The sequence below is a fragment of the Cladophialophora yegresii genome (assembly GCF_000585515.1).
Source record: "Cladophialophora yegresii CBS 114405 chromosome Unknown aczIN-supercont1.1, whole genome shotgun sequence".
Taxonomy (NCBI): domain Eukaryota; kingdom Fungi; phylum Ascomycota; class Eurotiomycetes; order Chaetothyriales; family Herpotrichiellaceae; genus Cladophialophora; species Cladophialophora yegresii.
Genome location: NW_006913045.1, coordinates 3,799,212 through 4,065,947, shown reverse-complemented (window position 1 = coordinate 4,065,947; position 266,736 = coordinate 3,799,212). Strand labels below are relative to the sequence as shown.

Genomic DNA, 266,736 nt, shown 5'->3' with positions numbered 1-266,736 from the left:
CCATATATGAGTACGTGCTTTCGCCACGAGTACTGCGTACAGAAACCAGCCCGGTTCCAGTAGCAAGTCACGGATGGATATACCAGTGGCATGCGGATATTTTCTAATGGTATGGAGTACAGCACCAAGTTCCGTGCGAAACACTGTTCACCTCTGCGTCACTGGGAACGTACAGTACTACAAGCACGGCAGCGCTCGCGGCAATAGCGGATCGACATTGCATACTCGTTCTTCTCTAGAGACACCTGGCCCCAGGTTTGTACCTCCCCGTAAGGTCGTTGTCGGGGAACGCTGTGAATAGGGCAGGGTTGGCTGGATCTTCCAACCATGCTGCCGATGCGAGCCTTGATGGTACAGGAGAGAGAGGATCTGACGTTCCAATTTTCAGACTCATGGCATTTCAAGCCGTCCTGTTCCTTGATCGACTTTGTGTTCTTCGGCTCTGGAGTGGTTGAGCGGCGAACATCTGAGAAATAGAAAATGACTGCCATTGAGAAGTGGAGGGAGATGGGTAAGAGAATGGACCTCTTGTCTGGTTAGAGACTTTGGTCAGCCAAACTCGTCTGGAACGGTAGACCTTGACATTGTCGGGTTCGGGTCGAGTATTGAGGTAAGAGTAGAGATGGGAGGGAGTGCTTTTAAAGGGCCTGTCCTACCCATCCTTGGGGGACACTGAAAGACTTGGAACACAGGTGGTTGTGGCTTCCCTGTTGGACAGGACATGTGTGGAAGATTGACCACGGCTCGAAACAGAAACGACGTATACGGGAAGATGAGATGAGGAAGTATGCGAGGGAGGCTGGACAGCACGCAGAGGGCTAAGAAATTCGCGTTAACCTGAGAGAAACCCTGATCTATTCACCCTTATGAGTACAGTTCATCCCGTTTACCTAAACCAACCCAGACCAACCCAAGCCGCCCATGCAGATGCTTCGCTAAATGCAGAATCTCCAACTGAGTACAATCCAGTGATTGGGAATGGCAGCATCGACCGCTGCCCACGTACAAATGGAGCGAGGAGACGAGGAGACGTCAATCCCAGGTTTTCCCGAGGGAGGCATGACTTCGAGAGTTGTATGGGTATCATCAGCCTCGAGCCCCGATTTGGCCGTGAGTGTAGCGCTTTGGTATCTCCCAGACTCAGTGTTTCGGTTTAAGATGAATGTAGATGATACCGGCAATTGTTCTCACGCCCAAGTTCTAGCCACAGTCTATGATGTCCTTCGAGGGTGAATTAGACGGCCGAATCTTGTTATAATCTTATGATTCCAATGTAGATTCATCTTCTGTAAGTATCGGATGCGTCGCGGTAATGTCCTGCCGGCAGGTGTGTGTGGTGACTGCTCGGTGGTCGTTGACTCTGCTTCGCGACCTCGGCCGTAGGAGAGAAAAATAGCGATGGGACGCTCGAAAACGACCTTGGTAGTTTACTCAGATCCGCCATGTCGTGTGATGATTGTATAGCAGGGTTCTTCTTCATGTCGGCAAGCGGCGTGTAGGCGGTACCAATCGACGCGCTATTGTTGGCATCGCGGCGGAAAGATCGATTTATGGACCATGACATGAGGAGCCTCCATGCGATGATGAGGACGAGGAAAAACCCAAGGGCGGCACCGACAACTATAAAAACGAAGTTTTCTGGTAGTTTAGAGGTGGCCAGGTAAGGGGCGCCGGCTTTGGGAGGAACAGTCGGAGGGGGATAATTGAAGCCGCCAGGGAGGGTGGGAAGCGCGCTGTTGGTGGGCATGTCGTATGTTCGGTAAGTGATTGTATCTATGCTTCTGAAGGAATGTATAGTTGACAAAAAGGGATGATTTGATCGTGAGCCAGGGATGAAAGGTTACGAGGTGAAGAGGTGGCGAGTGCCAGAATGATCAGCGGGCTTGAGGTTGCTTTTCCAAGTCAGTCGCGGCCCATGTCCGTGGTCCCTGCCTGCGTTATTTTGGGGGCTCTGGCATGCGCCTAAGCACACAAGGTTAGGCGAAAATGTGGCTGGTTTGTGGCTGAGAGTCCCTGCGGGGTCATGGGGGTCCAAGTGCAACTGGCCTTTCTTTCCAGAAGTTCTCAGGCAGCCTCGCTTAGTCCCGGCCTTAATTTTTGGGGCTTGTCGTTATGCCCGTGGATTTAACCAATTTTCTTTCAAGAGTCGGTTTGAGCAACGACAAACCAAGTCATCTTGTGCGGGAAGCGCCTACCTGCCGCAATCCGTCAAGATGGGCACTCACAAGAAGACGCGCAAGTTTCAGGTCAAGAAAATCATCGGCCAGCGAGATGCTCGGCTCAAGAAAAATCAAGAGACTGGGAAGACCACCGACTCAAAGCAGAGAAAGGACGACGATGTGATAAGAGAAGCGTGAGCGATGGTCACGAACCCTCACTTACGGGCATCCGCTGACGAGATAACAGGCCTCAGGTGTCTTCCGCGCTATTCTTCCAATACAACACCGCACTGGTACCTCCGTACAACGTCCTGGTCGATACCAACTTTCTCTCCCACACTGTGCAGAAAAAACTCGAACTACTATCGACCATGATGGATTGTCTCTACGCGAAATGTATCCCTATCATCACAGAGTGTGTTATGGCCGAACTCGAGAAATTAGGACAGAAATACAGGATAGCTTTACGGATCGCAAGAGACGAACGATGGGAAAGACTCAAGTGTGGCCACAAGGGAACATACGCCGATGACTGCATCGTCGATAGAGTCATGAGACATAAGATCTACATCGTGGCTACGAACGATAGGGATCTGAAGAGACGGATCCGCAAAGTGCCCGGTGTTCCCATCATGAGTGTGGCTCGTGGTAAGTATGTTATTGAAAGACTTCCAGGTATGTGCAGTACATGCCACGACACTGTTTCCTTCCTGTCGAAGGGCCATATGCGGCGACATTGCTTGATTTCTGGAGCCGTGGCTGACCAGATTTCGCGCTTAGATGCACCTGAGAAGTGAAAACCTCGGTCATTGCAATATCCAACAAACACCTGCAGAGAGGCTTTCAGTGAAACCGGTCAAAGTCGGACCACTGCTTGTCACGGCAGCGATGTGCCTCCTCTCCAAACCTGCCATATCGACTCTACCGTCCAAGCAAACAAAGCCAGAGTCACTGCAACCACCAAAACCATCACAGCAATGACCTTGCTTCTCATCTGGAAAGCATCGTCCATTTCCCGTCTGGCCAGCTTCTTCTGGTGAGAGTGATAGTAGCCATCTTTGCTGCCGGATTTGCCGAAGACCGTCCCGTAGGTCTGGCGGTCAATGAGAACCAGCGATATCAGAAATGATACGAAGAGGACTGGAGCCACAATGAGTCGGCTAAGAAGGGGCTCGGGGATGGGAGATCCTTCGGCGATGCTCGGAGGACCTTTTTTGGTCGACATGCTGATCGCAGAGCACAAGATTCTCTGTTTCAAGAAGTCGTGATGTTTCCAAAGACAAAGTCTTTTTGTGCCTGAGCTGGAGATCGGCGTAGGCCACTGTTGACGATATGGCGGCCTTCAAAGATCTCAAATGAGATGGAGCAATGTCGTGTCGTCGGCCACGATAGATAGCATCTAAGAGGGAAGCGGAGTCGTTGGCTTAGTCAACTAGAATGCGTGATATGTGATGTCAGGGGGATCTTGTCGTAGGGTCCGCTCGTTCATCAAAGAAGTACATAATCGTGCTCTTACCACCGACTCAGTCAGATGGTTGAGGGGTTTATATGTCACGATAGCCTACCGGACAGAGTTGGGGATGTTCGGACCGCTCAGGCACCCAAGTTACCGAAATGTCCTTTGTCTCGGATCGGATGTGGGCGGAGTAGGCTCTGGGCGGGCGGCTGGAGGTGTTTACGCGGAACCTGGACCCAAGCCTCTTTCCAAGAACCTCAAATAACCATAGAATCTACCTATGTGATACGCGTATTCTAAGCCGTTTTTGTTCGCTTCTACAAAGTCTATGCATCGATACTGTGGTTTGTGGTGATGCATCCCGACGTATCCTTCAAGATTTATGCCTGATTAGGCAGACATCTTTGCTGCTACAATCTGCTCAGCTCAGCACTTATCTGGTACCCTGAGCCTCTATCAAAGCGACGACCTCGTACTCATATCCATGCTCACCCTGTTCTCGAATTCGCAATGTCCAACACCAAGATATCCGTCGCTCCAACTCCTGTCAACTCATCCATAACTGTTGCGATCTTACTCTTCTCCACCATCGAACTCACTGCCACCCAGTCCGGCTCCTCCAGCGCCGTCACCGTCGGCGCCCTCTTGCCAGGAGTGATCTTCGATGCGTCGCCTAACTTCCCTCTCGGCACGTTATACTGGCACAGGACATACTTCTGCGCGGTGATTACGCCACGTATCCGGGCGGCGATCTTGTCGACGAGTTGTTCGTTGCTGACTGATTTGGATTTAATGAGTACAGCGGTGGAGGCGACGACTGTGTCGATGGCTTTAAGCCCCGCGGCGCGCATGGTTTCGCCGGACTCGACGAGGTCAACGATCCCGTCGGCCACACCTAGTGCGCATGCAGCTTCAACGCTACCGCCCACGAATTTAATCTTCGTTTTTAACTTTGGAATTGGCGAGGCTGTGCCGTTGATGCTCTCTTTTCGTGATCCCATGCCTTCCAGCCGCGCAAAGTAATCTTCTGCGAGGCCCGTGAAGCTGGTGACAATGTTCTTACCGACTAGATCCTTGACGTCTTGGATCGGTCCCTTCTCCGGGACCTGCACCTGTAGTTTGCATGCTCCGAAGCCTAAATCCATGATCTCCTCGACGCCGGATGCTTCGCCGAGCACTAGATGCGCGTCATGCTCGGCGACTTGGTCGCGGCCTGTGATCCCCAGATCGACGCGACCTTCGCCTACGAAGGTGGGGATGTCTGCTGCTGGAAGGAAAATGAGTGCCAGCGGAAGGTTCTTCACCAGTGCTATGTCGAGGCGGTTTTCGCGCCGGAATTGTATATCGGAGCCCGAGAGGAGGTCGAGCGTCGCCGACTGGAGTCGTCCTTTTTTGGGGACCGCAAAAAGCAGTCGGTCGGAGAGATGGTTGACCAGATCCATCTTGAGAGTTCGATGGTCTGTGCAAGGTGAATTAGACGGCTACCCTCGTCTCCCTCGTCGATGTCTCAGAACTGGTTCCTTTCAAATTACTCTGCGTCCTCAAATGGTAATTAGCCCGTTTTTGAGCCTGGACACAGCCAACACAATGAAAGAACTTGATGGACGCCACAGGTCCAAGGGATTGACTCCAAGGATATAAAACTCAGAGCGCAGAATGATCTTGAAAATTCTATGCACGTCTGTCCGTATCTATATTCAAGAGTCACAGGAGCCTGTCCACCTACCTCTAGCATTCTAACATCAATCTCGAGCCCCCACGTCAATTGAGTCAATGGTTGTCGGAAAATTTACTCCGGAGTTTATCCGTGTGAAAATCTTGGCAAGTTTGTGCCCACAACCGCAATTGCGAGCCTGTGCTTGACAACTTCGCCGCAACACCAGCACGACAATCGATCAAGCCAGCGCGCATCTCCCAGTCCATCGTTCTCGCTTTCTTCCCGAAACACCCTTCCCAATCAGCCAAGATGGATGCGGCAGGCAAAGTTCCCGTCAAGCTCGTCAAAGTCACCAGAGTGCTCGGCCGAACAGGTATGGAAAATGCGCCTTCAGATATTGTAGAGCACTGAACTCCATGAACTGCGCGCTAACCACATGCTATATTTGTAGGTTCGCGAGGTGGTGTAACGCAAGTCCGAGTCGAGTTTATGGACGACACGAGCCGAAGCATTATCCGAAACGTCAAGGGACCAGGTATGCAATATCCAAAAGAGCAGAAACATAAGCAACGGGGATTCGCAGGGAGATTACTGACAGGGTGTGCTCTGATACAGTCAAAGTCGATGACATTCTATGCTTGCTCGAGTCCGAGAGAGAAGCAAGGAGACTGAGATAATCGCTTGGAGTGGTGTCATGATGGAAATGCGGTTTTTTAAGGTGACTTGGTGGTCAAGACTCGTATGATGGTCCCAACGAGGATGCTGCACAGTTTTTGCAGAGTAGACCTCGCAGAGGAACGAGCGAACTACGATGAGGCGACCTGCCATGGCCACCGGCTAGGCTGAGGAAGTCGTGGGCCAGCGAGCATTTCACGTGGGAGGAATGTACACCGACAAGGCGTAGAAAGATTACCACTTTTTATCAACAAGAGCTCTTCGAAAAGCCTTCGATTGTTTGCCCTGTCTTTGAAAGGACTCGACCGACCTATGTGTTGACGCTGCGGTTCGGCGGGTGATATTGTTTCAAACTCCTTGAGACTGGCCCGAAATCAAGTTGTGACATACCCTATTACTACTTGCATATATGCATGGCTTCTTTTCGCATGCAGACCTGGGCCCATCCCGTGGCGTAGTCCGGAAATCGAACATGTCGAGGACATGGGCCAGCCCTGTCGCACATCACACAGAACGTGGTAACCCCCAGCCTTGCATATGCTTCATGAATGCCTCCAAGCCAATCAGACTCGTTCTTGGCGCTGTTGCCGCTCTGACCAGCCTTGCCAGGCTCCCGAAGGCTTCACTCGAAGACGTGGCAAAGGTGATAGACTTTATTAGAATCATAGAACACTTGGGGTTCAGAATCGCTGACGACGAATTTGGTGCCTCATTTTCGAAGTATAAATGTGTTTATAAATTCTAAAATTCTACAGCGGCGTGGCTTTAAGGTGACAGCTCGATCACTTTCTGCTTCACTCATTCATTGGCTTCTCTCACTCTCCGTAGCAGATTGAAGCTCAGAATCTGGACTGCTATCGGGGAGCCTCTCTATCCAGAGCTACCTTCGAAAGACTGGCGGCGATGGAAATACGGAGATCAATACACTGAAACCGATCATGGCAACCCAACAAACGCCTCCCGACTTTGAGCGGGAATACACTCTCATCTCCAAACTCGAACTACGCATCGCCTCCGCCGCGACAGATGAGAAATTGGAGGAGATTTTAAACAAATTCTTACCGGCCCTCCTTCTCAAGCTTGCCTCTCCGACAGAGAGGAACCGTAACCTCACAATCAAGATCTGCCAGTATGTCAGCCAACGCCTCAAGATCAACTCGAGCATCAAACTCCCCGTGGGTACACTCGTCAAAACATTCCGCGAGAATGAGAATGCTTTCGTTCGACGATTCTGCCTCATCTTCATTGAGCAAGGTCTTCCGAGGTTGGAGACAGGCCAGGCCATCGAGACACTACCTGGCGTCTTGCAATTCGCCGTCCCAAGGATCGCAAGCTACGACGCCACCGATCGGAAGATGTGGGCCATTGCATTCGATTTCCTTCTCGATGTGCTTCGAAAATGGAAAGTCCCCCAGCGAAGTAGCAAGGAAGATCTAGCCTTGAAGGAGTCCTTTTGTCTTTCGACTACACAGACAGATCTTCTCGTCTCTCGGCTATGCGATTTCCTACTCTATGATCCCAAAGACGCTACAACAGCGCAAACCCTCGATGGGGATTTCCAACCAATCCTGGAAAAGAACCATAAACGCCGGTCGGAAATCATCCTTCCCATCGCCAACTTTCTATTCACAGCTCTCTTCAGCGACGCGCAACGCCTTGTTCCCGCCGTGATACTTTCCGTCGACGCCAACGCCTCGGCGTCGAATACCTCCGACCTGATGTTCAAGCAATGCACTTTTGACCTCGAATCTGAACACACAGTCGATGCGCTCTTTGCACTGTATCAACGGTCGAGGCCGAAACTTCGAACGAAAATCTTGGCACTGTTGTGCAAGAGTCAGGCCTCAACCAGTCGCACCGACGAGATTATGAAAATGGTGCAAGCGCAGCTTATGAACGTGGGCAATACAGGCCTGGAGGCCTCAAAGTTGCGAGCTGCATTGTTCTCGTATCTTGCATGGACGGTGAGGGTTGGCGGGCATCATCTTGCTGGTGACATCAACATTCGCATTCAGGACTTGCTTAAAGAATACATTGAGATGCAGGGCTGGCCAGTCATGAGTAGCGAGCAGTCCTCACCTGCAGAGATTGAGTTGCGCTCGAAGGCATATGAGAGCATCGGATCCTTGGCCGCGTTGAAGACCGAATCAACTAATGACGCCCGGACGCTGGATTTGATTACATGGCTGTTCACGAGTCTTCGTTGCGACACGACACGCGATATCAGATCGAGTATCGAAGAATCAATCGGTCGGATTATGAATGCTCTCCCAACTTCATTCCGCGAGGACTCGTCCGTGACCTCCCGTCTGAGGGACCTTCTCTTGTGGAATGTCCTCGCAAGACCCGGTCAGGAGGACCCCATATACTTCCATCCCACTGTCAACAGCACGACCTACCCAGCTGTGCGATTTGTCAACAAATGTTTCCCGTTTCATGACGTGGGTGCACGTTTTATCGACGTGCTAGCTCTGACTTCGACAGATATTAAAAGAGAAGTAGCTGAAGAAGCAGCAAGAGGCTTGGATCCATATTGGCATTCCTCCAACGTGCGACTCTCCTCATCTTCACACGGCAGGAAAATGGAATTTCCTAAACTCGATGCTTTAGCGAAAAGATTTTTCGCCGGGAAAGGGGACGCGATGGACCACTACAATGACCCCGTCGTGTTAGCCACTGCGGTAGCATTTTGCCGGAATATCCTTGTCTGTGAAGCTCTCTGTGATACGAAACTGGCGCCTGAAGAATCCGCAGATTGGAAACAAAGCATCGACGCATTGGTGCACAACGACAAAGATGCTCGGCACCGGATCCGAGTCTATCTCCAAACCGTGGACGCCCACGACGTGCTATTGCCGTTGATTCAAGCTGCAATGCATGGTGTCTCGAAATCATCCGGGGATTGTTTGGACTTGTCTTTGGAGATACTCTCACTGGCCCCGAACAATCTCCTGTCTGAAGTTGGTCCGGTGGGCCTAGATGCCGTTCAGCGCGTTTCAGCAAATGCAGGCTTGCAACTTCGGGCCGCTCGCATTTTTGGAATTCTTGCCTCGTTGAAACACGATGCAGAAGCCCTTGCGAAAGCCGAGTTTGACCAGGTTGGGCGCTGGAAGACAGCTATTGGAGAGGAGTCGGTCAAGGTGCAGGGCCATCTACTGCGGTGTTGCTTTTGCTTCACCAGAAAAGGGCTCAGAGTTCCTCCCCAGATCTCCAAAGACGTGGGCTCGGACTGCCTCCATATGGTCCTCGATATAATCAAGACGTCCTCCGATCGAGCGCTCAAAGATACCGCTTATAGGTGCCTCCGTCAATTCGCGCTATGCACGCCCAGTGTCTTCGCATCAGAAGATGAAGCATTGGCGGATCATCTCATCTCCGACGGGAAGAAAGAGAGCGAAACCGCCATCTCGGCTGCAGGACCGATGCTCGGAATATTGCATGCGAAGAACGCCGATGGTGCGCTCTTCAAATCATTCTTGGATCGGCTGCTAAGTCTTTACGAGGTTAAGCGAGCAGAGTTCCACTTTACATTGGGCGAGGCCCTTGCTGTGGCATGCGCCGGATTCAGATCCTCGTCTACCATTACAGAACTTGATGTTGACGTGGATGTCTCCAGTTCCAGTGTGAATGACGGCCTCTTGGCAAACATCCTCTACAGGGTCATCGAGGACTGTAAAACCACAAAACCGTCACTCAAGAAGGCGGCCGCCCTCTGGCTTTTGTGTCTGATCCAATACTGCGGCGAATTGCCAGGAGTCCGAGCGAGACTGCGTGACTGCCAGACCGCGTTTGCTAGGCTCCTGAACGATCGTGACGAAATCGTTCAAGAGACAGGCTCACGAGGTCTGAGTCTGGTATACGAGCAAGGTGACAAGCAGCTTCGGGACGACTTGGTTAGGGACCTGGTGCAGAGCTTCACTGGCAGCAAAGCCAAAATGTCTGGAACTGTGAGCGAGGATACCCAGCTCTTCGAGGCTGGTGCTTTGCCCACCGAGAATGGCCAGTCCGTCACAACTTACAAGGACATCGTCAGCCTGGCCACGGAGATGGGAGATCCCAGCCTCGTTTATCGCTTCATGAATCTGGCTTCTAATAACGCCATCTGGAACAGCCGCGCAGCGTTCGGAAGATTCGGGCTTGGTAGTGTGCTGGCTGATTCCACATACTTGACCGAAAACAAAAGGTTCTACCCTAAGCTGTACCGATACAGGTTTGACCCCAATCCCAACGTGCAGCGATCCATGAACGAAATCTGGCGTGCATTGGTCAAAGATCCGAACGCGGTCATCAATGAAAACTTTGATCTCATTATGGAGGATCTGCTGCAGAGCGTGGTCTCAGGCAAGGACTGGCGAGCCCGCGAAGCTAGCTGCGCCGCGATATCTGATCTGGTACAAGGACGAGAAGTCGAGAAGTTCGAGAAATACCTGGATAACATCTGGAAAGTGGCCTTCAAAGTCATGGACGATGTCAAGGAAACCGTCCGAGCAGCTGCTATGAAGCTGTGCAGGACTCTCACGAGCATGCTGATACGCAACTTGGAGGTTGGCGAGGGCAACACGAAACGTTCTACAACGATGCTGAACCACGCGATGCCGTTTTTGCTGCAACAAATGGACAGTGGTGGAGCCAAGGAAGTGCAACAGTATGCCATTGTAACGTTGCTGGAGGTGATCAAGAAGACACCTCCCAAATCCCTTGGGCCTTATGCACCGACAATACTGGAGACGCTCATTTTGTCGCTGAGCTCTCTCGAACATGAAGGTATCAACTACCTGCACCTGAACGCAGACAAATATGGCCTGACGGCCGAGAAGCTGGACAAGATGAGAGTCTCGAGTATCAATGCATCTCCAGTCACAGAAGCGATCGAGGACTGTTTGGAGAGTATTACTATGAAGTTCGAACCCAACGAAGACCCAAATGCTATGCAAGGAGTCGAGCCGACCTCGCAGCCGAAGGCTAGCGTAACACCTATGGAAGATGCCATGCAACGACTCGCAGGCGCGTTCCGTGCTGCAATCGGGCTACCGTCCAAGGTCGGTCTGAGCAGGGTAATGACAACCCTGGTCGTCCGTCACCCGACCGCCTTTAGGCCATACGCAGACAAGTTCGCTCAACTGATCAGAAAGCACCTACTCGATCGCAACGCTACCATTAGCGTTGCCTTCAGTACCTCTCTGGGATACCTGATGCGCCTGACTTCGGAGAAGGAAATTCAGGCAACAAGCAAGTATGCACAGAAATTGTACTTCGAGTCACAAGAGTTGAGTCATCGTGCGGTCGCGGGCGAGATCGTTCAGGCGATTTCCAAGGCTGCCAACGATGTCTTCATGAACTCCGCAGCGGTCTTTCTTCCTTTCGCTTTCATCGGGCGGCGCGACACAGACGAAGAAGTGCGAGATCGGTTCGACGTCCCATGGAAAGAGAACATTGGAGGCTCTCGCTCAATCAACCTGTACCTGACGGAGATTGTGGGCTTGATCTCGACGCACATAGGATCTTCTCTTTGGCCCGTTAGACATGCATGTTGTTCCGCGGTCGCCGAGCTTATCTCCTCCATGGAGGTACAGGAAAAGTATTCTGACACAGAGGCCTCTCTTATCTGGCCGCTGATGCAATCGGCATTGGATGGAAAGACGTGGGATGGAAAAGAAGCAATCATCAAGGTGTATCCGAAGTTTGTACAGCAAGCTCAATCGCTGTGGGCCGACAGCAAAACCAGCCAGCAAATGCGGAAGATCGCAATCCGTGAAGCGAAGCGTACTAATGTCATGTACCGACCCGACGCCATTGGGGCACTTGGCGACTTCGCCGTTGCGCGAAAGGATCTAGACCTGACAACGGAAATGATGCCCTATCTTGATGAGCTGATGATGGAGCTGATGGACCAGGATGCGATGGACGTTGACGAGGCTAGTGGCGGCCCACGAAAGAACCGGTAAGACAGCTCCACTCTTGCGTATACCTTATCCCTGACAGAATGAATATAGTGAGCAACCCGCTGTTGACGCCACGGTCTGCGCGATTGTTTGGTGCATGTTCAAAATCTTGTCAACCCATCCCAATTCATCGGCGGATGTTCTGGACCTGTCCACCCGAATCGTCAAACACGCACAGAGTGTGCGATCAAATGCGCTGGATGTCGCACTCTACAAGAGTGCAAAATTTTTCGTTGTGAATGGATCAACGACCAAAGAAGTTGATGTTGGAGCTAATCGTTCAGGGGACCAAAATACCTCAGGAGCCTCAGTTGGTGTGGATAGTGCACTAGCCACAGCAGCACCTTTGCGCACAAGTGATACTTCGGAGGTGAGCGACCGACGGGAATTTGAGCCATTTCAGCCACTGGTCATGGCGGTGTTCGCCTGGCCGCAGGAGCCTTGGCGACAGCCGGAACGAACTCGAATATCACGTGTCGATCTTGCCCTGGCACTGGTTCAGCGAGGCATGCAAGAACCGGCAGCCTTAGCGGCGATCCTCGACCCCTGGCTCGCTGAAGAACGGTCGAGACCTTTACGTGAAGACCTCCAGCGAGCTTGCCAGGCTTGTAAGCGGAATCTCTGAGTGGGATCTGGCTTCAGGGGACACCCAATTGTGCACCCAGTACGGAGTACTGGGCCGCGGGTCTCAAATCCGAACTGTGATGCATGGCAATTTTCCATGGCCCCATGTGCAGCCTGTCAGAATGTGTAGATCGCCATTCACCCGGTGGAGAGGGTAATACTTGGAGCTGCCGACCAGGGTCGCACGGGCCATTGTTTCTGAGACCCCTGCACACTCAGGCCTGGGGAAACGGCCACGGATGAACGAAACCGCTGGGAGCGCTTTTGTCTTCCCGGTTTCAGCTGCCGACAGATACGAGGATATGATAGCGTGAGATTCCTCTACGTACGGAAAAAGTTGGGGATCACCATAATGGCGGAATCTGTGTTTAGACTTTGGCTCTGACCACATTTCCATCATCCCGGGCAAGAATCCCTGTGCCATGTGGCGATGGGGCCTTACGGCTGTTTGAATTCCACCCTCGGCATCTGCACGCACGCGGACCAGGAACCCACTGCCCTTGGTTTTGGGATGTGCGGGCTTCTTCTTGTGTCTTAGCCGGCTCTCCACAGCCTAAATCTCGAACTCGAAAGGCCAGGGTGTTCAGCTAGGTCGTCGTTTGGGGTCGCGCTAAAATTTCTAACTGTGATATTGTACCCGACCGATAGACGAGCTGGTCAGGAGAGGCAGGAGAGTGATTATCATGTTCGAAATTTCTGCCACTAAGGTACTCGTGTGACTGAGGCATGAGTGAGATAGAAGTGTCACTATCATAGGTTTCGAGTCGAGCGAACTGAGAAGTGCGTGAATTGAATTGTCGAGGCTTCCTCGTGGACCCCGGCAGGATCAGCTCCACCGGTCGCAGCCGAAAGAGGGGCATGTTCCGGAAAAACAGAAGTTCCGGAACAGGCCATGGACTTCCACCAGCTCTAAGCGCGTCAGTGGTGGTGGGCCATGGAGCGCACCGCCAAAGAAAGTGGAAGCGGTCAGAGACCCTAATCCGACGCTTGACGAATCTAACGCAGCGAGTTGGTCATGGAAAGATGAAGGAGGCATGCAGGGCCCCAGAAGCCTCAGAACGAAGGCAGCTGGGCAACTGCTTGTTCTCCGGTCGGCCATTGAAAGGGCCAATCGCTGCTTTTCTCGGCTAAATTGATTTTCCGTTCCGGGTGTTGGCGCACCCTCCTAGTCTCGCCTGCACCGTCGAAGGCCCCTGCTTTCGAGAGGAGCCTTTGCCCTTGGTCCCCCCATGTCGCCGCGCATACCCTTTCCTCTGTCGGTCAACCCATGCTTTACTTCCATGGTCCCTTCCCTAGCGGTAGCCGCAACACAAGATTGCATGGCTTGCATGGATGCTGCAAAGCCCAAGATTTCTTCCACTCCCCTTAGCTGCGGATGGATCTTCCCCTTGATGCCGGAAGCTCCCCTTTGCCTGGCTGCGGGACTCCAATCCCTCGGGCCCGGCTTGTTCTTGCTTCGCGCACGATGACATCGGGCTTGCCTCCAGCTCGTTAATCCGGCGATGCCTTATCCTGATTGAGTTTCTGGAAGACCATGAGTGTCGGTTAGTTCTTCATTCTCCCAACGTCCTCCACTTCTCTGAACCACTTTCAAATTTCTCTCCTCCTCCTCGAGCATCGAGACCGGCCTGGTTGGAAGCCTGAATTCCTTGCGTTGAAGATTCCTGCGGTTGTTGAGTCCCCGTCGCGTGGCATTTGATTGAACTCGGAATATCTATGACCTTCCTATCTATCCTCCAATCTCTGCCCACACTTTGTCCATACCCGGTTGCCACATGGGACCTTGACGCTTGGGGCTGAGGCCACTAATGCATGCGCCCTGACATGCGCCTTTGAGCTCTTCGGGCTGCTGGTCCCTTGACTGTGTTTCCCGACGTCTTTTCTCATGAGCACCACGATCACATTGGTAATGCAAGACGACAAGAGAGGGGAAGCACCGAGGAGACCGCCGCTGCGCTTGCCCGTGATTGCGCCCAAAGACGACCATTCGTCCTCGGCTAGTTCCAGCCGCAGTGGCCCGTCCGTTCCTCTACGCTCCCGTTTACCTCCACGATCAAGAACCGGATGCTGGACCTGTCGGTGAGTTGCCCGCTCCCGTCTCATGGGATATTCTGTTGACTGGGAGGAAGCACGCGCAAGGTGAAATGCGACGAAGGGCGACCTGTTTGTGGTCAGTGTTCTCGGCTGGGTCACAACTGCGACTACGTCCCACGCCACGCCTTCCGAGATGATACACCACGGGTCGTGGAGCGCATGCAAGATGTGACGAATGTCGCAAGTTCAATATGGGATCGTGAGTTGGCGCTCCTACTCAGCTAATTCGAAGTAAATATTGACATTTAGCAACAGCAAACTCCCCAGCGCTGACCGAGAACAGCGCTGGATCTGCGCCACTGGACGACCTTCCGCCTTTTGCTAGCTTAACAACAGACGAAGAACGAGAAAAGAAAGCAGAAAAGTCCAGCCCTGGGACTTACCATGTCGTGGTTAATCAAAGCAGCTTTCAACATTTACCCGAATATAACGATGATCCCGAGATCAAACGAGAGATGTTATCACCGATCCGGCGCGGCTCCCTCGCCACATCGCAGGGAAGCAGTTTGAGTCGCGAAGCCGTCGTCGAAGCTATTCCGGTCTCAGGTGACCCCAACGTCGTCGTGTTACCCAGATTTGAAGATGTTACACGGCGCGGGACTTTTAGCTCCAACCGGGCTCGATCGCCGATATCTCCCCTAATAAAGCACGAAAACATCAAAACCGAGGACGTGGAGGAAGCGGTCATCACCGAAGTGCCCGAAGCGATGGCTGAATCGAGTCGAGTGGGCCAGGAAGCCAGATATCTTCGACAATTCCGGCAGGTGGTCTGGAGGCAGCTTGTCCCTGCCGAGCTGGACCAGCGCGACGGCATGGTGCGGTCAAGCGCCAATATTCTAGAAGCTGCGGCCGCCGTCTTCCCACCTGTGCGTGCTTCTTGTTCCTTATGGAGCTCTGCTGACCCTTTTCCACAGTTACACCATGCTATTATGGCGGTCGCTGCCTTGAGTGTCGCCGTACAGGAGGGAAAAGAGAGGCTCGATGCTCTGCAACATTATCAGCAAGTTTTGCCTGCACTACAGTCGACTTTGAGGAGTTCCGATGACCTGTCATCGGATGGTGCTTTCCTAACACATTTTCTTCTGCTTGTTTACGAGGTCAGTCTCAACTGCGAGTCCATGCGTTCAATCTAACTCGCTAGCAGATCGCCGCCGCCGAGCCTGGACACACCAATCTGTGGTCGCAACATCTGTCAACCCTTCTTCGCATTTCGCTCCTCCGACGCGAAGTCTTCGGCGGCGAACCCTTTCCATATGTTGTCTGGTGGATTTGCAACATCGATCTGGACGCCCTTTTCAGCGGAGCCGGAAGTGGCGAATACGTCGGCTCCATGCTGAACAACGATCTGATACCACCTCCTAGTTTCCATTTATACCCCCTTGGCCTTGACGGTTCGAGCGTTGTTTATGCCGACGAGGTGGACGTTTTGCCAACCATTTTGCAGCTTGATTTTGAGGTTACCATTCTTGCGATGCGGCTTGCTCTCCTCGCCCATGAGTTTCGACATGATAGCGCGTTTAGCGGTGCGGATGCCAGCCGGAAAGAGCAAGCGATCAGGATCCGGCAAAGTCGTATTTTTGAGTTACAGGAATCATTGCGTCAGTTGTGGGTCACGCAAGCGGTGGTCATGATCAACCTGAAGGTCGACGAACTCCGGCCCCGTCCAAGACAGGTGTACGAACACGCCGCCACGCTCTATCGAGCCTGCATCATCTACTCCCACGCTTCGATGTGGCCGGGCCAGCGCCTCGAAACGTCACCGGACTACGACACCGAGATTGCCGTGGCGTCGAACCAAATCCTGCAGATGACGCGGAAGGCGCTCGCAGAGGATCGCTCGGACTGTCGGTATTTGGTCTTTCCACTTTTCATGGCGGGCTTTGTTGCCACGGACGGCGCGCAAAGGATGAGCGCCCTGGATTTGCTTCGGGCGCTGGAGAAGGACAGCATTGGGCGAAACACTACGGCCACTCGAAAGGCTCTAGCGGCGGTTTATGAGAAACAGAACGAGCGGTTCATGAACACGGGCCAGAGTTTGGACGTCGACTGGATGGAAGTCATGGCCGAGAGAAACCTAATGGTGGTGAATTTCGGGCTCTGACCCGGTCACGCTTGGCGAAGCGAGCTGGTGGGAATGTGCTCTGGCTTAACGGAGCATTCTGACTTGATATGTACTCCGTACGACGATACGTTTGATGAGAGATCCCGCCCATGCCTAATCTGAAGTGGAATGAGCAACGTTGGGCGACAGGTATTTCCTGGTGATATGTATTCGTAACGTCCTACGAATTTCTCGATACGCGATCATCAGTGTATGTCCGAGACCTGCATGGTCGGGCTCTTCTCCATCAGCCTGTAAGCTTCAAGAGGCAGCGGCCACCCATACGCCACACGCACAAAGTCTGACTTGGTTGGAAATCGACCGTCCGAACTTTAGCTACCTATGTGTAGGTCAGCTACTGTAGCTGCTAGGTTAGCTGCGGTAGGCTAGAGTAAGGCGCAAACTCTCTTTCACAAGTACAGTACCCGTACTCTCAAACGCGGCGGTGGTGTGCGGTGGAGGGATACACACTCGGCAGAACCCACAGCGTACTGTACACCAACAGACACTAGCGCATAGCATAACTAAAGCACAAGCTCCGAGTCCAGAAGGATCGGATATGTAACTTCGGACCTTGATCTCGGATTGCACGAATACCAGTAGTTGTCTTATGGGCTGTACCCTAACCCTAATTATGTGCTGTGTACAGGGGGTATGGCGTTGTCGGGTGTTCTACATACCAGGCGCAATAGTTACGGTTACGTGTTATACGACACGCGATAATTATGTCCACGGGTAGTGATTATGCAATGCCTTGTGTGAGGACTTGTCGTATGCGACATGTGATACAGAAAGTACCTACCTAGGCACGTACTGTCTGTGTGTGTGTGTGTGTGTGTGTATGAAGATACGTCTATGGTAACAATCCCGATCCCGTGTCATTGTCCTTCGTCCTGATCCCTGACCTGACCCTCGTGCTTGAACAGCCTCGGCTCGGAAAGGCGCTCGATAGGCTAGGTACCTAGTCGGATGGGTTCCATCGACACCTCGATCCATCCTCCTCGGAAGTGCATGTCTAGGTGGAAGTGGATGTAGATGTGGAGGAGTTTGTACGGAGTATGTATGTACTTAACTAGTGTGCAGAGAGTTCAGTGTCCAGAGGGCAAAGTTCAGCGTCTTTCGCCTCCGCCGGCGAGTCCCCACCACCAGTCGGTTAGGGCGAGTCACTGACTCAACTTCTTGACTCGGCCACATCCATAGTGGCAACCTAGGTAGGTAAGGTATGTACTCGGCGTTATCTAGGTACTGTACTGGGACAAGCACATGGAACGGGTACTGGCTCTCGTGGTGCTTGCTCGGCTATCCGAACGGCTACGTACCTCATTATGGATCTGTACTCCGTACGATAATCTTGTCTGGTAATTACGCAGTTGTGTCTACATTTGTATCTATATCTATATTCATAATTATCACAGCGGTCGTCGTTATCACCGCGTCAGCATAGCTGAACGAGGCAACTGTTGACGTTGTATTATGATATGAATTCTAAGCCAAAGAGAGAACTCCGAAAGAGTGCCTGGCTGCACGGTTCTGGCGTGATGTGCAGGGTCACGATCCAGTCAATCAGAGCGCAGCGTTTGCGGTGACTTCCCTATGGCGAGGCTGGCGTGCAGAGACGGGTTTATGGCAGTGCACCGTGACAGTCGTCCCGTAGAAGCCATATTTATTCAGATTGAGTCTTGATGTACACAATACTTCATACGCGCGAGAGCCGTCTCTTGCCCCGGCCAGCTTTTCGATTCTGGGAGTTCGAGAGTTTCGCTTGCTCGTCCGTACATGTCGTTGACCAAGGGACAGAACAGCGCTGGAAACCCGTCTCATTTGCTTGCCGTGCTGCCTGTCCGTCTCTGTCGCGTAATCTAGATTGTCTGTGTCTGTGTGCGAAACTGTGCCTCGTAAACCCACAAGTCGTTCGGCTATAGTAAGTAGACGATCGACCTCGCACGCTTTTTGCCGATGCTCCCTCCAAGATTGCACTTGGCTAAGTATACATCCCCTTCTCCCTCTCGAGTTGCCATCAGCTGGTCGCTCTGTCCCATTGAGACTCCATGTTTGCCTTCGTGCTTTCCAGCTGCTCGATAATCTGCTGCAGTCTTCTCATGACCGAAGTCATCTTGGGCCAAGGTCCGGGTTTCCCGCTGTTTGCCATGCGATCGATTTCTTCTCTGGCTAGTCTGACCCGCGTCCGGGAGTCGCGAAGGGTGAATCTTGATTCTGCGAGCCGTATGCGAATCTCCTCGAGAGGGAAATGGAGGGGATCAAGCAACTGTACCATCTTGTCTAGTGGCCCGTCCCGTTGCCAGTATCTGAAGACATCAAGCATGCCCCGGTCACGGATCTGTTGAACGACATGAGCTTGCGCCACGGCGAGCTGTCTAATATATTCCCAGTTTTGATTCGAGATCGCGAAGTAGAGATCCTCCATAGCGTCAACCGACTTGACCAAATCGTCAAGCCTGGTCTTCAGTCGTTCAAGAAGCCCCTGAAGCATCCGGTCGACTTCCCTGGTTCTATGCCATGACCAGAGCCGAGATGAACTGGAAATACGACGCGTCTGGTGTTCGGCCTGGACAAAGTGGTCGAGTATGAGGCCCAGAGTCTTTTCCGTGTCAAGTACGGTATGGTGCATAAGTTCTCCACCATTGAGAAGAAGTTTGCGGTACTTGGTCATTGTAAGGTCGAGTGCGTCCTTCTCCAGGAATCCCACAGTATTCAAGCTGATGGACTTTTACTGCTGACCAAGTTCTAGATTTGCGGTGTCGAGATAGTCCGAATGTGGTAGAAGGAGGCTCGACGAGTTGGCCCACTGGCCTACCGTCATTGCAGCCATGTTGAGCGTGTCAAGGATGATGTCTCCTTCAACTGTTGCATTGCACAAAACCCAAAGCCGGTGTGATGGATGACGGCAAGCTACTTGGCGAAGTACGCTGAGTTCTCGGACCCACCGTGCATTAAGGCGTGCGCCGTACCAGTCTTTTGTCTCCGCGTAGCCATCTCTGGCACCTCGATTGTTGACCAGAACGAATGTTAGTACGACGGAGCAGACCAACAGCACAACAATACTCGCAACGACGAAGCCGAGGAATGAGCTTGTCGCAAGATTGTTGGCTACCTGGATACTGATCCTGGTGGACTTGCCTATGGCCCCTAAGCATGTTTTGAGAGGGGCGAGGAGTGCATTGTAAAGAAGGCCACCGCGGGACAATGCATTGGAGCAGAAGGCCAATAGAGACTTGTCGGGACCGGCAGAACCTTGGTTGGTAGTAGGCTTGACCTTTGCAGATGAATCGAGCCTAGGGGAAAGGTGGTGCTGGTTTGCGGATGGAGATGCGACTGAGTTTGTTCTTCTGTCTTTTGGGGAGGCAGGGGCGTTGCGTGGATCGGCGAAGGAGCACGTGCCAGGCTTTCGGTTGCTTGTAGAATCGGAAAGTGCCCCATGATCCTGTGAGAGAGCCGTCGAATGAGAGGTGGCAGAACATGAAGGAACGACCTCTGCCTCAGGTACAGGGTCGGAGGCAGGAGCTCTGAGCACAGAATCTGGGTCAACAGCGCGTTTCGAGGAGCTCGATCTGTCACGACCGTTTCGCAGACTGCGACCTCGTTTTTGCATGGTTGTTGGCAAACAGGCAGGCTTTCCTGCGAACCAGAAACCCGCCGTAACGACGTTGAGGGATTGATAGTTTTCAGCTATGGAGCTACTGTTGAACGTGAGGCACTGAACTATGAGAACATGTGGAAATGGGATGGAACGTGAGTGCAGCGGCAGAAGGGATGGAATGTTCAAATAGCAAACCTCCGGCCAGACAACCTACTGGGAGGACTCAAGCCAATTTTAGGCTGTCTTAGATCCTCTTCCGCATATTGGAAACTCAGGACGCTCCCTTCTCAGAAGTATGAGCACGGTTGGGCAGAAACTGGTAGCAGGACGAGCATTTGGCACAATGAAAACAAAGGACAACAAGGAATGTGGAAGAGACATGCTCGACGTGTTCAGCAGGGCTATGGCCCGTGCCGTAATGCTCCCACGTATAAAAGCAGCCGCTTTCTTCGGTGGAACACTAACCATGAAGCGCTATACGGACGTCCCGCCTTTTCTGTCTGGGTCCCATCGTGTCAGGGGATCTTGGTCCAGACTTCCGCAGTTTACTGAAAGCCCTCAGCTCATGCAGAGTACACCTTGACGATAGGGCGTCATTCAATCGTTTTCTTGTACAGCTAGGGAAGCAGCCGTCACGACATGGGTTCAGAGCAGACCCGAGGCGTGTCCGGACACGCCTGGGCCTGGTGGTCGAATGAACACGTCCCCCGCGTTTGTGTGGCGCTGTCACCGGGCAACGGGTGCAGAATGCGCTAGGAGGAATAGATATCCGATCCGCACAAACTCGGTCGAACCTCACAATGCGAATATAGTGCAGTGAATCAGTGCTGCCTGCGAGGTTCCAGGTTCTGTGTAGATATAAGGATAACCGTAAACACTCCGAGGGCTAGCTACCTCAGAAGGACTGCGAATGCAAGCATGCAAAACGCAATATGCCTCTTCTCGGTTTTCTGAATCCCTTGGACAACGTCCACAAGTTTGACCCGGACAAGGACGTCCCGGACCTTGCAGGAAAAGTCATTATAGTGACGGGCGGAAATTCTGGGTGCGGGAAAGAGACAGTCCTGCAACTGGCAAAGCATAACCCAGGATGCATCTACCTCGCCGCACGGAGTCCAGCAAAGTACGACGACGCCATGAAGGACATTTCCGCCGCAGCACCGAACGCCAACGTCCGGTTCCTGAAAATGGACCTCTCCTCGCTGGCGTCCGTCAAACAGGCTGCGGACCAAGTCATCGCGGATAGTGACAGGGTCGATATATTGGTAAACAACGCCGGCATCATGGCGCATCCGCACGGCCTGTCCAAGGACGGATTCGAGATTCAATTCGCGACGAACCATATGGGACACGCGCTGTTCACCCGTCTTCTGCTTCCGCTTATGCGACGTACCGCATCGCAACCTGGCTCCGATGTGCGCATTGTGAACGTGTCGTCTGCCGCCGCCCACCTGATGACCACCGGCCCGGGTATATATTTCGAGAAGCTCAAGACTCCGATGGAAGCACACAACCCTGGCGTGATCTACGGGCAATCGAAGCTGGCCAACGTGCTGCACGCTAGTGAACTGGCCAAGCGCTATCCTGATATTCTCTCGACATCTGTCCACCCTGGCCGTGTCGAGACGAACTTGACAAACGTCATGTTCGACGCGAATGGCATTAACGGCCGGTTCCAGAGGGTCTTCGACTCCCTTGCGGGTGCGCTGACCGTTCAACAGGGTGCGCTGACTCAAATATGGGCAGCGACCTGGAAGCGGACGGAGGTCAAGAATGGAGCGTACTACGTACCGGTTGGCAAGGAGAATCCTGGGTCGAAGAGGAGTCGCGACGTAGAGCTGGCGAAGAAACTATGGGAGTGGACTGAGACCGAGTTGGCGGCGAAGGGGTATTGATGTGCCCTGCTGCGAAGGAGTGTGTATGTTCAGTATGTATTTTCAATAGCCTAGGTACTTTGATGTCTTAGGTCATGTAGGGCGCGAGTGACAGCGACGAAAGAAACAATCACCGTTTCTCAATCCCTAGGCAGCCACTTCGGGTCCATCGACTGCGTAAGGTGTGAATAAAGTTGTGCAGCACCAGTAGAGACAATGATCAGGCATTAGCAGCCGATGAAGGTCCCTTTCGGCTTTCGCAAATACATGCTTGGGTTTTAGAGCTTGATGTGAAAGCGGAAACTGGAAGGTGGAGGTTGTGGTGAGGGTGAACGGGTTGGGAAAGTACCGAGGTCCAAGTCACATGTGCGTCAAAATATTGATTGATATATTTTGCAAACTCCAAAATTGAGGTGCCTTCGGGCATTTGGTCAATTTGAAACGATACAGAGAAGATTAGCATGGCCCCTGCACTAAGGATGACACGCTTCTCAAAGAGTGCTAAAAGTTTTTTTGTCGTTTTTCCCGGCTCGATTTCTCGGTGCTTTGAAGCTTGGTCGCATGATCAAATCACTAGAATCTTTTTTGTGTTCTCGAAGTCGAGGAGTTTGGACTTTGTCCAGTGTGCTCGGGGGATCACGCGGCAGCGGAGGGACGATGTTCCTTTTTCGGCTTGGCGCTTGCCCAACGCGACGTTTTGCAAATAACTCGTACAGTCTTAAACAGTTTACAAATACCAGGTCTGCACGAGTACAATGATACATCGCCGGGAAAAAGGCTCTGCCAGTGGTCATTGCTATGTTCCTGATGGAATCTCGAGTAGATCTCACCGCCAAAAGGACGGTACCCCTCAGGTTGCCCACCACAACGCGTGCCCGAATACTGCACTGAGAGCGCTCCAGCCCATAGGTTCTCCAGCTGACATACAGATTGATCTACGAAGTCTAGTAGGCTTTAATAGCAGTGTGGGATTGTGTGAATATGACAGGCAAGCCATACTGCGCGTGGTGTTCGACTGCGGTGCAATGCGAGCGCATGAGGCTCCTCCACGAGACTTCGTTCTGGAATATGAGTGGCCAGAACGAGCAGGCCCCTTAGGTTGAGTATCAGAATCCCGTGCACCACTCCAGCAATGAGGGCCACTGGCGTATACCGCCTGCATGTTTTGCGCTGACTTTCATTAATATTCCTGTCTAACGCCAATATGTCTCTTGCAAGTTTCCTACGACCCAAACCACAGTATCTTGGACATTTCGAAGATGGCCCAGCTCACCCACTCTCTGATAGCGATACGCAGACCTACAGGTCTCAAGCAGCACAGATGGATGGCAGGTGTGGGCTGTACGAGCGGCATACGACATCATGGTAGCTGTGGCAAATCTCACTCGCCAGTTCGGCATTTTGATCTCTGTGTGCTATTCCCACGGCACAGATTCGGATCCAGCCGCTTCAACACCGTCTTTCTGCTGCTGTTCCGGTTGTTCTACCATGCATCGTCGTTCGAAGTCGCGAGTATCGGGCATCCTTCGAAGCTGTACCTGCCGGCGCCGGTGCCGCTGTTACAGGAGACCATCATCAGGGCGGGTGCATCCGAAGGGGTGTCAAGTGAAGGGTCCATGATCGAGTCCGCCAACGAAGGTCTTCCCGGCATTTTCAAGAACTTCAAACGCTTCTCCACGCGGGAATGGCTGGCCACAATGCTAGAGAATCCCGACAAGTTCAAGAACCTCAAAGTCAACTCGATCACATGGATCAAAGCCCTCGCCTCGCCGTTCTCTCATGAGTTCACACAGTTCATCGTCGAGGATTGTGTAAGTGGTCAGAAGACAAGGGTTGCCGCTGGACGGGAAGAAACCGGCGATTGGGTCCTGGTGGGCTGGGACTGGGCGTCTGGCGACACACCGTCCGACCACTACAAGCTGCCACTGCCACTTCTTTCAGTAACATTCGACGATCCGAGCAAGAAGCCCAGCCTAGGGACACTGGCTCATGTGCTCGCTGCCACGACGGAGAAGAACCCGGCGTACAAGTTCAGGAGGGAGATGTGCTGGTGGTACGCGGAAACTGTTCTCGAGGTCATGCATGAGCAGTTCGGAGGCAAGGTCAAGGAGTGGGAGTGGGCCAGATATCGGTACTCGTTTATCGTCAAGACGAGTTTCATCCGGAGAAAGGCGCTGACGAGGCACGCCGAGTTGTTTAGGAAGCAGCTGGCTGAAGAGATGAGCTATTGAATAATCTCTGCATTGGGCGGTCGAGATCGTGGTATAGAGTGGGTATAGCACGCACAGCTGCATTGCTGTGTCCATGATGGAGACTCAGCATACACAAGTTCCAGATCCGATAGAATAGATCACTCAGTCATATAAATTGTCCCCGCCATTTCTGTAGGCGCCCTTGGAAAATGCTCACGTTTCTGTAGGCGACGAGGCTGTGCATCCGACAATCAGCCGCCCAGCTCGTCGTCATCCCACCTTGACTTTCGACTCTCCGCAAAATCACCGCATTTCTTACTCTACCCTCACACCCACAGAGCGATAGTGGAGAGCTACACTCCTATCGCACCTCTCGCCAGCATGTCCGGCCCCGAAGTGCACCACCTCTTCCACCACCCTATCGCCGACCACTCCTTCTCCGCTGACCGCCAGACACTCGCGGTCGCACGCGAGAACAACGTCGAGCTGTACCACCGCTCGGGCAACAAATTTACCCTCAAAGACGAGCTGAAGGGCCATGACAAGACCGTGACAGGCGTGGATATTGCACCGGACAGTGGCATGATCGTCACATGTTCGCAGGGTAAGCAAGCGGTCCACAACACAAGCAGACATGTACGCCCATGTGGCTTGAGAAGTGTTTGCGTCTACATCTAATTGAAGTAGTGGAGCGTTATGGTTCACGAGACTGACTGTGTGAAGACCGCAACGCCTACGTCTGGCAGCCAACCCCTCAGGGCTGGACGCCCACGCTCGTCCTCCTGCGCATCAACCGCGCCGCGACCTTTGTGCGGTGGTCGCCCTCGGAAAAGAAATTCGCCGTGGGATCTGGCGCCCGCGTCATCGCCGTGTGCTACTTCGAGGAGGAAAACGACTGGTGGGTGTCCAAGCACCTGAAGAAACCCATCCGGTCCACAATCACCACACTGGCATGGCATCCCAACAGCGTGCTCCTGGCCGCCGGGAGCACGGACTCCCACGCGAGGGTGTTTAGCGGGTTCATCAAGGGCGTGGACGAACGGCCCGAGGCCAGCGTCTGGGGGGAGCGCCTCCCCTTCAACACCGTGTGCGGCGAATACCTCAACGACGCGGCCGGGTGGATCCACGCCGTGAGTTTCTCGCCCTCCGGCGACGCGCTCGCGTTTGCGGGACACGACAGTTCCATCACGGTCGTGTACCCCAGTGGGCCGGAGCAGGCGCCGCGCGCGATGCTCAACATCTCGACCCACATCCTCCCGTTCACGAGCCTCATCTGGAACGGCGAGGCCGAGATCGTTGCCGCCGGGTATGACTGTGAGGCGTTCCGCTTTCGCGGGTCAGAAGAAGGGTGGGAAATGGTCGGCAGCGTCGAGGCGAAGGCAAGGCCGGGGATGGGTGCCGCGAGGGAGGAGAGCGCGCTGAATATGTTCCGCCAGATGGATCTCAAGGGCAAGGTCAAGGACGATACGCAGTTGAGCACGACCCATCAGAATACCATCAACACGATCCGTGTGTATGAGGGTAGTGCTAGCAGCGTGAAGAAATTTAGCACCAGTGGTGTGGATGGTCGGGTGGTCATCTGGACGGTCTGAGGAGGCCGAACCATCTGGGAACAAAGCAACGGATCGAGTGGGTTGAGATGAGATGGAGCAACATCGCGATAGACAAGACACCGCATACAGTGTCTACACGCCGGTTTGCTGCCATGGACCGTTCGTCCAGCAGTTTCTATCACAACAACTGCTGAAGGATTCGACCAGCTTCAAGCTCGTAGCCCGCTCTCGAACTCGATTCGCATAGCATAACAAACATATTTACTATGTATCATGAACAACTCATTGCTGTGGCCCTCTGCACAAATGTACCATGTTGCTGTTCTGCCAGAAGGAGAGGTCCACGCTGACCGTGTGTCACCCATTCTTTTCAAGCGTCACATCGCCAGCCTCGAAGAAATCCCTTTCCGTAAGTTTCTCCGCGCCATCCTCTCCCTCAAAGAGATCACTCATCTCTTCGCCAGTTTTATTGGCCTGTGCCGCCGTCGCCTCAGCATCCACCTCAATCGCCCTCAAACGGACCAGGAACTCAACCTGCAGCTTCTTCAACCAATCCCTCAAGGCTTCGGCGCTGACCCCTTCTTCGCTACTACGACTACCCGGCGATCCGTCGTTTCTACTCCCACCGAGCAGTACGCTCGCTCTGGCCTGGACCAATTGTTCTCTAAGGTTTAGGATCAGCTTGGTCCGCCTCGCCGCGGCGGTGGCCCTAGAATTCCGTTTCTTCGCTTCATTCCTCTCGTGCAATGCCTTGCTCACGCGCGTTGCCGTGTCCAGGACGTCGGGCGGAAGGCCGATCACACGAGCGAGAGCTAAGCCGTAGAACTTCTCCTCCTCATACCCTTCCAAGATCTTATACCGCATTGTCATCTTTGCGTAGTCCTTCGAGATGTCTACACTGAGGTGCAGATTCGATACACCGGCCCGATCAGCCAGAATGCGTGGCAGATCGCGGAAATGCGTGACGAACCAGACGTACGCTTTGCTGTTGATGAGCGTTTCAGCAATGGCGATGGCGATGGCAAGTCCGTCCGTCGTGCTTGTCCCTCTGCCCAACTCGTCGATGATGACTAGGCTTGTGTGACTGATGTTACGGATAATGAAGGCAATCTCGCGCATTTCGCTCGCGAAAGTGGAAACATTGGCTTCGAGGTTGTCGTCTGTGCTGACTCTTGCGAATAACTCGTGGGACAGCGGGAAAGAGGCGTACTCAGCAGGGACGAAGCAACCTATCTGCGCCATTATGCTCATCAGAGCAATGGAGCGAATGTACGTCGATTTGCCACTCATGTTCGCACCGGTGATGATGTGGAAGCGGTTCTGAGGCGTAGCGTAGACGTCGTTGGGGATGAATTTCTCGCTTGTCGTGGACATTAATTTGGCGCGGATGGGGTGGCGGCCGCTCTTGATCATGAGGGAGTCAGTGCTGAGCTCGGGCCGCGTATAGTCGCCGCTAATGCATGCTGTGGTCAAGTGAGCGAACGCCGCCAACATGTCGAGCGTAGCGACTGACTCGCTGATCTTGAAGAGCTGGTGGATTTGACTCCGCACTTGTTGAATCAGTTCTTGGATTGTGCTGTCCGAGAGGGTGATGACTTCGCTGTGCGCGTCTTTGAGCTTTTGGTTCATTTTGATGAGGTCGAGGGTCTGGCATTCCAGGTATTTGTTCTTTTGGTAGGCGTTGATGAAGCTGACGGGGAGCGTCCCTGGGGATTCCAGATCAGCCATTGGGAAGCGGAGGTAATATTGGCGTGCGTGTTCGAATTTGAGATCCAGGTTCAGTTCAAATTGCTCTGATACACGTTAGAGTAGGAAAGGTGCGTCATGGCCGAGTCACTGAACCTTTGAGCTCATTGAAGTATGCATTCACGTCGTCGTTCAGCTCTTTGTAGGCTTGACGGGCTACGTCGAGGAAGGAGTTGACACCCGCCTAATGCAGGTCAATAGAGTTATGAGGTAAGAATAGGGACGCCGCAAGCATGCCTTGATAGCGAAGACTCTCTGGCTTCGCAGCTCAAGAGGTTTCGTCGAACATGATACATCCTCGTTGATGCAGTATTTGATAAGATTTTCGATGTTGACGTATCTCGTCGGCTCACAAAGCTGGGAACAGAGTCAGCGAAGAGCCTGTAACAAGCCAGAAGTGGCCAAACTTGGCGTATCATCTGTAGCTCTTCGCTGCCGGCACCAGTGAGAGCTTCCCAAATTGGCTTGATCGAGTCGACAAACTTTTTCAGCATAAGCACATGATTCGCGGATTGCTCCATGAAATGGAAGTCTTGTCTTGCAGAAATGACCACGAGCTAGAAAGATTCAGTATAAAATATATTTCTGTAGGATGCTAGCTCGCGGAGACCAACCGCCGCAAGTACACGATCAGCATCGACAAAGGACTTGAGAGCTGCAATATGTTAGCAAGTTCTTCTAGCGGAAAAGAGCCAGTACCAGATCGAATGGCAAATAACATGTCCCCTTTAGATGTGAGTTCGGCGACGGCCTCGTGCCGCTTCTTGATCTTTTCAGCATCGATTGATGGTTGCAAGACATTGCTGCGGAGGAAACGGGCGCCCATTGGGGTCATGGTTTGGTTCAACAGCCCAAACAAGCATTCCCGAGATTTTGCATTCTGCAGGTTCTGGATTAACTCGAGCGACGCCATTGTTGAGAGATCGATCATCATTGACCCTTCTGAGGGCTCGAATTTGATCCTCAGGGTTTGCGGAGCGAAGGTCAATCCCATCGAAATGTCGATATGCTTCAGGACCTATTTTGGTCAGAGCCAGAAGTACTTGCCTCCAACAGTATCAAACCTACAGCTGAGAAACAGCATGTTGCAAAGTAACTTCCAGCAATTGACAATTTCAATACCTCTAGATCGTCTGGAAAAGCTAGACGTTGAACATAATCCTGACCATTGAGTTCAGACCAATAGTTGCGATCAAGACTAGTCATGGCGATACCAGCCGCCTCAACCTCAAGATTCTCGGCAACAACAGAAATGAGTTTCGAATCTTCCGCAGTAGACACATAAAGAATCTCAGATGGAGCAAAAACTTTGATCTTGTGGCAGGTACGAGCATACGTTTGGGTATCCGTGAATTGACAGAGAATAGCTTCAGAAGTAGAAAGACCGACGAAGGAAAGACCAATGGTGGGAGATATGCCTCGAGATTCGCAAATTGCACAGATAATTTCAGCGTTGCTGTAACCAGTTGAAGTCCCTACGGGTTTTGGATTCCACCGGCAGCCAGACGGTGGCCTTGCCGTCGTAGCCGTCGGTCGTGTGGCCCTGGAACCGGCGGTCGTGGTCGACCATGTAGGGGAAAACATGAGTTTCTCCTTGCAGGCCAAGTTCTCATGCTCTCGTGAATAGGTAAGAGGTGAGAAGTGAGGACAAAGTGAGACGGAAGTGAAGAGTGAGTCTCAGAAGAGTGAGAAGCAATGCCAAAAGGAAGGTCTGCCGATCATCTCCCCGCACGAGGCTGAGAATTAACGTCCTACCCCAGATATTTTTTTCTCGAGGCTGCAATTTCTGAACCGCTCGGTGCGGGCGAGAGAAGAATCGGACCATGGCGACCATAGTACCGCCGCCGAGTAAACGGCAGAAGACTGCTGCGGCGGAAAAGGCGGAAAGGGCAGCAGAAGAGCTGCGAATACCAGACGACCTAGGCAGTGTGCGGCTACAATTCGTCGACCAGAGCACTGGAAAGATAACTGGGCCTGCCATCGCGGTTCCTGTCAAAGATGCGACGGTCAAGAACCTCGAAACACTGCTGAACACAATCCAAGGCAATGAACCGGGCGAGCGCCTCCCCTATCGATTCTTCTTCCGCAACGACCGACCTTCAACAAAGGAGGAAGACTCCAACATCCTCGACGTACCAAATGACATATACAACTCCATCCTCAAACCTGGTCTCAAGACCACAGAAGACAACATCATCCTTCAATTCACACCCCAAGCGGTCTTCCGTGTGCGCGCAGTCTCAAGATGTTCAGCCTCGATAGCGGGCCATGGGGAGGCCATTCTAGCAACAGCTTTCTCACCGGAGACATCCTCAAGAATGGCGACAGGAAGTGGAGATAACACCGCAAGAATATGGGACTGCGATACAGGCACGCCATTGCACACATTGAAGGGCCATACGAGCTGGGTCCTGGCGGTCTCCTGGTCACCTGACGGCAAACTACTCGCAACAGGAAGCATGGACAACACAGTCCGCCTGTGGGATCCCAAAACCGGCGAACCTCTCGGCAGTCCACTAAAGGGTCACACAAAATGGATAACGTCCCTCACCTGGGAACCGTACCACACTCAAACCCCGGGGAAGCCGCGCCTCGCGTCCGCCTCAAAGGACGGTACCGTCCGAATCTGGGACGTTCCCCTCCGCCGCATAGAGCAGACCCTCTCCGGGCATAAAGGGTCAGTAACCTGCGTGCGCTGGGGTGGCCTTCACCGACTGTTCACCTCGTCGCAAGACAAAACCATCAAAGTCTGGAATGACAGGACTTGGATTTGCCTACACACGCTATCCGCGCATACCCACTGGGTGAATCATCTCGCTTTATCGACCGACTTCGCGCTGAGAACCGCGTATCACGACCACACGGGAAAACCGCCCTTAGCCACGGACGCGAAAACCATAAAGGCCAAAGAGCGTTTCGAAACGGCGGCGCGTCACGAAGGAAAATTGGTTGAACGGCTCATCTCCGCGAGCGACGACAACACGATCTTCCTCTGGGATCCGTCTTCATTTGACGACAACTCCAGCGCCACTCCAAAGCCGGTGGCGCGATTACTGGGCCACCAAAAGCAAGTCCTGCACGTGTCGTTCTCCCCGGATGGCCTGTACATCGCGAGCACCAGTTTCGACAATAGCGTCAAACTCTGGAGTGCGCGGGATGGAAAGTTCATCGCCACGTTGCGGGGGCACGTTGGCGCCGTGTATATGGCTTCGTGGTCTGCGGACAGTAGACTCCTCGCGAGTTGCAGTAAAGATACGACGGTGAAGGTGTGGGATGTGCGGACGGGGAAATTAAAGATGGATCTGCCGGGGCATAAGGATGAGGTATTTGCATTGGATTGGAGTGGTGATGGGACCGGGGTAGCAAGTGGTGGGAAGGATAAGGTCGTGAAGGTTTGGAGGCATTAAGGAGGCTTTTCACTGCGCTACGAGTTGTACCGGAGTCTGTGCTTCATGATAAACTGATACCCAGAAATGACGGTACGACAAAATGGGATAGAATCTGAGGTTCAACGGAGAATATGTACGTTGTTCTTTCGACTGGATGAATTTTGCATGGTTCTTCAGTGGTACAAAACATCAACCCTCTCATCCGATCGGTCTTCCGCTCTTCGGACGATGGATGGCCTCTGATCTTCACTTAATAAACACTATCTTTCCCTCAGCGCTTCTTCTTCTCTGTTATACTTACCAACCTTGTCTGAAGCCGGGCTTTTGGGAAGGAGGATTGTACACGATCTTCCTCGTCTTGATAGGCGCCCACTTGTATCTCTTAACCCAACCGCTCAAGGCCAGCAGAGCCGTACCGATAATCAACACCTTGATTCCCATCTTCTTGCGATCATCCATCTCGGGTTCGGCGGCCCAGTTCAAAAATTCAACCACATCCTTGGCCATCTGCGACGAGTTTGCGGGTGTGCCATCCTCGTATTCGACCAGACCGTCGTAGAGAACACGAGCCATAGCGATACCGGTACCGGGGAAATAAGGGTTGAAGTTCAAGCCAGACTGAACGGAAGCGCCAGCAGGAGGTTCCTCGGGATAGCCAGTGAGCAAGCTGAAGATGTAGTTGCAACCACCATGGCGGGCCTTGACCATAAGTGATAGGTCAGGAGGCAGAGCACCATTGTTGGCGGCACGAGCGGCTTCATCGTTCTTGTATGGTGATGGGATGTAATCTGAGAGCTTCCCCGGCCGTTTTTCAATCTCGCCTTCATCGTTGGGCTCAGTATCGTATTCGTTCTCCTCGGCCATTGCTTTGGCTTCATCGACAGTCATCATTGTGCCGACCAGTGACCGGTAAGGGATTCGCTTCAGGGAGTGGCAGGCGGCGCAAACTTCGCGGTACACTTGGAAACCTCTTCGCAGGCTGTAGAAAGTCAGTTGGTTGTCTCCCTCTGTTCTTCGGTGGTTCTCACGTTGCGTGATCGAAAGTCTTGATCCACTTTGTGTGCTCCCACGGGTACTGCGTCGGGTGTAGACTGAGCGCCTTGTCAGCTTCCAGTTCCTCCTCGATGACTTCCCAGGCTCACCCTTCTTCCGCCGGAGTCATGGCATAGACATCCTGACCAAACAGATGATAATACCAGGCGACCGAGCCAACCGCAGCTACTGTTGCCGTTGAAGCACCAGCTGTGAGCCAGAAGGGAGGTGACGCGGATTCACTTGAGCTCGAGGACGCAGCACGCTAGGGAGGCGGTCAGTACAGGACCCGATTCTTGCAGCAGATAGGCCAATTCATGATCGATCTGAGGATGTGGACTGACAGTTGTGGTCTTCCGGACGATGGTTCGTGCGGCGGCCCTCAATGGGGTACTGCGGACGGCCGACGTGGCCAACATCTTGTCTTGAAACCGTATCACCCTCGATAGACGGCGGCAGAGGGGAGGGCAAGGATCGTTTGCGCTGGTGGTAAAGGGTGACCGGGTGGTGAGGTGCTGGCGCAGGAGGTTCTCAATCCAAAGCTTTGAAGCTACATTTTCGGGGTCATTAGCCGAGCGTTGATTGGCCAGACCAGGATCTATGCAGCATCGAATCAGTCAACGACGGGAAGAGCCGAGAATCTGCACGTGATCATGACATCGACACTTCTTGCAGACCTTCCTCTTCGTTGCTGGTTGTAGTTCTGTCTGTGCATTGGAACTGGAACTAGAATTACCAACCTCCCTCATGGTGACGGTCGCTGCGACTCCTAATGTCAGCCAGGGATTCCAAGAACCCATCTTGGAATGACCAGTTCAAGAGCACCAACCAACGCGATTTCAACCTGCAAGTGATTATCTCGGTTGTCTTTGGGCTGAGTGCTTTCCTCTCGTTCTGTGTATGCACCCACCTCACTCTACGATACCCTCGGTGGATGCTGACATCTGCAGGTTCTCCGACCCAAATGGACGAGTTTATATCATGCGCGCAAGAAACAATCGGGCGCGGCATCGCGTCTTCCCGAATTACCAAAGTCGCTGTTCGGATGGATTCCCGTGCTGCTCAGAATCAACGAAGCCGAAGTGCTCGCCTCTGCTGGCCTTGACGCCTACGCTTTCCTGTCCTTCTTCCGATATGCAGTCAAGTTCCTCTCCGTGACCCTCTTCTTCTCTCTCACCATCATCTTGCCCGTCAACTACAAATTTACCGGCGAACTACCCTACCCTCCCATCAATGCCACCGCACCCTTTATCGCCCCTACGTTCCTCTTTGAAGACGATACGAAAAGGCCAAAGAAGCCGAAGATCGAGAAGGACGACAGTTACCTATGGATGTACGTGGCGTTCGCGTATTTTTTCACCGGAGTGGCCATCTACCTCCTGGTCAGAGAGACAACAAATATCATTCGCATACGACAAGCCTATCTCGGCAGCCAGGCTACCATAACCGATCGAACCCTCCGTCTTTCGGGAATACCGAGTGAGATGAGATCTGAGGAAGCAATCAAGCACTTCATTGAAGACCTGCAGATTGGGAAGGTTGATAGTGTCATGCTGTGCAAAAACTGGAAGGCTCTGGATGAATTGATGGCCAAGCGCATGACGTGCCTGCGGAAATTGGAAGAGTCTTGGGCGTCGTACTTAGGCCATCACCATTCAATGCGCCATTCCCGACGCACCCACAGACAGGGGAATGGTATTGACGGCGATGAAGAAAGTGGAGCTCTGCTGTCAAGATCGGAAATGGAACAGGCTCATGCAACGCCCGCCGACAGACCGCGGCCGACCCACACTATCCGATACGGTCCGCTCAAGCTTTACGGCAGGAAGGTTGATGCTATCGATTATTTCGAGGAAAAGCTACGGGTCATGGACGAAAAGATACATGCATTGAGGTCGACCGAGTTCAAGCCGACTCCATTAGCCTTTGTCACCATGGAATCTACCGCAGCCAGTCAAATGGCTGTGCAAGCCATTCTAAGCCCTAAGCCAGGAGAACTCCTTGCCAGCCTAGCCCCTCCACCGGCCGATGTTGTCTGGAAGAACACGTATATCTCTCGCAACATTCGCATGGCCCGGTCCTGGAGCATTATGATCTTCATTGGCTTCCTAACCATCCTGTGGGCTGCCATTGTCGCCCCTTTGGCTGGTCTGCTCAGTATCGAAGTCATTGACAAAGTGCTGCCTGGCTTGGCTCAAGCACTAGAGGACCACGAGATCATTCGATCCCTCGTTCAAACGGGTCTCCCTACCCTGTTGTTCTCGCTATTGGCTCTGGCCGTTCCGTACTTATACGACTGGCTTGCCAATCAGCAGGGAATGACATCTCAGGGCGACGTGGAAATGTCGGTGATATCCAAGAATTTCTTCTTCATCTTTTTCAACCTGTTCATCGTCTTCACGATATGGGGCTCCGCCACCACATTCTACGACTTCTGGCAGGACTTGCGAGACATCTTCCGCGACACGGCCGGAATAGCCTACGCAGTTGCTAAAGCTCTCGAACAGCTTTCGCCCTTCTACGTCAACCTCATTGTCCTCCAGGGCTTGGGACTCCTTCCATTCAGATTACTCGAGTTTGGCTCAGTCGCATTGTACCCTTTCTATCTCATTGCGGCAAAAACACCCCGGGACTATGCGGAATTGTCTCAACCGCCAATCTTCAGTTACGGCTTCTATTTACCTCAGACCATGCTTATATTCATCATCTGTGTTGTCTACAGCGTTCTTCCAGCCTCCTGGATGATCACCCTTTTCGGCTTGGTGTACTTCCTCATCGGTGGTTTCATCTACAAGTACCAGCTACTCTACGCCATGGAACATCGTCAGCACTCGACCGGGCGGGCTTGGCCCATGATATGCAACCGCATCATCACAGGACTGATCCTCTTCCAGGTTGCCATGACCGGCATTCTTGCGTTACGAGGAGCTTTGACGGCCTCAGTGTTCTTGGCCCCATTGCTGGCTGGGACCATTTGGTTTACTGTGTATTTCCAGCGCACATACGTCCCTCTCATGCGTTTCATCGCTCTTAAGAGCATTGATCGTGCCAGCTCGCCCCAGCTTCCCACGCCGCCGGAGTCTGCTTGGGATAGAGATACCGACTACGGCCAAGACGTCGACACAAGCCGCGACACCGGTCTCCGGTATATCAACCCTAGCCTTGTCCGGCCACTGGAGACTTTGTGGATACGGAAACCTGGTCACGGACGCCCGGAGCACAGTCAGACTTGAGCACTAATTCGTCTAGCAAGACTTTTTGACGCATAGCAAGCGGGCGATTGATTAGTGTCCTTCTTCAGAGATACCCATGTACACGACTCTTAATAGCCCCAGTAACATGTGTGAGCTTGATGTAACTGCTTCTAAACAGCTGACCAAGCGCACATATCCTCACTTTGTCCATTTCGAAAACCGGTGCTTCACCATTACATGATGGTCGATCTGCTACGCTGCACGTTTCCCAACCTGACCACGCTCGGTCACGCCTGTCATGCCCTTCGCACCGTCATTCCGACCGAGGCTTGCCATCACAACGTATGCAATTACGGATGTGGACGATATGGGAGTTACGACCTGTCCATCTCCCTGGCTAGACGACGGCATCTCGCTCCTTTCTTCTTCCTCAGTTTCAATCCTATCCCTACTCATAATCTTATGCATTCTACCCCATCCTCTTACAGTCCCATTGTTAACTACACAGCCTAGCTGTTCGCCGACCTGGCTTACGAAATCCTCGTCTCTCGAGGAATTGCATCTGTCGACGGATACCAACTGAGAATGATCTATCCCGGCGATCACTACTTCCCGACCAACCAACCACAGATGATCGCCGGTGTCACACACAAGCCTCCTTTCGCCGGATATCGAGCTCGAATGGATGTTTGGCAAAGGGAAGGAGCACAGCTGGGCTCGAGACCCCTTCCAGAGAGTGTAAAGCAAGAGTCGTACCACCTTCGCCCCGGCCTCGCCTGTTCCGAAACCACCCTGCCACGCTCGGATCGCAAACGCCAACCAGAGGAGGACAGCGGTTGTACACCTGAATGGCAAGATGGAGAGCAGGTTGTTGTTCCGACGCAAAAGTCCTTCTCGACCATGTACATGCTGGAGACTTCTGCTGTTCATGCAGCTCTGACATTTGACCGTGCGGGCAGCATGTCAATGACCCAACAGAGTCAGCAATTGAAGGGATCTTCTCTCGCCTTGGTCTCGTCCCAATCTCCCTCTCATCCCGGCGTTACTAGCATCCCACCTGGCGTCATTGTTGGCATCTGGCCGTGCATCGCTAGTTCATCCACGAGATCGTCTCTCCGCTTGTTCTATCAGCCAGAGCAGGTCCGCCCGAGCACTCTGTACAGCTTTGACGGTGCTCATGACGAACCGGATGAAACACTGGCGGCAACAATCAGCCGGTCTGCGAGCGTTTCTGATCTTAAGGTCCCCTCCCTCCGGCCGTTTCGACCTTCAGTGGTCCACTTCTTGTCCGACGAACACCTGAATTGGAGAGAGGCTGCTCGTCGCAGAGAACGTGACGACTTCACAAATCCCTTTCACGTCGAAGAATCTCCATCGAGAAAGACGTCCAGCGCTTCTGAAGGTACCGTCTACCTGCGACCGAATGCCTTTGCAGGACACCGTGACACATTGGCAAGACTTCAATATTTCGCCAGGTCCGACGAAGACGTCCAGGCACTCACAGACAGTGATGACGAGACTTATATGACTGCGTGGACTCGCCAGCCATCAACATCTGCTCCCTCACGGAGATACAGCCTTGTTGGAGCGAACCTGGACATCTTCCTCCCTCAACAGGTCGTCGAATCTGTGCTCAGCTACTTGTCGTTCAACGACTACAAAAATTTGCGATCAGTCTGCCGTCAATGGCACGCAACCCTCCCACAGCCCAATTTTCCCGGAGCCTACCGGGTTCCGAGAGAAGTACTCAAACAGATCTTCTCCTACCTAGCGCCTTGGGATTTTGATGCCGCCCGACACACCTGCAAGCCGTGGTTCTTAGCAGGCCTGGACTGCAAAGTTTTGGAGCCCATGCTGAGAGGCTGCGGCTGTCGATCTACTTTGGACGCGGATATCGGGCGTATGCAAGGCAGCATGGTCGCGAAGAGACGCAGCTGGGAGAGTCAGCTCGGTCCAATGGATTCCGACGCTAACAGAGCCATTGACAAAGAGTGGCTTTGCTCCAAAAGGCTTGCGACAGAATCTCGACTTTCGCCCCATTGGCGAGGTGATTTCTTTTCAGAAAACCTCGATCTATCGCGGAGACTGTCAATTATTGAAACAATTGACTTTTCCAAGATCCTGACTACGAGTTCCTCGTCCACGAAGTCAAGATTCACAGTATCAGCCTGTGGCAAATTTGTTCTTGTAGTATGTGGTGGTGATATCTCTGTCTACAATCTGTCAGATCCAGATCATTCACCGGATCCACTTGTCAGGCTCGCGACTGGTCTTGATGTCCTTAAAGTCAGTATGGACACCAGTTCCGAACGCTACTCAGTGGCTGCTCTTCTCGCTGGTCGAATCGGCATGCTCTGGGACCTGCGTGGCAGATACATCCAGGAACGATACCGCAACAACTCGGGCGAACCAATGAATCTGGGTATGCAGGCGCATGTCCAAAGCTCAGTCAGCTTCCAGGACCTCAGCTCATCCGGTATCAGCCTACCAGTACAATCTCCAGAGATGGTGGCTATTGAGTCGTCGGACTACAGTCTCGCGTCAGTCACAATGCCCAGCACCACCTCTCCTCCCGACGCTATGCCGAATACTCCATTCTTGTAGGACGAGCATGTCCGCACTGCGGAAAGTCCTGGAGAGATCAATGCAGAGATCAATGCAGGGGTGCAAGCTGAGCAACTTACTCGCCGGTTAGGCATACCCATCGAGGCACGGGCAACTGCCATTTATACCAATCTGGGTAGCATGGACGACCAGCCAAGGAGTGTGGCAATCTGTCCCAATCGGAAATGCGTTGCCTACGGGTGCAGAATGGGCTTGGAGCTTTACTGGGTCGACGCCTTGACCGGAGGCGATTTGAACCGTTGGTTCCCACTCGCTGCGCCGAGCGATTATCTCTACTTCCTGCCTCAGCGTGCAGGGGTTGACTCAAGGAAGAAGCTGCGGCTGATTTCCAGTGCGACTGGTCCGATCGCTCCACAGCTGGCAAGGAGTGACAGTACCCCAGCAAAGTGGAAGTACTGGCCCACGCCGGCTGCTTTTGGCCGACGGCAGAGCTTGACGAGACTGTTCTTCGGTAACCTCTCATTTCCCTCGCCAGCGGGTGATCCGGACAGAGCTTCTAGCGTCGAGGGTTCTTTGAGGACGGACGAGGTTCAAGGAGTCTTACGGACTGTCGATTGTGATCACTTCTGTGCCCTCCCCGTTAGCGATGGATACCACCTGATTTTCACTGACCCTGGCAGCGGACTAGTCTGTCTCGGTAGCGATGCACCACTAGGAGGTCCGACCAGACTTGTCCGGAAGATTATGTTCATTCCACCCGAGCGAGAAAGAGGCCAACGAAAGTCTTCTCCTCTCCGCTATGCCGTTGGCAAGGCACTCGACTGGGGGCTGAGGCTTGTCGTGGTGTACGATGACGACCGGGTTGTTCTGTACACTGTCCCGGCGGATATTTTCAACCAAATCCGGGACCAGAAGGGCACCACTGATGCGTGGGACGAGAACTCTGGGGTTCTGGGGCAGAGTGACCTGATCATGGACTCGCTGATGGCCAGTCATGAGGATGACACAGTGGGCGACGCGTCAACTGACGAAGAGACAGACACGTATGGCGGAGTCGCTAATCAACCGTTGCAACTGGAGGGGTGTATCATTAGCACCGTTGATGGTCGGGTCGTTGACGATCTTGCAGTTCAGAGCGAGAATGGTGGACTTGCTGTGTGGATTTTCTATCGAAGCGGCATGGCCGAACTCTACAATATCTATGCTCCGCGTGGTTATCAAGTCCAGAGACGGTATGTTGGCGACAATGGTCTCGTCTACGATGACGCAGGAGCAGAGCAAAAGCATGACGAGCCCAGTAGCCAAACTTCGAAGCACAAAGAGAAGGAGGAAGATGACAGACACGTCAAGTGGGCAGGCCAAGGAATTTCTTGATTGAACGTGCGTCTACCCCGGACTGGATATGGATACTCCGGATGTGGCTACTGTCGCTCTGCTTGTCGAATAGGTTCTTGGGGGTCCATGCGCAGAGCCAAAGACGGAAGAATTGCGGGCTCGTTTGGCAGAGGTAGCTAGACCGAGTATTTTTACCGTATTGATACCACCACAGGATCAAACAGACGACTGTTAGACCGAAGGTAGACTGTATCAAGGTTTTTATGCGTGAGTTGACGGTCCAGCATCTATCTTGGTCGTCGACACACCTTTGGTCCACTTGGCGATTTGTCTACAGCTCTGATGCGTTCAACTGGGTTGCCAAGGATGCGCACTGTACAGGTCGACCCAGTTCTACAACATTATCCGTCCGATAGATCACCCTCCATTCGTCTGGACACTTCCAGCCCCAGCCCTCCATTGCAATCATCTCCATCTACCCTTACTTCCCGACCTCCATTTCCAAGCCCCTCAAAATCATCCGCCCCACCCTCGCAATCTGCTCCGGACTCGTCGTCAAACTCGCCATAAAGTAAATCACATCCCCAAGCACGCGCGAGTGGATTCCGCACCCTTCCTCGTCCAGCAGCGTCAAGAGCCGCTCTTGCAGCGCGGCGGCCGCGGTGGAGGTATACCCTGCCTGGCCATCTCTCGGGGCCATCTTCAGGACAAGCACCGTGCCGAGGGCGAAACAGCCTGAGAGGCGGGGGTGGTGGGAGAGGGTATCGACCAAGGTCGGTGGGAAGAAGGAATATATCTGCGGTGGTGCATGTGTTGGTAAGGACGATGTGGTTTGATCTGTGGGTTGTGGTTGTGCCGGTGCAGAGTCAGAGTGAGAGGGAGAGCGAGAGTCCACTTGGGACCAAGCTTCCTTGAAGGGTTGCCATGACGAAGACGATGGAGCTGGGTTTGATGATGGCGGGGCGTCCAGCCTGCGATATTCGGCCAGCGCCTTGGTCGCGACGCTGCAGCCTACGGGGTGGGCGGTGTAGCTGTGGCCGTGGAGCAGGGCGTCGGTTTTGTCTGCAGATAGAAAAGTCTGGAAGATGGGGTCCGAGGCCGTGGTGATGGCCAGTGGTAACAGACCGGCTGTTAGGAGTTTGGCGTGCACGGAGATGTCGGGCGCGATGGACATGTGGACGGACGGCTGCGAGGCGTTGAGTACTGTTTGTGTTTCGTCTACGTGCTTGGAGTTGGACAGGAAGGAACTGGAACTCGCGCGCCCGAGGCGGTACAGGCCTGTGAAGACTTCGTCGGCGATGACGGGCACGCCGGACCAGTCTGTAGAGTTGTCGCGCTGGGATTCAAGGACACTAGTGTCGCGTGTCTCGTCGGGGTGGATCAAGCCGGGATTTTCGCGGATGGTCTTGATCAAGGTGCGTTGAAATAGCGGGTCCACGAAGATCATGCCGCCCGCGCCCATGAGGAGTGGCTCCAGGACCAGCGCGCCAAAGCGGCGGTGTTGGTCGCGCACCAGTGTTTCGAGGGTGCGCGTGATGTAGTCTCTGTAGCGGATGGCATCGTCTGCACGGGCGTCAAAGTCGAAGATGGAGTGTATTGAATCAAATGTTTGCGTCTCATTCGTGCCTGAGGGCGACGTCTCCGCCGGGACTGTGAGTACCCATTTCCCCTTCTTGACGAGCAAGGACGGCGGGTCGAACCAGTGGCCCCAGGGACGATGCCAGTCGACTTTCTCATTGAAGACGGACGGTTCGCTGCAGTTCATGACGCCAATCGTGTCACCGTGGTAACTGCCTTTTAGGCCTAGGATCTCCACAGGCTTGTCGGCCACGTCGTCCTTGGTCCAGCCGTATCGTGCGCAGGAAGCGCGCAGGGCCATCTTGACAGCTACTTCCATGCCGGTGCTGCCGTTGTCGGTGAAAAAAATTCGGCTGAGACGGGGGTTCTGCAAGGTTTCGAGGAGACTGTACGAGATATCGAGGGCCGGTTGATGGACCGAGTGCGCGAACATGACGTGGCCGTAACGACCCGCTGCGTGGGCGGCCGTTAACGCGATATTGGGATTGCCGTGCCCTAGACCCTGAGTCCACCACGAGGCTGATGCATCAAAAAGAGGCGTGAGAAGAGACTGCGGCAGCTTGTTTTCGGCTTCGAGTGACGTTAAGCCTGGGGCGAAGTCCTGCTCTGGTGTATCCTTGGCAATGTACGTCTGGAAGTGATCATCGTATGCAGAGTCGATGGCAGTGATGTTGTGCGAAATGCCATGCTGGCGGAATGGATGCCAGATGACCTGCTCGGCGTGGCTGAGCATGGATATCACCTGCGCGACGCGACGGTAGTGTTTGTTTCTCAGGTGGTCGAAGAGGGCGCTAATGGGACGCCCATTGGCGGTCTCAGCATAGTAGCTGCGGAGCTGGTCTTTGTCTGCCAAGGGACTCTCATGCTTTGGTGGGGGTTGGGGCAGAGCAAATGTCGGGATGTCGTGGTTGTGGAAATACTTCTCGAGGTATTCAAAGTTTCCCCAGTCCGGGTCGTGGAACAGGACGATCGAGTCGACATCATAACCACGAATGTGCAAGGACTCGAATGCGGATATTGTTGTCGCTATGCCCCCAAGCTTACTGTCTCCGACAAGGATCGTCGGCAGCCTTAACGGTCGATAGAGGTCTGCTTGAACGGTGCCAGATGGGCCTGGGGACAGGACGCCTCCTGCAGTTTCCACAAGCGCATACCTGCCTCCTGCTGTAGCGTGGTCCGTGAGGAGAGCCTTCACCCTGGAAAGGATCGATGCATCTGTTCTAGGTACCGACGAATCCTTGTCCAATTCAGCCGCCAGATGAGGGCTTAGTGGCCGCGAAAACTGTGAGATGTTCTTGGACACAACGCCGGGCACAAAAGTACCAATGTGTCTAGAGCACTCGCCGGTCAACTCAGCAGATGCTTCCCGTCAGCGCTCGATAGACTTACCCGACATCGGCCTCGTTCTCAGGGCCTGTCGACACGGGCTTCAAATAAAGCGTCGGCACACGGCTCTCGGGACGGTTCTGTAGAGCCCGGCACAATAACGTCGAGACAATGGTCTTGCCGACATTCGTGTTGGCACCAAAGACCTGCCATGCCCGCAAGTCGCGCCACAGCATCACGCGTGCTCACCCAGGGTATGAAGGGAGGGTGAAGCAAAGCGATAAGAAGAGTATGCCGACTCGTGCTCGCACGCCGAAGCGTTTTCGTGCCTGCCAAGGAAGCAAAGACCCGCTTTTGCACTTCCGAGGAAATCGCCAGTTTGCGATTGGCCGCCGGCGAGCTTATTTTCGTTTTGACTTCCGCATTGGAGAGTTTTCTCGCTAGGGCGGCGACGAGCGTCGAGCTTGGTGGCTCAACACTTTCCCTGAACCGCGGTTGTGCTGCCTTTTGACCGAAGTTGAAGCATTTGGTAGAAGGATTGTGGCTGCCAATGCTACCTGTTCGTGCCCAGTCCGGTGGATGAGTCGAGCTATTATGAGTGGGACATTTCGACATCGATGAGCGCCTAATTAATAATGCCCGGGTCGACCATGTCACCACCACCTTCACCCTTGGAACGGCGTCTTTCTGCTCTCTTGGAAAAGCGCCACGCCCAGTCAAAGCTTCGAAGCTTGAAATCCAGTCCGCCAGGCTCAGTGGACTTCTCTTCCAATGATTTCCTGTCGCTGTCGAGCAATGAGGAGTTCCAGAATGACTACTTGGCTCTGCTGAACAAACGCAGAACGCCATTGGGATCGACTGGCTCGAGGCTTCTTGATGGCAACTCTGAATTGGCAGAGACCCTCGAGCGCGACATCGCGGCTTTTCATGGGGCTGAAGCCGGGCTCCTGACGAACTCTGGGTTTGACGCCAACGTCAGCATTTTTGCCTTTCTCCCTCAGCAGGGCGATGTCATCATCTACGACGAGCTCATCCACGCCAGTGTGCATGATGGGATGAGGCAGTGTAGGGCTAAACAGCAGATTCCATTCAAACACAACGATGTCCAGGACTTGGGTCGCATACTGCAGCGATTTTCCTCCTCCTCCTCCTCCTCCTCCCACGCCAATCAGACGATATTCGTGGCTCTAGAGACGGTCTATAGCATGGAGGGTGACCTCGCGCCCCTGACGGAGATCGTCGACTTGGTGGAAGCAGTACTGCCCCACAACAACGCACATCTTGTGGTCGACGAGGCACACGCGACGGGCATATACGGCCCCAACGGGTCTGGACGCGTCTGCGAACTCGGGCTGGAAAAGCGAGTCTCCATCCGGTTGCATACGTTTGGCAAAGCTCTTGCGTCCAATGGCGGTGAGTGTCTTGTGCTTTGGTGCTCTGAAGCAAGCTATTGACTGACGGGACGATGCTCAAGCGATCATCCTCAGCTCCCCCATCATCCGCCTCTACCTGATCAACTATGCTCGACCGCTAATCTACACGACCTTCATGTCGCACCCTAATCTTCTAGCCATACAGAACGCCTATGACTGGCTCAGAATGGGGAAAGCCAACTTCGTAAGCAGGTTACGCCACCATCTGTGCCTCTCAACTGACGTTGTCCTCCCCCACAGCTCGCCGCCAATCTATACCATCTGATAGACCATCTCTACGCCCGCTTGCAGTCCCTGACGGCTCTAGCCTCGAGTATTGCCGACCCAACTGGCAACGGCAAGCCTGTGGCGACACTGCCGACGACATGCCCGGAATCGCCCATCTTCGCCATCCTCAGTCCGCAGCCCCGCTCGCTGGCCTCGCACTGCCAGTCGGCCGGGTTCATCGTGCGTCCGGTGGTCGCGCCGACCGTCCCCGCCGGTACTGAGCGCGTCAGAGTCTGTCTGCACGCAGGCAACACAATGGCCCAGGTAGACAAGTTCGTCGAATGCCTCAGGCGGTGGATCATCAACCAGGGCGGCACGGAGCATCAGGCGGAGCACAGTACCGGGGAAGAGACCTCGGAGGGACGTCTCCTCGCCAAGATCTGATTCACAAGTCAGGTTTTTGTGGCTACGTGACTTCTCTGTCCATCTATCATCCTCCGACACGGTCGGCTTCTTGCTTCATCTGCTTCGACCAACCATGGCTTCCCTAGATTTACACTAGATCGCTGCAGAGGCATGGAGCTAGCAAGCTGTCTTCACTTTGTCATCTATCTTGATTCCAGGAAAGACACCTGGTTCAAGACACGGGCAATTCCACAATCTCACACCCCATCTCATCTCAGCTTGTCGGACAGGGAAGGAAAGGCAAAGGAGGAAGACGTGCTCCACTCCACACCACATAGATTATTAGTGCCGTCCTATCCATCCATCCATTCATTCATTTCAAAAGCCGCGTATCACGATTTCATGTCGACCGCTTCTGCCTATTCCTATTGCTATTCCTCCAACTCGGATGGCCCATCGGATCGCGCGCCATGCCTTCCCACTCCCTGACTTTCTGCAGCCCCACCCCTTCTTCGTCAACGGGGTACCTGAGCCGCGTAGCCTCGGCCGCCAACCTGGCGTACTTCATGGCCCCCCTCGTGCCGCCCACGGTGTTATACGCCAGCGCGGCGTAGCCGTACGCGGTGTCGAGGAACCCATCCAGCCCTTCGGCCTTGTACAAGGCGACGAGCTGTTCGGCTTTCTTGACACTGACGCCGCCGGGCCCAGGCGCGTCCCTGTCCCCTCGTTGAGAACGGTCAAGCTCCCACTGTAAATTGACGATGTCTTGGGTCGCCTTGTCGGATTCCCGGGCCGTGTGGGAGCCAGAGGAGCAGCGCTCGCAGGTACACGTGAACTGGAAGATCGACTGCATGTGGTTCTGCCGGTCGGCGCGCAGACGCAGGGGCGGCGCGTACGAGATGGTGATTTCCTCGTCCTTTGCGATGGGGCGCACGGCGTGCACGTAGTGTGTCAACATGCTGGCGGAGAGGAAGTATTGCGCGCTGCAGTAAACACGGTGTTAGTCGTGTCTGGATGAGAGACCGCTGGGAAAGAAAGCTGGCAGGATGGGGATGAAGAGGGTGAGGCGTACTTTGGCGCGCAGGCATGGTTATACCTCGAGGCCTCTGGAAACACGGCCGGATGCATCAAGTCGCCGAGTTTCATCTCAAAGCCGTTCGCTTTCAGGATATCCTGCGCCACGACTTCCGGCTCGTCGTACACCTTGGCCAGAGCGAGATAAGCATCCGTGGTTGCTGGCGGGAGTTGATTAATCGCTAGCCTGAGCATTCGCTCGCGATCGTCGGTGAAGCGGAGGTCCCCGATATGCGTGACGAGACAGGGCGTGTACGCGGTAATTAGATCGCCACGGTGGAGCGGTCGCGAGGCAAACATGCCCATTCCCTTGCCTGGGACGAACGCCGTGTACCATGGCAGATCTTTCGCGTTAGAGTCGAGGTTGATCCCGTTTGAGGACAGTGCTGTAGGGTCCTGGAATGGTGGCAGCGATGCGAATTCCCGTGCGATTGCCGGTCGCGTGAAAATGGAGATGCCTCGTCCGTTGCTGAAGGATGCGTTGGTGTAGACGCAGAATTGGTCTTCGGGGTCATCATCGGCGTCCTTTGTGCAGATTGGTTTGTGCGTCCATGGGAAATATGAGGTCGGGTCCTCCTGCGCTTGGCCGGACGGTAGCTGAACATGATCGTGCTTAGGGGCCTCATTTGATGCGGGAAGTTCAAGATGATGGTGCTCAGGCTCTGCGAAGGTCTCGCTTGATGGGTGGAATTCATCCTGCTGGCTCGAAGCAACAAGTGAAACACACAGAGAAAGCACACCTAACGAGACAGCACTGAGCTTCATTATCATTTTACCAGGACGCAAAGGAACGCAACGCTGAAAAGCACTGAACATCAACGATCGAAGCTGATACGGAAGACTGGGCGTTGAAGTCCATCTAGCATCCTGAAACACTCGAGCACCGATCTGAGTGTTTCACATTTTTGCATCCCCTGGTTTCAAGCGCAAGACGCCTGGTCAGCGTGCTGACATGCGTCTGTACTATGCCCAGAGCGGCGCGAGATACATGGCGTTGACTCAGTTACGGCGCGCAATGGGATTGAAGAGGCACGGAGAGGTCATTGATTGGGATTCTGTCACTCATGCCTCATACAGTGAGTTGCAGTTTGACGTACAGTATATGCGCTGTTGGTGAAAATACTCCAGTCGGGCAACTCAGCCGAGGCGTGGCAACTTAACCGAGGAGTGGAGGTTTAGCCGAAGAGAAGCCGATGATCTTATCAACAGCCGGATTACTCCATAGAGACAAGACGTGATGTTTGAAAGTTCACAGTGGACAGAACAACCTCCCACAGCCTTGCAGTGATATATCCGTGCCGTCTAGTTGTACAACCTATTGGCCATTACTAAGCGCCTTTTCCTGAACCGGGTATCATGCTGTGTCGTGTCATAACCTCATGCCTTGAATAGTAGTACAAGTCCGAACTGAAGCCAGGCCAAAGCCGCTCGTGCTCTCAGATGGTCGGAGTGGTCGCTTCACTAAAAACTGGCCATCTCCAACCAAGTGCCCACGAACGCCAGGTTGCCCATGTCAGCACTGCTCTCCCACGTCTCCGGCTCCTTGGCCTCTTTCCCCTTGTTCTTGTCACCCAAGGCCTTGCTCACTTCACACTCCGGCACCATCTTGCGTCGAAACTCCGAGAAGCTGAGCTTGCCACCTCCACCGCGGCGATTCGCTTCCGCGTCAATCAGGTCGTGTTTCTGCCACAGATAGTACAAATCTCGTGCTTCGACGAGATTACCCCCGAGCAGACTGGTTCGCTCGGGTGGCTTTCCAGATCCAGTTTGCGTGCGGGGCCGAGTTGAGATCGCTGGTCCTGGTCCATCATCTTCAGCTCCACTGGGGCTTTCAAGCGGAGTGTGCGGATGCTCTTCGTACTTGGAATCCTCCGTTGAGCTCGGAGTGGCAGTGACAAGTGCCGCTTCGTCGGGTCGAAACTGTGGCAGCGTAGGGTCGCGGTATACCTCCTCTTCCGCAACGTCTTGCATCGGGAGAGTCGCGGATACTGCCTCGCGCGGTTGATCGAGGGAGCCACCTGTAAATTCATGAGGTTCTTCAAGACCTTCTTCCGCCAAACCTTCCTCTGCCAGCATCATGGCAATAGGGTTTCGAAGGTGATCTGTATTGCCAATAGCCATATGCCGCGCTTCTTCCTTGTCATTTTTCCGCCTCAGGGCCTCAAGCTCCGCTGCTTGCAGCGGATCGTCCCTATCTTTGTTGAGATCGAGGATTCGGCCAAACTGGTTTATTTCCTTTCTAGCAAGACGACGATCGTTGCGTGTCTCCTGTGCCGCCATGTACTCGTCCTCCTTGTCCTTGAACAAGGCATCCAGAAGCTGGTTGAAGCCTTGTTGGACAGCCTGGTAAAGGATGTCCTTGCCGATATCTGCTTCAGCCTGGCTGAGCTCATATCCGCCCCATCTCTCATTCACCGGTATACTTCGGGACGAAGCGTTGGAACGCGTCTCATAGTCCGTGTCGATAGCACTATCGTCGAAACGGACTTTCGACGAAGACCGCGACGCCATGGATGCTCTTCTCGGGCTTGCGCCGTTCCGTCTGTGTTTCTTGGCCGCCGTTGGATCATCCTCTTCCTCTGAACTATCCGGCTCAGTGTACCCTGGAGGTTTTGTCATTCCTTCTTCGTCGTCGAGATAAAATCGGCGTCGCCGCCATCTTTCTTCGACCGCATGTGCCCGTGCGGCTTCCTCGACGTGGTCTGCTGCAGCATCAAGACGCTGTGACTGGGCGTAGAGCACTCTTGTCCTATCGACCGGGTCTGTTATATCCTCCAGGGGCACTTGGTGTCCCAGTGCATTGGTGATATCATCGGGCGTAGGGGGCAAAAGCGGGGGCCAAGGATAGGTTTGGAGAGGTGCATCGGGACCAGTCATTTCTTCTTCGGGTACCTCATCTTGCTCCATGCCGGAGCCTGTATAGTCACCGTAGTTCGGCACCATCATGACGGCTTCATCCTCGGGAGCCTCTCTTCTAAACGATCTGAAAGGGTGAGCTCGACTGCGATCGCCAAGTGCGGCGTTTCCAATAGCCCGAGCACGATCCCCCCGCATATCGGTATCATTCTGCAGTACACCTGCCGAATCGTTGACGGGTTGAAGATCTCCATTGGGTTGACGTTCTTTATCCTGCCCTGTCCTTGACTCGTGGCCGTGCAGATGACCCCCGCCGAAAACGGCGCTGATCGGCTGGCTGCCCTGAGCGACCTCACGGAGCTCTTCCTCATTGAAGCCAAAATCACCTTGGGTGTTGATCATTTCGCGGCTCAGCTCCTTGCTCAACGCGTAATATGCACGCAGCATGCGAAGAAAATCTTTGCGGTCCACGTATCCGTCTCCGTCCAGATCGTACCCTTCAAAAATACGCATCAGTCTGGCATATCGGCCCTTGTCTTGCAGGCGAGAGAGGCCGCGGATGTATTCGTCAAAGGTAATGAGGCCATCCCTATTCGTATCATAGAACGCAAAAATCCTGTCGTAGATCAGATTTGCTGGAGAGCCCCGGTCACCATTCGAAGAGATGAAGTACGCGTCGAAGTCCTTGCGATCAATGGCAACTCCGAGGCCAGTAGGATCGGTCGTACAATACTGACTTGCAACGCATTTGAACTGCTCGTAGAGCGCATCCATCTCTGTGCGTTCCATGCCGGTCTTTTCCAACAGCGGCTTCGACGCGCTTGACGGTAACGACGTGGCAAACGCATCCGGGTTTCCTGGGTACCATTTCGGAGTGACCTGCTTCACATTTCCTCTCGAAGGAGCCGGGATCCGAATCTTGTAGAAAACGTGGCTTTTCACGTGCGAAGAGCTAGCCTCGCAGCTCTCGCAGAGATCGAAGTCGAAACAGTTTGCGCAGTGGTAACGGATGCCTGCTATAGGGTGAACTCCACAGCTATTGCACTCAACGCCACGGTGTATGTAGCCTTCCCGGCGTGCCTGCTCGCCAGCAATGTGATAGAGAAGATCCAGCATGTTCTGGCTTCCTCCAGGATCTTCCTCATGGTTACCAAACGAGATCTCACTATCAGAGTCGTCGTCGCTGTTGTCGTTCGCGTCAGCCAACGCCTGCAGGACATCACGGGCTGCTATGCCGATGGTCTCCACGGCGCCATCGATCTCGGTCGGGTTGACTCTGGGACTATGCTCAGCGACGCTGAACGGATCGTGCTTGGTTTTGAAGGCAACTTGTGCTTGGTCAAAGGCTTTCGCCACGACATAGACAATCTCAGGTTTGACTCCAAGATTCTCCAGAGCCCTGGCCAATATTGAAGCATCCTCTCCGAACACGAAACCTTCAGGGAACTCTTCCTTGACGAAGTTCTGGACGAACATGGCATGGATGTGGAAGAGGAGGCATTCTTGCTGCATGCCCGATAGACTGTGCTCGCAACATTCCACCAGGAATACGTATATGGAGGTGAGGTTGCAGGGGATCAAGGTCAACTCGGTGGGTTCAATCGACGGAAAGAAGAAAGGATTGTTATATTGTCCGTAACCCTGCCTGGCTTCGTTTCGGTGATGTAAATGTTTGATGGCTTCATCGATAGGATCATAGTCAAGGATTGGCTGGTAATCACTGCGCCAACTGCTTCTCCTTCTAGGACGGCGGATGGCATTGCTTCGGTGGAGGGAGGTGCTTGTCGGCTGGTTCGCATATTGCTGGTACGTGTAGAGGGCCGCAGTCAGCGCGACCGCTCCAGCTAATGCGAGGAGAAGCGGCTTTTGATATGACTGATCCAACATTCTCGCGGCACTTCCATTTCAATCTTCAGGAGAAGTCGCCGCACAAGGATGGGTTGCATGTGTTGCCCGTCACGCAAAAACCGGCATTTCACGTGGGCTCAAGGTCATGGTCAAACGAAATTGCGCAACAAGACCCTATACGTGAACCGAACACTGCCTAAACATACGGCGGAGTAAATGACTCCAAATCCCATTTCTGTCCATTTATTCATGGCCCTGATTTTCGACTACGAGATCACGCTGCTGAACAGAGCCTGTTATGAGACGCGGCTGGCCTCGAGCACTGCTAGCTCAGCGTGTCAGGCATCCACTGTCCTCGGCGATCGACCGGATGATGGAATGCGGGATTCGCGGCTGGTCTGGGAAGCATCATGGTCATTGACACTCCAACATGGGGAAGGAGTCAGGAGAAGTTTATTTTGATGGCGGCACCGTGATGTATGACACGAACCGAAATGACATACAACGAGTTCCCTCACGATGGCATTGGGACAATTGAACCTCGACATCATGCTCCAGTCCTCTACCACAGGACCCTGAATTAGAAACCACCGTTGCTCACATCTTCCACGCAACGACTGTTCCTCTGTTGCTTAATTACTCTGAGGAATTCCACCATTGATGGCTACACCGTCAAGAACATGACCATGGCACGCCACTCCATGCAGAAGGACACCTCCGGCAGAAAGAAGAATACAAGTAGTCTCTTCCCGCGTCTTTCCCACCACCGAACCCGAGGTATTCTATCGGCAGCCGCGACTCTTGGACCCTACACAAGGGCCGCTCCGCGAGCTCTCCCCCTTCTCCTCCGTACATCTAACGCCGTCAAAGTCTCTATATCCTGTGGTGGTTTTCCTCATAGTATACTGACAGTCCTGTCCTGTGATGAGGCCCGAGTGAATGGCGACATGATATTTGACGGCCCAATTTATGCCGATGTCAGATGCAGCAGCGTCTCTTCTTCAGCCTCGCACCGGATATCCAGTACATACTCCTTACACACGCTCCTGTGGGAGGGTCTGTCCTACCTGCCACGCAAGCCCGATAAGATCCATCCGGTACGCTGCCGATGCCAAGGTTCAGGCCAAGGCTTGGACCTCTCATGGGCGAATGCCGCCGAGGCCACCTGCACCACGCTCCACCCAGTTCCACCCTCGATTGTGCCTCAGCCTCGTGGGAGCGGAACATGCCCAGAGCTTGGAGCGGCTCCACAGATAAGGGAATCCTTCCTCGTCAACCCATCACGTTTCAATTTTACCCTTCACTTGCTCAGCGGAATCGCCTGTCTACCAGTTTGTGTCGGAAGTCGGAGTCCAGCCCAGCAGAACGCCTGCGGGTCTTGTCTGCCACGAGGTGGCTCTGCAAGCTAAACATAGAGATAAGCTAGTCCCCGGTCATGGGTAACAGATTGCTGGCAGACTTGTTATCCGCCCCGGCACGGATTGGAATCCAGGAACCTTCAGCCTACTACCTAGCCACGTCCCCCACCGTCGTTCTTCATGCCTGTTCACGCCATGCGACCGTCAATTATGCGCCGCGGGTGCTAGCACCATGGCTATCCTGGTGTCGCGCAGTACCGTGGTCGTTGGGACCTCCCACCTTCACACCACAGCTTCAGGGTTTGGTTGCCTCTCTGGGATTAAAACCTCCGTCTATCACTTGGCGAACGGTCCGACGTAATGGTACCCGACAAGGGAGAGGTAGGTACTCCCGATCTGCTGCATGTAAATAGGCGGCAAGGGTTCCTGGCTATCTTCTTTCTGTCGAGTCTTTTCTTTCTCTTGTCTCCCCTCTCCTTGCTTGTTCTAGCTATTTGGTCTTGGGCACCGCTGCCTTTGTCACCAAAAGGCATCTTTCAGCAATTAGAATACTGCTCGATAACCCAACGCCTCGCCATGGCAGACGCGCCTGTGCCCATCACAGAATGGCCCGAGTACAGTGTCGACCCACAGGGTGGTAACCCCATCACGCAGGACCTCAACGCCCCATATGACAAGGTATGTGGCAGCGAAGAACGACAGCCGGCCGACACGTTTCTCCTTGCTAACCTTGTGCTTCCCACGCATCCAGGGCGACTTGTGTTGGATCCTTGTCTGCACAATCCTATGCTGGCAGATCACGCCCGCCATGTAAGGCCGCCACACCGTCAATTTGCACGCGCGGTTTGTCTAACATGCCACCCAGTGGCTACCTTTATGCAGGCATGCATCGCCGCAAAGCTGCCTTGACCATGATCTTCCAATCTCTGTTCTGCGCCTCTGCATGCGGCATTCAATTCTGGATCTACGGGTACTCACTGTATCAATCGCACACGACCAACCCGATGCTCGGCAATGTTAGCCTGGCGGGTCTGCACAACGTGCTCGCCCAGCCGTCGCTCGCCAACTCGGACATTCCCGACCTTCTGTACGCATGCTTCGGATTCACGTTCGTCACCGCGACGGCCATGATCTTGGCGGGTGCCATGCTTGAGCGTGGTCGCCTCTGGCCATCCATGCTTTTCCTTCTGTGCTGGACGACGTTCGTCTACTACATCCTCGCGTATTTTGAGTGGAATCCCAACGGCTGGCTATATCAGCTTGGCGTCTATGATTTCGCTGGCTCGGGTCCCGTGCACATCGCCAGCGGCTTCAGTGCTCTGGCGTGGAGCCTGATGCTCGGTCCTAGGCTAAGCGACCATTCTGCCGGTGAGAGGCAGAAGATCATCCATTTCAAGCCGCACAATCCATTCCTCGTGGGCATTGGCACCTGTTTCATTTGGTTCGGCTGGTTTGCGTTCAACGGTCAGTTTTTACCACGTCGAACCCCACTACCGTTCAAAGGCATGATATCAATCAGCTGTCCGTACTGACTCCGTCTGCCAGGCGCCAGCACGGCCAACCTATCCATGCGATCCATCTACGTCGTCATCAACACCAACCTGGCCGCCTGTGGAGGCGGTATCGGCTGGACCCTCCTCGAATACTTCTACACCAAGAAGTTCAGCATCATCGGCTTCTGCTCTGGCATCATTTCTGGGCTCGTGGGAATCACTCCTGCCGCCGGTTTCGGTGAGTTCGGCTTTAAAAGATCCCTTGGGCCTTTGCCATAGGTTGGACCCACGCCTGACTAACACATTCCCCACACGCAGTGCCCGTCTACGTCGCCGCCCTCGTCGGCCTCCTCACGTCCATCTGCTGCTTCTACACCAACAAGTACAAATACCTCATCTCGATTGACGAGGGCCTCGACATCTTCGCGCTCCACGGCGTCGGCGGCTTCGTGGGGGACATCCTCACGGGCTTCTTCGCCGCCAGCTGGGTTCCGGCCCTGGACGGCGTCTCCGGCACGACCTACGCCGGCGGCTGGTGGGAACACAACTGGATCCAGCTCGGCTACCAGCTCGCCGCGGCGACGACGTGCGCGGCGTGGAGCTTCGTCGTCAGCTGCATTTTACTGTTCATCATCAACAAGATCCCCGGCTGCCATTTGCGCGTCAACGAGGAGGACGAGCAGAAGGGCCTGGACTTCAAGTACCTGAGCGATGCGCCGTGGGAGGATTTTGAGCGCGGCGGTGGTAGCTTCGGCGGGTTTGTGCCCCATGGCGTGCACCAGGGCGTGCCCTTCTCCGGGTCCGGCCCCGGCAGCGAGAGTGGGAGTGGGAGTGCAAGTCCCGAGCGCGAGGGTGTTGCGCCGAAGAAGCAGGAGTAGGGAGTAGATCCATGCGTGAGCGTGCTTTGGCTCTTCTCTGGCTTTTGTCAATATAGTTCGGAGCGGTTGTCACTTATCTTCTTGGCCGTTGCATATATGTATGAGTTTTGGAAGAAGCGAGATTCGAGAGCCCGAGACTGCGAGCAAGTTAGATGGATCCTAGATGCGACACTAGAGTAGATACGTCGATGTCTTCCCAGACAGGAGCCATAATTGCTTGCTTGGTTGGGTTGATGGTTATTCCAATGAGATGGGGTGCACCAACTGGGTATTTGGGACTCTCGAGGGACTGACCTAGAGTGTATCCACGTATGTATGTCTATATAGATATAGATAATATATCATGCGATGTTTTGATCCGATCCGACAAAGTATGTGCTTACTTCCCGACGCGTAACGGCCTTGACGGATACATGCTACGTCCTACATAATACGTAGAATAGATGCGAGGCCCCGAGGCCCGAATGTCAGCAAAAGAGTCGCGAATTCAGGCAGCACAACCCTGCGGAATGACGATTGACCGCAGACAGTCGACCCTGTCGTCTTACCTCCGTGTCAGCAGCTGGCCTGAGGGTCACGAGAGTGTATGTAAGAGTGTCCTTGCCGGCCTTTGGCGAACATCCCACCTCCCACGGCGCATTCGTGGTTGTCATAGCTTACTTGGACCATCGAGCCCATCTTGACCGTAAGACATGCGGTCCCGTCACTTTTCCATACCCGCAACACACGCTAGTCAGAGCCCTCACCACCAACTGCGCAGACGTGCACAATTACTCGTCAATGCTAAGAGGTTACTTTGCCCGCAGACCGTTTCCCGCTTCGGTGCTTCTGCTCCAGAACCTCCAAAAGCTGCTCCTCGTACTGCGACGCATCTTCCAGCTGCGCCGATGCATCCTGGACGGCCGCTTCTGCACGAATAATCTCCGCAACCTTGGCGCTCCGGGGCCTGATGCTGCACGCGAACTTTGCCGGCAAGATGACTGGAAAACCGCCCACTAGAACGCACGCACGCAGGTCAGAGTCAGTACATACCCGCGTGTTGCACATTCGGAATGAAGTCTTTTCACTTACCGACTTCGTCACTGGGAGGCGGATGCGGGCCCTGTTGGATATCGAACGCCCACAGCATGCGGCTGATGATGATGAAGAGCGAGGCATCGGCGACATGTTTGCCGGGGCATTCTCTCCTCCCGACGCCGAAGCCATAGTGGATGGGCGCGTGTGCCATGCATGGCCTGTACCTAGGGTCTTTTTCTGAGAGGTATCGTTCGGGCATGAACCGCTCGTGGTGGCCGTAGTATTCGTCGGTGTGATGGACATGATAGACATTGTTGATGACGGTGGTGCCCGCAGGGATGGTCTTGCCTCGGTAGCTGTCGCTTTCGCTGGTGGCGTGGAAGGCGGCCACTGGGGCGACGGACGCCCAGCGATGGAGCTCATCCAGGATGGCTGCGATGTAGGGCAGGTTCGGGCGGTCTTGCCAGCTCGGGAAACGCGCCGGGCCGACGACCCGGTCTAGTTCTTCTCGCGCGGCCTTGACGAAGTCGGGATATACCACGGCGGCTTTGAAGAACCATTGCAGCGTGGTGGCCGTCGTCTCCGAGCCCGCGGTGAGTATGGTTGCTAGGATGGAGCGTCTTTCGACGAAGGAGAAGTTGACGGCCTCCGGGCTCGCCAGGAAGCGGGTGAGGAAGCAGTCGGGCGGGGTTCCGTTCTGCATGCGGTCCACGATGGCGTCAAAGGGGACGGACCAGAAATCCATCATGGTCTCGTGCGTCCGGCGTGCTTCGGCTCGCCATGGTGCAAGACTGTCGGGGAGGTAGTTCAGCAAGGGGATCCAGTCCGCCAACCAGTAGCCTGGACGCAGCTCTTTTGATGGATTTGTAAGTACGGGATTTGAGGTCAGCTTCAGATTGACTCACTGTTGAACATGTCCTGAAACATACACCGTATCGCCTCCGGTGTCTTTGCATCGTTGCTGTCGAACCGGGCGCCGAGCCTGGAGGGAAGCGAGGCACGATGAGTGATAATCCGACAATATGGGCCAGACACTCACAACAGGCTGAAAGTCACGCTGGCCGAGTAGCGGGCCACCTCAGTGAGGAAGGAGTCCGGACCTTCCAGCAGATTTTTCAGCGTCTGACGGCTCTCGTACTCCTGATACGGCAGGAAGATCTTTGCATTCTGCATGCCGAGAAGATTGTGCATGAGCTTGCGGTGTTTCTGGAGGCGGACCACAACGTTAGCCCAGGTCAGCTCAGGTCAGGGTGCTAATCAGCGCGTACCCTGAAATCGTCGCCATATTCCATCGCAACCAGCCTGCCCTGGCCGACGATCTTGGCTTGCGCTGATGGAGTAGGGCGGGAGCCGTACTTCCCTCCACGCTTGACCATGAGTTCGTCGACAGCAGCTGGGCTGCTCAACACAATCACCTTGGACAGGCCCTGTTGCAGAGAAAAGAAGTCGCCGTATTGAGGCACCAGGTTAGCAAGCTGTTCGTATAGCTTCAGTTTCTTGTCGGGCAGAATGCCGATGAATGGGATGCCGCGAGGACCATCTGGCCATTGGGAACCCCGTCCGGAACGTGAGTATAGAACCACGAGAATGAAGACGACGAGGATGAGCAGGAACATGGTGTGCTCTGACGATGTTCGGGATATATTCGCATGAAAGACTCTTCCACTGGCGCTGAACGTAAGCAACAGGTCCTTACTTATAACCGACTGAGCGCGGCCATATCTCGGTGTCTTGCCTGCCGTTGTGTTTCGTGTCCAGAGACAAGTGTTCAACGTAATCGAGGATCAGTCGGCTCTTCGGGCCTCTTCTTGTCGTGCCGCCATGTCAGCTGCACCTTACGATGAACCAATTACTGGAGAAGCGTTTGCTGGTATGCCGTCCACTGACATGATAAACCATTGGAGCAGCGGCAGCTCGGGAATGGTTTTCTGCCCGAGGGACCGACTCTCCTGAACACTGCCGGACGCACCATATCCATTTCCTTGATGGGGCCGCTGCAAGCACAGTTCGTGCAGCATGCAGCGTATCTTGCAACCAACTGGTCAACAATGATACTTGGTGAGTTGTACCAAGGCCTCCAGTGAGCATGGTCACTGACCGCGACCCGGCGGCAGGCCTGAGAAATTCCTCGATAACGCTGACGGGTCATCTTAGATAGGTGAATGTGGTCCAGATCCCTTGCTCACTTGCCCACTCGCCTTGCTGGTCGTAGTCAGAATAAGACACGAGGAGGCACGACGGAGGGGTCAGGTCGTCGCTGCTGCTCTCACTTCAGCCGGGCTGGATTAGCGCGAGGCGGCGCAGAAGGATCCTGCGATCATGAATGGAGGATCAATAGGCGAGATGGAGCCATGTCTTGAATTTACCCATCGCATTTAAGGCAGAGGGGAAAGGTGCTTGTATGAAGCTTGTGTGTCGATTCGACCGAACGTCTCCATTGCATTGTCATCATATCTTACTGTGTCGCGTCTGGCAAGCAACCGAGCACGCCGCGTGTTGGAGTGCTATACATTTCTGAGAAGCAAGTCGCAGGCAGGCCCGACGGTGGATCACATACAAGACATAGCAGACGGAGTAAGTCGCTACCTCTAACGAGGCCATTTCCAAAAAATGTACCCTGGGTAGGTAAAGCACAATCGGACCATTTCCACAACGTCATTTCCTCAGCCTCGCGGAGCCTTGGGTCATGGATTCCAGGGTCGCTCGGAGTCGGTCCCTAATAATCTCCCCCTGCCGGCCATTAAGGTACTGGACTAATTAAGGACTCGTAGAGACTGCAACTCCATCGAATCGGTAGGTACACCACATCGGGCCAGACCACGTCCATCCTCACCCTGACCCACACTACACCACACATGGACCTACACCCCGTATCCACATCCATGTCAACCTCTACACCCACATCTCCTCGACCGACCCCCACAACCGACCCCGCAGCACTCACCTTCACCACTCAAACCCACGACACGAGCTACCCATTCATCGACCCCCTCCGCGGCCCACCCACCGGCCTCAAAGTCCTAGTGACAGGCTCTTCCAAAGGCATAGGCCGCCAGACCGCCCTCTCGTTCGCTCGATCCGGCGCCTCGGCCATCGCGCTCCTCGCCCGCTCGGACCTCGACGCCGTAGCAAGTGAGGTAGCCGCCGCAGCGCGCCAAGCAGGCCACGGGGACCCAGGGCCCAAGATCCTCAAGCTCCAGATCAGCACGACTGACGCGGCGGGCGTGGAGCGCGCGATCGCCACCGTCGAGCGCGAGTTCGGATTTCTAGATGTTGTCGTCAACAATGCGTCGAGGATGGAGGTGTGGCGGTCCTTGGCGGACGCGGACGTCCACGACTGGTGGGACACGTGGGAGGTCAATCTCAAGGGCACCTTTCTCGTGAGTCGCGCGACGTTGCCTTTGGTCTTGAAGAGCGAGAAGGGCCTCAAGACCATGGTGGTGATTACGAGTGCGGGGGGATTCAGTGCTGCGTGAGTCTTAAATCACTGCACTTGTCTCGTTGCTTGGTTTTCTGCGGTACCAGCCACAACAGGCCCGAGATGGACTGACGTGCTTGCATATACCGTGCGTGACTAGCCCCGGCTGCAGTGCGTATCAGGGCAGCAAGACTGCGCAGATCAGATTCAACGACTTCCTGATGAGAGAGTATGGCGAGCAGGGATTGATTGCGTATGCTGTCCATCCGGGAAGCGTCAAGACTGACGTCGCGAGCGTCATGCCTGAGTGGATGCATCATATACTTACGGCGGAGGCGGATTTGCCGGCTGATACACTCGTTTGGCTCACGAGGGAGAGGAGAGAATGGTGAGTCTGCGTATCGGATCTGGAACGACAATCGAGCGGGCGAATGGCCCGTGTACTACTCAAGACTCAATTGACTGACTGACTAACTGTGCTTAATGTAGGCTCGCTGGCAGATACGTCAACGCTCCCTGGGATATGGAAGAGCTGGAGTCGAGAAAGGACGAGATCGTGGAAAAGGATCTGCTAAAGCTGAAGTTGATTGTGTGACTCTTAGCGCGTTGGCACAAGTACTCGGGCCATGGCGAGCATACTCATGTCTTCTATGGCAAAGATAGGCTAAGTGTCAACCCGGTCATTGCATTCAGGTCAAATGGCTCATGGAATCCTGTCAGCAAGGTGATCGTCTCGCTCGGCTCGCTTTGCTGCCGCTGGAAAGAGGTTCCAGGTGTTATTCGCAATAGTGCCTGGTTCAAGACCATGTTTCCTCTCAAAAGCCTCAACATCCGCCTTATTCTCATTCATCGTGTTGGAAGTTGAACAAGGCACACCGCAGTCCGAGCCGTACACGCAATGGCTGACTCCAACCATGTTGGCTGCAGGAGCCAAGCCTGTCTTCGCGGTTGCGGCTGTGTCGACATATAGACTGGATAGCTGCTCCTCAATCTCATCACGAGTCAGGTTTAGTGGGTTCGGCACCCATGATTCCGTGCCCAGAAGATTGATCCGCCCAGAAAGAGCAGGAAGCGCCCCTCCGCAATGACCAAAGATGAAGTTGATATTTGCAAACCGTCGAAAGACGCCCTTGTAGAGCATGTCGGTGGCAATCCTCGCCGTGTCGAATGCTACTTCGATGAGTGGACTGGGTCTACCATGTGTCCCAGGCGCATATGCATTCGGATGGACGTGTACCACAGCCTTCTCCTGATCAAGAAGCTCCCAGACCTTGTCAAGCCTCGGATCGCTGAGAGGTACCCCGTTGTACACGGTGCTTGTGGAGTAGCCATCAGGTCTTACGTCCCAATGTGAAGCCTTCCCGATCTCTTCGAGGCAAGCATCCGCGTCATCGGTAGGAAGAGAAAGCAGCTGTCCAAAACGATCGGGATATTTCTTTACAATTTCATGACCCAGGTCGTTTGCTGCTCGGAGCTTTTCGTGCTGCGTCGGAATGTAACTAAGCAAGGACATTTGCACTCCAGCACTGTTGTTATACTCGATGACTTTCTCTGCTGTCCAATGTAGCGAGGGTGCCGAGACCATAAAGTTTCCCTTCCGCAAATTGTGGGCAATCTCTTCAGCTTGCTCATCTGTCATAGGCGGAAAGAAATGTGTGTGAACGTCAAGCCAGCCCGTGGGTGCCATGTTGCTGTAGGAGGTTATCGAAGAGTCTTGTCCATGTACAAGGGTGAAGTAATCTAGAAATTGCTAAGTATTGGTCGTCATTAAGACATCTTGTGATGAAGTGTCGGATGAATTGTCGGCCCTTTTTAACTCCGTTTAACCCCGACCAGCTCGCGTCATAGGAGGCCTGAAGCGGACGGTATTCCGGCAGTGAATTTTCAAAGTGTCCCAGGCTGCGCAGAGCGAAGTGTAGCATGGAAACCACGTTAGTGGTTTGGCTGTGAGTGGACAGCTACAGCAGTCTAGCTGCGGAGCACCGCGGCAAGAGGATAGCCTGAAGACAGTGCTGCCAGGCTTGTTCCTCCAGATCTGATACAGCGACCGTTTCAGGACCTTTGAAATGGTAGTAGCATGAACGTCTCGAGCTAGCAGGAGTTCTAGCTCCAATGTGCTCGAGAACGGCAGTAGGCGCGACAATGAACTGACATCAGGTGGCAGGTCAACCTCAATGAGTTGGGATTGAGCTCTTCCCAACAACCTCAGGCTTAGTTGTCAACCACTGGCAACACCATGGAGGTGATCTCGAGAAGGGGCTGCTGACGCAGTCCTAGGATGAGAAGTCCTGGGGCGTGTTTGTTCTGGATGTGACCTTGCATAGACGAGATTTTGCCCACATCGAAGCCCAATGTTGAGAAGTCCAACGCTGTCCTCCGGATATTGAAGCAGGCGGTCCGGTAATGCTTGTTGTGGCAAAGACAGAATCTCTGGCTCTTCAAGTCTTCAGCGCTTTTAACTCAGGTTTCGTCTCCAGGGTCTGAGAGATAAACCTTCTCAGAGCTGCCCACCGCTCACTCGTCGATGGAATGGCAGCTGTGTTCGGGGAAGATTCCTCGTTGTCTTTGCTATCTCGTTTCTCGGTAGCCGCAGAAGTGGACGTAGCACTCGCTAGCTGCGCCATGTTCTTGGCGAACCTATCTCTCTCACCTCTGTCGACATTCTCTCGTCGCTTCAGTGCTCCAGGTCGAGATTTGATGCTCTTCCGCTTGATAATGTTCACTTGATCTTGCGGTCTTTCCCCTGTGGTAACAATCTTGGTCCCACCCACGTCGTCGCCAGTTTCTTCACTTCGCGGCAGGGCGTCCGCCAATGCATCGAGTGTTGTGACCAGTTTCTTGTTCGGTCTTCTTCGCTTGGGGTTCCTTTCACTGGATTTCGTAACCTTGTTTATGAGTTGCGAGTGCTTAATTCGACGCTTGTCCTTCTTCGAGGAGGGGAAGAGCGAGCCAGACGTAGCTGCAGCATTCTGCGAGCCCAGGTTTGAGGATTTCTTGAGAATCAATTTTGTGGGTTGCGCATTAGGCGAAGGTGGCTGGCGTAGAGGTGCCTGGAAGAGTCAGTCGGTCCACATGCGACCAGAGTTCATAGTTCACGGACCATTCTTGGGCGCGGACAATCAATATATCTCTGAAAATGCTGGTAAGAAGGGCCTGAATTGACGACCTCGATCCTCTCTACAAGTCACCAATCCGTCGAGAATCCTTTTGAAGCCTTATCGATAAGGCCCGCCACAACAGCAGCCACAACAGGAGCCACAGCCTTGGCGTGATGGCTTAGTGTGCCGCTTTACGGACATCCCGAGGTCCCGCCTAACCCGGCGCCGACGCCTGCTCCGCGTCGTCCTGCTCCTTTAAGCAACCGTTCTCGTTGACCTCGTAGACAAATCGGACCTTCGCCTACGTGCTTGTGTTATTATCGACTGGCAAAGTGGTTGCAAAGCAATACAAAGTCGGCTGCTCTACTCGGACACTATCGTACCCTCGACGTTCCTTCCCTCCTCACCGAGCCAGACCACGCTAAGGCAAAGACCGGCTTTTGCACAGCTGTCAGAGGGCTTATTTCTGTTCACCGCGTGATTTCCCGGCAAGACGAAGACAACTGCTTACACCGTACTTTTGAGAGGAAACATTCAGATTGGACAGCAAGATTGACTCAGGTCCTGTCAAAAGCGGCAGACCCCCTGATTCGACGCCCAGGAGTCAGCTCATCTCTACCGGCATAGTACGACGTCGAAAGGGCGAGCGACGCGGTGCCCACCGGTACTCGTACTCTGCACATTGTATCCTTGACTACCTCGGCGCGTGAAATGCTACTGTACGTTGAGTGGTCGTTTCGTTCAGCCAGCCCTTGACAGGCAGCCCCTCGCCCGGGGCGTGCCGGGGTTTGGTCGTGCCCCGCACATCCCGGTGCTGGCCAGATGAGGGGGGTATAAAGATCGGGCCTAACGCTGGATGAGTTGTAAGTAGATTCATCCTCTCTAAAAAGACATTAGCATCAAAATCTCGAGGCTCCTCGTCTTCGCCCAGTAATTAGACGCAAGAATCCTGTCCCAACCGAGTCCACAGTCCACATCTTCGTACCAACATGCCTTTCCACGCAACAGTCCTCTACCCTAACGACGACGATGCAACCTTCGACATGGGCTACTACCTCAAGACACACATGCCCTTGGTGATGGAGCGGTTCGGCAAGCACGGTCTCAAGAGATGGGAAGTGCTCCAGTACAAGGAAGCGGACGGGCAGAAGCCCAAATTTAGCGTTGGCGCGACCTTGATATTCGACACCCCCGATCAACTGCGCGCGGCAATGGGTTCGGAGGACGCGGGCCCCGTCTTTGACGATGTCAAGAACTTCAGCAACAAGGGGCCAATCTTCCTCCCTGGAGAGCTTGTCGCGACGTCTTGAATTGGCCATCAGGCGACGAAAGTTACAGACCAACAGAGGGAGGGGCAGAGGTTTATGTGCCGCGAGTGGCAGGGCAGACCCTTTCAGAAAATTAGTTCAATAAATACGCCGATTGTGCACAGGCAAATTATATTTGACCATCGCATTTTCATGACCACATTCGCTTGCTGGTCTGTCATTGCTTTCTTTTGCAGACACTCGTACATGAGGCACGTAAGAAGTTGCAACCTCGTCCATGCTGAACTGTCCGGCCCGTAACGGACCCACAATTTGTGTGGTGAGCTCTGCCTTGTCCCACATGTCTCTGGTCGTCCGCCTGAATGTGCCAGGACGATAGGAACATCATACCGACATTGGAGCAGCAGATCGGGAAGCCCTCCCTAGCGTGGTCGTCGATCATTGGCAATTGACCTCCGCCACGGACTACAGCCGGAGAAGAGCGATGGCGCATAACCCGTGAGGCAGAGTATAGATCTAAGCTGCTGCTTTCAAAGAATGAACGACCGACGTCACGTTGTGAAGAGCTGTGTCTTGAACGTTGCAAGCAATCTCCTAGAACAGATCATATCTAAGTACTTACTCAGACCTTCGGACTCTTGACCAGACAACATGGCTCCAATCGCATTGAACGGCACAATGAACGAGGCGACATTCAACAAACCCAGAGCGGCCCAGCCAGCGACAGAAGAAACCGGGGAAAGCATTCGCCTCGCAGCCCGCTCAGGCATCTTCACTGGACAAACTTCCGGATCCGCACCGACGTACGTGCAAGCGAACCTCATCGCCATGCCGGCACGATACGCCGGCGACTTTCGCCTTCTCTGCCAAAGAAATCCCGTGCCCTGTCCATTACTCGCTGAATCCGAAGCCATTGGCAGCTGGAGTGCACTAAAGTCACACGTAGCCGGCGTGACTGGCAGACAGATTGCCGAAAACGTGGACCTTCGCCACGATTTCCCAAGGTACATGGTGTACGAGAGTGGCGTGCTCACGAAATCTCAGTGCTTGAGCATCGAGGCAGAATGGACGGAAGAGCACGTCGGCTTCTTGATCGGGTGTTCCTTCAGTTTTGAGTCCGCACTCGCTGCAGCAGGACTGGTTCCTCCACATACGGCTCACGGAAGAAACGTTCCGATGTATCGAACGAGCCTCCCGCTGTGTCCAGCTGGCGTTTTCAGGAATTCGACCTACGTGGTCTCCATGAGGCTGTACCGGGAACAAGACATTGAGCGGATAAGGGACATCACTCGTCCCTATGTCGCCACTCATGGAGAGCCCATCGATTGGGGCTGGGATGCCGTGACTCGGCTCGGCATCAAGGATGTCACTCAGCCGGAATTTGGTGATAGTCCAGTTCTGTCTGACGGTGCCCTCCTTTTGAGAGACGTCAGCACAAACGGAGAGGATGTCATCCCTGTGTTCTGGGGATGTGGCGTGACTCCGCAGGAAGCAGTTCGGCGAGCGGCGTTGCACGGCACTGTCCTAGGCCACGCTCCGGGACATATGATTGTGCTAGATATCAGAGATTGGGATATTCTGCCTGAGAGATCCTCGTGATGATGTTATGTATAGATGCCTTGAGACGCTTCAAATGATCGAATGGTGACCCTCGAGGCTTGGCTCTATCAACCTCCTATGCCAGTCCGTCATGCCTATCCAATCGTCCCTTGACCTTGCTGTACTTCGTTCCGCAAAGCATTCTCGATCCAGCCTGTCTCCATATCGATATCTATATCTCCGTAAATTTCCTCCCAGAACTTCGGATCATCGTCGACCTCGAAATCTAGAGAGACATCCTGGAAAGGGTAAAAGTTATTGGTCAAGTCCATTAAGGGGTCTTGGTGCGGTAAGGGCGCCATGTAGGGCAAGTTTTGTGGTAGATTGAAGTCATGATCTTCCGGTGCTTGGTCTTCTGGAATCGCCACCATCTCAGCCTGATGTGGCTGCATCACTGGCGATCTCCGTCCAATGGTTGCACGAAGGTTCGTTAGAAGCGATAGTCTTCTTTGGATGTATTCGTTTCCTTTCTCCGCCATACCACGGAGGACGGAGAGTGCTGTTTCCATCGCCTTCGCATCTCTCCTGTTGTAAGGGAATGCGACATTGACCATGACCAGCGTAAGCGAGGCTGAGAAGGCATGCTCTCCGTCCATAAAGCCGTATGTTGCTGCAAACGATTAGGCTTATGGACCTCTCCAAAGATCGTGGCACTTACCATACAGGCCCTGCTTAGCTGCGGCTGCCATAATCATAGTACTGGCACAGGCTGCAGAGATCGCCGAGTCGATGACCGAAACAACGTTCGGGGAAAGTCCATCCCTCCAGTCAGAAGGAGCCGTCCCGGTAGCGAGTGCTTGCAGCCTTCGCTGACTCACGGAAAGGAGTAAAGGTCTAGCCGTCATGTTGATGCATTGGTAGTAGTGAAGAAACGTCGATACAGCCTCGCGCGATATTGGACGATCCAATGCCGAGAAATCGATTCTCAACTCCTCCGGGACGCTTTTGAGCCAGTTGGCCAAATCATTCATGATGCTTTGGATAGAAGCAAGCAGGCCGGTACCAGACTTGAGCTTCTTTCGGTAGATTTCGCTGCCGATCCGTCCCAGGATCCTTGACATTTGTGTATAATGAGCTAGCACCCGCGGAGGGGACAGATCTGGATCAACGCCTGGTATGGGGCTCGGCAAGGCCACGTCGATATCTTCATCGTGGATGGATATGGGATTGCCGGATTTGACGGAGATGATTCTGTCCATGCTGTACACAGACCACCATACTCTCCTTCGATGTTCCCTCTCCACCACATCCATAGCAGAGTCGTCCACTTCTTGGTGAAGTCCGAGGGAAATCGCCATACGCAATGCCAAGCCGATGTACTGGAACGCTGCGTCCTTGCGATTCACGTTCTGCATGTATGGTGCCAGCAGTCCCAGGACCTCGACAAACATGACCGAGCCCTCCTGATAAAGGTCAGGAAGAAGCCATAGAGCATGCTTGAAGAAAGTGAATCCAGGCGGTCCGTCACTTCCCGACCACTGATTGACCGAGTACATCTGTCCATAAGCAAAAATGAGCAGTACCTGGCAGAAAGCAAGACAATCGTCTTGTTTGGCGAGATCCAGGGTGTTACTATAGACCTTCTGGAGGCGTGATTCGAAGACATGCGGCTGCAGAAAGGAGAAGATAGTCCCGATATAGATGTACTGAGCAAAAAAAAGTCGCCTGGCGAACTCGTAAGGCGGAAGTTGTGGCAAGGTTAGAGAAGCTGGCCGCTTCAGAGACGACTTGTACATGGGGTTCACATCCCAAGCGAGACTCGTTTCGGGCGTTGAGCTGAGCTTCTGAGCCAAGTACGTTGCAGCCGCTTTGCCGACGTATCGTCTCTCTCCTGAGCGGGTCAAAAGGAGCGTCTCCATGCCCTTGTACCACCAGTCGTCGTCATCATCTTTCGCCGGTTCTTCTTCGAGAATGCTAGGCGTCGCAAGACTGGTATTGCTTGATCTCACTGCTGAGGACGTCAATACCTTTATTCCGCTCGTGGGGGGCAGTACAGCAATGGCATTGAGCAACTACAGAGACACCTACACTCATCGGCAGCTCGAGCTCGAGCCTGAAGGTCCTGCAAATAACTGCTGCTGTCAATACCGGCCTTGCGAGGTGACCAACCTAGGCTTACCTCTCTGGGACAGAGACTCTCCTTTCAGACTCGGTGTAGACACATTCTGCCCCCGCATCCTTACACGTCGGGCATGGATCAGGAGGGGAGCCAGAGCACTTTGTCTTGCGTCCCCTGCAGCGATTGCACGCCAAGGCCGACCGTCTGGATGAGTCGTATGAGGGTGGCTTGCCATTATAGGCGGCGGCATCCGCAGATTGCATTCTGTCGTCAACTCAGTGGGCAGAGCTGAAAGCTTAGTATAGAGAGGAGTCGAAAGCAGATGCCTGCCGACTGGATTCCTTGTATGTGCTTAGGATGTCTTGTTGTCCTGCAGAACCATTTCAAACGCAAACAGTGAAGCACAGAGCGCTTCTGATTTCCCTGCTTCTGACGCTATCTCGGTGCGCATTTATACCAATTTCAGTCGGCGCCTAGCTTGCCTACATTGTCTGTAGTGTCATTCAGCTAGGAAATTTGGCATAAGCGACCCTGTAGTTCGAACTATCCATCATGCATTGTGACCGGTCGGCTGTGCTCCCTACCTACCACAGTGGGATGTACAAGTGCGATCGGAGACCTAATCCGCCCACGGCCGCGGACTACCGTGGACACAGGCCAGGGAGCACCAGCCTGACCAAACGTACGGCCGCACTCCTGCGTATGATGGGCAGCCACGGGGTCTCTGTATGCCAACTGATGAGGCTGAGCGGACGCGGTCAGATGGATGTCCAAAGGCGATCAGGGTCCGAGGTAACAGACGGCTCGAGATAGGCAAGTGGACAGGCATCGGACAAGAGGTCCCGAGGACGAACGTGAGGCTGTCACGGCGCTTGGCTTATCTCGGGCGCTCACAGCCGATGAAGCCGTGGTGGCTGCGTCAGACTACGGCAGACAGCGCAGTGCGCGAGAGGCGACGCAGAGAAAGCGGGTGGGCTAAAGAATGCCTACCGTAGTCTTGGCTACGGGGGAGTATTACTTGATCGTTGCACAAATTCAATTGTCGCGTCCACCTCAGATTTCCACCCATTCTGAACGCTCTCGTCTTCGTTTGACTCGACTTCTCTGACACCAACTCTCCGAGGCCGAGTCGAGCCCGAGTCGACGCCGATGCAATTCCTCATCCTCCGGTTTGCGTGCCGATTTACCCAAAATGAAGGCAATGCCAAGGCGTGCAAGAGCCTGCTGCTCCACAAGTGGCTTCGACGCTTCGAGGTCGGGTCCAATTCAGGCTAAATACTCCTGCCCCCAAGCCTTGCAGACGTTTGGAGAAAACGTGTAAGGCATGTGCTGATGGCAAGGCCGTATCAGCCAAGTTGTCCAAGTCATCCGAACTCTATCATCGGACGTTACAAGCAACCGCGAGAGTGCACTAAAAACACTTGGTGAAATCAGTCAAGAATGGCGACAGGTATACTGAAGGTCAAAGGAACCCAAGTCGTTGGCAACGATGACAAGCCGGTCATCCTACGAGGCTGTGCAATAGGAGGATGGCTCAAGTAATGCGATTTCCTGCCCCAGCACGCGAATATGCTGACGTTGAACAGCATGGAGAACTTCATCGTTGGTTACCCAGGCCATGAGTCGAGTATCCGCGCCGCGATGCTGGAGGTCATGGGCCAGGAGAAATACGACTTCTTCTTTGACCGGTGGCTTTACTACTTCTTCACGGAAACTGATGCGAAGTTCTTCAAGTCATTGGGCCTGAATTGCATTCGCATCCCTTTCAACTACCGCCATTTTGAGGATGACATGAATCCGCGAGTGCTCAAGGAAAGCGGATTCAAGCATTTGGACCGTGTAATCGACCTTTGCGCAAAGGAAGGCATTTACACCATCTTGGATATGCACACCGTCCCCGGAGGCCAGAGCCCAGGGTGGCACTCTGATAACACGACGAGTTACGCCGCGTTTTGGGACTATAAGGACCATCAGGATCGGACCGTCTGGCTTTGGGAGCAGCTTGCAAAGCGTTACAAGGGTCACCCCTGGATTGCTGGATACAACCCGATCAACGAGCCCTGCGACCCGAAACATGTCCGTCTGCCTGCCTTCTATGCTCGATTTGAGAAGGCAATCAGGGCGATCGATCCGGACCATATCTTGTGGCTGGATGGAAACACGTTTGCAGCAGAATGGAAAGGGTTCGATACTGTCCTCCCGAATTGCGTCTATGCCCTTCATGACTACAGCATGATGGGCTTTCCTACCGGCCGGCCGTACGAAGGCACCGCTGAGCAAAAGGAGAGACTCGAGCGACAGTTTCTGCGCAAGTCGGAGTTCCAGAGAGAGCATAACACTGCAATTTGGAATGGCGAGTTTGGTCCGGTCTATGCCAACCCGAAATGGGACGAGAATGCGGAGGAAGTGAACCAAAAACGCTATAACATGTTAGGCGAGCAGCTACGGATCTACGACAAATTCCAGATTCCCTGGTCTATCTGGCTGTGGAAGGATGTCGGTTTGCAAGGCATGGTCTACACTGCTCCCGATTCGGCCTGGAACAAGCTGATCGATCCAATCCTGGAGAAGAAGAAGCGCCTGCAGCTTGACGCATGGGGAAAGTATCCGTCCAAAGAAGTGGAAGACCTCATCCAGCCGCTCGTCAGCTGGATTGATTCCGTCTCGCCTACGGCTAAGGACGTCTACCCGTCCACCTGGAACACTGCAAGGCATATTGAGCGTCAAGTCCTGCAGACGTTCCTTGCGGAGACGTTCTGTCAAGAATTTGCCGAACTGTTTCGCGCCAAGGACCAAGACGCCTTGGAGGAATTGGCAAAGAGCTTCAGCTTTGACAACTGCGTTCAGCGCGACGGCCTGAACAAGATCATGTCCGACTATGCCGCGATCGCCACAAGCTCCGCCGGAAAATAGATTTAGCAATACAATATCAGCCTGCAGTAGCGACTCTGGCGATGCTCTTATCCACGCGGAGGCTGTTAGCATAAACTGCTCCTTTCCACTATGAGTATGAGGTGCCTGGAGATTACCGTGTCCACGGCCGTTCTCCGTCTTGGACCGATTCCCTTTCTGCCTCAATCAGTTTTCTCGCCTAAATTCATTTCTGGGCACCCGGTGGACACCAAACTCTCGTCATGGGGAGTATACCGGGGTTTTGTGCGGGGGGACGGCCGGCGTGCAAGGCTGCGGTGCTGCCACATGGTAATGGGGCCTTCGGGCTCGGCACATGATGACAGTATGGGACCAATTTCGTGGATTTCTACATAAAGGTCCCTGCGAATCCATTGCAGACATATCCTGGTCGTCCCATCTGCAACTCGTGCGAAGACCTCCTCCAAAAGTCCACCGGTCTCTCGACCAACTCCAGCAAACATGTCGAAGGCTATAGCGGCTCATGATGTCGCCGCCACAGATGTCGCAAAGGTGTCTGAAATCGCCCACCTGATTGAACAAGATACAGTGCCATGGTACAAGAAGAAGAATCTCCGACAGTTGTATTTGTGCCTGGTGCCTGCGGCGTAAGTATATCTTTGCTCAACCAAACGCCAACCCAGGGATCTTATGTTCCTCCATTCTCCAATGCTATAACTCGTTCTTCAGATCTGACATATCTTGGTTAGGCTCGGTGTCGAGATGACTTCAGGCTACGATGGGAGCGTTCTCAATGGCCTCCAAGCCGTTCAACACTGGCAAGACTGTAAGTCGAAGAGACGATTCACATATTACAGCTTATTGACTGCTCGCAGATTTCGGCAGTCCTAGCGGGGCTCTTCTTGGGGTCTTGACGGCAGCCTTTTCCATCGGTGCGGCGTGTGCGGTGCCATTGGTGCCATATATCAACGACCGATTCGGCCGCAGGATTTGCATCATTGTCGGTAGTGTGATCATCACTATTGGGGCCATCTTGCAAACTGCATCAGTCAACAGTATGTAAGCCCCGTCCGGACCGTTCCTTCATACTGATGATCCCTCTTAGTCGCTATGTTCATTGTTGCCAGGATAATTCTCGGAATGGGCATTGTATACGCGATCAGCGGAGCATCCCAGCTGATCGCCGAACTGGCATATCCCAAAGAACGATCTGTCATTGTCGGACTGTTCAATGAGAGCTGGTACGCAGGTGCAATCCTGGCAGCAGGTATCACTCTCGGAACGTACTCTTGGGACAGCAACTGGGCATGGCGCCTGCCCTCACTCCTACAGCTCCTGCCTTCGACGTTACAGCTCACCTTCATCTGGTAGGCAAATTTCCCTTCCCACAAGCCGCACGTTCTGACATACACAGGTTCATTCCCGAATCACCGCGTTTCTTGGTATCAAGAGATCGCCACGAGGAAGCGCTGGAGATCCTGATCAAGTACCATGCCGAGGGTGATCGAGAGAATGCATTCGTCGCAGCGGAATACCAACAGATCCGCGAAACCATCCGCATGGAGCTCGAGGGAACCAAAACTCCGTGGAAGGAGCTCGTCACCTCCCGCGTCAACCGACGTCGTGTCTTCATCGCGGCCTGCGTAGGGTTGTTCTCCCAGTGGTCCGGAAACGGCCTTGTCAGCTACTATCTCAGCAGAGTTCTGGCGACTGTCGGCATCACCGCGAAGCGAACTCAAAACGAGATCAATCTCGGTCTGTCGTGCTGGAACCTGATCACTGGCATCACCGGCGCACTACTTGCCCATATCCTTCCGCGACGACGCCAGTATCTGACATCTTACATCGGCATGACGGTCATGTTCGCGTGCTGGACGGCAGCCTCAGCCACCTACGCGAAAGACCATACCAACCACCACGCGGCGATTGCGGTTGTCGCACTTATCTTCATCTACTATTCTTTCTATAACTTGATGATGCCTTTGACATATATCTTTATATGCGAGGTATTCCCCTTCATCCACCGAAGCAAGGGCGTGGCCATCACGCAATTCTTCTCCCGGGGCGGCAGCTCGTTCAACCAATTCGTCAACCCAATCGGCCTCGAAGACATTGAGTGGAAATACTACCTCGTGTATGTGGTATGGCTCGCGATCGAGACCACGACAATCTTCTTCGTCTACCCGGAAACGAAGGGGCCAAGTTTGGAAGAGGTTGCTGTTGTCATGGAGGGCGACAAAGCCAAGGTTGAGGTGATCGAGGTCGGCGCATCCGCCGGGAAAGGCGGTCTCGGCGTGCACGAGGTTGAGAAGGCTTGAACGGGCTTGAACAAGCTGCCGTGGCCAAGCCAATCCCGTACAGCCCCGTTTCAGAGTCGATCTTTAGTTCTGGCCATGCTAGGTGCATGCCTACGCTGGTACAAGGTCAGACGTGCTGAGGATTGATAGATAATACAGATTACGCCGTACTCCGTGCTATCATGCAGTGTAATATTTAGCTATGTTCTCCGTACCTCGGACTCCATTCCCAAAGCATCTCCCACGAATTTGAACTATCTGCAGAGACGGACCGGCGCTCACGGGGGGCCTTAGACGAGGGCGAGCACGGCAAGCCAATGCACAAGTGGGGACCTATTTCGCCATGCCTTTTGGTGCGTCATGGCCGACGATGCGTGTGGTGCGTGCCTGGAACAACCGCCGATCAGCCTATCACGGTGTCCTTCAGGCATCCACCGGCGCCTGAGCTGTTAGACAGTTTTGCGCCCCGAATCCCCGAGGCCGATTCGAGAGCCGCCTCCTGAACGTCTATTGTAACGACTACTGTAACTCAAATCGCTTTTCCTTCACCCCTCGACCGATATAGAACGAACTGTGTTAACAGAATCTTGTCTTTTGTTCGACTCGGCTTCTGTGTCGACCGGCGGGCAGACGGTGTCTGCTGCAGTCTCATAATTAACCATGACATTTCTACATGTTCGGTCTGCTCCGGTCTCATAACCACGACACTTCTACAAGTTGTTCGGCAATACGATCTGAGGCTTGACATTGTCTACAACCCCCCTCCCACCGCGGCAATGTCCGCAAGGACCCACGTCAAGCGGCTGATCGTGTGCATTGATGCGGAAGAGTACAGGCCCGAAGACGGAACACTAGGTGACAAAACACCCTTCCACATGTCGCCCACTCATGCTGACCAGCATCCGAAAGGTAACGTTAACAGCAGCAACATCTTCCGAATCAAAAGCATCATACAAAATGGCTTCTGCTACGATGCGCAGGGGCGCACCATCGAGCAAGCTGTGCGGTATTACCGCGCCGCCGCGGATGGGCCGAGCCGGATCGAGCGGCTGAAAAGCAGACGCACGACGCTGTACCACGACGAGCAGATCAAACTGATATGCCGGGAAGTGAGCGAGACGCTGGACGAGCCGCAGGATGAGCTGTTCCTGTACGGGTTCGGACGGGGCGCGTTCCTTGTGCGGGCGGTGGCCGGTCTTCTGACGACCATGTGGCTCCCCAAAGCGGCCTCGATGCGGTACTTTGACAGACTGTACCAGAGCGCGCTGGACGTGTACAAGGCGCGCAGGGAGGACGATAATAGGAACGGGCCGAAAATCATCGAGTTTCTCCGCTCGCACACGACGCGTCCGCCACGGATCCAGTTCATGGGGGTTATCAACACGGTCAAGTATAGCGTGGAGGAGACTATGCATGATATTTCGTTCGTCTCGTCCATCCAGCACCTGCGGCACGCGCTGGCCATTAACGAGATGAGGGCACAGTTGGGTGCCGAAGTGTTCGAGACGCCGCCCGCAAAGGATATGGAAGGAGGCCGGAGTTCTGTGCAGGCGTGGTTCGTGGGCTCGCACCAGGATCTCGGCGGCGGGGCGTTTGAGGACGGCCTTTCCTTGTACCCGCTCCAGTGGTTACTCATCGAGAGCATCCGAGCCGGGCTTGTGTTGCAGGTCCAAGACGAGACGGCGCAGGGAGCGAAAGTCCTGACTCTCGCCTTCCCACAGTACGCCGGCGGGCTTCCGAAACTGGACGACAGCGAAAAGATTGAGTGGCAGATGCGGTACTCCAATGGCATTCAAGTCAGCTTCTACGACCTTCAAAGCTTGCATGGCACATCCTCCGATGCGGATCAAGCGCACAGTGTGCAGATCAACACGTCAAGTCCGTTGTATAGCAACCCTCCCAAAGTTTTCAATCCGAAAGGACTGATCGGGTGGTGCGACGCTGGTGAGAAGTCCTCAAGTAAGCAGTCTGAGTGGCATGCGGTACTTACGGTTCTGCAGGGAGCTACGGCACGATCGTCCACCCGTCGGTATTCTGCCTGCTCGACAGAACTCCACGCTTTTATGAACAATATCGCTTCAAATCAATGAAGAAGGAGCTTGCCGACTATCGAGATCGATGTCTGGAGGAAGGCGACGGCGCAATTCCCCCGTGGCTGGAAGGACTCGAGCTCCAGGCCAGTGGAGTGAAGGCCTTCAGGATATTGGTGTGTGGCAAAACGGGTGTCGGGAAGAGCACCTTGATCAATAAGGTCTTTGGAGTCGAAATGGTAGGATTTCACCCTCAGCCGCTCGCAAGGTGCTGACACCTGCCGCCCAGACCGAAGAGTCCGACAGCTATAAACAGGGCGATCACGATATCAACCAGGCATTCGAGTCCACCAATCATCCTGGCCTACTTATTCATGATTCCAGGGGCTGGCAAGCAGGGAGCGACAAGGAACTGGACTTGATCGCCAAGTTCTTGCGGCATAGAGCGTACCAGAAGAACCCTGCGGAAGCGCTGCACGTCATTTGGTAAGAACGCCACCTTTCCCAGACCGTGGGGATCAAACATGTTTGTGGTCACTCACAGGGGGGAATCCTAGGTTCTGCGTCGATTCAGACGTCAGCCGGATCGAGGCGGCCGACAAACGGACCTTCGAAACGATCGCACAGTTCTCCAACCACGTGCCTGTTTTTGTCGTGGGCACGAAGAAGGACAAATTGATCGCGTTTCGCAAGATCCAGCTCCTCGAGAAATACATGGAGCAGACGGGCAACTACCCCGAGTCGCAGCGCCTCGCGAACGAGGAAGCCGACAAGCTGGCGGACGAGCAATTCCTGTCCCTTCGCGAGGAGCTCTCGCGGATCAAACACTACAAGGCTGATGGGTACTGCTGTCTTTCTAAAGGTGAGATTCAGAAGAAGCCCCGCGGGCAGAAGCCTGAGTGCCCGCCAGTGCTGACGTGCTGTGTGGCACAGACGACGATCAAGGTGTCAAGAAGCTTCTGGGACAGACTCTCGAGCTCATTACCGATGACAGAGTTCGTCTCTTCGCGGTGGCGGCGCAAGTCGTCGATGTCGAACAGAAGATTGACTCGGCGATCACAGAATGCATGCGTCTCGGCACGCACGCCATTCGCACGGCGATGGTCCCCTTGCCCTTCTCGAGCGCGATCGGCACGCCCACCGTAGCGCGCATCCTCTGCCAGAACGTCCTCCAGTGTTTCGGGTTCCCCAAGGCGCTGCCGGAGCAGGTGGAAGAAATCATGACGCGCGTCGTGCTGGGCCATTTGAAGAAGTTCATGGTCGTCACGCTCACAGAGTTCTTGGCCGTGGGGGTCACCACTGCAGGGCTGGTTGCGGGGACGGTAAGAAGCCACCATCGGCTCTGTATACACCTTGTAGTGGCCCGACGCTAACGTGACGACCTCACAGATGGGTGCTGGCGGCGTGGTAGCGTTGGCCTCGTGCGCCTTGGCCGTGCCTCCGACCGCGAGGATGTTGTTCAAATGCGCCTGCGACATAATCCTCATCCTCGAGCGGTCGTTCCGGTACCAGGGCAAATACGTCTCCGTCAAGCAGATCGAGGACGCCGCCGTCTACTACACCACCGCCATGACCACAACCTTCGCGGGGAAAGAGCTGCTCCTTCAAAAGCACGTCCACGACGAAGTCGATCGGCTCATCCCCTTGACGAAATTCACTGCGGCCATCCGGTTCAGCAGGCTTAGACCCGGGCTCGAGGACATCATCTACAAGAACCGATTCCTGAAGACAGAGCGGGAGAGTAGGCCATCGGTCCCGGAGATAGGTGGCACGCAACTTGTCGAGCTCGAGGGGTTACAAAGTCCAGCGGAACTACCTGGCGCCAAGAGGCAACCCTCCGAGCTGCCGGCCGAAGACGTCAAGGTCCCATGGACCATTACGCAAAGTGTCTTGTCGTCAGGATATGGATCTACCAGTGGAACGAATACGAACACGGACACGAACACCACGGCTGAGGATCTCCTCAGTCTCGAGGAGAGGACGACAATATCGCCGACCCGCAGCGACCTGGGCCTAATGGCCACGCGGCAGTCAACGGTCTCACCGTTGTCAGAGTCGGATACGAAGAGCGAGAGCATTTTCTCGCGCAGCACCCGGAAATGGTCGTCGAAGCTGGGCTTGCGCAAGACCAAGACTGTGCAAGAGGAGCGGAACATGGGTGCGTGAGAGTGACTGATCTAAACACAGAATCAGCACCTACCTGATTGATGCTGCCCGCTGGACGATCTTGACGGCCGGGATCCGCCACGACGTCGTACAACCTCGCACATCAGCCTTGGCAATTGCAGGAAGATTTTGCCCTTCCTCGGTAGCCACCGTCTCGGCCACTCGTCGTGCGATAAAGCGTGTCCAATCAGGACTCGCAGCCTTGCCTGCAATGCTTGGCCCGAGTGATAGGTGGCCGCCGATGGCACTCCCGCATTGTACGAGGCTGTGGAGGTATGTGCTGCAAATGAGAGGCACACACGCACGTCAGAAGCTTGACGAGGTGCAAATATATAAAGGGGCTTGACCCCCACAGGATGAGTTCAAAATCATCCAGGATCAGACACGACAACTCACCCAACTCATCCACTCGGAGTATCTATCTTACCACTCGGAACGAATCACAACCACAATGTCGGCGATCACGGTCTCGCCCATCAACCCTGCCAAACCCGACCTCGGGGCCCTGGTCGACAACATCAACCTGGACAACCTCAGCGACACGGACTTCGACGCCCTCAGCACGGCGCTCTACACCTACAATGTCATCTGCATCCGCAACCAATCCAAGTGCACACCCAAAGCGCAAGCCGAGCTGACGCGCCGGTTCGACCCAACCGCCCGATCCTACGGACACGGCAAGACCATCGACGCCAAGCGCTCGATCCTGCACCCGGACCTCAAGACCATCCCGCACCAGCCCGAGGTGCAGGTCATCGGCAACGGCTTCATTCCTGCATACGAGGGCCTGCAGAACGTCACGCTCAAGCACCCTCACCACCGCACGTTCCACCGGACGGCCATCCCCGAGGCGCAGGACCTGGCCTTCACGCGCTTCTACCGCTGGCACATCGACGCCGCGCTCTACGGGGACCTGCACCCGCCGCTCGTGACGTCGCTGCTCGCCGTGCAGGTCCCCCGCGGCCGCACGCAGACGGTGCTCTACGACGACGGCAGCGACGACAGGCTCGACGTCCCGCTCGGCACCACGGCCTTTGTCTCCGGGTACGCCATGTTCGACAAGCTGAGCCCCGAGCAAAGGGCCCTCGCGATGACGTCGCGCGTCGAGTACGCGCCCCATCCGTACGTGTGGATCTCGACGGCCAAGTCACGGTCCGACGGCCTCGGCATGGTCTCCGAGGGTAAAGAGGTGCCCTTGAACGGACTCCCGCCCGTGGACCGCGCCACGGACATCCAGATCCTGCCCATGGTGTGGCGGAACCCCGTGACGGGCCGGTTCGCGCTGCAGATCCACCCGGCCGTCGTGCGCAAGATCCACCTGCGTGACGGGCGCGTGGTCGACGACCTCGCAGAGGTGAGGGACATTGTGCACGACTTGCAAAGGCCCGGTATCGCGCCGGAGCTGGTCTACGCGCATGATTGGCGGGAGGGCGACCTGGTGCTGTTCAACAACCACGGCGTCCTGCATAGCGTGGTCGGGGCTTTCGACAGGGATGAGGTCCGGTTGTTTAGGCAATGCAATCTGGCGGCGAGCAGGCCGCCTGTTGGACCAGAGGCGGTGGAATCGGCGCCAGTGTCGGTCGCGTGATCAAGATGTGCTGGCTCCGTTGCACAGTGCAGTGTAGTGCTGTGTGGTGGTCAGGAGGGATCATGGGCCGTGGATCGCGAATGAATCATTTCTGGTCAGGAAGGTACGGTAGATGCGGTAGATGCACGGAGTATCAGGTCAAGTCACCATGGGGCGCGGACTGTAGATTGTAGGAGTACTGCGTATGAAATCACAATGAGCGTTCGTGTCTGGAAATCGTCTCTTGAGGGCCTGGGTGAGGGCACTCACGTCCATTTCTTCCTTAGTCCTGACTTTGTCCTCATTTCTCACTTTACACCGCTTCGGCCCTCAGGAGTCTAAGAGGCGGATGAGTACGATCATTACCAAGTCCGTCCGTATATATAGCTGTGACCATTGACCGCAAGCGTGTTTGGCAGGCGGTGCATAAGTCAGACCACCGTGTAATGCAACAACCGCGTACTGCAACAGCCCCGCATTTACGCGTCAAATCGCGTTCTTAACAACCCTCTCTCTTTCATATCACACCAGCACACCACAAACCTCTCTTATCTTGTTCATACTTAGTCAGCATGCCCTCCTATACCGAAGAAACCCTCCAGGAGGCAATCCGGGCCTTCGAACGCGGCGATTACCCCTCGATTCGATCTGCAGCGACAGCATACCGTGTTAACTTAAGTACTATAAGTCGTCGACTGAAAGGAGGCTAAACTCGATAATTAGTAAGAGAAGACTAACAGCTGCTGTCCTCTATATAAGAGGATCTTCTTATTTAATGGATTATCGATCTTAACTACGCTAGCGCCCCCCTAACCTTCTCTTAAGTACGCGAGTTTACTAGCCTTATCTTAAAGACCTCGGATAGCCTAACTTTAGTCGGTATAAACTAGGTAATACGCTTTCTTAATCGTTATCTAGAGATAAAATTAAAGGTAGGAAGGAAGATCGAGTATCTGCGTATTGAAAATACTAGTCTAGATACCCTCTAGACCTTCTTTACCCTCTTCCGCGCTATTATTACCCGTTATTAGATTAAACCAGCTAATATATAGAACTTTAATAAATCCGGACTAGTTATAGGGGTCTATACTAACTAAAGAGTTATTAGTACAACTAATAAGAGACGTTTATATTATAAGACGCCTGAAAATCGTAACTAGGTCACTATAATCGAGTGTTAGGAACGCCTAGATGGGCTTAGCGCTCTAGGCCTATATAGCTTACTCCTCGCATGCGAACCCTCCTCGTTCCGCATGCTTTAAGTCTTCGTCGATAGCTAGATAGATATTAGCTTATACACCCCTTTTTACATCTCGAGTACCGCCATTCCTAACATCGAGGCCTACTCGGCGGAGGTGTTAAGAATTGCCTCCGCGCAGCGTGTATAAGGACACGTGAGCACACAGGTAACCCTCGGGGTTCTTGAGTATCGGGGGTAGAGCAGAGGTCAATGTCGAACAGATCGTCAGACGGGACACAGCACTTGTACTGTATCTCCTTGAGCGCAATGTTAACTGAAGTTGACTACACCTCCTATAGAAGTGTATCTAGCTGTGACTATATACACAGGTAGTTTTCCTATCTAGGAAAGTCTGGGCGTTGCATGGTTGCTTCCGTTGCGGCCCCATGCCCTGCAACGATTCAACATATGCAACGGCTTATTTCCTTTTTGGGGTATCACGTGACCCGAGTCAGCCTTGCCAGCGAGGCTGACTTCCTCGCTTGACCTTCCCTTCTGTGCCAGGCCCGGCAGGCCGCATGAAGGCCGGTTCGTAACACTCTCCCCTCCTTAGCCTGTTCGTTATCCGCAACGTACTTAAGGTAGGCCACAGCCCTCCTCTATCATTGTCTGTTGTCTCCTCTTCTCTTATGGCTAACCATACAGGCCTTTAGGGTGCACAAGTCGAACCCTAAACCTCCTAAGTCTTCTAAACCTGTCGTTCCCTGGCAGCAGCGTTAAAACGAGATCGCTGATTATATCGAATTTGTTGAAAAGACCGAAGCCATGGTGTCTTATACCGAGTATATGAACCATAGTGAAGTGTGTTTCTACTCGAGAGAGCAGAGTGTGAAGTGCGCGGCGTGTCTTCGGCATCGGAGAGAGTGTGACGGAACATTTTCCGTGGAGGAACTCCGGAAGATAGGAGAGCAAAAGAAACAACTGTCGGCTAAGTCGAGGGCTAAGAGGCGCGAGATCGCGCGTCTTCGAAAAACACTGGTGGATGCCCGCCGATCCCTAGCGGCGTTGGAGTGTGAGATGGCCAAGGTGGAGGAGGAAGACTCCTCCTTACAGGACTCCATTACGAAGCTAGACGAGGTATCTAGTAATATGTTGAAACGAGAGATGATGGCGCTGGGTGCCTTCGACAAGGCACCAGCCCGGGCTGAGGTGGCTCTAGCCGAGCCTAACTTCGTCTGGCAGGATGCGCCCCTGACCGAGTCAGTCGACTGGAATAAGATCCTGAATTTCGAAGGTAGCAGCCAGCCAGCGGCTGGCTAGCTTCTCATGCCCCTATTCTGGTGGTATTGTTTAATGAGGTCCGCGGGTAGGTTTTCCTTAGGTTCCCACGTGTTTTCACTATCCTCATACCCTAACCATTTGATTAGGTATTGTTGTCGGCGTTTGGTTCCTCGGTGATTCACGATTCGTTCCACGTCGTACAGTGGCTCTTATGTCTCCTCGTGGATTAGGACTGGTCCTGGCGTAGCGTTTTAGGGTGCTTTTTCAAGTAGTGATTTGTGGAACACTGGGTAGATGTTCATGCCCGCTGGCAATTCCATCTCAAATGTTACTGGTCCCAGTTTCTTTTTGATTTTATATGGTCCGATCTTAGTGTGATCCAGCTTGTCACTTAGTCTTTATGTTTTAATGTTTTTTCGTAGGATGTAGACTTTCTCCCCTTCCTGAAAATCTAGTCCCTCAGATCTTTTCTTGTTCGCGTGTTTTGTTGCTTTTTATGATATTTTATATAGTTCCAATTTCATCATTTTATGCAGTGATTATAACTTCTTAACCGAGATTTTCGCTTTTTCCGCTATTAGTCGTAGTCCTCTTGCGTCTTTTTCAATGTTTAGGTGTTTTCCGTAGTTTGCGTAGAATGGTGATATTCCCGTTGCAGTCTTTAAGTTGTTATATGCGAACTGTGCGATTAGTAGCAGTTCCACCCAATTATTTTGTTGATAGTTGACGTAGCAACGTAGGTACTGTTCAAGTGTTTGGTTGATCCGTTCTGTTTGTCCGTCTGTCTGTAGATGATATACTGTGGATAGTTTTTGGTGTGTTCCCGTTAGATCCATTAGTGATTGCTAAAACTGCGACGTGAATAGCTTATCCCTGTCGGATATAATTTCCTTTAGTGTTCCGTGTTACGCAACGATTGTCTTCGTGAAAGCGTATGCCAGTTCCTCTACTGTACTTGATTCCTTCTAGGGTATGAAGTGAGCGTATTTCGTGAGTGTATCCGTAATTACGATAATACTGTCGTAGTCCGTCCTTATAAGTAGCTCTTTAGACTGTAGTAGTTTAACGATAAAGTCTAGTGCGATTCGGGCCCATAACTCGTCCTTAAGTCCTGCTGTTTGCAGTAGCCCGTATGGCCTGTGTCGTGCATGTTTCGCTTTTACGCATATATCGCATTCCCTAATGTGCTCTTCGACATCTTTCCTTAGTCCCCTCTAGGTGAAGTCCCTCGTGACTAGTTCAATAGTCTTATTCACCCCTGGGTGTCCTGCTGACTTATCCTCGTGTCGTCCTTTGATGATTTCTTTCTTTTGTTCATTGGTGAGCTCGACGTCCATGATTGCCAGCGTATCCGTGAGTGATGTTCGGTATATGAGTTGGTTGTCTTCCCACTTAAGGATAGCGGCCGGTTTTGGGTGTGAGTTTTCCTCATGGTCTGGTCTTCTGCTTAGGGCGTCTGCCCTTCCGTTCTCTGTCCCGCGCACATGGTTTATCTTGAACCAGTATGCCGAGAGCGTTTCGGCCCATCGTACCTGTCGTCTGGTCAACTGCTTCGTGGTCGTCCAGTATAGTAAGTTTTTGTGGTCCGAGTAGATCTGTACAGGGTACTTGGGTCCTTCGAGGTAAACTCTCCATTCGCGTAGTGCTTCGACTATCGCTAGTAGTTCTTTGTCGTGTATGTCGTAATTTGTTTCTAGTCCAGTCATCTTTCTGGAGTAGTATGCGATCGGTCTCGCTTGTCCGTCGTCATCCTTTTGCGTGAGGCAGGCTCTAATGGCATAGTCCGATGCATCTGTTTTAAGTATAACTTCTTTATCTAGATCGAAGATTACTAAGATGGGTGCCGATATAAGTCGGTCCTTAATGTCCTTAAAAGCTCTCCTGCAATCTTAGTTAAAGTTGTACGTAGTGTCCTTCTTTATTAGTGCTGATAAAGGTGCTGCTATCTTCGAGAAGTCTTTAATAAACTTTCGGTAGTAGTTTATAAATCCAAGTGCTGCTTATACTTCTTTGACGTTGGTTGGTTCGGGCCAGTCTCGTACTGCCTCGACCTTCTTTAGGTCTGGTTATAGTCCCCTAGTTAACACTATATAGCCCAGGAAAGCTATACTGTCTTTATAGAACTCGTATTTACTGAGTTTAATCGGGAGCTGTTTCTCCTGCAATCGTCGTAATACCTTTCGTACATATTCTACATGTTCTTTATACGTTTTCGAGAAGATCAGGACGTCGTCGAGGTATGCTACCACGAAGTCGTCCAAGAAGTCCTTCAACGTGTCGTTGATCAAGCTTTGAAATGAGGCGGGGGCATTGGTTAGTCCAAAAGGCATCACCTGATACTCCCAGAGTCCCCATCTGGTTTTGAAAGCCGTTTTCCATTCCTCTCCTTTCTTCATTCGTACTCGGTAGTAGGCGTCCCTAATGTCGAGCGCCGAGAAGTATTTGGCTCCAAGGAGTCGATCTTGTGTATCATCGATTCGTGGAAGCGGGTATCTGTTTTTAATCGTGATCTCGTTGAGTGGTCGGAAGTCGATACAAGGGCGTAGTCCTCCATCCTTTTTGGGTGCGAAAAGCACTCCATAAGAGATGGGCGATGTTGATTTGCGTATAAAGCCCTTGGCCTCGAGTTTTTCCACGTAATCCTTAAGGAATTCCTCTTCCTTTTAGGATAGCCTTTTTAGCCATCCGGTATGTCGGGGCTCCTTGCCCTTCTGGATTAGTATTTCGTGATCCTATAGCTTGTGTTCCGGTAGCGCCGCCAATCCCTCGCGCTCTTTAAAGATGTCTTTAAAGTCTTTATATTCCGGGGGAATCTCTGTAACACTAGAGCCAGCTAGTATATTTCTTCCCTGCGGTCGCACCATTATCGCTCTTTCCTCGATAGGGGCCTTTAGAGGTGATCGATCTCCCTTTTTCTTATTCGTACTGCATGACGAGAATGTGATTTTCCTTTTTTACCAATCAATATGGGGGTTGTGGTCATAAAGCTATATTATACCTAACACGACATCGTACGTTGGGATCTTAGTGATGTCGAGGGTAATCGTCTCTTTATATTGTCCGATTATAAAGGCTATGTTTCGAAGCTCTTCTTGTACCATCCCAGCCGTCCTGCCATCAGCCATTAACAGGGTATAGGGTAGTGGTTTCTTCCGTTGATACCTGGCTAGTCGTTCAGCAATTTCTCTGCTAGTATAGTTACCATTAGCGCCACTATCGATCATAACCCTGATGTCGACTCCAGCGAGCTGTGCCTTGAAGACGAGATGCTCTTTCCGGATATCTAACAGGATTAGGTATAATCTAGTGGTTGTCTGAGGCAACTTTAGCAACTGATCTGGCCTCTTCAGGTCAGTGCCTACAAGTTTTTTAGTAGGTGTCGGTGGGGCCACAGGTCCTATTAACAATCTCTATTCTCGCAGTCTAGTAATAAACTGTGTTGATCTAGTGTCAGCGCGATGTCGCTGTAATCTGGGTCAACATTATAGATGTGAAGGTGCGCTTCTTCTTTATATTTGCAGCTATGATCGCTACATGTGAAGTATTCGGCGATATAGTCTGCGGTAGATCGTTCATCCACAACGGCTTCAACTATATCCGGGTTGTATGACAGTCCCGTGACCATGTTGAGTTCTTGCTTAGGGAAATGGAGGTGTAGATGTCGTCTCCATGTGCATTCTTGTCGTTCACACATCAGGTTTCGTTGTATCATCTTGTCATATGTGTGTGATGGTATAGCTGTGTGTGGGTATTCCGGGTCAATATTGAATAAGTGTGCATGTGCCGTGTAGTAGTGCTTGTAAGTGGTGTCGCAGCATGCAAAATATTCCGCAATATGTTCGTTGTTGCCTCGCTCATCGACCATGGTTTCTACAGTGCCCAGTGTTTCTACCATCATATTAATGCTATTTCCTTATCGGCGCCTTTCCAGGATCTGTTCCAATTACTCCGGGGGTTGCTTGATCCGTACCGTAATTAGCTACACACTTTAGTGCATATGAAAGTTCTCTTTATCTTTATAGTCCGGATTCATACAGTAACTGAACTGGATCCTCTTTATGTACTTTCGTGGTTCTATTTCGGGATTAAATATAAGGTAGTAGTGTTGAGTTTCTTCCTTATAATCGTCCTATTGGCATAACTCCTTATACCACCGGTTAGTAACAATTATGAGATGGTACAGCGACTATCTCAGCACGACCGCTGTTCGATTTGCTTAGTCGTCCTAGTCTATCATCGGTATGCCGTCATCGTCGTCCTCGGACTCGATCCTTTAGTCCGGTTTCTGTTCTTCTGGGGCTTCTTCCGTGCCCATCATTCTGAGGCTAGTATCGGGTATCTCGATAAGTTCGATTCGTTTGTCACTTCCTTGATGGAAATGCATCCTGGTTTCTTTGCATTCCACATTGCAACAGATTAGGAACGTCAGGACATGTAGCGTCTTTTCCCTTTCTTGGTTTGCGTCAAACACTACATGGGTGCACTGGGTTCCTTCCTGACAGCTAGGGTCACAACCCTCACTTTTCCAGTATGGCGTGATAAGTTGGATCCTTTCTGCTGTATATTCAGTGACTATAAACCGTAGTTTATCGTCGTTCTAGGCATTCATTATCTAGAATCCCGGTTCGTTATGCAAGTCCCCATTCTAGGCGAGAATCTCCTAAAATTCCCGACTCTTCTTGCTCCTTCGATTCTTCGACTTCTTCCTCTGAGGGAACTATCCAGCTCCTTCCTTTTCGGAAAGGTAGATGGTATAAGAGTCGTCGTAGTAAGCAGTCTAAGACAGTTTTGTATGTTTGTACGCAGCGTCTAGATACTTAAATCCAGCTACGTAATCAATCGGTTTTTCTTATTGTTGATATGCTTCTTTATCCAAGGCTTGACCTGCCTCGTTAGGATCGGTTCCTCGTTATTGGAACTCCTTCTTCCCTGGCTTACCCACGCCCTGCGTGTCCGAATTCTAGTAGCCCTTCTGTGCTGTCTGGTCCTAGTCCTCGGCGACCACTGTGACCCTGATAGGAGTGTCGGCCTTTATTTCTCCTATACCGGCTATATCGTCGCTCATCATTATATGCAGTCCGTGAGCCGTTTGCTTGCAATCTCGTGCACGATGTCCGGCTTTTCCGCAAGTGTAGCACAGGTTCTCGCGTCTGCGTCTCTCTTTCTCGTTGTTCCTTCCATATCCTCCTGAACGTTTAAACCCTCCTTTATGACGTGAGGTCCGAGTCGTCATCATGTCCAGGTCCATGGGATCCCCTTGCGGCTGATAAGTGGACTGCCTTCTATACCCACTTCTACCTGAGTAGTATGTAGTCCCGGCTTTTCCTCAATAGCCTTGCTTATCCAGCCGTCGTTCAAACAACCAGTTGTCAATCTCGATAGCTCTGTCGACCAACTCGTGGTAGTCGGTCGGTCGTTTAACTCCTAGTTTATATTTAATGTTGTCCTTCAACCTATTGTAGAACGCTGCCGCGAACGCATTATCCTCCTAGTCCAGCTTTACTTAAAGCCGCTTAAAGAGGGCGAAGTATTGCGCTGCGGATCCCGTTTATTTAATTTAATGGATCCTTTGGGATGCTGCTTGTTCCTCTCCAGGAGTACTAAAGATCTGTTTGAGCTTGGCGATGAATGTTGGAAAACTCCCGAAGATCTCCTTGGTCTCATCCTCCTTCTGTCCGTCTGGCGAGGTCAGGTGGTCCATCATAACAGGTTTAAACCAGTGAAACGCTGGTCCCTTCATGTTAAGAGCGGCGTATAAGACCTTATCCTCATGGGTTGGGTACTTAGTGCGTTGAAGCTTAAAGAAGGCCGTAAGTTGGGCAATAAACATACCTAGCTTGGCACGGTCTCCATAATACGCATCAACCTTGCAATGGTCCTTGTCACCTTGTCCTCCTGTTGCCTGAGTGATGCTATATAACGAAGGTCCTGGAGTTGGGTTGGGTGCCGAGGATCGGACGGATCCTGTCGGCGAGGGGGATCGAACGAGTTTCGACATTGTCTAATGATACCGTCAAGAGGTAGTCAAAGTGTTAAGAATTGCCTCCGCGCAGCGTGTATGAGGACACGTGAGCACACAGGTAACCCTCGGGGTTCTTGAGTATCGGGGGTAGAGCAGAGGTCAATGTCGAACAGATCGTCAGACGGGACACAGCACTTGTACTGTATCTCCTTGAGCGCAATGTTAACTGAAGTTGACTACACCTCCTATAGAAGTGTATCTAGCTGTGACTATATACACAGGTAGTTTTCCTATCTAGGAAAGTCTGGGCGTTGCATGGTTGCCTCCGTTGCGGCCCCATGCCCTGCAACGATGCAACATATGCAACGGCTTATTTCCTTTTTGGGGTATCACGTGACCCGAGTCAGCCTTGCCAGCGAGGCTGACTTCCTCGCTTGACCTTCCCTTCTGTGCCAGGCCCGGCAGGCCGCATAAAGGCCGGTTCGTAACAGGAGGGTCGTTTTATCGATCCGCTGGTGCTTTTAAAAGGTAAAGACCTCTAGTTAATATAGTTCCCGTATAACTTACCCTTAAATTAGCACTATAAGTATACTAAGAACGCCTTTATAATAAATATAGTCGGGTTAAGCTGGTTATAAGAGATCTTCCTCCCTTAAACCGTAAATAGCACAGCACCCTAATTACTCCTCTACAATAACTATAACTCTCACGTTACTATTATATTTATATTCAAGTGCTTTACCTATAATATTTAGCTGCTTTATATACCTTTACACTTATCGCACGTCCTTTAACCTCTTAATATTAGTGTTTTTTCAGTCCTTAAAAGCAACTATCGTAAAAGCATTACTAATATCTTAAGATTCGTCGAAACTACGCCCGTATAACGCCTCGAGTTTATCGAATTTTATAAGATAGCTAGAGCGATGACTCTAACGCCTTAATATATAAAAGGTAGATGAAAAGGCACTAGTCTATACCTATATAACCCCCGTAAAGTCCTTTAATTATCGCAGCTAGTGTAAACCCCTAAAACCCTTACTACAGCACTATAAACACCACGATCTTATAAGCGTAAACTATCTAGAGAGGTTTATATAGTAACGCCGCGTAACGGGCGTCATTTACAGGCACAGGCGATCGGCCTTATCCCGGATATTACAGCTCAAAAAGGCACTCGGTTGTTTATGCGTAAGGCTGCCAATAAGATCGACCAGCTTTTATTGCAATCAGCGTAACAGACCCTCTAAATTCAGCAGTTATCGGTTTAAGTTGCTCAAAAGACCACCACCAAGCGTGCACGAGTTAACATCGACTCGAACAAGTCCTTTACTTTAATCGTTGAGATAAAAGAGGCGTAAGACCGTGCCATCGCGCGCCAAGAGGAGTGGGTGAGGATCGATAGAGATAAAGAGGCCCGTTTAACCTCTGAGAGGTGCCAACAGACCGAGTTCACAAGCCTCTGCAACGTCTTTCATATTTACAACGTCGCTGGCGCCGATCTTTAAATAGTTACGACGGCGATCATATATGACGTGTAAATGCGGGGCTGTTGCAGTACGCGGTTGTTGCATTACACGGTGGTCTGACTTAGAGCGAGCTGACTTACTGGCGAGGTCAAATAGCGCTCAGCGACCGGCGTCGCTTGTGAACGTCGCTCATTTCCCACTCACGGTGATCCAGCCTTCACTCAACCTCTAACCATCCTTCAACGACCCTTTACCTTCCCTCGACTTAGACTTGAGTAACTCTTGACCCTCCCTCCCGCCCTCTGCATCCTCGACGTCAGTCGGTCCACTACAGTGGATTACCGTCCGGCCCCTACCCAAGCAGCAGGCTCACAATCTCGCCTGTCCCGTTCAGCTAAAGCTAGCTGCAACGCACTGATATTGGCGTCTCTCTGGGCATTGATGTCGACAGTCTCCTCCGGCAGGAGCTCCATGGATCTTCTCTTCCCCTTTAAATGGAGCCACGTGCAGCGACTTAGCACAGAGTCCGCGCTGAGCATAGACGTAAATCCCACTGGGTTAATAGCCAGAAGTGATAGCATAGTAGTGTTTGCATGGCGTCTGCAGTGAACGAGGTTGTGATGCTAAACGAGATATACCAGGCTGGTCGGGTTCCGCTGCCGCTCAAGCACCTGCTTCAAACCAAGACAATTTGCGGTCCAGAAATATCCGACTCTTTCGTACGTGCATCGAACATTCAATTTGGACCTTACCACAAGACCATGTATTTGCATGACGCTCCCAACGGGGTGGACCTTGTCGTTCTTGAAGGCCAGGACAGGTAAGTAAAACAGCTGGCCGGAGGTGGTGGAGGCACTAGGCAAGATGGCGTCGTGGATGATATTGACTTGAAGCGATGTGGAAGCGTGGAGGTGGCCGTGCACTGAAAGTCGGGCACTGAGCACCAAGTCGCTCCTCTGTTCTATGACTTCCATTTCTCCTTCAGATATGAGGGGTGTGATTTCTCGCCAGGTGCTTTGGAATCGAAAGGGTTGCGATGTACCATTTGTGCCTTCCAGTTGCTCCGTTGGCTCCGGGAATTGAAGGCGATGGGAGATCCGGCCATTTACTGATCCCCATGACCAGCTAGGGATATTCCGCGCAGGCCTCTCTTCTGGGGAACTTGAAACCACCCACAGAAGGTTGAAGGCCAGCATCCCTTTCCATAACCCGGCTGCATATCGAAAGGCCGTGTTTTTCTGAATAAAATAGGCTATCCCACTCATAGCTTTCAGTTTGTCAGATTCCCGTGTGAGCTTGCGCGTCGAGTATTGTTCCACGATTTCGTACCAGCTCTGGTGAAATTCGACCTTTTCTGCGTTTTCTGTACCTTTGAATCGCCATAAGAGTTCAAACGCGCCTCGCATGCCACTTCGAGCCGACAGAGCGAGCATTCTGCTCAACAGATCCAGCCGGGCAGTGTCCTGTGGGTTTTCTGGTGGCGGCTGGCTGAAAGCCATCCTGAAACGACCGCGTCTTGTTCGAGTCTGTGCCATTCTGGATCGCTCAGACGGCGGACGGACGGCTTCGCATTCCTCTAGAGGATAGAGAGTTCCATCAGAACGAACACCAGCTCTTCGTGGATATGTTGCTCTGGAAAAACGGATGCCATCTCTGACAATCAGGTTGTTGCATTCGAAAAATACAACTCCTTCACAGAAATGTAAGACCCGACGAGCCAGGTATCTCTCCTGAAACGCCCATGCTCGTGTGGACAGCACTGTATTTTCCGCTCGATCCTTGAATAGTTTTAGTGATGCCGCAAAGGATTTATCGTCAGAAGCCTCGACCTCGATTGATCGAAACGAAGATTTGCGCAAAACGCAGTCACTGCGGAAAAGATCCTGAGGCCTAAAACAACCTCCATCGGAATCTCTTGACGCTGACGCAGAGACCACACACTCTGCATTGGCATATACGAGACCCATATCTGCTGATTGAGCTTCCCACTCTGCATCGTCGTCCTGGACAATACACAAGGAGTCTATCCAGAGATATCTGACCTTCAAGGCTCGCGTAATTCGAATGGCGTGTTGGAAGTTTTTGGTCAGGCTCTTTATTTGAAGGCTTGCCATCTGGTCGACGTTGGACTTTGTGAGAGTCAGATTTACTGTTTCTCCCCAGCAATGGCTAAGAGCAATGTAACTCCTGGGGATCATTTCCTCTAGCTGCGAGCTGAGCTTCAGGCTTATCGTTCTACCTTCATCATCTCCGACGTCCAAGAGTCTCAAAGGCAGGTAACGTTGGGAAGAATCAGGGATAAACTTGTTGGCGCAACGCTCGTGGTCCGATTGGCACTGACGCATCCAATTGCTTGCCCAATTGAGAATATCCACACTATCCGTTTGTGCAGAACGATAGCACAGATGGCTCCAGCCTTGTGCAAGAGTTAGAAAATGTTTCAGGGACGACCAGCTCTATCCCAACTGATGGAGAACGGATTTCCAGGCACTTACTCGAACTCCACCACCCACTCCTCTTGACACAAAGTCGTCGCGCCTTGCTGATAGCATGACCAGAAAGCTCTAATTCCAGCTTTGCATCATCCTTGACAAACTTTCTCTCCCGTATAAAAAGAACAAGCTCGCAGTTGGTCGTGGCCGTTTGCTTCTCCGACGATTCGCGGAACTCTTCCACAGAGTTCAGGAGCAAGGCGCACAAGTGACAATGTTTGGCGGATTTTCTGAGCTCTTCCTTCGTGTGGATAGCATGGCGTTCGTTGGATCGAGTGAAAAGCCCGCGAGCCCCAGTTAAGAGTGGGGAACGCTCGATTATATGCTGGCACCTCTCACAAAGGCGGCAGCATTCTGTCGAAATGTCGGAGCCTCGGAAGGTATAATCTTGGAAAACCACCTTTAACGAGAGAAGAAAGCAGATATATCGAAACGTACGAATAGCTGCATCATAAATGACGAGAAAAGGTCCGAATATTATCGCAAAGGCAATCCAGCATTTTTCCAGGATCATGAGCAAAAGGGTGATCACACCTAGCACTCCAAAGACGGCGCCATAGCCTACCCGAAGACGCAGAGGTGTCTCTTCAAAGTCTGGGCTCACAGACAAACAATAAAGAGATGAGCCCCAGGCTGCAAGCAGCGTTGTGGATACGAGGATGTCCCTTAATATGACCATATAGACATTGTCGTCAGCCATGCTAGGCTTATGGTTCGCTTCTGTGGAAGAACAATACGTGCGTGGGTTGAGATAGCTGATGGTATCCTTCAGCAATCCAGGTAGATCGGAATATCGGAACGTGCGAAGTGATCGTACGCATATGGATAGGTTCCTCGAGACGGAGACGGAGTAGTAGATCGGCCTGATTGGCGGATGACAACCGACTCTAGGTCAAAGGGATCTTGTCGGCTGCTCGTATCATTTGGACATCTGATGCAAGAGGTGCCTTGGGGCGCGTCACGAGGCTCTAAACTCCTAGAGCCCGTTGAGGATCCGGAAAGTGGGCACAAAAGCGTAAACCGGCAAAGTAGAACAACGCCGTCCTGGTGATAGCCAACGGACTGGCCCGCTGGAAGGGATCAAGGAGGAAGGGAAGAGACGTGTCAGAATCAGAGGTGCGAAGATGCTTGAGGCTGAGAGATTCCATGGAAGGGAAAGACGCCTATATACATATGTGGACCACGTGACTAGAAAGGGCTGAGTTGTATGCCAGCTGTCTGTTCCAGCAAGTTAGATCAGCCTTTTGACGTCAGCCGTGGTCGACCAAAGTCGGCCATATGTGACAGGCACGAGCTAGCGGGAAGATGGCAATATGGGGAGGGTGATTTGGGAACATCGTCAAGGGAGGAATCGAATTGAGAGCTTGGTAGGATAAGTTTGCAAGCTTTTTCCAGTTGAGTTGTCCAGCCAGATTTAATCGAGAAGCTGCGTCCCGGTTTAGTAAGCTTGCACGTGATATATCACGTGACTCCTTCAAAATCTTTCTGGGAATGTTACCCGAGGTGTTCTCCTGGGTTGAGTCACATTTGACATTGTCTTGAGCCGTCGAGTTCTTCGCTTTTTGTCCTTTGTATTTCCGCATTCCGCACTTGTTGACTGCGTTTCCTCTGCATCGATGTGGGACCTAATTGAGTCACCAAAGAATACACGCGCTCATTGGGGACGAGGGTAACCAGGGTGTTACAGTACCGTATATGTACCCAATGTACGCCGTGCGTCATGTCCTCTCTCACCCGGCTTTGGTATCGACGAAAGCGCGAGCCATAAGAAAGCCAGGAAGCATTGCTCAAGAAGGCCAGGAAGAACTGCTCATGGGGGCGCCAGGAAGAGTAACTCAAGAAGGACCGGTTGAATTACTATAGACATATACAGACATATTATGTGCTGTGTGAAGGGTACCCACCCACCCACAAGCGCCGCTACAGTATCTCGGCGCACTGGTGTGGGATGTCCAGCCATTGTCAGCCGCTCGATGGGATGGACTGGGACCATGAGGAGATCCTACAGTAACCACGCTACGCAGAACTGTACGACTCGACGAGTACCCGTACCCAGTACTGAGTGGACAGCCCAGCGCGGGCAGTACGGAGGATGAAGATACACGATATGCAAGGGCACGGTCCTCTCAACTTACCACGACACCCGTCCTTGGTCCTCGTACGGATACGCACACCTGCACCATCGTAACTTCGACGCTCCAACGGCCACTAATTAGTCCCGTCCAGCCTCCGGGCTCCCGCGCTCTCCTCATCTCCCCACGAGCTCCCCAGGCCTGAACTGGCGGGGGCCGGTGGGCGGGGCACGCATCACTACGCAAGTACGAGGTACTGTAGGTGGCACCCAGGGTGGATACATACTGTAGGTTGATCCGGAATAGGCAGCGTACACACCATGCACGAGTACATGGGCACAGCACTCCAAAGCATGCTCCTGTCTGGCCTGATTGACTTGAAATGCATGATCTATTCAAGAAGTCTGTAGGCTTTAGGCCAAGTGCTGCATGCGACCATTCGGTTTGGTTCGGTTCGGTTCGGTTGGAGTCAGCATAAGCAAGCAAGCGCTCGTTCGACGATCCCGGCCTTGATTCTTCTGTCCTACTAAACGATGTGTGGTGGTGTTCTGGCAAGAGTCAGACTCGAAGAGGGAAGGGGTGGGCCTTACATATACTTACACAGTACACGATCCCTCGCTGGCTGGCTGACGACTGGTCCGCTGAGTTGATTCCTGACCATCAGGGCGTTCTCTGCGTCGCTCGTTGGTGGGGTGGGATCGAGAGATCTTCGGAAACACGAACACATACATACTGTACCAGTATATATATACACACATACATACCTCAAGACCGTGCTGGGCGCCCCAGCATTCGGCCACTCGTCCTTCTTGTAGTCGGATTTTGTCTCCTCTCACTCGCGCTGTACACCACACGCGGCAAACATAATGGCACCACCTAAATATGAACTGTACTACAACCCCTTCTCGATCTGCTCGCTCATGGTCCTCTACACGCTGCGCCTGAAAGGCGAGCCGAAATCGCCCGACGACGCGGTCGAGCCCGAGGAACGGTTCATCAACATCTACACGGGCGAGCAAATGACGGAGAGGTACCTGGAGAAACATCCCAAGGGGACGGTAGGTGCTAGTACTGGTGCTTTGTGGTGGTTGTGGCGGACACGCTTCGGCCCCGAACGTCTCTTTGGATGCGTTTCGCCCAACGCGTCAACCCCCCTGCTTTCACTCCGCTACGCTCCCGCTGCACTCGCTCGCTGCTGACCGTCTGCTCGGCCGATAACAGGTCCCGGCAATGTTGGCGCCCGAGGCGGGCATCCAGTTGACCGACAGCACCGATATCACGTCGTTCCTCATGGATCGGTACCCCTCGCTGCGGCCCAACGCGCACAGGCAAACCATCGACTCCTTGCTCGCGGAACTGCATGAGATCTCGTACGTCACGCTGTCGTTCAAGCCCGAGGAGCGAAGGGTCGAGGGGGTCATGGATTCGGTGCGCGGAATCATGGACCGACCCGACACGAGCGACAAGTATCGCAAGATGCTGCAGGGGAAGTTTGACAAGTGAGTCGGACACTTTGCTGATGGTGCTGTGCCGGCGTGACTGACACGTGTACTTTCGTTCCCAGCCACGCGGCCTCGCTCAAGAAATTCGCGGACAACAAGCAATCCGTTGAGAGTGTCGAGGCCGACTCGGTCGGCTTTTTGGACAAGATAAGCGAGCATCTGGCCAAGCAGGGGGGCGGTCAGGCGTCGTGGATCTTTGGCGACGATGTCGGTCCCACGGCCTTGGATGCCCACACCGTGACATTCATCGCGAGGTTGCTGGATGCCAAGCGCGAACATTTGATCCCGGCGGATGTGCTGGCATATGGACGGCCGAAGCTGCAGGGTAAGGAATGGTTGGGCATCACAAAGGGGAATCCGACGCTGCATAGTTTGTACGTCAAGGGGGAGAAGGGCGGAAGCGGACGTTGATGACAATGCAAGGTTCTGATGGATATCAAGGTGACGGGTTGGGGGAGCTGAACCCGGTCAGGCTGGGCAGAGGCAGTGACAAAGACCACTACTTCCGCTGTATATGGGATATGGGGCGTGAGGTTAATTAAGAGGTGGGTGAAGGCTGTGGTGAAAGGGGCCTTACGCTGAGGCAGGTCGTGGTGTCTTCAGGTCTGTGGAAGGGGCTTTGCGCAAGGCCGGTCGTGGTGTCCTCATGTCGGTCATAGGGGCCTTGCGGAGGACAGATCGTGGTTTTCTTGCCGCGTCCATCTGTGTAGACCCAGGGCTGCTGACCATCGCAGCTTGGCCCAGCGTGCCCATCCGAGCAGAAAGGCGTTCAGCAAATATGAGAAGCAGTTCCGACTGTGTACTCCGTACTCGATTAGACATATATACAACGGTTGTGAGAACAGTCCCTATTGTGTACGCCATACAAGAACTGTACACCGAGCTGAGCTCAGGTAATTGGGTTGACAAGCCTTGAAATGGCTGAGTCGAGTGATTTCTGTAGGGCTCAGTCAAGTCGAGTCGAGTCGAGCTGTGTCATCTTCAGGTGTGTTACAAAGTTCCGAGATCGAGCCCAGAGACGCAAGACCACCACAAGTACCCGGTACTCCGTAGTCCTCCGTACTTTCGCCACCTCGCATTCTGTGCTGCTCCGCCTGCCTGACCGGCCTATTTCAGCCTCATCCCAAGACTCGAAACTCGAACTTCTAGGCTCTTGAATGCTCGACTCACCGGTTTGAAGCGCGACTCCCTCGCCTCTCGGGGCACCAGCCTCACATTTCGCCTTGCACGCATTCTCGGGACCATCGCATCACTTCATCACGGGGTGTATGTGGTTGCATCATTAGTGAGAGGAGATGCAAACAACGGCTACAGATTTAAGCAGGCTATGCTTTATAGCGCCCAGAGTCACCGCTACTGCGTCCATCGTGCAAGTAATGTAGAAAGCAAAAATGAAAACGAATGTCATTGCGGCACCGTGACCCTATTCCATAACCATGACGAACGGAAGTCTTGAACTCCACCGCAACGCACCAAGACAGACAGACCAATCATGACCACTGCATTCGACAACGCCTTTGCCAAAGTACCTTGAACTCCATCCCCTCCCTGTTCCGGGCAGAATGCCTCCTGTTGAAAGCGGGACCCTGCCCAGCACGGACCCCACCACCGCCACGGCCACCATCACCGTCGTCGTGACAGGGGAGATCAGCGTTCTCCGTTTCCCCTGCAACTTGACCACTCCCTCCCTCTGCTCTCACATCGCTGTCGGAGACGCGGCACGGCTGATATGCTGCGTACTCCCGTTGCAATGGATCAGCGGAGCCACTCGCTTTTGCAATTGCTGCAGCGTATCCGGTGACATGTAGGGCAATGCGTGTTGTTGGCAGCTTTCAATGGTCCGCCTTTCTGGCAATGGCAACAATACCAGACTTCGAATCTTGGACCGTGGGTTTGAGGAGCTCCTGATGGCATTGTCAGGGGCGGCATGTCGGATGCAGCCTGGTTCAAGTCCCGGCAGTGTTCCTGGGCCATGTTGTCCGCAGCCAGGTCAAGGTTGTATCGGCGGTCGTGTAGTCCGTCATGGCCGTGAGGTGCAAATTGTGCGCGGGCCACGTTTCCACCCGCGAAACTTTGCAAAGGACTGGTGTGGGCGAAGCTGCGGTTGAGGCGTTAACGACCTTCCAGACGACCGGTGAAGAAGCCTTACTCACCACATGCTTGGATGCCGAGACGAAGATCTGTCTGCTGAAGCTAGCCTCGTTGGTGTCTCTCGCTCGAGAGTTCTCTGGCTCTGGATCTGGCGCTGGCTCTTCTGTTGTCTGTCTCTGAAATAATATAAAAATCGAAAGGAATTCGGTTCTGAGCAGAGACGCGCTCAATTTATGGGCTACCTTTCCCGGTACCCAACTTTGCGCAGCGGGTGCGACGTTTTCACTCAGCGATGTATCAACCTGCCATAAGGGGCAATGCGAATAACCTGGGGCAGCGAATCCAGAGAAGCATTTCGACAATCAAAAAGCGTCCACCCAATGCCATGCGAGAAACAATGCTCAAATCCACAATCTGCCTGCTCAAAAACGGCCCAGCAGAGAAGGCAGGTGGCGCAAGCATGAGAGCAAGAAGTCAATTCCTCCAGACATGGCAGCGAAATTCGCTCGTGGGTCCACCATTGAAGAAAAGCGCCTTTCGCAGGCAATGGGGTTGTTTATTGCCTTTCGAAGGGCAGAGCGTGCCAGTAGCGGACGTGATGGCTCCATTGTGTCTGGAAATTCGATTGCAACAACTGATTTGATCCAACCGAGTGCGATATGAGCCCAAGATTCCGTACGTTGACGAAGTCCGCAACACATGTGTGTAATCATCAGTATCCTATTCAGAACCTGACGACTTCCTCGCCTAGGCGACTTGCGGTAGTTTCTTCAAGATTGGCTGACGAGCCTGAACCTAAAGCATCAAAGAACTGATGAAAATGGTGTTTGCCTTTTCGCCTGTCCGCGCCCCGAGGCTGCCTCGTCCGGGTCATATATTCCATTTTTACGAGCTGCACAGCCGTCTCGCTCTCCACCGAGCGGGCTCAAAGGGCCAGTAAAGTGATGTTCAGATTGCAGTCTCTTGCACAACGTGACCGGTTGCCAGCTCAGGCGTACGCCAAAGAGAGACGTTGTAGGCATATCTCCACTTTTGGAAATTACATCCTGCGCACTTGCGCAGTCGAGTGGCTCGACAAGGGCTTCGACGATGGGTCATTCGTCAAGGTGGTCAAGAAGTCAAGTTCACTGTAGAGGGCATGGATCGGAGGACGTATGGCGGGGCACATCATCGAGTTTTGGCATGAGCATGGCGCAGCAGGTCAAAAGGCAGCGGTAGCGGGCAAATCGAGGGGTTTCAAGAAAGTTGGAGGACGACTCGAAAGTTGTCAACGAACTGGCTGTTTTCTTGCAGGCGTGAGGCATATTCGCGAGCATCTGGGTGTGAATGGTTGTACTGAGGAGATTGACAGAGTGAGGTCGAAGTGTTATCTAGCTGCACGAGCTGATGATCGAACCTTGGCGCGGTCAGTTGGCAGTGACTCTCCACACTGTTCATTTACTGTAGGCACAATGCCCCAGCACCTGCTGAAATCAGCCTCCGCCACCAAAATGGACAATGTTCGTTACCGTCCTGGGGCAGCGATGCATGTCAGGATTGGTAAGACTCTTGGACAACTGACTCAAGACGGATTCGTCCTTGGATCGGGCATATCAGGCAGCCTCTGAGAAGGATTGCGCACAGCAATCCACTCCACCCACTGTTCGGCGACTCGCAAGAGCAGTGTGGCAGGCACCTCGCCGCCCAAGGTAGGAGTTCAGAACTGAAGCTCGGGTATCAATTAAGCTAGCTATGATGCACAATGGATTCGACAGACGGTCGGGAAAGGCCCACTCGACTTCGCATAACCCAGCTCTGAGAGCCCCATTCGCATCGCCTGCAGATACAACCCCGGTTGTCATGCCGCTTCATTGCTCGCGCCCGTTCGGGTCATGCGCCTTTCGAGCGTAACACAATCGCGTTGTAGTGTGTAATACTATTTTCAAGCACTAAGTGGTCCCCGGTTTTGATCATGGCCGAGGTACAGGTGTACCCGTCAACACGCTATGCTTTACTTCGCTGGGGCTTTGGGAGCGTGATTCTTGCCTCGGTTGAGAATGGCATCGATCATGGCTTGGGACGATTCATTCGACTTGTTGACGGAGACACTACGCTTCTTGTGCAGCGTCTCGTCATTGCTTTCGCCTTTGGACTCTGCGAGAGTCTCCATCTTGGGCTTCAATGGTAGAGTCGAGCTAGAGGTCGACTTCTCGTCGTTCTCCGACGCTTTCAAGGACCCGTTTGTTGACTGTCTCTGGAGTCTCGGCTCTGTGGCGTCGGACGACGCGAGCGACGGTACCAGCTCCAGAAGTCTCACTGGTAGGCTTGAATGATGGATTGAACCATTTGGTACCGACGTTGGTCCGAGTCCGGGTGTACCCTGACGTGAAGGTATCAGAGAACCCACCGATGCTGTTGAGGCCCTACTGAGGCTTGGTGTGTCCCAATAACATTCTCGTTCCTTCGTCAAAAACGGGTGCTCAAGCAACTGTTTCGCAGTCCAGCGCTCTTCAGGAACCCACGTCAACATCTTCTTCGCCATATCGATGAATAGATCCTTCTCCTCCGCATTCATCCGGTGGATGGAATGTTCAAACTTGCAATCCTCGGCCACATATTTGGGGTATTTGAATTGGCCATCGGCATCGAAGTACCACTTTGCCTTCGCACATCGGGCCAGAAACTCCTTCGGCGGAGGACCCAGCAGGGCTATCATCAAGCCCAAATGCTGCTCCGGACGATAGTGATCGGGCTCTGTGCTTATTGAGTCAAACAATCCAATGTTTTCCACCAAGTCCCACAGCATCACGCCAAGATTCCAGATATCTGCTGGGTACGACCACCCTGCCTGAAGGATTACCTCAGGTGCCATGAAGACATTCGATTGGATGGGCTTGGTGTTCTTCTCGTCTCCCCAAGCTGCGAGACCGATGTCTGTAATCTTGGCCGAGGCAATGACCGCCTCCGTCGGTGACTCGCCGAAGTCACTGCATGATGTATAGATGATTCGTCCATGGCTGTCTGGTGCTTTTCTCGGTGACGGATGGTCATGTTCGTGTTGAACAAAGTGGTCGAGAAGGTTAGGGTCGCCCAAGCCCATCATGATATTGTCCGGCTTCAGATCGGTATGGACCACGTGGCATTCGGAGTGCATGTAGTCAAGTCCTTTGAGGAGAGCAGGTAGCAGGACTCGAAGTTTTCCACAGCTGAAGCGACTGCCGGGGAACTTCTTCATGCACAAGTCAATGGGTTCCCGGAGGACGTCGTAGACGATGCACAGATGATCGCCATATTTAGTAGTAGCCCGGAATGTGTCGAGCATGAATCGGACGTGCGCATATCCCGGATGCTGAGGATTTGCCGAGAAAAGCTTCTCTGCGATTGCGCGTCTGCCCTTCTGAAAGTCCTCGCCGAGCGTGTTGACGTTGATTTTGATGGTGACATATTTCCGGTTTCCGGACTGACCGTCACTGTAAAGCGCGTTAGACCAGAAGGAGTCCAACCTGCATTTCGCCAGGCACTCACGCATGGATGTTTTTGGCGAGCCAGACAGTCGCCGTCATGCCATAGCCGAGTTTGACAAGAAGCTCATAGCGATGGTTTAGGACCTCGCCAATTCTCGCGGGGTACCAGTGCTCCGGTTTATAATTTGGATTAGTCTCTTCCTCGATCAGCTTGTGGCCGGAGATCGTGTCAGGCTGGGGGTGTGGCGAGGTGCCTCTCGAGTGAAGCAGACTAGAAAGTGTCTGCTTATTGTGGCTGTGCGCCCGTTTAAGCAAGTTACTAGAGCGCATGTTGAACGCTCAAGAACAGTGGGTGGAGAGGGTTCAAAGACAGGCGCAAAGACAGGCCATTTCCATGATTTTCGAGGCTTTGTCGTGAGCGGACAGTGTGCCGGAGAAGGATGATGTCGTTGAAATTGAGTGAGGCTGGAGCACGGCTGAAACTTGTAGTCGTCAGGACGGGAATACGGATGACCCGGCTAGCGAGCGACGTCAAATCGGACACCGGCAGACACAGGATGCGAGTTTTGCTGTCGCTGTTTAAGTAAGCCAGGGTTCAACAGTGTACGAGGTGGGTTCGCCATCGGCGGATGGGACGGATATAGGGGCGAGAGGGGATGGCCAATCCGGGTGGGAGAGATCGAGACTTCTAGAAAATCAAGTAGTGGTGTATTTTGTGGAAGGGTTACAGCACGTCTGGCGCATGGCTCAGGAGCCGTTGCCATTCGCAGACAGAAAGCGGAAGTTCATTTCATTCTGGATGATGCGGTGGCTAGGATTGGGCGAGGGACAGGGATGAGTGATACCGCCGCCTCTTACGTGACCAACTTTTGCAAGGGCTTGCCGGTGGTGGGTGGTGCAGAGCTGTTGGGGTCGGGGTCCATGGCATGGCCGTCGCGAGCAAGAAACCTCCAAGGGACCAAGAGATTGGGCAAACTTACCAATAGGCACGCTCGGTGCGAGGCCGGGCTTGCGGCGGGCGCAAACGCAGCGAAGACGACCGTAGCCTGTTGCTATCTTGCAGGCAGGGAAGTGGCAGAACAGGTGTAGGCGAGCAGCTGTTTGTCGGCGGTCTGGAGGCTAAGGATATCTGAGGGAGATGAGGGCCGAAAGGGCTGAAATGGCTGAAGGCTGGATGACGGTGGTGACTGAGGTTTTGTTATTTTTGCTTCCCCGCGTGTTTGTGGTTGTGCTGGTGATCCGCTGCTAAAAGTGAATTGTCAGGGCAGGTGCACGGACGGCCTCAGAGGTCGGCTACCTACTGGGGTAGGTGCCCCCGGTGCCCCTCGGGCCCTACCTGTAACTTAGGCGTTGAGCTGTTTAAACAGCCGGGTGCCCAACGATTTACTACTGTGTAATCGCTACGTCAACCTTATGCTTGCTGGACTCTCTGCACGTGACATACAGGACCGTACCTTAGCTTTTAGCGGCCGGCGGCTTGGGGGCCGCACTGGCGATTTAACTAATCCCCCACTACGGAGCATTACTGCTGCATCCCTCGTACTCGTCGTACTGGGCCCTCCTTCTCTTCCTTCTCTTCCCCTATCACGAACAACGTGCCCGTCTCCGGTGGTGAGTATAGGCAAAGTCAAGCAGCATAAATCACAACCCAAACCCCTCCCGGAGAGCCCTTTGACGGCCGTCTCGTGGAAATATCTCTCTTACACTCCGCTGGCCATGGCACCCATGCTAGAACAGGTACTTTTGCGGCATTATCGAACATCCTTTATCAGAGACCACCATCTCTGGCCATTGGCTGACCAAGATATGCATGGACGCCGTGGAACTTTCTCGGCCAAGTGCGAGACCACCAGGACCCAATTTGTACTGTAGTGAGTTTCACATGCTGACGCTTCCTTCCCTCGTGGCCCAGATGCACGCAACCTGAAGAGGTATTTGCTCAGATTTGCCATGAAAAGTTAGTCAGTCCCGGCGATCTGCTGTCCACGTTGCCGCCATCACTGGTTACGAACACATTTGTGGCAATATGTTGAGTATTTCGTGCTCTTCGCCGTAGTTCTGCCCCTTCTGCTATCAGAACGTTATCCACTCCTGCCACTCCTTGGTGGCCATCAAGAAACTTGTTACCACCTATTCTCATAGGTTACCACCCACTCGCCCGCTCACAGACCTTCCGCTGCACCATGCATCCACCTATATACTTTTTGCCTCGTAGCCAAGAGGAACATATTGCTGAGCCATCGGTTGCCCAATACTGCTCCGACGCTTGGAGGTCCTGCCTCGCTCGTTGAAGTGAGTGAAAGGTCGGGTTGACTGTTACATCGTACTTGACTTTAGACAAGGAGGTTACGAATATGTGTCCGCGCTTATCTCCGCAGGGATTGGCTCGTAACCTGAGAATTTGTCGGTACCCCTGTACCGGAGATCATAGCATCAGCTTCTGAGTAGTCGGTCTCCCTATTGTCCGTGACTGGGTGGCTCATGTCTAGGAGGACTAAGCGAGACCGGTACCGGGCTCGCCATTTCGTAGCGTCTTCGCCTGCGCGTACGGAGTACTGGGGAACCGGAACCGGGAAAGTGCTCTGGTTGCCTGCCGTGCTCGGCGACATTGACTGGGACATCTCTCGATATTAGCCGAGATGTCAATGTTGAAGTTCTGGGAGGCTGTAAGCGTTGCCTTCATGTCGCAGGTACTTGGCCCTCGATCCAGATCGACGAAAAGATATCGTCGGAGACAGGCCAGCCAAATTCGGTCAGCATAGGGTCGTCCATGAATGTCGAATAGTCGGGCCTTATTGCCGAAGTCATCGCACTCTCGGGAATAGCAGTCTCATTAGACCCTGCAGCCGAATCACTTCGAGGGGCTTCCTCTTCCCTAACTGTCAGTAAAGTATTCCCAGGGGGCGAGGATTGTTGGCCATACCGTTCCGATGGTCACACAATGGCGGTGGATAGACGCCCATGAAGCCTCCAAACTCCTCGCGCCACCAGACAACGCCATCAAGCACAATGCTACCCGTCAGCCGACTGCGAATGCGCAGGGCGACCGCTTCAGTCCCATTTTGTCTTTTGAAAACATGCGCACTATTCCAGAGCTGAGTGAGAGCCATACCATTACGTGCTGGCACATCGTCATTCTGCACGCTCATCTTCTTGTGGAGACTGATTCCGAGAAAAAGGGCAGATCTGGCTCTTTCGACGTTGATGTACCGGCCGAAGGACGTCTTGAGCAGTCGCAGAAGAATGTGGCTGGGCAACATCACGCTGTATATGAAGTAAATCCCCGACGCCGACAGGCAGATATGTCCGGACTTGTCTAGAGCCTCGAAGGATTCGATAACTCGGCAACACGACACACAGAGATCGTAAAGGGCTGTAGGATCTTGCGCAGCTGGGCTCTTCCATAAGTTGAACGCTTGAACGACCAATGTGGCGACTTGTACGTAGAGGTGGTGGAGTTCGGAGGCGCATTCAAGTCCCACACTGATGATCTGGGCCAGGAAAACGTTCAGCAAAGTATCCAGAGATCTTTCGTGCTCGGCCGTCATATTGCGAAGGCCGTTCTGGGCCACGGCTATGCAGCATCTCGTGACGACATCCTGCAATTTTAGTTCGAACTTCAACTTTGGAGATATTCTCTGGAATAGTTCTCGTCGTTGCTCGAGGTCATGAGGGACGTCTAACATTGGAGTTGCCGGATTGCCCTTATACCAGCAAAACCTGAACACCAGAGATTAGCCAATGCAACGCTCGTGGACCGGCTGCAACCTGTACCGCTGATAGATAAGTGTGCAATATCCCCACGTCTCAGCACGTATCCTGAGGTCTTCTTCGGTGAGTTTGACCCGGCTCTTACTGAATTCTTGGCTTGCAACCGGTAGGTGTAGTCCGATTTGCATTGCCATATGTAGGACAGCAGCAGATAGTGGGAACGTCAAGTCGTGCCCATGATTTGTCTTCGGAAACGGCCAATGAAGGAGGAGCAACATTCCTTGCACAATGGGCAACGTGACTTGAGGGCAGTTTAGGGACATTAGAGCCATCGTCTGGACCTTCAGCGGCAATACAGAAAGCAGCGTAGGATTCTTCGAGTATGTTCGACAAGACGCTCCGATCACCGCCCAGAAGAGGAAAGGGGAGAGTTTATAGTATCCGTCGGGTGTGATTGACGGATCGAGGATAGGTAGAAGGCCTGCATAGTCCCGAAAATAACTGTTCCGAGTCAGCCAGTTGCCTACGTGATTGCCTACAAAGACTCACAGCTGAAACAGGGCTTCAATGTCCTTCGAATCGACAGTATGTCCGTCTATAGTTCTCGGCAAGGCACCCGAAGACTGGAAATCACGAGGTAGACTCTCAGGCGTCTGGAGTGACTCTACGGCTGTTCGGGAGAAGGATCGGAACGACACCGGCGCTATCGTATCCTGGGTGAAGAAAGGCGCAACCGACGCTAGGCGGCTGTCGCTGTCGGTATTGGCGGGTGGCAAGTCATTGACAGCAGCCCAGGAGGACCCAGGCAATTTGGCAGATTCTGGTTGACTCGAAGCTCGGAGGCGTTCTTGGAGCTCGTCTGTCTGCTGCTCAAGCTCGGAAATTCGCCTGTAGACATGCCTCCGTGAGTACACATCGCTGGCAGAGTCGGAATGAAGGCTAGCACACGTACTTGCGCTTGTGTTCTCGTTTGAACGGTTCTGAGACGGTACACTCCCTTTGCATCTTCCGACATCTCGAGCAGGGCTTGTTGGGGTCCAAATATGCGTCGCATTTTGCCTGTGGGCGAGCAATTACTATCGCGGAGAGGTCGGTATCTGCATTTCCGTACCTTTTGTTGCCGACATTCTGTGCACGCTCGCTTGACCATTTTCCCATCAGTTCTGTGATGTCGGTTAGGAGCGCGCTTCGACCATGGATTGAGCCAGTCGGTCTTACGGGGTTGTCTCAACTTCGCTCATCTTGCAGATGTCTTTTCAATTATAGAGATCGTCGAGGAAAGACGCGATAGTGCACTGGAACAGCTAGAACAACAAGAATCATCGTCCGCGCTACTAGAGGCTACAGGACTGAAACGTTATGACAGAGATGAGGATACGAGGAGCGTTTGGACTCTAAATGCGGGCTGCCGGAGCGCAAATACGATACGGCAAAAGCGGCAACGCGTGTTGCCCGATGACACGCGCCTGAGGCGGCGAACCCGGCGAGCACAGGTTGAGCATACTTGGTACGGAGTACAGCATCCTGAAGAAATACGCAGTGTACAGCGCGGCTTTCCATCCCTCCAGGTGCGAGAGATATACAATCAGCTGGCAGCCTGATTTGTCGGGTGCTGCCACTCTACTACAGTCAAGGGCTAAAGCACTGCGAATACCCACTGAGGGGATGTGCGCACGTCCTGGCGGCCCCGTCTCTGCCATAAACTGGAACGGCCGGTCTTCCGCTATCGTTAGCTAGTATCATGCGGTCGATGCATGAGCCATGTGCCAACAGATTTCCCATTCCTGGCTCAGCGCGCTGTGGTACAAGAACTTTTTAGTTGCCGTCTGCACGGACTTCCAGTCCTGCCCCGAGCCGCTTGAAGCAAATAAGCTTGTCATCACTTCCGTCTGCAAATGCTGCAGCTTCCCACGCCGGGCGGCATTGGCTGTTACAAGAGCTAGCCACTTCCATAAGTCTTTGTCCCACGTCTTGTGGAAATCCCAACGGCGGAGAGCGGTCCCCAGCTCTTCGACCACCCGCCGGTAACCGGAACATCGACACGTCCATCCCAGCAGATTAGCATGGTAGACGTAGACAGCCTTGCAGACTGCTCTCTCCACTGCACAGTCCTTGCCAGCAATTCGGCACAATCTCATGAGGTCCGCGCTGTTTGCCCGCGGATCGAAGGTCATCAGGAATGCTTGGTCGGTCCCGCTCGGACTTTGGCCTGGTTCTGGGTCTATGCAGCGAGACCAATGAACTGTTTTCGCAAGATTGGAGAGGACTTCCACTGAAAGTTGACCGTCGGATGCCAGAGTCTGAAAGCCGGGTGTCAGAGTGCCGATGACGATTGTAAGGGTGCTGGGAAACGGCTGGCTCGGATATTCTAGACAAGCGCCGCTTGTGACCGACCTGTGCAAGGAAATACGATCGCCGAACAGCAGCAATGCATTGGATTCCGCCCTTCATAGCCGGATCAGCTTCGGGAAGGGGCTCACTCAGAGCTTGACCACGTACCATGCTATGAACGACAGCAGAGAGCCCCCGGACGGCTCTCTGTTGCTTGCAACCTTGAAGCTTTTGCCATCTTTCGGAGCCCATGCAGATGAGTTTCGTAAGCCTGAATGTCCAGAAAAACATTCTAGAGCCGTCAGCGTTGCAGGGGCAGTCACTCGGACAAAGCCTTACGTCAATGATCATCAGAAACACTGTTGCCAGTATAACTGCTTCGTCGACCCAGCCAGAGGTCAGTTTGTTCCGGATCCCGGAGAGTGCCTGGCCTTTATGGTAGAGAGACCGACTGCACACGCGAGGCTCAAAATTTTGAGCTGCGGCCTTAAAACTCAGGCAGAGGGCTACAATTGCTTCGAAAAGTTCCACATTCTGGAGCCCTGCTGGGAAAGCATCTCTGATAAGTGGGTTATCCTTCGTCTGATATTTCAGACCGGGTCTTTGCGAAGGGGCCCACTTGTTGATATCTGTAGCTGGTCAGCACAGGCTGCAGGGTAGGGGGACGGACGAATTGATACAGTGATCAATAGCTGCCACAACATCGGCATTTTGTGCAATGGGGATGGCATCGAACGGGTCGAAGAGACTGGATACGGGAAGTCGAGCTAGTTTGGGGACGACAACGCTGTTGCACTCCTGCTTCACATGAATGGTGGACTCGGTCGACGCATTAGAGGTGCCATCGTCCTGACGCTGCCTGTGCTCGGCGGCCCTCGACTTGACTGACTGAACGCCTCTCTTCCGCCAGTATGCTACTCTTGCGGCGTGCGCTCTTGCAGCTGAGTGTTGCAATTCCTGTAGCCGGCGTTTGTTGGGTTCCGGATGGTCTTTAAACGTCGCCTGATTGTAGTTTATCAGCGTCGACATCGTCACTATTCCGCGCCAAGGCGGCGTGTTACGTGCTATGCTGCCTGCAGAGGTCCATTCTGGTGCGCCGGTCGTTCGGCCTCGAGGGTATCATAGCCCTCACGACACTCAACCACGTCCCTTCTGGAATATAATCCCCAGCGGAGTAAGCTGCGCCGAGCGTGGCCCCGAGCAGTGTTCGGTCGTAAGACAGGGCTGACAAAGATACCAAAACCTTGACCCTCGGTTGGATGATTTCTGGGGTTTCTGTTGGCGAGTACGAGTACCTAGGTAGAGATATCAAACCCTGCATATGTATCGGTGGTGCGTCAATGGGAGATGCATCCGGTGCGAGCCCAGTAGCGTTGAAGAAAGTGCGGAGTGAGTATCCGATTTAAGCTTATCGATAAGCCCCGAGGGATTCGTTACTACCGAGCGCCAGCAACTTTTTTTTCTGAGGGCGCAGCAGACATTTGACGACCCTTCCACTGGCCAAAACAATGGCAGCGAGCCTCCTTCACTGCCAACAACCCTGCTGACGTTCGACCATGGATATCCACAGATGTCGCTTTGTCCAATATCCTCCACAACCTATTAATGCCCTTGCATTCTCACACCTTTCCGACCCAAAAAAGAGAACGCCTCCTGACCTCCGTCTCGCCCTCGGTCGTAACAATGGTGACATTGAGATATGGAACCCATCAAATGGGCTCTGGCTACAAGAGGTCATTCTCAAGGGAAGCAAGAACACAACGATAGAGCAGCTTGCATGGACGCAGGACTTGGTTGTGGACGGAGATGAAAGGTCCGATGGACAGAAGTACTCGAGCGGACCACTACGGCTGTTCAGCACGGGCGGGTCGACTGCAATCACTGAGTGGGACCTATGTACGGGGATGCCCAGGAGGAAAGCAGAGGGAAATTTCGGGGATATCTGGTGTTTTGCACCACAACCACAGATCAAAGCCAACAAAGCGCCGGACACGCTCCTCCCTGGTGCAGGTTCACAGTTGCTTGCGGCAGGATGCTCGGATGGCACGATAGTTCTCTTCTCAACTGAAGATGACGATCTGCGATATGCTCGAGTCCTAGCGCAACCCCCTGTCAAGAAGCCCAAGGTTCTCAGTCTGGCTTGGCGAGACCGCGACACTCTTGTCGCTGGCTACGAAGACAGCACGATCAGGGTCATCGACGTACCAAGCAGAAGAATCATCCGGAATATGAGTTTAGGGAAACCGGCCGAAGGAAGCAACAATTCCGTGGTATGGAGTGTCAAGTGTCTGCCTGATGGGACGGTTGTCTCGGGCGATTCCTCAGGCGAACTGAAGATCTGGGATTCGAAAAACTACTCGCTCGCTCAGCGGCTGAGCAGCCACAAAGCCGACATCCTCGACATTGCTTTCAGCGCCTCTGGAGACACCATCTTTTCCGTCGGCGTCGATCGGAGAACGGTGGTCTACAAGCAAGTTCCCATTCACTCAGGCACGCAAAGAACGAGATGGGCCGAAGTCGCTCACAAGCGCTACCACCAGCACGACGTCAAATGCGCCGCCAGCTTCGAGAGCAAGGATTTGAGCGTTTTGGTTTCAGGGGGGATGGATACGCGGCCTGTCGTTGTCCCCATCCGCCGATCACAGACCGAGTATCATCGCACACTTCCGCATCTTCCGCAAAGGTCTCAGGTCTCAGCATCAGCTGCTTCAAGGTTGTGCATATCCTGGTGGGATCGGGAAATTGTCGTTTATTACGTTGCAAAGTATCGAGGTTTACCACCCGACGACAGGTCTGAAGGCGCCGCGGGTCCGCATTATCAGAATCTGGCCAGACTGAGCTTGCAAGGCGATGAGAGTATTCAGCACGCTCAGGTCTCAGAAGACGGCCAGTTCATTGTTGCCGCTACCCTCACCAGCGTCAAGCTGTTCCAGCTGCGAAAGCCCCATGCGTCGGGAAACCCCGGCCTTCGTAGCCGACAAATCGACCTCCCGCCCTCGATCGTTCGTCTAGGCGCGAGACAAGTTGGGTTTTCCCCTGACGGAAAATGGCTGTTTGCCATCCGGAAAGACAACGCCGTGGCACTCGTCAAGATCACTGCATCTCCAGATCCCAAGGACCACCCGACCATCCACGAGAAAGTCGTCAAACTCTACCGAAAATCCCGACCCTTGTCTCCTTCGGCGCTAGGCACGTACGGCCGGACAATCACTCAAACTGCCTTCTCAAGCGACAGTCGGGCGTTCGCGGTAGGAGACTTGTCTGGCGCGATCGAAGTCTGGGTCCTCGAAGGACACGAGGATCTCAATTTCATCGACTCGCCAGGATCGGATCGGTCTGCCGACTCGGCGTCTTCGGCGTCGTCATCCTCCACAACTTCGACGGACCAAGACGACGACGATTCCTCTTCCCCAGTCATCCACGCGCAGAAATGGATCCGCAATCCCTCGGGCTCGTCCCTCCCACAGCTCGACTCCGCCATCTTGGCACTAATATTCCGGCCCTGCCCCGTCGTCCCGACGCATTCTAGGCACGATAACCTCGGTCTCCATGCCACACGGCACAATCCCCACCCCGTGGCGCAGGAGCTGCCCTCTCCTGCCGCGATGAAACTCCTCGCCGTAACGGCCAGACATCAAATTACGGAATTCGACGTCTTGTCCTCGACTCTTTCTGATTGGTCGCGGCGCAACTCCTCCCAATTCTTACCTGATGCATTCACGAGGATCAAGGACCGAGTAGTCGGTTGTTTTTGGGATTGTGGGGACGTGCCCAAGAAGGGCGCCAGGCTGTGGCTATACGGAAGCACTTGGATCGTCATGCTAGATGTGTCAAGGGACTTCCCGCAACACCAGCACGGAGGCCACGAAAAGAGAATCACGAAGGGCAACGACGTGTCAAATCGCGTTGTCCCTGATGGTGGTGCCGAGAGGATTGGCCGTCTGGGGCGTTACGATGTACTCGAGCCGGTGACCAACGCCGCCGCAAAGCAGTCTGGGGATGCACACACGTCGCGCACCACGTCGCAGCACCAGGACCACGACCGGAGCAGGAAGAGGAAACGAAACACCGGGGCCGGTGACGAGATCCGGCCGCAAGAGCGCGAGACTGGCCTTGGCAGATTCGTGCGCAGATTCAAGAACGCGGGAGGCGAGGACTGGGAGATGATTGACCTTGATGCACCAAACAGTCACCACGCAGAAAGGGGCGAAGACGAAGACGAAGATGAAGCCGACAACATGGAGCTAGATGGCCCTGAAGGAGCCGACACCCTTGCACTCATGCGACGCGGTGACCGTGAGCACGAGCACGAGCACGAGCACGGTACCGCCTTATCAGATCCCGCGGAGCAGACGACCGCGACCGCGACCGCGACCGCGACCACCACAGCACTCGAGACGACACCGGGGCCTCGACGCCCCTGGTCCCACTGGACCACGTTCGAGTATCATTCCATCCTCGGCATCGCGGTAATAGGCCCTGCACCACCACTCGTCGCCACGACAGCTTCTCTCACCCCTCTCTCTACTTCCAAGGCACTCTCAGCAGTTGCAGCCGACTCAGCCGCGCTCACGAACGGGATCCGCGAAGGCGAGGGGGACCTATCCACACGCACGGGCACGACCACAACCACGACCACGAATACAGACACAACCGCAAGCTCAAACATCGAAGTCATCATCGTTGAGCGACCGATCTACGATATCGACCGAGTCCCCCGCTTCGACGGCGGCCAAGAGTGGGATGTCTAAGTAAGCGTGCATCCCGACTGGGCGTTTTCGTGAACGAGCAAGGAAGGAAGGAAGGAAGGAAGGCAGCCATGGAGCAATGGAATGACTAAGCTGGTCCTGTACTGTAGATGAAAAGGACATAGAAGCCACTTGTCACTCGTCCCATGCCGACATCTGTCTGCAGATATTGCTCAAGAGGCTATAATAGGCTTCATGTGAATAGTAGTCCGTACGGAGTACTGTGTGCATAGTCTAGAGAATGGAAAGCTACTGTATTCGCGCCGCCAGTCCATTTCGCAAGTGCGGCCTGGTGGAGCTCATCCGCCAATTAAGAGATAAGATTACGACGACTTTGTAGCTGTCTACACCGGTCGTTCGTCCAAGAGGCGCATTGCCTACGTACACCGTCGCAGGAGGGCAGGAGTGATGAGGGCACTAAAGGGATGGCACAAGCAGATCCTGTGGTTTGACGATACACAAAACTGGTGTATTTCTTCTTTGCCTGCCGGGTATATCTCCTCTGTCCTTCGTTCTTCCTGCGAAGCCGGTCGTCCCCGGATGCCAGTACCTATCCAACACATGGCAAGGTAAACACCCCACAAGATGTGTAGACAATATCTCAGAAGGCCTCTCGCTCGTGACAACATAACGCCGTTGATTCCTTTTGTCGTAACAGCAGCCTTCTGCTGACCCAATAGCATGTAATATATGTAGATGCAACCGCACTGCACCGACCACGCATAAATGCATAGAAATTGAGTATCCTGACTTCGCCCCGTTCCCACTCTTCAAGGCTTGAATTTGCTTTGCCCGCCAGTAAATGCAGTGTAAACCGGACTACAACACAAAGCGCCTGTCCCGTGCATGCTGAACGAAAAGAAACATTCCTCATCGAATAGTGGGGAGGTAATCATCAGACCAGACGTGACAGCGTAATCGTGCAAAGCTCATAGGAGATATGAAAGGTTGGAGATATCGTGGTAGGTGATCGAGTTGCTTGCAGAGACATCACCGACGGCCTGGCTGATCCATGTGTTGCTGAGGCCACTGGCCAACCTCCTCTTGTTGTGACTGTGGGTCAACGGGACGCTTGACCTCATCAGGATGCTGGGAATCGACTGCGCCAGGCATAGAGTTGATCACGTCGTTAGCTAAGGAATGGGCAACGTAGCTGCGCAGCTCCCTCTCTTCCCTTTCGTCTTCGCGCATCAACTGTGCTCTGACGGATTTGTCCATGTTTTCCCTCCGAACCTTGCGTATTTCATGCATAATCCAAAGGAGGACCTCTTCGGGACAACGAGTCCTGGGTAGCTGGTAGCGAGAGCTGCGGACATAGCGTCGGGTGACGTCGGTCGCACCATCATTTGAGAAGGCAATGCAATAGGCAATCTTGCGATTCCAGCCTTAAGCCAACAAAGTCAGCACTGTGGCCCTTGCCAATGGAAACAGGCATTTGACTCACCTTCAGTGTATACTCTAGGGTTATCCCACATCTCTTCACAAGGGTCGACATGGATCCACCTTCGTTGATGATCGCTGTAGACCTCAGTCCAGACATGGTCCTCACTGTTCCACACCCAGCGCACCCTGGCACCGGCAGCACGACACAGCATACTGAAGCAGTTGGCGAACTCGCCTGCCCGTCCTCTCCGAGTCTCCAGTAGTGTCCAGACTTCACCGTATCGGGGGAATCTCTCGAAAGCCTGGCAACCGAGACCTGTGCACTGGTATAGTTCCGTCTTTGTTGCCCCACGGGCGACTTCATCGGAGGTGGGAGGAGTCTGCCCGCGAGCGACAGTGGCGCCGTGGCATCGTTGGCACGGAGGATTGTTGACAAATGAAAAGAAAGAGCGCTTGAACCACCTGCAGATCTTGTCAGAAATCATCGAAAGCAGTGGTCTTGGGCAGTTACATACCTGAGCAGCGATCTGATCACGCAGTCCAGATAGCCCCATTCGGGCTTGACATTGTCACCTTTCGAGGCAGCCAGTCCTTTTAACAGATTGTGCTCCTCCTCCGCCTCGGAGTAGATTCTGTCGATGGGCACGTGGGTCAGGGCTTCGTCCAGTAGCCCTGGGTTCTCGTATTTGACAGGGGTCATGGACAGCGTCAGGAGCATGCTTCGAAACCTCAGCGACGGGCCATCTTGCGGAGGTGAAGGGACGATGGGGTAACTTCGGAAGTTAGGGTAGGTTGGTGGTTGGTGTTGTGATGATCGTGAACTTGGAGCGACTGAGGGTTGTGGAGAGTTGGGGGCGTGTGAGTTGTGTGAAGATGTCCGAGGTGCGAGGTGAGGTGAAGATGATCGGGGGCTTCTGGCTTGTTGCTCGAGTTCATTGAGCCTTCTTGTCCGTAACAACTGCTCGAACTGTTTTGAGAGGTCGCCGGCATTGAAGTCGAACTCGTCGTCGAGTATGCGCGGGCGAGGATTGCCCGCCATGGCTGCTGCAAAGAGCTGCGGTCGCAGTCAAGGGAAATTGGATAATGAGGTGAATAGACACTCTCGTAGGCTGTTGAGAACGACAACGAGAGCACACAACCGTGATGGTCACCTCGACCTGACCTGATCGATCTGATTGAGCGCAAGTGACGAGTTGCGCGGAGCACAGCCGCCTCGAGTTGCCCTCGCCACAATCCGCAGGCTATTCCAGGCACAGCCCATTCAGAGCAAGACGTGGGTTTGACTTGTTTCAACAGTAAGGTCGAGATATGTAGAGAGCGTTCATCAAGCTGGAGTCATTATTGTAGTAGGCACAAAGAGAGCAGAGGAGGCAACAGTGAGATGGTCGATACGTGGAGAGTGAGTGGGAAGTGAGTAGTTACGTGGACACGCACGACGCCCAGGATTGCGTCTTGCTCCAAAACTGCGCACCGCGAAAGTGGTTGCCGCTGGCTTGGGTCCTCCGCTGGCTGTTACGAGGTACTCGTACAGGGAGTGCTGGAGAAAGCAGCAAGGAGCGACAAGCACCCTCAGCAGGCAGACCGCGCAGCAGCAGCCCCCAGATGCAGCGACCCAATCCCCAGAACCGACACTGGGTGCTGCTGCCCTGCAAGTTGGATCGCAATTGCTGCGTCGTCAGCTCCGGCTTGGATTGGCCCCAGGACACCGCGACGCGTAAGTGCCTTGGCACCAGTGGGCCTGACGGTGGCAAGTGATTGGCCCCGCAGAGCGGCCGAGGCGATTGCGTGGCCTTAATTGGCCTGTCGCGGCCGGCAACTCGTCCCTTCCAGATGCTGAACGAGACTCACTGCTCAGTTGCTCTCTCGATGATCGCTGTTTTGCACGCGTAGATCAGGGTTGCTGTCGCGTGCATATCAGTTCCGAAATCCCACCAGGCACCATGGCCGACGAATGTATGTGAACAGTACTCGTACGAGGTATGTTATAACTCGTAAGGGTCTGAAAAATGTTGCCTCTGGGCGACGGCTGGCGCGGCCATAGGTACGAAACTCGTCCTCTTACGTGGCGCCGCCATTGGCAGCAGCCCGCTTGGCACAAGTCAAGATTTGCCTGTCGTCTCAGTCGCGCTGATTACGTACGACGCAAAGCTTTGAGCCAAGATCGATGGCATACTGCGTCCCTTGTGCTGTACTTTGCACCCGTCACGAGAACTGAAAATGAGCTTCGAGCTTCTCCAAGAGAAGAGACATAAGCTTGCGCCGCGCGTTGGCCGAGAGTCGATTTGGGCCCCTGCATAAGGATCGCCTCTGTTCCGAGCTCCATCTCTTGGCATCTTTCAACGTGCCACGCGGGCCTCGGTGCTATTCACAGAAATACTGTGTGGAGGTGGAGATACACAGTACGGAGTGAACGAGCCATAACGACGCATTCACATCCGACTGGCAGAATGTGTTCCATACCTTCTTCCACCATGGCCACGTGGCCCGACCGCTTTTTCAGCCGGCTAGAATCAGGACCAGAAGAGTTCTCACCTGCTGGAGACCTTGTCAGTGTCCTTGACACGTAGGATCGATGTCTTTCTCAGATCTTGGGACCTGACGGTTGCAGAGATTACGACTAGTGCTGCCAGATACCCTTTGGAAGAGAACTCTCGTCCCCTCAGATCATGATATATTGCAGTCACCGAGCTGATGCAAGGAGAAGATTCCATGATTGGAAACGCTGCTGAGGGAAGAGCAGTCCTCATCTAAAACCATTCGCATAAAATGGCAAAGAGGAAGGCAACGCTCATTCTTGTCCGACTTGTCGGCTGCTGAGGGAACCTGGTGTGGCAAAGAGGTAGCTCATTGGCGCCTGCCGTTTGGTAATGGCGCGAGTTCGGCGCGATCATCGCACAGCGATGAGCCTTGGGGCCATGGGTGTTCGGCCAGCCGAACAATCGAGGAAGGTAATGCGCTGACTGCCGTGTGACTGGCCGCGAGCACGTCGATCCCAACCTCATCCTCATTTATCTCTGATTTTGATGCTCATTGAAGATTACATCGGGTGCCGCGGCCCCCTTAACGACAACGACCGCCCTATCTAGGGCCGTGAAGTATGCTGTTGCCGACGCGCGTTTTCCGGGTCGTTGCTATCCGGCATACCGGATAGACGCTGCTGGGCTACAGATGTTCTAACACAGTCTTTCTTACTCGACCTGCTGTGCCACCACATCCCACAGCTCGTTCTTATGCCTCTCAAGAAAGGCGGCATTCCCCGTCATCTCATAGACCCTCCTCACCAGCCTCACCACCTCGGCCCTCGCTGCCTGGTACGTGTGAAACGGGCTCCCCTCGAGCTGATACATCTCGAATGGCGTGATCTCCCCACGCGCCCGTCGATCCGCCAGACTGATGAGCCTCCGCGCCGCCTCCATCCTCAGCAACGCCACCTCAGAGAGTTGGACCTCCAAGCGTAGGACTTGCACCCAGCGTTCGTGCTCTTCCATGGCGGTGCGCAGTCTGGCGACTTCGCCTTCCAGCGATACACCGTCGGAAGAAGGCTGCGTCGAATGATGGACCAGAGCGGCCGCCTGCCTCTTCAAGGCCTGGTACAGCTTGTCGAGCTGCGCTCCCACGTGATGGAGGACCTCGATGTTGACGCGGATGATGTGGGAGATCACCTCGTTCGCGTCGCGTCGGGTATGGAGCGTCCAGAGCCGGCGAGTCACCTCGTCGGCGTGCATGCCTACAGGGGGACGATGGTGGCGATAGTCTGCTCGGACGGGAGTCAGCGGTGCTTCTCTCAACCGTTCGCGGAAAATACGTACCAATGCCATTGAGGGGCGCCAGGAGCTCATTGCGCGCATGTCGGGCGACCTCTTGAACCTGCTGTCCGAGAACTGTGGCGGCGAGGGGAGCAGGCTGGGGAATCATTTCTGCTGCGCATTAGTGGAAGCTTGTCAAGAACAAAGGTTTGTGGCGATCGCGAACTCACCGCCGATGATCGCGGAGTTTTGAGGAGGAAGATCCGACAAATCTTGACCTTCCGTCGTGGAAACCGGGGTATCGTTCGTTGTTGCCATGCTGTCCGTTGCCTTGTCTTGGAGCTCTGATGAAACAAGGTGTAATCTCAACAGACAGTCTGGCTGGCTGTGAGGAGAAAGACATAGGCCGACGACTTTCTGCGCTCTTATATACCATGGCTGCCAAGCGGTAGGAGGCAGTGACGAGGCAGTTGGTGGTGACAGGAAGCCGGTAGTGACGGAGCAGCCGGCGGCAACGAGGCAGCTAGCGGTCCAGCAGCCCTGCAGTTTATTGTTCACTACTCACTCATTCACTCCTGGACAGCACTGCTGCTTTCGACCTGGGAAGGCAGTCCTGGTCGTTTGCCATACGACCGTCTTTATATTTTCCCATCGAATTCACACCGGGTTGACAAGCGTGAAGGATGACTTCTTGCACCCATTCCATCTGTTGGCGTTTCTGACGACATCCGTATGGCACAGACTTCGCGCTCTCGCGCCTCCATCTGCTGGACGGGCAGGATTTATCATCATTCATGTTCATTTTGTTCACATGAACGGCAACCGTGCGAATCAACAGCTTGATGGTTACCACAGGAGGAGTGCAGATGAACGAACTGTCGTTGGAAGCATTTTCATATTGGTTGCGGCAAGCATGTCTTGTCGATACCTCTACAACTGTCAACATGGAGACCGAATTCATTGAGCCAAAGAACAGACTCAAACTACGCGACCATCTACCATACACAGCACACAGCACACACTGCAGAAAACACGCGTGCGTCAATGCAATCAAGATGTTCACATCCACCGCGCAACCCAAGACCAGGCCTCGCGGCCGTTTCCTCCCCTTTCTCGTCCTCTTTAAACTGTATTTACAGTTCCTTTCTCGAAACATGGCATGTCATGTTTGATCTGTCGGAAAACGCGTTTGAATGATTGCTTTGGACCGCCAGTCATTCCGTCCATCTCTACCTTTTCTCTGGAGACCAACCATGCCCAGTCTACAGGTACTTCTCTCCCACCTCTTCTAGCTCTACGTGGCGTACAACTACCACGCCTTCAATCTCCCCCCTCCCTGCATCCCTAGCGTCTGTTCTCCCGTCCTCGGTTTCCCTCCCACGATGTCCGATCCCGTCGCAGCTACTGACCCTATTGTCCCTCTTCACGGCCGTTCTAACTACAAGACCTGGGCTCAAGAGTTCGAGATCGCCGCCCGACGCCACGGCTTCTGGAACCTCTATACGGGCACAGAACAGATCAAGCACGTCCCTAACCCGTCCCTCTACCAGGCCGAAGTGGCCAAGGCAAAGTCCGGATTCTGGTGGAAATACTGGCAGGAACAATACGAGTCCGACGTCTGGGAATGGGAGGAACAGTGCCGCAAGATCGACAACGCCATGACATTCCTGCTCGAGAACATCCATCCCCGCGCCCGGGCCGTGGTTCAACAACGTACATATGGGCTGGCACTCACTCGCGCACACGCCAGCCCAGGCAGGCCCCCAAGCGAGACATGGCGTGCGATACGCAATCTGTACGACGGGGAAGTTCCGCCTGCTGTTGCGACTCCCACGTTGAATCCCACTCCCGCTCCCGTTCCAAATCCCACTCCTGCTCCCGTTCCAAATCCCACTCCCGCTCCAAATCCACCTCCCATGACCCTAGAAATCGCCCTCCGCAACATGAACGACCTACATCTCCAACACTGCGCCTCGATGCGCGACTTTTTCCACCGCCTGCAGGTGCTCCGAGAGGACCTACGGGCAGTGGGGACAGAGTACTCGGACGAGCAGTGCAAGGTGAAGATCCTGATGAGTCTGACGCCGCGGTACGCACCGCCTGTGATTGCCGAGTTGACGCTCAAGGCGCTGGCGGGGATGACGTTGGGGGAGGGGGTTGAGTACTTTCTGGCGTGGGAGGAGGAGATGGGGGTTGAGATGGCACCTGCTCGTCGGGTGCGGCGAACTTGAACCTGGATGTGAATGTGGAATTGAACGTGAACGTGAAAGTGAACAGGTCCGAGGGCGGAATGGACATCATTGTCGGCGAGCCTTCGTGATTGCATTGGGTGAAATTGGATTGTTCTGTGTTATGTAACGCCTTGCGGGAGCTGGTACAGTACTAAGATTGAATTGATGGCAATAGGATTGAAGTCTGGGACGTGTCTCGATAAGCGAATTTCACATGCACCACAATCAATTCCTTTGGGTCTATTACTTGCAGATGGAAACCGAATTAGGCTTTGGCTGCTCTCGCTGCGCTGGCCGCCTTGACTGCTCTTGCAGCTTCTGTCTATGTCCATGTCCACGTCCACGGCCATGTCTATGTCTATGTCTATTTTCGTGACTGGTGGACTGAGGTGACCAACATGACGGGCCGTTGCAGATTCCGCTGAAAACGCTCAAGATCATCTGATGAGTCAGCAATTCCCAGCACAAGATGACCGGTGATAAAACGCCACGCCGTGTCCAAGATGCTGGAATCGCTGAACGGGAATGCCGAAATGCCGAGTTGAGAAAACAAAAACATGCCTGAGGAATGTACAAGGCGAGAAGAGAAAAAATCCCGCAACCGCAGCTGCGGTCCCGATGGATAAATCAACAATCCGACTCCGGATGGGCTTACTCCTCAAGTGTCGACTTGAAGGTGAGCGGCTTGGCGTCCTCTTTGAAGGGCACACCGAGTTCGAACAACTTCTTCACCACGCCGGCGAAGTCTCGGAAGAAGAGATCGTTGTCCTTTGCGTATTTCTCCACCCAGCCCCTAAACACCGGGTCCTTGATTAGGGCCACATCCGTGGGTAACATCATCAGACTCTTGGTCGTCGCATCTTCATACTGCTTGGGCCCCTTCCACGACTTCCAGCCCCATTTCTCTTCCATGAGAAGACGGAAGTAATCGTTGGTCAGAACCGTGGGGGAGAAGGTCCAAGGTCCCTCGAACCCGGAGCGGTCCGCATGGCAGCGGCCCAGCGCGTGGGCGCCGGAGAGAGCAACCATCTCCTGATCATTGAAGCCCATGCGGCCGAAGATGGCGCGGATGTGATCGTGTCCTTTGCTCCCATCGGGCAGTCGACCGTCCGGGGTGCAAAACGCGACGTCTTTATCTTGTCGGCCCGGCCGCCAGGGAATGGTAGGCCCTTGCATCTCCTGCACGGCGCAGACGCCCGCGAGGGTCCACAGGTCGGAGTAGCTGATCCAGGGGAACTGCTGCTTGATGGGTTCGAGGAAGTCGCGGGCGCTCTTGAGGCCGGCGTTGGCGCCGTGCTCGCCCTCGGGTGCGAATCGCATGGTCGCGCCGTTGCTGCCGCCCGTCCCGGTAGCGGCGTCGTATGTTCCCGATGCGTGCCATGCTAACCGTAGCAAGACAGGACCGTAGCTTCCATCATCGTAATCATCCTTCTCCCACAGTGCCTTTGCAATTGCGTTGTAGACTTTCTGGTAATCTTCAGCGGTGGGCGTGAAGATGCCGACGGACTGATCGGCCGAGCCTTTCTTGAGGTGCACCTCGGGCACGCCCTCGGGGATGCCTGCCTTCTTCCTCTCCTGGCCAGTGGTGGTAAAGTAATAGTAGCCTCCTGCGAGGGCGGCTGCAGCTGCGACGCCACCATAGACTATGCCAGTATTTGATGACTTGGACGCATCGTGGCTGGACGAGTAGTGGCGGCGGGAGGATTGTTGGAAGAATTGTTTGGCTGCATTGGCACGTGAAGGGCGCGCTGCCAAGCGCAGGGAGGATGTCGCTGAAGCTGTGCTTCGAGGAAGAGATTTGGAGAAGGTGCGGACAGCCATCGGTGTAGCCATTGTGCTGGTTGTGTTCTTGTGAATATCACGAGTGTGTGCGGGTGCAAGTCTGAGGCAAAGCTGAAGAGAATGTGAAGTCAAGAGGAGAAGCAAGTAGAGCAAGATATAAGGAACTGAAAGGGATGGTAAAGAAACTTCCGGAAAAGGCTATTGAGGGCGAGAATTGGTTACGGTAGCAGTGGAGACGGCGAGGCTGGATAAAAAGTGAGTGACACGCGAAATGAGTGGCTGCAGCTCCCGCGAGGCGGCGGACCCTACAAAGCATCAGTTATCGGTGGTGAGATGTCGAAGGCAACCCGCGGGAGAGATACGGCCATGAATTTTTCTTTATCAAAAAACGCGCCTTGAGACTGACGTGACGTGACATGCACGTGCCACTAGCGGCTTTCTAGCGAGACTTTGATGCACCTGATCGCCGTTTAGCTCGTTTGAAGGCACCTGTGGCCAATCAAGGTGGCCAAAGATGCTCAAGCACTAAAACATGACTGCTGATTCTTGGCAGGGGAATCGAGCTCCGAGCCTCGTATCCTCGTACTACGGCTCGGTGCCGAACCTCGCTCGGACTTGCCCAAACAAGAAAGGCTTTCATCCTTTCTCGCTCTCGCTTTCTCCTTTCGGTATTCATAACCGGCTACCTAGATGACTCCTTCGTACACTTCTCGATAGTGCATTGATAGCTTGATGATAGGTGAAAGTGACTCTGGACATCTGCAAATTACCTGCAGAAGATGAATATGGTGCAGAACAAGCTGCGGTAGTAATCCACCTAGCAAGCGTACCCGCCCCATTCCGAGCACCAAGTCCTTCCACACTGCGCTTGATGAAGCGTAGCCAAACCAGGAAGTGCTGGTTTGAAATGCGGCAAGAAGTCAACAACAGCAGATGCGCAGTGCTCTGCATTGGTTGTTGATCAATACACCATGGTAAAGTATTGCCAATCATCCGACGCCGGTCATGCACGCCTCCGTTAGTCATAATCCGTTACCAAATACTAATATCTATCAGGCCACTTTTCATGTTTCCGTCCGTTCATTTATTGCTGTTGGTGGGAATAGTTGATCAAACACCTCTTCTGCGGCCCGTTGTTGCAAGATGGCGTTGGCCTTTGCATGCGCTCGCTTTTTGATGTCCTTATGCCGGGTCATTTCTCGCTGCATCAGCGCCGCTTGCTCGGAGCGGAGCTTCTTGTCCGAGGCCATAATCTGCTGCCACACTTCGCTTTCCGAAGGAAGTTGTATCATCCCTTTGGTCCAGCCGATCGATCCACCGTGATGCTTTCTCGTCCAGTGTTTCTCCAGTTGTTCCACGGCCTTGCGGTATTTTGTTTGCCTCAGGCTTCGGTATACCTTGTCTTCGGTTCCACAAATTCCGCACCCGAATCTGAGGTCAATCTTGGGGTTTACAGTCCGCAGGAGGTCCAGACATGTTATAATATTTGACACAGGTGGGTCGCTCGTATGTTTCTTCGCATAGAGATCAAGGGCGAACTTTAGAGCGATTTTCAGCTGACAAGGCCCATCGAGCGCAAGACCAAAGAGCTTTTCGGTCGCGTAAACCAGGTTCAACGCGAATGCATCGTCTGGGTTGCCTGTAACGCACGGCCGCCGTCCTCCAAATGGTGATTGGTTAGGAGGTTTCTTTGCCTGTATGAACTCGGTAGGGACTGCGGGATGCCAGTGTTCCATCTTTGACGGCTCGCAATGACGAGGGACAAGAGGCAGGGTCCGCGGCCAGAAGGTCGTGTACCAGGGAAACCTGAAGTCGATCGCATCATCATCTGGTGAAGCCCACGAGTTGTATGTCTTAGGGTACGGCCGGGCGAACTGATAAAATTCAAGACCTTCGCCTACATGCCTGGCATGCTTCTCGAGTATGTGCTCAAAGGCCTGGACGAAAGAGAACGATCGGACATAGTCTGTCCGGCGACAACCCCTGCATCTGAGATTCGGGAACACGACCCGTCCCCGAGTAGAATTGCGCGGGATCTGCTTTTCAATGACATCCTCCACGATCATCCTGGCATCGTCGAGGCTTAGACGGTATGTACCAAACGTACCATCGAAGTTGAATCCATAAGGCTGATGGTCCAAAGTACTGTATGTGTCGAAGACATTTTGAAGACACAGCAGGAGTAGGTCTTCGTCCGCGACATGGTTCTTTATACACCGATCAAATTCGGCTTGGCCAAGTCGTAGGATATATTCCTGCTCCAGCTGGTAAGTGCGCTGTGAGCCTCTTTTCCTATGCCGGCGTTCATGCAACTCCTTGAACAACTTGACTTGTGGCAGATTGTCAAGGAAGGATTCCATCAGTAGTTCGAACTCCAGCACTTGCTCCGCATGGGATCGATACGGCTCAATCTTCCGTCTGAGCGCATCCCAGGACCGCTCTGTTGGTTGGGCACGTATCTTGAGCGCTTTCTGGAAATCTGCCATTTTGTGCAATACCCTTCTCTCCATTGGCGGCGACCGCTCGAGGGCACGGGCTTCAAAGTAAATGGCTCTGATCTGCCGCAAGTCTTGGGCCTCTGTGGTGTGCTTGTGAAGGATGTGCTGTTTGCACCACGATTCAAGCTTGATGGCATGGGTCATCACTTCCATGGTTTCCTCATGTTTCATATCTGCCCACGCCTTGATAATCTCATCCCCAGCACCGGAATTGTCGAGCTGCTTGTACTCAGATTCGAGTTCGGCGTACGAGGACATCAGAAACCGAAACCGACGTGGATTGCCTTGACCGAAGGCCCAATTATTCGAGTCCTCGTCGATTTTGAGGGGATGTAAGTCTCTCCTGCTCCGCGAAGACCGTCAGTATGAAGGAGTGCGCGAGAACCTGCAACGCTTCTTACCCGTCCAGTCGTGCAAGCGGCAACAATTCCCATAGCGCGAGTCCATTCCCAGAATTCAATTCATAGCAAGTATTAGGAAGAAAGTACTGTCGCCGGGAAGGAAGCTCTTCGACCTATAGCACGATGCTGTCAGTACCTCCTGGTTCTGTGCTGCCCTGAACGGGAAAACGCACCCGCATGATTTTCTGGGCCAAACATCCGCTGCACAAGCGAACGCGAAAGATCCAATGCACTTTGTGAGTGTCTGCCTTGGCACATCTGCTGTTCTGGCACCCACGACCAGCCATGAGCTCAACGTATTTTTGCTCCGTCAGGTTTCTAGGGCAATCTGGCATATCCCAGCCGTAGTAGTTCAACCTACTCTCTCTCCAGATCACGGAATGGTCCGACAGCAGGCCGTAGCGGAACTTGTCGATTGTTTTGGCTTCCAACAAAAATTTGGGTTCGCAAAAGCTAAGAATACGAATCCATACGTCGGCGTAGATTTTGCTGGAGAGCTTCACAGGATGACTTGGTCCAAGGCGGGTTCGGCACCCTTTTTCTGCGGGCTTTGCTGGCTGCGTTGTGTTGTCTCCTGAGGATTCAGCGGAGGTTGACTCGGCCGTGTCGCTTTTGAACGTAATGCGTCGGCCATCCTTCGTACAATCAACAGTGGCATTCAAGAACGTGACGGGGGCGACACGGGCTCTTTTCGTCGGACGAGGGGCCACTTGTTCCGGCGTTTGGGAAGGCCCTGGCAAGCTGAACTTTGAGGTTTCGAACGAAAACGGGGCAGTGGTTGGAGCTGACAAAGGCTTCGGGTGGAACACTTGCGAGGACGAGCCACCAGTATTTCGAAACTGGCTCTGCACCCTCATCATCGGCTCCCCCCTATATCTGCGCTTTCTTAAGGCCTGCGCGGTAAGGCTAGGGGAGGGAAATGGATCCATGATCCGCCGGTTCCCAGGAAGATCGGAGTTGAACGTAGGCGAGACGAATCGATATCCCAGGCGGGTGAACACTGGCCACGCCAGGGACTGAGGGAACCGAAGTTCGCTGACACGACGCCTTAGACTGGAGTGATCGTGTCGGTGCTCTCAGTGTTCGTCTTGGGTCTCAACGGCGCTCGAATAAGTGAATGAAGTCGGTGTCAGCTGAAGAAATAATCGTGGCGACTGGGTGCAAAAGGGTCACCATCCATGAAGCGGGGGGTAGGATGTTTCCTATCCAGGAGGAAGCAATGCGGCTGTTTTCACTTCATTGTTCTTGCATACACTCATGAGGATTGCCATGGAGTACCTGTCTCTGGCTGTGTAAATCAACCGAGTGAGAGACATGGCGTGTGAGGCGGCTGCCACATCGACATACTCTGCTGGATGGCCGAAGTTGGCATAGACGCCCAGGTGCGACTTAAGCCTGAAGGGGTGCTTACGCTCGCTGTTTTTAGGCCTCGGGTTGGGAATAGGTACTCGGAGGCTGGGGCGTCATAAGGGCACCATTAGCGGAATCGAAAGCCGATTCTTAGATGGCAGGACGCACAAGAGCGCCGAATTGCCGGGCGCACCGGAGCTTTTAACCGCGTCCTCGCCGGCACTGAAGGCCGACAGGACGATCCTACTCGTGCTACTCCGTACTTGCGAAGCACGTCCGAGGTGTGGTATTGATCTCACGAAAGTGGAATGCGCTGCTAAGCGGCACTGAACTACTGGCCCTGTGCACGTGGATGTACTGGGTTGAACCACTTGAACCACAAAGGAACAGCATGCTCATTATTGCATGCGTTTGACCGGACTAGTACCGGCTTTTGGCCAGATGCATGCTTGACAGGCGCGTGCTACTGATTGTTAGGCCTTATGCTTCGCTTGCTGCCGGGTCCAAAGTACTCCGTATTTCATCCGATCATTCCAGAACTTTGCAGTATCTGGCAACTTTTGGAGCAGAAACCTCTTCGGCGGCGGCCTTCGCCATGTCAGACGACCACATATCCACCCACATGATATGCACAGACGCTTCTCGACTGTGGTATATCGTCTGTTGGCAACACGACGCGCCATACTCCGTACTGGCATGGAGATATGCTTATACTTACTCTGAATACCACAGCCTAAGTACGGAGTATGTTTGCCAAAAGTGATGCTTAAACGCAACAAGATCCCTCCGCGTTGACCGTTGGTGCCGTCGGGTACGGGGTACTTCGTATCGCCCTTCCTTGTACTATTCCGCCCAGCCTCCCGGCTTGTTTGCGAAGGCGGGGCAGCCGCCTCCCAACCGCTACTAAGCTCCAATAAGCTTAATGAGCTCGTGCCTCGACGCCTATCAAGCTGTTCATGTTCAGCCACCGCCTCTTGTCGTGCGCCGAGGGCCAGCTGGACCACTTAGAAGGTAGCTTAAAGGCCTTGGAACACGATGTTGACGTCGCATCGATGGCCTTTTGATTACCCAGGTTCTCCAGGCTCGTCGCATCGCGAGATCTTCGAGCAAACTTCATCTGGGGATCCCACAATCCTTCACCCCGCTGATCCCCACTGAGTTGGCCAAAGCGGTATATGGGTCAGGCTCTGCGATCGCTAATACCATGTTGCCACTCGCTTCGGACAAAAATCCTTTTCGAGGCCGTGCGGGTTGTAACCCGCCTGTCAAGGTTCGCTCTGGCCCTGCAACCGCACAACCTCTCACCCACTCCCCTTGGCGCACTGTCGCCTCTGGAGCTACAAGAAGACCCCGCTGCCCGCCTCCGCGATAAAGTCAGGATCTTCCCTCGAATGTGTCTGTCATTCTGCAACATTGCTCAAACTAGCCTCGCTTGAGCTCCGCGCGAGACCGAATTCCTCCAACAATGCGTTTCAATATTGATGGGTCCAGTAAATATCCCTGGTAACAGTGCTCCATGTCAAGCTGCTGACCAATCACTAGATGAAAAGGCCCAGCATGCCTACAACGACTCGAATGGCATCGGCGAGGGTCAGCTGGGGTATGACCCGGACCTGGCGCATCCTGCTGCAGGCTACAGAGATGGCGAGACAGCAGTACTTCCGGCAGGCGTCTCGGAACGACGGCTGCTTACCAAGATCGATCTGAGAATCATCCCCGTCCTCTCGATCATGTATCTGTTGGCTTTCCTCGACAGAACAAACGTCGCCAATGCCGCCGTCTTCGGTCTCCAAAAGGATCTCGGCCTGAACAGCACCCAGTATAGCACGTGTCTGACGATTTTTTTCGTGCCGTACGTGGTCTTCGAAATCCCCTCAAACATCATCCTCAAGAGACTCAAACCCCACGTCTGGCTTTCCATCTGCATGTTTGGCTTTGGGTTGGTCACAATCTGCCAAGGCCTTGTTCAAGGATATGGCGGGTTTCTTACAACGAGATTTTTTCTCGGGCTGTTCGAAACTGGCATGTTTCCAGGTATGTGTGTTCGAGGATAGCCAAATGACAGCTCTGACACAAATCAGGCGCGTTCTATCTTATTGGCATGTGGTACAAACGACAAGAGGCACAGAAAAGATACACTTTCTTCTTTGCCAGTACAACGTTGGCTGGTGCTTTCGGTGGTCTCCTTGCTTCTGCCATTGGTAAGATGGACGGCATGGAGGGCTACCTTGGCTGGAGATGGGTCTTCATCCTGGAGGGCTGTCTGACCTGCTTCGTCTCCTTTTTCTGGTACTTCGCCATCCCCGACTTCCCGGAGGACGCCAAGTGGGTGACAGAGCCTGAGCGAGAATACATCAAAGCCAGGCTTCGAGATGACCAGGGCAAATCCGCTCTTGAGCGACGCATCACCTTCACAGACGTGGTCAACTGCTTCAAAGACTACAAGATTATCGTGGGAGGTTTCATGTACTTTGGCCTGATCGTACCTGGTAAGCGTGTCGGTCCATTCTCTGACTACGAAGCTAACCTTGGCAAAGCTTACGGCTACGCCTATTTCGCGCCTACCATCATCAAGAGTTATGGCTATAGCCCTATCCAGACACAGCTGCACTCCGTGCCTCCCTGGGCCGCCGCGTTCGGCTGGAGCATGCTCACGGCCGCACTATCCGATCGCTTCCGCCACCGATTCTTCTTCGTGATATTCAACATCTGCATTGCGATTGCGGGCTTCGCGACCCTCATGGTCGTGCATCACAACAACCACGTACAGTATGGTGCGCTGTTTATGATCACTTCTGGAACATACAGTGCCATGCCGGTGATTGTGTGCTGGTTCTCCATGAACCTGGGTGGCCATCATCGTCGAGCAGTGGGCACAGCGTGGCAAATCGGGTTTGGCAACATTGGCGGGATCATTGCCAGTTACAGTTTCGCAGCCACCGACGCGGCGACCTTCTTCCACAAGGGCTACAGCATTTGCTTGTCGTTCATCTGCCTGAGCGCGGCAAGCTGCATCCTCTACTTCCTCGCCTGTCTGAGTCAAAACCGACAGCGAGAGAAGACTCACGATGTTGGACTGACGGACTACGAAAAGACCGAGCTGGGTGACATGAACCCCGACTATCGCTACATGCTCTAGTGGGACACCAGTGTTCACGGGATCCAGCCCCTTAGCAGTGAGGATATGAGGAAAATGCAGTGGTGCGCCGTGATGACTCCGCCTTCCTGTAATGTCAAGACAATAACACACGACTTAGAAGGAGACAGATTTGCAGTGCTCGGATTGCAGTAGATACAAGAGTGGAACCGCCACGAGCATTGGTGGGCAGAATAGCAAGAATCTCAGAGCCCGGATTGGGTGGGTTCATCTGATAACGCAGCCCCGCCCAATGGCCTCCTTCTCCTTTTTGAAAGTACGTCTACATCGCAGACCACATTCAAAGTTGGGACTGCGGTTAGGACAAAAGTCAAGGCTGCAGCACAAATGCACAGGCCATAGCCTATCCGGATCTAGCTCAAACATAGTCCACGACTGACCGCATCTTACAGGCCGCGAATCAGCGCCGAAAGATCATCGCATACTCCGTATATGATGAGACAACAAACGAGCACAGGTGTGAGTGAAATGCGGGGGTACGGAGTACATGCTGTGTCCCGGCGAGCACCCAGCATGGTCAGGGAGTGAGCTTGCAGAGACAAGCCAGAGAGAAGCCGAAGCGACGGCGAAGCGCAACCATCAACCAATCACATTCAACGCCCATGGGCTGCCCTCAACCTCAGTTCAACTCACGTCAAGCTCGTTCACTCCACTGTTCAGCCAGCCATTGCGTTCTGTACAGCCTGATGTGCAGGGGACGGTATTCCTCCTGTGCACGAGGCTTGCACGATGAACGAGTCATTTCTCTGCCTGGCTACCTTAGCACCATCGAAATAGACTCCCAACGATAGTCCTGAAGTTACACACGGCATGCTGTGATATCACTTTCCGATGGGCGCAACCCATTACCGCCAGCCTGAATCTGTTTGGCACTGATGCGTTGATGGCCTTGAAGGGGCGACCACGTCGTGATATTCGCCAGTCAGTCGATACGTGAGCTTGTGCGATTGGAAGCTCATCATCCGCAACCTTGGTCTTCGTTTTCCTGGTCGTCCACTGATCAATAGTATTTTCACTACGTGGCAACATTTTGCATCAGATCCGTGCAGATACAGATTCCTTCGAGCGGATGTGTCAAAGTCCCTGGTTGCGGCAGTCCAAGTCCTCGAAATGGACGTGTTCTGAAGCCACAAGGCCACAGCACTGTCTGGGAAGTAACGTTATCACCCGGTCTACATACTCTCCGCAATTCTGTTTGACTGGCTGTTCGACTACACGGCACCCGAAGATGGCAGAAGCCCGACGTAGAAGAACTGATAACGCGGAGGCCGATGCTGACGAGGAGGCAAGAGGAAGTTTCAAAGACAGGATTATACCCTGGAGACGCGTTGCAAGGCGAACAGGTGGCGAAACGTGGCAGGCTGCGCAATCCAGCCGGCTGACAATCTCACGTAGGTCAAGTTAGCTTGAGGCTCTGCGGCCCAACCGTCAAGTGCTGTGGCATTCTGGGTCTTGTTTACATGGGATCGGACACATCGGACGCATCATGGCTGAGTTGGGCATGTGGTGCGAGGTTGCTCCTGTTAACGTTCCCGTGTGATCCATCACGGCTTACGCGTGATTGAGTCAGATAATGCCGGGTCATGGGGTTGGCCATGAGTCAAGAGGGGAATAATATCGTGGGTGCAGAGGCAAATGTCCTTCCTCGGCAAGGTCTGATATCTGATCGAGCCTCTGTTCACGCAGGAGGCTCTTCAGCAGCACCAGTCGTACTCATTGCTGCATGACCATGATGGGCTCTCTCTTGGGTACGAGGTACTCACAGTTATGTAGACCGACCGTATCGTAGTAATGTCTACCTCCCTCCCATTTTATGTGTCGTCTGGCGTGTTCTCTATCCATTTTATGTAAGGAGTATCCGTCGCCCACAACCCAGAAAGTCCCGGGCCGTTCTGTAAATGTATGTGTGTGAGGCGGTTCGACCGGCCTGCCGCTCCTCGTGGTCATGCGACGCAGACACTTGCGCAGCGACGGCGACAGCGACGCTCGACCCCGCCAGCAGGCAGGACAGTACGAGATACATATCGCAGATGTCCGGCGCCAGTGCAGGTCGCATTCAGCACTCATCCTCATCTCCCCACTTGCCCGTCCTCGGTCAGTCACGTATTCACAGCTCATCCTTCTTGACCCCCTTGATGCCCATCAACTCGGTCTCAAACACCAACGTGCTTCCCCCCGGGATCGGCCCCACGCCTCGATCCCCATACCCCAACTCCGGCGCGATCGTCAACTTTCTCTTCTCCCCAATGCACATGTCGAGGAGGCCTTCGTCCCATCTGCGGACAGCCGCGGGTTAGCAGGCGCCGACCGACAATCGGCAAACACGTCGCGTGACATACCCCTTGATAACCCTTCCCGCCCCCAGCTCGAACCCCAAAGGCGATCCCCGCCCGTAGCTAGAGTCGAACTCCTTGCCACTTGACTGCAGCGTGCCACGGTAGTGCACGTCGATCTTGTCGCCCTTGACTGTCTTGCGCGTGCAGGTGATGTCGGGGGTTTGGTACTCGATGTCCAGACCGTCGGGCACGCACGTCGCGAGGGGGATGAACGAAGCGGCGAAGAGGAGGGAGTGGAGGAGTTTCATCGTGCGGAGCGTAGCGTAGCAGTTGATGATACTTGGTGGGTTGGTGGGTGCGGTACGGAACGGAGTGCAGAGAGGTAGAGGTATACTTGGGCTGCTACCGTGCTGAGTTGTGAGTCGTATGGAGGTGGGTAGACTTGTACAAGAGAAGTGGAGGACGAAGAGAGGGTGGTTGAAGATATGATATGTCTCCTTACAGCACAAGTAGGAGTCTGGAGTACACAGTATTGGGACGTTAGTGTGTGCGGTGAGGCTTCGGCCATGGTGGGGAAATGGTGCGGAGGGACAGTGGGTGGGTGGACGGTGCGCACGCCCTCGACGCCGCACCCCTGGCTGCCCGTCCTGTCACAATCCAAACAGACCGCGCACTCTGCCTCTTACCCTCGCGCTCACTTTCCACCTTCACACTCAACTTTTGTCTTGACCTGTTCTAGCGCGTATCGCTACTGCTGCTGCTGAGGCGCATCATGAAGCTCCGAGAGGTTTCGACAATGATTTTGCTGTCCCGTGCACTATGAAGTCCGAGACAGGAGCCAAAGAGGTCGAAAATTCAAGATAACGAGTCGGGAAGTACTCCGTACGGAGTACGAGTAGTCCATCGAGAGGATGTCAAGAAGGCTCCAGGCACGAAGCTGTCGGAGTCTATGCGGGTTGTACCGGGATAAACATCTCATCAAATGACTGCCAGAAGAGGAAGGGTGCTCCTGTAGAGAGCGTCTTCGTAAGCAACACGATCCATTCTCTATATCTATATACCATTGCCACGTAGCTTTCGACCAGCTTTCGACCACGATCGAAATCGAGGGTGAAAGTGACCCACCACGAAAAACTGCTATCAGATCTTGTACCTGAAATGCAGGTTCTGCTTGTCCGTCAAGTCCTCGAATCCCTCCAGTAGCTCCTCGGTTCGCTGCGCATGATAGCCTTTCCGGTCACGGGCTTTATTGTCAAAGTAGCACCAGATCGAATACAGCACTTGCAGGCCGATCAGGGCGCAGTATGTCGCGAGTAATGCTCTGATGGCCGTAAAGTACCGCGGCGCTTCTGCTGGTAGGAAGAGATGGGGCCCGCAGATGTTGCCGGCGTTGTAGAATCTAGGAGTCGGGGTTAGTGCGACTCGCAGCTTGCGGTTCATAACTTACACGAAAAGAAGGCCAAGCACGGTGGTCCTCTTCGTGTGTCCGGCGACGTTAAGTCCCGGTACCGTCCAGCCCAAGATGATCGGTGAACCCAGAATATTCTGCAGCCACGTACAGCCCACCAGCGCATATCGGTGTTTATCATTGATTGTCAGTAGCCCGATTAAACCTGCAAAGCCGGGCAAGCATGAGACTGAAGGGAGCAGAAGTGTCAGCGTTTGACAAGCCGCAGGACCCGAAACACACTCACCGATAATGGTAGCACCTAGGAAGTTCGGCTTCGTAGCTACCCATCCAAAGAACATACACCCGAACAACTCGAAAGCGCCACCAGGGGTCTGCAGGAGAGTCGTCCTGAGTGCATCAAACCCAAAGCCCTTGATGATAGCAGAAGCAAAGTTTGCGACTGCCCCGTTTAGAATCCCTGTGCAAGCGCCCATGAGCAAGACGAGCCACGTCTTCGGGTCAATGGCCGCCTCCTTGATCTGCGCAGGAACCAGAGTGTAGTGTTTGATCCCCATCTGGTTCTTCGATACCCGCCAGACCGCCACCATCCGTTCGTATTCTGTGAGGATTTTGGCGTTATGGGGCCCGTCCGGCAGGTATAGCAGAACCACGAAACCCCAGAGGAACGTCATGCAGCCCACAATCTGTTACCAGTTAGTCTGTACCCGTCCGTGAGGGTGTACTGCAATACCAGATAGATTAATTTCCAGTTGTCGATGGCAAGATGGGTCGCATGTCCACTTCCGTATGCTAGCAAGGATCCGAGAATGGATGAGACGCCGTTGGTCGACAGCCAAAAAGAAGTGCGAAGGGCCTGCTCCTCTCTGGTCCAAAGCATGGATGTGAGAAGAACAAAGGCCGGGGCAATGCAGCCTTCAACAACCCCTAAAAAGAAGCGCACTGCAAAAAAGCCCGAGAAATTGAACACGGCTGCCTGAAGCATGCAGACACCCGCCCAGACGAATACCATGCCCCCAACGAGTCTACCAATGGGATAACGCTGTAAGACGACGTTCCAGGCGTATGCGCTGACAAGCGTTCCGAAGTACAGGGCGGAAGCCACCCAGGTGTAATCGTCACCTGTCATGTTGGTGTCCTCCTGAAGGCCATATGCGTTGGAGTAGTTGAGCCTGCAGGTTTCAGCATAGGACACAGGCTCTAGTGCCATGGGGGACTTACGTCTGTTTGTCCAGAAAACTCAACATGTAGGTTGTCATCATCTGAAGGGGTCGGAGACTTAGCATTGTTCAACCTTGCTGGAGAAATGTGTTCGTGCCTACCATGGGGATGACTATAAAGTCAAGTTTGCGGCGGACTTTGATCGCATCTCGTTCCAGTTGAGCTTCGTCAAACTCAAGAGCCTTTTGCAACAACTCTTTGCCGAGGACATTCGGATCGTTTGTTCGACCTCCGAAACGGTCGAGAAAGGATGCCTTTGGAGGGGGCGGAGTGGCTTCAACAGCCGGCTCAGTGATCTGTGCTTGCTTCTTTTCGATATCCGCCATATTCGTGGAGAGGGACAGAAGGCGGAGAAGATGAAAGCAAGGCGAGGCGAGGCAAGAAAATAGCAACTTTCGCAGAGAGTAGGCCTGTACTTATCCTGGTACGCGAGTACTATTCCAGTTTCTCCAAACCAATGTATCGGGGTTCGGCCGACGGAGCGTTCAGGGAAAGGAAGATAAAGCCGCATGAGGCGGATACATCTTATCGTATCCCGCGACCGTGGTGTATCTGCGTGGCATTATCCATCGATCAGCAGATGTAGGGTTGATCCAATTGCCACAATGGTTGAGTCGGAGTTTTGCGGCCATACCAACGTGTTACTGCTAAGATCTGCAAAGATAGCTGAAGCTCGAGGAGATCCGCGTCTATTGCAGGCAGAAGACGACGCGCTTAACAGTATCCCTGCGATTCTGGTACGCGTTATCAACATGTCCCTGACGTCCCCACTAATTACCTGTACCAGTGGGTTACCATGCCATCCCGGAGTGCCTGGGCTACGAGGTACACCGGATAGTGTTCGGCATGCCAGCCATAGCATGAGTGAGGAGTCACGGATCATCGGTGAAGAGGTTTGTAGACTTGCAGGAACGAGACAGGTTGAGTCCACTTCATCCTTGTTTTAGGGGGACCTATACACGCCAGTCCGTAGGCAAGAGGGATGGTGAGTAAGAGTAGATATCGACACGGCACTGTGTTGCTTCGCTCCTTGTTGCTTTGGCAAGTCACATCAAGCTGCATCGTATAACGTGCATAAGCAAGACCGGTGTTATGACCATCCGTGCCAAGGCGCCAGACCCAGGGCTTAGCGGCTTCCACGATTGGCAAAAACAAGGCACACACACGGGTGATCGTCAGCCCCGCCATACGAGCCACGGGTGAGGCGCGAGGCAGACTTTAGCTCGTACGGAGTACTGTACCTCGTACTCATCTGGGCGCTCAGCTTGATGTCATTCTCACGCGTCTCCTCCCCCTCCGTTGACTGTTCCTGTAGCTTTACGCCGATGTGACAGGCTTTTCATTTCTCTTTTCAACATTTAGTCTCCTCTCTATAGCACAAGTCTATTCATGCCATCCATTTGCCCATTCTCTGACTGATGGAATACGACAAAAGACAAAATAACACAGTATCACGTTTTCCGCACAACGTGCAATGCTGTCGACATCGGATATCTGCAATCGAACTCTCCCAAGCCCTCCGAGGAATCCACCTCGATCACTCGCTCTAAGCTGAATTTGCTCAGACGCCCGAATGACCAAGGAACCCTATACCAAGATCGGATCCTATTGCCAACCCTCTCAAGCTGCTATGCCTGACCTTTCGGACTGGACAATCTTCCACAGACCTTCAAGAACATCCAAACCAACCGTTCTTCCTGCGTCGGACCTTTGCCTGCCGAGGTTGTCGCTGAAAGCGTGTTGAGAAGAGGTTATATTGGTAGAAAAATATGATAGAAACCCCAGGACAGTACCGAAACTGGTGGTGCTGACACGCGATGACAAGGACTCGAAGTGTTGAAATTTTGTGGAAGATACCAGTCATGAACCGCCGACATGAGCTCGAATGACGGATATGCCAAACATGAATGCCGACTAAAGTGGATGTCAAGACCTCGAGTGCTGAATAATCTTGCTGGGACGTTCGGCTCGACCTTGCTGGTGAGTGGGACAGGGCCGACTGTACTGCTAAGTCTCGACTGACAAAAAGCGCCGACTCTCTGTAGCGACCAGTGCCTCAGGATGCACGGATCTGGTTGAGTACGTGGCGGGATTGGCGAGGCCTACTGCGTGAGCCGTGGCTCCTTCTTCTCGTTGTCGGAGATCTGGGCTTTCGCTTCTGTCGCTGCGAGTGCCTTTTGCCTTGCGTTCCTGGCCTCCCTAAAATCCTCGATTATCCCGTGCCACTTTTCCCGATTCTTTGTTATCTTGGCTTTCTCTCCACGACTTTTGCCAATGAGGTTTTTGAACACATATTTCCGTGTTTTGGGGTCCACGGCGAGGTCCAGGGCGTCGTCCAATTTCTTTTGAGCCATTTCCGCAGCTGAGCGAAGAGCCTCGAACTGTGCATCGGTGAGAGGTCGCTTGCTGGTTGTGATGGATTCATTAGGTACGGCCTCTGGCCTTCCGGCATAGATGCTTCTTGTGGAGAATACTGGCCGACCGGTAGGTCGGTGTCTGATCATGCCGATCTGCTGGACTTGTTCGGCGTTCTCTGCTTTCACCTTCTCCGCCCGTGCCATCAACTCTGCAAAAGATCCTTTGGCGGGAACTTTCTTAGCAGAGATGGTCTTCGGTGGTCTTTGGGGAGCCTTAATGCTTGTCTGACTACTGGTTGAACTCGCCGGGCTGCGTTTGTTCTCTTTGTCAGACCCAGAATCACTTCTTTGGCTCTTACGGGCTCTCAAGCGATCGTTGTCCGCCTGGTGCTCGAATTCGTCTTTGTCATCATCCTAGTTGATTTGTCAATGGCTGCTAACATGAACCGCTGTCTCGATGACAAGTACTAACGCGCTTTCGCTTGCATGGGTCGGCCTTCTTTTCAAGGACGATGCTCGGCTTATGGACCGCGTCTTCGGGTGACTTGCTGCAAGATCGACCACCTGGGGCGCCAGCAGTTTCAGGACAATGGCGTTTTGGAGCCGGTGCCTCCTCTTCATCGTCAGAGTCCTCGATGACGACGCGTTTTCTGCGGCCATTGACTTCGAGAAGCCGGGTGCCACTGTCACCAGAGTCCTGGGTACGGTCAGTGGGTCATAGGTGCTGCACTTGGGATGGCATCAACTTACGCTCACACTTTCACGTTGTTGGTTCAGACTGTTACCGAACTTGGCAGTTGGCGCCGCGGACCGTGGCCTCGCCATACCAGTGTAGCCAGGCTTGATCCTCGCATCATTCCGGGTTACAGTATCTGGAAGAGGGGTCGCTCGAGTGTTGAGGATCTTACGTCGCTTCTGGGCGGGTTGCTTGGCCTCAGAAGCGTCGGCGACGGGGCGCTTGCGACCGACGACCTGGTCAGGGCTCCCATCAACACCGACATTTGAGACGTTCTGCCGTCATCAGCAAGTAAGTTCCGTTGAGATGCTTGTTGGTGTCTTGACTTACACCTTCAGGTTGTAATATCTTCTTGTGGCTGTTCTCAACAGCACGCGGCGGCACCGATGAGACCTCTGCCGGCTTCGAAGCCTCTGATCCCTTCTGGGCGTCCATGAGTTCCTTCACGGTAACAACATTCGCTTGAACGAAAATTGAATCGCAGGCTTGCCGCACTGCTTGGTCCTTTGTAGCGCGCTCCTCTTCCGCACAAGCACGCGGCTTCGGGTCTACCTTCGTTACTGGACCGTTGCGAAAAGTGCCTTTCTCTGCCATACTCTTTGGCTTCTGGACGCCACCAGCTTCACAAACACGCCATTTTTTGGCCGCAGGCCCTCGAGGGGAAGGAGGCTTGTTGCGCCGTTAGTATCAACAAGCGGTTGACAGGCATTGTGAACAAAAGCACCTACAATACGAGTCTTGACATCGTCACCAATGGCAGTGGCTGGCGGGGAGGTGGCCTTTGCTGGGGTGAGGCGAGCATTGTTGCGAGCTGCCTCTTCGCGCTCGAGTGCTTGCAGTTACTTGGCCTTTTGCTCCTCAAAGCTCTTCTCGAACACTGCTTTGTTCGAGGAGAGCATCTTGTCTTGTGAGAGAGCGGGCCTTTGGAGTAATATTGAAGATGAAGAAGGGGAAGCAGTGACGCACGGGGCGAATGGCTTCAGGAGCCAATGGACAGAAGTCCTCAAGAATGGAGGAGCAGTGTTCGAAGTCTGGTTCGAGACTCTCGAGCTGCTGAGTGAAAACGATGGGCAAGATTGAGGACAATAAATCGAGCGCGAGGAAATATCATCGCCGCGAAGTTTTCTATTGACAGGCAGTGGTGAGCCAAAGTTGTTATTGTGAGTGAAGGGCCTTTTCCTATTGAGGTTGCTACGGAGTGAAGGGGTGCGGCAGCCGCAGCGAGCTGAATACGCTGGCACATCGTATTGTCTGTATTCACTATCCGCAGGTTCGTCACAGCGCTCTATCTTCTACATTGATCTCCCATCAATCGGTCGATGAAGTCCTCAAAACCCAATAGAGGACTTCGGGCGCTGCGTAAGATCATCCCGCTCAAGACCCTATACAAGCACCTCACAAACGCAGAGGACTTCAAGAACAAGGCCGAATAGTCGCTTGATGAGGACGTTGCCTTCGAGTTGGAACCGGCCGTGTCTGGATTACTGGGCCTGAACACAGCGGGAATCGTGAACCTTACCGGGTGGTATGCAGACGAGAACTTCGGACGGCTCGATGATGGCTCTGTGGACACTTCATGCACAAAGCGGCTGGTGCTTCATAATCTGGACGTGCGGGAACGTGGATCGAAGGAGGGTTGTTAGGGGCGCTTAACCATTCGAGACACGCAACCTCCACGAACGGCCAGATGGGAACGACGTCGAATGGCACAACCATGGATGCTGGGAGAAAAGGCGCATCTCTATCCACCTGGCATCGTGTGTTCGAAGAGCCTCACATGCCGATGGCGTGCAATCATTCCAACTTGCAACAGGCTCGAACCAGCATCCTTCGACCGTGGTCGACCTGTCATGATGTTCAGTGGTCAACCCGTCAAGTCTGAATCAATGACCAGTAAGGAAGACGTTTTGTCTTCGTCATCGGACTGGACAACAACACGTTGCTTGCGAGCACCTGGAGCAGGGTATGCCTATTCGTCATCAGCAATCTGCCACGCAAACATAGCGCTAGCTGCACTTACAGCTTGGGAGTTCTCTTTGCTGCTATTGCTGGCCGGGGACACCGCGCCCATTTTGTTAGCGTCGCCGTCGTCTGCGGTGTCTGCATGTTTTCTCTTCCTCGGAGCGTGGATGGCACGTTCTCTGTCGGTGAAGGTTCTGGGCTGCCAGCTGAAAGCTTCTCTGACTCGTCTTTTGGTCTCCTCGCGAGCGCTGATACGCTGCTGTTGTGATCTGAGATGCAGAGTATCGGCATGTTGCGACTTCTGCTTCTGGGGTTCCTCGCGTTCGTCGTGAGCCTTCGAAGCAGCGTCTCTTCGGCGCTTCGCTTTGACAGCCTCCATTGCTTCGCGGCGGAGGAGGTCCCTGGCGACTGGATCGTTGGGGAACTTGCCAATGTCATCATAGTGGCCGAAATTGCGAACCAAGGCAATATCCATGTACGACGCAACACTCTTTGGCGGTGGAAGACCCTTGGCAGTGGCGTCTGCACGGGCTTTCTTAACGGCTCGATGTTTGGCATGGAAGAAATCGACCTGCGTCAAGGGATACGGATTCTGAGCCTGGTCAAGGCTGTAGTAGATGTCGGAGACCTTCATTTTGACTTGGGAGGTGGGTGTTTGGGTAAGAAGTACGGTGGAAGGTGGATGTTGAAATGTGAGAGAACAGATGGATGCGCACCTGCCGCGGGACGGATATCTCTGACGACCAAGTGATCGATGCTGTTTGGTCGCGGCAAGAAACTATCGGGCAGTGTTAGTGAAGCGAAGATGTGAAGAGTTCGCCACTGATGACGGGGCAGCAGTTGGAAGTCGGTGAATCCAGCACAAAGCCTTCACTGCCTTCGCCGAAAGTTTCTCCCAAAGCTCATCTCTCTCTCAACAGCTTTGTGAGACTTTTCTCTCATCGTCTACATCCAGGACGCGACACCCCACGATATCAAGTCCCTATCGACCGCACAAGCAGCATGGCTTCATTAGGCACCACATCGAGAAAGCGAAAGCGCGATGAACTTCTGTAAGTCACAGACTTGGAGATCTCCCTCATACGCCTGCAGGCCATTGTTTGACGTCTGGCTAATCAAGACGTGTCTTGGACACGGATAGTAGCTTTGCGGACCAAGAAATCGCCACTGTGCACGTTGAAGACAGACATCAAATTCCGCGACAGTTCCACGTCCACAAGCACCTGCTGTGCTCATCTTCCGAGGTGCTGCGCGAGCACTTTGACAGACAAGATACGAGAGTGCCAGTGATACGCGAGTTCTTCGACATACGAGATGCGAAAGTGATGAGGCTCAAAGATGTCCGCCCTGAAGATTTCGAGTTGTTCTGTCGTTGGCTGTACACGAAGGCATTGGACATGGAGGAGATAGAAGACGGTGTCGATGACGGTCACAAAGCGACTAGTGGTCATCTTTGCTCAGTCCACCAGCAATTTTGCGTCAAGGTAGAAAAGACAAATGGAGATGGTGGCAGCGACAGCGGTACCGGTCAGACTGGGCATGGACAACACCTACGCATCCCTTTCATTGCCGGTGGTGACAGTGGAGATCCAACGATCGACAATAAGCCTTGGTACACCAACTTCAGCAAACAATCACGCACCCTTGCTCGTTTGCTAGGCCTCTACATCTTCGCCGAGGTGTACAAGGCAGACAGCTTCAAGGTTGCCGTGATGCTGGAGTTCCAACGCTCTGCATTCCATTCGGACATCCCAGCTGTGAACATTGTGCGGCATGCCCTGGACCACCTTGGTATCGACTCGGGGATGTGCTCGTACCTACTAGACCGGTACGGCAGTCAGGACTTTAGTTGTCCAGAGCGCGCAGATGAAGCAAAGCTCGAAAAGGCCCTCTACAAGTTGCCATCTCGATTCCTCACACGGATGATATCTCTTGTCGCTAGGAGGACTGCTGGTGGCACTGTCAATGGCAAGGGCGACCGCTGGTGCGACTATCATGAGCACAAGAGCGAGGAGGAGCGCAAGGAATGTGAGGACAGCAGACCGCAGGACGTCGATGTGGTGAGGAAGGGACTCGAGAGATTGGACGACTAGTACATGGGCTGATTGCCCGCACAGTGTGAGGTGTCTACTCCGTACCTTGGACGAAGATCTTTCACTTCACAAAGTTCGTCGGAAAGTCTTTACCAGCATGCAAGTTATCAGCTGAGAATGTGCAGCAGAGAGCCTGGGGGCTACGCAAGGCATTCATATGTCGGAGCTCAACCTGTTCAACACAGATGGGCTATTCCAGTTCACGTAGTCCTGTCAGAGTAATATGCAGGAATCAAATAGCAATCACAGCAGCTTCATTGAACGTCTCTGCCTATGCACAAAATCCATAACCGAGATGAATTGATGTTTGAGGAACGAGAGATGCGAACGTTGCATAAAGGCCGTCTCGGGTATTTCATAGTCATTCAATGACAACCTGGAAAGAATGATGCTAGAAAGTCGTCGAACCTTTGCACCAAGTGTACCTCCAGTTCACATTCCCACACCTGTCTGACTTCCTCATCACCACAGCTTACCTCGATAGTACCCCAAAGGAGGCACCACATCTGGCGCAGCCCCGGACAACGATTTCTCGCAGGTCCAAGATCCACAACGTCGCCCGCGAGGGAGTGTCCTTGGTCATTGACAAATCGACGAGTTACGCCAATCCAAATATAGGATTACTCAACTCAAGGAGATGGAGTCCGCTACTGTATCAGTCTACTAGAACCAAGAATACCGATACCCAGATATGCGATCTACTTCTCGGGCGTTGGGGAGACAGCACTTGGTTTCACCGGCTGACGAAAAGCCAGCGGGCTACTCACACTCTGCACCGCGTGGAGGTGGCTGTCCGTTGCAGAGCGTCCTCCTCTTGCGCCGAGCTTCTGTTCTCAACCCTGTTGCCTTTCGCCTCCACGACCGAGTTCCTCCTATGGAGCTACGTACAAGTGTGGACCTCAGTCGTTTTCTGTTGTGGTGTACTGTGTAGTACAGCGTTGTCTGCTGCGTGAATATTTGACGCACTTCCGTCGCCAGTCTTATGTGTGTGTGGTGCTGGCCCAATTTATGGAATTGGGACGTGGTCATATGGCGCTGTCTATTGTCGGTTCTTGTTCCGAGGGGCCATGAAATGTCGTCATATGACTGTTGATTTGTTGTGCGGGACTCTCGCCGTTCGTATTTTCGTGCTGGTGAGGCCAGGTGTATTTAATTGCGTCGAGGTTGTAGTTTACCGGTGTCGTCGTATGTCCGTGCTCTTGACTTTCGCCGTCCGTATTCGCGTGCGAGTGAGCCGCGAGTCTTCGCCGCTGACAACGCGGACAAGACAGGATCTTAAACTTCGTCGAAGAGAGAGTAGAGGCCTTGGCCGACGTTGAGAGTAAACGAGTGCGGACGTCCGTCGAAGTGGATGCCTACCAGCTGTCCAAGAGCAGGGGGCAGCGCCGTGCTGTTGCCGTCGCTCCACTCGACCATCCTCCTCACAACCTCGTATCGAAAGCAGGAGAGGTCGTTGATCTCGAGCTTGCTGTCGTTATTGTCCTCCATGGTGTCGGGCTCGTTGGTTACGGGAGGAGCGTCTCCGCTGTCCACCTTAAAGAGGTCGTCGACCTCCTGCCTCGATCTTTCCTCCTCTTTCTTCTTCTCGGCTTTTGCCTTCTCAATCAAGTCCAGCAGTGGCTTGTCAAGGGCAGCCTTGTCAACCTCCCGAATGGAAATAAGCTCCTTTGGAGCTGGTACGCTCTTCTTGTAGTTGTAGGTGCTGCAACCTACTTTGATGGGCAGCGTCGTCTGGTAGGACTTGAACGTCGGCTGCACCATATCGTACGGCTTCTCGACCCTGTTGCCGGTAGTGTTGACTGCGAGTGAGGCAAGAGGGGTCCGTTTCTGAGGCTTGAAGAAGAGTCTGGGCTCTTCACTCTTCCGAGCCAATTTGGCCTTGGACGCGGCTGCGTAGTTGATCGGGGCCATTGTGAAGGGGGGATGTCAAGAATGTTCTCTGAAGGTACCTAGTAGAAGAGTGCTGAAGCGGACAACGACGTTCTCAAGCAGTACTGGGGGATGTTGTGGGTGGTGATATAGAGGAAAGAAACCAGCAGCAGAATGGGAGGAAGGACGATATTTGTAGGGCCCTACTGAACATCATCTAGCGGGAAGAGTGCTTTACGAATAGGACTCCTCCAGGGACAACTCAGAGGACAAGAAGACAGTACCAAAAGACTGAGTGAGGGCTCGCATATGGTTCTGGCGGCCCGAGCGTCTGAGCCGTGTAAAGTACACACAAACCTGATTTCTACTCCCAATGGCAAGTCAGCCATATGAGTCCGACTGCGCGTGGTTGAAGCTCGGACATCTTCTACCATGCAAATTGTAAGATCGCTGGTTTCCATTGGGCGGACCGTGAAAGCGACAATTCGCATCCTCGCGGTTGGGAATAGGTCCTCGCTTGTCCCCAAGGTCATATGCTCATCAGAAAGCTTAAAGCGAGCACAACTTCCTTTTGGTCTGGGAAGCAAGCACGCAGTGACTGGGTCGGGGAATTGTGCATGTATTCGCTGAATGTCGGCGCATGTGTTGACCACTTCACCGCGTGGCCCATCGAGATGTGTCATTCTGGCTCGCATAGAGAGCTGTTTGTTGTAACCGGGGTCACCATTACAGGAAGTGACAACACGAAAACGCCGTGCAAATGTTGTGAGATTACGAATAGACACCGTTCACCAAACTATGGCCTTGATGGTAGAGGTTAGGTTGGAGATAGGAAAGGGCGCGGGAGATTGATGCCCAGACAGCAGCCTGGTCACCTGACTTCGCGATTGCGCCAGACACGTGCTCGCGCTTCGCTCCATCTCGACGCGTTCGTCTTTCCCACCTGCGTGTCCAGGCCATCCGTTACACCGGCATGAGCCATGCAGCTCCTCGCGGGGCTCAATGCTGCCCAGCGAGCAGCAGTCACCTCACCGGCATCGGTCCTGCAAGTCCTGGCGCCCCCAGGCTCTGGTAAAACGAAGACGTTGACCTCTCGAGTGGCCTACCTTCTGTCGCACCATGGTCACAATCCTCAGAATGTCATCTGTTGCACATTCACCATCAAGGCTGCTCGGGAAATGCGAGAACGGCTACGTGGTCTGGTCGGGGATCAGCTCGAGTCCAAACTGGTCCTTGGAACAATACATTCAATCTGTCGTCGTTATTTGGTTGCCTATGGTCACCTCATTCGCATCCCCAAGGGATTTGGGATTGCAGATACGTCAGACAGCAATAGCATCATCAAGCGAATCTGCAAGCGCATGAACCTCTCGATCGAACCGAAGGTTGCAAGAGCAAGGATTTCGAGTCACAAAGCAAAGGGCAAAGCATTGGAAGATCTACCGAAGAGTCCGCCAAAGCAGCTTAAAGACCAGGAGTTTGTCACAGTCTTTCATGAGTATGAAGCGGCATTGGCGACCTCTAAGCTGTTAGACTACGATGACTTGCTGCTAAGATGCGTCGACCTTCTTCGGGCGTACCCTGCCTGCGTCTCCAATGTCGAGGCCCTGCTGATTGACGAGTTTCAAGACACGAACATCGTGCAGTTTGAACTTATGAAACTGTTGGCGTCGAGAAACAGAAAGATCACTGTTGTGGGGGATCCTGATCAGAGCATCTATGGATTCAGAGCAGCCGAGATTGAGAATCTCAACCGCATGAAGGCATTCTACCCCGAAACAGTGGTCATCAACCTGGAAGAGAACTACCGATCGACGTCGGCTGTGTTGAAGCTCGCCCAGGATGTCATCGAACAGGACGAGAGTCGGCCCCAGAAGAGGATGAAAGCAACACACTGCCATGGGACTAGACCTGTTCTCCGTCGGTTGCCTAATCCTAACGAAGAAGCGCTATGGATTGCCAGCGAGATCAAGAGAACAATGGGAATGACCGGCGGTCTGCTTCTGCAATCGGACTTTGCAATTCTCCTTCGATCGGCATATCTGTCACTACTCATTGAAAGAGCCTTGACGACCGCCGGCATTCCATATCGCATGGTTGGAGGCCAACGTTTCTTTGATCGCGTGGAAATCAGGGTCATCATCGATTATCTTCGCACCATAAGCCATCCTGACAACAATCAGGCGTTCCTCGCCATCATCAATACTCCTGCACGGAAAATTGGGGAGACTTCAATCGCTGAAATGGTCAAGCTTAGTGAGGAGAACAAAATCTCGCTCTGGACTGTGGCGCAACAGGTCCTGGTCGGCGAGCTAAAGCCAGCGAAAAAGTTGTCGAAACCCGCAGAACAAGAGCTAGGCCGTCTCCTCAACCTCATAAAGACAGGTCGACAGAAGATGGATACGGCGTCTCCACCGGCTACGGTCCCTTCAAAATTGATCGATTTCATTGTCAAGTCTCTCGACTACGAAAGCTTTCTCCAGAAGAAATACAAGGATGATCATGAAGACCGAGTTGAAAACGTCAAGGAACTCGTCACCCATGCGTCCGAGGTCCTGCTGCAACCGGCTGCCGAGGAACCACTCGCAAGCATTGAAGGTGTGGAGCAACAAGTCTCAAACGGTGGCCGGGAAGTCCTGGCTCAATTTCTGGCCAACATTGTCTTGTCGACAGATGTTGAGAATGAAGAAGGTAATGACAAACCTCGTGTCACCATCTCGACTATCCACTCGGCAAAGGGTCTCGAGTGGCCAGTTGTCTTCATTCCCGCCATCTATGAAGGATCCATTCCTCACTCAAGAGCTGAGAACACCGATGAAGAACGACGATTGCTTTACGTTGCCATGACCAGAGCACAGGCTCTCTTGACTATGACTTTCCCAGTACTCCAATCTCGAGATCAGGGCGAGTCGATCCTCACCCAGTTTCTCCCGAGCGAACTCCACCATGGTACCTGCAGAGCAGGGCCGTTGTTCGATGATCGCGTGATCAATGATATCGCGAGCATTCTTAAGCGGTCTGTTCCTTCACAGGAGGACTTGGCGAAGAGCGTGCAAACTTTGGACGGCGAGGATAGCAGAGAAGATGATGTCTGGCCGTGTGACGGCAGTCGTCGGCCTACCCCAATGTTGGCTGCCGACAGTCACGCTCTGCCAGAATTCGGGAGACCGCTCGGGGAAGTTCTCGCAGCTCAAAAGCAGCAATATCGGCCTTACTCAACAATGGCAGCACCCAACCGTGTGGTGGGCTCCAGTAGCCACGAGGTCGCCACTACCATCAGCAGGACTGGCAGCTTCTCAACCTCAAACATGTCGCTCGGCTTCACTACTGCAGGTTATCAATTGAAAAATGTCTCCGAACGCGCTCCGGCCTCGTCAGAACCGCCACCTCCCTTGAAGAAACCAAAGCTCACCAAATCAGCATCAGCGCAGGGTAATATTGCCGGTTTCTTCTCAAAACCTGCCACGCAGGCACCTCGACCCTCGCTCGAAGCAACGCCCGCTCCAGCAGTCCGGGAAATATATCACCAACGACAGCAAGATCACGAACTCAAGCAGGCGAAACAGACATGGCAGAGTCCCGAAAGTTATTCCTTCGGCTCCGGCATCCCACAAGAACTTTCCTCACACAAGTTAAACGCCGGCAATGGGATACGGTACCGTCCACCCGCCCCATTACGTGACGCGAGCGCCTCCTCCTCCTCTTCTACCAAACGATACGCCGGTCTATACAGTTCCTCACCTCCACGCGCAGATGATGAGGAGCGAAGTCCGCACATCCGACTTACTGGTGATGAGAACCAGGGCGTTGCCAGGACGCAGGACTCGAAACTCTCGCTTCCGTCTCCACAGGGCGGTCTCAAGGCAGTTCCTCGGCTTGATAGCGGTGCTACGAAGCCCGCCATGACGATGCATAAAACAAGTATGGCGTCCGTGTCTGCTGGTTTCTCATTCTCATCGGTGGTGGGCTCCAATCCAGGCGTCGGCAGGAAGACCCTCGGTGTTAGGCGCACGATGAACGGGTGGAATGATAGGAGACATAAGTAATTAGTGTGTGTATACCCATGTTAGTATCCTATTTACGACGAACGATCTTCTTTACGATGTATGCAAAGAAAACGGGGTACGGATGGACATCCTCGGGCGGACTGGTTGAAGATGCGATGAGGTATGACGAGCGGTTACTAGCCATTTGAATAGTGGAAGGCGGACATGTATATTGGTAGCAGGAATGAATGTATCCCTCTGTGCTGGGGGCTGGTTGGTAGTGATCGAAGCATAGCCAAAGACATGAATGGTGGACATGTACTCCGTACGTACATCTACTGTACGTGATCAGATCTATGGCATTGGGATGCAATCACGACCGACTAAGGCGCCTGCTCCGGCGTTACCCAGGGTCCGGAGGATTTCAGGGTTCCAAGTCTCAAGGTCCGAGATGATATGTATCTCTGACAAGCCATGGATGGCATAATTATCTTCGTGTGCCCGGACACTGAAACATGGTCCGATGGTCTCTCCTTCGTATCAGCACGTTTACTCAGGTACACGGGTTCAAACCACATGGCGTCGACGTGAGTGGGCATTGGTGTCTCCAGCATTAATCTTTGCTGTAGGAAGGGTATGCGCGGCTGGTTTCCTGTCCATTTGATCTCACACATGACTCTTCACGAGCCAGTAGCTTCGCAGAGCATATCCCAAACAGTACGAGCAGCACCAGTCCACACTTCTTAACCCCGTCCTGACCTTCTGCTTCGTTAAGCCCTCAGGCTCAATCCGATACAACACTGGTGACGATTGCTTCGCGCTGAAGCCGCGCCCTCCGCGAATTTGTTCCTAGTCTGTCGACTGCGTCTGTGCCAGGACTGCTCAGTCAAAAATGCCACAAACCCGCAAGTCGCTGGCGTGGCCAGTCATCTTCTTCCGGATCTACCATGTTCCATCCTTCTCTACGCAGCAGCAAGCCCCATTCGAGGCCATCACCTCTCAGCTCGCGGATTTGCTCTTCTGCGGCATTAAGCTCGCCGAAGCGCCCATGGGCTTGGTACATATGTCCATAGCACTCTTCGTCACTCGCGAATGTGGCCAAGCAGAACCAGCAGATGTGAATGCCACACATACAAGTAATGTGATTGCAGCCGTCCTTCTTCTCGATCAGGACATTGCACTTTGGGCAATTGGATATCCCCAGCTTCTTCTTGTCCTCGTCAGATACAAACTCCTCGACTCGACTCTGGCTTTGAGCTTCTTCACATGTGAGATCGTCGTGGCTCAGAGCACGGCATTTCGAACAAATCGAGATGAGGCAGTTGTCGCAGGTGAAGACCCCTGGCGCTTCGGAGACGGTGTAGATACTTGGGCAATCGGGAGTCGGACAGTATTGGATATGATCTGGTTTAGATCGTATGTATTGTTCGAAGGAAGACTCCAGTACGGCTTCGAATGTGCTATTGTCAAGAGCCTTTCTGATCTCCTCCAAAGAGACCATCTGCCCACAACCATTTAGATTTGCAAAGCAGGTGATGGCGTTTTCGCTGGCCCCAATATCGCGACATAAAGCTTCAAAACACCCTTGGCAGTAGGAATGCCCACAATGAAGCTCGACCGGGTCAGCAATGGTTAGAAAGCAATAAGGGCATTCGTTGCCTGTCCCGGTCTCTTCATCGGCTGGAACGACGACTGAAGGATCAGTGATCAGTAACTTGGCGACTTCGAAATGCTGAGGGCTTCCTCTGAATAACATGGCAGGCGGTGTACAAAGGATATCCAACCAGGCGTTCTTCTTGCCGAAGCGTCTGATGACACGACGTAGACCTCCTGAGAGCGCTTCACCAAAAAGCTCGCCTTCCAGGGACAGCAAGTAACACGACATGTGCGACGTGAGAATATGAATGACAGCACGACGGACCTTTTCCAAGAGGGATGGCGTGCCGAAGAATCCCAGCTGAAGCTTTCGCATGTCTCTGTAGAGAAAGACCTCGCCAGGCTTGGAAATAGCTTGTAGAGCGGTGACGCCTGCGTCTGAGGCGAAGAATTCATGCCATAACGCAGTGCCGCAATCGTTCAGGACCACTGTGCCGACCAAAATCTGGGCCAGCTGGGCTTTGACTCGGGCAACAGCTTCCAACTTGGAGCCATAAATGCGCAGATCGACCATTTTAGAAAGTGGGCGGTGGTGTGTAGAAATCCTCACTCCATCTTTATTGTTGGCTTGTAGCCTTGACACTTTACCCTCGATGATGGCATAGAGCTCTTCCGCGACCGGCACCCTCACGGCGGCAACCTGGTCGACATAGAGCTTGGAGCCTATCTCGGGAAATTCGAGGCCGTTGTAGGCAAGGACTGCTCGAACATCTGAGGCTCGTTCAAACTGAGCAAAAGCCTTTGTGCGGGATCCGGTTGCAGTTTTCTCCCGCTCGAAAGACCGCACTTTGTGGCTCGCTTGGCTGAAGAGTTCTTGAACAAATTTCTCAGGCTTCGCTTCCATGCCCTCTGAAGTAGATTTTCCCATGACGATTTTGTCTGGCACAACCCCTTGCAGATGTTCTTGTATTTGCTCTTGGGTGACATCGGCAGCGACATTGCTCAGCTGGACCGACCATATCCCCTTCCCATTGGCATGGTGTTGAGGAGGCTGTTGCAACTTCGTCTTGAATTGGCGGCCGCCGAACCTGCCATCGAATCGCTTGATTGCCCTACTGGCCCATGTGTCGCTGCGGTAATGGAGCCACACGACTCTCGACGGGTTGTACCATGAGCAAAGGACAGTACAAACTTGTGCTCTGCCTCTCCGCGTGTTGCTGTTATCAGATGATCCCGATCGTGCTGCGGTCGCTAAAAGTTGAACGTTCACTACTTGGGCACCATCGCCAAAGCGCACGCAGGCACCCTTCATTCGTCGCTCCAAGGTTGCTTCAGACTTTCGAAGAGTGGTGGTAGGGGCAGCGGGAGGCGGTTGTGAGACCGCAGGATGAAGGTACGCGCAATCGGCTCCGTTCCAGCAGCACCCATTTAGCCAGAATCTGCATGTGGGTATAGTAGGCAACGTTGGGAGGAAATATGGTGCGCTGGGGCGCAGCGTGGTGGTGGTGTTCGCCGCTTCTGATTGCGGCGTTGGCGAGGGTAGATGGGAGAACTTGCACTCTTGACCTCGATTGCACCTGCCGCGGACGAGGAACTTGCACGTCGTCATGGCCTCAATGCATGGGAAACCGACAGACAGAGAAGGGGCACACGGTAACGGGCTTAAGGCGCGCAAGGGAAGGAAAAAACAACGACTTACTCCAAGGCAGTGACTGGGCTGGCAGTGAAGTAGCCTAGACACCTGCACAAGTGAATGTCGGCGTTGGTAGAGAGCGGACGCCATCTCCAGTAGCATTCAGAGGGACGGACATTGAGGTACCAGTGTCACACTTTTCCTCAGCACTGGCGATCATTCCATCTGGGACTCATTGCATCGTGCGAGAGCTGCCAATTCTCAACAACAACCGACTACTCCCAGTATGTCAGTCCCAACTCATCTATCCTGCTCTTGTTTTGGCTGTCCGAGATCCATTGCGACTGCGTTATGACCGACCACCTCTTTCTTCTTGATGCACGGCGGCTGCCTTGAAATATGAGGCATTTCGCGAAGGACGGAAGAGTGGCGGTCCCGCGACGAACCGAGCTGCTACAGTCGATGTTGTTCTTTTGCTGCTCACTGATAGTTGCCGTCAACACCTCCTCGTCTGCGCCGCAGCTTTGGGTCTTGGCCAAATCAAATCGGCCCTTTTCTCGCTTTTTCTCGCCTGCGATGAGTTGCAAACCAAGCTGCGTCTTAGAGCGCCGAGGGCCACGAGACTGATCGGTGGGCATTTGGCCAAGTCTGGAGGTCGCTTCGTCCTTCAGGATCTCTATGCTAAAGGTTGTGAAGGCGAGGAATTGGCCTCGATCACAACATCAGCACCACGCATACACCGTACGAGGCCGTTGTTTCCCCACACAGCGATTGCCAGAGAAGGCAACAATCGATGGAGCCCAGCTTGAGATCCGTATCACCAGCATTTCCCCAGTTACGTCAACAATGCGCCCGGGACTCTCGGCAAGCTTGTCGCGTGTCTGTGGTCTGCTCGCTTACAGATCTCCAGCTTCCCACCTCTCAGAAGCTGCAAACTCGCTTCAGCTCGTCGCTTGGTACTTCCCCAGCCTTGGGGCCCCAGGCTCCATTTCGGCCTTCAAGCGCTCCAGGCGGGGTCTTCCCAGGGCAATGGACGACATCAGCGTGCATGAGCGTCAGACGATCGAGCCACCACATCGCTCCCACCAACCACACACCACGGTAGGTTCGCTCAATTCGCCAGACTCGAATCGAGATACGTTGTCGGCGAGACCTCAAGCCTCTTACGGATATGCTCTTGACTGTCATGGCTTGACACTGCGCACCCCCGCCTCGTAACCCAAGCTCTTCCTTGGGCTTGCTAAGCCCCGGTCGAGCGTATATTTCACCGCCGCCTGTGCGACTTGTTGGAATTAGTACCTACGGCTGGGTTTCCATATATCCACAGTAGCCCCGTCACTCCTACTATCCAAAGATTCTCCGTCCACCAGCGCAGACAGTTCTGAACATCCACGATGACTAGAGCAGCAGATCCATATTACAACCGGAAACCAGTCCCTGGTATGACAAGCCAGTGCTTCCACACTGCCAACTTGCTCGCTCACGCTCTGCTGTACAGATGAGCTTATCAAGGACGTCGGTCCCACCGGCCTGACTCCAGAAGAAGAATTCTGGAGTCGCGAGAAGAAGTTTACTGCCAACGGACCAGATGTTCGACGTTTCAGCAACAGCCTGCATGGTGGGCTGGAACCTCTTGCCGATCCATATTACGGTCGCAGGCGGGTCTCCCGTGAGTATCCTCAGATCAAGCTAGTCTTGGAGACCGACTGACAATGTACTGCAGAGGCAGAGATTGCGGACGTAGGAGCAACAGGGCTCACACCGGAAGAGGAATACTGGAACCGCGAACGCAAGTATAGTGTCGGAGGCCACGACGTCAGGAAGTTCAGTAAAGGCACCAAAAGTAGCCTTGAACCCTCGACCGACCCTTATTACAGTCGCAAGCGAGTCTCGGGTATGTGTTTTGTACCCTACGTAGATCGCGGCCACCTCGGACCTGCTGACACCTGACATCATGTCTAGCCGCCGAGACCAAGAATGTCGCTCCTCTCGACGACCATATGACCCCTGCCGAACAGTACGAAGTCCGCGAGCGCAAACAGTCCCTGTTCCAACTCTCCTCCGACCCCTTCGACAATCTCGCCAATCGTCACCGCCAATCCGTGTCCGGCGCTGTAACCGGTGCTTCCGCCGCTGCAACCCGTCGGCGAAGCTCTGCTGTTGCTCCTGACGCCATTGCCGCCACAGCTGCAGCGGGCCAATCCCACAGTGGCTACGACGGCGGCCATAAGCTGGAGACCATCGTCAGTAAGGCCGACCCGCCCACAACAAGCAGTCATGGTGAGAGCAGTCTGAGTGGGCAGATGTCAGATGATACCTTGAACAGAGATTCGATTGATCCGGTAGGCGGAAGAAGTGGGGAGCACACCAGGATTTATGATGCCGTGACGACGGGCCACCATCATGATCCGGACCTTGTCGCACCTCACGAGGTGCGGTGAATGCGGGAGAGTAATGAATTGCCCCGTACAGCTGAGATGCAGCCCGCAACGCGGATGAACGTGCGGATTGATGATACCCTGTTGTGATGGAAGGAAGTAGGGCAGAACGTGCTGGTTGAGTGAGCCGAGTCTTAGCTTGTTGGTTGTTTCGTGCGTGCCGTAATTCTAATAGTATCTCACTTCTCAATCTCCGGGCCACGTCCCTCGTGTTGTGCCACGGGACTTCGCATTCGGAATAGTACATACATCAACATACGTAGAACGTTCTCGGGGGCCACAAGGGCCTGATACCCGCGGTATAGCAATTGCCATATCTCAACACGTCACTTACTCCCCGTGTATCAGTAACGGGATCTACAAGTTGTCTCATCGCCAGTCCTCACCATAGATCCTCCAGTACAATATCTGCAAGGATTCAAGACGGGTGAGAACCGCCGCAGCTCCGTCAAAGCCCAAACGCCTATCATGGCCGACCGGACGTGCTATGACCGAGGAGAGCAACACAGCCCAGCGCAAGTCCGCCAACACCGTTCACCCTGATCACACACAAACTTGACGCCCCACACGCAACAGAACAGCGTCCAATAAGCCAGCAACTCCAGCGGCAGCCAAAAGTGCCGACAACAGGTACCTACTGTCTTGCGGAACCACGGCTTCCGCGGCGGCCTGTACGTCAAAGCATCCTCCAAGCACAATGGACAACGCACGGAACAGGTGCCCCGCTCGCTGTCGAGTTCGAACTCGCAGTCTCGCCGCCCCTCCCGGACCATCTTCTCCCGACAATACAAGCAGAAGGAATCGATGGTGTTGTCTTTCTGCCCCTCCGAGTGACACCAATAGTGCAGCAAGTGGGCGTACCTCTTCTTCTTGCTCATACTGTTCCACCGCTTCTCGGTGACGCCCGTGCACGCGACCCGGCCGTCGTATTTGGGCTTCTTCGTCCGGCGCAGGCGTTGCTTGAAGTATTCTGGGCAGCGCGGCAGGATCTTGTAGCACTGCGGGCAGTAGCGGAAGCGGTCCTGGGGGATCCAGCCGTGGGCCAGGCGCTCGTACAGCATCGGCATGTGGCAGCTGTAGCCGAGGTCGTGGAAGAAGACCCAGTCCGTGGGCGTGCAGCGGAGGGTCTGCAGCGTCGAGGAGAGGAGGGACTTGCACGTCAGGGCGAGGCAGATGCGGTCGACCGGGTGGAGGTAGCTGGCGATCTCGAGGACGATTTCTGGAGGTAGTGCCGCTATACTGGCTGTGGGTGGACGAGGCTGCTCGAGGAGAATGCTTGGTGGAGTGCCGGCCGTCTTTTCAGCGTCGGCCGTTTCACCATGCTCGGTAGGTATGGCAGCGGGCGTCAGGTCCAGCTATATAAAGTATTCAGCTCGGTCATTGACTTTTGAGCACCGCACTGCACCTACCTTGGGAGGGAGTCTGAACAGGCTCAAACGATCATGCGGAACGGAAGCCCAGGAAGTGGGAATCAGCTGGGGCTTCTGTCGCGGCATCGTGCTCGTCCATAGACTGTCGCGCGTTATGAAGGACGTTGTCTAAAGTGGCAGACAGACTGGATTCAGCTATGAATGGGGACTGAAGCTGAAACTAACGCCTAGTGACAGGGAGTCCTTTTTGCCCTTGCGTTGGGTAAAGTGTGATCGCCAGCTACTGTAATAGTCCAACAGCAATAACGATGCACAAAGACAACTTTCTCTTGGTTCTGTGATGTGATGTGATTTGATTTCGAGCTACACACAACCAAGGCCGGAACCTAGCAGTGGCTTGATGCTCGAATGGGTGGCATTGGAAATGTGGCGGCTGTCACTACGCCGACAATTGGCTCGCCCGCCGTGTGCATATGTTTCCTGGGCTCACTGCCATTCAGCAGCCTGTTGAATCGATATTGGCACGGATCGACAGGCCTTAAAGGATAAGAACTCCGGCGAGGTGCTTGAGTGTGGGAGGGAATGGCAATGGTTTGACGGCTTGATAATTCCCCTCGCAGTGGCTTGGACTTGATTCAAGGCTCAAAGAGCTTGCCCAGGGCGTGCGCAATTGGAGGGGTCAGTGGCTCAGGCAACACCGCGAGATGCGGGGTACCGCCTACATAGGTGCCTAAACTCGTTAGTGGGCTAGTCTATCGATAAGCCGACAAGCTCCAGGCACGCTCGAGGCAAGCACTGCATGAACACAGTTTGCACGAGACTTGGACTTGGGCCCGGGAAGAATCATATATACCCTATCTCTGTCGCAATATGCTACTCCGCTTTGCCCACTCCTCAGGGAGGGATGAGGTCTTTTCTATCCTACGAGTATAAGAAAGAGCTCGCCTCGGGAACATCAAGTAATGGAAGTTTGGGTTGCCACGCCTCGGTCACCAGAGTATCTTAGATTTCGCTTGTCCTGCCACATGGTGATCCACCACGCCAGCCAGCAGGGATTCTTCATGTTACCATCATCACGCACCTGTTACACCTACACCTCATATCGAGGCCGTTCGTAGCAATGGCCATCTCTATGTATTATGAAAGGTATGACAATCCTACAGATATGATCTTGTCCAAAATGAATTCAAACTTTCCACATCGGCTAGGCATGGTTTACCACGAATTAGCAGCCAACCCTTGGCGCACTTATTGAACGATATTTGGGATGAATGTCAAGACCTGACGAGCCATCGACAAAGGTCCCCAGTTGTTGTTTTCGGTGCAAAATTCCTGTCGACAAAAGAAACACTGTCTTTTCTACTCCGTGGTCGGGCTCCTTTTTCTTTTTCGGCCAGGGGTACTTATGCATTTGGTACTGAAGGAAGTGAACAGGACCGGCCTGGCTTCGCAGCGGCAAGCTCTAGAATCCTGGCTGGGACTGTGGCCGGTGGTGATCAATCATCAGGCGCTGCTGAAAATGCAGCTATTTCTAGTAGTTGCTAAAGAAGGTTCCTGTCGTCGGCCTCGCCGCGCCATCATGTCAGGGGAAATTGCACATGGGGTCCGTTTTCAGCATGTCTCGAGCCCGAAGAGGCGCCGGGCGCCTCGTGTCATTGGCCATGGCGACGCCATGTCTCTTTCAAGCTCCAGCCGAGCATGAGGCTATTCACGCCTCCTTTTCAACCTCATTCAACCCTTCATTTCCCTTGGACCCTCATGGCATGCGTGCACGAGAAATTTCGCTGAGAAACTTCGGCTCGACCCCTTCAGCGATCCGATGCTTCATCGTCCGGCCTCGTCCGTCTCGCTTACTATGCCCAGACCCTTCGAATATGACCCGGAATGAATGACTACCCCCCCTCCGGTGGATCTAGCAGGGCTCCTTGCCATGTGCGTGGAATCTCGATGCGGCGTCGGTTTCGTGATGTGGCATCGGTTGCTGGCTTGCGCCGTGCCTTTCGTTTATGTCATCTCGTCTCTATTCTGGCTTGATGGCGGTTTCAATGATCGCCCCGATTGGCACAGAGTCGGTAAACGCTTGAGATACTGCGTTCAGATGGCGCGCCACAAACAACGTCGATGGAGACATCCTGCTCGTAGGAAGTTAGGCTCTCCACAAGGGCGTTTGCAAGGCGCCATGGCCGACTACGTATAGCGACTATGTCTTTCCTTTCCTTCTTGTTCTTCTTCTCAGTTCTGTGCTTCTTATCGCCGTCGCTCTCTAACACATTCTTTATCTCGCGCGTTTGCGTGCCGCTCATTCAATATGCCTTCCCCATCACTCTTTCTGGGGTCGAGCACCACACTCGTTTCTGCTTTGTTATTGCTTTCTTCTTCCGCTGCCGCTACTTCAGATACATATTATGCGTTGGACACCGACTACTCGGGCAGAGACTTTTTTGATGGCTTCAATTTCTTCACTGTACGCATTGGTTTCCATGTGCGAGGAGAGACCGCTGCTAACGACTGATAGGATGCTGATCCGACCCATGGCTTTGTCACGTACGTCGACACGACCCCTGTTTCGAACGAAGATATTGACATTGATCAGTTATGTTGACGAGGGCACTGCATTGGCGGATGGCTTGATCACCACACGTGGTGGCTCTGCTCAGATCAAGGTCGACAGCACCCACACATACGATGGCACTGTACAATACTCTGGCATCAATGGCGTTGGTCGTCCTAGCGTCAGGATCGAAAGTATCAATTCTTGGACACATGGTCTCTTTATCGCGGACATCAAGCACATGCCTACAACTACGGACTCCAGTGGCTGCAGTGTTTGGCCTGCATTTTGGACTCTTGGTTCCGGGACGTGGCCCTACAGTGAGTCATTTCCCGAAGCAATCTGATTGTCCCGTATGATACTTCCAGTACCGGAAGCGGATCAGTCGAGGGTGTTCAAAGAAGGACGATGCTGACTCGTTTCCCCCTCAAAGATGGCGAAATCGACATCATCGAAGGAGCCAACAACCAGGCCAATGATCTGACGTCCACCCACACCGGTGGCAGTTGTATGATCGCCCAGAGCCCGTTGGAGATGACTGGCACTTCCAACGGCAACGATTGCAGGTACGATGTCGCTACTGGTGCGAATGCTCAAGGCTGTGGAGCGTTCTCGAAGAGCTCTGTCAGCTACGGCGCTGGCTTCAACTCGAACAAGGGAGGCGTCTACGCCATGGAATGGAAATCAGATGCTATCAAGATTTGGTTCTTCCCCCGGGGCTCCATCCCTTCGGATATCACCTCTGGTAATCCAGATCCATCCGGGTGGGGACTCCCGGACTCCATTTTCAACGGTCCCGGATGCGACATCGATGCCAACTTCGCCGACAACAGATTCATCTTCGACACCACCTTCTGCGGAGATTTCGGCGAAGCCACTTGGTACAATGGTGGTTGTGCGGCGATCGAGGGGGACCAGTGCTCAGTCTTTGTGGGAGATCATCCTGAGCAGTTCACAGAGGCATACTGGGACGTGAACTATGTTCGCGTATATCAATCGAAACCAGTTACTCACACCTCTTCCTCGACAACTAGTACGATGACAACCTCTAGCAGCTCAACCTGGACGACTCCCCACACAACCACCGCCGAAACAACTACTACCAAGACAACCACTTCCCAAACGACCACCACCAAGACAACCACTTCCGAGAGTACCACCCTTCCTTATACACACTCGCATTCTTTCGGTGGACCAACAGGTACGACGAGCGCACCAGCAACTACAACCACCACGTGGTATACTACCTCCAGCAGCCCGTCGTCTCCAACCACGTCGCCGTACATTCATACCACAACCTCCAGTCCTGGAGCCGGCTCAGAGACCACCACATGGGCACATTCACACAGCGGCAGCTCCGCCACCACTACCCCCACCACCTCAGAGTCGCCTGCCACAACCCCCTACGGCTCGTGGGATGGTACCACATCGAGCTTCGCTTGGCAAGACTGGGAATCGTCAACTAAGCCCACCGACCCAGTGACGACTTCTTTGACAACCTCAAGCTTTGATTGGGCTGACTGGGAGTCTTCAACCAAGCCCGCTGATCCAGTGACAACTCCCCTGACAACCTCAAGCTTCGACTGGGCTGATTGGGAATCGTCCGTCTCGTCGACCAGCAAGCCTGCCGACCCTGTAACAACGAGCTCAAGCCCTAGCTCTAGCTGGGCTGACTGGGAAGCATCCAAGTCATCCACGATGAAGCCCAATGACCCGGTGACCACAGGCGCCTTCACCTGGAGCGACTGGAACAGCGATCCCTCCGTTGCACCTACCTCGACCGCGACCTGGGCCGACTGGAATAGCGAGAGCTCCATTGCACCTATCTCGACCGCAACCTCCACCTTGGGCGCTCTAGAAGGCAAGCCATCCTCCCCTGTTGTTGTTGCTGCTGCTTCAGCCGGCTCCAGCACATGGGCCAGCCCCAGCCCCAGCGTGACAATCGCCACAACCGTGACCGTTGCACCCGTGGCCTCGTCCGCGTGGGTTGCAGCAGCCTCAGCAACGCCAGTTGCGCCATACAGTGGGAACGACAGCGCAGGTACTCCCACCAGTGCCTGGGTCGCAGCTTATACCGGCGCTGCAGGACGCACGGGAATGAACGCGGTTGCGCTGCTCGGTGCTGGAGCGGTTGCTTTCGCTGTTTTGGCTCTGTAGTTAACGAGGGTGAGGGTGTGAGAGCGACGTCCAAGTGCTGGATGTCTTGGCCGTGCATATTGCAAGCCGCATAATTAGACCATATGACTATACCTGCCTGCCGGTCTCTTGGATTCTACAGCTTATTGACTTTCTTGTATCAGTTCTTAATTCAGAACATTCAGCAGGACAATTACCCACAACGAGGATGATGTACTTCCACAACGCTGATGACGAGAAGAAACAACGACCCTTCACCCAGTTCACCATGTCCACGCGAGTCTCCTCCGACGTGGTGAATTTTCTTGACGCGCACAACCGACTGCCGCACCCGCGTACTCTACAAATATCTCGCGTGTTCTGATTTTTTCTTTCTCTCCCTTCTTTTTTTTTTCTTCTCTTCGGCATCGTGTTGGTCGTGGTTCGCCCACGCACACTTTGACCCGTTGCGAGGGTCAGTATTACCAATGCTGTACTCTCGCTCCTATGCATTACACCCGACAGAGTGATTGAATTCCAGACCCGGCCCCTTGGTCTCCCCCGGGGGTCAATTTCAGCAACGTCCAGCGGCAGCTTACCAGTGTCCCTGGCGGCAGACAAACTCGGCCTTGTGCCAATCGAGCAATGTCCTCTGTGACAGACTCAACAGTCGTCGACGACGGCCACGCACCGAATGTGCTCCGAGGCGATCAAATCATCGCCCTGGAAGAAAACCCGCAGGGGTCTTGCAAGACAACTGAATAACCGTCCTTCGGGACAATCTGGCAGAATTTGCCTACCGGTGCACCGGGAGAGTTAATGCAAAGAATTACGAGATCAGACTGAGACTGCATTCACTCAATAGGACCTTCGTAAGCCCTCCACCATTTCTGAGTTGTCCCTTCCCCCAGCACTAATTGTTTTCTACAGCAACGACGTGAATGCAGCGCCACCCACCTCTGGAAATTATCTCGAATTCACTCGGGGGTCTGCATCTCGTCCCCCATCTCTCTTCATCTCGACATATTCGCCTGAATCTGCGAAGCCGTTCGCGCAGAGGTCAAAAAAAAAACACACCAGCACCGCAACCACGAGTCTCAACACCCACTCGAACAAGCCCCCCCCTGCTCAGCGGCCGTTCAAGCGAAATCGTCGGAGATGTCGGTGAGAGTCGAGATGCAGACCAAGTAAGCCAAAAAAGGAGGGTGGGAGTGTTTTACCGAGAAGCCTTGACACGATTCCTTCTGCAGCCGAGCCACCCGTGGCGCGTGCGGCAGGAGTAACAAACATGGAAGGCCCTAAGTGAAGGTCGTTCCGCCAAACGAAGAAATGAGGTTCTCCCCCAAACACTGGAACGCCGCGAAATACCGCGAACACCAAACAAAACAGATAGACACGTGCTTGTGTGAACTCGCAAGCAAGCAGCCAATACAGAACTCCTTTTCATTTGCCCCTTTCCTTTTGTTTCCGGTGTTCGAAGAAAATCGACCGATACATGACGGCGGGTTTGTTACTCAAAAGCCCGTCCCGGCCAATGCTCACGAATCATCCTCGTTGATTGATCATGACAACACGGGAAAACTAGTGGATAGGACATTGCCCGCACCGAAAGTAAAGAGCTGAAGCGAGACACCACGCATTGGCAGACTTCCAGACGTCAAGCTAGGAAGCAGCTTGGTTCTGCGTTACGTACTGTACCTACGTACCTCGAGTTTGCTGCTCCGAGCTTGCCTACCGAGTTTGCCTAGTGAAGTACGGAGTACTTCGTAATTGCTTTGAATCCACTAACTCGAATCACATTTCTTGAAACGTATCTTCCATGGCGATGACTCTTCCCGAGGTCCCTCTTGCTTCGCTTTCTCCCTGTCCACCTGCCTGCCTGCCTGCCTCTAACCAAGCATTAACGCTCTTCGGGGCTCCTTTGCTCCGCCGTTCCAGCGCGTGAGTTCAAGCTACAGTACAAGTACATTCCCATTGCCATGTAACATGTAGAAGTTTCTGCCCAATCACTTGAAATAGGCTGGAGCAACTTCTCAGGGCTCTCCCAGCTTCGCCAGGCTACTGGGGATACATTGGCTGGCGGACTCTTATATGCGAGATTCCGAGAAGCGATGAGGAATGCCACAGCACAGTAATGTTGCTAAGGGCGACGGGGGTCAAGCAAGGGGTCATGGGACATCATCGCACGTGGCTCCCAGTTTCACATCTGATGCATGCATGCTCTGTAGGTTTCAATGGGATACCGCGTGGTACGCCGTGCTATATCTCGGACCAGGATTTGCGAGGTAATAGTACACGATATCAAAGAGGATACATTTAGCCCAATGCTGTAAGCCGGGGGCAGCACGAACTGTGCGAAGGCAATAAAATTATGGGGTATGGGTATCGTAATCCCTCCATTAACCACCTTCTCACAAAAAGTCAAGGGGGTCGATTCAATCTGTCCTCCATCATGTTACAATAAGGTCACAAGGTATTGTTGCCTTGGCCATTGCCTGGCGCCCAGCTCCGTGTCCTAAAGAGCTCCATCAACCAGCAAGGCACACATGGATATCCCAGTTCAGCAGTGTGGTCAACTTTTATGTTTGCCGGCGCCGTGCCCACCCGTTTGACAGACAGACCCGAAACATTCCATTCCTGACCATAGTGTCACGCTTTCCTCTTGCTTCCATCTGAATTAAAGAGTGGTCTACGTAACATTCTTCTCCCTCCACCTTTTGGACAATAGCATTGATGCTTGGAACATGATGAAACGCTTGCAATGCACACGAATATCTCACAAATTCTTTATGGTAGGAACACCTCTGTGTTGCCGTGACAGAATAGCATCAGTCGAGCAAAGCAACAGGCCGCAGGATCATGCTATCTTGGTTTGGTTGTGATGTCGGCTTTTCGCACCAACTGGTATTCAATAAGATTCACTACTCCATGCTTGGGTTCCCGGAGCATAGGAGGCGTACTGCTGACTGACTTGACCGGGAGTTGGTGTGGGCGGGGCGTACTGGTTTGGTGCACTGAAGTTCTTCTGTGTCACGCCGAACATGTCACCCTCAGGAGTGATGGGAGGAGTGTAGAGACCATGCTGGACGAGGGCGGGGAATTGAGGCTTCTGTGGGGTGGCGTAGGTTTGGAAATACTCAGGCCCAGAAGCTTTGATGGCTGCTGAAGGAGGAGTGACTTCATATGTTGGCGTCAAGGGAACCCGGGCCGTAGACATGGCAGCCTTGCGTGCAAGGAAGTCGGTGAGAACTCGAGAGACACCTGAGTAGCGGACCGATGCATACTTGCGTGACAAAATCCCAGATGGATCATGCACTTTCTGCAAGAGTTCCATGACGGTGGTGCTGCAGAAGTGAGAAGCAAACTCAGTGGAACGAGCTTGGGGCCGACCCAGGATGTGTCTTGCCAGGACGAGAGCCGAAAGAGCAAGGGTGTGTGACTGCTTCGACACGAAGTCTCTGTGGTAGAGGGCAATCTCCAGGATGTACAGTGTCAAGCTTTCCGCCTCGGGGTCGTAGATGTTGTACTTGACAGCCAACCGCATGAACGCGTCAACAGTTGGGTGTCCGATGGTCCAGCCGAGGGTCGAAAGAACATGCCACTCCATCTGCAAGAACATGTCGTCATCGTAAAGCGAGCAGCACATGGACTTGAGCTCTTTGATAGTGGGGACCTTCTCTTTCTTGTCTCCATACTTGGCAGCAATGAGGAGCGCTGCGCAACCGACCAACTGGTAGTGGCGCTTGTAGACAACTCGCTTGGAGCAGTAACGGTCGAGAAGGTTGATCGTCAGAAAGAGAGTCTCCGGGAGCAATTGAAACGCGGTGTGGGCTTCCACCAAGAAGTCGAGAAGATAAGGCCTCATGTACCATTGAATCTCGGTTTGAATGTCAATTGCATCAACATCGGGCACGGTCTCAACCTGTACAAGAATTGTCAGCTCAGATCGGCTTGATGATTAGTGGAGGGAAACTCACGTCGATCTTCAACATGTGCTCAAGCATGTCTTGCTGATAATCATCGGCGTCTCTTCGCGACATTTCGGAAGCCATACGATGCTGTGTGTGTCTGGCAAGCTCCTTTGCGTGATCGACGTTCTTCACAGCTGGACGACGGGGCTCATCAAAGACCTCAACGATGCCACTTTCGTAGCCGCTGTCGTTCGAGCCGAACGAGGAGATTCTGTTGTTGAAAGCCATCTTGAGTTGGGGATAGGGTGAGCAGAATGTGAGTTGAGAGTTGAGGTAGTGGCAGATAAAACAAAGGCTTGACGCGGGTGAAGGTTAACGACGGGATAAAGTGAGTGACAGTCGTAGATCGATGAATCTCTGAAAGAGTGAATGATCGGACGCAACTAAAATGTGTTGCGAGGCTGGAGGTGGCCAGGTACCAAGGAGTAAAAAAGGTGTCTTTCTAGACAGAGGAAGCTGGAGCGTGCGTCAGATGGTTAGCAAGGAGATGATTGGCGGTTGATATGGAGGTGGATTGACAGAACATACCAAATATGAGATGACGGCACTATGGCTCACCAATCCTTGTTACTAGGGATTACCACGAATGTCTCTTCATCTGGTCCAAGGATTGGAATGGCAAGCAAGATTAATTGCTCGTGCGTCGGGTGAGCAAAGGTCGAATGAACGCCTCCGCTTGGGGTGAGCTTGGTGCTCCGGGCTGGAATGTGGACTTCTGAAAGGCCACAAAAGGATACCAGCTTTGCAGTGAGTCTAAAATGGGGTTAGCGAGGCAAGAGAAAGGGATAGGAAAAGGGCTCTGACCTTGGGATCTTGGATGTACCGTGCCTGTTCTAGACGTCGGTGACCTTTTCGAATCTGCTCGAAAACTTGTAGTCAGTGAACTGTCCAAGTCTGATGAAGTGCCGATCGAAAATGTGGGGTAATATGCCAGGAGACAATCATAAGCCAGTGCTTTCAGCTCATCGAGGAGTGCCTGGGTCGAGGGAGTTCCTGGGTGCTCGGACATTCGATCCAGGTCTGAAAGTATAGATGACCGGGAATGGCAGCGATCTCGAATTCCTCTTCCTTGCATCTTCGTTTGGGCCATGTCCTCCCTTTTAACTCATTTATGTCACACCGACCTTCACTCGATGAATGGAACTCCTTTCCCTCTCCCACATGTGGTCACACCAACCCGACGGCGACACTCCTGCCTTCGTGAGATTGCAGCATGCTCCAAGCTTACAGTGCTCCTCCTCTTTCTCGTATCCATTCACAGATTCCAGTACTCGGGCGAGACTCCGTCGTCAGATCGAATGGTAGGCAGGGTGCGTCCACAAGAAGCAGTACCAATGGGGAGGAAATTCAGCCGTCATTAAGGATGTTATGTTATGCTGGGACTTCGATCCATTGGAGAAATGGTTGCTCATATAGCGACCACCATGTAGTTGTAGGGTACTCAATGTATCGAAGGACTGAAGGTGGGCCCATGGTTTTGCATTCTTGAATTTGCTCCCAACTCGATGGCTGCAGCTGATGAGAAGCTCTTACCTCGTGGAATTAGACCCGTGATCCTCTTGTTCAGAAACCCAAGGCAGAACGTTATCCGGAACGTTCTGCTGTAAGCGAGTGCAGTGGGAAAGAGCAGTCTGGTGCGAGCTCAGGAAGGGGAGCAGGGATGAGGCTCAGGTGGGTTCAATCGGGGCTGAGCGTGGGCGGAGAGTCGAGGACCAGCAAGATACTCAGCAAGTCGGTGATGTATCTTATTTGTCCAACGACAGGAGAGAAGAGGGAGGGTGAGGATAAAAGGACGAGGTCAAGGCCTCATGGAGAGAGGTTTGGGAAGAGTCGGAGGTAGTGGATGGGAAGAAAGAAACAGGAGAAATGGCACTTTGAAGTTCTGAGATGAAGGAAGAGCAGTGAGTGGAGTAACCAGTGTACGAGACGGTCGGACTTGACAGCAATGATTGGGTGCAGATGCAGCCCAGACACGACTTGCAGGGATGCTGAAGAGGGCCGCCAGTGAATCAGGGACGACGGCGAGGTAAGTTTGCAGCTGCTGCGGGTGTGCGGGTGACGCGACAGCCAGCCAGAGCGGGTTCACTATCAAAAAGACATCCAGCCAGCCGCAAATTCACGAATCAACAGGTATCGTACCTCAAAGGTATCTTACTGACTAGTTATTTCACTGTTCAAGCTGTATCAGAAAGCCACCTCACTTCATACAGATCTTGTTTCCTTCAAGCAGGTCGCAGAACGGGCCCCCAGCATCTTGTGACCGCTACGGAGTATTGTGGCAGTCGTTCATTTGTGCAATCGCTATCGATGGCCATTAGGTCTCCGACCTTTGTCTTGGTCTCCCACAAGGCCGTTTCCAGGCATGCCTACAGCGCCGGAGAGTTGACATTTCCTTTAACCATGGTGACTCGGGTCTATCTGTTGGCCCCCCAGGGTTTCCCCAAAGCGCTGTTACAGTAACTCCTTTCTTCTGCGCACCCTTTCACTTGGGAGCCGTGATACTACGCAACCTGTCAATTCACTTTCTCATCCCGAGTCCTGCGACAACAGTTTCCCTGACCCCCAAAGCTGCACCTCCCATCTCTCAAACAGGCGATATGAACATGCAGCTACATCAGTTTTCCCTCAAAAATGGGAGCTGAATCAGATTGACTTTCCTGTCCTTCTTGGTTTTCGGGATACCGGTACGGTTACGAGCAGGTGTAGCTAATATTTCTCTGCTGACTTGCTACCGTTTGCCGTTCCTGTATCCTGTATGTAAAAGCGTACAGCGCATAAGCACTGGTCGCGCGGCTGGCGATATGGACAGAGCGCGTCGAGGCGCGTCCATTGGTTTAGTTTGTAGGCAGGTTCCTGGTTTTGAAGCTGTCCTAATGCAAGCCTGACGGAGCCACTTCTTGACCACGTCCGGGGCCGCATTGACCGGCAAAATCGAGCGAATGTCATCGCTCGGGCAGGAACATCACCCGGAAAATGGCATTGCGGAAGCGACAATTGACGTGAGATGTTCAGCACCTTATCCGGAGTTCTGTCTTATTGCTGCTTGCTAAGGACCGATTTCGCTGATCGTCAGCAACTCAGAACAGATCTTGTCTGAGTATATCAAACGACCTGAGGCAGAAAACGAGCACAGCTTTATGCTGCACCACCTCCCCCTCTGCCGAGTTGCACCTCGCCTCCAAATGTCCCTAGGATTGTGCAACGATGGCGCCAGGAACTAGCCTGGAGGGATCCCTGGTTCGCCTGGCCATCCCTAAGATCCAGCGATCTGCCCTACTCGACAAGTGACGGAGTACGGAGCACTGTAAGTGGTTAGAGGCTCGAAGCCTGCGGTACTTTTCCCAGCCACCCTGAATGGTTCCAACCTTCCGCGCGAATTCCACTTTCGGCACCGCTTACGGAGCCTATGGCGTGCAGGCTCTGGGACGAGCTAGACTACTTTAACGCGCCAGTCCTGCTCCTTAGGGAAAAACTCATCTCTTCTCACGCGAGTCGACGTCTGAGAGGACTTGATAGAGCTTCACCTCTTTGGGTAATCAGATCGAAGCATCTGCAGATCTGAAGCGATGAATGTTTATTGAATCTGTGTCCAACACACTTTGGATGCATTTTTGCGCCTTCATAAAAGCAGTCTGATACATTGTCGGAGCGGCTACAGTGTCAGTGCAACGTAACAGCGATCAAAACCCTCGACCGTTACTCTCCAGAATGCAGTGTTACCACAGTTGCGGCTCCTTTGACATCACAAGGACAGACCATCAGACCCTCTGTGAGTTTTGAACTGAAGTATTCCAGATCTCCACAGCGTCATTTGAATTGTAGCTTGTTATCTCGTAGGTTTACATGCGACGATCAAACATCCAAGCACTCCACCTTGTCACGAAAATGAAAAGGTTCGAAGAGCCATGTGTATCGGAAATGATGCTGAGACAACCGAGCACTGGTCATCCATGATCGACCACAGGTGCCTTACAGATGGCAGCTTTAATTGTTCGTGGGCCAGTGAGACTGGAACTTGGAAGGATGCATACACAGTACGAGTACGAAGTATGCACGCGGCAACATAAGTACCTCTCTGGACTTCTGGTCCACTGACTGTGACGCTTACACAGGACCTAATGCTTCAATTGCTCTGCTCCGAGTCTTCGCCATGGCTTGACCTCGAAACATTTCTCCGTTGCTCCCTCGTACGAGATAGTAGCCAGACAAACCCCCCTCAGTTAGGTTGAAATTCTCCCCACAAAAGGAGCGGAGATAGCTGTCGTCAAGTCCGACACATGAGACACGCAACCGTGACTGCCATGGACACGCGACCGCAGATTGCACGTACGAGGACTCGTACATACTGAGGCGTGCATTAGGAGAAGGTCGCCTAGACTGATTGCATGACGTGTGCCATGCATAAAGGTTTCGCTACAGCAGCTTCTTTGTCGGCGCCTGCATCGGGCCCAATCGGCACGGTTATATCTAGGGCGGGGATCCTATTCTTGTCGAGGTCATCAATCTTCCCAATCTCACACTTATCGAATTTGGTTCCGCGCCGCCACTCCTGTCAAGCCCCATCAGATCTGCTGAAATCGATCGGTGACCTGCAATGCCATACCTGGTGGTTTGAATGGCTGTGTGGCATTCATGCAGGGGTGCACTTTGGCTTCGAACAGCAGTACCATACCCAGTAGGGGGTGTACTACTCATAAAGTACTAATCCGACATCGGGATCAGACGCTGTCACAACCGCCAAGCCTATGGACACATGGTGGTGGGATTTGTTGGGGCATGATGTCTCAAGATGAGCATTGAACTCTATGAGTAGAGGTTCACCGAACTCAAGATCGGGACTGGTTTCGCGTCTAATAACCTCACCGAATACGTATGGAGTATTGATGACCCCTTCCTAGATCATGCAACTTTGTTTCTCCTAGAGATGTTCGAGCTCCTGGGGGGCAGTCTCTGAGTGTCCAGCTATGCTCGACGGGCACGCCGCTTTGGGCTACAGTGGCAAGCATGGAGCTTCCAATTATTTCAATGGGTCCTTGCTCATATTGATGGCGCAGAGGCAGGAAGAATTTGGGTCAAGCATCAAGCTATTCAGGTCTTTCCTTGTCGTCGGTGTTGTTTCGGAATCGATCTGTTATGACGAGACTGCAAGAAGACATCCACCACAGCGTCACTGTCTTTGCTAATAACGGTACACAGTAGGTCTAGGCAATGGAACTTGGTTCGAATGCCACACAGAAACTCCTGTAGGATGTACTTCATCACGTCTTTGAAAAAGACAGCAAAACGAGGCCGAGACTCGAACCAAAATTCTATCGAAGGTCAAAAAGAAGGTCTCCCCTGCCAGGAATCGAACCTGGGTCCCGAGCGTGACAAGCTCGAATGATAACCACTACACCACAGAGGATTTGGGGTGAGGACTTGTGTTCAAGCACCGCAATTTGTGGTTGGTTTGTTGGCCAACAATTTGCGGTCTGAAAATATATCGGTTACGTTCAAGGTACGTCAATGGTGCGTGAGTGGGCTTGGTCACGATGACTCCGCTTTGAAGCTGTGCAGAAAAAAAAAATCGAGCATTCGGTTATCCACTTCAATGCATTCAAGCAGTCGGGCCCGACCCTTTTGTATCAAGGCAAGACTGACATGCCGAAGCCAGCTCTACTCTTGAAGCATCTGCGACCTACTGAGCCCGAAGTCTCGGCTCAACAATCAACAATCAACAATCAACAATCTATTGTTGCAAAACCAGGTTACGCCTCATGCATCTTTACCGATCCTCAGAGCCGAGCTTGTCCTCTACCCGTGCTGTGACGAGCAGGCCACGACTACGAACGAAGTACCGAAGGTAAACCGAGCTCTTTCGGGGGCATAGCAGACCTCCTCCTGCACGAGAACGTGTACGAGCCCAACTCATCCCGGTAGTCAGATACATGGCGAGGTAGTCAACTGTCAGCTTGGACATGAACACGACCACAGAACATAGCTCCCGACTAGCGCAACCACCAAGATTTGAACATAGTGTCGTCACCTTTCGAGAACGAAACTACTCGTCTCAGAGGACAGGGGAACTCATGAGTGACAGACACATTGACCATTCAGCAAACAACCGAGCGTAGTCCTGCGCTGTAGCCAATGCGCAGACCCATTCGTGCAGATGCTGGTCCTCTTCAATCACGATCCCTTCTTTAGAAGAGTTCCTTTGCACTCGAAGGGCTCCAGCATTTGCCCCGAAGTCAAGCCTTTGTCTGACCTTTGAGTTTCCACGCTGAAACTCCATGCTCGCTCGTGTCACTCCACGTTCACTCCGCGAAGCATACGATTTGATTGGTGGAACCACCCTTGTCGTCTTTCCAAGACTTTGCAAGGCTGAAGAGTTGTAGCTTCCCGCGCCCCCTCCACCATCAGTCTGATCCGCATCATATTTTATCAACACTGCAATATTATTGTCAGTAGCACTTTACTCAAGATGCAATATTATTATCGACAGCTCTTTACTTAAATTGCAATATTATTGTCACTAGCACTTCAGCAAAACTGCAATTCTATTTTCAAATAGCACTTTACCCAAACTCCAACCCTAGCACCATGATAGCAGCTTGTTGAGTCTGCGACGTCCTTTGCGCTATGACATTTGCTGAAACTGCCATGTCGGGTTCAGGAAAGCCTCCCATAAATACTGTGTTGTCAGCTGGCAAGCAGCCCCTTTTTCCAGCCTGCTATATTCTAAGACAAACACGCTGTTCCTGCTCTACCACCACATCACGCAGCTGTACGGAACACATCATCCAGGCACGTGCTAGATGGCATTCCCGTAGCACCGTCACGTCAAGCTGGTAGCTATCACACTTCTAGTGCAGACCATTAGTCGTTCGACCTGGAGTGAAGGCATGGACACCCACAAGAGCGCGCCAGACTGATGTTCAACGGTAATATGACACCGGAGAATCCGCCTGTTAAAATCTCCTTGGGCACGTTACTGCCCTTCATCCGCTGGGCTTGCACTTCAAGCAAGCAGTTTAGCGCAAGGTAATGCACCGTACAGTAAACCCGCCACACGTCGCTGGACAATCTTGAAACATCCGCTTAAACACAATGCACTTGAGCCAGGCGTATTCCGTACGTGCCTGCAATAATCGACAACATCGGCGGCGAAATCCCTTCTGAGCACGAATACTCAGCTGGCCGGTTTCAGGCAACTATCGAGAAGACTCGAGACAGCCCGGATGTTCAGGAGGGAGCGCGTACGCAAGGCTCTGCTAGTACATTCGTTGGTCCGATTCTCGTGTGAAGATAGGATTCTTGGCGCGAGTGTTGAAGACCGTGCTCGAACAAGAAAGGAGCTCTACACGGAGGGAGTCCTCGAATGAAGTCCCCAGTACGGACGGTAGGCCGTAACTACCCAGGTACGAGAAAGAGGAAGCTTGTGAATGATATCACTGTTCTGAATACCCAGAGCGTCACAGTGATATAAGAGAGAACAAAATGCAACGTGATTCCTCGCCAGGTTGAACAGAATGCCAGTCGTATCTCGCAGCATCAGCATCATCCTCGTCTCCTGCCACTGCTGCTGCTGGGCCGCGCGGTGGTAGTCGTGGCCGCTGAGCTAGGACCCAACTTTCCCTTTGTCGCCTCTTCAGTCGCTAGAGCGGCCGCTCCCTTCTGACCAACACCCTGCAGCTGATGCTTCTTCCCGACACCCACTTCCTTGGCATGCCCCGCTGTCGTCGGACTATTCCAATAGTAGAGAACCTGCGCCGCGAGCACCGCGTTCAAGAAGAACCCGGCAATAAAGCCATATAGAATGAGCTGATCATCCACCTCTTGCAACGTGGTGTAAATGCGACTGAGGCTGCCGAACAAGTAATTAAACACCGCAAAGGCAGACAGCTGGCCCGTTCCGCCTTGTTGCCAGATCGCCAGGATTTGGGGAACTTTGCTCGCGATGCTCAACCCGCCGGCGCCGGCCTGCAAGGTCGTCATCTGCGTCTCCGACACGAGCGTGTCGCTCACCATGAGCGCGTAGACGGCGCTTCCGACGGCGGCGACAAACGCTCCCGCGGCGGGTTTCTTGCCCGAATACGCGAGGATCAGCACGCTGATTACAACGTCTTGGATCGCGATGAGCGCCGTCTCGCCGTATGTGCTGAACGCAAAGCCTTTGCGCATGTTGTATGCGAGGGTGATGACGAAACTGGCGGTCTCGAGGAGATAGCTGGTGAAACTGAGGCCTTCGCTCGATTGCGATTTGACGAGCTTGATGATCTGCGGGACTTTGACCACGGATGCGGCGGTGATGATGCCAATGCCTAGGGCCTTGGAGATGGCGAGGGAGACGCATTCGGGATGGGAGGAGAAGTCGAGGTCGAGGAGGAGGGCCGAGTGGCATTTTTCGCCTAGGAGCGAGATGGCCAGGTCATTGACTGGAGCGGGGAGGCTGTTGGTCAACGGGGAGAGGTAGGGTTTGAGAGGATCGAGGACGAGGCTTTGAACTTGCTCCATCCTGGGCGACTTAGTGATGGCACGTTGTTGCAGTTCGTCGCATAGAGAGCAGACAAGACGAGATAGTGAGGTAGTGAAGCCAGGGTGTCAGACGGAGCAAGTGAAGTGCGCGGTTGCAACACGTGACCATGAAAGGGGTTTCAGCCTCGGTTGGAGATCGGGGTCAGCAAAATCACCTCACAGTACGGAGTACTCCGAACAAGTTGGACTTTTCCAAAGTGGAATATTCTTGTTATACATATACACTGCTTCTATGGATCTCCTGCTTGTTTCGCGCATTCTATGCCTTCTTCGAAATCTTGTTTCCTGAAGCCTGAGAGGCCTTGTCGGCTATTGTGAGGTGATAGGTTGCCAGCTGCTCTGGTGTGAGTCGTGAAGGGGAGCCAGCAAATTTATCTTCCCCATCGGCAGTTTTGGGGAAAGCAATCACGTCTCGTACACTGGTGCTGTTCGTCAACATAGTCATCAGCCGATCGAAGCCTAACGCAAATCCAGCGTGCGGCGGACAGCCAGCGCTTAGTGCGTCGAGCAGATGTTGAAAGTCCGTCCTGATCTGCCGATCGGACATTCTGAGGACTTCGCTGAAGATGAAGCGCTGCGTAGTTGGACAATGGATACGACAGGAGCCACCGCCCACCTCCACCCCGTTGATCACGAGATCATAGTGATCGCCGATGATTGATAAAGGTTCGTCCTTGAAGAGCTGGTGATTTAGATCTCGGCCGTGTTTGGGAGCCGTAAAAGGATGATGAGTCGAGCAAACTGCTGTTGTTTCATCTTGGCGTGGTTTTGACTCGTCTATCGGGGAGAAGAGAGGGAAATCTATGAGCCACAACGGCGAGAACCCAGAGGGAGCCGTGATCAAACCCTGTGACATGGCACTTTGATAGACATCGCGGCGGAGGTCACCCAGGACGGTGGAACCACCAGCGAATGGCTTGTCTTCACGACTCCAAAAGATCAAGAGGTCGCCAGGTTCGGGTACAAACTCTTCTTCCACTCGAGCCGCTCCTTCGTGACCAAAGGTGGCCAGACCATGCAGTGGCTTGAGGGGATCGTAGACAGCCACCCCTGGTACTCGTGATTCGTCGGTTCTGTACCTTGCCTTTGCCGACGCGTCAAGGAATTCTTTGAAGAATTTCTGAGTCTCGGCGGGTTCGCTGCCTTGCATGTCGATTTTCATCATCTCAACTACAGGGTCATCAAGCGACGTGATCATGCCTTTCACGTTTGGTGGCAGCCAGCTGTCCACCCTGCGGATTTCGGAGCCTAAGCGCGTGTCGGGCTTGTCCGAACCATACCGGCTCATTGCATCTTCATATGTGAGCTGTGGAAAGGCCAGACGCTTAGGATCTGAAATCGTTTCCTCGCTGTCAGAGAGCCTGGTGGAAGTAGGTGGTTGTAATGATGCGATACCAGGCACATTGGGCCAGACCGCTTCCAAGAGCAGAGCTTCCACAGTTTTCATGACATCAATACTTCCTGCGAAAGCCATTTCGAGATCGAGCTATGGCACCAGTCAGCATCTTCGCCTGAGAATATGGAGGCAGCGCTAGATACCTGGGTGAATTCGGGCTGTCTGTCAGCTCTGAGATCTTCGTCGCGAAAGCACCTGGCAAACTGGAAGTAGCGGGGAATTCCGGATGCCATCAGGACCTGTTTGTATTGCTGCGGACTCTGCGGGAGTGCGTAGGCCAGCCCTTTTCGCCTCGTTGGGACGAGGAATTCTCGAGCACCTTCAGGCGTTGACTTGAACAGTATAGGCGTCTCAATCTCGTCAAACTCGCCATTTAGCATATGCTCACGTATCTTTCCAGAAAGCCGAGAGCGCAGTCGGATGCGACGGCGAAGCTCTGAGTCTGTTCTAAACTGCACGTGACGCAATTCTGGTGGGAAGACAGTCTCGCAAGTTGCAACGAGCCCAGGAGGAAATGTATTGAGCTTCATTAGATTATCTGCGCGAATTTCAACGTGGGAAATGAGATCCACAGGTCCAACGTAGGGGTCCAGCATCTGTACTGTGTTTGGGTGCCTCGACGCCCCGTGCACATCCGACGTATCCTGCCGTCCACGTTTGTTCTTTCTCTGCGGCACTGACCGACGGACAATGGTACCTGATATCTTGACGGGTGTGTGCGGACGAAGATGCCCTGGTTGATTTGTTATGTCCCCTGAGCTGTGGCCGTCTTCCGCCTCTTGATCCTCGACTAAGTGCCGTTCCGTTCTGGCATGGGGCAGAATGACCTGCACGGCAAGTTCTAAACGAGGATCCGCCAGTTGGATGAATTCGAATCCTTTGACAGGTCTGATTGAGGTCACGTAACCATACAGATGTACCTGCTCTGATTCCGGGTCGGTGGGTGAGGCGAGGGAGTCTGGGTTGATCTGCCGCAGTCGATCCCATCCAGAGCTGCTTTCACCAGAAAATGTTTGGCCGAGACGGCGAGACTGATCGAAACTCTTAAGGTGGTTGGTGAAGAAAGTGCTCCGGGCCTCGTCGCGAGGAGCGGCCGACGTGCTCACGTATCTCTGTGCTGTGCATGATGTACTTCGGCCGTGCCATTGCCGTGCACGTAGAAACCTCGAGATTTCGATATAGCTTTGACGCAATTGTAATGAGCGTGCGACTGAGGTACGGAGCTCCATCAACTGATGGCACTCGAAGGCCAACGCGGTGTTATGGGTCGTGTCTGGGAAGGTATTGTTTACTCTGTAGAAATTCAAAGCGTCTGCTTGGAGAAACCGGTTGAATTCCGGACACGTGAGTGGTCAGAGCCATCACCACAAATTCATTTCTCCGTCGCTCCTCTTTCTTTCCTTTTTCTTCTCTTCATCCTTCCAAGTTTTGAACAAGTAAGCCCACCTTCTTCAACACCTCCATCACGCCTTACTGACTAATGCATAGATGATGAAAGCCTAGCGTGTACCATATGATCTGTCCCTGCCTCGAGACCAGCAAGCTCTCTCTTCGGAGCTCAAGTGGCCTGCTGGTCGACGGGATTAGGAGACAATGAGATCGGCGTTCGGCACACCCATTCTTGTTACATACAACGAACGCGATGAAGGCATCTCTGACTCTCAATCTTGGAATGGACTCATACTGACTGTTTGCTTTGGGAAAAGAGTGGGGAAGAGGAAGTCCTTTACGTTCTAACTGGTAGAGCCTGCGCCTGGCTCAGGGGGTCGACTTGCTCGGCGCTGTGGGCACTGATTCGAAGGCCTCCTCAATAAACGCTTTCCAAGCGGCCAGCCCGGCTGAGACGTCTTGCGTCGATGCTCCAAACGCCACTCTCACATACCCTCGAACCGTTCGACTGTCGCCGAAGCACCTGCTCACTGGACAGAGAAGAATGCCAGCCTGCTCGAGCAATTTCAAGCAGAATCCCTCGCTGTCGACCGGCTTCCCCATCTTGTGGAACTTCAGCATCGCAGTTGTACCGGCCTGTGGCTTGACCCAGGAGCATGCCCAGCTGTGTTCGTCCACGAAGGCCTGAACCAGGCCTAGGTTTGTTTGACACAATTTGATGTTTCTAGCTAACAATGCATGGATGCACCTGTCGCTTAAAGCCTCCGCTGCGATTAGCTCGTCCAGGATCGAGGCTGATGTGGACTTGAGGCGTCTGGCTTTCTTGCAAGCGGCCATAATGCTCGTATCCTTCGTCGCAACCCAGCCAGCTCTTGTTCCACCCAGACTGTACGCTTTTTCGACGGTGCCGGTAACCACAACTTTTCTATAGCCCAGATTGATCATCGACGGTGGAAAATCGTCGTCGGACGGTGATATCGAGTGGAACAGCGGTCGGTATGCCTCGTTCGCCATGATTAATATGCCTTTATCTTCAGCCACTTCCACGAGTGTCTCGAGTACTGGTCTGGGAACAATCGCCCCTGTGGGGTCACAAGGGCTCTGTATTATTATCAACTTCGTGTTGTCTCTGATCAAGGTTCTAAGCTCGTCAATATCAGGTCTCCACTGCTTCGCTGGCTCAGCGTTCCACATTGTAACCTCTGCACCTAGTGAAGCTGGAATCTTGGACAACAGTTCATCGACAGGCTGCTGGCAGATAACATGGTCTCCATGTGCCAGCACCGCTGATAGCACTGTATAGTCAGCGGCAGAGCCTCCATTGGTGATTAGAATGTCATCTGCTGTCACTCCACCAGTCCGCGCCGAGTACAAAGCTGCTAGGTTCTTGCGCAGTTCGAGACTCCCTGAGCTAGAAGCACCAGAAGCACTCTCCTCTAGTTTTAGTGTATTCAACGACAGATGTTCTTCGGAGCCTCGTCTGTCTTCTGATATCTCCAAAAGGTCCGAAATCGAGATGCTCGTAGTGCCTGAGGACAAAAGATCGTGCTTAGTTAAGGGTAGATATTTCTCTGCCCACTTGATTTGGATGAGTGTCAGCCATTCTGTACCCTGATAGACAACATATTTGGTCACTTACCTCGAGCAGCTCCAGTTCCCCGACAGCTGTCATCTTCCTTTTACACTTTCTCACCAACAATGCCCTCTGTCGCACTGTCTATTCGCAGTGTACTGTGTATGGAGTCCTGCTGGGCAACTTTGCTGGCGGACTGACGATGGTGCGGAGCAAGCAGACAATTCCCCCACCTACGCAGTTCAGCCAGTCCGATCGAAGGCCTCGGCGTGGGTGCATGTGGCTGGAGCCCCAGGCTTGTCTGCTCGTATCTCGTATCTTGTTTGGCTATCCGTTGGCACCTAGTCGGAGAGTCGTGACGATTGGCTCCAAATTGTTGGCGCCTAACTGGATCAAGTCCGGCTTGCGGGCGACGGCCGTTTAAGCACTGGCTGCGCTGGGGAAGATGCTATGATACCGTACTGTACTAGGTGACTGCGACATTCGACCTTCCAATTCAGTTGCATATGTTGCTGCTGGCATGGTGTGATCTCTATCTCTGAACCGCAATCTCACGGCTGCTCCCATGCTCATCCAGATCTCCAGCACTTGCTTTCCTTAGCTCCTCGTTCCTCTTCCTCTGGTACCTGCCACGTCGCCGCCTCCCGTTTCTGCACGTGTCGGCGATACACTGACGACGGAACACACTACCCATGTACCTCAATGCCCTTGTGGCGGCCCTCGTGCTTGTCTCCCCAATATGGGTGAGTGCAGCTTACCGCAACGACACATCTGCGGCCTTGATGCAAGATCCTTTCCTTGAGCTAGTTGACGGGTGTCCTCCCTGCCCTCGATGCTTCGATTGCCACTACGAGGAGTTCAAGTGCCTACAGTTCGCCAGCTGCGGGAGTGTCAATGGGAAATGTGTCTGCCCTCCCGGGTTTGGTGGCGACGACTGCGCAGAGCCTTTATGCGGTTCCTTGGCAGATGGCAAGAATCGGTCACCACGGAAGGGCGATAAGTGTGACTGCAAGGATGGCTGGGAAGGGATCAACTGCAATGTGTGTACCTCGGACCAAGCTTGCAATGCTCTGATGCCTTCGGGTGAAGGCGGCGTGTGCTACAAGAAGGGTGTCCTTGTTCAAGAGAACTTCCAGATGTGCAACGTTACCAATAAGGCCATTCTGGACCAGATCGACCCTAGGATACCCCAGGTCACCTTTTCCTGCAATGCCGAGGAAGCCACCTGCAATTTTCAGTTCTGGGTCGATCAGAAGGAATCATTCTATTGCGCACTCGACAATTGTACGTCCAGCTATCAGGATACCAATGCTCGCAACACCACGAAATACACTTGCCAGAACATCAAATGCTCATGCATCGCGGATCGGTTTCTTTGTGGCGAGGATGGTTCCGTCAACATCGACGAGTTTCTCGAGGAAGAGATCAAGGGACCTGCCTCATTCTATACCCAGCACACCTATGGTGGGAGCGCTAAAGATGGGAGCAGATTCGAAGAGCCTGCGATGAACAACCTAATTTCCATGATCTTTGGCGACGAGTACATTTCCTTACAATGCAGATCAGGGGAATGCTTGTATGAGACTGATGTGCCTGGATTCACAAGACCCATTAAAGAGATTAACACCCCTTTGATCGCTGGCGTTATTGCAGGGTGCGCCTTGTTCGTGGTTGCTATCACGCTCGTAGCATGGTACCTGTCCCATAGGCGAGCCCTCAGACGATGGGGAGCTATCCGACTTGGCGAAGGCACGGAAGATGATGCTGCAGCATCAATGATCAACCATACTCCTATGGCTTTGCAGTTCGAAAACGTGTCCTACGGCCTCAAAGGGAAAGAAATTCTCTCTGGCATATCCGGAATCGCTCATCCCGGCCAAATCACTGCCATCATGGGTGCTTCAGGTGCTGGTAAATCCACATTCCTTGACATCCTGGCTCGCAAGAACAAGCGCGGGGCAGTCGTGGGCAGCATGTACGTCAACGGCGAGAAGATTCTGGACGCAGAGTATCGAAATGTCATTGGTTACGTGGACCAAGAAGACACTCTGCTGCCGACTTTGACAGTTCACGAAACCATCTTGACGAGTGCGCTCTTGAGATTGCCTGCAGATATGGGTATTTCAGTCAAGGAACAACGAGTCATCGAGGTCATGCAGCAACTCGGGATCTACCATATCAAGGATCAAATAATCGGGTCAGCAGAAGGGAACGGTCGAGGCGTCTCTGGCGGCGAGAAGCGAAGAGTGGGCATCGCCTGTGAGCTCGTCACGAGCCCGAGCATTCTGTTCTTGGACGAACCGACCAGCGGTCTGGATGCCTTCAATGCCTTCAACGTCGTGGAGTGCTTGGTCACTCTGGCTAAGACGTACAACCGAACCGTAATCTTCACAATACATCAACCCCGCTCGAACATCGTCGCACTGTTCGACCAGTTGATCCTCCTCGCCAAAGGCAAGACCGTCTACTCTGGGCCTTTCTCGAGCTGTCAGTCATATTTCGATCACATCGGATACTCTTGTCCGCCGGGGTTCAACATCGCAGACTACCTTGTGGATCTGACAATGCATGCTAGTCTCCCGCGTTCTCCAGTATTTGAAGATGTGCCGAGAGATTTGTTGGATCGAGATGGCCCGGGAACCGAGTCAAGTAGCACCAGAGCCGTCAAGTCAATTGCCAGCGTGTCAAATGTCAGCGTTGAAAGTCCTCGGGAACCATCACTACGGATAAAGCCGAAACGTCGTATTTCCTTGAAACAGAAGCAGGACCGTCAATTGTTCACTCGGAAGAAAGCTACTGGAAATGAGACTCCACCGACACCCAAGACCGATGATGAAGACACGATAATTGGCAAAGCAACAGGCAGCATGCGAAGCTGGTTGCAGATGTCAAGGAGAGACGGGTCGAATCCGCCCCCACTGCTGGAAGATCCCGATGACCTACCACCAGACGCCAACACGGATCTCGACATACTAGTCACGAATTTCAAGAACTCCGACGTGGCCCAGACGATTCACGACGAGATTGCCTCGTCAATACAAGCCGCGTCAGCCGCAAACGGCCATAGTAGTGGAGGTGCAGTTGTTGAGCCGGTCACAGGCTCCATCAAAGGTTTTCGGCGCGTGAGCCTCCCGCGCCAGTTTTTGATTCTCTCCAAGCGGACATGGCGGAATCTATATCGAAACCCGATCCTGATGTTGACTCACTATGCTGTTGCCATCCTGCTAGCAGTGTTGTCAGGCTGGTTATTCTACGGTATCACCGACGACATTGGAGGCTTCCAGAACCGACTTGGTCTCTTTTTCTTCCTGCTGGCACTATTTGGCTTCAGTGCTTTGACCAGCCTAAACGTGTTCAGCGCGGAGCGGCTGATATTCGTCCGGGAACGAGCTAACGGATACTACCATCCTCTCACATACTACGCTGCGAAGCTCCTGTTCGACATTGTTCCGCTCAGGTTGATCCCGCCGATCATAATGGGTATGATCCTCTATCCGATGTGTGGGCTGTTGCCAAAGTGGGGCGTCTTCTTTACTTTTATACTCGTGCTGGTCTTGTTCAATTTGGCCGCAGCGGCCATCTGCTTGACGATAGGCATTGTGTTCAAAGACGGGGCTGTGGCCAATTTGATTGGTAGTTTGGTAATGCTGTTCAGCTTGTTGTTTGCTGGCCTGCTTCTCAATCTCAATCACGACACCGTCCAGCAAGCGGCTCAGTGGCTGCAAATGGTGAGCATTCTGATCCTGTGGCAAATGACATGTGCTAACCCGCCACAGTTGTCCATCTTCCACTATGGCTACGAAGCCCTTATCGTCAACGAGGTTGCCAAGCTACGTCTCAAGGACCACCGGTATGGCCTTGACATAGAAGTTCCTGGAGCCAGTATCTTGAGCGCCTTCGGGTTCGACAATCTGGCATTGTGGAAGGATGTCATCGGCCTGGGAGTCTTTGCCGGGGCCTTCATCATCATTGCCTATATTGCGATGCATTTCTTGCTTGTTGAAAAGAGATAGTAGGGGTAATGGGTGCATGTCCTAACGACGTTTTGGACCATGTGTATCTATGCTCTCATCCAGGGAGTTCTTGTGTATAGAAAGGATGGACAATGGGCTGCGACTGTGACATACATATATGGAGAGTAATATAACCCGTCTTGACGACTGGACCTCCCCACTGCAATAGTGTCTGTCAGACTTGGGCTCCATCTATCCACAACCGTAAGACGACTTCCCCTGCTTGTGTGGGGTGACCGATCAACCTCGGAACCATGTGTCTCGAAAACCAGGGTACGAGACGCAAGCCACCCCGATCTCGGAGACGGTGATTTTGCGGGGATGTCAGACGAGTTAATCCTTGAATCTGCTTCTAAGCTCTCCCTCGTTCGCAACAGCTGGAAGCTCTCAAGAGAGTCGGAACTAGCAGTGTGCCGGTACGTGAGATCCAGAGTGTTCGACGCTTTCATCCCTGGACATGGCTACGGCTGTACGCAGCTGCCCAGGATGCGTAGCCATGTTACCAGCTGCCAGCGTTCGTCTCGGAATCCAATCCCGTAGCTTCTCAACTACCAGGACGAGACGCTCATCATCTGTCGACCCGAAAGCAGTAGCAGAGGCGTTCCTAAGCAAGTTTTCGAAGGGCCAGACATTTGTGCGCAAGCAACTACTTGATGCAAACCAAGTACGGCTTTTCTCCCTCACCCTGAATCGACCATACTTATGGCCGGGGAGCTCCGTGCGACCATTGATGACTCTCGAGGAGGTGGAACCACAGGAGGGTTCGCCTTTACCGCCGGCATACCATTTATGCTATTTCACGCCCGCACAGCTACCGGGCATCTTGGGGCAAGACGGGACCGATGCCAGCTTCAATCCCGACGCACCGTTTACAAGACGAATGTGGGCGGGCGGATCATTCCACTGGCCGGGTGCTGATCCTAACAAGAGTCGTCAGCGTGGTGGACAGGCGCTGCTCCGCGTTGGCGACACCGTCACGGAAGTCACTAGAGTGCTAAGCTGCGAGCCGAAGGTTATCGGCAAAACGGGCGAGCCAATGCTCGTGGTGGGCGTGGAGAAAGAGTTCCGCAACAGTCAAGACGAGCTATGTGTACTAGATAGGAGGAACTGGGTTTTTAAAGAAGCTCTCGATCCCTCGAAGCCGGCGTCTTTGGTTCCCAAGCCACAGGAGCTGTCGAACGAGGCCTTGGATGAAAGTGTCCAGGGGAAATTGTGGCGGGAGTATAATCGCAACGAGGCCACGTTGCTCAGGTTCTCAGCATTGACGTTCAACGCGCATCGGATACACTACGATAAACCGTGGGCGACAGAGGTGGAAGGTCACAGGAATGCGGTCGTCCATGGACCATTGAACTTGATTGCGATGCTGGATCTGTGGCGCGACGAGGTCAGTGTATACCGCGGGGTTGGAGAAGGGTCTGCGCAGGATGACGAGGTGCTCTACTACCCGCAGAAGATCGAGTACCGGGCTACTAGCCCTGTGTATGCTGGAGAGGCTTACAGGGTGATGTTGGATGAGGGAGCCAGGGATCAGGAGGCGGCTGATATCAGGGTGGTGAGCAACGACGGAACGGTGTGCATGAAGGGAACTGTAACGGACTGGGCGCATGGCAATTAGTCCCTTCAGCCAGGGAACCTTGAGTGCGAGCCCTCGTGGCCATCCTCTGGTCTGCCAACGGGTAGCCCTTGAGGCATTGGGGCTTTGAAGCTCGGGAACCAGGCAGCTATTACGGCATTGAGGTTGAGCGGATATGCATGATCGGCCCGCTGAGGCGACTGAGTCCCACGGTATTCACCCGCAAGAGAGTTACAACGGTATAGAGTATGCGTCCTGGCTAGGGGCAGCTGTGAGTTTGCGCAGGATTCTCTGCTCGGCACATCTGCGGTGTGGCTTTTTGCTTCGACCAAACTGGGAGCGGAGTGTGACCACGGACAGCGATAAGGATTGCTTCTACTCATACACAGACCCCGTATTTTGTTACGGACGTGGCTGCAGGTGTCAGAGCCTAGGGAGAATGGGGCAGTAGGTGGTCTTGCTGCAATGACCGAATCCAGCTTGCTTCGATACAACCTGCCGCATACAGGCGACGAGGCTAACAGTTCGTGTCGAGATGACTTTTCAACTAGAGGCCTTGGGCGACCAGGGACCGCCTGTCAATGGCGATGGGGGCGCCGGCCCCAATCACACAGGCGCACGTCCGCCCGGAAGTTACCTTGCTTTGTCTCCCCTTGGCTTCCCTGGGCACCCTGGCACGCCTGGGCCTGGGTGGCTTCCACCACCGGGCGGGTCGGGCGCCGCTAGATGTCATCCGGTTAGGGGTGAGTCGCAACTCCGCACTTTCTCTACTCCTCCTCCCGCAGATCGGATCTCGTCTTTCCCATTTGGACTTCCTCGGATCCTCGTCTCGCTTCTTCTCACATCACTTTACGTACTTTTTCTTGGCCACCGCCCGGCCCTCGAGTATCAACTGTCACGTCCTCTGACAGATTATCCTGCCCGCTCCCTCTGTCATTCGGCACCCAGCCCTCGCAATGAGGCATACCAGTTCAGTGAGGTCGACATGATCCCTCAGACGCCTTCTTTAATGGTCCCGCCAGACAGTTCGGCCCAACAACTCCTGCGCCTAGGGAAGCCGTTCGTCGAATTTCCGAGATTTAGCATCCTTGCGCTCCAGGAAGAAAAGGACCAGGATGGGAACCCCCTTCCCTTCTCTGAGTGGCTTACCAAACGCCTTCAGTCCGGCCAACCTTTTGTCATCGCCGACTTTGACAAGTTGGAGACTTGGCCCGTCTCCGATCAGCACGATGGACACCAACCAGGCTTCGGAATTGAGAGGCTGATTGAGCTAAGCACCAAGAAGAACATACCTATACGCAACTGCAGTACCGGTCGAGACTTGTCGTTCACGCTGAAAAAGTTCGCCGACAGTGCCAGACAGTCGTACCCCGAATTCCAAAATCTGTATGCTCGAGATTTGCAATGTCCCCAGGAATGGTTGGAGCAGTGTCGCCGAATCTTACCCACCGAGGTGCAATGGGGTGGTCGTCTGGATCTCTTTCAATGGCTGCCACTATGTGCGCGGAGCGAAGTCATGATGGCGTACGTGGGCAGCGAAGGAAGCAGCTCAGGCTTCCACCGATGCTTCTCCAGCACGGTGGCTCTGAACCTGCTTGTCGAGTCCGATGATCGGCCTGTCGTCTGCATCGGCACAGACTTCGATTCTCAGAAGAAGTACGACTCTTTCATGTCTGCGCATGGGGCGTCGCCGCACCTAGATTGGCTCAATCTCGGCTCGGAGGAGCTCCTCAAGGCCGATTTCCCTATTTATGCCTACGACCAACGGGTTGGCGACCTCGTGGTCTTCCCTCCTGCCACCGCGCATCAAGTCTGGAATCCGGCGACATTGTCTGCAAAGCTAGTCTGGAACATCCTCCACCCTCTCTCACTCGAGGTCGGCTTCGACTATGTGCAAGCCCCCTTCAACCGGTTGTGCCACCCCGACGTTGCGAGGACAAATCTCTCGTTGGCATGCGCAATGCTATCACTTCTCCAAGACAACCAGACAATGAGCAATTCATTGTTACCGTTGCCGCCCGATCTACCATTGCTTTCACGGTTGTTCCGGCAGATGGTGCATGACGAAACGATCGAGCCTCCGGCTATAACACCAATAACTTTGGCTTCCATACAAACAGGGACCATCGCAACGTGCAACTTCTGCAGCACAGCCATCTGGAACCGTCATGTACGGTGTACCCAATGCACAGACTTCGACCTCTGCCTCCTCTGTTACCTCAACGGACGTTCTTGTGAGCACTTTCAGTCATATGTATGGGCGGAGCTGATACCCGCCGAGAAATGCACCAGGGTCCTGAACAGGGCACGGGAGATTCTCGGATTCCAGCCAGAAGAGCCACGGACTTTGGACAAACGAAAGGCGCTGGGGACAGCCGTTAATGATCTCATGCGGGCCAAAATGTCGTCCACCACAAGGCTGTGCCATCTATGTCGCATTGACCACCAGGAATGGAAAGGTCGTCGTTGTGACAGGTGCACCGCCTTCTTCTGCTTCCGGGGACTGTTCCGGCATTTTGACGAGTATCCTGCCGAGGTCCTTCGCCACAAGGGATTGTGGACGTGCCCCAAGTGCACCGAGACGTGCAATTGTCGGTGTTGTCATTTTGCGACGGCATACGTGAAAAGCGAGAAACCTGCCAGTAAGAGGAGAGTCAAAGCATGTGATTCCCGTGGTAAGGTTATGGGCTTTGCAGATAACGTCTTCGATCAGAGACGTGGTGGAAGACGAGAGAGCAATCCCAACGGCACCGGAACCAGCAGCGAACAGCTGCCTGGATTGGCACAGGTCTCGGGCAAGAAGCGAACAATATCTTCATCAGCCGAGCCTGGACCAGCGACGCCTCTACGCAAGATCGAGCTGCCTACACCAGAGCCCGACTTCTCCAGTTCCAGATTGGCCTTTTCGCGTGAAAGCTCGGACTACTTGATGGATGTGCCCTTTTCAAGTGCGAACGGCGCATTCTCGGCGCTGTTGCCAGGTGTGAAGACAATCACGGATGGCCATGATTTCGCGATGAGCCCGACGGACGAACGATATTCAAGAGTGAGCACGTCGCCGGGGATTGCATCGCTTGCTTCCACAACAATGGGGACGAGTCGCATACCGGGCCTTCACCACAACCAGAACAACACGCTTCCACCAATTCTTGGACATGCGTCGTCCGCCAGCACGGGTCTATCTATCCCACCGCGCAGTTCGGTGGATACTTTCAGCACGCCATCGTCAGCCCCTACCACGTCCCCCACCAAAAGTGTCCCTGTTACCGACACAAAGACACCAACAGCCGCCCTGGACGCTTCAATTGCAGAGCTCGAAACCCAACTCATCAAACTGAAGAAGTACGAAGAAGAGTTCATCGCTTTGAACCTAGACGATAGCCGCAAAATGCTCGCGAGCGAGGTGGCCGAGTTAGAGAGCCAGATCAAAGCGAAGAAACGAGAAAAAGGCCTGATTCTCATCGAAAGGCTGAAGAAGGAAGGGTTTGGTGGTCTGGCAGCCTCAGTTGGTAAAGAAGTTGGCTTAGGGATCGACGCATAGCGCCGGTCTTCCTACGCGTATCTTGTTCAGTTGTTGTTTACGAGGCGGCTTCTGTTAATGATTCGATCTGGCTCTCCCTGATTGCAATGTTGGCGCGGATGGACTATGATATCGTACATATACCCATGAGGAACTTATGATCTTGACGGATTGGACATGTGGACACTGTGGAACGCACCCGTTGCCGAGTTGGGTCGCCGTGAATATCTAGCCCCTGTTTTACAGAGCATATACAAATTCAGCTGGCGATTGGTTTCCAAGCCGCTGGACGAGGAATCAAGGTGATGCGTCACACAGCGTCTATTGGCGACGACGCCGTCTGCAGGGGTTTTTCGCGCTTAGCCGAGAGGCAGCATTGGCCTTGGTCCTTGACACGCCGATTATGCGCTGACAAGCAAGGAAAGCGTTGGCTGCTGTGGTCACGATCGGTATGGACAAGAGTATGGGCAGGCTTTATGAATCGAGCTGGTCTCCAACACGAGGGACTGCGCCGATATGTACACACCCACCCCTGCATGCGCTGGCCGCAGAGGCAGCTAAAAACAGACTCCGACTCTACGACGGTTGCAGCCGTTGGCCGCCCCGCTGCGAGATAATCGGGGAATTATTAGTTATTGCTAGTCGTCCATACTAAAAGTCCTTGCAATCTATCAGACACCCAGCGACTCGCTTTCCCGGTTTCCAGGTTTGGTCTTGGGTTACGCCTCGCTCTCGCCACCTGCCTCGTCCACCACGTCCCTCAGCTGGCTTGAACGTGTCCCCCTCGTCTCTGTTCTCTTTCCGCCCGCTACGTCTCACGCCCGTCCGAAGATATGGCCGAAGTCGAAACCCCCGCGACGCCGATGTCGCCCATCCAGCCCGACACCCTGTCTTCGGTGACTGCGCTGGCTCGCTTCGAGTTCGAGCCGGGCAGGGGCAACGACGGCACGAAAGTGATGATGGTCGAATGGCAAGACGACGACGAGACGAGAAACAAGGCAGGGAAGTGGCAAGTGTCGTGGTCGGGCAAGAAGACGGCCTTTGCAGCAGACGACAACCCCTCGGACAACATCCGCCGTGTATACTTCCTGCTCCCGCCCGGGGCAATCATCCCTCCCCACGTTATTCTCGCATATTATCCCCCTTCAGAGGGCTCAAAGAACCCGGCGACGGAAGTGACACCATTGAGAATGACGGTCAACGCGCTGCCGGCCATCTTCACGCCGGAGCTCGGTGCCACAGCCAAGACCAGCGGGAAGAAGGGCGTCCTACACACGATATGGGCCAAGAAGAGACTGCAAATACTAGAGCAGGAAATCAAACAAGAAGAAGAGCACAACCTCGAAGGCATTGCGCTGGAGATGGCCAAGTCAGAACGGTCGTGGATCGAGAACAACTTTGGCCTGGTCCAGAAGCCGCCCAGTCTGGATTTGAGCAATATTACAAAGTCTCCCACGGGCCCTGCCAGTCCAGGCATTCAAAGTCCGAAGTCCCCGGGAGGAAGACGATTGAGCGAGAAATTAAAGGGACTGAGTATTGGCACGAGTGACAAGGATCTCAGCTCGAGAGGTCTGAACACGCCGACACGCGAAGCACATCCCCTGTCGCCCGAGGCGTCGGATATGGCATACTCATCTTTTAATGCTTTCCGCAACGGTCCCATGTCCGCCGCATCTGCAGGCGGAGCCAAGAAAATCGTCGCCCAAGCACCGCCCGAGCACATCAGAAAGCAGCAGGGAGATGCACAAGCTACTGCTTCACTCAACTCCATGACCCTGCCGAATCAGTCAGCGGAGCCGGGAGAAGAGGATCTGTTCGCCGTAGCGCTGAGCCCGAGATCTCCTGACGGTCCGAAGAGTCCATTCTCGTTGAGCAGTGGAGAAGTGTCCGCTTTTGCAAAGATCAAGGGCGACGGCAGCGCGTTTGCGAAGATCAAAGGCGAGAGATGAGACGAGAACGCTCCGTCATTTATCTATGGTCGTTCAGTGTTCAAAAGGTTCGTAAGCGACCAGTCGAAACCATCTGCGGCTTGTCGGCCCTTCCCTACGCCAAGTCGCATACAATACAACCTCATCCGTGGAAGCCCGCGACCAGTTTCACATCACAGTTAATGTCCCCTCCTCGACCCTGCGGCACATGGCCAATAACAACAATGTTCCAGCAATGCGCCTCATGATGCTAATACCCTCCCACTGATAGACAAAGGAAAGAAACTCAAAAGTGTCCTCACGAGACGAAAGTTATGCCAGCAATCCAGCAGCGATGAATCCCAGGACAGCCACCGATGATCCAGCGAGTCTGCCCGCAGCACCCATGTACACCGACTGCGAAGGGGCAGCGGGCGCAGGGGCCGAGGGAGGAGCAGCCGAGGGCGCGACTGGCACGTTTCCACCAGTGGGAGCAGTGTAGTTGTTGCTGCCCATATCCGTGGTGGGAGCAGGAGCCATGGCTGTTTTTGTACATCCGCACTCATGGTCCCACCAGGTATATTGGGTGCCTGGAACCCCTGAGCCGGTCGCGACGGCCGCAGCCGGCATCTCCGAGGTCTTGTGACAGCCACATTCTGGGTCCCAGACAGTAACAGTCACAATCGGAGCAGGTGTCACAGAAGCCGAGATCAGGATCGGGTCGTCCGTCATGGTGGCATTGGGCATCGGCGTCGCCGTCATTGGAGGCATGCTCGAAGATGTCGACACTGGCGGCACGTATCCAGGAGGGATAATGACGCTGAACAAGGGGGAGAAGTCCATCGATCCGCTTTGAACCAGAGCCAAGGCATAGTTGCCTGCAACGAAGTCGGCAGGGATCGCAACGGTCCAGTCAAAGGTCGCGTCAGTGGCAGGTTTGTTTTCTGATGTTGCTGGTCAGCGCGTGAATGGCTCGAGAGCGACGAACATACCGAAGATTCCAATGTTCCAGCTGGTGTTACCCAGGAAGAGAGAGACCGGCGTCCCGTCGCCGAGAGTCCACCCGATGGTCTGCACCTGTCCAACCGTGACATTGGCGAAGGTGACGGGCGGGTTGAAGCTCGAGGTTTGAGCCATGGCCCTGTAGGCGAAGACGCCGATGGCGAAGACAGTGGTGAAAGAAGGCATATTTGTCGGATTACTCAGAACTCGATATGATGCTGGTTGGCTGTGGAAGGTTAGGAGTAGGATATCTGGCAAAGAAATGGTTCCTGCAACGGGGGATAGAGAAGAGACTGAAATGGTAAACGAGTGACTTGTGACTGGACTTCAAAGGAGTGACTGGAACGAAACAAACGCAAAGGGGACGAAAGAACCAAGCACGAGCGAACCCATGTTAATCAAGGTGGCAGGCAGGCCAACTGTTTGTTGTGATGGCGCTTCCCATGCTTACATTCCCGACTGGAATTGATGGGTTGTGCGTCGCAGGATCAAGAATGCGCCGTGCGTTGATCCTGCGACAACACACACCGAAGGTGCGAAGGTGCTTGGATCACGGATTTCTCGAAGGAGTGCAATCCAGTGGCTTCTGATCTGTGGTCGATGATTCAAGGACTGCAAATGCACTGACCTTCTGATCTGTGGTCTGGAGTTTTTTGAGATGGCTCCTACTCCTCTGCGCCGAGCAGGGCCAGACTGCGTTGCCCGAGCTTCAGCTTGGAATGGGCCGGCTGATCGAGGTGATCGGGTTCCCTTTTGCAATGCACTGGTGGCAAGTCGCACTGCAGGAGAGGTCATGCCACGCGATCGAGTAGTGACTTCTCGACTCTCGAGCTTGGAAGGGGGCCGTCCTTCTTATTGTGTTATGGGAAGCTGACAGGTCAGCCCGTCACTACTGGGCGCCTACTTTGAAGCAAGTATGTTAGGGTGTCCCCCCCCCCCCTCTCGATCTGCATCAATAGAATACCAAGTACTCCGTACATAATATACAAGTAGACTCCAGCCCGCTGGCCGCTATATACAGGGACTGGGCTAAATGCCATTTATGAGGCCTTCCAGCTACCCGTGGCCGCCATGTCTATCTGCACGCTTCTTGTCGCCCGTGACGTCTAGTTTTGGTTCGCGGGTTTGGGATAATACCAAAGACTATACATGTTTTGTCCTTGCTGTGAACTGTGTACCAGGAAGACTCAGACACATATACACAGTCTGACCGGCGGCCAGCCCTGTGTGTGTGAGTGTATGCGCTTCAGTATCTATCCCAGCCGCGGAGTCCATTCATCTCGCTCTGGCGAATCCAGCCAGGCGGCTCGGGACGCGCAACTCCAGCGGGCAGCTGGGACTCAGACTGTGAAGCACAGATGAGACAGACGGATACACGGAGACATATATGCACAGAGTGACAGATTTACACAGAGAGAGATATGCACAGGAGGCAGACGAATGCGTGCATGAGGTTTTCATTTCGCGGGGTTGAGCAAAATCAACCCCGAAAAGAATCAAGCTTGATATCCAAGGGCAGTCAAGTGGATCGAGTTCAGATGATTGGGTTGGTTGTTGGAGACGGTATTCGATATGTACTGTACTCGTCCTCCGGACTGTAGAAGTAGGCCTATGGGCCTTCGTCCAAGTGGAACAGTACTCCCAATTCGATGATCATTCTGGTTCTGATCCTGACACCCGGGATTCGAATCCGACGCAGTCTCGACGGGCACGGTGATATATCGTGCAGCAACAGGTCGTCACTATCCATTCTGTCGGATAGCGTACTCGTACAGTGGCATGTCCAGCATGCGGTACTGATGCACGGAGAGGTAGCGGGCGACCTTAGAACACAATACCAGCACCGACTCCGATTCCAACACCTGCGCCCATCGCCGCGGCAGCCCAGCCTGGCACGACCATCCTGCCTCCTGCATTCCCACTTTCTGTCCCGCTGGCATTCGCACTGGCACTCGTACTGGAGCTTGCACTCGCGCCCGCACTCTCCGTAGCAGTAGAAACAACAGAACCAACACTAGAGGTCACGCTCGCGATCTGGCTGGAAAGTCCGTCGATCAAGCTGCTATACTGGCTGATCACGCTGGCGTCGCTGGTCAACGAACTCGCGGCGGAGACGATCTCCGAGGCTACCGACGTGATGAGTGGTTCGTTGGTGGTTTGGCTGCCGATGACGGTGGCGACACTGGACACGGCGGAGGCGACGTCCGAGAGGACGCCGCCGAGGAGGTCTTGGGCTGTGACGGGGAGGACGGGGGCGGTGAGGAGGACGGAGGCGAGGGGTGCGAGGAGGATGGAGGGGCGCATGGTTACGGTGTTCTTGGTGAATCGGTAGATGGATGACCTTGATTAGGTAGAGTTGAGTTGGTGTTGAAGCGAATTGAGGCGTAGAGGGCGAGGTGAGGTCAGGTCGTGATCAAGCTGAGATGGTGGAATTGGGTCGAACGGTTGAATAGTCCTTGTCGTTTGCGCGCAAGGATGGAACACGGACGAGCGACGGTACGAGTGACGTGCAAGTGAGGGTCGTTAGAAGATAGATTGCTGTGACTTCGAGGTCTGATCTTTTGATTGTTGTAGTCAGAGAGCACAAGCGACAGTTAAGGAGCGTCAACGATTTCTATCAAGTTGAAGGAGAGCAGTAGAGACAGACAGTCGAGTGAATACTCGAGGGATGTAGATTTTGTGGGAAAGTGAAGTGAGCATGAACACAGGAACCTCACATACTTAACCACCTGGCGTAGGAAACACGACAAGCAAGGGCGGACCATCACCGTGCTGCGTCTGTATCCGCCTCCTCCGCATTTCGTTATGGCAAGAGTCGATCAAGGCTCTGCCGTTTCATGACGACGATCGGATAGGATGGATGCGCGGTGGCCTTGTCCTCTCAGTCACGGTTGCGAGACCAGTGAGACACCCCGGACTCCTCCACAGGGTCGACTACTGGGTAAGGAACACCTCGTATTCGCATGAATACGGAGTAGGCCGGGGACAGAAATCTCCGAACGGTGTGGATACAACGGTCTCGGTTCAGTGTGTTTGATCATCAAGGGGTGATTCCCAGGTAGACGAGGTTCCGCATTTTTTGCGGAGAGATTGACATGAGTGAGGAGTACTCGTAGATGTGTCATTCGGATGTCAATAAGGTGGCGTTGACACAAATCACTCCGATCCTGGTAGCCCAGCTGCTTAGAAGGTCCTGATTTTTATCTCGCATCTTCCGCTATGATACGGTGTACGTACAGAAATGAGCGAACAGTGAGTTCGGAGAAAGGTCAGTTCGAGGGACAGATGGAATATGCCGAGGTGCCACATGTCTTGGCGGCACGATGGTCCGTCGTTGGTCTCCCCTGAATATCTCGGCGATCTCAATCAAACCAGCACCGCAAGCGAACAAGGCTGTGCGCCTCCGAACTGCGGATCGTGTTTCATCTCCTCATGCCGTCATGTTAACTTTGCGGGAGACGACCTGACACCACGCAGTCATGCCTCGGTCGTATGACTTGAGTTCTGCTGAGGGCTTCTCAGGTATGTCGTCGACGAGTTCCTTTTCCTTCTGGGCAAAACTGCAAACGATCGACGGAGAGAACATTCCTTATAAACGGCAAACGAGTCATCTCAACAAAGTAGCTATGAGTCGCAATCTTCTAATTATCCAAACACAACTATTAAGGCTGTTCTTCCAACTAACAACTAATCCCTGTCTGAACCCGTCAAAGGTTTTCTAGATACCTTCTTGCGTGCAATCAATGAAAAGGACCACGGTGGACAGGTCCTGACGATCCGGTCACACTTTTCGAGCCCGAGGTTCCTCGAGGGCTGGTGCTCTGCCGCGATCGTGGCGACGGCATTGCTTCCTTCTCCCTGGCGAGCCTTTCATAATACCCCTTAAGTGCCGTCTTGATATTCCAATTCTTCGGCGTGCCGCGTGCATTCCAGTTCCCTGTAATATTGCGGTAACACTCCGTGGCACCTCTGCCGACGATTCCCTCCTTGTCCAGGGCCATGAGTTTGTCGATGTAGTCTTTCTTGACGGGGTTTCTCTTCCCCAGAGCGCCTTTGATATCTTCAACGCCGCGATTCTGTTCGAGTTCATGGCACAGTTCAGGGACGAACATATTCTCGTAATCCTTTCGCGCTGGTAGAGGATTCGGCCTAGGCACGGGGGAAGCTTTCTTGACCTTTTCGTAGGGTTTCTGGACGTTCTTTTGAACGAGATTTTCGACATAACCGACCTTTGAGATGGGGGGCGTGACGACTGAGAAATTGCTGGACGATCGTCGCGGAGAGGGAGGTTGGCTATTGTCGTTTCCGCGTTCGTCTCCGTTGTCGGATCTGGGTCCGACGAGGGACCGATGGTACTCCCGTAGAAGCAACAGTAACTCTCTGAAAGCGACAATGAACGCATTGAACGCATATCGGAAGCTGAGGAGAGTCCGTGGATGTGTGTAGTCGAAGAATTGGAGCACCCGTCCATGATGAAACCGGACATCCTGGAAAGCCCTCTTGCAGAGCCTGTGTGTGGCCGGATGTGCCCTGGTGCAAGATTTGGACCTGATTTCCTCCTGGGGAATCATTTCGAGGTGCGGCTTTTGTTTCCCTTTGAGCGCGGCTAGGTATTCTCCTCTCAGCCTATTGATCCCTTCTGCGGTGGATTCCAGCCCGGCTAGCAAATTGCCGACGTCCCTGCCGCGCGTGGTGGAATCCACCCCTCCTTGATCAAGCGAGTCAAATTCCTGCTGAACAAGAACAAAGCTGTGAATATCAAAGCGACCAATGGCTGTTGCAAAGCCCACTTCTTGATCACCAAACAGGCTTTCCACTGTGCAGTCGTCCTCACCAGGGGGTGAAGGTGTAGCATTCTCGTCCTGGCTTCTATAGTCATCGTGCCCGGGCTCGTCGCCATTGTGTCCGGCGGCCAGCCCGCCGACTTCTTGATCATCCTCGTAAATGACCAAAGAGTCCTCGGACCTGTTGTCCCCCAGAAACCCGCCGCCATTATGTCTGGTGTCCAGCCCGCCGTGTTGAACATCATCCTCGTAAATGACCAAGGAGTCATCTGACCTGTTGTCCCCGGGGGACCCGCTGCCGTTGTCTTGCTCGTGCCTCTGCTCGTCGTCGGAACTGTGTCTCGGCTCACTGCTATCCCAGTCATAGTCGGGAGGGTATGACGGACTAGTCGGAATCCATCCAGGGCTCGGAGGCTCGTATCCTGGACAAGAACGCCACCCTGCGCACTCATGATGGTATTGCCCTTCAAAAGTCGGGCATGGATGGCAGCGTAGCACCACTGGCCGGTCAGAACTATCAGATCTTCGCCGCCGACTACTTCCATCACTTGGGGCAACCGGATATCCACCTCGGTGAATTTCACCCAGCGGGATACGGACGCCTATAGGACCAGGAGGGAGGTTCTCTTGGTCGCCATCTTCGTCGTTTTCATGATGCTCGTTGAGGTGTGCTTCCTCCCAACCCTCTACTGTGGCTCTAGGGGAGTTGTTCACCCGGTACGCCAATACCCCGGCATGTTCATCCACGGAGAGTCCGTACACAGAAGGCTGGTGCTTGCTTCGACCGGCACCACCGATCTGGTCAGATGGTCTTGCGCCTGGACGTCCGTGACTTGGCGAAATAGAACTAAGCCGAGAGCTTCTGCCATGAGATGTATACCTCATGGCCACCTCCTGAATATCGTATCCAGTCCGCGGCAAGAGCTTCAATATCTCGGCCACATCAATGGGTATCTCACCACCATATCTGCGTCTTACTTCCTGTATACTCAAGCCGACCATTTTTCGACGGATTGCTGCGGCGTCGAAATGGTGTCGCCTGCTGCGCCTTGTTGACCAGTTCATTGGAGGACCCCCCTCTCCGCCGCGAAGCCCAGATAGCTGACCGGACGGAAGGGGCTTATGCACTCTTGCCTTTGGGTCAAGAATTGCAGATCCAGATTTCAGTGGCAACGACTGGTGGCGCATAGGAAGGTGGTTGAAAGCGGGAGTTTTGATATCGGGGAGGTCACACTTTTTTGCAAGCAGTTGTTGTACCGCATAACGGATAAAGGAGAGAGGTCCAAGACTTCCTCTGGCGGAATGAGTAGGGTCTCGAACGTGACGCGGAGGCCGGTTGATCAAATACTCGGGTCGAGGGCCTTCTGAGGCGATTCTAGGTTGTGCTAGTTCTCGAGATATCTGCTCGTTCTGAACCACCTCGTGAGCTCGTGTTTCTGGTAAAGGATACCATACGTAATCAAAGTCGCTCTTGAGGTTGATCCCTTCAGGGTAGGGAAAGACACGCTTCGCTGGCTTATTCCTGATGCCGCCATTGACGTCGAACGCATGTGAGTCTGAGGCCAAGGGCGAGCCCGGCTGGCTAGTATGCTGCACGTTGGCGCGATCTTCTGTTGACGGAAGAGACTCGGTTGAGACAGGAGAATCGAGGTACAAGGGTATCATTTCCCATACTCCATTGTCGTGACGATCCCTCCATCGGGTGACTTTCACTGGACCGCCATTGATCTTGTTGAATCGTGCAACAGCAAAATGAAGCTTGGAAAGCGTGCTTGTTTCGAACTTTCCAGTCTTGATGAATTCACTCAAGGCATTCTTGGTATGTTTTCCTAGCGGAGTGTCTTGGGTTCGTTGAAGCGACTCGTATTGATTGCCGGGGTCGATTTGACAGCTGTGAATGTAGAGGCAGTATTTGCCGACTATATCTTCAATGTCCGTTGGACTTGCTGCCTCCATAGCGTAAATCAGACGCTTCATCTCCCGGCGGACTTCCGGGATCTCGAAGAATTGCCGGTCACGCAAAGTGTTCGTTGGAGAGGTCGGGGCTTCCCCTTGGTCGAAGGCAGTGAACACCGTCTTCAAGCTCCGCCATATCAAAAGCCACAGCTCCTTGGCTTCAGTATTGTATGTCACATCTTGGAATGCAAAGAGTAACGTTTCGGCGCGGTCGAAGAGCTCCTCTGCCTCAACTTCAGAGACAAGAAATGGAACGGTGTTATAGGTAGAGCCCAGCAGTGCTTGCGACGCGGAAAACGACGAAACAGCACCAACATCCAGAACAAACAAGGTGAATTCGATTTCGTGAATCAATGTAAAGCGGCGGGAGATTCGAGCCTGGAGTTGCGCCTGGAGACGATCGAGCTTGTCGACAAGGGCCTGATGAGTGGCTTTGCTCCACGTTTCAACGAATCTGGCGTACAGATCCTTGCAGTCTCTCTTTGACCTGCCGCAAATATGAGATGAGTTGAGATCGCCGAAAAGTCCAAGTGCAACACCCAGACGGCGATTGATGAGTCTGATGTCTGCGAAAAGACTAGCTGGTCCCTCCTTCGAGCCGTTATTTGACCAGAAATCGAAGTAGTCTGTAATTTGTTCGATCATATCTTCAACATCCTCTAGTGAACTTGCATCGTCAATTATGGCCAGCTCCAGGCCTGGCGAATTGTCCCACCGGAGCGGTATAGATCGTGCATTTGACACGTCGGTCGTGTGTCGGTTGTTGACGGTGCGGCGTAATGCTGCGGAATCCTCGGGTATATTCAGCTCGTCAGCCACAGTCAGGAGGAGTTTGGTCCTCGAGCTTGGCGAGTGCCACGGTCGAGGTGAGGTATGGGGTGCGACGGTCTCAAGTTGTGTGACTGTCCCATTCCGCTTTGGCCGATGAGCCGAACGACCAACCCTTGTGTGTACATCAGTAGATGAAGCAGGCTTCAGAACTCTATGTGCCTGTCGTTTGCGTTGAGCGGCATAGGTACGGGGAGCCATTTTACGGGGAAGGGAGCAAAAAGACGCAGACCAGACAGCGAACAACCAAAGGTAGCATGAGCAGCACCGCAATAAATCAAGACTCACCGTGAGGCCAGTTCGACAAAGGATGATACATTCGTCCGACCGAATGCATCCGGATCGGTCGGCAGCTGCATTCAGCATTGTTCATGTTGAAAGAGGCATTGATGTATGTCGTCGACGCACGCAGACACTGCAGGGCCAAATTTCTGCTTTGTATATAGCATCCCGGCCACATGTTGTTCCGCTCCGGTAACCGCCTAGCCTGCTTGCAGCTGGCATTTCCTGTGCATTCCAGTTGGTCCATGCTCGACCTTCGCTTTGAGTGAGGTGAGATTGTCATGTTGCTTGCAGGGGTCCAGATACGTTCCAGGGAGATATGAATAGGCAGGCTAATCCGCGAGGTTCCGCAGTCGGACCTCAGCTCTCAGCTGCCACGGATGATACCGTTTCCAAGCGCATGTAACCAAGCTGAAGCATGCCATTGAAGGAGACGGATAGAATATCCTGGCAGAAGACAATGATCTCACGGTCATGGACATCTGAATTATTAGAGCACCGATGCCGAACCTTGGACAGGACGTTATACCCCATTTGTAAATTCGCCATACGTCTGCCGCACCAATGTCCGCCGTATTGGTGAGCTTTATGCAGGCCGAGGAGATTCCGAAAGGATTAGACACGCTTTTGCTAACAATACGAGGGAATTGTAGTCGCGTGCCAGGAACAGAGCGATGTGGAGGAGCGTCCAAAAGAGGGACTGGATGGGCGACTGGAGTAAAGAATGCCTGTAAGCGGCTTCGAAGTAGGAGGAGGGATGGTGGTGAGGTTGAAGTGAAGAAGACTCGGTCCGAGAGCAAGGTGTTTTCATGCTGTACCCCACACTTTGTGCACCTGTGCCAAGAGGGAATAGGGCGTAGATCGCTGGCGGTGGGCTCTGGAGAGCCTATTAGAGTTTTCCTGGCGAGCTCAAAGTCGATTCTAGGGCAGCTCCAGGCTCTGGAAGCGCCGGCAAAGCCTGGGGAGGTGTGGGAGGTGCACCAAGCTAATGCAGCCCGCCCTCCTAAGCCCCTAAACTTGTTACTCCTTCCGGGTCAGTATCTTAAGTCCATCGACCAATTGACGGAGTGGGATGAGTCTGGGGGCCGATTTTCCATCCAGGCAAAGAGAACCGAAGCATCTTGGGCTGCATGACCGTGTCTGCGTTCAAGCCTGCTCACCCTCCTCAAATTCTTACCAATGTACTCCGTAAAGCGTGTTGTTTTTAACCTCCTACCTGCTCTCATCTTCACTCTACCTCCCTTCTATTCACTTCTCTCTAGGCCAATCTTGCGTCCCAATTCTGAACCCCAGAAACAGGCATCTGCGTGCATCTCATAGATCTTTGTGATCGTCGCTCACCTTGCCCATCCTTGTTCGCACGATCCCAATCAAACGAATCCCCCACCAGCCGCGGTCACCATACAATGACGTGACCCTTTGTCCAACTCACTGTCCACCCCCCTTAAACGCTTTCCATATCAGAGCTTCAGGCACTCTTACACTGGCGCCTGCCTCCCCTTCTACGATCTCACTCCTGTAGGAGCTCAGAGACAGATAGTTGCAACGTCCTCGACTTGTCAACATGTCGGACCAAAACTCTCCTCCTTCTCCTCCGCTTGCACAGCACCGCCGTCGATCCTCGATAGTTGAGATGTTCAGTCCCCGAATAAATGCATCGCCCTCCGCAGCAGTCTCGTCCTCGCCACCTTCTGCCGGTGTCCCTACAACTCCTACCGTACCACAACATCGGAGGGGTACCTCAATCACCGCCCTCGGTCTGACCACGAATCCCTCGAACCAGCCTCACTTCTCGGCCTTTGGACCGCAACGACGGGCAAGTGTCGCGACGTCCTCTGTTGCGAGCTCTCCAGATTTCAAGAACAGCTTCGGAGACGAGCCCGTAGTGCTCGAAGAGGATGACACTTCCCGAGCTGTGATGAACCCTCCAGCATCACCATCTTTCGCGAGACGGGTCAGTTTTGGCGCACAAGCTTTAAGAGATGTCAGACTGGGAGGAAGCCCGGGTGCTTCTGGCGGTGGTAGGCGCCCCTCGTCTTCCCTTCTTACTACCCTAGACGAAGATTCCGAGAATGCCATTCCATCACGTCGAGCCACGTCGGGGACGGCCAAGACTGCAGGTAAGAGTCGAGGCCGGTCCCTTTCATACTCCTGTCACCATGCAACCAAAGCCACCTTTCTCTGTGGGGTCTCTATTTACTGATAATCAACAGGAGAAGGTTTCAATTGGTCTGAAGCCATTCGTGACAGAACCAAGCGCTCCCCTTCCTTCTCTTCGGGCAATCCCTTCCATCAGGGCGGCACCGCTCGGCCTCGTGCTGCAAGCATCTCCAACCCCGAACCACCAAAAGAGATTCCAAAGCCCATTGAATCACCTCCAGCCAGAGTGTTGAGGAAACCGGATCATCTTGGTGAAAGAATGCTACGTGGCGAATTCATGATGGACTGAGTTCCCGATTGTATACCGATATGGAATGGGGTTGATCTCGGCACGGTAAACAGACTGTTCATGTTGTCTTTTCGATTGCTGTGTAAGTGATGCTTTTGGTTCGAACAGGACAGGAGCTTTTCTGAGGGAGAAAAATACCTGTAACCATTACTTTTCGGTGGTATGGTCTTTCAATGGGGCACCACAAAACATCCTTGGAAGCGGATCAGTGCACAAGGGAATTCATGGGCGAACCGTCGGAGGGAGTCAGTACCAGAGTTTCTTTCCCCACGATCGTTTATGACTTCTGTATTTGCACAGGAGTGGGTGAAGCTAAGCATTGGGAGAGATCCAGCATTGGCAAACAAGTTGTCACGTATGCTTGACGTTACAGCAGCCCCGATACGGGTCTTACGAGACTGAATGAAAAGACACTGAGCAAATATATGGTGACTTCGTCCTGCACAATTCCTCTGTCCGTCTACTTGGTCTCATCATGGGACAAATGAGTATACTATTCCTCTTGACAAAAACGAGACCACGATGCGAGAGGATAGAAGCGAATGCATGACGAAATCTCTTGTGCCTGCTGAGTCCCGGATTTCCACTCCCTCCAGCCCACTGTTTCCCGCCGCACACGGATCTTTATATATTTGGACTGTACATGCGATCTCACCCTGCCAAGGAAGAAGCCACGGGCGGAGTCCGAATCACTTACCAGCGGTTCTGGAAGAAGGCATTGCAAGTTCCTAAGGCTGACGCTCCGACCCAGGAGCCGCCAAGAGGCGGGATGGAAGCTCGGGGCAACGATCGGACAGCTCAGCAGCCACTCAACTCCGCTATCATCTAGCAACGTAGGCTTGAATGACATCGGTGCTACACCGTCGTGCCAGATGTATCGGACACTCACTATGGTGTCCAGCGCATGACAATACTTATATCGAGAGCTTTCCATCCCCGACCACTGTCAATCCTTTGTGCACCTTTCCGAGTGTGTAGATCGTCGGCCTGACCAACCCACCGCCAGCGTTGCGACTGCGCACCCACCAAGCAACAAACTAACGCAGTCCGACTCTGCATAGCCGGCACTCCTTGTGGCTGTGGTACCGCATCGCGACTCTGTCCAACATGCCCTTGTGAAACAATGACGGCCTAGCATAATCAGGTTTACACCCGACATCAGCCTCCTCGTAACCGGCCCAAAGCGCGGACACATCGGAAGCACCTCATCACTCCAAGCCGTCCAGCTCTGCTCGCTCTGCAGAGCGCCTACGACCGTTGCGGTAGGAAAGAAATCATGGAGAAGATCGTGAAAGGCGCTACAAAAGTGAAGGTGAGGCTGGTTCGTGGAGCGCATCGGCAGTGCTGACGGCTTGCTAGTTGGCCGCTCCGAAGTCAAAATATATCGAGCCCATCCTGTCTGCCACGAATGGTGGAGAGTCAGGCGTCGCCGAGGTCTTTCGGACGTTACAAGTTAGGTTGCGAGACTCAACATGGACGATCGTCTTCAAGGCATTGATTGTGGTCCACCTCATGATCAGAGAGGGCCAACCCGAGGTCACTTTGAGGTATATTGCTGAGTCGCCCAAGAGGCTGGCAATTAGCAGCTTTACTGAAGGTAAGAGACATCCTCAGCGGCCTTCTTGGCTCTGACGAGGAATAGGTCAAACTCAGGGCCTCAATATTCGGAGATATTCCGAGTACCTCTTGGAAAGAGTGCGAGCTTATAGGGACACGAAGACGGATTTCGTCAAGTCTGGGGCTGGAAAAATGCGCAGATTGACTGTGGAGAAGGGGCTCCTGAGGCAGACGGAGGTGGTACAGGATCAAATAGAGGCCCTCGTGCGATGCGACGTGAGCACTCCGCTTAAGACGTCGACCTGAATTAATGCTGACGAGTAGCAGTTCTTAGGCAACCATGACCCCGACAATGAGATCGCACTGACTGCTTTCCGCTTACTCACCCTTGATCTACTAGAACTGTTCAAGGTGATGAACGAGGGCACTATTAATGTCCTAGGTACGTCAGGGGTCGTCGGGTGGTCAGAAGTCACCAGGCTAATTGAACACAGAGCATTATTTTGAAATGTCTCGTCCTGACGCCGAACGAGCGTTGCAGATCTACAAGACATTTGGAAGACAGACAGAGCTTGTGGTCCAGTATCTCAGTGTGGCGAGACAGTACGAAATGCATACCAGGCTGGAAGTTCCGAAGTTAAAGCATGCACCAACAACACTAACCAACGCTCTCGAGGAATACCTCCATGATGCGGACTTTGAACTGAATCGACGTCAATACTTGGCACAGCAAGAAGCAAAGAAGACTGGAAAACCCATGGCCTCCGTCTCGACCTCTACACCGTTTGACAAGCCAACCACAACCACCAGAGAAGCGGCAACGACGTCAGTTGCTTCCAAACCACCGCCCGTCCAGGACCAACCAAAAGGACCAGCCCCTGATCTTATCGACTTCTTTGAATCTATCGAGCAGAATCAACAAACGATGGGGCAAGCCAACTTCAACCAGCAACCGCAATTCCAGCCGCAGCCTCAGCCCTATCAGCAAGCGCCAGCGCCTCAGCAAAGTTACAATCCATTCCTCCAACAGCAACCGACCTTCCAGAATCAGGCTTTACCGGGGCTCCAGGGGCTGCAGACAGACTTTACAGGAGCCGGATTTGGCGGGTACGAGCCACAGCCACCACAGCAACAGATACAGTCACCGGGAGGATATCAGTTCACTGGGGCGCTATCTTCGATTCCTCAGAACGGCTTGCCAAATTTCCAACCACAGGCGCTTGCAACACCACAGCAGCCGCCGTTACAACCACAACATACATCCACCAACCCGTTCCGCCAGTCTACAATGAACACCGGGGTTACGCAGTTCTCTCCTGTCAGCCCAACTGCTCCTGTTCGAGCGTCGACCAATCCATTTGCAAAGCACAACACAGGCGTTACCACAACCAATGCGCCTAACGGTGGACTGGTCCATGACCAAACGACCTTTTCACCGACTCAAGCCTCCCCACAGCAGCCTTTCCCGCCGAATCCGTCCTTTCTCAACTCGCCCCCTGCCCTGCAGCCTCAAAGAACAGGCACAAACCCCTTCGCGAAGAATCGGCCAACCACGCCTGGTGGCCCTATCACAACCAACGTTACTGGGAGCACGAATCCGTTCCGTCAGAGTGCGTTTGTGGATCAGCAAACAGGACAAGGATGGCAACACAGCAACCAGGGTACTTTCTCAGGCTTTGACGTCAATAGCATAGACACCGTTCCAGTCTTCCCCAGGCCTGGACACAGTTAAGCATGTAGCATCATAATCTAATGTGAATTCCGATTGATGGAGCTGTACTTTTTAGTGTTTGACAAGTCACGCAGTGTCGGACTTCCATTTCCGGAACTTCTGAGGGAATGTGGCAAAGCATCAGTCAAGGTGGCACCGTCATCCGACTCCAATTTCCCGTCTTGAGCTTTCGGCCTCATCCTTCCTCACGTCCTCTATCTCTTCCCATGACCTTTCATCTTTCATTCAAGGCACGCATAAACATCCGGTACCCGTGCTGAGGATGCAATTGTGGAAGATGATGCCACTTCACCGCATGATAACGCGTGCTGCAACGTGACGCGATACTGAGTAGCTCCTTCCGGCAGTACCGCCACAAACAAGTTGAGCAGCAGCATCGTCCAATGTAGGTTGCGCTTTCCTATCAAAACCGTTCACGTGTCCATGCATTGTTTCTAAATTGCCGCTGATGGTCTGAAGATGGAGGACACCGACATCCCGAGTCTCTCCATCATTCCGTACGACAATAATCGTGAGGTTGTCCTGTAAGTCAACCTCCCGTCATGCGAACCAAGAGACACCATACTGAACGTTTCCCATCAGCCGCCACGCAGACACGATCGTCTATCGCGATCCGCGAACAAACCAATTGGTGCCGTTCCACCAAGATGTAGAGCGCCGGCCCAGCGATTGTCCAGCCTGTGGCCGACCTTGGCATCCTCAGACGGGTTCTTCCTCACCGGAACCCGAGACGAGCTCAATGGAAGAGCAACCTAGCTTCATTACACAGGGCTACTTTGACATGCTCGCACGGAGCCTGCCTGGCTCAAATGAAACGTCAGCACCGCCCTCCCCGAGACGCCGCATCGCTCAGCCAGTACGATCACGTCTCCATCCTTTGTCGGCTGCGACATCAGGAACTCCGCCTCCCAATGCTGAATTCATTGCAAGCGCTCCAGTGCCTCCTAGCCAGGCTCACGGCATCTCCGAGACTGCTTTCTCGCCAAATTATTTCGAGAAGTTCTTCGTGGAAGAAAGGGAGCTCGGAAGGGGTGGTAAAGGAGTTGTGCTGCTGGTCAAACATGTTTTAGACGGCGTTACGCTAGGACGTTTCGCTTGCAAACGCGTACCGATCGGGGACGATCATGCTTGGTTGGAGAAGGTCCTGGTCGAGGTTCAGCTCTTGCAGACACTTTCACATCAGAATCTGGTCTCGTACCGGCATGTCTGGCTGGAAGACTTCCAGATCAGCAAATTCGGGCCAAGCGTCCCTTGCGCATTTATTCTCCAGCAATACTGCAACGGCGGAGACATGCAGAATTATGTCCTCGGCTCAGCTCAGGCGTCAACGTCGACCCAGGAACTCAAGGAACGCATCCGACGGAAGTCCAGAGGAGAGTCAGAGCTACCACGCCGGGCAAATGAGCCCAAAAAGCTGCATTTTGATGAAATCTACACATTTTTCAGAGACATCACCTCTGGTCTGAGGCACCTTCATCACAATGGCTTCATCCACCGGGACTTGAAACCGAGCAATTGCCTCCTACACACCGTTGGTGGTGAGACTAGAGTACTGGTTAGCGACTTCGGTGAAGTCCAATACGAATATGCGACGCGGAAGTCCACTGGCGCCACAGGAACGATATCATACTGTGCCCCGGAGGTGCTGCGTCGCATCTCCCCCGGGGGCCCCTTTGAGAATTTTACGTCCAAGTCAGATATCTTTTCATTGGGCATGATCCTGCACTTCCTCTGCTTTGCAAATCTCCCCTACAGCGCTGCCAATGTCCTACACGAGGAACGTGAAGACATTGATGTGTTGAGACAGGAAATTACTGCCTGGGAAGGCTTTGACGATCAGCGCAAGCTACGCCCCGAGTTGCCGGCTGCACTGTATGCCTTTCTCAAACGACTTTTGTCCCTAGAACCGGATCAGAGACCTAGTGCCGATGATGTACTTCAAGTCGTATCTTCCGGGAGGCTCGACGATATTCCTGCGGCGCGGCGCAGAAGCTCGATGGAGCCCGAAGAGCTAACTCCCGGCCGGCGGATTCAGAGATTGGATACGCCACGGAAAGGGAATTCACCGCAAGGTCGACCAGGACAAGACGTCGGTCTCAGATCGAAGCGGCAGAAATTTATGATTCAAGAACGAAAACGCACCGGAACGACACCGGATGACACCGGCGTTGCAAGCGACAGTGAAGGTGATGCGGAGAATTTGCCGCACAACGGCTCTCGGTCGAAAACGGGGGACCCTGGCAAACTCAAGCTCAACAGCTCAATGATCCTACGCGGCGGAAAGCGGAATTCAATATCCCTTCCGACATCACCTCTCCAGAAGTCTCCGGCGCAGTCACCGGTTCGACGTCAACTCCTGCTCGAACACATACAATCACATGACCGGCCTCCTTCGTTTCCCTTGCGCGACCGCATCCATGCTGTCCTCGACATGCCTATAACTTCAAGTACCAGTCGAGTCGCCATCCTGACTCTCAAACTTATAAGTACCTTACAGCCATGTCTATCGCAAGGCATGAACGCGTTGATCATCTACCCAGTCATGGCCGTTGCATTGCTTGAATTCTCCGTACCAGATCTCCGCGTGTGGAAGGCTGGATTGGCTGCTCTGTTACATATGGTTGTGCTGACTGTTGCATGGAGGACTCATAGGCTGTGTCTGGGCCCAAGTGGTGGCTGGGTGCTTTACGAGGGGGAATGAAGTCGACACAAGGCATACAAGGCTGAGCACGTGGGAGATCGAGCACGCGGGGACCCTTATGTTGACGAAGATACGAATACTCATCGAGAGGTTCGGCGATAAATTTTCCGGGTGATCGTTCCACAATCAGGTATCGCATGTGCGTCTTGGATTCGCTACCGGCGTCATACGAATACTGAATTGGTGCAGAAACAGAAACACGCACGGGCTACCACATCCAGATATGCTGCGAGACTTACCATATGCCAAGTGATATGCGAAATCAACAGATATCCATTTGCTGTGCCTGGTCACGCGATCCTTCCACCATCAGCTCACATGGATCTTCAGCGGCAGTGGGTCAGGCCAGACAAGATGTTCTGAAGAGGGTTCCCTTGCGACGTCCTCGACGATCTCGACCGAGACAGAGACCACTCGAACAAGAGGACAATGAGGGCACGCCAGGAGCAAGTAAGTAACCTTGGTGCTGAGCTCTCGAAGTAGTATCCGTCGACGAGTTAGTAATCATGGAAATTCCACCATACCATGGAAGTCTCGCCATGCTCGATGGCATCCGGACTGCGGATGCCCTAGAATTTTCAGCGGGCACGACGGTGATGTGTGTACCGTGTAAGCACTCGGTGCCGTAACATCACCACGGCAACCGTCAATGTGATCTATGTCAGCAATGTAGCGAACGAGGAGAGCAAGCGAGCGTCTCAACGACAGCTGAGAGGGATGCACCGCAATGCCCTTCATTTCATCGTTTACGGAGTACTTCCAGGATTACGATTTATTACAGTTCAACGCAAGGTGCAGGGAAATTTGATACCGAGTTGGGAGCTGTTATCGCCGCTTTTGGAGGCGCTTTTCCCTCTGGGCCAGAAACGCGCTATCATGGTCTTCTGCGGCTGTCCAATGCAGAGCGTAGGGGACATTGAGCTGGTGATGCTGGTCAGTTGAGGGTACGATAGGGTAGTAAGTCAGGTGTGAAAGAATGAGTACTGCATTGCAGCCAGTCCTCGGTAGATATACACGTACGGAGAGGGCCGTCACTGTGGGGTGGTAATGTCCGCCCACCCCTCGCGCATCAAGACACGGATCATGTTATCATTGCGTTCACCTTCATGGGGCGTCCTCGGTCGTCGTTCGCGCAGACGCACTCACCGTCACCGTCACCCTCACCCTCACCCTCACCCTCACCCTCACCCTCACCCTCACCCTCACCCTCACCCTCACCCTCACCCTCACCCTGTCCCTCACTGCAGCAGATCATACACCGGATCAAACAGCGCGCATCTCCTATCAACCACGCTACTCTGAATCGACGCGTTAATCACGCCATCGCCACCCAGTGCCGTCACCACGGGCAACTGAGGCCACCCGGGTCCTTGGGTGGGGTTCTTCGCGAACCGCGCCCACGCACCCATCATGTAGGTGCTCAGTTTCTGCTCAAGGGGAGTCTGCGTCTGCTGCGGATTGTGGCGGTAGGTGCCGAAGACGAGTTGGATCTCCGAGGAGTGGTAGACGCCCGCGCCGGGGAAGAGCTCGAGTTGTGGGATTGTGGCGTTGTAGAAGTACCTAGTTGACCGGAACAGGAGATCGTGTTAGTAGAGCTGAAGACACACACACAACCACAGAGAGACAAAGGGAAAGACGGAGGGAGAGTGTGTATGTGTGGCTTCACAGACAAACCAAGATGACGAAGAAGCACCGTATTCCAGGACACAGGGTACTGACCTCCACGTCGGGATGCCCGCTCGTTTCGTATCCCGCAACACCCGGGCCTGTGTGCACTGGAATGAAAACTCGGTGTAAATCTTGGCGATCTGCTGCGAAACATTGGCAATCCCCGGACTTCCGATCGGGTAGGCACTCGTTATCTGGCTGAGGTAGCTCACTGGTGCCGTGGGCAGGGCAGCTGCAAGGTACTCTGTCAGGTTGCTGTCTCCATACGTAAAGACCGTGCCTTCGTCGGCATTAGTCCCTGCCATGATAGGGACTTTGGCGATCTTGCCGGCAGCACGTGCCTCGCTACGGTTCGCCACGAACGTATAGTTGTCCACCATGGGTGTGAATGCGAGGCCGAGGTGTTCGCTTGCGTTTTTGAGCGTCGATGCAGGCAGGCCGCGCATGCATTTCAGATGGGAAACTGTGGCCGTCGTGTTACACCCGACCGCGGCGGCGAGGGTGGTCCATGATTTGTGCGGATCCGCGACCAGAGCACGATAGGTCCCTTGGCCGGACTCTTCGATCGCGCCACGGAAAGGCGGGTTGGTGGCGAAGGACGTTACCAGCGCGTCGACGGAGAGTCCACCGGCGGATTCGCCAAAGATGGTCACTTTGGCGGGATCGCCGCCGAAGGCCGCGATGTTGCGCTGGATCCAAGCGAGGGCGAATCGTTGGTCGAGAAAGCTGTGTTGTATGTTAACACCGAGGCTCTTTGGCTTTCCATCGTCCAGGAGTATTTACTCACCCCAGATTGTTGCCTCGAGCGGGCAATTCAGGAGAACAAGGGAAGCCAAAGACATTGGTACGGTAGTTCACGGTCACGATGACGACGTCCTGGAACGCAGCGAAGTAAGAGCCATCGTATGCTGCCAGGGAGTTGGCGCCGAATGCAAGAGAGCCCTGTCCCAGAAGCGTCAGTGTGTCACGAGGTCCTTAACAGAGTTGACATACTTACACCGTAGAACCAAACCATGACCGTCTTGTTCTTCCCTGTCGCTGGCGCGTAGATGTTGACGTTCAAGCAGTCCTCACTCTCCCCGGCTGGTGGGGGAGGAGTATTGAACCACGAAATCGTAATGTCGTGTGCCGGGTAGGCGAATTCCTGGATACAAGCTGGCCCATACTTGGTCGCCTTGAACGGCGTCTTCCACGCTTGGGGAGCAGCTGGAGGGGCGAATCGCAGTGGCTTCGCCGCAAAGGGTACACCTAGATATTTGGTTATATTGTGCGAAGCGCCGGGGATAGCGGTCGACACTCCTTGTACCACGCCACTCTCGATCGTCACGGTTGGAGGACCACTGCTGCCTTGCGATGCCTGTGGTAGTGCTAGGACGGACGCAAAGAGGGAGACGACAGTAGACAAGACCTGGACGAACCTCATTTTGCCTATGAGGAGATTACCCAGATGCTTGGGCTCCTGCCTTCTTCATGGCTTGACTGTTGCATATATATGCTGAAGAGGGGTTTGTTGGAGTAGGTGACACTATCCCGATCGCTGGCCTGTACCTTTCAGTATCAGCAATCAAGCAAAGGTCAGGCAACCCTGTTGTGGGGGGACGTGGAAGAGAATCCGGGGAAACCCTGGATACGAGCTCCATCGCAGCAATAGGGGCCATGCCGACGGGTCAACACACCGAGGACGCCTCGGTCACGATGTGAGGACACGTCGTGGATTCTAAATCAGGGTTTCCGTGCATCTCATCGCTTGATGTGAGGTGGAACTAAAGGGACGTTAAGAGGGGAAATTGGACCAGCCTTGCCAGAGAAGGAAGCTCATATTCGGCACACGTTGTATCAGCCTTTGAACCAATTGCCGCTGTCTTCTTTAGTAGCGAGCCTCGGCATCGTTCAGACGAGGTGTGATGGAGATACCACGCCTCAATCGTCTGTGGGTCGGCCACTGAGGACGAGGAGTCGCGTGATCCCGGCAAGCGTATTCATTCTTATGGACGACTGCACGACCAATTGCCTAGAATGCGGAGATCCATTGACATCTGACAAGCTGGAGCTTTTCTTTTAGGCTTCATAGCCTTGAAAGCTTAGCACAATCTCATGGCTTCACTCCGCCTCTATCAAAACAACGACCAAGATAAAACTAAGCTTTATTCGCTACGAGGAGTGCGAGCGACGTCAGACGGCAAGCGGAGAAATAAAGCGACGGAGAAACCCAACACTGTTCAAATTGCTCTATGTGGTATATCGGGCAGTTGAAGGCGCCGCAAAATCAAACCGAATTCCTCTCTCAGAATCACATTCTATCACACTTCGTAGCCGACTTCTCTTTCTCTCACTCACATGCACTTTCTCTCTGGCGGATACTGTCTCAGGCCTGCTGATTCATATGGCTGGGCAAATTCCAGTCCGCATAGTCGGCGTGAACAAAAGCGCGATCCACAGTCGGCACACTCTCCAGGACGTACTGCAAGCTCTCGCCAAGGTCATGACTGTCCCGCAGACTCATATTCTCATCAAGCACAATGTCGACTTCCACGTTGAGCTTGTCGCCTGTATGATAGGCCTGCAGGCCCTGGATATGCCGAATGGGCTTCGCGAATCGCATGGCGAGGTATAGCAAGACGTTGCGCTGGTCTGCCGTTGCGGAAACACCGCATAGATTCCGGACATGTTCGACGCTGGTCTTGGACCAGTTGACAATGACGTAGCAGGAGAGGAACAAACCGCCGAGCGCATCGAGCCACCATATCTGGAAGTAGAAGCCGACAAGGGGGAAGATGATGGAGAAGATATTGAAGACCACGTCTGTGGCGGCGTCTTGCGCGAGGGCTTGCACGGAGCTGTTCTTGACCAGCCGGCACCAGAACCAGCAGAAGCCCTTGATCCCAACGGTGCTCAGCATGATGGCGATGGCTGGGATGCCGAGTTCCACGACGCTGTGATCGGGCGAGAGGAGACGGTTGAAACATTCCAGGGCGACTTGGAAGAATGAGGTTATCATGATGACGGAGAAGACGAGGACGCCGACGGGCTCGAGACGTCGTCGGCCGATAGGATAGGCGTATTGATCTTGTCGAGAAATGAGCTTGGTGGTTGTCCACACGATGGCCGTGGAGAGGAAATCGAGGGCAGCGTCGACAAGTGAGGCGAGCACTGAGAGAGACGAAGTCAAGACAATGACGACGATCTTGCCGGCAAGTAGAATGATGTTGGCGACCAGATTGAGATAGATGGCGACGGTGACAATGGGGTCGTTCGACTCGACTCCTTTGTCGATGTCTTCGAGGTTGATTTCAGGCCATACCGAGTCTTCATGCTCCTCCCCTTCATCCTGGAGCAAGGGTGTCTGTTCGCTGGGAAGCTTGTACAGGTCCTTGGGCGTCCTCTTCAATCTTTGCTCAGTGGGAGTTGGCGTGTTGTCCGGCGCGCCATCATCCATTGGCGCCACCTCTGGAGTATTGGTGACTGAATTCCGTTCCTCGGAGATGGTGTTCAGGTATCCGTTCGACCGCGACCGCTGGTGGCTGTACTCCTGGATGAGATGGTGAGGCAAGGACGAATCCAGCAGCTTATCAATGTAGATGTACTGCGTGATGAGGAAGTTGTTGCGCTCGTAGTACTTTCTGATCGGCTTCTTCATCCGTTTGAGCTCCTCCTCCGTCTTGAAGTACTTGTGCCAGTGGTACCGCGGATTGCTCTGCCCGATCAACCGCATGCTGCGCATTTGCGGTGTCATCAGAATCTCCGGCCCGAGGCTCATCCGTCTAGGGTCGACTTCGGAAGGAGGGAGGGCGCGTCGCCTGGGCGGTGACATGAAGTCCAGGTCATCATCATGTCCGTGCTCTTCATCTTCGTTGGAGTGGTGGCTGTGGATGGAGCCCCGTCTGGTTGTTGGCCGACGCGGCAGAGTGAAGAGTGACGCGCTCGAGCGGCTCTGGAGCAGGGTGGGCAGGCGCTGTCCTCGCGTCGACAGCGAGCTGGGTTCTTCATTGAGCGGAATGAAGCTCGACAGCCCGCCCAGCTGATAGTGAGGCCGCCGTGAGGGATTGGGAAGGTCCATGTTTCCGGACGGCAATGATACACGGGGGCCGTACGGCGGGATGTGTCGGACTCGCTACAGAGGATCTGGCGACACCGACAAACTCAACCGAATTTGTCAAGATGCATTGTTAGGGAGCTTACAGCTGATACAGAGCGGAAGAAGAATACCAAGACTCCCGGAGCAAGCATGTTGGGAAGCACTCGGTACTCAAGAAAATTATCCCCACAGCCATCAGCAGCGCGTCTCAGATGACGCACGTTCGCAAACTTACTACGATGATTAGGACTAATTGTGTGATGGCGCAGTATGTCAATCCCACTGGTTGTCTTCGAGTTGAATCTCGTCGTCGACGTTATCAAAGACTCTGCGCAAGAAGTTAGGACGCTTCTAACAGCTTCCCGTTACAAGCGTCCATGAGTTTTGGTCATTCTGCGCTCCAGGTGGTTGCTCATTTCGTAGTGACATCTGATTCAGCTGAATCCGGGAGATTGAGCAACTCGACTTTCATCAGCAAACTTCAGGCAGTAAAAAGCAGCGCTCTTCTGGACATCCGGAGTTCCAATTTGGAGGTCATCAACGCTGAAGATGCCCACTGCCGAGACCTCGTTCTGACACGAGAAAGAAGAAATAAATCCGAGATGCTCTTTGCGATACACCGGGCTAGAAGAACGCATCAGCCCCCCTATAGGTAACTCACATCCGGAGGACGGTACCACGACCAAGCGCTAGAGCTACCGTCCCAAGCGCCACGATTCACAGTAAACCATGCTCTCGTAACAGCGCTCAAGGACTCTTCTTTTCCGATACCCCCTATCGATGTCAGCAGCAGCCATCAACCGCACACCCGGCAATTTCCAGCGTGGCCTCGCTGTTCCGTCCTACAAAATCCCAAGAAACAGCTTCACAAGCATCCTTCTCGGCCAGCCATCTTAACGGCCCCTTTTCATAACGGTACCATCCTCGGCCTTGCCTGCAGGAATATCATCCCCCAGCGCTCCACTTTCATTTCCCTGACTATCCGCCAGGAAGCCACTTCACCAGCCCGTTATGTCATCCCTCACGCCCCAATGCGACGCAAGTCCCCATATACCTTTGTCCCACCCGTGCGTAGCTGAGGGAAACTCGTCGAAACGGATCAGCCGCTTCCCATTATTCAATTCAGCGAGACCGTTAACCGTCTGCCGTCACTGGCGGCCGCACAGAAATTTTCGCAGGACTTGTCAGCTGTGAGTAGCTTCTGGATTTAGGAGGGGGCATGAGACTAGGGATCGAGTGGCGAGTGGGCGTGGATTCGCGGATGTGTGGTGCTAGTGCCCACTGCTGCAGGAAACGCTGACGAGGTGCTAGTGACATCTCCTCCTGCAGGAAACGCTGACGAGCCCAGACGACGAGGTAAGCTTTGTGAACTCGCTTGGAAACTCCGTCGACCGGACTCCAGGTCGTCAGATATTCGGGACAATTGCGGCTCGGGCGGCTGTTCCTTGACTGCCGGGGAAAGCTCTGCTTGGGGGTGATTGAGCCTTGGCTCGTGTTCTAGGATTTTGCTGCCACTCCTGAACAACAAAGAGCGACGGTACATGTACCAAGTCGTCACAAGGACGACAAAGGTTAGGGGCAGCGTCACCTGCAACCATCGCGACAAGCCAACGAAGGAGAACACCGTGCGTTCGTCGGTGTATTGCACAATATTGGTGCTGAAGAAGGCCTGGGCCTTATCAGCGGATGATTCGTTGAGACGGGGACAACACGTACGGAAACGAAGATGCCGGGCAGGAACAGCAGTAGCACTATCAGCCCGGTTCTCAGAATGATTCCCGAAAGGTATTCGAGTTTGGCTGCACTGAGAGTGCCTTGCCGTGCCAATTCAGACTTCGCGAGCGCTTCCCTTGACAATGTGAGACTCTCTTCGGACATTCTCGTAATATTCTGCTTGTTGTAAGCCCAGACCCCTAATCTGCCACTGGACTACTGGGCAGAGTAGGAGGCTTCTTACCAGCTGATGCAGGGTCTGTTGGAATTCGATTAACTGCTGGGTTCGTAATATATCCTGCGTTGCTTGGAGAATGAAGGGCGTGAGATCTTCTGGTTTTGGCTGCAAAGACACCTTCGGCCATCGGTCCATACACTCGGCAAGGACGACTCGAATTGAGGTCAAGACCCGCTCATTGTTCTGAAGGTTGGCAAGAGTCCGCTGCAGTCTCCACATAGTGTCGTTAGCCGAGCGCCCGTCATCATGAAAAGCCGGCTGCAAACAATCAGTGCCATTCGGATCGCTCCAGGCGACCTACATCTTCGGTTTCTGTCCAGTCAAGGTAGAATTGCCACCCGTCAGTAGCCCAAGCGCACAAGAGCAGCAAGACTGATGGACTCTTTGTGACACGAGAATCCATCCGAAGCGGCGACGGACCCTCTTTGTGTTTGTTGACGTTCTTAATGTCAGTCACAAGGTTGTGGCTCGTCGAGGCAATCAGCCACCTGTCACGATCATTACCTCTACGCAAGTACACTGCGACGTTTCCGCGACACCAAGCGGTGCCTTTGGGGTATTTGGCATCCCATTCGATGCCAGCTAGATTCCACCATGTCCTACAGACATCGCTTGCGGCACCCGGAGAGGGTGGCAGAGAACCGAACGTCATCCCTGTACCCAAGCTCTGCAAGTTGATGAGAGTGGACAGGAAGGACACTGGGATTTCAAATGTGCCCATCACCTCATTCAGACAATCTTCGGAGACGGGCAGGCGTCCGTTGTCCGATGCCCGCAGGATTCTGTTCGCACATTAACGTTTCCAAAGCCGGCATTGCTGGAATTGGGTCCCAGCCACTTACAAGATAACTTCACTCGCCTTATCAATCCGGACCGAGGATTTGTGGAATTGAAGCTCATTCTCAATGACTTGCCACCCAGTCTTGCCATCTGTGCTCTCAGACTCAAGTCTGGTATACACAATTGCCTTGAATATTCCTGTGGAGGTCGGTAAAACCCATCGTAGCTGCTCTGTGAGGAGTGCATTCCGGCCGCGTACAAAACTGAACTCACTCTCCCTCATAAGATCTTTTCCGTAGGGGGAGACCTCCATCTGCATTCATCTCCAGATCACCGTGCACTGGACACGATAAGGCGCTTAATGGTTTGAGAAGGTAGGTCAACGCCAGCAGAAGTTGAGATGTCAGGCCGATTCGCTTACGCTAAGCCGAACAGGCGGCACTGCGTCTCCCGCTGTACAGGATTCCGAGTACGCAGTACCTGCCTACCACAGTAGGTACTCCGTAGGTACGGAGTAGGCTTGCGCAAAATACGAGGCGCCACGTCAGAAGTACTTGTGGTGGCGTCGATTCCGCGCCGCACTGCTTTGCGTCTCATTGAAATGACAGTTCATTTTAGGGGTATCGTTTCGCAGCAAAGTCAAGGCCAAGGCTTCGACAGTCAGTACTCGGTCCACGTGTCGATATCTCCAGCGGATCTACTTATACTTTGATGCCCTTCATAAGATGGTCCACCATTGGGATGAATTCTGATAAATCCACATTAGACATGTTCACGCAGGTTCCAGGCAATGTCAGAGCCTTGCTAAGACCTTCGCGAATGGGTATGTGATGCACACGAGTCCTCTTCCGGGTCGCTGGATCAGGCTGACTCCTGCTGTGGCTACGATAGCCAGAAAGCGCACCATGGAGCCACGGGATTTCTGCTCTCGCACGTGTCTCAGGTTCCACAACAAGCCCACTAGACTGCTTCGTGAGTGCATTGAACCTTTCAGGTGGTGTCACTGGAGGTGTAATCATATGAGATCTTCCTGTCAAGCTGCCGCCACCATGTTCCTTTATTGCGGCACCCGCAACATCTTCTATGGCTAAGGCGGCCCCCGAGCCTTCAGTTGCGGGGTGTAGAAGGTCGTGAGAGCGAACCAGGGCTATCGCCTCATACGAAGGACTCGGCTGGAGGTTGCACCACATCCAGATTGGCATCGAAAGGATGGCGACAGTAGATCCATGGAAGACGCTGGCGAGCTTGACCTCTACGGCGGCGCGCCGACACTGCTCCTCGAACTCTCGGATCTCGTCCATCGAGAGGGCCTGGAACCGCATGGCAGTCACGCTCAGTGGGCTGGCGATCATTATGTTCTCCCAGTGTCGCAATTCTTCCGGCTGCGGTTGTTTCTGCATCTTGCAGGCAATTACCATGACGGCGTCCGATTTGGCTTGCACTTCGCCTAAGTCCCGTATCTGAGGGTCCTGTATCGCTTCGTGACTATTGTTTTGTGGCATTTGGTGGCCGGCGACATCCTTTTTCTGTGGTCGAAGGTAGATACCGAACTTGTAATCCTCGTTGAAGAGGTATTTGCTCCAGGACGGCGCATGCCTCAATTTGTGCTTGTCCATGGCGTCTGAGTGCGACAGTACCAGATACAAGTCTTGAGCGTAGGCGCCGGTCGTGAGGTTCGCACACAAGGCCGTCGTGAATGATAGGTGTTCTTCGACACGAGCCTTGGTATTTGCATCTACAGCACCCAGGACTTCACAGCGCCGCCTCCAGGTGTTCTTCTCCATCTTGACCATACGGCCGGCGTAGCAACAGTCCAGGATGAATAGCAGGTCACAGTCCGCGTCATGAAGATCTGCCTGTTTTTGCTTCCATGATATTCTCGGTTGGTCTACCTTTCTGGGCTTCCATATCAGGTCGTCGGGATTCCCGGGCTTCCATTCGGCGTGGCCACAATAGTAAATGATGAGCAGATCGTTCTTGCCCTTTTCGCTCGAGATCGCGGCGACGTTGTTAAGTCTCTCTCCGAGTTTGTTGCCCGGACGTTCCTCCGGCAGCTCCAATGGTTCCATCACGTCAAAGCCATAGACAGTTCGGAAGGTGTTGCCAATCTTTGCGGCGTTGGTCTTCATCTCTTTGTACTCTCCTTTTGACCAATAAATCAACAGCACCCTTACATTGTCGTATGCTGGTTTCCTATTGTCCAGTACGCGGGTAGCCGCATCCGTGCATTCGGCTGCAAGGTCTTTCAAGTCTTCCAGCCATGGCCTCTGCTCAGCCTCTGTGGCACTGGTCTCAGCATTCGTGCTGATGTCGGAGGCATCCGAGACTGAGAACCTCGAGCCTTCGGAGCCTGACCGACTCCGTATCGCGGAAGTGATGACTCCAAGTACCATCTTCGCTATGGTGCACAGGAAACGACGAAGCTGCACCCATGTACCATGACAGGAGCATCGTAGTGTCGCAGGGCTCACGTCTCGAAAGCTTGGTGAAAACGCTGCGTGAAGTCAAAAGACGCCAGCCTCAGGTACGACTGCCGAGCTGACAGTAATGCATCAAAACTCTCAGTGTTGGGTGATTTACCACTGTACTGGTCACCTATGTGCTGGTCAGACCAGCGTTTCCCAGCCGCACTTGGCCGGGAAAATGGCAGGAAGGAGCGAGTCTAGACTCCAAGCTGGCGCGGGGTCCGACTGGGGCGTCCCGAACGGACAAATGGGGGTCAGGGGCTCAAGCAGATTCTCGAAAGATGCTCACCAATCCTTGCGACGACCGGTGTGTCCAGGCAGACCAGCGAGAGACCGGTCTGCAGCCTGGCTGTAGTTTTTGTGTAACAGTCAATCAGACGATGAGTTGTCCACCATTCTTGTGGTGGTCGAATACGAGGTGGAAATATATCCAGGTCCTACCGAGTTCTCGTACATACACTTGCTTCAGTGGACACACCAGAACTCAGCCGCACCTGCTTCTGGCTCAAAAAGCATGCATGACATCTATTTGAGACTCTTCAAGTTTTCGTCAAGCTGGGAGGACTTTGCTCAGCATGTCATACAAGGAGAGACACGATGTCGCCTTCGCCGCACGCTTCAAGAACAACAATGAAGGTCACGCTTTGTATACTCCCGTCAAAAGCTCGGACTTGAGGCCAGGCGCGTGCGGCTATTTTGACTACGACGGCAAATGGCAGACAATCATCCACCTAACCGATCAAACCGCTCTTGAAGCAGGCAACTGGCCTCCCGCACCCGACATTGCGTTGAAGCCTGATCCGCTCAAGGAGAATTGGGGGGCAATGATATCGCGCAACGACTTCGAGGTCAACTTGAAAGCGGCAGGTGGCGTCAGGTGAGTGAGTGAGTGAGTGCCACGTGGAATTCGCCCGGGGCAACATTTCCCCACGTCAACCAGGAATCTCCTGACTTAGATGCTTTGTTCCCAGCGTCCCCACCGCTCCAGTAGGAGGCACTCTCAAAGCCGAGTACACGCTGAAGTCGTCGTCCGGGGCCATCCTGGTTGCGGAGGGCTCTGTGACGCACAACGAGCTCACCCCGACCGCATGTGATAGTGCCAAAGCATGGTTTGTGAACAGCGCCGAGCGCATCTTGAAGAACAAAGACAAGGGCATCTTCAACTACATCTGGAGATCCATGTTCGAGAAGCGCGGCATCGAGGAAGAGAAGGGAATTTGGGTCGTCACGAAGACATACACGGCCAGTCGGCGCGCGGTGGCTCTGCTTCAAACCAGGGAGTCTTCCGTGTCCTTTGGACTCGATCTGGGCTTGCATGGCGCCGGGATACAGGCACCGGAGGCGGCATGGTGGACCAGCAACAAGGAACAGGTCTGGAAGATCGCGCCCGAGACCGCGCAGGATGGCAGCATCCCCTTGTTCATGAGTGGCTGGTACTGGCGGCCCTCGATGTTCTCGCGCAAACCTGATCCGACGGCAAAGAAACCAGACCAGAAAAGGTTCCTCGGAGGCCCCGAAGCTGATAAGCCTCTAACGTTTGTGCTGCCCGTTGATGACGACGAAGAACAAGAAATCACGCTGTCCTTGGAGCAGATAGGGAACTTCGAGGTGAGCGATGCTAACGAGGAACATGGACATGGCGATACAGATAGCGACGCCAGTGAGTCTGAAGAGGAATGAAAGCCTTCCAAGAACGGGACCGGGCCGAAGTATAGCGGCTCATTGGCGCGGATAGTCGTACAGATCGAGCATACTCAACTCGCGCCAGCCCTGCACGGAGGCTGAGCCACAGTCCTTGTGAGTACTGTAGCTTGCGTTGTTACAATATTGGATATGCCCTGAATTCGAGGCGCGCTAAGATGATGATGATGATGAGAGACTGAGCAAAATCCTCGCCGCTAGACACACGGCGTAAGACCAAAGTGCCCACGCGTCAGTTCTGCGTCCCAAGAAGACGTGTCATAACCCATTAGGATCACAAGCGAGCATGCGGGAAGAGCTCCCACCACAGTGGACCGGAAACCCAGCCCTCAAAGTTAAAGAAAGGGCTCCCTCAGACGAAAGCGAGCTTCTCCTTCTCGTAGACGTAGACGGAGACGGTCCAAACGAAGGATCGAAGTTTGGTGTGGTACCTCCCAAGGTATCTCACGTTCCACTGTCTGGGCCCATCTTGTGCGGCTAGCCAGCCATTCGAGCTCGAGTGTCGGATCTCGGGTTGGGCAATGCTGAAGTTTGTTCTCGGAGTAGAATAATTAGAATGCGAGTGCGGTACGACTCCACGCTGGGATGGAGTTAGGGATCGATCTTTGACATCTTGGAGGTGTCTGGTGGTCAACTTGATGTAAGGTCGAGACTGAGCGCGAAAGGGGATGATGGCACCAGTGGCAGAGGTGAAGTCGGTTCTCGAATTAGATTGTCAGGAGGTGCAAGTTCACGCTGGATTGGAGTCAGGAGGTCAGTCAGTTGGAAGTGCCTGGGGTCCATCGGGAGGGGACGTCGAGACTGAGCACGAGATGGGATACTGGAAGTGGGTTCTGGGGTCGGATGGGCAGGTGAGTTGCATGTGAACATGCGGTTTCTCGGTCTCTAGCAAGCTCCCTCTGTTGTCGCTGCAGAGGTGAGCGATGTCTGTGTACCGATACATACTTCTGCTGGCATCCTACCGAGAGTGGCACCTCCTACAACGAGCTCTGTAGGCAAGTGAGATCTAGCTCTCAAGCAATGTCGATACGCGTCTGTCGTCTTGATCCTAACCACTGGGAGAACCTGTAGCTCGTATTATCTTCATTATCGATTAATGTTAGATATAGGTAGTCTACTCCGTAACTTCCAACAACAACACGGCATCTAAAAACAGTCTGTCTCGCTTTCTGCCTGGCCCAGTACCGATCTGGAGATCCAGCATACTATGTCCATGACGCTCTTTTTGCCAGGCACTTCCATTCATTCTATCGTAATATCTTTAGAGCAGCGGTGTTCATTAAACGCCGTCTATCGCGTCGCGTATGTCCATGATATCCTGAGGTAAGCAGATGTTATTTGCATGAAATCCAAACTATATGCAAAGCAAGACCAGGGCTGTCGATATTGCCGCGCCAAAAGTCGTCAAAATCATAGTGGAGAGGCGGAAGACACCTCCACTAGTGGCGCTTGCTGTTGCACTGCTCCGTGTGCTTGTCGCTGCGTTTGACTGAGTTGAGCTGTCGCCGGACCCGGACGACGAGGCACCCGACGTACTGGTGGGAGTCGGTTGACTTGTGCCCACAGGTGCCGTGACTGGCCGCGCATCAGGGGTGCTGGCCGCAAGAGCTGAGCAGGCACTGGGGTTGGCTTGAAGCTGACCAATGGGTGTTCCAATGTTGGCAATCACAGCCTGCGAGTCTCGGACAATAACACTGACGCCGCCGTCGTTGCCAATCCTGACTGAGGAGACAGTGTCGTTGACGAGGGTGGGCGTGCCGTCTCCGCTTTCCTCGTAGCTGACACCATTCCACGTGGTTCCGCGCTTTGCATCGGCGCCGTCATTGGTCAAATAGTGCAAGTACAGGTCTTGTCCTGCGAATTGCGTCGGTAGCGACAAATCCCAGGTCAAGCTGGGCTTGTTGGCCATCGACACATTGGCAGGATTGGAATTGATCAGAACAATGGAGGCGAGGGTTTCAGCTTGGTAGACCGAGTATGCAGCAATCCGTCCTGCGTATGCAGCAGGAGGGTTCGGGACGATATAGCCACCGACTTGGGCCTGGCAAGTGGGTCCGATCAATTGGTCGAATGCGGCAAAGGCATAATAATTTGGTCGCACATATGGCTGGTTCCCATAGTACTCGATCGGCTGCCATGCACTAGCGTTGCTATTATCGGTCATATGCATCTGGACTGAAGTAATATTGAGGGTAGCCGCATAAAGGAAGAAATTGAGAGACCATAGGGCCGCACCGAAAATGTCGGTAACATCAGCCAGTCCGATTGGACCAACAACGCCCATCTCCCGTAGAGCATATGGATATCCAGTCGCTTCTGCTTGTTGGATCTGTGAAACCCAAGCAGCGAATTGATCATTGGTCGTGGATAAGGTCATGAAGGAATATGCTGTTATAGGATAAGTCGACACTCCAATGTAGTAATAGTAGTCGTGCTGATTCCAGCTCGAGATGTAAGGTTGTGTGGATCCATTGGCTTTGACAGTAATGCCGAACTGTTCCAGGTCTTGGATTTGGAAAGACGTGCCAATAGTAGAAGCAGTCGCGCCAGGCTCAAAGAAGTTGCTCGGCAAGTTGTTGGGCTTGAGGACTTGTTGATAAACGGCATCGGCCCTGTCCAACCATTCTTGTGTGTAGACCTCACCACCCCATGATCCTGTTCGGAACCCGTTTTGGAGGTACAGATCGGGCTCGTTGCCAATCTCAAACGAGACCAGATTGACGTCGGACAACCGGTTCACGGCCTGGGTCGCCATGGTGGTTATCTGTTCGATATAGTCCGACTCGGAGTATGCCAGGTTCAGTCCGAACGTGATGGGAGTATTGCTCGGAAAGCGATTGATCACCTCGAAATACCGCGGGCCGATGATCATCGAATCAGTGGCAAAGGCTCCTTGTCCGACTGCATTGGGGTTTGGCTCCCAGCGATAGTCATTTTGCGAATCTTGGTAGATAAAGTAGTCTTGAGTGTTTCCTCCAATACGCAGATGAGGCGGCGTCCCGGTGTAGTTCGCCAAATTCGCGAGGAGGTTTTTCGTAAGCTGGTTTTCCTGGCTACCCCCGGTGAAGGAGAACAGGTTGGAGGATTCGATACCGAAGCCGGCGAACGAGGGACTGATGATTCCGGACGCGCCCGAGGTTGGTTGAGCTGTAATCGCAAGAGAAACAGTGTTCTGCGCTATAGCGAAGGTCGCGAAGAGAGCGCCAACGAGTGGCAGATAACGAGAAGACATTGCTCAACGAGAGTATAGTATATGTTATAAGTCTCACGCAGCAGGCCAACACCAACCTTCGCTCGACCTTGAACGTCAAACAACGCCAGCAACCGCACGACGACCGGCGAATCTCACAGGACAAACAGATGTACGTGAGGGAGGTTCGACCGACAGAAAAGGAAAAACCGAAGCAGCTACGAGGACGCCGCACAGATCTCAAAAGTTGGCAGCCGCGCGCCGCCAATACGGCCTCACAGATCTCGGAGACGCCAGCTCGCTGCTGGTTGGTGGGCGATGGTGGGAGTGACAGCAGTGGCAGGTCGCAGTTCGCAGCTCGAGATTTGGCATTCCCCACGGCCGCGCAATAACGCTGTAAAACGGGCAAATTGTGGGTGGCTGGGCGTTGCATGTCGTCATTGTACACACAAATGCCATCGAGACGGCACGATTACCCATGGCAAAGAGGTCTAGCTCACGCCGAGCAGAGACAGATAGCGGATGAAGAGAATGTATTCCTCCAACCACGCCGCCTGCTCTGCCGGCTAGTTCGAATTATCCGGGCGGGTGCGTCGCCACTTCTCATCCACAGCCAAAGTCCGATGATGTTGACGATACCCGCGAAGGGGAGAAAAGTGGATGGATAGGAGATGAGGCTTAGATGAAGGGGATTGATACTTTCGAATTGGCGAGACAAAATGTAACAACCCATACCAGGTAACACGCGTGGTGCAGAGACCTCGGCTTGAACCTCGATATCATGATGCGGCCATCATCTGCTTTCGGAGTTCCTTGCAGGTAAAGACGGCGGTGGGTGTGATCAGTGCTATTTCCATCCCAAACGCGGGGTGTGAAAGCCGCCACAACAGCTGGCTGGTCGGCTGCCTAGGCTCTGCCACGCGCCTCCCAGACCTTCCAAGCTCTCGGCTTCGATAGTACACAGCGAGGACAAGGGCGCAGCCGCTATCGACGACTACTGTAGCTCGAGGTCATGAGGTACGATCCAAACCGGTACTGTACCTACGCCCGTGGCTGAGGCTCTTGCCGTCCACGCGTTGTTCCTGGCGGCTGTCCTCGGATGCCAACTCCGCTTCAACCAATGGGCCCAGGAGTCACACCTCCCTCATATCGTTGTCCGGTCATCTCGCCAGGTCAACACATCGGACAGTCGCAGAGGAGTGGCTGCAACACACCATTTTTTCCAGCTGCCGTCAAATAGGTCACTGGATTCATCACCTATCGAGATAGGACCTGGAGGACTTTCCCACCTAATCTCTCGGGTCCACTGCAGGAGGCAGTAAGGCGGCTAGAACGTTTTACAGCAGAACCGGAAGATAGATGGAAGAAATATTATCCATTATATACACTAGCTGAAGCTGATAAGGAAAGGGCCAATGCTCTGACCGTTTACTTCCCTTCCGGAGGGCTGCTCATCATCATGGGGCTCATTAATGTCCTCAAGTAATGTACAAAGACCGGTGGTCGTCCCGAAATGGTGACGGACCAGGCGAGCGAGAGCTGCCATTCCTCCGCAAGCGAATGTAGAAAATTGTGGGTATCGACTGGTGGTACAAGCATGCAAATATGGTTGTTGTTGATACAGGTGCTGATACAAGGGCTATTGCGAGACCCAATCCATTGTACCGGTCAAGGCGTGGATGAGAGCGTCTCACATGTGTAGGCTGAATGATCGGGCCGGCAAGGGGCGTCGGATTAATGCGGTGTAATTGTGGTGGGATTATGTCGCCGTGCTGATTAGGGGTATTCGAAGGACCTAGGCATAATCGTAACTGCAGGGAAGCTCGGGATTTCGGTTTGGGCTCGCATGCGACTGTGTTCCTGCAAGCGTGTTGTGCTTGAGAAGCGGAGGTGCCAGCGCATCGCTTCGTGCATAACCTCAGGTTTCATGCACGAATGAATCCTTCGCGCCAAGCCCCTGCTGCCATGCTACATCTCCATTGTTTGTAAGGCGTTTACCGCGAACCTCGGGCTCTTTGAGAGGTGGAGAAAGGCCAGTTGTATTGCATTAGGCAGAAGCAGGGTGTCATGTGGCCTCCATCCAACGGAAGAGTGCAGGCTCAACTGAGCGGATGGTGGTTGGCCATGATACGAAACCGTACCGATGAGAGAACTTCTTCAACGGTATGGTCTTGTTGCGAAGCGTTGTCGATCAAGCCGTTCTATGCGGCGTGCCTCTTGGGCAGAGCTGGAAGTGGTCGATTGGGAGGAGGACCCGGGCAGGGAGGATATTTGGAACCGGCAGGCATTGTGATGTTGGAGTGTCGGCGAGGACAGATCGAGTGCTGGTCAGGTGGAATGAGAGAGGCTCTGGTAGTCGTAGCTGTAATTTATGTGTCCTGATGCGTGAGTCGAAGGCGTGATCGGATGGGATGGTTGGTGTCTGAAAGCCTGCCTGCTGGAGAGGGGGACCGAGTCAGATATTTATTTTCTGATACAAGCAGCCTCGCCCCGGTACGACCGAGAAATTGTTCCAGAAATGGTGACGCCGGCCACAGTCATCCGTGCCTCGTACAAATTGACTTCCAGGCTGCCCTGCGCGGTGGATCCCGCTTCGTGGCTGCCGGTAGTGGCATGTTCTCATCCTTCCATGTTTGACAGGCAAGATTTCAGGAGACGCCCCCTTCGTGCCCCTGGCTTCGAACCCCCTGAACGGGACTAGTGCCTCATAGCTCCTCAAGTCGCTGACTAGGCTCCCGCGCTAAAGGCCTCAGGCGCGCGAACTGACAAAGACTTGGTTCCCAGCTGACCGGGCACCCGGGACAGCCTGGGGTTGCTCGGGCGCGGCTCGCAACAAGGAGATTATCGATGTCACCGAACACCCACCGCAATCATCAGCAGGTTCTGGAGACCCATCAGCTCCTTTGGCTATGCAGCGGAGCCACTTCAGTGACGATACTCCTAGCGCACAATTGGAGCTTTTATTTTCCAGTTCCACTCAAAGCTATTCATCCACAGGGCGGTGAGCAAGATAGACGTGCCTCAAACTTTCGAGAGACTGTCACTCACTCACTTGGCACCCCGTAACTCTGTGCCGAAACAAGGAATGGTTCTACCGCTCTGGGAACCCAATAGAGATCGCCTTCAGCGCTGGGAATGACAGTATTCAGCCTGCAGGGCGCCGTTAAACCCGAATTAAACGAGCGACGACCGACTCTCTGGCTGCATGTCGTCGGGAAGGTCGAACATGAGGTTGCTAGTCTTGCTCTACTCCGTACTTCCGTCCGGTTTCACATTGCCGGAGCCGCATCCATTGGTAGCCTGAATAAACGTGGCCTGGAAAGCTGTCATGGTGGTGTGCTGCCCACCAATGATGATGCAGTCAGTGATAAGTCGTGTACCGCTATTCTAAGACTCTAGGTACTTGTTGAAGTATTGTTGGTAAGCGGTTGGCCTCGTGATCGGGGTCAAGCTTGAAATCGTCGTCCCTTGGGTTCCGCCATACCTCTTTGTGCCTGTCAGATGAACTGCAATTGGCGCTTTCAGCTCTCCAGCAACCGGAACACTTTTCTTGAACCATGGCAAACGCGGGCTTGCTCGGATGGATAGAGGATCCGTATGTGCTGATTCGTCGAACAAACAGAGTTCGTGTTGAGAGTTTTCTCAGACTTTCGGTTCCTGCTCCGATCCTATCCTGAGGTAGCGATTCCAGACGTCGCGCTGATTCGGGGAGTCCGGCTGCTGTTCTCAGGAACTGCCGGTTCAAAACACCTCGCAGTCCTTGAAGGAGGGGTCCTTCGGACGTGCGATCGCTGATGTCTTTTTGCTACCCCTCGCTTAGGACATGTCACGCCGAGGCACTGTTTCAGATGGTGGCCGGAAGCAGCGACTGGATTGGATACTACTCGGTACCAGCTCACCGGTCTTCAAGCCCATGCGAACGACTCACTAAAGTGAACCGGCCTGGAACAGAGGCAAACATCGTTCGACCAAAATGGACATGTAAACTTACCAGGCACCGTTATCCTCAGAACCACAGCAAAACTGGTGGATGATGCAGTCATAAGCAATCCACTTTCTTCTAACGGGTGTTTCAAGGGGAAGCCTGGTGTTCCGGTCAGTTGCGGCTCAAGCGCTGATCTTCCAGGCCGCGAATGGCTGAATGGTGGTCAGCTTCGGGTTCCTGAAGATCCCTCTTCAGCATGCCCCTGGATCACCATGATCTGTTCGCCACCTCCCAGCTCTTGATGACTCGAACACGAGTGCATAGCTGAAGCCTGAAACTTTTCAATGGTGTGTTTCAGATTTGCTCCTGGACGAGAATCTGCGCACACACTCGGCTGTGATTGTCTTTTTCGCTACAAAAGGGAAAAATTCTTTTTCGGCTCTGACGCGTTTGATGTCACGATGGGCGGCGATACGCAACGGCCCTCATCACACTTCACTAGGCGCGGCAGCAGTCAATGAGATACGTCGCGCCGGTCGGTCACCGTGTTACCTAGCCAGGTGAACTATTTTTTGGATGGCGACTCGAACTGCTACCGTGTGCCCCTTGTCCATCGTTCTCGCTCTGACACCCTGCCTTGCAGGTTGCACGCTGCCAAGTCAGCTGAAAGTGAGCTGGAGCTTCTGCCGGACATCCCGACTGTGCTAAAGTTTACCATTTGATTCTTGTGGTGGCTGCGACTCGCTAGTTCAAAGTATCTCCTCGGCTGGCTGAGTGCCTCATTTCTCGAATTCTGATCAGGTTCCATGCAGTTGCCGTTTCGCAACTAGCTCTGTGCAATTTCGAGATCGAATCAAAGCACGGATGCACCAGAGGTTTCACGGTAAGGTCAGCAAGAATGATGCCGCAGCCTTGAAGCAGTCGTTGTGTAACTGCGCCCTCCGGACCGCCAGGCCTTAAAAAATTGTTCAGCAAAAAAGATTCCCGCTGACTCATGGTGACGGCGGAATTGACTGCATTCAAAAGTGGTCCATCGCACATAAGAGGCTTATAATAAAAGCAGCACACTGATACCGCAAGTGTCGTAGCGAAGCTGTTCCAGAGAATGAGGCCGGCCTCGAGTTCTCATCCAATGACACTGGCGCTTTGGCGCAGATATCGGATTGGGAAGCTCTGCAAAGCCCCAATCTGGCAAGAGGTAACACAAAGCTACATGGTCATTCTGCATGGTGCGGGACCTGTCTTTCGCAGGCGTCGCATATTTCGACTGCTTCACCGTCTTCTTGAGACCTGATGCGAGGTGGAACCGGTCTCGCCGCAGAAGAGAATGGCTCATGGCTAGCCCTGAACTCCGTACTCCGTATTCGTACCTCGATGCATTATGCAGGGTCCGAAGCGGCGGGCAAAGCAGCCACAACCACGTGGAAATTGCGCGACCAGACGCCACAGAATGCACAGCTGTCCAATTTCGTCCACGCTTGGCACTGCCTCATGCAAGTCACATTGTTCTGGAACCGAGACGAGGCATGTATCACATTAGCTTTATCGAGAAAGGTTGATCTGGTAGCGGGCTGATCGCAAGCAGAATGTGGTACTTCGTATGGTTTTGCCATTCAGCGAGTTGTCTCGTGCTGAAGCAAGGGTCAAGGGCCAAGGGCTTGATTTCCGGGCTATGTTGCTGCCCTGCACGATGAGTGTCAGAGACGATCGTCTCTGATCTTGCACATGACGCAGCTTGGCTCGCCGCAACATCAAACCTGAAAGGCTGCTCATACTGTGTTACTTTGGCGAGCGAAATCACAGGTCACCATCCTTTTACTCCTGTGTTGATTGAATCCAGTCTTGCATGAGTGCCTGCGAATTGCCTTGGAATCCCGGCTGTTTCTTGCCCACGAGGCCTTTGCGTTCAATGAAGAGGCATAATACTCGACCCCAGATACTAAAACCCTCATATGTGGTGTCGAAAGCGAGGGTTTTCTTGTCGTCCTGCACACCAAAATCACCTGCGATTGGCGTGCGGTCGTTGCTGTCTGGGTCTTCCGCCGCAGGTAAATTTCCCAAATCCACGCCTTCGTCCTCATCCTCGACTCGAATTGTGACTGCGCCAGTCATCGTGTTACCGTTGTTGCTCTTTATTGGAGCCTTTTCTCTGAAGGTCTTATTCTTGATGATCAGGGAATGGCGGGTGTTGATTTCAGTGAGGAAGATGGAGACTTCGAAATCATCTGGAGGCACTTGTCAGTGAGGTCCCAAAATAGCCGGCAGATAGGGATGGCTCACCTTGTTTTACCACATCTTTGATACTTTTCTTCTTCTTGCCCTTGCTCTTCGCCCGTTCAGTCTCCTCCCTGAGCTTTGGTAGCACATAGGGTTTGACTGCTTCGAAGATTCTGGGGAGCGCAGGGTTGCTCTCATGCAAGAGCCAGCGCGGCTCGTCGGCTGGATTCTCCAGGAATATCCGGCACTCAAGGACCGAATACTTGCTGATGCGCAAATACCTTCGGATCGGTGCCATCGCTGAAGTTCAACGTGCAGACCACGGTCATGAACACCTGAGAACGGCAAGATCGCGAGGCGCGTCATTACTGCCAAGAGATTAGATAAGCCGAAGTTTCACCAAAATCGACACTTGGGTCACTCTCTCATCCAACAAAGATTACCGAGTCGAATTTGAGAGACACAGTGATAGCGGCGTCGCCAATTCGGCACGTTGCCCTCAAAGTCGGCAATTGCCTTTCTCCGGTCGACACCATCTACAGCAACGGACGCCGCTCTTGGATTCTCGAGAGTGATGCGATTGCATTGCCAGCAGCACTTTTGAGTTCACCGGGACTTGTGACGCATGCCTAACCACAGATCTCGAGTTGGACCCAGTGCCCTGGAAGTATTCTTACCAAGGCTGGTCTCAACGCCAGGGAAACTTGCAGAAACATCGCTATCTGGGTCACGAGTTTTTGATCGTAATGTGGGTCCGTTAGACTGGAAGGAGCTGTGATGCAGCACTCTGTCCCACTCGGAAGACCGACTGCATCGCACCCTCAAACTATGAGCAGATCTTGCTTTTGTTGGAAGCGGGCACAAACCTTTGCAACTCGTGGGCTGTGTTCTGAGTTTATGATGCCTTGACAGAAGAAATGGGCCCGGTAGGTCATCGTTCTATCTGGCGTGAACTGTACCATACCATCCAGCATCTCGTTCAACGTCACGAGCTGAAACTCTCGACCTCGCCATGATGGTGTCTTGGGACTAAACCTCTGGAAAGTCTATTCGGCAGCAAGTTTGACTTCCTTCTAACTGACATCTGGCAGGTGACAGCGCCGCGAGGCTGAATATGTGTACGATACCCATCTCTCGAAGGCCTCGCGCACCATTTCGTCATTCCAAACTCTATGGACCGCACATCATTCGACACTGATCTGTCAGGCAAGTCCGCAAGGGTAACTTTTGGTTTTCAAACGTCTCTGAACCTAACCGCTGTCACTGGTCGGTAGCTGGCACCCATCTGGTCTCTGTTGGCATATATGTCGTCATGCGCAAACCTTTGCTAATAACACCAAAACGATCGACACCAATGCCGTCTCAGTCTAAGACGCATGTCCGGCAGGCCTGTACAGAGGAAAGTCATCTACGGACTAGTTGCGGACGACGAGTACGCGCTGGTGCTTTGACCATGGCGTCCGTCTCCTGTATAATCCACGTGCGCTTCAAAGGTCTCCTTACCCAGCGCGAGTCTCCGCCGCTGGGAGTCAATCTGCACAGCCTGAAGCCCGGCCATCCGCTCAACAAGGACGATAGGAATATACTCCAGTGGTCAAATAACGCCAGGCTCAATGGAATAGTAGGAATCAAATGTTTCTGCACCGTTACCGGTCGAACCGAAAACCTGCGTGTCTAGCATAACAGGGAAGTACTCGTTATCATTCGCCTCGTGTGTCAACTCGGTCAAGATTCTGATGGCAGAGAAGGCAAGGACGTCGTGTGCCATCATGTGAGAGATGCCAGCGCTGCAATTGAACGAAGTTCGAGGGAAGGATACAAGCCGTTTTAGCAATCGGACAATACTCAACGCTGGAAAAGGCATGCATGGAGCATTCTATATTGCTACGGCAAAGTTCTTAGCCAACCCGTGCGGGTGGTTGCTGGCATGTGTCTCGAAGTTTCAGTCGTCCGTATCATTACACCAAAGCGATGTTGTGCGCAAGTGCAGCTTGGTGCTTGGCTCCACTTGGTAGACGTGGCAGGCATCACCGGTATATAAAGAATAGCAACATAATTGACCTAGCCATCACATCGCGCCAGGGGCCATTGTTACTGTAGACAGGACGTCAGACTTGTTTCTTCTCCTAGCCGGAAGCATTGAAGTGTGTGTCCAGCCTGCTGTGTCTCGATGAGCAACAACATCGATCAAATGTCGGTCATCTTTATTGCCAGCACCAACGAGCTCAATGAAATGCTCGCTCCTGTCTGGATTGTAGTGGAAGACTTCTTCAGGTAGATCTCCTCCGAAAGAGCCATGCTAACATGTCTGCGGAAGACCAATGGACGAACCGACATAGTGTACTGGTCGTCACCACCTCATCGGCCGCATCAATGGGCGTAACAGCCGGACTCCCATCCTTGGTGGTTCGCACCAGAAGCCCCTGAGATATTCGTCCCACTTGAATAGCTTCGGTGAATGCCGTCAGGAAGCGTTGTCAGTGGGATCTTGATAGTTTAGACGTTGTCTCCAGCACCGCCAGCATCGGTCAAGTATACGGCATGATGGCCAGCTACTCGTACTCTCACCGCCACCTCATCACCGTTTTCGTCCAATGCGAATTGGTCGTCGTCGTCCTCATCGCAGCGCCCAAGGCGCCTTGTTTGGAGGCTACAAACGATGAGAAGTCTGCCCTCCAGTGCCGAGTCGGTACAACTCATATTGCTGTTCTGGAAGTATATCGCTAGCGTCAGGTAATCGCTGTCAAATGTGCATGAGCTCGACAGCGATGACCTTGCACAGTGATGCTCAACGGGCCTCTCCTGCGATGACCACGACTTCATACTGTCGTCTTCCCTCTCCATTCGTTCCCTGTTGTCCGTCGTGTTCGCGAGCTATCCTGCCCTCTTCAACCCCTTCTAACATGGCACTTTCTTCAACAAAAGCCCCAAACTTCTCTCGTACTCTGGAACCCGCCAGAGAGACGCTCCCAGAACCAGTGCCCCAGGGGGACGCACACCACACAAAGTAAGTGTCTGTGTTTGGCAAACAAAAGAGAACCACAACCTCACCTTTCGTCACCAGAACACAGAAATGAAGCTGAAACTTCACCTTCGCCTTCACCTTCACCAAAAGCCGCTAGTGACACCGCCTTCTCCTCTCTCAACAAAGCGAAGCAGCTGCGTTCCCTGACCAGAGGCGATGATCCTGCGCCCACACCTGAACCAGCACTTGAATCTCACAGATCTTTTGACCCGTTTACGATAACACGTACCTTAATTCTCTCAACCATGGACTCATACACTTCGACTCCCAGCAACGACGTCGACGCCAGGGACAAACCCATAATGGAATTCCACCCTGAACTCTGGCCTGTCCTGGAGAGAAACCGACCAGTCCTCAACCTTGACCTCTTCTGGCCGATCAAATGCGAACGCGTGGACAATGCCGAAGAACAGAGAACCGAAGGTGACCAGAAGGGCACCTTCCCACCCAGAGACCTCAGGCCTCTTGTCTCATTTCGCAACCTCCACGTCCTCCACCTCGGCGGCATGAGGAAATCCTACCAGCCCGTCATCTGGGAAGCCTGTTTTGTCAATGCCAACCTCACCAAACTCACGCTCGAAATGGCGCTGGAACCAGAAATCAGCGACGGTAAGGCTTTCTGCCCTGCCCTGGCCTTTGCGGATTTGTTTGTTGTTGCTTGCTTGCTTGCTTGGGCAAACCTAACGATGCATCTTTTCCGCCACGCAGACTTCAAGGCGCAGTATAAAAAGATTGACAGCACCTGGGCCTACGACGGCTCCAAACCCAGCTACCCCGAACCAACAGAGTACATGTACCTGGGCCTTGAAGGCTCAGGGGAACTGCACCCCGACTTCGGCAGCGGAGAGTATCTCGACCGCACCGCCATGAGGCAGGCACAAGCCGCAGTCAAGGACGGAGTCGGAGTCGCGGTCAAGCGTCATCTGCCCATCCAGAGTCTGACGCTAAGCAATTTCGTCGTGGATGCCGGTCCCTTCGTACGTGCTCTGCCTTCGATCTGCCTTTCGGCCTTGCGGACTAACAACTTGACTCCCGCAGTTCCGCTGGTTCGACCCAGAGCGCCTCAGGGAGGTGATTTTCACGGGCACCTGTTGGGACGCGGGTTTCTATCTGCCCAACGAGATGCGGCGCGGGGTGAGGGCAGAAGGGCCCCAGAAGCCCAAGCCACTGGTCGCCAGGGTTATCAAGCCCGGCGAGGCCAAGGTGGTGAGCCTGAGTCAGGGCAAGCTGGTGAAGCGGGAGGACTGGGATGGGGAGAACCATCTACCTGATCCTGAGCCTGGCATTGGCGATGCTAGTGGCGGCAGGGACCTGAAGACAAAGGTCAGCCAGATATCGGGGGTAGGCAAGCAGGCCACCAATGAGTAGATTGGTGGGTGATTCGTCGTTACTGGCGTCGACGACGTCGTAATAGCACAGAGTGCGTGGGGAGAGAGAGCGCGAGCCGCACGCTCAAAAATGACAATCACCATTGAAAACGAGCACCCCTCTATTTCTGTTGACATGACTTCAGTTCCAGTGAAACGACCTTGCTCAATGGGACCGATTATCTTACAGTGATGACGACCACTTCCTCACGCCCACCGTCTCTACTAAGCCTTGGCGACGGCCACTCTGTGTTACCCCATCATGCCGCATCAACGACGTCCCATCCGCACACTCAGTACTTCTGATATCCCCTTCCACCGGCATACCCATACCCCATCTGGTTCGGACTCCTCCCGCCTCCCATCATGGGACTGGCCTGACCATGGAAAGCCGCGCCCGCATTCCCCATCATCGGGCTCACCGGGCTGAAATGCTCGACACTGGCAGCAGTCATCATTTTCCGGTCGTTCCTCATGCGATTCATGTCCGCTCTGTAGGCCATGACCTCGCCCTGCATCTTCTCATACTTGGCATCTTCAAGGAGTCTCTCGTGCTTGCCCGCGCGGCGTTGGCGTATGCAGCAGAATGCGAAGACCAAGATGGCTAGGCCGACCACGCCGCAGACAACGCCGATGACGATGTACTTTGTGGTTTGCGGGAGGCCGTTCCATTTCTGGGAGACCGTCTGGGAGGATGAGGCGGAGTTGTTGCCGTCGAGGGGAATGGGTTTAGTCTCACTGTAGGGAGGGTTAGAGATATAAAAGAACGGAAAAGGGCAGGAAGATGCTTACTTGAGGATCTTAATGCTCTGCCAGCTGCCGGAGGTGTCGCCATACACGTACTGGGTTCCTCGACTGGCATCCGAGACACGCAGGGACTTGACGGCCATTGTGAAGGGGACGTCGTCGTAGTTTGTCTCACCACCAGCCCAGTCGATCGTGCCCTGAGGCTGTTTCGGATCACCACCGGCCCAGATACCGAGTCTGACGTCGCAGGGGGTCTGGGGGAATTTGAGACCATTGTTGGCGTCCTCGTACTTCAAGGTGCGGATGACGTTTCCATCGATAATCCAGTCCAGCTTTTCGGGTGACCAATCCAACGTATAGTTGTGCCAAGTGTTTTGGGGATCCTCGATAGGATACCAGATGGCGTTGCCGTAATCTGTCTGGTTGCCCTTGCTGAAGAAGTTTGTCTCGACATATGAATTGTTCCCTCCGATGAATTCCCAGTCCACCTCGTCTAGATCCATTGACTGCAGGACCATCGAGCTGACAATTCCCTGTCCTGCTGCAGGCTTCATGATGATTTCGACTTGGCCGAAGAAGATGAAGAAGTTGCTCTGGACTGTGGGCGATTGGCCTTGTTGGGCTATTGTGAATTCCGCGCCGTCGTCTCCGTAATTGATCGGTCTGGCGGTGACGTTCCATACCTTGTCGGACATGGTATTCTGGGAGAAATCGATGGTGTAATTCGCGACCCCGAGCGCCGTGTTGGGCGGGCAATCCGTCTTCTCCAAGGGATTGCATGAGGTGAAGGTCTGGCCATAGGCTGTGGCGAGGAGGGACAGCAGGGCGACAGACGTCGCCTGGAAGGAATGCATGATTGTATGCGGACCTACGTCTCTTCAATGTAGTCGATGGTGAGGTGTAAGTCAAGAGATAAACGGGTTGTGTTCCTCGCTGCAGATGCGACTGGAACTGACTCCAGGTCCTTCCAGTAATGACCGTGCGTTGCAGTGAATGTCGTGGCGCTTGGACGCTTTGCAATTGTTTGTGCTAAATACAATAGAGAATGAGCGTGGATGGCGTCGCAGCACAGCGCGACAAGCAGTGGAAATGAGAGACAGCGAGGCAGAAGGAGCGGCTACGGGCGACACAACGGTGTGCTCGTCGAGAGGGAGGTCAAGGATAGGACGCGAGATGCTTCATGAGTCTCTCAGCAAGCTGTTTGAAAGCTATCGCCAAGGGGTGATTGGCGTGGAGCATGAAACGCGTCTCCAGCCCGATCCGTGTTTGATTTCGAAAAGGGGCACCGCCAAGTTGCAAATCGGCCAATCGTTGAGGACTAAGCGGCCGCACCTGCCTTGGTTTGGTCCAGCCGTTCTTGCCCCTTCACCAGCCGCCGTTTAAGCCATAAGGGACCCTTCAGTCAGCCTGCAGCTTCATCACAGTGGCGTCTGCGAACTCGCCCACGCTCACTCCCATACTACCAGTACATCGCTCCGTAGAGAGCCGGCTTTTCTCTTGACAGATTGCTGGTTAGAATGCACCGGCTTTCTACGAGTCACTGCGCTCGGAGTTGGGCAATACCAGGCGAGCAAGATCAGCACCGTACGAGGTGACCAGATCGACAAGGGGCAATTTGCCAGCTGCTGTTCCACGCCTATCACCATGAAAATCGATGTCACCAATGTGGCTGTGCGTCCAATACTGCGTCAAGCATGTCGAGTCCAAAAGAACGTCGATATTTAACCTCGGACAATGGAGTCTCGTCAAGATTCTGACCAGATCCGTAGATCTCGAGTGATAAACACAGTATTGGTTGTCAAAGCTCTGCACCACGATAACCACAGGAGAGTATCCGGTAGTGGAGGTAAATCTTCATCTACTGGGTAAAGCAGCTGAGGAATCCGGATCATATAATCTTTTGAGGCCATGCTGCCGTTGCAGATTTTGGATATGCTTTGTGACATTCGAAGCAAGTGGGAATGGTACTCCGTACAAGACTTGCAGTTGTGAGAGTCCAGAATCTGGCGCAGGAGTGCAACTCTAGACCAGTACTGCGTACACGATACTCCATAGAGGCGTTCTACGAAGGACCGAATCTGCGCACAAGAGCAGTCGTGGTAAGTGAAAGGCATGCCGAGTTTGTCGTGGTATTAACTGTCTCCGGTTGACCTCTTCCCAGGGTGATCCCGCACCCTGAGGTCTACAGCGACAAGCGTGCTTGAACATGTCCGCCTCGCGGTACACTATATCTCGTACATGCGACAACGATTGTGGCCTTGTGAAAGTGACCACTGCAGTCCTTTCATGTCTCTGGTACCTCGGTTTATCTCCGTAAAGTCCTGCCTGCATCATGATGTCAGCCATCCATATCGCGGGTCTTCATCAAAACTCCACCTTTGACCTCATGGACACGACAGCCTCGTCGCGATACGAGTAAGTGATGGCATAGCCTATTACTCTTCGTGTTTTCTTGAGTGCTCTATTCAGTCCTCAGATTTTCCGTTCCTGACTCCCTTATTTGAATAAACGAAGTACCCTAAAGCGCAGCAGGTAGGATAGTGGATATTTCACGCCATAATCCAGCCTCACAATTGTCAGATCTCATGGCTGAGACCAACCAAGCGGCCTGGCTCAAAGAAGCCAAGCAGAACTTTGTAATTGGGCCCGCTGAGATCGGCAAGCCAGCCAAAGACGAGGTCCTAGTCAGAAACCACGCCATTGCTATAAATCCGGTCGACCACGCTCAGCAGTCTGGCATCTTCCCGCCAGGTCCCCTTCCGCGGATCCTTGGCAATGATATCGCTGGCGAGATCATCGATGTCGGCGAAGGCGTAACGCAGTTCCGCAAAGGCGACCGCGTCCTCGGGCACTGCACAGCTCTAAATACCGATGAGGCCAAACACGGTGGTTTCCAGGAATATACCGTCGTGCCGACGGTCGGGTGCGCCGCGATCCCAGAGGACATGAAATATGAGGATGCGTGCGTTTTGCCGCTCGCTATCTCCACTGCCGCGCTGGGCTTGTTTCACAAGGAGCAACTGGGGTTGCGCCTCCCGCAGGCAGAACAAAGAGAACCACTTACAGGGGATACCGAAGCCGTATTGATCTGGGGAGGCAGTTCAAGCGTCGGCAGTGCGGCGATCCAGTTGGCCGTGGCGGCCGGGTATGCAGTCGTCACGACGAGTTCGCCGCGAAATTACATCCTTTGTAAGAGTCTGGGCGCGAATGAGGTGTTCGACCGAGCTAGCTTGAGTATCGTCGGGGATTTGACGAGTGCGATGCAGCGGTACAAGTTTGCGGGGGCTTTTGACGGTGAGTTCGGGCACGTCGAGAAGGTCAGGAAGTGCAACGAGACGGACTGATTGCTGACTTGACTATGACTCTGGGTTCGATTGAATAGCGATTTCTACGAGAGACACACAACTCAATGTTGCGCAGGTGTTGGCGCAGCTTGGCGGTGGGAGGATAGCGCTCACGTTGCCTGTGACGCCGGATATTCCAGCCACAGTAGATGCGAGAATGAGTGAGTCTACCGCGATACAGTTCCTATCTCGCCTACCTCCAACCGCATACCTACCCACCAGGAGCACATGAAGACAAGAAAAAATCTGATGCTGTGCGATATACTACTAATCAACGTGTCTGCTAGTTTACGCAGCATTCATCTTGAGTCAGGATAAAGCGCTCGGCAAGGAGATATACGGCGATTTCTTGCCAGCGGCGCTCAAGAACGGGAGGATCAAGCCGGCGCCGAAGTCGGACGTCGTGGGTCATGGTGTCGAGCATATCCAGGCGGCGGTGGATAAGTTGAGAGCTGGAGTGTCGGGGTCGAAGGTGGTTGTGACGCTCTAAGTAGATCGGACGGTGTGAAGTCGAATGTGGCTCGTCTCCCTCTAGGAGGTTCGGGCGGCTGTCACTGTACTGTGCCTCTTCAAGGGGGTCAAGGTCTTCTCCGGGATTCCGGTGTAATGCTAGGAAGGTGGTGCAGCAGAGATCAGAGGCGATGATTTGCCGCTGCCTGGTAAATAAACTGCGGACTTCAAGGCTGAATAAGTAGAGATATTCAGTTGATTAGGGGCGCAAAGACATGAAGAACTTGAGCCGCGCTAGTGAAGCGGCCTCCAACCAACGTCGAGGAATGTCATTAGACAGCGGCGCGCGCCCAATCGAAAGTGCTGCTGCCGGCACTGCCACAGGGCTGACCTCTGGTGATAAGGCAACCACTCAAATAAGGTAACTCGTAAGTTTTAGCCGCTCAGTCGGGCCCCCTACGTGGGACTTGCCGGCGATGTCCTTCTCCAACATCCGAACACGCACAGATACTCAATCATCACAACGCATTCCAACACATTTTCAACAACAACAACAACAACAACAACATCATGACATTATAGATCGCAAAATAGCAACTGCAGCAATTCCATATTACCAAGCTATCTCACTCTCACATCGCAATCATCGAGACGAAGTAGAAATTCACCAACAACCATGTCGCAACCCTCATTAAGTGGTGCGAAAACAGTCTCTACAGCTTCAACCATCAACACCATAATTTATGGCGAGATTAGAGATTTCGAGGTGAAAGAGGGGCATCATAGGTCCGCGCGGGTAACAATTCTGCAACCTCAGACTTTCGTCAAATGCCACCGTTCCAGTGCTTCCTACCGCTTCCGGCGGCATCCAGTGGAAGTTCCGCTGAAACCGATGCGCGGGATTCTGGTCTGCTCAACGAGCTGGCCTAAGTCAGAGGGCAACCCGGGCACGCTCGATCGCCGACAACAGGGTGTCGACTCTGGCAATGAGGTGAGTAAAGTGTTGTCGAGCGACTCGCTGAGGATGCCAGGCCTCACTATGAGAAGGTGAGCTGGCATACCGCTGTAGGGCGGGAGATGGTGCGGCTGCCTCTGGGATCAAATCAGTTTCACTGAAGGTAAGGGGCCTAGAAGCCAGGTCGAGCTTACCTGCCACAGCTGCGACAACAGGATTACGATCGTCGAGACCAGTAGACGAGACGACCATGCTGTTGTGGCTGCTACTATCGTCGCCTGCGCCTTGGTTGGAGTTTGAGGCCATGAGTGAGGTGAATGAGCACCGACGAAGGCAAAGACGGCTTTTCGACAGGAGTTATAGGATGGCGAGACAGTGAGTTGCACGGCAGATTAATTGGTGCGGACGGATGAGGAGAGAAGAAGAAGCACTGACTGCAGGGAGACTGCGAATGCATCAATTCTTTATACGATGATGAGACTGAGCCAGGGCAACCGCAGCGACAAGGCGAGATGTAACGCGCGGGATCTTTCGCGATCCCCGTCACCCATTACATGTCGCCCACTACACGTCGCAGACCAATGAGCAGTTTGAGCATTCTGCTGGTGGGGAGGAACAAGAGCTTGCACCACCCTGAAGCGTCGAGGCCGGCCACATCACCAGGGAGGCAGAGGCACGGGGGCTGGAGTGAGATGCGCTCCGCGTCTCGTATATGCTCCCCTCCGCCGTGGTACTGGTTGGTCGTGTAGCTGTTCTGCTTGCTATAGCGGTGTATTGACTGCTCTGGCCTGGGTATGGGCATACGAATGGCTGTCTAGGCTGTAATAGCCGAATGCCGTGAGAGGTGAGCGGATGAGGAAGCGCCTTACTTAACTGCAGCGTGGGATGCACAGAGAACCCGAGCCACCGTAGCCTCGAACACTCTTCCAGACTACCCCGAGTCCTTAATATCACCTGTCAGGCTACCCAGTAGGCGGAATGACGCTCACTTGAGCAGGTCTCGTTACCGGCGTGTACGCGAGACTAGTGGAATCAGCAGTCAACCCGCCGATCGGAGCTCTGGGGCGTCGGTGCGCAATGAGGCGTGACACATATCTCACTGGATTGACGGGGCACCGACGACGAAGCTGGCTGATTATTACTGTGTCTTCTATTACATGCAGACATCAAACAGTCTAAAACCCCGTCGGCACCGTGTTGTGCCTTCCGCACCTCAATCAGAAAAGTTACCCAGCCGCAGGAAGCACGCAAGATAAAACCTACATCCGGCTACTGTAGCTTCGCCGCCTCCTATTCCACGGCAATCTGTCACGACAGATGCAATATGGCAGGTGCAGTGAGTCCGTGTTACCACCCCGGGGTTGGCACTTAGCAAGTTAGGGAATGCAGGTTTCCGGTCAATTTGAAAATTATTGTTACACCAAATGCAACCGCGCCACTCTCACCGCATTTGCCTGTGCAACGACCAATGCACCCACCCGAACGGAAGTTTCGCATCCCGCATACTGACCTGCCGCCCGGAAGTATCGACCAGTGTGCAATGGGCGCGGGGCCTTGGGAGGAGAAGACATCATTGCGCAACCACGGTGATTCTCACCTGATTCTGGAGTTGATGTCGATCCTCATCAGGTCGATTGTCGGCGTGCAGCTTACTCGCACCAGGCGCAGACAGTAGTCAGGATTCAGGCACGGCTACTGAAACCCAACTGCTGACTGTCAACAACCTTTGCCATGGAGACTAACCCTGCCCGCTCATGTAGAATGCAGGCACAGCCCCACCTTGACAGAAGGAGCCAGTCTATCTGATGTGCTGGACGCGGCTCTGACGGTAGAAGCTTTACAGGCAGGGTTATCACAGTTCCCATGTGCGAAATGGGCTCCGCTCGTTTGCTGTCGATACATTGCTAATTCGAAGGCATCTCTCGAGGACCGGCTCGCCCAAACCGGAAGTGAGAAAATTGTGATCTAATGGAGCGGCCGTTTCATTGGTGGCCTTGGGATGAGATTGGAAGTCGATTGTAGTACGAGCACGTACGAAGTACCCCGACAGAAGCTGAACGCCATGTGGTGTTTTTGTCCTGCGGCAATACCACTGCCTTGCGTGACCCAAACGCCTCTGCCAAAGCTTGATTGGCCCTCCATCAGAACGACGTATTCATGTGTTACCACCGGCCGAAAGAATGTAACCGCACTTACACAAAACGCTAAAGATTCTGTCGTTTACGTGGTCAAAGAGAACGCCTTTTTGAGTGCCTCACTGGGCCTTATCAGCGCAGTACAATCGACGTGACGATCTCATCTAATGCGGAAGTTCGACATCGTATCCCGTTCTGTGGGTTCTGCACGCAGCGGACCAGGTTTCGCTTCTTTCACTTCACTGAACGACTCCACAACAGGGCGAATGGCGACCACACTGGCCAACAGGGAGCAAGAGAGGTAAAGGCGCGAACAATGATAGTAGCCCGTCCGGCCAAGTTCCTGGCTCTCGACCCAGCCTCCTCGGTCCGGGGGCGTGCGGCAGAGACGTTACTCACGGTAGTCGGCCACCAACTGACGAAGGGCCTCTTGAAAGAGGTATGCGCGAGGATGGACTCAATCTGTGAAATCCCCAATTATGTGCCGCGTGTATTGGGTCGAACGCCACGTGCCAATTTGGTCGAGCGCTGGGTTTCCCGCCATCTTTCATATTTGCTGATTTTATTTCACAATGGCTGTGGTCGATATCTTGTCAAGTCAAGTTGTGGTGAAGGTGAGCAGAAGGTGAACTGAGTACGGGTTAATTTCGGCCATTGGGTGGCCACGTTGGAGCCATGAAGCGATGTGCCAAATTATGTCATTCACGCCTGGCGGTCTTGCCCGCAAAGTGAGATATCACAGACTCGCTGTCATGGCTGTCATAGCCGCCGTCACTCAGGTACACAAAGTGAATGATCCTGTGCGACGGCTAGCGTGAATCACTCGGGATTAGCATAAAAGAATGCACAGACTTGGTTGCAGCTTCTTGTTCCTATTCCGACTGTGATCTCAGGTTGACCTGAAGTTGATCTCGTGCTTACGATGGCACAACCCAAGCTGCCCGAGGGTGTCTCCTCGTTCCTCGACACTGACCTGTACAAGCTGACTATGCAGTGCGCGGTCCTGAAGTACTTCCCCTCCGTCGATGTCGAGTACAAATTCACGAACCGCACTCCTCAGATGCGCTTGAACCGAGATGCCTTTGTATGGCTGGAAGAGCAGGTCCGCAAGCTGGCGAATATTAGACTTGAGCAGCAAGAGTTGCAGTTTTTGCGAAACCATTGCCCATACCTGAGCGCGGACTACCTAGACTATCTCCAGAAGTTCCAATTGCGGCCCGAGGAGCAAGTCCAGCTCATGTTCAATCCAATCGATGACAGTGAAACCGGTGATCTGGACATCATTGTTACTGGCCTGTGGATCGAGACCATGTTATACGAGATCCCTCTTCTTGCCTTGACGAGCGAAGCATACTTCAAGTTCATTGACAGAGACTGGGATTATGACGGACAAGAAGAGCAAGCGTATGAGAAGGGTGTACAATTGTTCAGCGCAGGCTGCGGTGTGTCGGAGTTCGGATCTAGACGGAGACGGGACTTTCACACTCAGGATCTTGTTATCAAGGGACTGGTAAGAGCATCAAACGAGAACGACCTTCCTGGAAAGCTGTCGGGTACAAGCAATGTGTACTTTGCAATGAAACATGGCATTCCACCGGTTGGAACGGTAGCCCATGAGTGGTACATGGGTATTGCTGCGCTTACCAATGACTATGAGCATGCAAATGAAAACGGATTGCGATATTGGCTCGACGCCTTCGGCAGGGGGGTCCTGGGCATAGCTCTCACCGACACATTCGGCACAGCAGACTTCTTCAAAGCATTCAAGAAAAAGGTGCCTGCCCGAACTTCAGCCTCGCAGGACTCAGCAATGGGATACACCGACGAAGGCGATCCGACGGATACGCAGCCTACATACGCTGAAGTGTTTGCAGGAATTAGGCAAGATTCTGGTGATCCGAAACAGTATGTCAAGGATGCCGACGACTTCTACAAGTCCATCGGGGTGACTGGGAAGAGTATCGTATTCTCAGACGCGCTCAACGTCGACAAGTGCATAGAGTACAGGAAACTGGCAGAAGATTATGGTTTCAAGCCTTCTTTCGGCGTGGGAACATTCTTCACGAATGACTACCACAGAAGGACCGACCCTCAGACCAAGTCAAAACCACTCAATATTGTCATTAAACTCTCGAAGGCCGGTGGGAGACCGGCGATCAAAATCTCGGACAACATCGGAAAGAACACAGGGGATTCAGCAACTGTGCAAGATGTCAAGCAGAGGCTTGGCTACACAGAACACGTTTGGAAAGAAGGTGATGAAGCGAAGAGATGGTGACAGATCGGGCCGACCATGTCTGATGGACTGTCGCAGCCTTGCAGCCCCTGGCAAGTCGGTGGGGAATCGAGGGTCTTTGACTTTCGTGGGGAGGCGCCGGATGAGGCTGTCGTAGCTCGGGGATTATTCGCGCCGTCGAACTGCTTGATTCGAAGGTCGTATCCAGTGTCGAGGGCGATTTCAGCCAGCTTCGATAAAGAACATTGGTGCCTATGACAGAAGCCTCAAGCTGCACGCGAGTCGACGCCGCTCGCGAGCTCCGCATTCTATCTTGCAACACAGACGTGTCGAAGCTATTCTCAATAATATGTGTCTATGAATGTATATTCATCAACATTGGGATGGGGCTGGGAGCCGTGACATTTGGTTGACATGGGCAAAACACTGCAGCTGCTGAAACGATATCTAGTGTGACGATCTCACAAGCATATCATCGCATGGCTGAAGCATATTCGGCATCACTGGTGAGTGAAGGTGTTAGACGTGCTAAATAAGATTGAAAGTGGATGATTGGGTGTGGGAGCCCATCCAAGCCTCTAGCGGGACAGGTTTTGTCAGGAGTGGTTACAGGCTGTTGAGCGTTCCATTAAATTATCTCAGCCGGCCATGTCGGAAAGGGTAAGGCAGAAAGTGGACAAGCGCTGACTTGCATGAGCGTCTGGCTCGATGAACGTGAGGGTGCTATGCACGACGTCGATAAAGTCTCTGGGCAGTGACATGACCTTGCTCTTTTCGAAAGCTGCCTGCAGACGTGACCTGCTGCGGGTTTGGTGCCTGCTATGTATGTGTGTACGAGGAACCAAGTGCACAGCCATTATTCTCCAAATCGTGCCACCAATCGTTGTTCAGGCGCTGCCCCAGGTATATTGAAATAGCTGCGGCATGGAAAAGCTGCCCAGACATTATGCGTGAGGCCTGGAAGGCCCCTAGATTTCTGCATAGGGCCCACAGCGTCTCTCGCGAGTAGCGCCGCCGCCCGCTACGCTACGCTGCTTCCCAACTCCGTCCCGAGCTGATCTGATCACTCAGCCCGCCTTCACTTCTTTCTTAGCAAACGCCAAAGTCCTTTCTTCTTTCAGCACCGTTTCTCTTCAGCTGCTTAGAACCCATCCTGTTCTTCAATTCCTTTTCTTGCATTTCTTTCCACAACTGTGATCGCGCACTCGATCGAAGTGCGCGTCAACATTGTCGATATCCAGCCCAGTGGATTGGACCTTGTTACCCTTTCCAGGAATTGTCTCCTGTCCCTCGGTTTTCAATCAACATACTATAATATTCGTCTCAGCTTGCTGTCATCATGAGTGTAGGTTCTCTCGGTTCCCCAGGAAGCTCGTCTCGGTCGTTGAGCGTACCTCCTACCTCCTGAAACGCGTTCTCATTGAGGACCACAGCTATTCCGCCGCACCCGCATTTTGAGCAGCCGCTGACAGACATCGCAGTACAATCAGGGCAACCAGGGCTACGGCAATTACAATCCCTACGGAGAATCGGGCAACCCCTATGATCAACGCTACGAGGGCGGCAACTATGGCAATCAAGGGGCTTACAACGACCGACCTGAGCCTACCCCACAGGGCAGCAGTTACTATGCTCAAGATAACCAACGGCAAGGCGGTTATGGTACATACACCCACAACGTCGCAGAGATGTGCGCATCTGCTAACCCGCTCCAGAAATGACCAACATGAACGGCGCCGACCCGAACCGCATCCTGAACGAATGTCGAGCTGTCGACCAAGCCATTGACGAGATCGAAGCAGACCTCCAGCGCCTAAAGGGCCTCCAATCACGGTATCTGGCCGACACCAACACCTCCGCTCAGTCGCCCCTACGCTTGGAGGTGGACAGAACCGGTGAAAATATCATGACAAAATACAGGGGTCTGGTCAGCCGCGTGAAGAACATCAAGCAGCAACCGGAATCCGGTAACCCTCGCAACGCCCCTCAAGTCGGCAAGGTCGACCGGAGACTCAAGACGGCCATCAATCAGTATCAGCAAGTCGAGCGAGAATTTCGAAAGGCATCCCAAGACCAGATGGCCAGACAGTATCGAATCGTCCGCCCCGACGCGTCAGATGCTGAAGTCCGCGAAGCCGTCGAGGACCCTAACAACCAGCAAATCTTCTCTTCTGCACTGATTCAGAGCGATCGTCGTGGTGAAGCACAAACTGTCGCAAGGAACGTCTCTCAACGTCACGAAGATATCCAGAAGATTGAGCGACAGATGATTGAGCTGGCCCAGCTGTTCCAGGACCTCGAAGCATTGGTGGTGCAACAAGAGCCTGCAGTCACACAAATCGAACAGCGAGGAGAGGAGGTCACGGAGCACGTCGCCAAAGCCAACACTGAGCTCGAGGGCGCAGTTGTCAAGGCGCGCGCTGCTCGTCGCAAGAAGTGGATGTGCTTGGGTATAGTTGGTGAGTGTCGTGGGTTTCCTTCTGGCGGCGTTGGTATACTAATAACCATCTAGTTCTTATCATCATCATTATTGTGGTGGTCGTCGTTGTGGTCGTCGAAGTCACGAAATAGAAATCCGGCGGCAACAGTGATCTTCCGTCAAATCGAACTACAAAACGCACCCTCTCTGTGCCACCGAGTTCCGCTCCCCTTGGATGTGGCGGTTATATTTCAGTATCCGTGGGGCGGTCCCTGACCGATTTCAAGAGACAAAGGTGAGGCGAAGCAGACCAGACTACGCATACTTCTCTTTTCCGGACGCAGGTGCCGCAGCCGCTCCCGCCGTGGGGTTCCCTAAATTCGCGGAGGTCGGTCCGCCTGGGACAGGCGGCAAGGAAGGGGGAAATCTCATATGTCCAGAAAAGCCGGCGCATAGCGTTTCCTTTTGTTTTGATACTGACTGTTCACTCTTGGACAGATGTGGCTGGGATGGCTCATGGGTTGGTTGCGTGACTCCATGTACAGCATCAAGGCCCACTTTAGATACAAGCACTTATACGCGTATAATCCTTCACAATATTGCACCATTTTGAGATTACTCCCTTACGACTCACGTAGGACTTTGCTGAGCAAAATGTGACGGTTTACACACAGAGTAAAAGGCCGAGCAAGCTAATCTGAACCGAAAGAACAGAATGCACCAACGTTTAGAGCCAGTTTGAGGACGATGGCGATCCGAGAGGCACGGTGTAAAAGGGCATGTCGACAGATAACTCGCAGGCCAGAGATGCGTTTCTGCAGGAAGTACGGAGTAGTACATACCGTATTCTACGGCTCTCGCATACTCCACGTGTGTTATCCAAATCCGACACAATAGAGTGTCAGCTGAGCGGTGGCCCTTTCGGTATAAAGCGTTCCCTTCCTCCAAGCAAGCTACCGCAGAGATAGAGTGTGAACCTCAGCACAGATACAAGGCGAACTTCGCAAGGGCAGCCTGCTTCTGTTCCGGTCGGTCGGTCTTTCACGGCGCTCCGACCCAGCCTAAGCCTCAAGAACTCCGCGCTCTCTCCCGTTCCACCTCCTCGGGCGTCTTGGTGCGTAGTTGTAGCGCGTGAATACCGCCTTCGCGGTCCAGTTCGTCCTTGAGGAGCGCGTAGACCATGCGATGGCGCGCGGGTTGCGGCTTGGCAGTGAAGGACGGGGACGTGATGTCTAGGCTATGTTGGTTTGCCGTGTTAGTCCGCCACCCAGACTTGATATTTCGAAGTCAGAGAAGGGCAAGGCAAAATCGATAGGAAACGAGTGGGTGTGTAGGGTAGGTTGGGTATGTTGAGCAAGGCTCTGCTATGCATACGCGCATGGTGTGATTGGGGAGAGGCAAGACGCGAGAATCCCGGCGGCCTGGGCTCGTGGGTTGTTGCGAAACGAGTGGGACGGAGAAACCACCCCTTTGCATCAACCCATCCATCTTCGACGCGGCAGTTGCGTCAGGGAGGACAGCTAGGCTGAGCTGGAAAGGAAAGCTCAAGACACTCACTAGAAATGCGTCTCCCTCGACGTCGACCCCACCATGGCTTTATGATGAGAATGGAGGTGTGAGTCGTTTCGGATCGTGAGTTGCGTCGGGGTGAGCGCGTCGGTGACCTAGGTTGAGGACGTGCGTTAGAATAGCATTCTCTCGCAATCACGTCCCCAATCCCCGAGTACTCGCTCAATGCCGAAGAACGCTATGTCAAGAGGCGTTTCTTCAGACGCGATGAGAGCTCCATCCCGGACGACGCGAATATTAATTCTCGACTTTCGACTCTTCACTCCTCTGTCTTGACTCCTTTGCTGGGTCTCTCGACTATTGGCCTCCCAGATCAGACATAGCTGATACGCCACTTGATAGAAGGGGCAGAGGTCCTCGAATGTGCGTCCTCAGATCAAGTATACCTGCTGCGTCTTCTAAAAGGAAGAGGCAGGTTTTCCGCTCTCGTGTCTCAAAAAGACGTGCGCTCATGATGCGGACAATCAAGACGTACCTTTTTCCGGATCGTGTCCTCTATGGGCGTGCTTGATGTGCTTGCCATTCTGATTCTTGGGCTGAATGTGCGACGGATTGCGACTCCAACGGTCACATACCGGCTCATTTGGATGGTGTGGAGAAGCAAGGCACCGGGGACGTAGGCTGTAGAGTGTAGGAAGGAGGATACAGGTAGGTGTCTACTGTTGACAGGCGAGACAGGGTACGAAGTTGTGTGGTTCGGCGGAACACGGAGACGGATGATTTTCGGTGGAATATTCGGGCGAAACGAACAGCAAAGAAAGGGGCACCAAAAAGTAGGGAAGGCTGAAGCTAACTGCTAGTCAAAAACAAAAAGCAGGATACGTGTGTATGAGACCTTGGTGAGATCTGAACGTCGAGCACAATCGAACCTATTTCATCCTTTTCCGTCCGAGATGATGGGCTACCTAAGCAGGAGAGACGACTCTCCTTCCGGACACAATACTGAGCGCAGACGAGGACGTCCACCGGATGCGCCACGCCTGAGCAGCAAATAGAACCCTAATCACCGGTCGCAAGAATCTTCCCCATGCCGCTGCTGCGTCATGTGTGCCTGCCTGAATGATCTCCTTACACGCTTCCTTGCTCAGGATTTGTGGCCTCCGAAGAGTCATCGGACGCTAGAGGCTCTTCGGAACACCAAGGTATCCGGCGACCTTCGTTGTCCAACGCGAACTGTGTCCCTGTGAAGCCCAGGTTCTTGAACCCATGTGACCTTAACATAGTGGCCAGGTCATGGAAGTCTGCGTCGAGCTGTTTGAGCAAGAATTGCGAGCCTTCATATCTACACCGACGTTCATCATACATCAGGCACAACTTGGGCCAAAACGATTCTTCTGCCGCCTCGAGTCGGTGCTTGGTTAAAGTAGATTCAGCCAACAAGCCGAAATGATTTTGAAAGGTCGAAAGGTGCAAGAGGGCTTTATCGATGATTCGTGGGAGCGCCGCACCGTTAAGTACTGTGCATGTCGTCAGCAATGGAGCACAGCAAACGCACCTTGTTCCTTACAGGTTAGGGAACATTTATACAGGACGTGCAGTGTCTGCCTTGCCGCCTGATGCCGATAGGACCACTTCAAGCTGACGCTCCAGCTTTGCCCATCCTCGATCTTGGCCTTGACCACTGGCGCACATGCCTGCTCTCCCAGCAGAACCGACAACTGCACTTGTCGGTGTGATTGAAAGAACTGGGGCGCAAGTGTCGATGCTACGCTCTCTTGGTCCCGTCTGCCACTACGCGTAGCGGCAATCGTTTCCTGGATCGGATCTGGATGATCCGACGAGAGCCGATAGAGCGTCGTGCCGAAGCCCGCTATGGCCAAATTTTGACGCAATGGGGCTACACCAACCAGTGCAGTGAATTCTTCGAGTTTCCCCTCTCTGCAGGCATCTGGAATCGTCAAATGTAATTGGCGTAGCAGGTATGCCCCGTTGACGATAGACAGGACATCTCCATCACGGATGACATCGCATGCAAATATGTCTAGGGGGTATCCTTGGATACTGCTGAGAGTCTCGAGATACCTCATCCTATCCCAACTCCTCACAACCACTGAACACTCGGTCAGATCAGCCCCGTGGTGCAGAAAGCTTCTGACTGTTGCGACGGTTTGCCCTTGCATGGCCTGGTCTCTTGACTCGGCAGTTTTTCCTTGCTCAAGCTCCATGAAGCGTAGCACAAACTGCTGCCATGGACTTCTCCGGGTGCAATCCTTGGGACTGAACCCACCGATTGCATTTGGATAGGCACCGGTATTAAGCAAGACTCGTACTGACCAGAGGTCTGCTTGCATAAACTGTGGCTTTCGACACAACTCGTGGAGAAGGTAAGTTGCAAACTCTTTATCGTCCGGGCCGTTGTGTAGTATCACTGTAGTGAGGGTGCTTGACGAGATACAACACATCACCAACCCCCATAGATCCGGCGAATCGAATCCGAAGACTATCGCCAGGTACCAATTGTGTCGGCTGACCGGATCAACGAAGTTGTGCCATTTGGGCATCAATTCCTGGCGGTATGTAGTGTCGATAAGCTGCAACAGCTTGTACTGAAACTCCGCAACTTTTTCGTCTGCACCACTTTTATCTAGATTCCCTATCAGCCTGAGCATTTGAGTCAGCTTATCCCACTCGAACCCGCGCCAGGATTCAGTATCTTCAAAATCTGAAGGATGATACATGCCGGAGAGTCGCGTTGCCAAATCGGCCTTTAACAGTCTCTCAGCCACATCTTGTGTGGACAAGGTGTACCGTTTCATGAGCTCTTGCCCTACAGGTTTATCCAGCAGAAAGTCTCTTGCAGTACGATGAAAGAACTGCACCCTTCCTCGGCATTGGAGAGCCCGCGATAATCGGAAAATCTGATCAATATCGTTGGAGTCTGTCTCGAATGCTGCTGTCGAAAGGTTCAAGTCTGCTTCGCTTTGCCTATAAACCCAAGGCGCTAGTCGTGGATTGATGCCTCCTATTTCGAGTAGCCCAGCGCACCGAGTCTGCAACAAGGAATTCATCCGGAGCCATGCCTTGTGGAGCTTGATGGTAAAGATACCAGCCTGCGTCATATCGGATGCCAGGGCGCACAGATCTTCATCCGTAGCAAGTACAAAATGGAGCAATGATAGGGGGAAATGGGCGTGAAAGCTGAAAAAGAGTGCGGCTTGCCTACGATAGGTCGGCAAGTCTTCGTCTCCATTGAGTGATCGCCACATATGCTCGTACAGAGTCTCCATCTTCGCGGGCAGGAGTTCTAACCGTTCCATCAGAACACCATAGCTGTCTGAGTGTAATGAGCCTTGTTGGAGGTTCTTTGTGACGAGATATACCCACAAAAATACTCCGTCGGCCTTGTGCACTATTTTCTCAACAAAGCTGTCGAATCCTGTGTAGCTCCAATGTGGAAATGCTGGGCGCAATCTATTGGTGATGTAATGTCTCATATCATGAGATGTCATGTCTTGTAGTCGTAGCTGTGGAAGGTGGCCCAGCTCGAGCTCCAATCGCCGTTCTGGTCGGCTTGAGAAGCAGATTTTGACCCTAGACGTTTTGGTGAGGGAGTGCAGCAGATCGAACAATGCCTTGACATCCTCGTCCCTGTCAAACTCGTCGAGTCCGTCAAGGAACACAGCGATGTGCCCACTAAAAGATGAGAACATGTTGGAGGCCAGGTTGATTAGGTCCGCTTGAGACCAGTCTGCTACAGTATCTCGACGACTGAGATGAGGTTCGTTCCTCAGGATATCGGTCGCAATGTCAGGGTGGCTAGACAGGAGCTGAAATAGTAGTGCACAAAGAGCGCCCTTCAGACTTCGCTGGGCCTGACTCCCTGAGTTCCAGAAATACCAAGTCAGGACGATCGTCGTCCATGGCCTCGCCCATTTGTCTAACAGTTCCCGAGTCTTCTCATGCTTGGACATGAAACGCATCAACGTTGATTTCCCGCTCCCAGCTTTGCTGTGAATCCAATACATTGGTGACGATGACAGGAGCCAGTCAGTGAAGCTGTCCCAGGATCTCCTGATGCCTGTTGTCGCCGGGTATTGTGTCTCCAGGTTTTCAGCAAAGATCCATTCATACGTGCCGGTGTGAGCTTCCGATATTTGGTGGCGCCGCTCATTCAGTTCTGGAACTCTGAAACTGTTGATGAAGTGCAACCTTGTCCTCTCGTCCAAATCCTTCTTTTGCATGGACTCTAGCCTATTTTGAAGGTGAGCTCTCGTTTTCTGGTGTGCGAGGTCGATGCGGCGACCGACATGTCCAACGGTCGATCGATGAGCGTTACGAAGTTCCGCTCGATTGGAGGTGGATTCAATCGTAATGTGTTGCCTGGTCTTTTGCGCCTCGGCCTTGGATACTGCTCGACCTTTTGCGACTTCGTGACTTGTGTGGTGTCGACCTGCCTCCACCTCAACGGCCACCTTGGCGCGAATTGATTCTGCAGCGTCAATTATTGCAAGACGAGTCTTGTCGCTATCGTGCTTTGCCTCGGCATTGATAGTATTCAGGTGGGAGAGTCCCTGGGTGAGCTGTCGCGCCAGGTCGTCGAACCTGTCGTTCGTGGTCATCGCAGTCTTCTCTGATACAATACTAGACCACTCAGATCAGTAGACATTCAAGCAACCCGTTACAGTCGCCACAGGTACCGACGTTCAAGAGACAATGGCCGCGAAAGACGAGTTGGCCGGAGTAGATATGATGGCCTTCCGACCCTGTTTCATTTGCGGTTGTTGATCACATTTCAAGCTCGGATGATCGTAGACCGATAGATGATATTGAATGAACCACTGACCAGACTTACGTCAGGCGTACGAGCAAGGCGGAATCGAAAGCCTTGCGGAGTTCTTCCCATCTTCGCTGAAGGTCGTAGATTTTGCCCTTTTGCAGCGCAGTCTTTATGAGCTTTTCGAAGCGCTTGCTTCGGGAGTCTGTGGTCTGTAACTTTAGAGTGTCGAGTTTGTTCTGTAAATCAGAAGCAAGCCTTCGAGCTTTCTGCAATACGTCAAGCAGGTCTTTGTCATCCGCCTGGCACGTTTGGCTCGTACCATGTGCATTCGAAAGTTGATGTGTCAAAGCTTGGACGCTTTTGTCGAGCATGTTCGTGGTTGAAACTAATTCATCGTGGTTTGGGAATGTGCCCGCCTTGTGCACTTCGTAGAGGAAGGTGCAGGTCTTTCCAGCGGCTGTCACCACGTCGAGGATGTTGCAGGATAAAGCAAGGGCCGACAAGGGGTCCATCTCGCAGGAAAGGTCAAGCAAGCATCGGGTAGGAGCTGCAGTCTTGGAATGATGAAGGTCGTGGTGGTGAGACTGAATTGATATTTGGCTTCCAAGCCTCAGGCATCATCTCATCCGCCAATGAAGTGCTTGACGATCCCTGTCGGCAGGCAACCAGGCAGCATGTGCGGTCGCTGAACTGGGGCTGAAACATTGATTCCAGCATCGTTCGGAGCACGACTTCTGCTGTTACTCAATCTTGCAAGAGGTTTCATCGAGACGAGAAACCAGAGGTTCGGTTCATGGTGAAAGACTGCGATAGAGGATGGGAGCAAATCAAGACTCGACGGCGCGGGTCGGTTGTAAGAAGACGCATTAAACCAGAGCTGCAAAAGCCACGGTGAATCAAATGCCGGGGAACCGTAGAAGCAAGACGCCTAGGACGACTCCACGAGTACCCATTGTGCTGTGCGTGCCTGACCGCGTTAACAAAACGATGGATTGGCATGAGTTGACGTTCCCAACCCGTTGTTGCACAATCTTTCAACTCTGGCATGCTCCCTTCGAAAGCTGCGGAAGCATCAACTCCGGTTTTCATGTGTCGTGCTGCACGCATTATAAGGCGAGAGTGGAGGAACGACGCACCTTGCGCTCATGAACACAGACATCAGATGAACGCAGCAAACCTCTCTTAGAATCAGCTACCAGCACCAAAATCTCCTGTCTTCGCTGAAACCCAATCCGCGAAGGATACTGATTGGCACCGGTTCGAACATCCACATGCCACCGCTGCTCAAGTCCTCCAACAACAGACCACCAGTTGCCCAAAACCACAAGATCGTAAAGGTCAGATTCCCAGTCTGACGCACTACTGTTCCCGCTCTTCCCAGCATGCGCTCCAGCCATGACCGACTGAAAAGTTGAGAATAGAGACTCTGAGCCGCCATACCCGCCGGCTGAAGTGCGAAGAACAAGAAAGACCTCCAAGGTCTTGTCGGCCCTAGAAGTGTATAGCTTGCGCATGCGTGCAATATCCCACTGAGCAAGAAGACAACCACAACCCGGATCCAGCGCTTGGCTGATGGCGGTTTCGACGACTTGGGACTTTTGTGCCGCAGCAGGTAATCCGCACAAGCGTTACCAATGCTTGCGAAGTGCATCCTGAACATCTGATGCCATGTTTCTCCCCAGAAGCCCCTCAGTCCCTTCCGCAATACAGCGCGCGGGCTACCCCAGATTGGCGGAAACAAGACAGGGGACGCCTTCAAGCCCAGCACGCTCGGCCCGAGAATGTTTACTTGTACTAGGACCGTGGCGGTATATTGAAGGTCGATGGCGAGGTATGCGCCCGTCAATCCGAGTAACAAGCGGTAGGAGGAAAGGGCGAGCGGAGATGTGCCAAACACTGGCAGACGAGGTGAGACCTCTTGCATGTTAGAGCCGAAAAAGTACGGGTCTGCGATCATGAGACATTTGACCAAGTCAATGAAGAAGTAGTCAATGAGGAACCGCGACAAGCTACGGAAGATTGTAGCACTTCGGTCTGAACGTGCGACCCTGAGTGATTGAGAGTATGGTGGTGAAGGCGAAGGATTCCAGGACCAGTGAATGCCGCGCATGCTGGTAACGAGGTCAAGAACCCAGAAGAGCCGTCGTGGCAGCGATTTCGGCATAGACTCCCAGGCGAGAGGAACACCCGAGTCTAGCCTGCCAGGAGTACGGTTTGATTTCAGGTCGACAGGCTCGGCTGTGTTTGGGGCTTGGCCAGTCGGGCGCAGAACCAGCCTTTTGAACTTTCTAGGGTCGTACAAAAGCACGAAGTTGACGGCGAGTATCGTAAAGAGCGCAGAGTTTAGACCGACGCCGATGCTGCCCACCACGCCAATCGAGCGGACGTGGTAGAGGTTCCATGCTGAGCTGATGACAATGCCTGCAAAGACTGGCACGCGACTCCATCTGTAGATCGATTCTGACATCGAAAGACACGCCAGTAGCCACCCAAGAAGCAGGACCAGGTTCAAAGAGTCGATGCCAGAATTTGCAGGTATCACGGTGCCGGTTTGATGGAGAGCCAAATACTGCGCGTGTACTCTGTGCTCGGCTTGGGCGTACGACATGTTGGCGACAGGTAGTCCACGTGTTTCGGTCTCGCCGTCACGTTGATCCCTTCTTGAGCTTCAATAGACCGAACAGTGTGCTCCATTTTGTAAGTAAAAAGCTCGATAAGGACACAGAGACCTGCAATCTTTCAGCCTATATCAAAGGGAGGCCTTAACATCTTCAGTTCCTGGGCTTACCTAGGCCAAGCTTTCCCGCTGCCTTTGCCCTTCCTGCCGCGTCACCAAGTAACTACACAGCACATTGGAAAAGGACCTCATCAAATCTCAGACACCTGAGGTAAGTAGCAGCTTGCAATTAGACACCATCTAGACTCCCCAGCTTTGTCTGGAGGCTCGGACTCTTTGTTCTGATACTGCCCCCCAAGCTCCGGTCAGGATGACTTCTCTCAACGCGCGCATGGCGAAGCTGAACCCATTTGCCTCGAAGCCATCGCGCAAGATTGATGATGAAGACGCCGGTGACGTGATTGACGCCTCAACTGTCGCCGGCGGCGGGCACGCTGCCCTTGAGACCGAGGTGACTAAGCACCAACTGCGAGTCAGCTCGGCGCTCAGGGAGTTCCTCGTGAGCAAGGACGTTCTATCTGAGAAGGAAGCCGGCCTGGAGAATCCCTCTGAAATGACCGAACCGCTACACGATCTTGTCAACAAAGACCACATCAATGTTCCGTCATACGTTACCGACAGATCACATCCCCTGCCCGAGTATTTCATCAGTTCAAGCCATAACACGTACCTGCTCGCTCACCAACTATACGGCACTTCGTCGGCTGATGCATACAAGACAGCATTGAGAACCGGATCTCGCTGCGTTGAAATTGACGCCTGGGACGACGAAGACAACAAGGACGAACCGAAGGTCACGCACGGATACACGCTCGTCTCTAACGTCCCGTTCCGCGCAGTATGTGAGACGATCCGTGACGTTGTTGACGAGGAAGCCGCCCAGTCTAAGTCTCGGCCAGGACATCGAGCAGCTCCGGTTCTATTGTCACTAGAGAACCACTGTGACGCACATGGCCAGCAACGTCTCGTCGAGATCATGAAAGAGGTGTGGGGTGACCGCCTGTTAAGCAAAGCAGTCCGCCAGAAAGGCCACGACGAGCAACAAGGCACAGGCGAACAGGTCACGCTCGAAGAACTTGGCTCTAAGATTGTCGTGATCGTCGAGTACCACTTCCCGAGCGAACCAAAGGACGAGGACGAGAACGAGGACGACACCTCCTCCGATGACGACGAAGAGACAGCACAGGCCCGAAAAGCCTACAACGAGAAGAAAAAGGCAGCGCCCACGATCATCGTCCCCGAACTCGCCGAGCTCGGCGTCTACGCTCAGTCCGTGAAGCCTCGCGACAACTCCTGGTTCACCGAAGACGGGCTGAAAGACGCACCGCACCACCACCTCATCAACATGTCCGAGACGGGCCTCCTGACGCACCTGCCGGCCGAGTCTCACAAGATCGCCCGCCACAACGCCGTCCACTTGATGCGCGTATACCCTAAGGGCACGCGCATTTCGTCACGCAACCTTAAACCGGTCGCATTCTGGGGCATCGGCGCGCAAGTCTGCGCCCTCAACTGGCAAACCTTCGGGGCAAGCATCCAGCTCAACGAGGCCCTCTTCAGCGGCTCGGACGGCTTTGTTTTGAAACCCGCCGCGTTGAGGGCCGGTGGGAACGGCGTCCTCAACACGGGCCGTCGGAAAAGATTGCGCCTGCATGTGGGAGGAGCGTGCGACGTCCCCGTGCCCGAGGGCCGCGAAGCAGACGACATCAAACCCTACCTCACGTGCACGCTATACCACCCCGATTTCCTGACCGACGACGACATCCCCAAGCGCAAGACCGGGCACTACAAACAGCACAAACTCGGTCTCGTGCACAAGTGGGCGAGTTCCGCGGCTACGGATCCCATCTGGGACGAAGTTCTCGAGTGGGAGTACGACGACAACGAATTGGTATTTCTCCGACTGTTGATCAAGAGCGATGACGCCTTCGCGAGGAATCCCATTCTGGTGGTCTCGGCGGTGAGGCTATCGTACGCGGTGGAGGGGTGGAGTTTCATTCGCATGCTGGACCTGAAAGGACGGGAGACGCGTTGTTCGTTGTGCGTGAGGTTTGAGGTTTTGGACGTGTAGATTGCAGGGGCTGCAAATGCGATCACGATCACGATCGCGATGGGATGCCGGTGACGAATGAATGGTGATTACGTGTTTAAGAACAGAGTGGCACTCAAAGCTGAGAGCAAGTCGTCAATGACAACGCGCAGGCGAGCCCATCGCCATGCGAGTCTATGGCTACGGGAGCCCCTACATGCAATCAATCGTGCTTCTCCGTCGGCAAGATGCGGACTGCACGGCGATTGAGAATCCCAGACCCGTCTTGACTCTTGAATCTCCAGTCAATTACCACTTTCACCTAAATCCTACCTTGCGTGAACACAGATACATAGTAAAACCCCAGGGTCCAGTGCTAGGTTCATCACGCACCACCAGCAGCGAAATCTCACTCCCAACCCAAAATGATAGTGCCAAAAATACATCCCACCACCATCTCGAGACTCGGACACGCACACCTCCCTCCCTTCCTCTCTCCCTCTCACCCTCTCAGCCTCGAGCAGTGCTATACCAAAAAAAAAGCCACAAACAAATCAGTGATCCCCCTACCTATTACAGTGCGGGATCCCCAAGCCCACCAGAAAAGTCCAGTCCAGTCCAGTCCCAATGAGCCCCGTCGTCAAGAGTAAAGCCAACACCGGGCAGAATCCCACACCTCGAACGCGCGTGTGCATGGAGATTCAAGAAACAAGTCCCGAAAATGGTTGGTCGGTTGATTGGTCGATCGGTCGGATAGATCATCGATCAGAGATCTACGACGTAGCGTGAATGTCGTTTTCAGGAGCAAGTCCGCACACACGAGGTCTTCCCCTTCAATCGCAGCAAACGTCGAGTTGTGGCAACTTCGTACCTGTGGACAGTCTTGCCGTATGGCTGGCGGGAAACGGTCGATAGATTCGAAGCACAGAAGTACAGGATCCCAAAAGGCTCAGGAGGTAAGGTGATCAAGGGTACATATCTTCTGTCCCGAGACTTTTGAACGCTCTGCATCGACCGAAGACAATAGGCGGTACTGTGATGGGATGGCCAGGCTGGAAGTGACGACGGCGACCGGCGAGGTACTCTCAAGTGCCGACTCCGAATCACGGGTCGTAGCAGGTAGTCCGCCTCTGCCACAAGTCCTTAGCGCCAGGGCACTGTATCCCCGGGACCTTCCTCGACTTGGACGACCGATCCAAATGCACCCTTGAGTCCTTGACAGTGACTGCCTCTTCGTAAGGCACAGACCACCATGAGGACTCACCCGCTTTCGACGGCTCTCCTCCTCAGCCAAAAACATCCTTCACCAATACCTTCTTATTGATCTTTCCCATCGCATTCCTGGGTATACTCTGCACGACCCTAACCTCGACAGGCATCTTATGCATAGCCAACCTGTTCTTCAGCGCCCTTCTCAAATCCATAATTCCCCAATCCTTTCCTCCCTCTTTCCCCAGATTTCCCTTCTGGCTCAATACTATCACGGCCGCGACCTTTTGGCCCCATTTTTCATCAGGCAATCCCACCACGGCTGCCTCCGATATTTCTGGTAGGGAGAGTAACTCGCGCTCTATTTCAAGGGCAGACACTTTCTCACCGCCGACTTTGATTATGTCAACAGAGAGGCGCCCGAGGATGAAGTACATGGGTCCCCTTGCCCAGGGCTGATCGCTCTGGCCCGCGCCCGGGATCGATCGACGGACCGCAATGTCTCCTGTCTTGAACCATTTCTCTCTATTGGTGTCTTTATCATCCGGGTCGACAAATTCTTTGACCGTGGCGGTCGGGTTCCGGAAGTACTCTCTGAAAATGGTGGGACCACGGAGTTGGATTTCTCCTTCCCGTGGCTTTCCAGTGTCTTTGTGAAATTCCTCGCTTGATGGAATGATAGTGTTTGTCTCCGTGTCGACGAGCCGGACGTCCACACCTGGGAGGGGCCAGCCGACGCTGCCGTCAACGCGATCCCCAAACGCGAGGCCGCAGGAGAGAGCCATGCCGACTTCGGTCATTCCGTAACGCTCTAGCAGGACGTTTCCACCTGACAGGCTTGTCCATGCTTGTTTAATAGGAGTTGGCAGGGCCGCAGAGCCCGAGATGTTGAGCCGCAGGTGCTTTGGGGATATTGCTTTGCGTGTCGCAGATTGTAATTTTGGTGGCAAGGTGGGGTGGGTAGCCAGTAGGCGGTTGTATATGGTTGGGACCGCCGTGAGGAATGTTACAGGGCGTCTCTGTGCGTCTGAGGGTGACGATGAAGGGAGGAATGGCATTGCGAGACGTTTCCACACGGTATCTGGGTTGAAAGGGTATGCAAACTCGATTGCACTGCCCGCCATGAGTGGTACGAAGAGTGCATTGATTGTGCCATGGATGTGATGGAGAGGGAGAACGTGCAGGAGGAGGTCGGAGGGGGAGTATTTCCACGCCGCGACCAGTGACCGTGCTTGGGCTGTCATATTGGACATGGACAAGACCACGCCTTTCGGCCGGTTGGTGGTTCCAGAAGTATAGAGCATGAGTCCACCATTTTCAAGAGTTCCCGAGTTGAATCTGATAGCCTCTCGCTCTTCAGCTCCCTGATACACCTTCGACAGGATCTTTAGCTTGGGCGTGTGGCGACCATCTTTAACGACTTCCTTTGCTTTCTCCCGGAATTTCTCTGTAGAGAGGAACAGTGACGCTTCACTGTTTTCGAGGATATACCGCAGCTCCAAAATGGGATGTGAGTGTGCCAAAGGCACAGCAATCGCGTCGTGAGACAGGATTGAGAGGAACGTCACTTTTAAGACAGCGTCAACAATTGTATCGGTATTGAATATTCCACTTTCCGCGCACCTACATAGTCATAGCTATTTTCCGCAAGAAATGCTATCCTCTCCCCAGACAGAGGCCTCCCCTCCGCCAGTGCGGACAGCCTATCCCTTCCTGCCACGATGTCATGTAGCAAGCTGCCATAACTGAATTTGCGTCCCGACGCTCCATGGATGATTGCAGAGGAGGTTGGGTCGTGGTTCGCGATTGCCTCAAATATGGGCGTCGGAGGCAGGGTTGATGACCACCTGACTTGAAGGTCGTAGAGACTCCGGCGTGAGAACGAGGCTCCAAATTTCCTGCAACGCCTTGTAGCTGCCGCTACGATGCTCACAGCTTTGTATGGAGAGCTTCGAATCAAAGGGGTTTTGACAAGGCGGCGAACTGTGCCGAAAGCTGCCATCTTAAAACATTGTAACAAATGTGCCGAGTTCAAAGGGCTTCGAACTGCCTAGACGCTGACTAAATAGGCGCGAATGGTGTCGAGATACTACCCATGAAGTCGGATGTATGCAGAATCTTGAACGCAACATCGCGCGTCCAGAAAAAGGTGCGAAGCGCACCAGGTCGAAGCCCCGCCTGACTCATGAGATTCTTGACTCCAACTCCTGTTGACTCGTATCAATATCCCCCACTCGATTGGCATACATTAGGTTAGTATGGCACCTTCCCATCAATACCTGCTCATGTACTTCTCAGGCGCACCTTAACAGTGAGGCTAGCCCTGGGCGCGTGCTGTGGATGAACGCTGTTGAGCATTTCCCGGCCGCCCATGACATGACAAGAAAGCACACTGGCTTCGCCCAGGTAGGGAACAATTCCGGAAGTCGGACAGGGAGATCCACCAGGGTCTGAGCCCAGTAGTGACGGTTCACAGGATTTGGATATTTGTCTAACAACTCGCTGTTGATGGTGAAATCTATGATGTATCTGGGTATCTGGGAAATGCTTTGCAAGCCCTAAAACCCGGGCCAACCATAACAAGCCAGAGTATTCACCTGCTCTGTGGCAGTCAAGGACAAAATGCGCCTTCCTGGGATGCGCCATGCTCCGTCGAAAACATTTCGCGTATGCTTCTGGATCTATTCTCTGGCCAGGAACTCTCAGTTGTCGGAGGATATCAGTATCGTCCAGCAATTTTCACGCCGTGGATGCAAAGTCATGATGCACGTCAATCCATCTCGTCCAGACTCCCAATCTTGTCGTTTGCCTCCTGCTCTTCGCTAACCAGTATCCCCACAAGACACTCGCTGAGCATGCCATCCCAATTGACCCAAGGGTGCACTTCCATGAACAGCTTGACGGAGTCTTTCCCAGCCCCTCGCAAGATTTCCCCAGCACCTCCAGGATGGTAGGGAACGTAAGGAGTTATGTTGTACACTTTTCCCTGGTAGACCGTCCACGCATCTCTTCCTTTCCTGCCATTTTGCATTTTCAACTGGGCAGGCGTCACCCGGAGTAAATTCTCTCCTTGCGCATCTTTGCCTCGGAGCTGATGGTTGGGATTGCTTGTCAAAGCAGCCCAGTCGAGTGGGGAGTGGCCGGGCTCAAGGATCACCTTGCGAGAGACTTGCTTTCCTGGTGGCATTATGGATGACGTAGGCGCAAGTGAGGCATTTAGAAGGGGCTTGGTCACCGGCACACGTAGAGATGCGGCGCCTGATGGGCGAGGTCGCATAGGGTCTTGTCCAGGGCGCGTTGCTGCAAGAGCTTTGCCGGAATTGAGAGGCTTGAGACGAGGTGGGCTCGACGATCTGCTCGGCTTCGGCGGAGGGGGAGGAGGCATAGATATCTTGGGCGTCTCTGGAATTGTTGGTATGGACTTCTCAGCCGCTGGCTTCAGAGAAGCGTCGGCCGTTTGGGTTACCTCCATTAGAGGGATCGAGGCTTTCAGGCGAGAGTCGTCGTTGAGGTGTTCTGGGTGAGTCGACTTTGACGTAGAATCAGCATGACCTCGCAGCTTGACCGGCGACTCGCTCGTGTGGCTATGCTCCGCTGCCGCTTTGCCTCCGTCACCACCATGCACCAAATCCTGGACAAGGAATCTGTAAAGAATGAAACCTGCTATGGCGGTGCAACATCCGGCTGCAAACCAGCCCATTCTAAGGACAAAGTAGGAAATCGCTGCGTGAGGAACCGAAGCCGCTCATTGCGCCAGCGGTATAGCCTCGATATGTTCACGATGTTATCTCATTGTAACGAGAGTAGAAGTGGCAGATCCACACGACACCATCTCTTTTGTCGGAAGATGATCACGAAAGCAGAGACCGTTGGATGGCGAGGGGAAGTGCTCGCCTCCCGTAGTTTCAAATGACGTACTATTCTTGGATGGGCAGTCTTTTGAGCATGTTGTGGCATGTGTGCCGAGTGCTTGCATTTGCTCTTCTTTCGTTATCACAGCTCGCTAGGTGGCTCGTCATCTGGAACACGTCTCGATGTCTGCATTGGCGACCAGGAGATGGGCATCATGGACCATGCACGTGAAAGGATTAAAGAGATTTTTGGCTTTCATTGTCTTTTGTCTGTGCTTGTCTTATTGCCTTAAGCAAATCTGTCTTGAGTCATTGCCCACTGAGTCCAGACCCGTTCACATGCAGATCCGAGTGAAAGAGGCAAATCATTTCAAGTTGGCCTGATCCTCATTTCCAGCTCGCAACACTTCACGACTGTCCATGTTTCCTATCCTTCTTACCGCCGACGATCTCGCACACTACGACTGACCGGTAGCACCACCACCGTCACTGCCGTTGGACCTCTTAGATCAGAATAGCTCCAATTTTTCATTGCCTCCGGCCGCCGTGGGAGGGTCCATGCTGTTGCAACTCGCGAGGACTCGAACTGTCAATGTCACTTCGAGGGTGCCGTCTGCCTACTAGGCAGTTGCTGACATTTGTTCCCCCAAATTCCGCCTTGCTCCGTGAAAGTGTGGAAAGTGCATTTTTGATCCAATGATACATCTGTGGCATACTCGCTGCTTCCTGGTTGTGTTTTATTCGAAATCAGGGTAGACGTTGATGCCGGCTCCAGAAGTCTGGAAGCTCCTACGTCGTGACAAGACTTTGAGCCACATCCCTCCGTAGTCTGAACACAAGGCAACAGTGCGGTGTCTACAAGCGAGGGCAACTGATACTATAACTTAAGCAGCACCTGCCTCTGCACAGATAGATTGCCGGCTATGGCTTCCACGCAAAACCCCTAGAGGTCTTTTTACAGTATGCTCATCAAGCACTGAGGCAGATATATGACCTTTCCCGCGGCTGTGCAGAGCGTTATCTACTCCCAGCTGACTTGTCACTCACCGTGGCCTCTTGTGTGGGCAGCTTATTTGCTTTTCCTGTTATGTCCGCATAGCCTCATAATCCTATCAACCTTGCATTGGCCCGAGCAGAATCATCATCGGCACGGCAGCTGACGCCGGGTCTTTAATGGTCTCAGACCAAGTCAGGTGAGCATCTCCGGTAAATGTGCTCCGGAAGCGTGGCCTAAAACAGGGACGGCCGGAGTGAACGACTCGAAGCTGCCCTTGTAACCTTGTTCAGTGGTGGCCAGGTTTGAGCTGACACGCACGACGAAACGAGCAGAAAGTCCTGAAGTAGGAAGCCGAATTACTCGTACGGACTCATCAAAAGGCTGTCGTGTTCCAACCCCTCTTTCTCGCAATCACACTCTCGCCTCGACCGCCAGTGCCCGATCTTTCGACCAATCAATGCCGGCATTGTGATGTTACTGCTGCCACGTTTGACCTGCATTGCAACTGTCTTGTCCACGCCACTGTCACTCATTGACAAAGTTCAACAAACGCTCGGGCTGCTCGGGCGGCGACCTCGCCTGGCTTAAACCTGAACTTCCAAGCAATAATTCTCCACCTCCGAGCCTACCGAAGCCTGTCACCAGTTGCTGTTACAGGGACATCACCCATCACCATTCCGATACCCGATCTGGCGCGGCGGGGTCACTCGTTACTGGCGAACCAGGCACTTTGCCTGTCAACCTCGCATGACCAGCCAGATTCTGTCTCAACCTTACTTTCACCACTGTTCTTCTCCTGCTCACTGCGTCGACGTCTCTCGAATCTGCCTGATGCTCATCCTTGCACTACTTGACTAAGGTTTGGTGAGTATGTGCACGGCTGAGGCAACGACAGCTGCTACCGACTTCCCTACTGCAGTCAAGGTATACGTTGACGACCACCTCAAGTTTCTAGCACGGCATTTCAACGATAAGATCGATACTACTGGGGAATAACCTACCTTCAACATAACAAGGCAGTGAAAGAGACATTGAGATCAACTGCCCAAGGTCTCGCTGCAAACTGGCAGTGCGAACGGACAATCCCGTGTTTTACATCGGACAATTTGTATTCCGCTTCAGCCTTACTTGCCACGACCACATTCCACTGGCAATACCGCTAGATACCACGACAAGTGGGCTAAGCCATAGGTTTTCGTTGTCTGTGCGTGGTGTGCAGGCTCCATTATCGGTGAAAGTCTCTGGAGCGGCAGACTAGTGCTCGGATTTTTACGGCACAGACCGTGGTCAACCAACCTGAGGTACCGACAATCAGCTTTTACGGAACAGACAACCAACCTCCTATTTCGAGAAACCGAGCAATTCCGAGTCCATTCCGCGGCGGTCCTCACACAAGTCAGGCGTAGTTCACTCGTCACTGGGCGCAGAGTTTTAGGTAAATGGAGTATCACCAACCGATGTCGTCCTCCTCACCTGTGTACGAGGACTACAACCCCCTCGCCTCTCAAGATCGACCTGAGAGAGAAAATTCCTCCGAAGACCACGCCCGCAAACGTCGAAGAATTGAGGCTGAAAACACTCATGCAAGCAACATGAGCGACCCTTCACGTCCTTCTCCTAGTTCTAGGCGACCAGCGTTTCCAGCTCACTACGACTTTCTTGGACCGACCCTTGCTGCTATCCCACCCGGATTGCCGCTGGGGCTCCCGATAGGCACTTTTCTGGAGGAAGGCGCAGCGCTCGAGTATCTCGCTTCGGGCTCAGGCTTTGCTCAGGACTTGCGCGGCATGGATCCCAGTCAGCCTCAACACCCTCCCTTCTATATCGCCCCAAACCAGGCTTCGCGGTCGGCGGCCCTCACCAGCCATCCAAGTCAATCTTCCATTCCACAGCAAACAGGACTTGTCTCCTTCAATGATTTCTTCGTCCAGCCGACAGCCCCCATAATCCCTGAGCGTCGACGAGAAGTGGACGGGAATGCGGCGGCATCCTCTGGGAACATGGCCACGGCACCGAGTCCGTTCAATTTCTCCGGTCACCAACCATACAGAGCTCCCGCTTATCCGCCACATATTCCGGTGATTGAGGGCATTTCTCCTCCCACACGGACTGCACCTATCTCCATTCCAGCAACTCCCGAGGTTGCAAAGAAACCTGCAACAATGCTCATCCTCAGTCGAGCCTCGGAGGAGAGTATCAAGGCCCTGGATGAGCACAAGAGGGACTGCCCAACCTGCTGTCTTCAATTCGAACCCGACAACTTTGTGGCGATCATTACCTGTTGCAACATGGCCATTCATGCTAGATGTCTCTCGGCATATGTCAATTCTCAAGGCTACTCCAAGAGTCGGGTGTGCATGAAATGTCGCCGGGGAATTGATGCCAAGTACATGTTGAACAGAGTTCTGCCGCCAGTCACGGACAAAGACTGGGACGAAGGCGGTGACTTCAACGCGCCGGAATCGTTGCAGGCCGAGACCAAGATTGAGCTCAATGTGACCGCCCGACCACATCGTGCAGGATCTCATCGACACAGAATCTCGATGGGTTATTCTGGCCACAGAGCCGGACGCCACACATATCTTCCTTTGGAACACTTGACCGCCGAACAAAGACTTGCCGTGCTGCATTTGCGCGAAGATCACCTGGTGGAATTGGAGGAATTGCGGAACCGATGCAATCTCGCGATGGAAAACAGCGGCCGACTCAATCATCAAGACCTCGACGCCAATCGAGCTCTTGTCGATGCGCAAACACGAGCAACTCAACAAGAACTTAGCGCATTACTCAAGAGATGCCAAGAAACGAGGGTGGCGAGAGACAAGGCGAGGGAGGCATACGAGAGAGCTCGACTGGAGCTGGAAGCATTGCACCGGGCTCAAAGTCGTCGGGTGGCTGAGATGATCGAGGATTACCAGGTCGCAAGAGAGCGGGCACTTGAGGCAAGAAACCGGGACGGCGAACCCCCTCGTAGTGCAACCGTTCCTATACCTCAGCTCAGGGTCGTCAACGGAGATCCGCCCAGCAGTGTGTCTCCCTGAAAATCCTACGTACGCCAACATAAAGTCGACTCTCGGCCCAGCTAAGAATACGCGTCAGTGGAAGAGAGAAGGACGGGAGGATTCCTCTCCTGGTCTGAATTCCTGGTTTCTGATGGACAGAATGGGCAACATCTTTTGACTCGAAACGATTTTCGTACAGTGCTCGCCTTTACCCTTGTACATGAGCAGAGGAAAATCAAGCTCCCAACGGTGGAGCTAGCTCTCGACTCGAAGTTGAATTCTCTTTGCCAGGTTTTTTACCCGTGTCGACAACGACAGCAGCACATTCATACTCTCCAGCACGGCACAGTACCCGCACAAGTTGGCCCCTTTCAACGAGCACATCAGCACAAGACTAATAACAACATGACTTACGACTCCACCATCCTTTTTTTCCTTCTTGCATCACCTGGAGGCGCATCTGAATGGGCAGCCGGGTGGGTCAGGTACGGGCACCGGCATTTAGTGGCACGGCTCGAAATACACATAGCAAGGCTTTGTCCTCTGCACCATGCCTTGGATGAGGGCGGGGGGAAGCTGCATAATTGAGGGAGGAACATTGCTTTTTCACCTGATTTTTATCCAGGGGCGCTATCCGGTTCACAGAGGCTAGGACAGGGCCGGCGAGCACCGACATTCCAGGTCGATCATATCAGCATGTGTATTCAAGCATCCCTCTGCAATTATGCGAAGCTCATTCAGTGGTAACAGACTGTACATAGGGCAGCTACCTACCTAGTAATGAAACCACACACAGAACTAGTTCGCGGGAGTGGTTCGTAGATCCTGCAGGTCATGAATTGTTGCCTTAACGATGGACAATCGTCTCCACGAAGACCAGGATGAATGACGGCGGGGCATATCGTCGAGTGTTCTCTCTCGCTCCTGTCGACTTCAGATCCGTTTCCAAGGCCTTGGTCACACCTTTGCCGGAACATGCTGATCTCATTGCCAGAACTCAATCAGACAGTACCCTATGGAGCTCCTGAACCAAATCCAACGCGACAGACCGACATTGGCCATTTCATACGCCTTCGGACGCGATTTCCTAGCACCTTCATCCTCCCGCGGAGAGTGACTAACAAGCCCTGTCGTACCGGGTGATCAACAGTTCTCAGGCGTTCCCAGCAGAGACTGCTCCTCGCAATTATATCCCTCGGAGATTGCATTTCCTGCCCGCCTCCAGAGATATTTCCTCCCAAAGCATCGACATGAGTCTGATAGGACAGGGCGTTCAAGCCCATCTGCCAGTTTCATGAGAAAAGCACACCGGAACCAAATGAACGTTCCTTGTATCATCTCCCCTCGGCTCTCCTTAAGCCTGCCTAATGATTGTGAGTTTCCAGCATGCCGGTTCCTTGTCCCAGAGGCTGTCCCACGCCCTTCCCGCCAAAGAACGCCTCAATCGACCTCTGATTCCGCTCGATTTTCAGCGGCAGTCCAGCTTCCAAAAGGTCGTCCATCATGTTGGCGTCCCTATCCTCATCCTCCCCCGCCTCCTTGTGCTCATACGCATCACGCGATTCCAGCGCATCGGACACGTGCACCGCTTCGTCCAGATGGAACCGCTGCGCGTCGTACAGTTTCCTCAACGTGTTTTCGTGGATGGCTTCCTCGTCGGGTCGACCGTCGCGGTGCCGCTTACGCGTTCGGCTGTCCAGATACAGGTAGGGATAGGGGATGGCTTTGACTCTGTGGAACTCGGAGGGGCTCGCGTCGCCGCCAGTGATTGAGGATTGCGCCGTCACCGGGCTTGTCGTTGATAGGGGCGACGACGAGGCGAGCGACGGCGTAGCTGAGCGGGATTGTTGTTGGTGTTGGTAGACGTAGACCAGGCTGTCTTCCTCAAAGGTGGAGGCTTTTCGTTTCGTGCCCATTGTGCCGATGGTTGTGGATTGTAGGTTGCTGCGTCGGATGATTTGCGATCAGTGGCGCTTGATTGAACAGACGCGTTGGAGCACGCACTCTACGCGTCGTGTTCGGTTTTGCAAGCGAGTTAGGATCCGCGTCTCTCCAACGAGGTACAGTTCTGTTATTGAGTGTAACAAAGATATCGTTCTATTCTCGTATATGTGCAAGAGACTCTGGCATTAACTCATGCATGCTAGTATTGTCGTGTAGGAATGAGGCTAAAGAATTTGTAAAGGTAGGCGGAAGTGATGAGGCTGGGGGTAGCGCGTCATGCACGCTCCTTTCGGGCGTTCAGCTTGAGAGTCGGCGACATTACATACTCCGTACTCCGTAACCTACGGCATTCCCCGCACTAAGACTGCGAACTCGACACTCCGCGCGGCTCATCTCGTCCCGCTCTCTTCAAGCTGGCTCTCACTTATTGAGCGATCATCGTCACCTCACCAACCACGCTGCCCGACTGACCTTGGTCCAAGGGGATGGCCGTCCGAGAAGCTTCTCATGCCGGCTCATGGTACTCTGCCAACGGGCGCCAACTTGCGGCTCAACTGGATCAATGGCTAGCCGCTGTCCCCGAGAAAGATGTCCTACCCGGTGTTGACAGCCTGCCGTTACCAGACGCTCGAGTAGTCATCTCACCGCACGCCGGGTATGCGTATTCTGGTCCCTGCGCAGCATGGGCCTACAAGTGCCTGGATCTCTCCAAGGCAAAGCGTATATTCATCCTCCATCCTTCTCACCACCATCACTTGAGTACTGCTGCCCTCCCCGTCGTCGATGCCTACGAGACACCCCTGTCAAAGGACCCTCTCCCTCTTGACCATGAAACCATCAAGCAGCTATACCCGCTCTCCACGACCGTCCAAGGTCGGACCGTCAAGTTTACAACCATGTCGCAGTCGGTAGATGAGGCCGAGCACAGTGCCGAAATGCAACTGCCCTACATCCACCGTCTCCTGCAGAAACTATACCCCGGCCAGCCCGAGTCATCATACCCGCCTCTCGTCCCCATCATGGTCGGCGGCACGAACCCTGCGACCGAAGCTGCATTGGGCAAGATGCTGGCTCCTTACATCGCCGACGAGACCAACGCGTTCGTCATATCTTCCGATTTCTGCCACTGGGGGAGCAGATTCGGCTATACCTATTACCTACCAGATGCCCCGTCTCCGGCCATGTCTCCGCTGATGCTGCCCAACGGGGTGCGGGGACAGTTCACAACTGCAAAAGAGTCGGTCAATGAAGATGTCCATAAAATGCCCACGCTGGGTCAAGGTCAGGATCTCAGCTCGAGAAGTCAAATACCGAGAAGCGGACCTCAGATATTCGAGAGCATTGCACACGCGGACAGGGCGTGTATGTGTGCCATCGCCACGGGTCAACATTCCGAGTTTCTCCGCGTGCTCAAAGACACTGGGAACACCGTGTGTGGTCGACATCCGATCGGGGTATTTATGGCCGGCGTGGAAGAAGTAGAGCGTTTGGAAAGGGAGCGAGGTCATGACGCGGGTGACCGCAGACGGTTCAAGTTCATGCGGTATGAGAGGAGTAGTGACGCGGAGAGCGTGAGAGATAGCAGCGTCAGCTATGTCTCTGCATTTGCCGTGCTATGAGTTGCACAAGTGGTTTGGCTCAGGGAGCTGAATCTCAGAAGATCGGAGGATGACTGGCCTCATCTTGGTCGATGAAGCGTTGCTTTCTCCTGTCTGCGTCGCAGGAACGACGTCTTCAAACTTCTGACACGCTACCACACGGGAGGCGTTGCGACGGACTCACTAGTGTCAGCCTCTGATTCCAGAAATTGGCGTCCTACCATCCTCAACCCACTTCAGACGGGTCCCGATCATCACGGATTTAGCTGGTGCAGCGGGTGTCAGACGAAGCTGCCGGCAAGATACGGGGATATGCCCGAGATCGAACGTTCGGGAATGACGATATGGCTAGAGGCTCAGATATACAGAACGATTGGGAAGGAACAACGCTGGTCCACTACTCGACATGGTTCCCGTAGAGGCGTTCTTGTCAACACTACAGATCTCTCGTGGTAGAGCACGGCAGAGGCTGGTTTCCTGTACAGCATCAGTGGGTTTGCCATGTAACTAGTGATTTCAAAGTTCATGGAACGACATGATACAGTTGATGCGTTGCCGTCGCTGCACGCCTGTAGAGAGAAGGACCGATGTCTATATCGGACTCGGTATCCGCCTTCTAAGCGTATTGCCTGCTCCTTCTGGCCAGCGCTGTGAAGTTCCATTTGCAAGTCATAGTGATATGCCGTTCCCTCGAGCATTGAAGGGGAAGCCAGAGGCGTAGGCGTACAGCACTCGTACTAACTCATAGTGAACGCTGAGACGTCGAAAAAACCCAGCGCTCGTTGCGGGTTTCTATGACGTGCCGATTCCGCGACATGCAAGCGTGGTAAGGCAGGTGCGAGGAAATGCCGCAGGGACAATGAAGCAATGTACGGAGTACTATCCAACCAGAAGGTGAGAACCATGCATTTCCGTGAGCACACGACAATACGAGCACTGGGTAATTATACAGATATGCCGTTCTGGGAAGTATGCTTCCATTCCGTAGACTCCAGCACCCCATGCAACGGTCGAAGGAACGTGAGCTTGCGGCAGCCGGACTGGCTATGTCGCGAGTACTGCAGATGGCATTCTACTCATCTACACAATGCACAAGTCATAATTAGTCGCTGTGCTTGCTTCCACGGCTCTGATCAGCCACGATCAACTCGAGGAGATGTCCGCGCAACGCAGACCGGTACGTTTAGTTCTGTGTACTACTGTCTTAGTACGAGTACACAGTATGTGCTTTGTCTGGCTTGTGCCGCGATTTCCTCAGGCCGCCGGGCATCACACACCGATTATGGTACGAGGTACTACAGTACGTGCTCTCACTGCGATTCTGGCAATGACGGCACACAAAAACGGGCCCTGCACAAGGCTTGGGTAAGCACAAGTGGCCCTGATAAGCGAAGTGCGCCAAATGCGGGGTGAGCACAGGTTGTGGAAAAGAAAAGGTGCTGAAAAGTGCCAATCCTTTTCGATCCTGTCGCGCCCGCAAATCCGGAGACTCGGCGCGGCTTGGGCTGGCTGTGCGCTGCGAGCCTACCATTCTCCTGATGTCTACGAGGTACTCACAGGTTGTTCTTGCCAATTCCTCGTGTCCGTGGCCTGGGCTTCCACATGTCGTCGTAGCTACAGTACTCGCGGCTCGGCGACCTGACAATCATCGAGATCACAACCCGCGAAACCTCCAAAGCCACCGGCCGGCGCCAATGCGCCCAGCTAGCCGCGTCAAGCCAATGACAAGGCGCACATTAGTCCCAATGCCCGCGCAGGGCTCGTCAGCATTGGCGAAGGCTTGGGTATGACGACAATGGGCGCATGCAGATGGTATTGTTTTCCTTCTTGTCCCTAGATAGCGGTGCCGGGATTTTGGGATGCGCCAAATTGTCGATCGACGTATTCCTTTGGTGGAGGCTCTTGGGCCTGGGGGATCGACATGTCATGGCTTGTCATGACGTCGTGGTCGATCGATCCATTTGGTCTTTTGACGTTTCTGCAAGCTTACCTAGGTGGCTCCACGAGGGTTCCCAGCGCTGCAGCTGAGAGCTTCCGGTCACTACCGGACGGTCAGCTTTGGGAAAAGAGAGCTAGCGGTTTGTCCGCGGACTATTGAGCGTAAGGAGTCCGTAGAGATGGACGACACAACTGCGCTCAGGTCACCATGGCATGAGAAGATAGGAGATGATATGAAAAGGGAACAGAGAATAGAGTGTCATGTCAGGTTGAGATTAAGTATGCAGGAAGTAGTAGTAGTTTTTGGAGCAAAACAATTCAAGCGCAACGCAGTTTGGGGTATCCAAGGAGACGTAGTGTGCTCTGCCAAACCCCCTGCTGATACAGCTCCTCTCTCTTGGAATATGGAAGCCACACCTCCCAGCTTCTCCTGAATAACCTAGGCTTAATGCCAGGGTATCCTGTGCGCCATGCATGCGCACATCGTGGGTCGATTCGATGCCAGGAACATGGCGATTTCTGTTTGTCGAAGAGCTGCTTATGCAGTGTGATCGGTATTGTTTTCTTGGCGTCTCTGCTTGCCCTTCTCCGACCAGGGGAAGTGGAGGACGGGGACGATGAAGAAGCTGTTCGAGGTATCGGCAATACCAGCCAGGGCGTTGTACCAAGCCAAGAAGGCGGCGATAATGCCGAAGGCGCCTCCGGCACGGTGAAGACCGACGTGAGGCTCGCCGCTCTCGAGGATCAGGTAGGAGCAGGCGAGCATGAGGAAGGCGAGATCCAGGGTGAAGAACAAGAGGAAGAATGCCACGGTAGACTTCAGTGTGCAGATGAGGAGCAGGAAGGTGAAGATGAACCATCCCTAGAGATTCAGTCAGCTCGATGTGGGTCTACCGTAAGACAAGGTCACTCACCATCAAGTAGAAGCCCAAGCAGTCATACAGCGCCTTCGAGTTCTGCTGTTCGATGATAGTCGACTCGATTGCGAAGCCACCAGGAGTGAGGATGATTGCAAAGGAGATCCAGAAACCACCATAGGATGATAGGGCGGTAGCACCGAAAGTGTTGCCGACGGCCATTTCCCTTCAAATTGAGCTTAGCGATGCGCAATATATTTCCCAGTCACCAGAAACTTACCACATGCCAGCGAGAAGCTGAACAAGACCACCGTAGCCGAAGGCCAGGGAGATGACGATGCTGGGCACTTCGACGTTTCGAGTCCCCAAGTTGATCAAGGAGAGTACAAAGGTCGTCAAGGCGAAAGCGCACAGACCGAGAGGAGCAGGGTTAGCGAATTTGCGTCCCTCGACGCCTTTGTAGAGACCGGGTTGAAATTCACCGCCGAAGGCTGAACACGATCATTAGATATTGAGCCGCTTGTAAAGGGCCATCTCACTCTCAACTCACCTGGCAAAGTAGCATCGTTGTTGGTGCGCATATGGGCGAGAGGGCCATATCCGAAGCGGGCAGCGTGTTGGGCGGCTGTCTTCTCCTCGTGGCTCATTCCTCGAGTGGCCGTCGCGAAATCTTTGTCGTGAGAGTGGTCGCCATTGAGAACAGCTTGATTGCTGGTGTCCGTGTGTGCCGCGTTGGTCGACATGGTGGTTGCAGTGATGCTGATGGAGGCAGTAACTTTACTGAGGGCAAAGTGAAAGTTGAATGAAGACGCCTTGAGCGGACACTAAAAAAAGGGACTATGTACTGGCGACAGGGCGGAAGAAGGGTGGGCGATGTCACAGGGGACGTGAGTGTTTATGTATGCTGTGACCGTGTCAAGATTGCTGGGGCACAGAGCTACGGATCTCTGGGGAAGTGGAAAAGAGCTACGAGTACGCGGAGTCGGTGGGGAGGAACATTGCCCGTTCTACTTCACAGTATCATTCTGGTGGACCGACATTCAAGATGATGGAGCCGTTGAAACAAGACTAA

At 53.5% G+C, this 266,736-nt stretch overlaps 93 protein-coding genes across 93 annotated transcripts; 45 read left to right on the top strand and 48 right to left on the bottom strand.

Moving 5' to 3' along the window:
* Positions 1-1,279: 1,279 nt before the first annotated feature.
* A1O7_01456 (uncharacterized protein) lies at positions 1,280-1,747 on the bottom strand (the record flags this gene model as incomplete). The annotated part of the gene is made up of 1 exon (XM_007755493.1): positions 1,280-1,747. The coding sequence occupies one exon, from the start codon at positions 1,745-1,747 to the stop codon at positions 1,280-1,282; it is 468 nt and encodes a 155-aa protein (XP_007753683.1).
* A 466-nt stretch (positions 1,748-2,213) lies between these two features.
* A1O7_01455 (rRNA-processing protein FCF1) lies at positions 2,214-2,956 on the top strand (the record flags this gene model as incomplete). The annotated part of the gene is made up of 3 exons (XM_007755492.1): positions 2,214-2,353; positions 2,407-2,807; positions 2,940-2,956. 3 exons carry the CDS (start codon positions 2,214-2,216, stop codon positions 2,954-2,956), a joined length of 558 nt encoding a protein of 185 aa, XP_007753682.1.
* Positions 2,957-3,036: 80 nt separating this feature from the next.
* A1O7_01454 (uncharacterized protein) lies at positions 3,037-3,384 on the bottom strand (the record flags this gene model as incomplete). Its single annotated transcript, XM_007755491.1, has 1 exon — positions 3,037-3,384. The coding sequence occupies one exon, from the start codon at positions 3,382-3,384 to the stop codon at positions 3,037-3,039; it is 348 nt and encodes a 115-aa protein (XP_007753681.1).
* A 719-nt stretch (positions 3,385-4,103) lies between these two features.
* Positions 4,104-5,057, bottom strand: A1O7_01453 (ATP phosphoribosyltransferase; the record flags this gene model as incomplete). Its single annotated transcript, XM_007755490.1, has 1 exon — positions 4,104-5,057. One exon carries the CDS (start codon positions 5,055-5,057, stop codon positions 4,104-4,106), a length of 954 nt encoding a protein of 317 aa, XP_007753680.1.
* Positions 5,058-5,581: 524 nt separating this feature from the next.
* Positions 5,582-5,949, top strand: A1O7_01452 (40S ribosomal protein S28; the record flags this gene model as incomplete). Its single annotated transcript, XM_007755489.1, has 3 exons — positions 5,582-5,645; positions 5,724-5,807; positions 5,888-5,949. The coding sequence occupies 3 exons, from the start codon at positions 5,582-5,584 to the stop codon at positions 5,947-5,949; spliced, it is 210 nt and encodes a 69-aa protein (XP_007753679.1).
* A 936-nt stretch (positions 5,950-6,885) lies between these two features.
* A1O7_01451 (uncharacterized protein) lies at positions 6,886-11,892 on the top strand (the record flags this gene model as incomplete). Its single annotated transcript, XM_007755488.1, has 1 exon — positions 6,886-11,892. One exon carries the CDS (start codon positions 6,886-6,888, stop codon positions 11,890-11,892), a length of 5,007 nt encoding a protein of 1,668 aa, XP_007753678.1.
* Positions 11,893-14,398: 2,506 nt separating this feature from the next.
* Positions 14,399-16,708, top strand: A1O7_01450 (uncharacterized protein; the record flags this gene model as incomplete). The annotated part of the gene is made up of 5 exons (XM_007755487.1): positions 14,399-14,592; positions 14,643-14,806; positions 14,863-15,473; positions 15,522-15,704; positions 15,752-16,708. 5 exons carry the CDS (start codon positions 14,399-14,401, stop codon positions 16,706-16,708), a joined length of 2,109 nt encoding a protein of 702 aa, XP_007753677.1.
* A 2,017-nt stretch (positions 16,709-18,725) lies between these two features.
* Positions 18,726-19,379, bottom strand: A1O7_01449 (uncharacterized protein; the record flags this gene model as incomplete). Its single annotated transcript, XM_007755486.1, has 1 exon — positions 18,726-19,379. The coding sequence occupies one exon, from the start codon at positions 19,377-19,379 to the stop codon at positions 18,726-18,728; it is 654 nt and encodes a 217-aa protein (XP_007753676.1).
* Positions 19,380-21,238: 1,859 nt separating this feature from the next.
* On the top strand, positions 21,239-22,201 carry A1O7_01448 (uncharacterized protein; the record flags this gene model as incomplete). The annotated part of the gene is made up of 1 exon (XM_007755485.1): positions 21,239-22,201. One exon carries the CDS (start codon positions 21,239-21,241, stop codon positions 22,199-22,201), a length of 963 nt encoding a protein of 320 aa, XP_007753675.1.
* Positions 22,202-23,439: 1,238 nt separating this feature from the next.
* On the top strand, positions 23,440-24,411 carry A1O7_01447 (uncharacterized protein; the record flags this gene model as incomplete). The annotated part of the gene is made up of 1 exon (XM_007755484.1): positions 23,440-24,411. One exon carries the CDS (start codon positions 23,440-23,442, stop codon positions 24,409-24,411), a length of 972 nt encoding a protein of 323 aa, XP_007753674.1.
* A 342-nt stretch (positions 24,412-24,753) lies between these two features.
* A1O7_01446 (actin like protein 2/3 complex, subunit 1A/1B) lies at positions 24,754-25,964 on the top strand (the record flags this gene model as incomplete). The annotated part of the gene is made up of 2 exons (XM_007755483.1): positions 24,754-24,976; positions 25,096-25,964. The coding sequence occupies 2 exons, from the start codon at positions 24,754-24,756 to the stop codon at positions 25,962-25,964; spliced, it is 1,092 nt and encodes a 363-aa protein (XP_007753673.1).
* Positions 25,965-26,282: 318 nt separating this feature from the next.
* A1O7_01445 (DNA mismatch repair protein MSH4) lies at positions 26,283-28,877 on the bottom strand (the record flags this gene model as incomplete). The annotated part of the gene is made up of 7 exons (XM_007755482.1): positions 26,283-27,718; positions 27,768-27,855; positions 27,924-28,028; positions 28,079-28,228; positions 28,286-28,326; positions 28,371-28,689; positions 28,740-28,877. The coding sequence occupies 7 exons, from the start codon at positions 28,875-28,877 to the stop codon at positions 26,283-26,285; spliced, it is 2,277 nt and encodes a 758-aa protein (XP_007753672.1).
* Positions 28,878-29,494: 617 nt separating this feature from the next.
* A1O7_01444 (uncharacterized protein) lies at positions 29,495-31,078 on the top strand (the record flags this gene model as incomplete). Its single annotated transcript, XM_007755481.1, has 1 exon — positions 29,495-31,078. One exon carries the CDS (start codon positions 29,495-29,497, stop codon positions 31,076-31,078), a length of 1,584 nt encoding a protein of 527 aa, XP_007753671.1.
* Positions 31,079-31,357: 279 nt separating this feature from the next.
* A1O7_01443 (cytochrome c1, heme protein, mitochondrial) lies at positions 31,358-32,511 on the bottom strand (the record flags this gene model as incomplete). The annotated part of the gene is made up of 4 exons (XM_007755480.1): positions 31,358-32,039; positions 32,089-32,151; positions 32,203-32,357; positions 32,437-32,511. The coding sequence occupies 4 exons, from the start codon at positions 32,509-32,511 to the stop codon at positions 31,358-31,360; spliced, it is 975 nt and encodes a 324-aa protein (XP_007753670.1).
* A 353-nt stretch (positions 32,512-32,864) lies between these two features.
* A1O7_01442 (uncharacterized protein) lies at positions 32,865-35,325 on the top strand (the record flags this gene model as incomplete). Its single annotated transcript, XM_007755479.1, has 2 exons — positions 32,865-32,990; positions 33,043-35,325. 2 exons carry the CDS (start codon positions 32,865-32,867, stop codon positions 35,323-35,325), a joined length of 2,409 nt encoding a protein of 802 aa, XP_007753669.1.
* A 546-nt stretch (positions 35,326-35,871) lies between these two features.
* A1O7_01441 (uncharacterized protein) lies at positions 35,872-37,890 on the top strand (the record flags this gene model as incomplete). The annotated part of the gene is made up of 1 exon (XM_007755478.1): positions 35,872-37,890. One exon carries the CDS (start codon positions 35,872-35,874, stop codon positions 37,888-37,890), a length of 2,019 nt encoding a protein of 672 aa, XP_007753668.1.
* Positions 37,891-38,097: 207 nt separating this feature from the next.
* On the top strand, positions 38,098-39,225 carry A1O7_01440 (uncharacterized protein; the record flags this gene model as incomplete). Its single annotated transcript, XM_007755477.1, has 1 exon — positions 38,098-39,225. One exon carries the CDS (start codon positions 38,098-38,100, stop codon positions 39,223-39,225), a length of 1,128 nt encoding a protein of 375 aa, XP_007753667.1.
* Positions 39,226-39,667: 442 nt separating this feature from the next.
* On the bottom strand, positions 39,668-42,326 carry A1O7_01439 (uncharacterized protein; the record flags this gene model as incomplete). Its single annotated transcript, XM_007755476.1, has 2 exons — positions 39,668-42,095; positions 42,154-42,326. 2 exons carry the CDS (start codon positions 42,324-42,326, stop codon positions 39,668-39,670), a joined length of 2,601 nt encoding a protein of 866 aa, XP_007753666.1.
* Positions 42,327-42,740: 414 nt separating this feature from the next.
* Positions 42,741-44,174, top strand: A1O7_01438 (uncharacterized protein; the record flags this gene model as incomplete). The annotated part of the gene is made up of 3 exons (XM_007755475.1): positions 42,741-43,503; positions 43,565-43,707; positions 43,764-44,174. 3 exons carry the CDS (start codon positions 42,741-42,743, stop codon positions 44,172-44,174), a joined length of 1,317 nt encoding a protein of 438 aa, XP_007753665.1.
* Positions 44,175-44,535: 361 nt separating this feature from the next.
* Positions 44,536-45,974, bottom strand: A1O7_01437 (uncharacterized protein; the record flags this gene model as incomplete). Its single annotated transcript, XM_007755474.1, has 2 exons — positions 44,536-45,118; positions 45,208-45,974. The coding sequence occupies 2 exons, from the start codon at positions 45,972-45,974 to the stop codon at positions 44,536-44,538; spliced, it is 1,350 nt and encodes a 449-aa protein (XP_007753664.1).
* Positions 45,975-46,670: 696 nt separating this feature from the next.
* Positions 46,671-49,541, bottom strand: A1O7_01436 (uncharacterized protein; the record flags this gene model as incomplete). The annotated part of the gene is made up of 1 exon (XM_007755473.1): positions 46,671-49,541. One exon carries the CDS (start codon positions 49,539-49,541, stop codon positions 46,671-46,673), a length of 2,871 nt encoding a protein of 956 aa, XP_007753663.1.
* A 2,306-nt stretch (positions 49,542-51,847) lies between these two features.
* On the top strand, positions 51,848-52,085 carry A1O7_01435 (uncharacterized protein; the record flags this gene model as incomplete). Its single annotated transcript, XM_007755472.1, has 2 exons — positions 51,848-51,949; positions 52,023-52,085. The coding sequence occupies 2 exons, from the start codon at positions 51,848-51,850 to the stop codon at positions 52,083-52,085; spliced, it is 165 nt and encodes a 54-aa protein (XP_007753662.1).
* Positions 52,086-52,125: 40 nt separating this feature from the next.
* A1O7_01434 (uncharacterized protein) lies at positions 52,126-53,642 on the top strand (the record flags this gene model as incomplete). The annotated part of the gene is made up of 3 exons (XM_007755471.1): positions 52,126-52,735; positions 52,817-53,002; positions 53,083-53,642. The coding sequence occupies 3 exons, from the start codon at positions 52,126-52,128 to the stop codon at positions 53,640-53,642; spliced, it is 1,356 nt and encodes a 451-aa protein (XP_007753661.1).
* Positions 53,643-54,425: 783 nt separating this feature from the next.
* Positions 54,426-56,275, bottom strand: A1O7_01433 (uncharacterized protein; the record flags this gene model as incomplete). The annotated part of the gene is made up of 5 exons (XM_007755470.1): positions 54,426-54,637; positions 54,714-55,511; positions 55,565-55,641; positions 55,699-55,865; positions 55,928-56,275. 5 exons carry the CDS (start codon positions 56,273-56,275, stop codon positions 54,426-54,428), a joined length of 1,602 nt encoding a protein of 533 aa, XP_007753660.1.
* Positions 56,276-57,541: 1,266 nt separating this feature from the next.
* Positions 57,542-58,672, top strand: A1O7_01432 (uncharacterized protein; the record flags this gene model as incomplete). The annotated part of the gene is made up of 3 exons (XM_007755469.1): positions 57,542-58,131; positions 58,238-58,465; positions 58,567-58,672. The coding sequence occupies 3 exons, from the start codon at positions 57,542-57,544 to the stop codon at positions 58,670-58,672; spliced, it is 924 nt and encodes a 307-aa protein (XP_007753659.1).
* A 108-nt stretch (positions 58,673-58,780) lies between these two features.
* Positions 58,781-59,764, bottom strand: A1O7_01431 (uncharacterized protein; the record flags this gene model as incomplete). The annotated part of the gene is made up of 1 exon (XM_007755468.1): positions 58,781-59,764. The coding sequence occupies one exon, from the start codon at positions 59,762-59,764 to the stop codon at positions 58,781-58,783; it is 984 nt and encodes a 327-aa protein (XP_007753658.1).
* A 751-nt stretch (positions 59,765-60,515) lies between these two features.
* On the bottom strand, positions 60,516-61,180 carry A1O7_01430 (uncharacterized protein; the record flags this gene model as incomplete). The annotated part of the gene is made up of 2 exons (XM_007755467.1): positions 60,516-61,127; positions 61,178-61,180. 2 exons carry the CDS (start codon positions 61,178-61,180, stop codon positions 60,516-60,518), a joined length of 615 nt encoding a protein of 204 aa, XP_007753657.1.
* Positions 61,181-62,164: 984 nt separating this feature from the next.
* A1O7_01429 (uncharacterized protein) lies at positions 62,165-62,485 on the top strand (the record flags this gene model as incomplete). Its single annotated transcript, XM_007755466.1, has 1 exon — positions 62,165-62,485. One exon carries the CDS (start codon positions 62,165-62,167, stop codon positions 62,483-62,485), a length of 321 nt encoding a protein of 106 aa, XP_007753656.1.
* Positions 62,486-63,094: 609 nt separating this feature from the next.
* A1O7_01428 (uncharacterized protein) lies at positions 63,095-64,042 on the top strand (the record flags this gene model as incomplete). The annotated part of the gene is made up of 1 exon (XM_007755465.1): positions 63,095-64,042. One exon carries the CDS (start codon positions 63,095-63,097, stop codon positions 64,040-64,042), a length of 948 nt encoding a protein of 315 aa, XP_007753655.1.
* Positions 64,043-64,137: 95 nt separating this feature from the next.
* On the bottom strand, positions 64,138-65,901 carry A1O7_01427 (uncharacterized protein; the record flags this gene model as incomplete). Its single annotated transcript, XM_007755464.1, has 2 exons — positions 64,138-64,652; positions 64,701-65,901. The coding sequence occupies 2 exons, from the start codon at positions 65,899-65,901 to the stop codon at positions 64,138-64,140; spliced, it is 1,716 nt and encodes a 571-aa protein (XP_007753654.1).
* A 1,640-nt stretch (positions 65,902-67,541) lies between these two features.
* On the top strand, positions 67,542-69,014 carry A1O7_01426 (murein transglycosylase; the record flags this gene model as incomplete). The annotated part of the gene is made up of 2 exons (XM_007755463.1): positions 67,542-67,639; positions 67,688-69,014. The coding sequence occupies 2 exons, from the start codon at positions 67,542-67,544 to the stop codon at positions 69,012-69,014; spliced, it is 1,425 nt and encodes a 474-aa protein (XP_007753653.1).
* Positions 69,015-69,473: 459 nt separating this feature from the next.
* On the top strand, positions 69,474-71,290 carry A1O7_01425 (uncharacterized protein; the record flags this gene model as incomplete). The annotated part of the gene is made up of 5 exons (XM_007755462.1): positions 69,474-69,619; positions 69,722-69,798; positions 69,848-70,027; positions 70,078-70,339; positions 70,387-71,290. 5 exons carry the CDS (start codon positions 69,474-69,476, stop codon positions 71,288-71,290), a joined length of 1,569 nt encoding a protein of 522 aa, XP_007753652.1.
* Positions 71,291-72,045: 755 nt separating this feature from the next.
* Positions 72,046-75,465, top strand: A1O7_01424 (uncharacterized protein; the record flags this gene model as incomplete). Its single annotated transcript, XM_007755461.1, has 6 exons — positions 72,046-73,213; positions 73,270-73,538; positions 73,589-73,785; positions 73,857-74,161; positions 74,233-74,621; positions 74,689-75,465. The coding sequence occupies 6 exons, from the start codon at positions 72,046-72,048 to the stop codon at positions 75,463-75,465; spliced, it is 3,105 nt and encodes a 1,034-aa protein (XP_007753651.1).
* Positions 75,466-75,916: 451 nt separating this feature from the next.
* On the top strand, positions 75,917-77,053 carry A1O7_01423 (uncharacterized protein; the record flags this gene model as incomplete). The annotated part of the gene is made up of 1 exon (XM_007755460.1): positions 75,917-77,053. One exon carries the CDS (start codon positions 75,917-75,919, stop codon positions 77,051-77,053), a length of 1,137 nt encoding a protein of 378 aa, XP_007753650.1.
* Positions 77,054-79,037: 1,984 nt separating this feature from the next.
* A1O7_01422 (uncharacterized protein) lies at positions 79,038-79,532 on the top strand (the record flags this gene model as incomplete). The annotated part of the gene is made up of 1 exon (XM_007755459.1): positions 79,038-79,532. The coding sequence occupies one exon, from the start codon at positions 79,038-79,040 to the stop codon at positions 79,530-79,532; it is 495 nt and encodes a 164-aa protein (XP_007753649.1).
* An 8,015-nt stretch (positions 79,533-87,547) lies between these two features.
* Positions 87,548-89,038, bottom strand: A1O7_01421 (uncharacterized protein; the record flags this gene model as incomplete). Its single annotated transcript, XM_007755458.1, has 1 exon — positions 87,548-89,038. The coding sequence occupies one exon, from the start codon at positions 89,036-89,038 to the stop codon at positions 87,548-87,550; it is 1,491 nt and encodes a 496-aa protein (XP_007753648.1).
* Positions 89,039-92,354: 3,316 nt separating this feature from the next.
* On the top strand, positions 92,355-93,401 carry A1O7_01420 (uncharacterized protein; the record flags this gene model as incomplete). Its single annotated transcript, XM_007755457.1, has 3 exons — positions 92,355-92,546; positions 92,710-92,987; positions 93,053-93,401. 3 exons carry the CDS (start codon positions 92,355-92,357, stop codon positions 93,399-93,401), a joined length of 819 nt encoding a protein of 272 aa, XP_007753647.1.
* Positions 93,402-97,071: 3,670 nt separating this feature from the next.
* A1O7_01419 (CMGC/SRPK protein kinase) lies at positions 97,072-98,854 on the bottom strand (the record flags this gene model as incomplete). The annotated part of the gene is made up of 2 exons (XM_007755456.1): positions 97,072-98,530; positions 98,586-98,854. The coding sequence occupies 2 exons, from the start codon at positions 98,852-98,854 to the stop codon at positions 97,072-97,074; spliced, it is 1,728 nt and encodes a 575-aa protein (XP_007753646.1).
* Positions 98,855-101,203: 2,349 nt separating this feature from the next.
* Positions 101,204-103,289, bottom strand: A1O7_01418 (uncharacterized protein; the record flags this gene model as incomplete). The annotated part of the gene is made up of 5 exons (XM_007755455.1): positions 101,204-101,394; positions 101,448-102,244; positions 102,299-102,736; positions 102,785-103,174; positions 103,228-103,289. 5 exons carry the CDS (start codon positions 103,287-103,289, stop codon positions 101,204-101,206), a joined length of 1,878 nt encoding a protein of 625 aa, XP_007753645.1.
* Positions 103,290-103,974: 685 nt separating this feature from the next.
* Positions 103,975-105,595, bottom strand: A1O7_01417 (uncharacterized protein; the record flags this gene model as incomplete). Its single annotated transcript, XM_007755454.1, has 4 exons — positions 103,975-104,680; positions 104,788-104,858; positions 104,906-105,195; positions 105,247-105,595. 4 exons carry the CDS (start codon positions 105,593-105,595, stop codon positions 103,975-103,977), a joined length of 1,416 nt encoding a protein of 471 aa, XP_007753644.1.
* Positions 105,596-106,122: 527 nt separating this feature from the next.
* Positions 106,123-109,317, top strand: A1O7_01416 (uncharacterized protein; the record flags this gene model as incomplete). Its single annotated transcript, XM_007755453.1, has 1 exon — positions 106,123-109,317. One exon carries the CDS (start codon positions 106,123-106,125, stop codon positions 109,315-109,317), a length of 3,195 nt encoding a protein of 1,064 aa, XP_007753643.1.
* Positions 109,318-110,304: 987 nt separating this feature from the next.
* Positions 110,305-111,736, bottom strand: A1O7_01415 (peptide-N4-(N-acetyl-beta-glucosaminyl)asparagine amidase; the record flags this gene model as incomplete). Its single annotated transcript, XM_007755452.1, has 3 exons — positions 110,305-110,699; positions 110,759-111,159; positions 111,213-111,736. The coding sequence occupies 3 exons, from the start codon at positions 111,734-111,736 to the stop codon at positions 110,305-110,307; spliced, it is 1,320 nt and encodes a 439-aa protein (XP_007753642.1).
* A 2,149-nt stretch (positions 111,737-113,885) lies between these two features.
* A1O7_01414 (uncharacterized protein) lies at positions 113,886-114,612 on the bottom strand (the record flags this gene model as incomplete). Its single annotated transcript, XM_007755451.1, has 2 exons — positions 113,886-114,451; positions 114,507-114,612. 2 exons carry the CDS (start codon positions 114,610-114,612, stop codon positions 113,886-113,888), a joined length of 672 nt encoding a protein of 223 aa, XP_007753641.1.
* Positions 114,613-115,825: 1,213 nt separating this feature from the next.
* Positions 115,826-116,674, top strand: A1O7_01413 (uncharacterized protein; the record flags this gene model as incomplete). The annotated part of the gene is made up of 1 exon (XM_007755450.1): positions 115,826-116,674. The coding sequence occupies one exon, from the start codon at positions 115,826-115,828 to the stop codon at positions 116,672-116,674; it is 849 nt and encodes a 282-aa protein (XP_007753640.1).
* A 651-nt stretch (positions 116,675-117,325) lies between these two features.
* Positions 117,326-118,507, bottom strand: A1O7_01412 (cytochrome c peroxidase; the record flags this gene model as incomplete). Its single annotated transcript, XM_007755449.1, has 1 exon — positions 117,326-118,507. One exon carries the CDS (start codon positions 118,505-118,507, stop codon positions 117,326-117,328), a length of 1,182 nt encoding a protein of 393 aa, XP_007753639.1.
* Positions 118,508-119,520: 1,013 nt separating this feature from the next.
* A1O7_01411 (uncharacterized protein) lies at positions 119,521-122,212 on the bottom strand (the record flags this gene model as incomplete). The annotated part of the gene is made up of 3 exons (XM_007755448.1): positions 119,521-121,297; positions 121,356-121,468; positions 121,529-122,212. 3 exons carry the CDS (start codon positions 122,210-122,212, stop codon positions 119,521-119,523), a joined length of 2,574 nt encoding a protein of 857 aa, XP_007753638.1.
* A 1,958-nt stretch (positions 122,213-124,170) lies between these two features.
* On the top strand, positions 124,171-125,844 carry A1O7_01410 (uncharacterized protein; the record flags this gene model as incomplete). The annotated part of the gene is made up of 4 exons (XM_007755447.1): positions 124,171-124,195; positions 124,248-124,739; positions 124,787-125,194; positions 125,243-125,844. The coding sequence occupies 4 exons, from the start codon at positions 124,171-124,173 to the stop codon at positions 125,842-125,844; spliced, it is 1,527 nt and encodes a 508-aa protein (XP_007753637.1).
* A 2,125-nt stretch (positions 125,845-127,969) lies between these two features.
* Positions 127,970-128,446, bottom strand: A1O7_01409 (FK506-binding protein 2; the record flags this gene model as incomplete). Its single annotated transcript, XM_007755446.1, has 2 exons — positions 127,970-128,138; positions 128,202-128,446. The coding sequence occupies 2 exons, from the start codon at positions 128,444-128,446 to the stop codon at positions 127,970-127,972; spliced, it is 414 nt and encodes a 137-aa protein (XP_007753636.1).
* Positions 128,447-129,278: 832 nt separating this feature from the next.
* A1O7_01408 (uncharacterized protein) lies at positions 129,279-131,093 on the bottom strand (the record flags this gene model as incomplete). Its single annotated transcript, XM_007755445.1, has 6 exons — positions 129,279-129,537; positions 129,586-129,775; positions 129,833-130,232; positions 130,280-130,718; positions 130,768-130,808; positions 130,869-131,093. The coding sequence occupies 6 exons, from the start codon at positions 131,091-131,093 to the stop codon at positions 129,279-129,281; spliced, it is 1,554 nt and encodes a 517-aa protein (XP_007753635.1).
* A 1,776-nt stretch (positions 131,094-132,869) lies between these two features.
* A1O7_01407 (uncharacterized protein) lies at positions 132,870-134,454 on the bottom strand (the record flags this gene model as incomplete). Its single annotated transcript, XM_007755444.1, has 4 exons — positions 132,870-133,538; positions 133,597-133,821; positions 133,875-134,135; positions 134,191-134,454. The coding sequence occupies 4 exons, from the start codon at positions 134,452-134,454 to the stop codon at positions 132,870-132,872; spliced, it is 1,419 nt and encodes a 472-aa protein (XP_007753634.1).
* Positions 134,455-135,724: 1,270 nt separating this feature from the next.
* Positions 135,725-136,456, bottom strand: A1O7_01406 (uncharacterized protein; the record flags this gene model as incomplete). The annotated part of the gene is made up of 2 exons (XM_007755443.1): positions 135,725-135,829; positions 135,881-136,456. The coding sequence occupies 2 exons, from the start codon at positions 136,454-136,456 to the stop codon at positions 135,725-135,727; spliced, it is 681 nt and encodes a 226-aa protein (XP_007753633.1).
* Positions 136,457-136,824: 368 nt separating this feature from the next.
* On the top strand, positions 136,825-137,915 carry A1O7_01405 (uncharacterized protein; the record flags this gene model as incomplete). The annotated part of the gene is made up of 2 exons (XM_007755442.1): positions 136,825-136,874; positions 136,967-137,915. The coding sequence occupies 2 exons, from the start codon at positions 136,825-136,827 to the stop codon at positions 137,913-137,915; spliced, it is 999 nt and encodes a 332-aa protein (XP_007753632.1).
* Positions 137,916-139,190: 1,275 nt separating this feature from the next.
* On the bottom strand, positions 139,191-139,826 carry A1O7_01404 (uncharacterized protein; the record flags this gene model as incomplete). Its single annotated transcript, XM_007755441.1, has 1 exon — positions 139,191-139,826. The coding sequence occupies one exon, from the start codon at positions 139,824-139,826 to the stop codon at positions 139,191-139,193; it is 636 nt and encodes a 211-aa protein (XP_007753631.1).
* Positions 139,827-140,764: 938 nt separating this feature from the next.
* A1O7_01403 (uncharacterized protein) lies at positions 140,765-143,830 on the top strand (the record flags this gene model as incomplete). Its single annotated transcript, XM_007755440.1, has 1 exon — positions 140,765-143,830. The coding sequence occupies one exon, from the start codon at positions 140,765-140,767 to the stop codon at positions 143,828-143,830; it is 3,066 nt and encodes a 1,021-aa protein (XP_007753630.1).
* An 826-nt stretch (positions 143,831-144,656) lies between these two features.
* On the bottom strand, positions 144,657-146,678 carry A1O7_01402 (uncharacterized protein; the record flags this gene model as incomplete). The annotated part of the gene is made up of 1 exon (XM_007755439.1): positions 144,657-146,678. One exon carries the CDS (start codon positions 146,676-146,678, stop codon positions 144,657-144,659), a length of 2,022 nt encoding a protein of 673 aa, XP_007753629.1.
* Positions 146,679-148,393: 1,715 nt separating this feature from the next.
* Positions 148,394-149,440, top strand: A1O7_01401 (uncharacterized protein; the record flags this gene model as incomplete). Its single annotated transcript, XM_007755438.1, has 4 exons — positions 148,394-148,439; positions 148,498-148,668; positions 148,723-148,893; positions 148,962-149,440. 4 exons carry the CDS (start codon positions 148,394-148,396, stop codon positions 149,438-149,440), a joined length of 867 nt encoding a protein of 288 aa, XP_007753628.1.
* Positions 149,441-149,980: 540 nt separating this feature from the next.
* A1O7_01400 (uncharacterized protein) lies at positions 149,981-150,933 on the bottom strand (the record flags this gene model as incomplete). Its single annotated transcript, XM_007755437.1, has 3 exons — positions 149,981-150,106; positions 150,148-150,792; positions 150,847-150,933. 3 exons carry the CDS (start codon positions 150,931-150,933, stop codon positions 149,981-149,983), a joined length of 858 nt encoding a protein of 285 aa, XP_007753627.1.
* Positions 150,934-153,115: 2,182 nt separating this feature from the next.
* A1O7_01399 (uncharacterized protein) lies at positions 153,116-155,515 on the top strand (the record flags this gene model as incomplete). The annotated part of the gene is made up of 4 exons (XM_007755436.1): positions 153,116-153,271; positions 153,323-153,351; positions 153,401-153,678; positions 153,792-155,515. 4 exons carry the CDS (start codon positions 153,116-153,118, stop codon positions 155,513-155,515), a joined length of 2,187 nt encoding a protein of 728 aa, XP_007753626.1.
* Positions 155,516-158,381: 2,866 nt separating this feature from the next.
* A1O7_01398 (uncharacterized protein) lies at positions 158,382-159,672 on the bottom strand (the record flags this gene model as incomplete). The annotated part of the gene is made up of 2 exons (XM_007755435.1): positions 158,382-159,395; positions 159,451-159,672. The coding sequence occupies 2 exons, from the start codon at positions 159,670-159,672 to the stop codon at positions 158,382-158,384; spliced, it is 1,236 nt and encodes a 411-aa protein (XP_007753625.1).
* Positions 159,673-166,983: 7,311 nt separating this feature from the next.
* On the bottom strand, positions 166,984-167,940 carry A1O7_01396 (mannose-P-dolichol utilization defect 1; the record flags this gene model as incomplete). The annotated part of the gene is made up of 1 exon (XM_007755434.1): positions 166,984-167,940. The coding sequence occupies one exon, from the start codon at positions 167,938-167,940 to the stop codon at positions 166,984-166,986; it is 957 nt and encodes a 318-aa protein (XP_007753624.1).
* Positions 167,941-168,220: 280 nt separating this feature from the next.
* On the bottom strand, positions 168,221-169,737 carry A1O7_01395 (aspartyl-tRNA synthetase; the record flags this gene model as incomplete). Its single annotated transcript, XM_007755433.1, has 2 exons — positions 168,221-169,447; positions 169,501-169,737. The coding sequence occupies 2 exons, from the start codon at positions 169,735-169,737 to the stop codon at positions 168,221-168,223; spliced, it is 1,464 nt and encodes a 487-aa protein (XP_007753623.1).
* A 1,378-nt stretch (positions 169,738-171,115) lies between these two features.
* Positions 171,116-172,418, bottom strand: A1O7_01394 (uncharacterized protein; the record flags this gene model as incomplete). The annotated part of the gene is made up of 2 exons (XM_007755432.1): positions 171,116-172,357; positions 172,386-172,418. 2 exons carry the CDS (start codon positions 172,416-172,418, stop codon positions 171,116-171,118), a joined length of 1,275 nt encoding a protein of 424 aa, XP_007753622.1.
* Positions 172,419-173,011: 593 nt separating this feature from the next.
* A1O7_01393 (ATP-binding cassette, subfamily G (WHITE), member 2) lies at positions 173,012-176,332 on the top strand (the record flags this gene model as incomplete). The annotated part of the gene is made up of 2 exons (XM_007755431.1): positions 173,012-176,047; positions 176,096-176,332. The coding sequence occupies 2 exons, from the start codon at positions 173,012-173,014 to the stop codon at positions 176,330-176,332; spliced, it is 3,273 nt and encodes a 1,090-aa protein (XP_007753621.1).
* Positions 176,333-176,828: 496 nt separating this feature from the next.
* On the top strand, positions 176,829-177,950 carry A1O7_01392 (uncharacterized protein; the record flags this gene model as incomplete). The annotated part of the gene is made up of 1 exon (XM_007755430.1): positions 176,829-177,950. The coding sequence occupies one exon, from the start codon at positions 176,829-176,831 to the stop codon at positions 177,948-177,950; it is 1,122 nt and encodes a 373-aa protein (XP_007753620.1).
* A 943-nt stretch (positions 177,951-178,893) lies between these two features.
* A1O7_01391 (uncharacterized protein) lies at positions 178,894-181,449 on the top strand (the record flags this gene model as incomplete). Its single annotated transcript, XM_007755429.1, has 1 exon — positions 178,894-181,449. The coding sequence occupies one exon, from the start codon at positions 178,894-178,896 to the stop codon at positions 181,447-181,449; it is 2,556 nt and encodes an 851-aa protein (XP_007753619.1).
* An 812-nt stretch (positions 181,450-182,261) lies between these two features.
* On the top strand, positions 182,262-183,377 carry A1O7_01390 (uncharacterized protein; the record flags this gene model as incomplete). Its single annotated transcript, XM_007755428.1, has 1 exon — positions 182,262-183,377. One exon carries the CDS (start codon positions 182,262-182,264, stop codon positions 183,375-183,377), a length of 1,116 nt encoding a protein of 371 aa, XP_007753618.1.
* A 291-nt stretch (positions 183,378-183,668) lies between these two features.
* On the bottom strand, positions 183,669-184,523 carry A1O7_01389 (uncharacterized protein; the record flags this gene model as incomplete). Its single annotated transcript, XM_007755427.1, has 2 exons — positions 183,669-184,279; positions 184,328-184,523. 2 exons carry the CDS (start codon positions 184,521-184,523, stop codon positions 183,669-183,671), a joined length of 807 nt encoding a protein of 268 aa, XP_007753617.1.
* A 1,638-nt stretch (positions 184,524-186,161) lies between these two features.
* Positions 186,162-186,641, bottom strand: A1O7_01388 (uncharacterized protein; the record flags this gene model as incomplete). The annotated part of the gene is made up of 1 exon (XM_007755426.1): positions 186,162-186,641. The coding sequence occupies one exon, from the start codon at positions 186,639-186,641 to the stop codon at positions 186,162-186,164; it is 480 nt and encodes a 159-aa protein (XP_007753616.1).
* Positions 186,642-188,077: 1,436 nt separating this feature from the next.
* Positions 188,078-189,666, bottom strand: A1O7_01387 (uncharacterized protein; the record flags this gene model as incomplete). Its single annotated transcript, XM_007755425.1, has 2 exons — positions 188,078-189,543; positions 189,570-189,666. 2 exons carry the CDS (start codon positions 189,664-189,666, stop codon positions 188,078-188,080), a joined length of 1,563 nt encoding a protein of 520 aa, XP_007753615.1.
* A 4,085-nt stretch (positions 189,667-193,751) lies between these two features.
* On the top strand, positions 193,752-194,636 carry A1O7_01386 (uncharacterized protein; the record flags this gene model as incomplete). The annotated part of the gene is made up of 2 exons (XM_007755424.1): positions 193,752-194,307; positions 194,401-194,636. 2 exons carry the CDS (start codon positions 193,752-193,754, stop codon positions 194,634-194,636), a joined length of 792 nt encoding a protein of 263 aa, XP_007753614.1.
* Positions 194,637-195,912: 1,276 nt separating this feature from the next.
* On the top strand, positions 195,913-197,925 carry A1O7_01385 (uncharacterized protein; the record flags this gene model as incomplete). Its single annotated transcript, XM_007755423.1, has 5 exons — positions 195,913-195,948; positions 195,996-196,233; positions 196,279-196,469; positions 196,518-196,635; positions 196,688-197,925. 5 exons carry the CDS (start codon positions 195,913-195,915, stop codon positions 197,923-197,925), a joined length of 1,821 nt encoding a protein of 606 aa, XP_007753613.1.
* A 459-nt stretch (positions 197,926-198,384) lies between these two features.
* A1O7_01384 (IKS protein kinase) lies at positions 198,385-200,626 on the top strand (the record flags this gene model as incomplete). The annotated part of the gene is made up of 2 exons (XM_007755422.1): positions 198,385-198,449; positions 198,508-200,626. The coding sequence occupies 2 exons, from the start codon at positions 198,385-198,387 to the stop codon at positions 200,624-200,626; spliced, it is 2,184 nt and encodes a 727-aa protein (XP_007753612.1).
* A 1,238-nt stretch (positions 200,627-201,864) lies between these two features.
* Positions 201,865-203,717, bottom strand: A1O7_01383 (uncharacterized protein; the record flags this gene model as incomplete). The annotated part of the gene is made up of 4 exons (XM_007755421.1): positions 201,865-202,186; positions 202,346-203,020; positions 203,082-203,236; positions 203,292-203,717. The coding sequence occupies 4 exons, from the start codon at positions 203,715-203,717 to the stop codon at positions 201,865-201,867; spliced, it is 1,578 nt and encodes a 525-aa protein (XP_007753611.1).
* A 942-nt stretch (positions 203,718-204,659) lies between these two features.
* A1O7_01382 (uncharacterized protein) lies at positions 204,660-206,351 on the bottom strand (the record flags this gene model as incomplete). Its single annotated transcript, XM_007755420.1, has 1 exon — positions 204,660-206,351. One exon carries the CDS (start codon positions 206,349-206,351, stop codon positions 204,660-204,662), a length of 1,692 nt encoding a protein of 563 aa, XP_007753610.1.
* A 3,450-nt stretch (positions 206,352-209,801) lies between these two features.
* A1O7_01381 (uncharacterized protein) lies at positions 209,802-211,493 on the bottom strand (the record flags this gene model as incomplete). The annotated part of the gene is made up of 1 exon (XM_007755419.1): positions 209,802-211,493. One exon carries the CDS (start codon positions 211,491-211,493, stop codon positions 209,802-209,804), a length of 1,692 nt encoding a protein of 563 aa, XP_007753609.1.
* A 647-nt stretch (positions 211,494-212,140) lies between these two features.
* On the top strand, positions 212,141-213,245 carry A1O7_01380 (uncharacterized protein; the record flags this gene model as incomplete). Its single annotated transcript, XM_007755418.1, has 2 exons — positions 212,141-212,442; positions 212,537-213,245. 2 exons carry the CDS (start codon positions 212,141-212,143, stop codon positions 213,243-213,245), a joined length of 1,011 nt encoding a protein of 336 aa, XP_007753608.1.
* Positions 213,246-214,620: 1,375 nt separating this feature from the next.
* On the bottom strand, positions 214,621-216,498 carry A1O7_01379 (uncharacterized protein; the record flags this gene model as incomplete). The annotated part of the gene is made up of 1 exon (XM_007755417.1): positions 214,621-216,498. The coding sequence occupies one exon, from the start codon at positions 216,496-216,498 to the stop codon at positions 214,621-214,623; it is 1,878 nt and encodes a 625-aa protein (XP_007753607.1).
* Positions 216,499-222,196: 5,698 nt separating this feature from the next.
* On the bottom strand, positions 222,197-222,896 carry A1O7_01378 (uncharacterized protein; the record flags this gene model as incomplete). Its single annotated transcript, XM_007755416.1, has 2 exons — positions 222,197-222,606; positions 222,662-222,896. The coding sequence occupies 2 exons, from the start codon at positions 222,894-222,896 to the stop codon at positions 222,197-222,199; spliced, it is 645 nt and encodes a 214-aa protein (XP_007753606.1).
* Positions 222,897-225,868: 2,972 nt separating this feature from the next.
* A1O7_01377 (uncharacterized protein) lies at positions 225,869-226,991 on the top strand (the record flags this gene model as incomplete). Its single annotated transcript, XM_007755415.1, has 3 exons — positions 225,869-226,232; positions 226,332-226,600; positions 226,662-226,991. 3 exons carry the CDS (start codon positions 225,869-225,871, stop codon positions 226,989-226,991), a joined length of 963 nt encoding a protein of 320 aa, XP_007753605.1.
* Positions 226,992-227,283: 292 nt separating this feature from the next.
* A1O7_01376 (murein transglycosylase) lies at positions 227,284-228,591 on the bottom strand (the record flags this gene model as incomplete). Its single annotated transcript, XM_007755414.1, has 2 exons — positions 227,284-227,728; positions 227,783-228,591. The coding sequence occupies 2 exons, from the start codon at positions 228,589-228,591 to the stop codon at positions 227,284-227,286; spliced, it is 1,254 nt and encodes a 417-aa protein (XP_007753604.1).
* A 1,731-nt stretch (positions 228,592-230,322) lies between these two features.
* On the top strand, positions 230,323-231,571 carry A1O7_01375 (uncharacterized protein; the record flags this gene model as incomplete). Its single annotated transcript, XM_007755413.1, has 3 exons — positions 230,323-231,031; positions 231,120-231,242; positions 231,369-231,571. The coding sequence occupies 3 exons, from the start codon at positions 230,323-230,325 to the stop codon at positions 231,569-231,571; spliced, it is 1,035 nt and encodes a 344-aa protein (XP_007753603.1).
* Positions 231,572-235,543: 3,972 nt separating this feature from the next.
* Positions 235,544-236,899, top strand: A1O7_01374 (nicotinate phosphoribosyltransferase; the record flags this gene model as incomplete). The annotated part of the gene is made up of 1 exon (XM_007755412.1): positions 235,544-236,899. One exon carries the CDS (start codon positions 235,544-235,546, stop codon positions 236,897-236,899), a length of 1,356 nt encoding a protein of 451 aa, XP_007753602.1.
* A 1,297-nt stretch (positions 236,900-238,196) lies between these two features.
* A1O7_01373 (uncharacterized protein) lies at positions 238,197-239,428 on the top strand (the record flags this gene model as incomplete). Its single annotated transcript, XM_007755411.1, has 4 exons — positions 238,197-238,202; positions 238,339-238,519; positions 238,573-239,316; positions 239,370-239,428. 4 exons carry the CDS (start codon positions 238,197-238,199, stop codon positions 239,426-239,428), a joined length of 990 nt encoding a protein of 329 aa, XP_007753601.1.
* A 2,485-nt stretch (positions 239,429-241,913) lies between these two features.
* A1O7_01372 (uncharacterized protein) lies at positions 241,914-245,404 on the bottom strand (the record flags this gene model as incomplete). Its single annotated transcript, XM_007755410.1, has 2 exons — positions 241,914-242,302; positions 242,341-245,404. The coding sequence occupies 2 exons, from the start codon at positions 245,402-245,404 to the stop codon at positions 241,914-241,916; spliced, it is 3,453 nt and encodes a 1,150-aa protein (XP_007753600.1).
* A 229-nt stretch (positions 245,405-245,633) lies between these two features.
* On the bottom strand, positions 245,634-246,074 carry A1O7_01371 (uncharacterized protein; the record flags this gene model as incomplete). The annotated part of the gene is made up of 1 exon (XM_007755409.1): positions 245,634-246,074. The coding sequence occupies one exon, from the start codon at positions 246,072-246,074 to the stop codon at positions 245,634-245,636; it is 441 nt and encodes a 146-aa protein (XP_007753599.1).
* A 680-nt stretch (positions 246,075-246,754) lies between these two features.
* Positions 246,755-248,170, bottom strand: A1O7_01370 (uncharacterized protein; the record flags this gene model as incomplete). The annotated part of the gene is made up of 1 exon (XM_007755408.1): positions 246,755-248,170. One exon carries the CDS (start codon positions 248,168-248,170, stop codon positions 246,755-246,757), a length of 1,416 nt encoding a protein of 471 aa, XP_007753598.1.
* A 379-nt stretch (positions 248,171-248,549) lies between these two features.
* A1O7_01369 (uncharacterized protein) lies at positions 248,550-250,310 on the top strand (the record flags this gene model as incomplete). The annotated part of the gene is made up of 1 exon (XM_007755407.1): positions 248,550-250,310. One exon carries the CDS (start codon positions 248,550-248,552, stop codon positions 250,308-250,310), a length of 1,761 nt encoding a protein of 586 aa, XP_007753597.1.
* A 1,244-nt stretch (positions 250,311-251,554) lies between these two features.
* On the bottom strand, positions 251,555-253,479 carry A1O7_01368 (uncharacterized protein; the record flags this gene model as incomplete). The annotated part of the gene is made up of 2 exons (XM_007755406.1): positions 251,555-253,044; positions 253,101-253,479. 2 exons carry the CDS (start codon positions 253,477-253,479, stop codon positions 251,555-251,557), a joined length of 1,869 nt encoding a protein of 622 aa, XP_007753596.1.
* Positions 253,480-254,247: 768 nt separating this feature from the next.
* On the bottom strand, positions 254,248-254,664 carry A1O7_01367 (uncharacterized protein; the record flags this gene model as incomplete). Its single annotated transcript, XM_007755405.1, has 1 exon — positions 254,248-254,664. The coding sequence occupies one exon, from the start codon at positions 254,662-254,664 to the stop codon at positions 254,248-254,250; it is 417 nt and encodes a 138-aa protein (XP_007753595.1).
* Positions 254,665-257,917: 3,253 nt separating this feature from the next.
* A1O7_01366 (uncharacterized protein) lies at positions 257,918-259,366 on the top strand (the record flags this gene model as incomplete). The annotated part of the gene is made up of 1 exon (XM_007755404.1): positions 257,918-259,366. One exon carries the CDS (start codon positions 257,918-257,920, stop codon positions 259,364-259,366), a length of 1,449 nt encoding a protein of 482 aa, XP_007753594.1.
* A 1,325-nt stretch (positions 259,367-260,691) lies between these two features.
* A1O7_01365 (uncharacterized protein) lies at positions 260,692-261,243 on the bottom strand (the record flags this gene model as incomplete). The annotated part of the gene is made up of 1 exon (XM_007755403.1): positions 260,692-261,243. The coding sequence occupies one exon, from the start codon at positions 261,241-261,243 to the stop codon at positions 260,692-260,694; it is 552 nt and encodes a 183-aa protein (XP_007753593.1).
* Positions 261,244-261,756: 513 nt separating this feature from the next.
* A1O7_01364 (uncharacterized protein) lies at positions 261,757-262,890 on the top strand (the record flags this gene model as incomplete). Its single annotated transcript, XM_007755402.1, has 1 exon — positions 261,757-262,890. One exon carries the CDS (start codon positions 261,757-261,759, stop codon positions 262,888-262,890), a length of 1,134 nt encoding a protein of 377 aa, XP_007753592.1.
* Positions 262,891-265,345: 2,455 nt separating this feature from the next.
* On the bottom strand, positions 265,346-266,407 carry A1O7_01363 (uncharacterized protein; the record flags this gene model as incomplete). Its single annotated transcript, XM_007755401.1, has 4 exons — positions 265,346-265,669; positions 265,722-265,890; positions 265,945-266,155; positions 266,215-266,407. 4 exons carry the CDS (start codon positions 266,405-266,407, stop codon positions 265,346-265,348), a joined length of 897 nt encoding a protein of 298 aa, XP_007753591.1.
* Positions 266,408-266,736: the final 329 nt, after the last annotated feature.